General features: G+C 45.8%; 2 protein-coding genes across 2 annotated transcripts; both read left to right on the top strand.

Annotated features, from left to right (window-relative positions):
- Positions 1-8,681: 8,681 nt before the first annotated feature.
- On the top strand, positions 8,682-70,611 carry TM9SF3 (transmembrane 9 superfamily member 3). Its single transcript, XM_056120370.1, has 15 exons — positions 8,682-8,988; positions 23,302-23,497; positions 33,971-34,093; positions 35,687-35,847; positions 37,977-38,054; positions 43,067-43,198; positions 45,576-45,742; positions 50,398-50,492; positions 55,617-55,747; positions 59,037-59,176; positions 62,357-62,425; positions 65,854-66,000; positions 66,463-66,546; positions 66,666-66,742; positions 66,871-70,611. Exons 1-15 carry the CDS (start codon positions 8,881-8,883, stop codon positions 66,936-66,938), a joined length of 1,776 nt encoding a protein of 591 aa, XP_055976345.1. The 5' UTR covers positions 8,682-8,880; the 3' UTR covers positions 66,939-70,611.
- A 6,466-nt stretch (positions 70,612-77,077) lies between these two features.
- On the top strand, positions 77,078-207,217 carry TLL2 (tolloid like 2). The gene is made up of 21 exons (XM_056120778.1): positions 77,078-77,282; positions 99,862-99,978; positions 132,985-133,062; positions 145,579-145,734; positions 147,701-147,818; positions 152,130-152,308; positions 153,309-153,414; positions 160,361-160,485; positions 163,789-163,904; positions 174,837-174,939; positions 182,266-182,382; positions 183,108-183,253; positions 183,756-183,951; positions 189,558-189,683; positions 191,498-191,658; positions 192,143-192,323; positions 193,924-194,049; positions 196,347-196,474; positions 200,799-201,012; positions 202,923-203,173; positions 207,051-207,217. Exons 1-21 carry the CDS (start codon positions 77,078-77,080, stop codon positions 207,183-207,185), a joined length of 3,084 nt encoding a protein of 1,027 aa, XP_055976753.1. The 3' UTR covers positions 207,186-207,217.
- Positions 207,218-217,778: the final 10,561 nt, after the last annotated feature.

Below are 217,778 nucleotides of genomic sequence, written 5' to 3'. Positions count from 1 at the left end.
TATGTAGTAGGTTTTCATGCTAACCAACCAAAGCCCGTTTAATTCACAATGTAGGCGAAAAGAAGCATCTCAGCTAGCTGTGCAGCAAGAGTTAGCACCATGCGGGGCCAGAGCAATAGTAAATTGGGTTGGACGCTTGCCTTGCATACAGCTAGCCTGGGTTCAATCCCCGGCACCCCATATGGCCCCCTGAGTACTGCCAAGAGTAATTTCTGAGCTCAGAGCCAGAAGTAAACCCTGAGCATTTTCAGGTGTGGCCCAAATACCAAAAAAATAAATAAAATAAATGTATATATTTACTTTATATATATATGTATCTATCACTGTCACTGTCCTCCCGTTGTTCATAGATTTGCTCGAGCAGGCCCAGTAATGTCTCCTTTGTGACACTTGTTACTGTGTTTGGCATATTGAATACATCACGGGTAGCTTGCCAGGCTTTGCCAGGCTCTCCAAGAGGGGCGGGGGAATTGATCAGCCGGGCTGGGTGCATTCAAGGCAAATGCCCTACCACTGTGCTATTGCTCCAGCCCTATATATATATTTTTAATTTAAGGGCTCTGTAACCTTGTAAGTGCCTGTTTAAAGCAAGTGGTGGGGAAACCCTCAATGTGAAGAAAAAGAGAGGCATCCCACAGGAGTCACCACCTAATTGCTAGGCTCTTACTAGACAGCAGCTTCTATTTTGTATCATTGTTATGAGTACAATTTAAAAATGCATAAGGGGGCTGCAGCAGGAATATAGCAGGTAGGGTACTTGTTCCTACATGCGACCCACCTGGTTTTTATTTCCAGCAACACATATACTTCTCCTAGCACCCCCCTAAAGTGACCCCTGAACACAGAAGCAGGAGTAGGCCCCAAGCACCAAAAAGGTGTGGTTCCCCAAACCACTGTCACTGTCACTGTCCTCCCCTTGTTCATGATTTGCTTGAGCAGGCCTAGTAACATTGTGAGACTTGTTACTGTGTTTGGCATATCCAATACATCATGGGTAGCTTACCAGGCTTTATCGTGTGGTTGAGATACTCTCGGTACCTTGCCAGGCTCTCCGAGAGGGGCGGAGGAATCGAACTCAGGTTGGCCATGTTGGCTGTGTGCAAGGCAAACGCCCTAGCCACTGTGCTATCGCTCCAGCCCAGTTCCCCAAATCAAAAATGTAAAAATTAAAAATGGATACATAGACTCCATAGAAATAGTATGGCAATGGGGCTGGATTGATAGTACAGAGGGTAAGGTGCTTCCCTTGCAAGCAAGTTGTTGCAAGTTCTATCCCCAGCATCCCAATGGTCCCTTGAGCCCAAAAAGAGTGATTGCTGAGTGAAAAGCCAGGAGTAACCCCTTAGCATCACGGTGTGTGGCCCCAAAACAGAACAAAACTATGTCAAAAAAAAGAGGAAGAGAAGAAGAAGGAGGAGGAGAAGCAGAAGAAGGAGTAGGAGAAAGAGGAGGAGGAGGAGGAGGGGGAAAAGAAGGAGGAGGAGGAGGGGGAAGAGGAGGAGGAGGAGAAGGAGGAGGAGGAGGAGAAAGAGGAGAAGAAATGATACCTAAGCAAAAAGAAAGGAGTTGCTCCTGCAGATCACCAAGTGTGGCCCAAATTGCCCATCCCCCCCTTCCCAAATTAAAAAATATGTAAGTGAGCCAGGAAGATAGCACAGATACCACACTGGGGTACATGCCTTGTATGCCACCAACCCAAGTTCAATTCCCCACCACAACCACGTGGGAGGACCCCTGCTCTCCCCCCAAAATATGTAAGAAAGTGAAATGGGACCCACATAAATAAATTAATAGCCTTAGTGGTTGCTCTTTCATCAAGGAGCAAGTGTCTTAAATACTTCTTAAGGGAAAGAACTCAGAGCAATTATCAATGTCTTTGGTATCTAGAACATTTCAGGATTCAGTTACAGCAGAAAAGGTAGAGGTGGAAGAGGTAAATAGAAATTGAAGGGCTTCCCCACCCCAAAAGTCAATAACTAGCAAGGCAAATATCACAAAACAGAAGGAAATAGAATTTCAAAGAAAAGATAGCTGTGGTTGGAAATCAGAAGATATGCTGTTATCTATAAACCAAGGTTTTTGATGATCCTGGTTATGGAAATAAGAACAAAAGATGAAAATTCTTGGGCTGAAGGGATAGCGTAGAGGATAAAGTGCTTGCCTTGTATGCCGCTCAGCCTTGTTCAGCACCCAGCACCAATTATGATCTCCTAAGCACCACGAGGCTTGACCCCAAGCACAGAGTCTGAAGTAAGCCTCAAAGCCTCAAGAACCACTGGCACAGATATGACCCAAGCTGCCCCACGCCACTACCCCAAACAGATTGAGATTCTTGTTTTCTGGATTATAAGCTCTCTTAAGTCAATAGAATCACAAAGACAGAAAAACAAAAAAGGTTGTGCAGAGGCTGGAGAGATATCCCAATGGGCTGAGCATAAGCAAATGCAGGCATTTGATTCCGAGAACCACATGGTCTCCTGAGCACCCCAGGAAGCAACCCCTGAGCACTGAGCTGGGAGTATCCCCTAGGTATTACCATGTGTGACTAAAAATCATAAAAGACTCATGGGGGAACTGTCCTTTTTCTGGTATTTTCCACCCACTCCCATCCTGTTAAGTGTCAGAGAATGAGATCATTAATCTAGATGAAGAAACTGATGAAATAAGATATATCAAAGTTTCCCACTTTCTAGTTTCTTTCAATTTGGGAGCCATGTCTGACTGTGCTCAGGGTTTACTTCTGACTCTGTGTTCAGGAATCACTCACTCCCGGGGGGCGGGGGGGAATTATATGCAGTGCCGGATATCAAAGCACCTTAACTCCTATACCATGCCTCTGAACCCCACTCTCCTGTTTTGTGAAAGAGTCCTGAGTTTTGATGCTCTCTCTGTATCTGTTTTGTTTTTATTTTATATTTTTCATCATACCTGGTAGTGCTTAGGGGTTACTACTGATTCATTACTGGAAGTTGCTTTCTGGGGTGCTCAGGAGGCCTTGCGGGGCTAGGAATTGAACCCAGGACTCCTGCATGCAAAGCATGTGCTCCAGCCTATTGAGCTCTCTCCATCACCCTCTTACTTCTTCTTTCCAGATCTACGATTATCAGAATTTTTTCATCTAAAACCATTTATCATTTCTTAGTACCTGCAAAAGTTCTAAAGGTCCTTACACATAATAGATGCTTGATAAATAAAATTTTAATTAATATTATCCTGTGCTTTTCCTATAAGAAATTTTCCTAAATACTTAATCAAAATAGAGGATTCCTCCTCTCTTTGCATGTTGTTTTTTTTGCCTGTTGAAGCAAATGTACACTTGGTGATATTTTGTGCATGACTGTGTGTTCTCTGTGTAATGTCTCCTGACACTAAGTCTGTACTCCCCAAATGCACACGATATACTATTCCTGTATCTCCCCCACCCCCAAGCAATTGGCAACCTACTGTTCCCCACGCCTAGCAAAGGCTAATTGTCTCAAATATGTGGAAGCTGGTGATGGCTGTAAGCAAGAAAGTATGAATCCATCTTAATTCAGCACTTACATGCTTGTTCTTCAATTGCCCATCATCTTTTGACTCAAATGCAGTGACTAATCACTGAGCATTTACTACCTTCCTCTCTGAGCACCGTGGTAGGTGCTCTGGAATATACAAAGACATATAAGATGTTGCCTCTGATTTTTATAGCAATTACTTGTTTATGATTCATTCAGCAATTAATCATGTACAGCTTTATGATGTCTTTTAGACTATCTAATAAGTGTTGTTTAAATCCTGCTATACTACTTTCACTTTTCTTCATTCCATACTGAAGGTCTATGATGTGACAAACATTATCCCATACTGGTATGTAACTGTCCCCGCTATTAAAAAAAAAAGCCTGATTTGGGGATGCTCAACAAAAAGGCTGCAAACTTGAGTGAGATTCCAGTGTCACCCACATGCTCTGAGTATGCTCTGGGTGGCTTTGCTGTCTGGAATGCCAGGTTCTGTGTTGCTGTGTGATCTGGTGAACACCCCAAGTGGAGACATGTGAAGATCATATGTAGGATGGAAACTTCTGGCAAGCATGTGTGGGAGCACCATTGCAAATCCTGGTGAGCACTACAAAACCATGTGCCAGCACTGTTGAGTGTGACCTCTGGTGAACACATATGAAGAATCACAACTAAAGTGTGAGACCCCTAAAAAGCATTAAGGAAAGAAAAGGGTGTTGGACTGGAGGGTGGGTGTGGAATGGATAGGAATGTCAGGAGGTAGTACCAAAAAGGAAAAAAAAGAGGGCCAGGCAGTCCATTTTTCTCTGCAGGAACCCCAAGTTCAATCCCAGGCACCACATGGCCTCCTGAACACCACTGGGAACAGTCCCAGGCAGTGAGCTGGGATTAACCCTTTAGCATGGCTGCATGCCCTCTCCACCCAATAAAAAAAAAAGAGATGGAAATAGGACTTATAACTTAGCAGGTACTATTTGGGTCTAAATGAAAGGATGATCAGTTTCACGGAAGAGAGGGATCACAGGTGATTACTCAGCTCAGCCTGGAAGGAGAGTGTCTAAATATCATCTATTTATTTTCCTTATGAGCAAAGGTGCAGGAGTATAAAAGAACAGGAAGGAATATAATTTAAGTATGCGTGGGAGGGCAAATTAGAGATATTGAGCTCTTACTGCATGCTTATAGGATGTTTCTTCCTTTAGCAAGACCACCTTTCCCCACCCCATTACACATGTAGTATGTGTTCATTATAAAAAAACATCTAGGGCTGGGATGGATCATATAGTGGGTAAGGTGCTTGCCTTGCCCACAGCTGACCTGGTTTGATCCCTGCCCTACATAAGGCCCTTGGGGGAACAGCTAGGAGTGACCTCTGAGCAGAGTCAGGACTAAGTCCAGAGCACTGCTGGGGAAGCCCTGCAAGCAAAAACTAAAATGACTATATGAATGCCAGTGCATGGGGGGGGGGGGGGGAACTCTTTCTGAACCAGGACTCTTACTTTGGAAACCCTATAGAGGGTTTCAGCAAGCCACTCAACTTCATCTGTAAAACAGGCCAATAGTATTTACCAATGCCCAGTGCTTACAGCATAGATCTCTTGTGAGGATTAGCCGAGTGAATGCACGTAAGGAACTCAGAATAGTGTCCAGCAGCTGAAACTTTTAGCAGTACTTCTGTGACTTTTTATCTAAACACGCAAGAAGTGTTTAAAACAAGTGTGTGAGATAACGTTTACATTTGAATAGATGTGACTCACTGCCTGCAGTTTCTATCTTCGTTGTCTACGCACCAACATCTCATTATGATGAAAGAGAAATCGAGAAGTTCTACATGGAGCTAGAGAAATTCTATAAAGACCACACCTTCTACAAGATCATTGTGGGTGATTTTAATGCCAAGATAGGACCGAGAAGATCAGCTGAAGAACTTCACATCGGAACCCATGGCCTAGAATGGAACGAACAGGGTGAGAGACTGTCTGAGTTCATCATGTCGACCAAGACCATTCATGGTAACTCACAGTTCCAGAAGGCAGAATCTAAACGATGGACATGGGAGTCTCCCGGTGGACGATTCCACAACGAAATAGACCACATCATATTCAATCGACGGTTTTGCCTGACTGATGTCGCTGTTGTCCCAAAATTTCGAACGGGATCGGACCACCGTCTCCTTCGTGCAAAATTCTACTTCACAGAGCGGGGAGAAAGGGCTGCAAAGTTCAAAAAGAGAACTCCCAGAACGACCACCAACTGGGAACTCTTTGGTACTATTGCGGCAACATGGGAAGATGCCATTGTTGACAACATTGACGAGGAATACGATCGACTGGTTCAGCACCTCCATGAATGTGCGAGGAACGCCAAGAGAGAGATAGCCACAAAAAGTCGCCTATCTTCGAAAACTCTTGAGCTAATTCGCCAGCGTGGTTTGGCGCATGCCTCAGGCAACCGCAAGCTAACGTCCGAGCTTGCAAAGCAGTGCAGAGATGCGATCAAGGAAGACCTCAAAGAGAGAAGAGCAGAAGTACTGGTAGATGCGGCAGAAGCCGGGAAAAGTATTCGTAACGCCCGCCTGTCCTTCGCCAACTATAAGACCAAGATGACTGCCCTCCGACGTCCTGATGGATCCATCACATCCTCCAGAACGGCAATGGAGAAGATTATCCATGACTTCTACTCAAATGTCTTCGATAGCCATGTCCACTTGCCGACATACCAAATTCCACAGGATGGGTATGTCATTCCCAACGTTCTCCCTTCCGAAATCCGACACGCCATTTCGTCAGTAAAGAAGCAAACAGCACCCGGCCCAGACAAGGTCAGACCTGAACACCTGAAGAACCTGCCGTCAGTACTCATCAATACACTGGCTGGGCTCTTCACTCGCTACCTGTCTGAATGCAAGGTTCCATCTCAATGGAAAACCAGCAGGACCGTACTACTGTTCAAGAAGGGAGACATCCATGACATTGGCAACTATCGCCCGATCTGCCTATTGTCTGTCATCTACAAGTTGTTCACTCGAGTCATCCTGAATAGGATTGGCAGAACACTAGATGAAGGACAACCATGTGAGCAAGCAGGGTTCCGCAAAGGATTCAGCACCATCGACCACATCCACACGATAACCAGGCTCATTGAGGTTTCTCGGGAGTTCAAGATGCCGCTCTGCTTAACGTTCATTGATTTAAAGAAGGCCTTTGATTCTGTTGAGACGGAAGCGGTCATTGAAGCCCTAGCCAATCAGGGCATTCAAGCCCAATACATCAGGATCCTCCGTGAGCTGTATTGCGGATTCACTACCAGGATCTCACCATTCTACAAAGAAGTGATCGTTGATGTCAAGAGAGGGGTGCGGCAGGGTGATACCATTTCACCAAAACTCTTCAGTGCCACCCTCGAGAACATCATGCGACGACTGGAATGGGAAGGAATGGGAGTGAAGATAGATGGTCGGCAACTACACCACCTCCGCTTTGCTGATGACATTGTTTTAATAACACAAAACATCAGCCAAGCGGCACAAATGCTGGCCGACTTTGACGGTGAGTGTGGAAAGGTAGGACTACAGCTGAATCTTACGAAGACAATGTTTATGAGAAACAGCCTTGTTCCTGACGCCCCATTCACTCTCAATGGAACGACCATCTCCGAATGCAACAGCTATGTGTACCTAGGTCGAGAGGTCAACATGACAAATGACCTGGCACCCGAGCTGCGCAGGAGGAAGAGAGCGGCTTGGAACGCCTTCAAGAACGTCGAAGAAATAGCTAAGAGGACGAAGAACCTCCAGCTCCGGGCACATCTCTTTGATTCCACTGTTCTTCCTGCATTAACATATGCCTCAGAGACCTGGGCCCTACGCAAACAAGATGAGAACGCTATTCAGGTCTCCCAAAGAAGAATAGAAAGAGCTCTGCTTGGAATATCACGTTTCACTCAAATGAGAGAACGAATCCGGAGTTCTGACATCCGTCGACGATCAAGGATCAGGGACGCTGTCCCATTTGCCAAGGTGTCGAAAATCAGATGGGCTGGTAACGTAATGAGATTTAAAGACGACCGTTGGACTAGAGCTGTTACTGATTGGATTCCACGGGATGTCAAGAGACCGCGTGGCCGCCCACCTACCAGATGGTCAGACTTCTTTGTCAAGGTCATGAACGATCGGTTTGAGGCCCTCCATGTTCCCGGAGCGAAGAGATGCCATTGGGCTACACTAGCACGCGACAGGGACAAATGGAGACGTTACTGGCGCCCGCTCGAGCAAATCGACGACTAACGGGAAGTTAAGTGATTAAGTGATTAAGTGAGATAACCAGGATTCTTTTTAGAAAGAGACTTCTGGCACCTATGGGGGAGGATAAACAGGGAGGCAAAGTTGGTGGCAGGGATCCTGTCATACAACACGAGGGAGCTGGGCCATTCCCGGCAGTGGGGGTGGGGGTGGCGAGGCGGAAAAATAAACCCTAGAGTCCTTTCTAGGAGAAGAAATGCTAGAACTTCGACTGCTGACGGCTGCACCCATCCCACTGCAAATCACCGACTTCTGGCTCCAGGATGGCAGTGGTACCAAATCCAAATATGGTTTTGACTTAGAACTTTTCCGATCTGCGCTCGTGCTGTTGTCGACCCAGAATCAGGGGCATGCACAGCTGCCTGCTTAGGAGAGGAGCTTAGCTTTCGGTGGGGTTATGCCTGTGAACCCGAGACCCACAAACAAATACACCGAACAAGGAGGAATCTGGACATAATGGGGGTGGGGGGAGGAAGGTGGAAGCGATTAAAAAAAACCCTGTGACTTCAAAAAACACTTTCTCCCACCCTGTCCAGGCAGACTCGCATCATCAGGATCCCAAGGGTGCGGGATACGTGCAAGGCAGGGCCAGGGCCGGGTTCTGTGGCCTGATCCCCACCATCACCCCAATTCAGAGCCCAGGCAAAGGGAGCCAAGAAAACGTCAGCTTTGGGGGGGGGCAAGGTCATACACCACTTCCGACGGCCGGGGCCAAGGCCGAGCGACAGGGTCCGGGCAGCGACCGGGGGTGGGGGGGTGGGGGGCGAACCGGGGAGGCCGCGGGCTCGCGCTCCGCTCCCGGGCGGGGCGCCGGCGGCGGTTGCGGCCCCGCGTCGCGCGGCACTTCCGGCGTGTGCCGGGGTGGCCGGATGACGTGGCTGAGTCAGAGGAAGCGGCCGCGGAGGCGCCGGGGGGCGGGGGAGGATCGGGAGCGGGCGGTGTCGGCGGCGGCGGCGGCGCGGAGGAGCCAGCGGCTGGGCCCGGGCCCCGAGCGTCAGTGCGCGCCCCGTGGATGCGAATCGGCCGCGGCGGCGGAGGAGGAGTCGGTGGGCCGGCGGCGCCGGGCCGGTGGGAGCGCGGAGGATGAGGCCGCTGCCGGGCGCTCCCGGCGTGGCGGCGGCGGCCGCCGCGTTGTGGCTGCTGCTGCTGGCGCTGCCGCCCCGGGCGCGGGCGGACGAGCACGAACACACGGTGAGCGGCGCCCCGCGCGGCCGGTCGGCCGCTCGGCCGCTCGGTAGGCCCGGCGCGGCCTGGCGGGCCCCGCCAGCCCTGGGACGGCGCCTTCCGGTTGGGCCGCGGCGGAGCCAGGAACCCCGGGAGCCGGGAGCGGGCGTCGCCGTGCGCGGCCGGGACGGGACTCGGCGCTGCCGCCGCCGCCGCCGCCGCCGCCGCCGCGAGTGCCGGGGCCACGGTCCCCGGCCGGACCGAAATGGCGCCGAACCCCTTCCGCGGACTGCGGCCCTCGCTCGGGCCGGCCGGCTGGCGGGGTTGGCGGGGGCCGGCGGCGCTGGAGGTCGCGGAGGGGGCACGACGGGCCGCCGGCCACGCTCCGCGGGAAAGAGCCACTTTGCGAGCCGCCTCCCCGGGCTGCCCCCGCCCCCGCCCGGGTCCGGGTCGCCAGCGGGTCCCTCCCCTCTCCCCCCCCCCCGTGGGCCACGTGTGCGGGCGCCGGACCCGCACGCGCCCGGCCCCCCGCGGCCTTTCTTCGGACGGGGCCCGCCCCCTCCTCTCGCGGGGTCCTGGCGTCACCCCCTGGCCGGGTACCGTCTCGGGTTGGGGTGGCCTGTGGGTTCCCGGGAAGCGATGGGCGCGTTTGGTTTTGCTCCCCCACCCAAGTGCAGCCAGGCCCCCACCCCCCCACCCCCAGCCTCAGCGCCAGTGTTAGGGGGCGCCGGGCGAGACTCTGTTTACACCCAGTGACCGTTTCAGACGCGTGTGCGGGACCCGGGGGAGGCTTGGGAGAGGGCGGTGGTCTCTCTCCACTCCCCGCCCCACCCCCCAGGAGAGGGGTGGGGTGGAAGCAGCCCCCCCCCCCCCCCGCCACTCACCCACACGAGACGCTCGCTTAAGTTTTGGATTTGTAGTGGATGGAACTTTTCCCTGGACCCCCCAGGCTCCGTGTTGTGCTCTCCTCTGCCCAGATGCACAGTGACACAATTTGGACAGTTTTCCTCTGTCACCTGTAGGTACCGTTGATGTCTCTCCTCCAATGTGTTTTTGTTTGTTTATTTATTTATTTTTGGGGGTGGGGGGAACCCCTCTCCGTCCAGCGGCTGGTTTTCTGTGTTCACGTGTGTGAGACTGTGGTCTTAGGAGGCTGTTGCTGGCCATCCTTGGGGGTTGAGTTAGGAGCCGTTTTCTTCAAGCTGATGACTTGTCGCCAAGTTTGAGATGTCGTGTTTCTTTGTTTCGGGCAGTGGGCTTTCCCAACCTCCCCCCCCCCCCCCCCCCGTGTCTTTTCATCAGTGGGATTATTGCTGGTTGTTTTTCCAGTTTGGGAACACTTGGGGAAATTAGGTAAAGCTCAGAACTCTTGCAACTGTATTTCAGGCTCCCGGGTTTTAAGAGCCGTGGTCTGCTTTTTTTTTTTTTTTTAAGTTTTGCATTTTATAGAGACGTAGAAGTTAAGGAACACGATTAAAAGTTTATACAAGTTGGAAGTGAAGACTCGGAATAATTCACAGATTTAAGTTGTATTATGGATTTCAGTGAATGCTGCTGCCAGAAGCATTGTGATTTTTTTTTCCTGCCAGTAATACAAATATTTGATACCTATTTTGGAGATAGGTAACATGGTATGTAGGAGATGAAAGCAAGATTTAGAATCTGTTTTATGTCCATATCCTTCTGCCCTCTCTGGCTTTTTATCAATATTCATTTTAAAAAAATGTTTCAGGCAGTACTACAGTGAGGTATATCGAAAACTTAAATAGGTATTATTCATGTGTGTGTTTTGCTATTAGTCACTATACTCATTCCATGTTTCCTGTAAACATGAGCATCCACCTTAGCCAGAAAACTACTGAAAGCAGAAAAGATTCAGTGTATTGTTTTCCCACCAAAAGGGCTGAAGGAGCTGTGAAGGAGGAATGATAGGAAGGAGAAAAATTGCCAAGAGAACTTTTGAAGTAGGTGTTTAGTAAGTACTCGTGAATTGAATTATTAAAAAAAATTTTTCAGAAACTAAAGTTTGCCCTTTATTAGCTTTCTGTGAAGTCTTTCCAGAGATGATAATTAATGGGGCTTTTGTAGCAATCTATGTATAAACTCATTTTAAACATTAACTTATGGGGTTATTTGTTCACTTAAGACAATTTTGGGAATGGCCGTTGTGATCCAGGAGCTCTCGCTCTCCCCTGTCTTTGTTGTCCATTATAGGTGTCCATTATAGGTGTCCATTTGGTAGGTGTTGTTGGGCTTTCTTCCTTTTTTCTTTAATAGAACACCAGAGGGATTAAGTTGCCAGAGCCAGTAAAGATAGGGCTTGAACTCAGGCGACCTAAATTAAGTCTGTATGTGGTTTTTTTTTTGGTAGGATAAGGTCTATATCCTTTTATTCTAAAAATAGAGGAAGAACATGTGGGTATTAAATTGTAGTTGTCTTTATTGATAGTATTTTTAACTGGATATTTCTAGCTTGATAAAGGGCCATTCCTAAGGAGAGATTTTGGGCTGAATGGCCATGCAGTGGCACAACATGTGCACGCACAAAAAGGCCTGTTTGGTTGAATGATTTGCTGATATCGCCTTGAAATTATGAATTTCTGACCAAAGTGTCCCGTATTTTTATTTTGCACCTCACAAATTACATAGCTGCTTTTAAGAAGAAACCGCTACTTTATGTAGTTTTGTAACTCCTGGAAATAGTGACATTTCTTAGTTTAGGTACAGAATTGGGATTCAGCTGATATTTGACTCTTGGTACTTTAGTGCTTATTAATTCCAAACTCTAAATACTCTAAGGAGATATACTTTTGATTTCTACTATATATATAGCACAGCGGGTAAGGCGTTTGCCTTGCACGTGGCCGACATAGCCGACCGGAGTTTGATTTCTCCTCCCCCTCTGAGAGCCCAGCAAACTACCGAGTATCTCGCCCGCACGGCAAAGCCTGGCAAACTACCCGTGACGTATTCAATATGACAAACACAGTAACAAGTCTCATAATGTTACTGGGCCCCCTGGAGCAAATTGATGAACAACAGTAGGACAGTGACAGATATATATATATAAACATATATACACACACACTCTCTTAAAGTTTAATCACGCTTAGTTTATGGATAGTGTTTGAAATAAAAATTTCACAAAAGAACATGAAGGTCAGACTATAGTTAAGTGAAGGGTCATTAGCGATGCTCTTTTCAGTAAGTGAAAGATAATAGGGTGTGATTTGCGCCTATTTGTTTTTTAAGCATTTAGTTACCATTTCTCCCAAGAAATGACTCCATTAAGATTCCAAATTAAGAATCAAGGAATTTTAGAACTAGAAAGATTTGATATAATTTAATCCAGTGCTTTGATTTTTATTTTTAATGGCTTTTAGAGAGCCAGTGACTGGCTTCCAGCCACTGAAACAGTTTGAGCTTCTGATATCTTGCTTACTTCCTAGATCATGTTTTTCCTACCTGTCTTGAACAATTTCCATAGAAACACTAAAGGTGATAACTCCCAAATGAGACTGTAATCAAGGACACAACAATCTCCCTCCCCCAGTAAAACACTTTATTTAGGGGAAGGGAAGGTAAGAAAGAAATGGAAGCACACAGATTTTGGGGGGGTCTCCTCAAGCAAGATTCCCATTGCATTCTTAAAGCATTTTGTAGTTTGTACCGTAGCCTTGAATTATTATGGATTCTGTTTCCTCGAATTCACAAAATCAAAAAAAATTTTTTTTTCTTTTGTCTGTTACATAGGGCTTCTGTGCTTGGCACAGCAAGTGATATTTAATCAGTGTTTGTTGGATGATCTGAGTAATGAGGGAGCTACTAAGAATAAGAATTTGGGGTCTCAGCAGGCCTGGGATAGAGTTCAGTGTAGAATACTTACTTTGCTTTTGTGAGGTCCTGGGTTTGATTCCCTGGTACTGAAAAGAAAAAAAAAGGAGGGGGGCCGTGTGTGTGTGTGTGGGGGGGGGTAATATGTTGTATAAATAAAGCATAGTGAAAACATTCCAGACCATTAAGATGGTTATTCATGGGAATGTCTGTTATCTTTCAGGTCCCTATTTTAAATCACAATCCCCTTCCTTTGTGGCCCATTATTCCTCTGGTAGGTTATGTTGGAAAGATCTCTAAGCTGTGCCCAAGATACTCTACTTCTGCCAGAAATATACCAAGGAGTGATTTCAGAAAGGTTTTTTTTTTTTAAATTTTTTTATTTTTTTCCCCTTTATTTTATTTTATTTTTTTTTACAGTTGTAGATTTACAATTTTTTGTGCTTTGGTTTCAGTTATACAATGATCAGATACCCATCCCTCCACCAGTGCCCATTTCCCACCACCACGGATCCCAGTATCCCTCCCACCCCCATCCCCCCATCCCACCCTACCTCTGTGGCAGGGCACTCCCTTTTGTTCTCTCTCTCTTATTGGGTGTTATGGTTTGCAAAAGAGGCAATGGGTGACAATCATGTTTGTTCTATAGTCTACTTTCAGCATGCTTCTCCCATCCTGGGAGGATCCTCCCAACACCCTTTATTTGGTGCTCCCTTCTCTAGCTGAGCTCCCTTTTCCCCTAGCATGTGTGGTTGGACTCCAAGCCATGGAGTAAAATTCCTGGTACTAATCTCGGCCATTCTTGGGTGTTAGTCTCCTATTTTGTTACTTTATGTTCCCCAGATGAATGCAATCTTTCTATGTCTATCCCTCTCTTTCTGAGTCATTTCCCTTAGCATGATACTTTCCATGTAGTACCACTTGTATGTAAATTTCATGACTTCATCTTTTCTAACAGCTACATAGTACTCCATTGTGTAGATGTACCAAAGTTTCTTTAACCAGTCATCTGTTCTTGGGCATTCAGGTTTCTTCCAGTTTCTGGCTATTGTAAAGAGTGCTGCAATGAACAAACAAGTGCAGATGTTCAGAAAGGTTTTGTTTCCTTACTTAAATGGTAACCTTTTTGTCTTAGCCTGTATTTGGAAATATGGTAGCTTTTACAATTTATTTGAAGATTTATAAAGTGAATAAATTATTTACTATTCTAATATGCACTGCAGCACTGTAGCACTGTCCTCCCGTTGTTCATCGATTTGCTCAGGCGGGCCCAGTAACGTCTCCATTGTGAGACTTGTTGTTACTGTATTTGTCATATCGAATATGTCACAGGGAGCTTGCCAGGCTTTGCCGTGTGGGCAAGATACTTTCAGTAGCTTGCCGGGCTCTCCGAGAGGGGCAGAGGAACCGAACCCGGGTCGGCCAGGTCAGCCACGGCCACGTCGGCCGCGTGCGAGGCAAATGCTCTACCCGCTGGGCTATTCTAATATAGACTAGAGAAATGTTGTAATTGTCCTATTTTCAGCAGTACTCTGATCATCTAAAGTTTATTTTAGACAGTTACTTTGAAGAGAGCACTCATCCCAAGAGTATCCAAACAAAAAAAAGAAACCTGAAATTTTATTTGTAGTAGAATTCTGATGGGTTTAAGTAAAAGGCCTGGAAATTATGATTTTTTGGGAACCTTTAAAGACCTCGATTTTGCTTCCCCAAATTCATATTTTATATATGCACACTTTTTCCTTCACAGGAAAATGATGCTATTCGGGTGGCTGTTCTGAACCTCCTGTCATTTCTCTGTTTATGTTCTTGACTTGTCTGTGTCAGGTAAAATAAGACCGAAAAAGCCATTTGACTTCGTTAGTCTTGTTTTACCTGAGTACAGCAGAATTTCTCAGTGTTCGTCCTGAGAAAAATTCATGATCTCTATCAAGGAGGGAAACTTCTTCTGTTTCTTCCTTTTTCAAATTCATGGACAGTGTTTATGTGAGAGGAGAGAGCCTGGGGATGTGGCTAAGTGGTAGAACCATATTCCCTGGAAACATGAGCCGCTACAGCCCCGCATCATGATTCTGGCACCACTGCCCTTGTACTGCAAGTGTCAAATCTAGAAGCCATCACCTGTGCTTGTGACCCCTTGATATTGAGGCTGACAATAATAAAGGGAAGAGAAGGGTGGAAAGAGTGAGACCCAACATTCATGACTTCCTTTTGAGAATAGGATACAAACTGAATGACATGAAATTTGTTTTTAGGGCAGATTAGAGGCTCAAATGGGAATATTCAGTATTGCCTTTAGTTGCTTTATATAGTTGTACTTTTCTCCTATTCCTTTGATTTAGCTTTTTCTCTTTAGATAATGAGTATTAATTTAATACAGATTCATTTTAAGCTGTATAATGGGTGAAAATAGAACTACCTTCTAGGTTTTCAGAGGATTAGATGTTCTGTAAAAATTGGTCCCTCTCTGGCACATGGTATATACTTATTAAGTGTTACTAGTTAAGGATACGATTATAAAAAGTCTTGAGGTGTGTATATATATATATATATATATATATATATATATGGGATTGCTCAGTTAAGGCTTTACTTGAGGATTAAGGATTTGGAGAGGAGGATTTGAGTAGTTCTGAAGAATAAATATACAAATTGTCTAGGTGGGAAGGAGGGTATTTTGGGGAAAGGCAGAAGCAATAAAGGGGAACAGTAGAGGAAGGGAAGAAAATACTGTAAACACTTGGGCAGAGAGGGAAGGTGGACAACGTTGAATGTAACTGCAGCTTTCTTAAGAACTGGAAAAGGAATTCAGTATTTCATACAGTTCACAGAGCAGGTAGTCTGAGCTGACCTCTTCTCATTGGGCTCCCAAGGAGACTGGCCTCATGAAGCCATTGCTGGCATCCTGCTCAGGGAACCCAGTTTCACCCAGTAGGTGAGTTGTTAAGACTCCACCTTTCTCAGTGTCATTGGTCAGCTTACAGTTTTTCCTGGGAAACTATTTTGAAAGCTTCATAGTTTTGTGAAATATTTTGAAGTGAATTAGACTTTTTGCTAGGGGATTAGTTAAGAATCTGAATCTATCACACTCTTTGTAGAAATCTGATCAAGGAATAGATTTGGCACTTGGAGAGATAAGAGGGATGACCATCAGTTTATTTGTGCATGCAGACCCTACCTGGCTGTCACCAAAATGGGTTGAGTCCCAATAGAGTTCATCCAGAGCTTTAATACACAGTTCTAAAAGGCATAATTTAAAGTGCCATACAGACTTTTAATAATTTTGTCTGTGTCCCTCTTCCTGTTCAAGCAACCTGATAATTTTGTTCTGTTCTTGTTGTAATTTTGTGATATTTATGTTTATTCATCTTTGCACAGCTCCTAGAATGGATCACTCAGAGGTCCTGTTTGCAATTTTCATGTTTGACCTTGAAATGGTCTCACTCAGGGACTTTTCAGCAGCTTTGGAGAAAGGAGATTTTTTTTTTCTCCACAAATTAGAATTCTTTTTCCTTTTTTAAAAATTGGTTGCATTCTGTGATTGACAATACTGTTGTAATGGTTTCTCATGCCCATAATTTCAACACTATACTCGTCACCAGTGTACCTCCCACCCTCCGTCCCGGACCTTAATGATTAGGCCTTCCCTTTTAACCCTTCCACTCTCCCAACTAAGTTGTGTGAATCAGTTCTCCTGTTGTGTTTCCTTTGACCCTTCATTGCTGCCTTGCTGTATATCTGTAATTCCATACATATGAGTGAAATCATTCTGGATCTATCTGTATCTTTATGGCTGACTTTACTCAGTATGATGTCCACTAATTCCGTTAATGCCAGGACAAATTGGGTCCCCCCTTTTTTTCCCCTAACGACAAATTGAACTGCACAGTTTTTCGTTGTGTATATGTACCACAATTTATTATTTTGGTTTTTGGGCCACACCTAGAAGTGCTCAGGGGTTACCCTGGCTCTGTACTTGAATCATTCCTGGCTGGTTTGAGGAACCAGATGGGATACCAGGCATGGAACCCAGGTCAGCTGCATTCAATGCAAGCTCCATACGCACCGTACTATCTCTCTGGGCTCATACCCCAAGGTCTTGATCCCTTCATGTAAGTTGGGCAGTTGAATTGTTTTCTTATCTCGGCTATTATATTAAGCACTTAGATAACCATAGGTGGGCATACCCTTTTGAATTACTGTTTCTGTGTTTTAGGGCATAGATGCCAAGAAGTGGTCTTGCTCGGTTTTTTGGGAAGCCTGTTCCTATTTTTTTCTTTTCTTTTTTTGATAGATCTACATATTGCTTTCCATAGATGCTGGACCAGATGACATTCCCACTAACAGCGGATAAGGGTTCCTTTCTCACCACAACGCCGCCAACACTGGCTTTTTCCAGACTTTTTGATATATGTCATTCTCACTGGCAGGAGATGATATCCCAGTGTTGTTTTATTTTCCTTGTAATCATGAGTGATGATGAGCACTTTTTCATATGCCTGTTGGCCATTCATATATCATCTTTGGGAAAGTGTTATTCATCTCCTTGCCTCATTTGTGGATGTGGTCATTGGATTTTGTTGTTGAGTTTTGTGAATGCTTTGGAATGATTTTTTTTTAATCCTCCTTACAGTGTTGTGCGATGTCTTTTTTTTGGGGGGGGGGCTATTTTCCAATTTCAAGATATCTTAAGAAAGTTTCTCTCTTGAAAAATAACTTATCCTGACTGCATATTGAGATGCTTATTCTAGAGAATAGTGATGAAAAATAATCATTTAACTTCATTATATTTGACCAAGGCTTGCATATCAAGCTAGGAAAATGAAAAACATTTTGCTACTGTATTCACCCTATCCTTTCTGTGCTTATGTAGGTTTATATATATTCATATATTTGTGTGACTATATAGAGTATCTATTATGTACATATTTTTTTCCTGATTATTGTCTTCTCTTCCCAAACAAATCTAAACACCAAACTGGTGTACTTTTCAGTACAGTTTGTATCATGCCATCACAATTCTAATGCCCCTTCAAGATTTTGTGAATGTTTAAAATGGACGACTTTAGAATGTGAATTCACATTGCAACTCTCAAATCATTTTCGTCCTGTGATTCAGTTCTTGTATAAAATAAACAAATGACCTATTTTAGCAACCGTTTGTGTTCAAATGTTTATTTTTAAAGAAATATGGTATTAGGATCTATAGAAAAGTGTTTTATACTTATCACAAATTACATTTAGAACATTTCTGGACTGGAGAGATAGTACAGTGGGTAAGATGCTTGCCTTGCATGCCACTGACCCTGACTTTGATCCCCAATATCCCGTATAGTTCCCTGAGCCTTCCAGGAATGATCCCTGAGTCCAGAGCCAGGAGTAAGCCTTGATCTCTGCCTGCTGTGCCCCTCGTCACCTCCTCAGTGCTCCCCCACCCCCAAAAAAGAAAATCTCAGTAGATTCCAACAAGGATTAATGTTGAGGTTCCCATTAAGAGATTTTCCTCATTCAGCGTTCCTCTTCTCTAAAAGGACACTCACTGTTGCAATCATTGCATGTGAAACTACTTGAAAGCTTTTGCTGTGATACTAGACAACTTAATTTTTGTTTTTCTTTGGAGTTGTTTAAGAAACACCTTTTGTGTACATTATCCTATACAGAGAGCTTACTGCTTAGTGATCAGGTTTCAATTCAGATTACCAACACTGGTCAGTTAATAATGATTTGTTTGGAGCCATGCTTTGAGAATTTGTGTGCTGTATCCAAATCCATAGCTCTTAATTAACTAGTAGTATGAGATGAGCATTGAAGAGTGATGATATACCTATTAGCCTCCAAATAAAAAGAGTAGTTATGCATATGGTCTGTGACTACATTCAGATCTTTGAGTCATTCCTTCATATTATTTATACTTTTCCTGAATTCACGTGAAACTGCTTATCCTGACTCTTCTGCCAAAGCAGAATTAGTAATTCCTTTATTGCTGCTATAGTAACTCTGTATTATTTTAATTATAATACTTATTTCTTGTTAATCATTTACTTGTCTGACTCCCTTGGATTATGAGCTTCTTATAGCAAAGGACAATGGCCAGAGAGATGGGTCAGAGAACCGTACACGCTTTTGCATATAGGAGGACTGAATTCAGTCTCTTGGACTGTGTGGTTCCCTGAACCCCTCCAGGGATGACCCTTGAAAACAGCCAGGGGGCCGGAGCAATAGCACAGTGGAGAGGGCGTTTGCCTTGCACACAGCCAACCTGGGTTCCATCCCTGTCATTCCATTTGGTCCCCTGAGCATCGCTAAGAGTCATTCCGAAGTGCAGAGCCAGGAATAATCCCTGAACAGCGCCGGGTATGATTCCAAAAAGGCAAAAAGAAAAAAAAACCTGAGTGCGACCAAACTCTCCCCACCCCCTTTGGAGGGGGGGAAGGTGATGAAAACAGCCAGGAATAGTCCACAAGCTCTTCTAGGTGTGTCCCCAAAACCAACCACCACCCAAATGGAAAGGACAGGACAGGACACTGTTTTATCTATATCTCCTAAACACCTCATATCATGCTTGGTAAATGTCTCATATTTTAAAAAATGATGTTTCCTTGCTGACCTGAATAAAATGCCTTATTTTGAAAAGTGATTCATTTGTTAAACATTTGTTATGTGTGAAGATGAGGTGATTACTTGTAGTTAAGTTCTAGGGTGGTAATGGTGTGAATCAAAAGAAAGAGGAAAATGCTGTGGGTTGGAATATGCAAGTCAGTAATTTTTGCAGAGCAGAGGGATTGGGGTTTGAGTTTCTGTGTCTGAGAGAATAGTATCACTAAAAAAACAAGTGGAGGAGAGATTTAGGTGAGATATTTACTCCCATCCTTACCCTGCCTTTTGCTCCCTTATTCCTCAGACTCGGGTGCCTCAGTGCATGTGATGGCACCAAGGGATCACTTAAATTCATGGCCTCATACTGGGCCCAACTGCTTTTGGGTTACTCTGGGCTGCAGTACACAGGGACCACTCCTGACGGCGGGTACCAGGGATTGAACAGGTAAAGCATGTGTTCTAGTCCTAGAACTGCTTGCTGCTTGCTTTTTAAACTACCTTTCTCTTCAGAGAGAAAGGGGTTCTAAATCTTCAGGGGTTCTAACCCTGCAGAGCTCTAAAGATCCTCTGGATACTGGTGGTACTGAGGAATTGAACTTGTAGCCTCATACTTGATGGGCTTCTCTGCCCTGGTCAGAGTACCAGAAATTGCGCTTTGAAAATGATTTTGTTTTCTAAGGAGCAAGCCCAGCATTGGCAATGTGCAAGGCCAATGCCCTACTTACTCGTAGTATTACTCAGGCCATGGAAGTGTTTTTATTTTTTAATTATTATTTTTATCAATTTATTTAAACACTGTGGTTTATGACGTTGTTCATGGTGATTTATTAGTCATTCAACATCCCAACACCAATTTCAACACCACTGCTACCTTTCTTCATTTCTTCTTCTTTCTTCATTCTTCATACCCAATGTCTCCATTTTTTCCAACCACTCTCAAGCCTGCCCCTTTAGCACACACACAGTAATTTATTTTATATTGCTTGTTACCACTAAATGGCTTATGGAATTATTGAAAAATATTTCAGTAGAGGAAGGTTTGTGAAAATTGTTGTATCTCACCATGGGGACATTAAGTCTTTGTCTGAGGGCTTACTAAGCTGTTGTTGCAAGTTAAGTCTTCTGTGCTAATGTTTTTGTTAGTAGAGATTAGTCGGCTTCTATGTTACATCCTATCCAACGTAGTTCACACAATACTTCTGGATATAGTGTTTGGAGATGTTCCTCTAGAAAATCCAGAATATTTCAGCTAGGCAGCCCCGTGAGAGGTATGGTGACAGCTTTGGGGGGTGGGAGCAGCTGTGGGGGCTTTGGTAGGGCAGAAGCTGGTTTGCCCTCCTCCCAAGATTGTCCTGGACATTTTTGTAGCTAGTTGATATCTCTTGAGATTTATGAATGTCTGGAACAAGGCTGATAGGTGAGCTTACATGGCAGCAACACTGGGGCAAGGGTGTGGCTGCCAGGGCTCCCGGAAATATGGGAAGGTAGGAGGAGGTTGCCCATCCCATTCCAAGAAGGCCCCATGTTTCAGCCAGAAAAACTCATGTACCTGAAATTTTCTGTTTATTTTTAATAGAGAATTGAAGGTAAGGATTTGGTATTTGAGCTAGTTGAATCCTTTCCTCTGTTAGATGCTCCCTAGCATCCTATTTTATTATTGCTTGTTTGGTAACTTTTATTTGTTTTGTTTTTTGTTTGGGGGTCATACCCAGCAGTGTTCAGGGCTTAGTCCTGGCTCTGCACTCAGGAATCTTTCCTGGCAGTACTCAGGACCATATGGTATGCTGGGGATCAAAACCAGGTTTGCAGCATACGAAGACAAATGCCATACCCACTATATTTTCGCTCTGGCCCCTCAGTAACTACCTTTCCCTTTAGAAAACTCTAAAGACCAGTAGCGCAGAGAATAAGTCTTGTTTAAGAATGTACCGTCAGGGGGCTGGATCCGATAGTACAGCAGGTGCGGCATTTGCCTTGCAGGCAGCCAACCCAGGTTCAATCCTCGGCATTCTATATGGTCCCCTGAGCACTGCCAGAAGTAATTCCTGGGTGCAGAACCAGCAGGAGTAACCCCTGAGCATCGCTGGGTGTAACCCAAAGAGCTTAAAATTTTTTTTAAATAAGTAAATAAAAAATAAAATCAACTGTAGATTTAATAAATAAACGAATGTACTGTCATGGCCAAGAGAGGTTAGTATACTTGATTCATTTGCAGTCATCCTGTTTGGTCCCTGACATTACATAGCTTTCCCTGGCCACCTCTGGAGTGATCCTTGAGTAGTGAGCTCCACAAGGTGTAGCCTAAAAACAACAACAACAACAACCAAAAAGCCACCACCACATACACAAAAATGTAAAGGTGTCTTCAATTACAGCACAATTATTCGCACTTAATAGCTTCTTAGTAAGTCTTCAGTGACTTACCTTTTATACTTTTGCATTGCATCCTATGTTGTCCTTGATTTACATGACAAATTAGAGTTAGTAGTTTTAAAATTACTTTGATTCACTTCTCATGGAATCATTAAAATTCTAAACTTAAGAATTTTTGGGGAGTTCCCCCAGTTTTACCTTGAAAAGGTGAAGTCACCTTCCAAAGGTACTTGCAAGTTAAAATGTACAGGTATGGGGGCTGGAGCGATAGCACAGCGGGTAGGGCATTTGCCTTGCATGCGGCCAACCTGGGTTCAATTCCCAGCATCCCATATGGTCCCCTGAGCACTGCCAGGAGTGATTCCTGAGTGCATGAGCCAGGAGTAACCCCTGCACATCGCCGGGTGTGACCCAGAAAGGAAAAACAAACCAACAAAAAATTTTACAGGTATGGACCACATTTCACAGATCTACATGTAGTATTCATTGATACTATAAATGTTTTCGATATTCATGTGTATATAAAGTAGGATATATATGTAAAATCAGATATACAATAAGTATTACTGATAACCATATGTATGGCAGAGCCATTGGAGCCATTCTTCTTCAAAATACTTTACATACAATATTTGTTTTTATCTGGTAAGGGAAAGATGAAATAATGGCTTGAATGAACTGTGGAGGTTTCATAGTGTCGCTTTCTTTTTTTTGTTTTGTCATTTCTAATTCTGTGGCCTGTTACCTTGGAAAAGATTAGAAGGGACATAGAATTTTATTTGTGCTTTTTTGGTAGTGTTAGATCTTTGGAATTAAATGTTTAATATGAGGTTCTGGTCTGTTAATTGAGTTTGTTTTCTCCTTGTCAATATTAGCTTGGTGAATTATATTGGTTCTAGGTTTACCAATCGGTGGTATAAATCTTAGTATAATAAATGTTTTCTTTTAATGTTTTTTATCTTCTCTTCCACGCCCCCACAGTTTTTTTCTTGCCTTTGTTGTTTTTGTGATGAGGAAGGTTATATAAACACTCGGTCGAGGCGCTTGCACGTTTCTGAGGGTCATATCAGTCAGTTGTAGTCCTTTTGTATGCATTCTGGTGTTGCTTACCAGGGTGACCACACTGCTCATACATGTGCTAGCCGGAATCACACTTCCTGGCTATGCTGCTTACTGGGAGTTATGGCACTTTTTATTTTGAGCCATAGGCTGTGATGTTCGGTGACAGTTTCTTGCTCTGTGCTCAAGAGAACAGATGCTTAGAATCTGACTGGGGCCAGCTAAATGCAAGACAAGTACTTAATCATCAGATTAAAATAAAGTTGCAGTAATTTATTTTATACCTTCGCAATAGGTTTACTTTTGTTTAGAACAAATAGCAAATATACCTCTAAATTTAATGATAGAGGAATGTTCTTATTGATAGGCTTTAACTCTGGTAGAGGTTGCCTTGCATGGATGAGGCTCTAGGTTTCATCACTGGCACTGCAAAAATAAATACAGTAATTAATAATCTTGTTTTCTTTTCCTCCCCAGTATCAAGATAAAGAAGAAGTTGTCTTATGGATGAATACTGTTGGGCCTTACCATAATCGCCAAGAGACATACAAGTACTTTTCACTTCCATTCTGTGTGGGGTCAAAAAAAAGTATCAGTCATTACCATGAAACTTTGGGAGAAGCACTTCAGGGAGTTGAATTGGAATTTAGTGGTCTGGATATTAAATTCAAAGGTAAGTAACCCTTATTAGTCTTGGTAACGCAATTTAGATTATATACTGGAGTTTCTTAGCTTGGGTACTATTAACTTCTAATTGGGGCCTTTCCTTATATGAGGAACTGTTCTGGATGTACAAAGGAGGATGTTTACTAGAGTCCTTGGCCATCTACCCCTTATTTGAAGTAGTGTTCTCTGTGAGAACTGGAGGCAAAAATTTTCAGATAACTGCTAATTGTCTTAGAGAAACTCTGCTCTAGACCCACCCCCCAAAAAAGTTTTGATTTGTTTAGTCATTATTGTTAACAAAGATAGATTTGAATATAAAGTAATAAATAACTTGATAATAAATAACTTGATAAAGTCATGTATCCCTAATTTTTCCCTTTTGGGCTCGGGGGCTGCCAAGTGGTGCTCTGGAGGGCGGGGAAACCCCCACTGGCAAGTGTCAACTCGCTGGGCCATTGATTCAGTGCAAGGGCCCAAGGCGTTGATGCTGCTCAGAGGCCTCCAGGGCTGTACCCTGCAATGCTGATGCTTGGGTGGCCAGGTGGTGCCAGTCGTCAAACCTTTGTCAGGTATGTGCCCAGGCATGCCGTACTATCTCCTAGCCCCCTTAACTTTATTTGGGCGATTAACATGGTGCCAGGATTGAACCTGAGCTTTCCACGTGGCAAAGCTTGTGCTCCAGCTCTTTCAGCTATCACCCTGCCTCTCTACATATTTCTTTGGAAATGTGTTTCCTAGTAAACCCTCTGGTGATTAGACATATATATGGCTTGAAAAGCCTTTACAGAATCTTTCTGAAGCTGGTGTGGGGATATAATATGATATATGGAAACTCAGAAAGCTCACATCCAAACTTTTCTCATTGACTTAGAATGTATTTATTAGTGTATTATGTTAATTTATCCTCAGTAACTGTATTACGGAGGTATCTATTTTATTGGTTTTTTATTTTCAAGTGTATTTATACTTTTTATATATCTCTGGTCTGTTAGAATGTATTTCCTGTATGGAATTTCTGGCCCACACATAGCTATACACAAGTCTTATTCCTGGCTTTGCATTCAGGGATCAAACCTGGATTGGCTGTGTTTAAGGCAACTGCCCTACCCACTGTATTATCTCTCTGGCCCCATGGCATAGATCATTTTAAACCTGTGAGCAGAAACTTTAATAATTGACATTTAAAAAAATTGATGGGTCATGATTTTTCAATTAGAGTACAGATCTTATCATCAGGAGTTTTAATTTTCATCCTCTTTTTATTGGACTGATTTTAGTAAAGTTGTTTACTGCGGGTCAAGGAAGTGGCTCAGTGGTAGAGCACTTCTTACATGTATGAGGTCCTGATTTGTTTCCTGATACACCCCGCCCCACCAAAACAGGGTATTTGCTATAATTTTAGCTTCAATATATGTGTTAAATGAAGTTTCCCACTCCTTTTGCCATGGAGGGAGCCTCTCATGTGCTCAGGAGGATCTTGTCCCCTTCCGAGAAACCTGAGGACTCTGCTGCTCGTACCCTGCAGTACTGGGGTCACTAGGGCTACCCTGATGGTACTTGGAGGCTTCCAAGGCTGTGCTTGGGGAACCAGTTGAAGCTGAGGATTGGACTGGGTTGACTGTATGAAAGACACGTGCCTTCACAACCACTGTATCCCCTTTACTCTGGGTTGGCTATTTTGTTTGTTTTGAGGCCACACCTGGCAGTGCCAGGGCTTTATTTCTGGCTCTCTAGAGTTCTAGACTTTTGTGTTGGTTTTTTTGGTTTGTTTGTTTGACACTTTGGGGAGGAGAATGTAAAGTCAGGTTTTTAAAGATAATGTTAAATTTTGGCTTGACAAAATTATGTTTAATGTGTATGTTCTCTCCCTTTTCCATATTTGGTGCATATTTATAATTTACTAAAAGGAAATAGAAAATAAAAGCCCTGAGTTCTTTGTTGTTACTGTGGATCAATGTCACTTTTGAAATCCTCCTCACTGATTACTAAAGAAAAGTACACATTTGCCCGTCTTGAGGTGGAAAGTGTACTTAAACAGAGGAAGATAATTTACATGGACTGTGAAAGTAGCATATGTAAAAACCATAGAGGATAGTCAGGTGCCTCAGAGTTGGCAGTCCTTGGGTGTCATAGTTGAATCTTTGGCATAGATAGTCTGCTAAATTAATTGGCTAGATGAATAGGTAAAGGCAGATTAAATTTCTCTTTTTCCCTATAGCCACATTCAGAGTTGATCGTCCTTTGAAAAGTGTTCTGTGAAATTTCCTGGTCATTATTTAATAGCATTATGGAATCTCTTTTCTAGTTTGGCAGTGCTCCCTGCTTGCAAAGTCTGCACTGGAGTTTGTCAAGCAGTTTCCTATCAGGGATGCCATTAATGAAATAATTTTCCCCAGAATATATCATGACAGACTAATAGTGCTACAAAGATTAAGAACTCTATGTGAATAACAAATATTTCTTTTGTCAATCTTTCATTCCTATGTGTTTGATTTGTAAAGGTTCTTGTAAAGACATAATATGACAATTTTGGAAATTGACGTTATTAAAAGACTATTTAAACATGTATACATGCATATATCTTTTTGTTTTTAAACTAGAAGATTGTTTGGCTAAATGGATTAGTACTGTTTTATCAAAAGGATATCACTCACTCAGCTGTTTTAAGGAATTATCTTAAGTCTGTTGTAGAATACCTCTTACGGTTCATAACTTTCTTTTCCTAATTCATTGCTTTCTTTTCCTAGTACCTTAATTAGTAAAATGCTAAATTGAGAGTATTTAGAAAAAGTTAAAATAAGGACGCATTTAAGTTGGGTCATTTTTGAACCAGGCCTGATTTGAATATTCTATTCCACTATTTCATAGATGACAAACTTCTCATAGGTACCTTCTAAAATTACAGAATTTCCTAATTTTCCAGGGAGTGAGCCCCATAATTTTATTTATTTATTTATTTTGCTTTTTGGGTCACTCCTGGCGATGCACAGGGGTTACTCCTGGCTCTGCACTCAGGAGTTACTCCTGGCAGTGCTCAGGGAACCATATGGGATGCTGGCAATCGAACCCGGGTCGGCCGCGTGCAAGGCAAACACCCTACCCTCTGTGCTATCTCTCCAGCCCCCAAGTTCTATAATTTTAGAAAGTACTTCTTAGAACCTTTCATTGTGGAGTGGAAAAGCATCTACTTCCAGAGTCAGACTTGCCACAGCCCCACTGGTCTCTCTGCTTTTTGCCCTCCTTTGTAGTTGTGAGCAAATTATTTGACCTCTGACCTCATGTCCCACATTTGTGAAATACTACTTGATAAAATTGTCTTGTTTAAATAAAATAATGCATGTAGAGCATTTTCCAAGGTTTATGTTCAAGAAACGGTTACTATTATGAATACATATTTATAAGGTAAAGGTAAAGGCCCTCCCGTTGATCGTCGATTTGCTCGAGCGGGCCCAGTAACGTCTCCATTGGAGACTTTGTTGTTACTGTGTCTGGCATATCGAATACTCTCGGTAGCTTGCCGGGCTCTCCGAGAGGGGCGGAGGAATCGAACTCGGGTCGGCCATGTTGGCCGCTTGTAAGGCGAATGCCCTACCGCTGTGCTATTATGAATATATTGTTATCAGTAGCACATATTATTGCTATATTTCTAATGATTTTATATTAGCAATTTTGAAATGTTAAATTAGTTCATTGATTATGTGATTTGGCTTATCCTCAGGCTATTGTCCCTGGGGTAGTTTCCCATCCCATAGGTAGTTTAGTTCCAGTAGGTAGTTTAGTTACTTCCAGTAGGGCAGGAGCCAGGAGCATTCTTGTTCACTGTTGCATCCTTAGTTATTAAGATGTAGTAAGCTACAATGAATTGTCTGGCGCCTAGATAGGGGATACCTACTGCTGCTTAACCATAATTGATTCATTATGACATAGATGATCTGGGATAGTAATTTCTCACCAGGAGAGATCACTGCCCATTTTCTTTTCCCCCTTGTCCCATAGTTTAAGGAAGCATTGTTAAAAAGTAAGTTCTTGACAGTTTCTCTTTTTTTCCCCATTCTATTTATCTGTCCTTGAATTTTCTCTTTTGAACATCTCAGCATTCACAGAGAATCAAAATTGTTTTATAAATGTTTCTTCCACACTTTAATGAAACAGTATGTTAAAAGTATGTCAGGTATGGAAAAATGCTAGTGATTGCACAGACCCTACGTGTTTCTAGTTCGGTGATTCTCAAGTTTGATCCTTTTTGTCTGCACAATGAATTTATGAGATGTATTATTCCTATTTTTGAGATGAGGAGGTTAGGGCCCCAGACATTAAATTAATTACCTAAGGATCCTGATGGAAAATGACAGAGCTTGAATCCACCTTGGCAGTCTAGTGCTACAGTTTGAGTTTTCAACCTCTGTTGATATTTTCCTCTAGTTATTTTCACACCTGGATGGGACAAACCTGGTTGCCAAGGGTTGGAAAGGTATTTGATAGTGCCATGTCCTGTATCTTAGCCTGAAGATTTTTATTTAAGTTGATACTCCAGCCTTCTTCCACTCCCTAGATTTTATGGTTCTTGCTCCTTGATTCTGGGGCTTCTTTGGGGAAGTCCTTAGGCACATGAGAATGTTAAAGCAGCGAACCTATCTTATAAATACCTTTCCTGTATAAGTTTGCCTGTGTGTGTGTGTGTGTGTGTGTGTGTGTGTGTGTGTTCAGTTCTATAACTGGCCCTGACTTTTCAATAATTGTGGTGCCTATGCGTCGAGGAGTGTCTTGTTTTCTGTGATACCAGACCTTTTCCTTATAATGATCTCTTATTGGGCTGGAGCAATAGCACAGCGGAAGGGCGTTTGCTGAGCCGGGTTCGATTCCTCCGCCCCTCTCGGAGAAGCCCAGCAAGCTACTGAGAGTATCTCGCCCGCATGGCAAAGCCTGACAAGCTACCTATGACGTATTCAATATGCCAAACACAGTAACAACAAGTCTCAAAAATGGAGACATTACTGGGCCCGCTTAAGAAAATCGATGAACAATGGGAGGACAGTGTTTTGTGTTTTGATCTCTTATTTATTAGTAGTCATTTGCCGTTGCCCATTTGTCTTCCATTTTCCCAAATTTTGTTAGGTTTTTTTCTCCACTGTACTTTTGTTGTTTGTACATTCTTTTCATCACATCTTTCGTTATTTTAATGGAGTTTGAAGAGGGGAAGATGTGCGCGCCTGTTTAGGTTAATATGCCTTATTTCACTGACGTGTGGGAACAGGTTCACCCTGATAGTTTCATCTAAAGTGCTTTAGCTAGAAGAGATAATTTGAATCTTGTGTTGAATCTGAAATTTTAGTATTTTGAAATCTTGGTATTTGATTTCTTAAACCTTGTACAGTTGCATAATTTAAAAGCATGGGCTTTGGAGGATGGGGGTGGGGTAGGTAGGAGAAATTGAGCTCAGGGCCTTAGAGGTGCAAAGCATGTGCTCCACTACTGGGCTATACTTTTTTTTTGGGGGGGGTCACACCCAGCGATGCACAGGAGTTACTCCTGGTTCTGCACTCAGGAATTACTCCTGGCAGTGCTTGGGGGACCATATGGGATGCTGGGAATCGAACCCAGGTCGGCTGCGTGCAAGGCAAACGCCCTACCTGCTGTGCTGTTGCTCCAGCCCCTGGACTACACTTCTGATCCCAAGTGTGGGCTTTTTCTAAGTTGTATTGAAACTCAGGATAACATTATTTACTTCCAAGTTGACGTCTATTCTTTGTTGTTGAAGGAATGTGTGTGCATATACCTTTTTCCTGATTTTAACACTAGTCTAAAGGTTAGTATATGAAGTAAGGGAGCTTTACAGGTAAATATGAAGGAAATTAGATTCACTCAGATAGTATAATCAATAACATTATCTCCTGTCTTTCACTTTTGTGTTTGGCTCACCTCCAGCCAAGTTGGGGGCTACTCCCAGCTCCATGCTTTGGGCACTTTCCAGGAATTAAACCTGGACCTCCCACATGCAAGGAATGTTTTGTATAGGCTATTTGAGCTCTCTAGCTGATCCTTGGCTCTGTCTGTTCCCTCCTGGCACTGACAGGACTGACCTCCCAAGACCAGAGCCGGGCATAGTTCTTATGCATTGCCAGGTATGGCCCCCAGATAGCATCCCAATCCCTCAAAAACCAAACAAAAACAAAACAAAAAACAGACAATCACGCACAAAAACCCTATCGTATTGTTAGTGACAATTGGCTGTTTGATTCTAGCATGGGGATCAGTGACTTTGAAGAGGTGGCCCTGAGGTCTCCCACATCAGTTATCCGTGGCTGCTCAAGCCTGCCTCCTGCTTTGGTTTTCACTTTGGCCTGCGTAACTATATTTGCCTACTCTCCTTGGTTCCTTCTCACATTTCATGTAAGCCACATGTGGGAGTTCTTTTACCTGGTCTCCTAGTTCCTACTATAGGAACCCTTTTAAAGCAACTCATGTTTTTACCCTTCTCTGCTCAACCTGGTTCTTTCTTTGTAAAAGTCCTAAATTCCGTTTTTTTTTAATTGAACCACTGTAAGATACAGTTACAAAGCTTTCATGTTTGAGATTCAGCCATACAATAATCAAACACCCATCCCTCCACCAGTGCAAACTTTCTACCACCAATGTCCCCATTATCCCCCCGCCCCCCCATCTCAGTCCTCACCCTGCCTCTATGGCACACAATTTCTCAGCTACTCTCTCTTCTTTTGGGCATTATGTTTTGCTGGAATTTTCCCACCACCATTTAAGCCTGCCTTTCAGGGGCAGACGCTAATCATCTATTTTCCATTGCTCATTTTGTATGTCATGAGTGGTCATGTGGCCGCATAAGCAGCTGTGCACTTCTGAAAATCTAATATTGTGAATGGTTGGGTTCCAGAGATATCTCTGTAGGTTGGGTTCCAGAGATATCTCTGTAGGGAGCTAATCCATTTTGGGATTCAGTTGGAAGTTTCTGGGTCCAGGCTATTGGTGCGTCAAGATGGCAGCTGGAGGTGGGTTGTGGGTGTGACATCCAGCTTTAAGAGCAGACAGGAAGCTGGGGTGGACTTCGTAGATCCACTGCTGAGATGCAGCTTGGAGACTTAGTTCTGGAACCCACATACTTGGGCCTTGCTTGTGGAATCTCTTGGTCGCCAGGATTCCATCTGGAGTAGACAGGGAGATTGCACCTGCTCCATTTGGGGTGCCCCGGTGAAATCTGCTTGGTAGATTCATGGGGCCTGGAGAAATCTCCAATGCTATGGTGCCCTCCAGGACTCGCTGCTGCTGTGTCTCTGGGCCCAGGCTGGGAGGCAGGTTGTGGGCATGACATCTGGCATCAGGAGCTGACGATGAGCCTTGGGAAGGACTGGTTGGCTCTGCTGCCAGCAGGCAGCTTGGAGAAAAGTCCTAAATTTTTGCTGTTTAAAGTACCTGGTTATGCATCAATGTCTTTGTGATTTTCTTCTCCTACTTTGAGAATGAGAGTAAGTAAGTAAGTAAAGGCCCTCCCGTTGATCATCGATTTGCTCGAGCGGGCCCAGTAACGTCTCCATTGGAGACTTTGTTGTTACTGTGTCTGGCATATCGAATACTCTCGGTAGCTTGCCGGGCTCTCCGAGAGGGGCGGAGGAATCGAACTTGGGTTGGCCATGTTGGCTGCGTGCAAGGCGAACGCCCTACCCACTGTGCTATGAAAGTATTACCCTATTTATTAATTATGAGTTCTGCTATCTTTGGCGTGAAAGTTTTGGAATTTTCTACTCTGGGCTAAGGTATAATAAGGAGAAGATGTTCTGTTTATTGAAGATTGAGAAGATAGTCTTGCAATTGCTGGTTGTGAGGATGTAACTCATTTTGCTATTTCTCAGTATAATACTATTGATTAATGTTGGTTTAACTAAAGTTTAAGAAGCTGTTTTGTGTTTTGAGCCACACCCAGTGTTTCTCGGGGCTTATTCCTGACTGCTCTGGCAGGGCTGAGCTACCTACCATATGTGGTATCTGGGATTGAACTCTGGTTGGCTGCATGAAAGGCAAGTGCCCTTCCCACTGTACTATTGCTATGGCTGTTTTAGAAGTCTTAATCAACATATAAATGCTTTTCTAGAAACGTTTTTGGCTTGACTGGAGAGTTAGTACAATGAGTAAGGCACTTTTCTAGCACATGGCTGACCCTAGTTTCATCACTGATACTCCGTATGTATGTTCCCCTTCCCCCTTCCCCCAGAGTTGGAGTGATCTCTGAGCACTGTCAGGTGTGCCCCCCAAAAAATAAGAAAATGAACTCAAAAAAGTGTTTTGGCCCATGTTTGGCTGTTCATGAAAGTGGCTCCTAGCTGTGTTTGCAGGACCATTGAGATGTTGAGGATAGAGCTTGGGTCTCCCATGGGCAAAGCAGAAGCTATCTTCCTCACCTCAACATTGAAGAAGTTTCTTGAGAACTCTTTACTTCTTCATTCTAAATAACTTTTTTTTTCTTTTCTTTTTTGGGTCACACCTGGCGATGCACAGGGGTTACTCCTGGCTCTGCACTGAGGAATTACCCCTGGCGGTGCTCAGGGGACCTTGTGGGATGTTGGGAATCGAACCCGGGTTGGCCACATGCAAGGCAAACACCCTACCTGCTCCAGACCCTAAATAACCTATTTTGTAGCACTGTCCTGTAGCATTGTTTGATTTGCTGAGTGGGCACCAGTAACATCTCCGTTGTGAAACTTGTTACTGTTTTTGGCAGATCGAATACGTTACGGGTAGCTTACCAGGCTTTGCCTTGTGGGCAGAATACTCTCAGTAACTTGCCAGGCTCTCTGAGAGGGGTGGAGGAATCGAACCCAGGTCGGCCACGTGCAAGGCAAATGCCCTACCTGCTATGCTATCACTCTGGCCGGAACCTATTTTATATACAGTAAAACTTAAAACAGCTGTGTTTTTATTCTTGATTTTCCTTAATGCATAAGTAATACACAATTTCATCTTTTTGATGGGCTAGTGTGTTTTTAGGTTTATTGCATTTAAATTATTTGAAGTCCAGAATCTTTTTTCCTTTTTTTTTCTTGGTTCTATTGTTTTGGGGCCATTCCAGCTGGTGCTCTGGACTTCTGTGCTCCTGCTTCTGTGCTAAAGGATTACTCCTGTTGGTGTTTGTGAAACTATATGGGGTGCTGAGGATTAACTGTGTGCATGGCAAGCACTCTACCCATTGTACTGTCTCTAGCCCTGGAAGCCCAATTTTAAAAAGCATATAAAGTAGAGAGTATCTGGGGTTTTTTGGTTTGTTTTTGCAGTAGAAGAGCTTAGCTTTAGGTTTGACACTACAGTAGTCAAGAAGGGAAATAATTTCTCTCTAGAGGATTTTTGGGGAATTTATAAATAGTGAAGCCTGCTAGATTGTGGGCCTTTTAATCTTCCTAATTATGAAGTCACCAGTGTTCCCTCAGAGACTCTGTGGCCTCTGGTGACTTTGATTTCCAAGAATGTTTAAATTAGTATCTTAGAGATCTTATAGCTAGAAATTGTTTTGTTTAGGTTTGTATGTTTGTATTTTTGATGGTTTACATATATTCAGTGAGAACCTCGTGTTCAGATTTTAATTTTTAAAATTAATTTATACATTTAAAATTACTTTTTAAAAATTTTATTTTTATTTATTTATTTATTTATTTTGCTTTTTGGGTCACACCTGGCATGCAAAGGGGTTACTCCTGGCTCTGCACTGAGGAATTACCCCTGGCGGTGCTCAGGGGAACATGTGGGATGCTGGGAATCGAACCTGGGTCGTCCATGTGCAAGGCAAACGCCCTACCCACTGTGCTCTCTCTCCAGCCCCTTAAAGTTACTTTTTAAAATATTTTTATCTCTTTATGAGATGTATTCTTATCATACTAAGATAATCTTTGAAAATAAGGATTGAAATTCTTTTACTGTGAAAAATATTAACATAACAGCAACTTTTTTTTTTCCATTTTGGGTCCACACCCAGTGATGCTCAGGGGTTTCCTGGCTCTGCACTTAGAAATTATTCCTGGCAGTGCTCAGGACGCCATATGGGATTTGGGGGATCAAACCCAGGTTGGCTACATGCAACCTGGTTGCTATACTATCTCTCCAGCCCCTTAAACTTAGATCAAAAAGAAGAGAATTTTAGGGGATGGAGCAGTAGCACAGCGGATAGGGCGTTTGCCTTGCACGTGGCCAACCCAGGTTCGATTCCAGCATCCCATATGGTTCCCTGAGCACTGCCAGAGGTGATTCCTGAGTGCAGAGCCAGGAGTAACCCCTGTGTATCGCCAGGTGTGACCCAAAAAGCAAAAAAGAAAAAAGAAAAGAATTTTATACTGATAGTCCCCTGTCCTGCCCATTTAGATCACTGAAGTTCAGCTGTGAGTAGTAATTTTAACTTCAGAAAATGCTGTCTTCTTTCATGTATTTTTTTCTGAAACTTTTTTGTTAAACCAATATGCTAATTTAAAATTTTTATTTCATGCAGATGATGTGATGCCAGCCACCTACTGTGAAATTGACTTAGATAAAGAGAAAAGAGATGCATTTGTGTATGCTATAAAAAATCACTACTGGTACCAGATGTACATAGATGACTTACCAATATGGGGTAAGTATTGTTTATTATATTTGATGTTTGGGGGTATTTGCCTAATAAGCAAGATTTATGTAAATGACTGTTAAAGTGAGTGTGCACTGAATTTTGGTAAACATACTTTTGTTGTTTTCCACAGATGAATTTTAATACCAATTTTATGATCCCCTGTTACTTGAAGAGTTTTTGACATGTCAAGCTTTTATACATTATCATTTTTCAAAGTCTGTGGAATGAATTACGCCCTCTATAATTTGAAATAGCTCTTTTTAAAAAAAATCTTATTATAGGTTTTATTTCTCATGAGTATATATCAGACTTTTCTTTCAAATACTTTCAAATATCATCAAAGGGAACAGTGGATATACAGGGGTTTGGGCACATGACACAGGTTCTATCCCTCCACACCATCTGTCTTATGGGGCAGTGCCAGGTGTGGTCTTTCAGCATCATGAGCAGCACGGAGTATGACCCTGGTGATCTGCCAGTGTCACAGGGCTCTTAATTGTTGGCCTGATTGTATCTCCTGGCCATCACTTGAGGCTCTCCCCTACTCATTCGTGGCCAAAGCAAAGTAAAACAACAGATACCATCAAAGGATATTAAAGTTTTATTTTGACTTTCTCGTGTAATTGTGGTAATATGTTAAATTTTTAGTTTAGTTTTGGAGGGGTTGTTTTTGTTTTGGGGCCTGGTGGGGCTTGGGGGACCATATGGGGTGTCAGGGATCCAACCAAGTTGGTCATGTTGCAGGGCAAGTGTCCTACCCTATTCTATTATCCCTCCAGCCCATGGTTTTTTGATGTGATAATCTCTTTTATTTAGGACCTTTTCTGGTGTTTCTGGGGCTTTGTGCTCTGACTCACTCCAAGCAGTGCTTAGGGAACCGTGTATTGGGGATCAAAGCCTGACTTCTAGCATGCAAAGTATGTGCTCCAGCCCTTCAGGATAACTCCCCAGTACCTAGTCTCTTGTGTATCTTTTTTTTTTAATGGTTCATTGTTATTTTTTAAAACTACATGTTTGGATTTTTGGTTTTCTTCTTCTTTTTTTAATGTTTAAGCAGTCATTTCAGTAAGAGAAGAGTTGTGGCATAGTTAATACAGACTTAATGCGCAATCTAAAAATTGGTTAGTCTTGATTAAATTACTTCAGTGCAAAGCATAGCTATTTATAGTCAGCCTGTTTGATGCCTTTGAACCCCTGTTCTTATCATTAATATAAGACAGTTATCATTCATTTTATAATTAATATTCTTAAATGTTAGGCTGCCGTATTCATGAACAATAAACTGAAAATAGAACATTTCAGATCAGAATTCATTGCAAGAGAAATTGGAAGTTACTCATGATTGAATTATATGCATCACTACTATGTTGCTTGGTAATTAAGACTAGTAAACAGTTTATATAAGTGAATATTACAAATGAATTCATATTGCATTATCAAAAACATTTCTGTGATTGGCTCTGAGTGTAGCAGAAATAAGTGCTGAATTCACTAAAGATATCTGCCTGTTGTTCAAGAGAACTTATTTGTATTTCTAGCCTCAAATATATTTAAATGTGAAGTAATATCACCTTATGTAATGTGTTACTTCTTTTGTAGGTATTGTTGGTGAAGCAGATGAAAATGGTGAAGATTACTATCTTTGGACGTACAAAAAACTTGAAATAGGTTTTAATGCAAATCGAATTGTTGATGTCAACCTAACTAGTGAAGGAAAGGTCAAACTAGTTCCCAATACGAAAATACAAATGTCATATTCAGTAAGTATTGTAAAATAATTATGTAGGAGAAGTGTGGCCTAATGTCAGTAATTGTGTTTCAGAATTTTAGTGTATGTGTTGTGGGGGTGGGGGTTGGTCCGTGGGTCTGTGGTTCTTGTTCACTTAAACACAGTGGAATGTTTGAGGAATACAGGTGAAGGCTTGTAGTTGAGAGCAAACAACAAAGCGTGAGGGAGTTGCAGGGGCACCAGCATGCACAGTTAACTCTGTTCACCATTCTTGTGTCCCCCAAAAAGAATTTTATGGGGGCTGGAGCGATAGCACAGTGGGTAGGGCATTTGCCTTGCATGCGACTGACCCGGGTTCGGTTCCCAGCATTCCATATGGTCCCCGAGCACCACCAGTAGTTAATTCCTGAGTGTATGAGCCAGGAGTAACTCCTGAGCTTTGCCAGGTGTGATTCAAAAAGCAAAAAAAAAAAAAAGAGTCCTGGAGGCAAGTGGAAGAAACTAACACCCAGCTTGCAAGAGTAAAGTGAAGAAAAGAGAAAGGACATTCCCATAAGCTTAGGGAGTAGGGATGAAATCAGGGGCACCAAGTCTGTCTTCATTTCTCCTCTTTTATGGTTCAGACTTCCTGCTTTTCTATTCCCTCCCATTCTCTTTGCCAAATAGATGGTTTATCTAGATCTGAAGTCCTGACTATATTTGTCCACTTTTATGGGTGCCTTGGTAGCAATTAAATTAGCAGTTGGAGCCAGGGCCCAGTGGACATGACTTTGACATGTGTTATAATGTTTGTATAATGACCAGCAGTCACTAAGAGGTCACCTAGAACTGACCTGTGCTCACTCTCCCTGGTTGTGGCAAAGACAGAGACCTTGCAGGATGTCACAACTCTGGTGATGTTTTTCACTCCCCTGAATCAGGATTGGTGCTAGACTTGGAGCCTTCCTGTCAGGACGTGTATTTAACAGTGCCTATCCTTCTTGTGCTCATGTCCTGACACATACCATTTTCTGTTGACCTCCCTTAACATACACATGTAAATGTTTGATTAATCGGTAACATTTTGTAAATGTTCTAGAAATTTTGGACATGTGGATAAATGGAAGCAATAGGTTATCATTAAACGATTTCTCTAAGGGTTGGATGTGGCTCAGTGGTAGAACACATATCTCACATGTGTAATGAAGACCCTGGGCTCCGTTCTCAACTGATTAGGTGTCAGGGGTTGCATACTTGGCTGTGTCTCGTTGGGGGTTGTGTCTGCTTGGTTGTCAAGCACAGGAGGTCACACACTCTTGTAGTATAGGGAGTGCAGTGCCAAGGACTAAACTCATGCCAATTTAATCAGCCCTTTGCAACTGATCCTGGGTCCCAGGGTTATGTTTTTGTATTGTGTTTCTTACTTTTCTTCCTGTTTGCTATTGCAAATAGAGATGATGCTGTATAGAGACTTGTTCAATTTTTTATATTCAGAAAATTGCTTAATGGGCATAGTTTATGTTTCGCTTTTTATCAGTTGGAATAAAGTACTTTTTAAGTAAGAGTTTCTCAGTAAGTTTTACAATTGTCAAGTTGTTTCATGAGAAAGAAAAGAAGTCCAATGTAAATAACCTCTCTTCACTAGTTTTTCTTTTTCTCTAGTAACTGGACTGAGTCAATTGCTAGTAGCCAGTTCTGAAAAAAAAATTCAACTGTTTGCATGTATACCTAGTGCAAATAACACTTGCAAAACTGGACTTATAAGAATTTGAAAATTTTAATAGAACTTGTGCAATGTCATACTTATTTATTGGTGTTAGTGGTTAATCCTAAGGCATGCCATGCAAAGAATTCCATCTAACAGTAAGCCACACCTCAACTCCTAATTTGTTAATGATGTATTTAATTTAATTCTTATATCATTAAGTTAGCATATGAAAACCAGCAGAAGCTAATATTCTTTATGAATTGAAATGATCCCTCTAAATAAAGTTCTAAGTTTTGTAAAATACAGAGAAGAAAGTCAGTTAATTGTCTATAATACGGAGTTTAACTTCTTAAATTGGCAATAACATTTTACCATTTCTCTACTTTCTTACATTAAGTGTGTAAATCTTTCCAAATTTTGCTGTTTTATTGTCATATTTTTTTTTGCTTACTGCTTTGATTCTCTTTTTTCAGGTAAAATGGAAAAAGTCAGATGTAAAATTTGAAGATCGATTTGACAAATATCTTGATCCTTCCTTTTTTCAACACAGGGTAGGTAAATTATGTATTTTAAAATGATTAGTATGTCTTTAACATTAATGGGCATTTGGGGCGTGATGCAACAACCGTGGCTTTCAAAGATATAACTAAAGGTGGTTTCAAATGTGTGCTTAGAGTCGTAGTGTGATAATTTTGGAGCTACTCCTAAAAGCCTCCATTTACCATGCCTGTAGTTTAAAGTAGTGGTTTTCAACTGCTGGTCTACAGACCAGTGCTGGTTTACCCCACTCTGTGGAAATGATTTTCAGCCATGGACTAAAGCTACTTCACCGATTTCAAAAGACTGAAAACCACTGGCTTAAACTAAGTAAGAATATACAAGGAAAAATATAGAACATAGCAAGTCCAAAAGGCACTTATACTAAAGAGGCAAATATTGGATAATGTGATATACCTCTGTGGTCAAGTAGGCTTCATAATACTGAAACTCAGAATTGGACACATATGATGAATTCAGACAGTGTTGGACTTTCATATATTTTCCCTTTCCCCCTTTTTTTTGGTGGGGGGGCGCTGTCACACCTGCATGCACTTAGGAGTTACTCCTGGCAGTGCTCGGAGGATCAAGCTTGGGTCCACTGTGTACAAGACAAATGCTCTATCCACTGAACTGTCTCTCTGACCCTGGAGTATTATAAATTTTCCTACAGGAGGCACCTTGTTTTGTTTTTCTGTTTTTTTTCTGTGTGTGTGTGTGTGTGTGTGTGTGTGTGTGTGTATGTATATATAGTGATATGTCACTGTCCTCCCGTTGTTCATTGATTTTCTCGAGTGGGCCCAGTAACGTCTCCATTGTGAGACTCTGTTGTTACTGTGTTTGGCATATCGAATATGTCACGAGTAGCTTGCTGGGCTTTGCCTTGTGGGCGAGATACTCTCAGTAGCTTGCCGGGCTCTCTGAGAGGGGCAGAGGAATCGAACTCAGGTCGGCCATTTGGCTGCGTGCAAGGCAAGTACCTGCTGTGCTATCGCTCCAGCCTAGATAGATAGATAGATAGATAGATAGATAGATAGATAGATAGATAGATAGATAGATGTCTACTGTAATTAGAGGATGGGATGTGATCAGCAATGATTTTTTCTTTTTTTTTTCTTTTTTTTAAATTTATTTATTGAATTGCTGTGGGAAAAATTACAAAGCTTTCAAGTTTAGGTCTCAGTCATGCAAATATCAATCACAATTCCCTTTACCAATACTTATTTTTCACTACGAAGAACCTCAATAAGCCCCCCCATCCCCCCCCCAATGTCTGTGGGGTAGATGAATTCTAGTTAACACTCTGTCTACTTTGACTAGCTTCATTGTTTTGATAAAAGTTGCACCATTATTATTTAGACTTTACACCCCCCCCAAACTCAGCCATGCTGAAAAAGCATTGTGAAATGATTTGCTTTCTACAGCTGGGTTCAAGAATTAAATGATGTTGCGCGGCCGCATGGTTTTGGATTTCTGCTATTTTATTTATTAACCCTGCAAGTATTTCTACTGAGAGTCAGATAATTAAGAGATTGGTCTTTGTGCTTCTGCGGCCGTGGCCCTGCCGGAGAGCCGCTCGTGGGGGGCAACTGGTGACCTCGGTCGGGCGAGAAGGACGGGCCGGAGTGCCCCCCCCCTTCCCCGTCCCATGAGGTATCCATTGCACCCCCACCCCCTGCTCAGACCTGCTCTCCACCAGGCTCCCATGCGGCCGCCATCTTTCTTTCCCTGATTTTTTTTCTTTTTTATCTTTTAAATTTTGTTTTTGGGGCCACACCCAGCTGTGCTTAGGGCTTACTCCTGACTCCACACTCAGGAATCACTCCTGGCCGTATGGTATACCAGCGATTGAACCTGAGTTGGCTGTGTGCGAGGCAAGTACCCTACCCACTATACTATGTCTCTGGCCCCCTTTTTTTCTTTTATAAGTGGGAATCCTATATAGAAAGAAAAGTCAAGAAAAGAAAATTTCTGGTACATTGCTGCTGATTTTGATAAGGGAGTTTCTATTTTTATATTACAAAAATTGGATTTTATTTTTTATTGTATTTTTTTGGTGATTCTCTAAGGATAGAGTAGGACATAAAGGAATTTATCTTGATTTGTGTCTTCTGCATTTTGTGCGTTTTTTTGTTTTATTGGTTCTTGTTTGATTTGCTAGGGGGTGGGGGTATTGAACTACACTCAGTGCTCAGGACTTCCGCCTGGCTCTGTACTCAGGGATCACTCTGCAGTGCCAGGGATTCAGCCAGGGTTGGCTTCATGTAAGCCTAGTGCCTTAACCTTTGTAATGTCTCTAGCACCTCCCTCTTTTGAATTCCGAAGTTGGGTTTTGGTCTTGGTTGTGAAGGTGTGTTTTTTTTTTGTTTTGTTTTGTTTTTGTTTTTGTTTTTTGCTTTTGGTCCACACCTGGGGGTGCTTAGCACCTCCTCCTGGCTCTGTGCTCAGGGATCACACTTGGTGGAGCTGGTGGATCAAATAGGGTGCAAGTCAGCTGCATACAAGGCAAGTGCCCAACCTGTTGTACTATTTCTCCAGCCCTGAAGTTGCTTTTTGAGATAGATCATTTGTATTATTACTGCTGGGTTCCATCCCCTTGGGTCTCAGGATAAAAGAAAATTACTTGGGATTTTGTCCTTACACTCCTCCTGGGGCTATAAAAGCCACCCCCAGTGTATTGTTAGATATAGATATAGTGCTCAGGAAGTTCTGAACGTGGTAATGGGTAATGGAAAGACACAAATCGCTTCAATATTTAGATAACTTTTGAGAATATGAGGACTCTTGACTATTTCCTGCTGGAATATCTATACCTGCCTTGTCTCTAGTTCGATTCATAAATGGCTGCCTTTTGCATTTTCACTAGTAGAGCAGTGTATCATATTTATTCACTCGTCAAATTTTAATTGAATACTTACTGTGTAGTGAACGCTGTTATGTAAGTGAAATACATTAGTGCTGAAGGTCACATACCTGAGCTGTCTTGGAGCTGATATGTTAATGGAGGCAATGTGTTCAAAGATAACATACATTGATAAAAGTTTAAAAGAAAAAGCTATGGGCAAGAATGTCTTGGGCAGTGAGTTATGGTCATACACATGCGCTCTGCATTAGACATTTGAACAAAAAACTTGAAGGAATCAGAGGAAATAAGGATGTGGATCTCCTGGTAATGCCTTTGAAAAGTGTGTTGTTGAAAACCTGCTTGATGTGTTTGAGGAGCAAGGAGGCCAGTGTGGCTGGAGCAAAGACGTTAGGAGTAAAGTCAGAGGGGCCACTATACAGAGAGAAAGGGGTGGGGCTTTACTGTTACTGATAGAGCCGGAGGCACAGCAGAGCACCAATCTGGAGCATTCCAAAATCCACAGTGGGCGGGCAGAGCAGCTGTGGAAAATGAGTGAGGAGAAGCAGCAGTCAGAGGACTATGATGGTACAGTGTTAGTAAAGGTTAAATGTATCAGAGAAGGTTGGGCAAGCAGGGCTTATCATTGGATGCTGGAGTCATTAAGAAGTTTATTGCAGGTCTTTGGGAGAAATCTTGGGGGCAAAAAAGTGAGAGCATTGTTTTTGAGTAAATGAGGGAAGGAGGCCTGGTAATTTCATTTGAAAAGTCTTGGTATTGAACACTGAAAGTATGAGAGTACAAAAGGGTAGGCGAACAAACCTTTCAAAACATCCTAGCTTAGAAACTTTCTTCAGTGTTTATCATTTGCCAGACACTATTCTGTATGCTTTATATTTATTATTTTGTTTAAACTGTAACAACCCCAGGGGATAAATTATTGATAGGGACTTTTGGAGACTTAATAATGCAGAACAATGAAAGTTTAGGGGTGCTAAATGAGATGGGGAAGTAACATCTCAAAGAGTAGATGAGATCTACAGCCTGTCCAACAGCACTGTCCTCCCATTGTTCATGGATTTGCTCGAGCGGGCACCAGTAACGCCTCCATTGTGAGACTTGTTACTTTTTTTGGCATATCGAATACACCGCGGGTAGCTTGCCAGGCTTTGTGGTGCAGGCAGAATACCCTCGGTAGCTTGCCGGGCTCTCAGATCTAGAGCCTAGTGGAAAGATTAAGAGAAGAAGTAACTTTGAAGAGATTAGCAGGAGGAATGACAAAGAATATCAAGTATATGGAATTAGGCCCTGTAGAAAATATATGGAATTAAGCCCTGTAGAGTAAAGGTGTGAATAAAGATTTTAATTGAATAGAGAGAATGATCGGGAAGTAAATAAATCGCTGAGGTAAGAGATCTAATTCCATGGAGGAATGTTTGGGTGTTAAACTAGAGAATTAATCATTTTATGATTAATTCACATTTTATGCCATGTATGTGCAATTGAAGTCAAGAACCTTAGCAACATGGAGAAACTCTGGGAACCTTACTATTCTCTGTGCCGAGGGTAGCTAATTTGTAAAGGTGTGAATAAAGATGATGACTGAACGGAGAGAATGACTTGGAAGTAAGTAAAGTAAGTTGTTGAGGTAGGAGACCTAAGTCCATGGCAGTTAACTATGATGGTTTAGTCTTGGTGTTTTGAGTTGATCAGCTAAGGAGAAAGGGTTTTATTTACTGAATGTTGTGCTGTTTTAGACAGGGAGCCATTCTTTTTATATATATTAATATATCTTAATAACTGTCTTAAAAGATAGTATTTTTGTACAAGAAAACAGACATCACAGTTAGAAATTGGCAGAACCTAAATAAAACCAGATCTGTTTGACACCAAAGCTCATGTTCTTTCTTGTTATGCTGAATGTAATATGCTGTGTGACTAAATTATACTTAGTTTGTATAATAAATTTTATTGTGAAAATCTCCATAAACTGCATTGTGTTTTTAATGTGTCTGACGCTTACTGTAAAGAAATCCAGTACCTTTCACAGTGAATTCTCAGCCCCAGTATGCCTTAAGTTTAGATTTTGTATAAAAGATTTTTTTCCTCTGTTAATGTCTTGTTACCATGAAACCTGTGAATTTTGTGATTTCATGTTGCTCACCTCTTATCTTATTATTTTAGATACATTGGTTTTCAATTTTCAACTCCTTCATGATGGTGATTTTCTTGGTGGGCTTAGTATCAATGATTTTAATGAGAACTTTAAGAAAAGATTATGCCCGATACAGTAAAGAAGAAGAAATGGATGACATGGTGAGAAGTTACACAGTTTATACTATTTAAAACCTCTGAACTCAGTATATGGGATATTGTATTATAGCGCCACAGTTTCTTATATAACAACCATAAGGCCAGATAGAATTTAAATTTTACAATTTTTAAGTTTTATTTCTCTTATTTGTTTTGGGGCCACCACGTGGTATGATAGGCTCCTGCCCTATACTCAGGGAGCCATGTGGTACTAGGGATCAAATCCAGTCCTCTTAGCATGCAGAGCATGTGCTCCAGCCCTTTAAGCTATCTCGCCAGCTTAGAATTCAGAGTATTTTAAGTGTTAGAAAAGTGTAAAATTCCCAGAGGGAGTTTTTTTTTGTTTTTTGGTCATACCTGGCAATGCTCAGAGGTTACTCCTGACCGTGCACTCAGAAATCACTCCTGGTGATGCTTAGGGAACCAAATGGGATGCTGGGGTTCGAACACGGGCCAGAGACATGCAGGACAAGCAACTTAACCTGCTGTACTGTTGCTTTGCCCCATTCCCCTCCACCCCCAGGGAATTTTGACCAAATATATTAATGATTCTTTTTTCAGCAAATCATGGATGTTCAGCCTAACTGTGCTAAGTAAGCATTATTAGACTGGGAAGATAGTTTAAAGGGCTGGAATGCATGCTTTATGTTCAGGAAACCTCGTTTTGATTCCTAAGCACAGTGAGCCAAGAGTAAGCCCTAAATACTGCTGAATATTGTCTTAAAAGGATAAATTTTAAAAAAAAATTAAACTGTAAACGTCATATAAACATGGAGGGGAGTGGGGACACGCAGTGATTCAGAGGCTTCTTTTATCAGAATGCGTAAATAACCTCTTGATAGTTCAGCCTAAATTTTGCTGTCCAGTAAGAATATGTCAGATTTAGAAAATGAAATTTCAGCATTCAGAACTGTTGGTTAGAGAATGTATTTTGGCCAGGGAAGCAGCTCAAAGGCTATGCTTTGTATGTGGGAGTTGGTTTGACCCCCAGCACCATCAGGTGTACTCTCCTACCCAAATGGAAGACATTGAAACCAAGTCTGTAGGCTAGGAAGATAGTGCAGTGGGTAGGCTACTTACCTTGTACATGTCCAACCATGTACATGTTTGATCCCTGGCACTCATAATACCCTGAGCACTGCCGAGTGCCGCGCAAAAGACAAAACAAAAAATAGAATTTTATCTTGGAGGGTATACTCCTGTATTAGTCAGCATTTAAGAAATACTATTACATATTGCTTATATCAGAGTGATGGTAAAGACTTACCTTCATTTTAATGGGTTCAGAGGGAAGGTATGCTTTCTGCATAATAGAACAATGTTGTAAATTTTTAACATGCTGATATGTGTTGTGAAGTGTCAGGGAGTAGGCTAGACGTAACAGTGGAGTCTCATCCCACAAATTTACATTGTCCTGAGGTACTGATACTTATTTAAAAACAAGTTAAGATTCTGGGGCTGGAGCGATAATATAGCGGATAGAGTGTTTGCACAGCACACAGCCAACCCGGGTTCGATCTCCAACATCCCACATGGTCCCCCAGCACCACCAGGAGTAACTCCTGAGTGCAGAGCCAGAAGTAACCCCTGAGCATCGCCGGGTGTGACCCCAAAAGCTTCCCCCCACAAATTGAAAACTCCAAAGCTGTGACCAGAGTGATAGTACAGTGGGGAGGGCATTTGCCTTGCACATGGCCAACCCAGGTTTGATTTCTAGCATCCCATATGATCTCCTGAGTACTGCCAGGTGTAATTCCTGAGTGCAGAGCCAGGAGTAACCTAGAGCATCGCCGGATGTGACCCAAAAAGCCAAAATAAAACCTCTCAAAGCAACAAGTTTAGGTTCTTAGTTGAAAAGGAACATTGAATTTTTTTGATTCTATGTATATTAACTGTTAATTTCTTCATGTTTTTGTAGATTTCAGGGTATAATGGAAATTTCTCCATTGTTAAGTGTATCTCAAGTACTGTTTATGAGGCTGTTTTCTTTTGCTCTCTATTTAGACCCTGGTTGTACATGAGCCAAAGTCACGATGTAGTTATGAATATCAAGAATAGCATCTTGAGTGTATCAGAAAGAGTTAGTGTGCTTTTCTCCTAGTTTGACATTTCTTTTTGCGTCTAGACCTTTTTTATGTATGATATTTTTATCAGATCCAGGATTCATCTTCCTGTTCCTCAGTAAATTCTATTCTTCAGTGTTATGTTATTAAAGTAATTCTAATTTAAAATGTATATCCTTAATATTTTGAATCACTTAAAGTAGTTGTAAATTGGAGGGAAAGAATGTGTAGCCATTATTGTAATTTTTTGCCTATTTTCTGTATTTTAATTTGATTTTCAATGATTTTTTTTTCTCTTTACATGTATATATTTGTAGGATAGAGACCTAGGAGATGAGTATGGATGGAAGCAAGTGCATGGAGATGTATTTAGACCATCAAGTCACCCACTGATATTTTCCTCTCTCATTGGTTCTGGTTGTCAGATATTTGCTGTGTCTCTTATTGTCATTATTGTTGCAATGATAGAAGATTTATATACAGAGTAAGTGCTTAAATTTTGTTTTCGAATAGTTTGAAACCGTCTAAGTCAAACATACTGAAATTGACATACTCAAATCTTAGAATTATAGTGCATAAATATTATTGCCGACAGATAATGAACAGCAATCTTTGGCTATCATATTTTTCTAATACATGGAAAATATTTTAATTATAGAAGTTATGTTCCATTGGAGATAGGAGCAGAGTTACAGTGTCAGTCTAGAAGTTTTAATAAAGTGAATAGGCGGTTTTTTTCCTAAAGTTGAGTGCCCGTTAAGATCTTTCTTAAGCACAAGGATTTCATAGTTTTTTAAATTAATACTTCAAATTTACTTGCAAAACCTGGAGACCATAGCAATCACAGAGACAATTTAGGGATAACACCCTTGTCTTGTAAGCAACCAACCCAGTCCCAGATCCATATTCAGTCCCCTGGGCACTGCCAGATATGACTTCTGAGCAAGAGTCAGGAATAAGACGTGAGCACTTCTGGCTATGGCCCAAACACCGCCAAACAAAACCAAAAAAACTATAAAAAAAAGCATTGTAAGTAATGGAAGCATGGTTGGACAAGACACATGAAGTTAGGAAAATCTTGAATGACTTTAATCTTTTCTTTACATAGTTTTTGGTACCTTTTTTTCCTTTGTGGACAAAACCATTTAAAAGAAATTCTCTCCTTTGTTTTCTTCTAGAGATTTTTAGCTATTAATATAAATGTTTGAGGCATATAACATTAATGTGCCACACCCTCTGCACCCTCCAATATCTTCCACCACTGCTCAATGTTCTACCACCACCCTCCTCAGCAGACTCCTGTAGGCAGAATATCAGGGTTAGTTTTCATTGGCCATTGTCTATTTTTCTTATTTTGTTCCTTTATACTTGACAAGGGCTGGAGCGATAGCACAGCAGTAGGGCGTTTGCCTTGCATGCAGCCAACATGGCCGACCCGAGTTCGATTCCTCCGCCCCTCTCGGAGAGCCCGGCAAGCTACCGAGAGCTCCCCGTGACGTAGTCGATATGCCAAACACAGTAACAACAAAGTCTCCAACGGAGACGTTACTGGGCCCACTCGAGGAAGTCGATGATCAACGGGAGGGCCTTTACTTTATACTTGACATACGAGTGAGACCATCTGATAGTTGCCTTCCTTCACACTCAGTTTGCTTAGCATGACATCCTTAAGTTCTACTGCAAGACATTTTTGATTTGAGGTCTTTATGAAAAATCTATAAATTTACAAATATCTCAAGTCTTTTTTGAATGGTCCTATAACCTTGTATTCCAAGAGCTACAATCTCAGGGAAGCAAACACAGTGAGTTTGAATAGCGTACCTTTACACTAGGCACTTTACATGATGCTCTATTAAGTTCTCCGTGAGAATGACACTTTTCTCCACTTGCATTTCATATCTATTTCAGCTCAGAATGCAATCATTCTTCGTATACTGACATTTGGGGAACAAGCAATAAATTATTGAAAGAATGGCACTTCGGTTATATATTAAATAATTATACTAAATTGCTGTTTTCTCCACTAGAAAATTCCTTGAGTTTGAGCACAAGGATTGGGTCTTATCTTTGAATTTGCAAACATGGGGAATTTACTTAAATCATACTTAATGAGCTGAGGTGAATGTGTGAAACTTTTGTCATTTATTTACCATAGAGCACAGCAGGTAGGATGTTTGCCTTGCACGCGGCCGACCCGGGTTCAATTCCTCCATCCCTCTCGGAGAGCCCGGCAAGCTACTGAGAGTATCCTGGCAGAGCCTGGCAAGCTCCCCGTGGCGTATTTGATATGCCTGCCAAACACAGTAACAACAAGTCTCACAATGGAGATGTTACTAGTGCCCACTTGAGCAAATCAATGAACAACAGGAGGACAGTGACAGTGACAGATGTACTTTAAAATAAATGACCAAAACCTAAATTTTAGTATACTTATAAGTTCTGGTAGCTATTTCTTATTTTAGATATAAAAAATATGTTTGGATGACTAGATGTCATATAAGAAAAGCAGTCTAACAGAGAACCTTTCTAAATATACAGTAAAGTATGCAAAAATTAAATTTATGCTTTACATTGCATACCGATTCATCCTACCAAATTCACGACTGATTATAGACCACAAACTTATCAGTTACTAGTGGATTTATATTTCCTAAAATTCAACTTTTGCCTTGTTCCTTCTCAAATGTTAATTTCCTACATTTTTTTTTGCAGGGGGAAGGGGCACACTTGTTAGTGATCAGGGATTACTCTGGACTCTGCTCAGGACTCACTCCTGACTCAGGGGACCATAACCTTGGATAGCTGTGTGCAAGGCAAGCACCCTAACCACTGTACTATCTCTAGCCCCAGTTCATTATTTAATGTAGAAGTTCTTCTGCTTATGGATCTTTATATTTTAGAAATAAGAAACTCCTTCTGATGGTGTCAGAAGGCAAATCAGACCTTGTGATTTTAGATTGTGGTTACTATGGGATGGCTGTACTTATTTGAAGTGAACATAATTATGTCTGATAAGTACTGAAGCGATGAGTATTGTGATTGAGGTTACATATTAGGTACTTCATGCACATTAGTTCCTTTAATTCACACATTAATCATGTAAAGCAATTGTTATTCTCTTCTATAGATGAGAAACTAAATCTCAGAATGGTTAAGTAATTTTACTGAGATCACAAAACTTGTCAGTAAAAGGGTGTTAATAAGCTGGGATCAGAATCTTGTCACTCTCCATCACTCTTGATTTATTATGGAATTAAAAAAATAAAGGTAAAGTAAAGGTAAAGGCCCTCCCGTTGATCATCGATTTGCTCGAGCGGGCCCAGTAACGTCTCCATTGGAGACTTTGTTGTTATTGTGTCTGGCATATCGAATACTCTCGGTAGCTTGCCGGGCTCTCCGAGAGGGACGGAGGAATCGAATTCGGGTTGGCCATGTTGGCCGCGTGTAAGGCGAACACCCTACCCGCTGTGCTAAAAAGCATTCGGAACTGTTCCAGGGTAGGAATAGGAATGATTCTGTAGGATAAAGAGCAGTTAAAAAAAGAAAATTGACTTTGTCTTGGTAATCACCGAAAGAGTCAGAGGAAGAAAAATTATTTATGGGACCGGAGAGTTAGTACATTGGGAAAGATGCTTGCCTTGCATATGTCTTCTCTAGGGTTTGATCCCTAACACCAACGTCCGATTTTCCCTAGCACTGCCAGGGTGATCCTGGAGCACAGAGCCGGGATGAGGTACTAAGTGTTGCTGGGTGTGACCCCAAAACAAAACAAACAAACAAAAAAAAAACCACACAAAAAAACTTACTAGATAGAATCAGCAGCAATACGGATGCCCTCTAGTGTAATGCTACTGTGGAGAAAGCAGAGTTTGGAAAAGGGCTAAGAAAGTCTAATAAAATGCTGCTGCTGGTGTGAAACTTGAAGTGGAGTGTAGTTAAGTGACGGCAAAGTAGCTCTTTGGATGTTAGGTGAACAAGGAGGCCGCTCCTTTTCTGCTTTGAGGGGGGAAAGTGCCCTTGGAATATTTTTGAACCAAAAAGGTGGAGATACTCCGAACATCAATATTGCCTGATGCTCTGTTATTCTCCCATTCAGTGTCGACGTCCTTGAGGACTGCAGTCTTTTTTTGCTTTTTTGGGTTACACCCGACAATGCACAAGGGTTACTCCTGACTTTGCACTCAGGAATTACTCCTGGCGGTGCTCGGGGGACTATATGGGATGCTGGGAATCAAACCCAGGTCAGCCGCATGCAAGGCAAACGCCCTACCCAGTGTACTGTTGCTCCAGCCCTGAGGACTGCAGTTTTAAACACCAGCTAGTCCTTGGACTCTTAAGTCACATGAGCAGCCTTTTGTATTATCTCTGCTGATACTAAGAACTGACTAGTGTCGGGCTGGTCTGGACTAAAACAGATTTTTTTCGTTTTCAGCATTAGATCTGTCATTTTCTACACCCACACGTTATAAACAGAATGGGCTGAATTTATTAACAATAGTGTAGAGAAATAAATACTTGTGATTGTTTAGTTTACTAGAAAAACAAATTTGGTTTTTAAACTTTGAAACAATCACATTAATTTTGCTTTACTAGCAGACAAAATCTGAAGTAGTTGAATTGACTCAGAGGAATTTTTCTTTTAAAAAAATCAGTATCCTTTTCTTAGAATGTGATTGGTTCACAGGGTTGTGAAAAGTTTTAGTGCCAGTTCTAATAAGAAATGAGAAATATTTGTTTAGAATAAAATATTAGGAACCCTGAAGGTTTTAGAAAGTTAAAACCAGTTAAAATCAGCATGGTATCATTTAAGTGTGATTTGGGACAGGGCGGGGTGAGGTGCCCGATGGCACATGTAGCAATGTCTAGGGGCTTCTCTTGGCTTAGTGCTAGGGAGTTTCTCTCAGTGGACTCAGAGGACCATTCAGTGCAGGGACCAAACTTGGGCCTATTGTGTACATAGCATGTGTTTACCTCTCTTGTTGCCTCCAGGTGCAGTTTTTATTAGAAATTGATTTTGTTAGCTAACTTGTGGAATTCCTTTGCAATCCAGGATGTGCTAATTCTGTTTCCATAAGGCTATTTTAACAGTTTCTTTCAATTGCTGGGTAAATTTTATTGTACATGTTTTTGCCTATATAGGAGAGGGTCGATGCTCAGTACAGCCATATTTGTCTATGCTGCTACATCTCCAGTCAATGGTTATTTTGGAGGAAGTCTATATGCCAGACAAGGAGGTAACTTATGTTATCACTTTTTAATTACATATTCTAATATTTTATTGTGTATTTTGAATTTAAAACAGGTAGATGCTGCCTCTTTAAGGTCCTTGTTTATTTTATTTCACATAATCCCTATCAGACTTGTTATATGTTCTGTCTTGTTTTTATGGAATCCTCGAATTTTAATTTTTGTTCTCACTAAAATTAGCCCTGGTGAGTATGTAGGTGACTGTACTTAAGCTATTAATGGTACTTTGTTTTTCACTTTGAGGACTGTACCCAACAGTACTCAGGGTGCACTCTCTGCTTGGTGCTTGGGACTCACTCCTTAGTGGTGCTCAGGAGACTATGAAGTGCCCAAGATCAAACCTGCGGCTCCTGCATGGAAAGCATGCGCTCAGCCTTTTGAGCAATCTCCCTGACCCTATTGATGTTATTTTACTTTGAAGCACCTACCTTCATAGAACAGCTCCATGGTGGACTTCATAAAGTGAACAGTGGAAGGATAATAGAGAGGAGAGCTGTTTATTTTGGTTGGCTTATAAATGTTTATCAAAGGACACTGCAGAAAGATTTCTATTACTCTGTGTCATAATCTCTTGCTAAGAGTGTTTCATCTTAAATAACCCCTTCTTTTTGTGATCTGGAAATGATAGAGGACATGTACAAGACAAGGAGACTGTTTCTTGATGCTTTTTAATGTGAGCAGCAGGCCTTTAAGTTCCTTTCCTTTGCTGTTCTGTAATTTTCTGGAATCAGAAAGGGCTGAAACTAGTAGACTTACATGTATTAACTAATAAAGCATGGTTGAAGTACCTTAAAACTTTACTTCTAAGGATATTTCTCCCCTAATATGTTTTTTTCCTCTACCCATCTTAAGTAATCTCAACATTTGGGCATTGTCTCTTTGGTAAGCTACAGAGACTTGCAGGTTATAGGGACTTTATAAGTTATAGGATTAAGGTTTTCTCAGGATATCCAGATTTTCTGTTGATTCTTTCATTTGTCCTCTTAGACGTACTGTGGTCTTCAACTAAAGTGTAGATAACTTTTTGGATTGTCTGAGGGAGTATGAGTTTTATCATACAGGACAATCTTCCTAAGGAAATAAGGATGCCTCAGGTAACTTCTTATATTTTACCTGAAAAGTAGATTTAAGAATTTTATAGTTGGAGCCAGAGAGTAAGTAGTACAGTGGGTAGGGGGCTTGCCTTGCCTGCCACTGGCTCAGGTTCTATCCTTGGCATCTAATAGGGTCATCTAAGTACTACCTGAGTGCAGAGCCAGAAATAACCCATCAGCATTGCTGGGTGTGGACCAAGCTTTTTTTTTTTTAAATTTTTATTAGTGAAACAGCATGAAGTACAGTTGTAGACTTACGTGTTTTTGTGCTTGGGTTTCAGTTATACAATGATCGAACACCCATCCCTCCACCAGTGCCCATTCTTCACCACCAATGATCCCAGTATCCCTCCCACCCCTGCATCCCCCCAATCCCACCCCGCTTCTGTGGCAAGGCATACCCTTTTGTTCTTTCTCTCCTTTTGGGTGCTTTGCAAAAGAGGCATTGAGTAGCAATCATGTTCCGTCTATAGCCTACTTTCAGCATGCATCTCTCATTCTGGGAGGATCCTCTCAATACCCTTTATTTGGTGCTCCCTTCTCTATCTGAGCTGCCATTTCCCCTAGCATATGCGGCTGGCCTCAGCCTTGGTGTAAACCTCCTCGCACTTATCTCAGCTATTCTTGGGTGTTAGTCTCCTATTTTGTTACTTTATTTTCCCCAGATGAATGCAATCTATGTCTGTCCCTCTCTTTCTGATTCATTTCACTTAGCATGATACTTTTCATGTAGTGCCACTTGTATTTCCAATTGACTTCCAATTCTTCTTTCTCAGAGGAAGATGGTGATGTCAAAATTAAAGGGGCTATCAAAGTGATTGAACTTTCTATGCCTCAATAGAATAGAATTTACTTTGTTAAAAAGAAAAGAAAAAGAAAGTGTCAGTAGCATAAAGGCATGGATTGAGAAAGATTAGGCCTTCTTTTTTTGGTCTCCATCGGTTGGATTAGGGCCATTTTTATTTTCCAGTGGCACAGTTAAATGAGATAATTTTCTGGTGAGTTATCTTGAAAAGGGTGGAGCGATAGGACAGCGGGTAGGGCGTTTGCCTTGCACACAGCTGGCCCGGCCAAGCCGGGTTCGATTCCACCCCTCTCGGAGAGCCCGGCAAGCTACCGAGAGTATCTTGCCCGCACGGCAAAGCCTGGCAAGCTACCCGTGACATATTCGATATGCCAGACACGGTAACAAGAAGTCTCACGATGGAGACGTTACTGGGCCCGCTCCAGCAAATCCATGAACATGGGGAGGACAGTGCTACCACTTGTATGTAAATTTCATGACTTCATCTTTTCCAACAGCTACATAGTACTCCATTGTGTAGATGTACCAAAGTTTCTTTAACCAGTCATCTGCTCTTGGGCACTCAGGTTTTTTCCAGATTCTGGCTATTGTAAACAGTGCTGCAATGAACAAACAAGTGCAGATGTCACTTCGACTATACTTTTTTGCCTCTCTGGGATATATTCCCAGGAGTGGTATTGCTGGATCAAATGGGAGCTCAATTTCTAATTTTTTGAGGATCGTCCATACGGTTTTCCAAAAGGGCTGAACCAGTCAGCATTCTCACCAGCAGTGAAGGAGGGTCCCTTTCTCACCACATCTGCGCCAACACCGGTTGCTTTTGTTCTTTTAGATGTGGGCCAGTCTCTGTGGTGTGAGATTATATTGTTTTGTTGTTGTTTTGATCTGTATCTCCCTGGTGATCAATGATGTAGAGCATTTTCTCATGTGCCTTTTAGCCATTCGGATATCTTCTTTGAGGAAGTTTCTGTTCATTTCGTCGCCCCATTTTTTGATGGGGTTGGATGTTTTCTTGTGGAGTTCAACCAGTAGTTTGTATATCCTTGATATCAACCCCTTGTCGGATGGGTATTGGTGGCCCAAACTTTTTAAAAAAAGAATCTTATAGTTCATGACCTCTAAAAAAAGTCTCCATGGCAGGAAGTCTAATGCAACTGGAAATTTATCCATGCTTAAACATGAATTTGCTTTTAGTGTGACTATACATTATGAATACCCCAGCAAACTTTATTTTTCTTGAAAGCTGACAGAGTTTGGTTTCAGCCTAGAATCTTCCAGCCTAGGGAGATCATCCTAGCATAGGAATATCACTTTTAGTATAATTTAGCAGTATCACATAGGAATATTATCTTTAGTATAATTAATCTAAAGATTATTTTCTGATTGATAGGACCTATGGCGATCTGATTATGTTCTGATGTTTTATCCCAAAAGTCCTTAAAACAAGATTCATGTAGAGTCCAGGAGTTTTTTAGAGTTATCTCAGAATTTGAACTATAATAAAACTTAAGTCTTCTTAACTGCCCTCAGTACAATTAGGTAATTTGATGTCAGGGGTCAGTAGACTGGAACTTGTTCAGAGGATCCAAAGGTGTAAAGAAGAAGCAACCACAAGGTGTAGAGAAGAAGGAAACGAAGCAGATGCCTGGGCTACTCACTGTACCCAGTGGAATGTGCTTTGAATTGTTTTTACTGTTAGAAGGAAAGGGAGAAGAATTGGAGATGGAATTCCTGTCTGAATCTGAGAAGGTAGTGGAGAGTGCAGCATTCCATTTTCTCTTAGAGTGTGAAGCAAGAATTGCAGTCAAGTAGTAGAAATACTTGAATTGCTTGCTATCCTTTGGTGGTGGGAAGGAGGAGTTTTTGAGACTTAAGAAACTAAATAGAGGCCAAAGTTCAGAACAAGGACTTTTCCTAAAGGGATATAAAAATCTAGGATGATGATTGTGTGACAGATATTTCAAAAGGAATGTATACAGAAGACAAGTGTTAGGAACTTGTTGTTTGCTTTTGCTATAGTACTTTCTATTTGAGTACCTACTGTTTATGTCCTCATTATGACTTTCAGTAGTGAGCCAGCATTTATATACTGTTCCAAAGAAGTGTGCAGGTGCCTCCCTGGTGGTCCAGTTGCTCGTACACACTGCTAGTTTAGAAAGACAGTGAGGAGCTCTCTGTCAACATAAACGTGATTTCAGATGCTTGATTACATCATTAAGAAAACCTTGATAGGAACCGGAGAGAGCTCAGTGACCTGGAGTGCTTTCTTTGCATGCTGGAGGCCCAGATTCATCCCTGGCTCTCCTGGGCACCTCTGAGCAATAAGCTGGGAATAACCCCTGAGTCACCAACATATGAAATCCAAAAACAAAAATAATTATTTTTTTAAAAATAATAGGTGTTTACTATTTAGAATTTGGCGATTCAGAGGTAGAAGAAATAGTTAAACTTACCGAGCTCTAGTTCTAATTGCTGGGGGGTTTTGAAATACTTTATTGTTTTTTCCTTTTTAGACAAAAATGCATATTTAAATACAGTGCTTAAATAAATTTAAACGCCAAGGTTGATTGATTCTCTTAGTACTCTTACTCTTTCCTCTCTCTCTCCCTTCCCTTCCCCTCCAATTCCTCCCTCCCTAAGAGCCTCTTCAAATGACTGCTTACATGAAACTCCAGTGTATAAAACTCTTGAAAGTTTGATTGTTCTAGTTGAGGAAGGTCTGAGGGACCTGGGATTTGTTCTTAACCAGTGACTTTATGAGCATCTCCAAGAAATTCTCAAGTATTAGTTTGAAAACATCTATCTTGGCCAATAGAAAAAAGTTGAGTGACTTACCAAGGTCATATCAGTTCATTAACTGAATCAGGATAAAATATCATATTGCACTATAATTCATTGTGTTTTTTCTAGCACACCCACTTCAAAAGCTGTGTTTTCATTAGATTTACTTGAGTAGCTGATTGGTTAGCCGATTCCTTGCCTTTTTAGTTTTATTTCTTGGCAGTATGGGAGATTCAACCAGGTCTCATATGAAGCATCTGTTTTGCCAGTGCGCTATGTCCTGAGCCTAGCTACTGTTTTGAAGCAATTATAGAATGTCAGATTTCAGAATCCTGAAGTTACATTATAAGTTTAAATAATTTGATAGTGAATAGTCCACTCTTAACTGCATGCCTATCTTGTTGATTTTCATATTCCTCTTCTCTTTTCAGGAAGGAGATGGATAAAACAGATGTTTATTGGGGCATTCCTTATTCCAGCTATGGTGTGTGGCACTGCATTCTTCATCAATTTTATAGCCATTTATTACCATGCTTCTAGAGCCATTCCTTTTGGAACTATGGTAAGTTGCTCAGATCTTTTTTTAGTCTTTTGGACCACACCCAGAAATGCTCAAGGACTACTCTGTTTAGTGCATTGGGCTTGCACCTGGCAATTCCTGAAAGACCATCCCATGCTGGGGATCAGACCTGGGCCTCCTGCCTGCAACACCGCCATTCTAATATGAGACCTGCTTGCTCTCCAGATCATATTAAAAGTTTGGTTGTACTGAAAAGTTAGGTGAGGACTAAAATCTCGTTAGTCTTCAAATGGTTTTTATTAAATTTAAACCTTAGAGCTTTTCCTTGATTTTTGTGGGCCAGTAAAATGAAAGGCTGATTATAAGCCTGGTAGTCTATAACTGCTCTTTTTGCTTCTTTTGGATTAGGGCCACACCCAGTGATGCTCAGGACATACTCCTGGCTCTGCATTCGGAAATTGCTTCTGGAGTAATTGGGGGACCATATGGGATGCTGGGGATCAAAACTGGGTCTGTACATGCAAGGCAAATGCCATACCCATTCTACTGTAGCTCTGGCCTTGCTCATATTTTTTTCATCATGAATAAAAATGACTACCCGTTGGCTCTGTAGTAGAGCTTATGCCTTTCATCTGTGAGATCCCAGATTTGGTTGGTTCCTGTTACTGAGAATTTCTTTCAGAAGTTGAAAAGGTAAATTTGAGGGCCGAAACAATAGTACAGCAGGTAGGACACTTGCTAGTGTGTGACTAACCTGAGTTTAATCCCTGGCTTCTTCCATGGTACTTGAGCCAATCAGGAGTGATTCCTGAGCACAGAGCCCAGGAGTAAGCTTTGAGCACCACTAGGTGAGTTCAGAGCCAACCTCCCCACCAAAGAAAGGAAATTGGAACAGTAATCATTGCCAGTTTATGTGTTGGTGAGATTGTTTGTGGAACCCTTTATTCACTATATGCTTTGAATGAACACACAACTTTGTTTGCTGCTTAATTGCCTGAATATACATGTACTATGTTTTCATGTACTGTATTTTCTTGTTTAACTTTCTATGAGCAACTATGTGTAGGCCTGAATTGGGAAAGGGAAGGAAGGAGAGCAAAAATGATCAGTGTAGCATTAGAACCTTTCTTAAGAAGTCCAAATGTATATGTGAAGAAACCAGGAGGAACTTACTTGAGTTTTGCATGAAAATGAATTAGCTTATATATAGTATTTCCAGTGTATTAGCATTTGGTGCAGGATTTATTCACGCTTGTATATTTGTCACACTTAATTTTTTTTAAAAAAAATTTTGGCTACACATTGTAGTGCTTAGGGCTTACTGACTGTGCTCAGGGATCACACGCATTGGTGCTTGGGGGACTATGTGGGGTGCCAGAAATTGAACCCCAGTGGGTCATGTGCAAGGCAAATACTCTGCCTGCTGTACTACTTCTCAGCCTCTAAAAATATTTTTAAAAACTATTTTCAAAAGAATATTTAGTTGCTTATAGAATTCTTGAATCTCTTCAGCAGGACTTGATGGTCTATAGTAGTTTATAAACCAGTTTCCAGATTCATGTGATTCCACATACAAAAAAATATTTTTTCATCTTCTCTTTGATTCTTTTTTTTTTTTTAAATTTTTTTGGGGGGAGGGTCTCACCCGGCGATGCTCAGGGGTTACTCCTGGCTCTGCACTCAGGAATTACTCAGGAATTACTCCTGGTGGTGCTCAGGGGACCATATGGGATGTTGGGTATCGAACCCAGGTAGGCCGCATGCAAGGCAAATGCCCTACCCGCTGTGCTATCACTCTAGCCCCTTCTCTTTGATTCTTACGTGAAATTAGAGTTCTGATAAATTTAGATGAAAATATATAAGTAAGTAAAGTAAGTAAAGGCCCTCCCGTTGTTCGTCGATTTGCTCGAGCGGGCCCAGTAACGTCTCCATTGGAGACTTTGTTGTTACTGTGTTTGGCATATCGAATACGTCACGGGGAGCTTGCCAGGCTCTGCCATGCGGGCGAGATACTCTCAGTAGCTTGCCGGGCTCTCCGAGAGGGGCGGAGGAATCGAACTTGGGTCGGCCAGGTCAGCTGCATGCAAGGCAAACGCCCTACCGCTGTGCTATCGCTCCAGCCCTCTGCTATAATCTTCTTTATTCTCCAAAAGTTTGATTGAAAAATACCCAAGAGGTGATTAAGTCCTATTTCATTTTACAGAAATACACAGTGAAGTCATTTTGTATGAATGTTTTTCTAGATGAAAAGCTTATCATGTTTTTGTGTGTCCATTATTACCAGTTTTGTATAGAGAAAATCACAGAAATAATTTTCTAACTTAACGCTTTAATTCTAGACTCTTCTTAGGGCTTTTTCTGTATCTTTAACTTTGAACTATTAATAGGCAGAAAATTATGATTTTAGTAATGTTACATAATTGAATGAAATATTTGAAATGAAATATTAGGCTGACCACATATTAGCTGTGTGATCTTGGGAAATTGGTCTTGGGCTGAAGCGGTAGCACAGCGGGTGAGCGTTTGCCTTGCACGCGAGCGACATGCATTTGGTTCCTCTACCCCTCTCCAAGAGCCGGGCAAGCTACCAAGAGTATCCCACCCACAAGACAGCTTGGCAAGCTCCCCGTGACGGATTCGATATGCCAAAAACAGTGCACACAGTAGAGACATTGCTGGTGCCCCCTTGAGCAAATCGATGAACAGTAGGAGGAGTGCTACAATGCTTATTTTCATCTGCAAAATAGGGCAATAACAGGTTAAGCCCTTATGCATATTAGGATCTAAGTAAATGTCACTGTCACTGTCTTCCTGGTGTTCATCAGTTTGCTCGAGCGGGCCCAGTAACGTCTCCATTGTGAGACTTTGTTGTTACTGTGTTTGGCGTATCGAATACGTCACGGGGAGCTTGCCAGGCTCTGCCGTGCGGGCGAGATACTCTCAATAGCTTGTCGGGCTCTCCGAGAGGGGCGGAGGAATCGAACTCGGGTCGGCCATGTTGGCTGCATGTATCCATGTATGTATCCAGGTAAATAAGTTGTTTCATGATGAAAGATACAGGCTTAAAGCATGAGAACAAAGTGCATGGAAGTAAAAAAGGATTTTAGCAGAGATTTATTAAAGAATTCTGTAAATGGGGAGCTCTGAGGTCAGGAAACTCCCATTCAGTTCAATTCCAATATTCTAAAACACATTCTTTTTCTATTTTCATTAATATATGTATATCTTGCATACTGAATTTACTTAACATTTTCTTTCATGATCAAGACTGTGTGTCTTTTGTTTTTATTTATATTGTTCTCTAAGTAATCATACACACTTTAATTTACAGGTGGCTGTTTGTTGCATCTGTTTTTTTGTTATTCTTCCTCTAAATCTTGTTGGTACAATACTTGGCCGAAATCTGTCAGGTCAGCCCAACTTTCCTTGTCGTGTCAATGCGGTGCCTCGTCCCATACCGGAGAAAAAATGGTAAAGAGAATGCTCAGACTTGTGTGATTGTTTTCACAGTATAGAAATTCTTAAAGGCTAATTTTGTGTGTTGGTTAGCACATATTTTTAAGAATTACTCCTTAAGTTTGAACTTCCTATTTTGTCTTTTTACTTTTTCTTTAGCCTACATTGTAAGGACTATTAATGTTACATGTTTTATTTTCTGAACACTAGTTCCATTTGCAGATAACTCATGCTTCGATTGGCATACTACTAGGTAGAGCTGGGTGGGAAGGGAAGGAACTAAAGAACACTGCAGCGGTCTTACTACCGCAGCATGCAGGCCAGATTTGACTTGCTGCTTCTTTCTACAAATCACGTTTCAATGGAACACACCATGCTTCTTTGTTCACATATTCTCTGTGACAGCTTTTAATCTGTGGCCCCAGAGTAGAGTAGCAGAGACCAGAAGTACTATCTGAGCTTTGACAGAAAAACAAATTTCTTATCACTTGCCTCTCTCATTTTCCTTCATGGATATTTTATTATTCGAAGCAACATTTATACAGTTTTATACGTATATATCTTTACCATTGAGACATGAATTAGAACTGAGTCAAGTTACTCTTTATTGACATATGTTCTTTAATTTTCATGTTGGGGATAGTGCAACATGAAATCTTATTCCCATCTGCCACATTACTTGCAGGAATGGGTTCTTAAAGAGCTCCCATAATTCATGATTAATTTAGTCAAAGAATGAAATATTTAACAGCTGAAAAGATTCTTTTATGTCAACATGTAAACACCTTTATGTCAACATATAAGTGAACTATAAGGTGTATTTGAGAAATCAACTTTGAAATAATGATTCCTGATGTATTTTTAATTCAAAATGTATTTTTTTTTAGTTTTTAAACAAAGTAAGGTTTTATTAATATCTTTCTGGTTCATACTTGGAAAAAATGTGAACTGTTTTGCCGTTTAAAATTATTAATTTGAGGGGCCAGAGTGGTAGTATAGTCGGTAGGGCATTTGTCTTGCACATGGCTGACCCGGATTCAATCCCATATGGCCCCCCGAGTGCAGAACTAGGTGTAGCCCCTGAACATCGCTGGGTGTGGCCCACCCCCTAAATAAAACTAAGTTGAGGGTCTGAAGAGACAGTACAGGAGGTAGGGCACTTGCCTTGCAAGCTGTTGCATTAACTTCAATTTTGATTTGAATCTCCAGCACCACATTTAGTCCTCTAAGCACCTCCAGGGTCCTGAGTATGGAACCAGGAATAGCCTTGGCTATTGTTACATGTGACTCAAAGCCGCCATCCCCCAAGTAATAATAAAATTTTACTAGTAAATTGAATATTTTATTATTTACTTGGGCTATTTTGCCTTCTTTATTTTCTACTTTGCCTCCTTTATTCTTAGTAACAAGTTAAAAATCTTACTATATATTATACTCCCCCCCCGTACTTTGTTATAATAAGAATATATATTAAAGTGTTTCTATTCATGGTTCCACTATCACATTATAAATGTAATTTTAAGGGGTTATCAGTCTCTTGTAAGTTCGGAGTGCTGTGTAGACAAATAGAGAAATGGTGGCTGAAAAAAGAGTGGAGGGGAGAGGGAGAAGAGATAGATGAGAAGCAGCGAGGTCCAGATCAGGGGATTCAAGTACAGAGGTGGTGTTGAGGAATGATAGAGCCAAATACCCAAACCACAGAGGCAACAACTCTGAAATTAGGAGACCTAAATTTAACAACTGAACTTGGAATGGTGCCGATCAAGAGGGCATGCTGGGGGAAATGGGGCCAGGAGGAATCTGGGAGGGCACCAGGGAGCATTAGTGGAGAGAAGTTGACCCTGGTGGTGAGATTGATGCTCCAATAGTGTATGTCTAAAACTCACCAAAGAATAAATCACAGTTCTTAAAATTGAGTTTAGAAGATTTTTAAAAAGAAATTGAGCCTGAATAAAATGGTTCCTCTGATTTAAAGGAGAGTGATCTGATCTTTGAAATTGTTTAGGTTCTTTTTTTTCCACCCCTTAAATTTGTGATTCTGAGAACCTTTGTAATTTTTTAAAAGTTACTTTTTCCAAATTTACGTTATATTGTAAAGGGCCCATTATTGCCCCATTTTCACTATATTAGGGATAAAGGAGACGGTCCGGAGAAGGATGTTTAAAGGAGAACCATAGTCAGAAATCAAAATGTCCTCAAGACTGTTGTTAGGGCAAGTGAAGAAAGAGCAGCGCATGACCTTGATAATCATGGGTCATATTTTGGTGTAGGAGAGTTCATGCATGTCTTCATTTTCCTTACATGGTAATAAGAAAACCAAAATCTGAATCCTAAATCTAGCTCTCTTTGGGCAGATTATACCACCTTTGGAGTCTTGGTCTTATATAAAAGAGGAACGACAACTAGATGGTTTTTTTTTTAATGGTGCTGGAAATCAAACCCAGGACCTCATACATGCTAGACATGTGGTTTACCACTGAACCATCTCTCTGACCCAAGTTAACTGATTTTTAAGTTTTTTTCCCCCAAAGTCTCAATTTTTTTTTTCTTTTTGGTTTTTTAGTTCAGAGGAATTGTAATTCCCATGTAATTCATGTGTAATTCATGTAATTCATGTGTAATTCATAGGAAAAGAAATGGCCAAAACAAGAAAAGATTGAGCAGACAGATGGCCAGGACATCATTTGAGAACTAGTATTTCAGACAGGGTCTCAGAGTTTTTCTTTTCTTTACCTTTAGAGTTCTGAAAAATTATTGGAAAGTATGGAAGAGAGCAAACAGTTTGAGTTCTATTAGTGGCAAGAATTTTGTTCCTCAAATTCTTAGCCCATAATGAAAGAATTTTGACATAACCTATGGCTAATTTGGAGGTGCGCTTCTATACTATGCCTCTGTGGAATTTAGTTTTTATTTTTACTGATTTGGTGTGGGAGGGGACACACCCAGGGTGCTTTGGACTTACTCCTATCTCTGCACTCAAGAATCACTCCTGGCTAGCACTGGGGCCCATGTGGAATGTGGGGCATTGAACCCGGTCTGCCGTGTACAAGGCAAGCACCCCTACCTTCTGGACCGGCACTCCAGTCCCCTGATTTGTTTTTGCCTAGATGAAAGTAGCAAGCATTTACCTTGTATTATTAGAAATTATTAAATGCAAGAATCATATAAGAAGTTAATTATTGTGTTATTTTTCAGGTTCATGGAGCCTGCTGTCATTGTTTGTCTCGGAGGAATTTTACCATTTGGCTCAATCTTTATTGAAATGTAAGTTTTGGCAGTCACTTTTGTTTCAGTAATTTGTCAGTAGAGAATTTAGAAGCTAGTGTCTGTATAGAATCATTAGGTGGAAGATAGCAAGAGTTTATTAACCCATGATTTAGAGAAAAGGATATATGGATCAATTTTCTGCTGTTTTCAAATATTCAGATATTCAAATATTCTTTGGTGTTAGAAGGGAGATCTCCTTTATAGGAAATTTTGGAATCAAAAGTATGCATCTTAGAAAGTGATAGATCACGAATTCTAGGAGGGGTTTTTGTTTGTTTAATTGTACTTTTAAAATGTTCTTGAGAGTCCCAGGAACTTCGTAAACCTCTCAACCATTTCAGATACTGACATCTTTGATGAATAGGGTGTGTGTGTCTGTGTGTGTGGGCGGGGGTGGGGGGTGGTGGTGGTATCATATCTAGTCTCCACTTCAAAATATGTCTTTGTTTCTCAGTGTCACGGTGCTCCTTGAAGGAAATGCTCTGGATTTTTATTTGTTTTTGTTTTGTTTGGGGGCCACACCCAGCAATCTCAGGAATTACTCCTGGCTCTATTCACAGGGATCATTCCTGGCAGTGCTCTGGGGAATACATGGGGTGCCAGGAATCAAACCTGGGTCAGCTGCATGCAAGGCAAGCACCCTACCTGCTGTACTATCTCTCCAGCCTCTGCTCTGGCATTTTTACCAATATAGTTCTTTGTATATTATTTTTTCGAGAATTCACAATCATACACCTCTTACTGCTGTCCATGATAATGCAGTCATTGTGACTATAATTCCCTTCCACGTTTCCAGATGCCCTCTAGATTTGTTCTGTGTATTAAATGTCTTCGTAATAGACTTTAAATACATTAATGTCTATTAAATTGTATCTGACACCTGGATAGTTGAAAAAAATTGGTTTTTTAAGGGAATTATAATAAGACACATGACATTTTAGTGTAATTTAAAATTAGTAAAAATACACTCCTCATTAAGAAGATATACAGAGCCAAGATCTTTTTATTAGTGTCTAGTTAATGATTCTATCATTTTTCCTTTATTTATAATGCATTTTTTTGTTTTAGCTTTTTAAAAGTGTAAGGAAAACTCGAGCCTGTCCAAAGGATTCTAAATGTAATTTTCCTCTAACTTTGTGCATTCATCCTGTAGGTTTTTTTTTTTTTTAATAAATGTCACCTAATTTTGTGGCCTTTGTTAGGTCACCTTACTGAATTTTTCCAAAACATTCAACATAATTTTAATAGAAATCATATGTCCTTTCCCCCCTCATATTTATTGGTATATGTGTAATTATACAAGCAGGTGCAACTACAGATTTGAGTTGGCTTGTGGTGGTCAACTACCAGCTGAGGGCACTGTGGGCATTAGTAGGTTTTTAGAGGACTGATGTATTCTCACTTTTCGCTTGTCATTTCATCATCAGTTCAGAAATTTTGTACTTCTAGTTCTGATGCTACTTTGTGCCCTTAACCTGAATACATTGCCAGCTGTTTTCTCCTTCATGTGTCCCTGTTTATGGTACATTCTGGATCTCATTTCTTTCTGCTTTCTCGGGTACACTGTTCCATTATATAGCATCTCTACTGTATCTTGAGTTTCTCTTTTAAACACTCTCAAAAATTCATTCTCTTTGTGCCCACACAATCTTTTTAAAGTATTAATCTGATTACAGCATTTATTTGCTAAAGACTTCTGATTTTCATGAGACAAGGTTCAAGCTTCATAGCATGCCCAGTATTATGGATACACATTTTTTTTTCTTTTTGGGTCACACCCAGCGATGCTCGGGGGTTACTCCTGGCCCTACACTCAGGAATTTAGTCCTGGCGGTGCTCGGGGGACCATATGGGATGCTGAGAATCGGACTCGGGTCAGCTATTTGCAAGGCAGATACCATACCCGCTGTGCTGTCACTCCAACCCCGCTTATAATACATTATTTGATGCTATTTATGTCTCTAACCTCATCTCGTAGCTCTTAAGTTTTCATCTAAAGTCCTAGCCATACTAAATTACTTTGTTTTTTTCAGTATATTCTTAATTAAAAACTTTTTTCGTATGAGCCATTGCCTTTGCCCTATCTATTCCTAGGATATTCTTTCCACCCCACCTTTAATTTATTTGTTTTTATTAAATTGGGGCCACATCTGGCTATGTTTACGGCTTATTCCTGGCTCTGAGCTCAGGAATCACTTCTAGTGGTGCTCAGTGCACCATATGGAATGCAGGGGATTGAACCCAGGTCTACGGCATGCAAGGCAAGCGCTCTACCTGCTGTACTCTTTCTCTAACCCCTTTACCCCACCTTCTCACTTTTCCTACAGAACCCTACCCAACCAAACCAGTTAGGTGCCTCTCGTATGTGTGTTGGTCAAACATATCACATATATTGGTGTTCACTAGTAAATTTGTGTTCACCTCTTAAAGGTAAAGACTTGTTTTCGTCACAGTTGTATTTTCACTGCTTCCTTGGTAATATGATAAGAACTCTATAAGTATCAAAAGAATAAGAGATGAATACATGAACAAGAAAAGTATACTTTCCTAGTAATGTTTTCAGAAATGGAATTATGAGTGAAGGGTCTTAGTGTAAAATCCTAATTTTGCTGTATTACTGTCAGTATGCCATCAAATTTTTCATTGAACAGAAATTAAAGTTTAATAAAGCAATTTCAGTTTTGTAAAATAAAAAATGCATTGCTCTTGAATAGTTTTTCTACAAAATATGAAAGAATGAAGGAATTGGCTTTATTTTAAAATAGAGATCTTGAGATTTTTTTGTTTTTGTTTTTCATTTTCACATTTAATTTTAAGCTTCTAATGCATTGTTTCATGATGCTGAGCCTGCTTTTTTGTTGGTGGTGGTGGGCCACATTCATTGATGCTCAGGGGTTATCCCTAGCTCCACCCTCAGGGTCATTCCTGGCAGAGCTTAGGGGACTATATGGGATGCCTGGGATTGAACCAGGGTTAACTGTGTGTAAAGTAAATGCCCTATCCGTTGTACTATTGCTCTTGCCCCTGAAGGTCCTACTTTAAAATCTGCTCTTGAATGATTATCCAAGAAAATAGTTTTGAGAGAATTTTAGAAATGTTTGTTTGTTTTTGGGCCAAGCCCAGCCGAACTCAAGGCTCCTCTTGGATTGCACTCAGGGATCACCCCTGTAGCCTCTAGGGCCTATTTGGGGTACAAGGGATTGAACGTGGGTCAGCCTTGTGCAAGGCAAATGCCCTCCCTGTTCTACTATCACTCCAGTTCAAATTTTAGAAATTTTGATGGTAAAAAAATAGAACAAGATAAATAATTGGTTACTTGAAAATTTGAAATTTAAGTGAGGGGGTAAAGGTTGAAAGGATGCAAGTGAAATCTAGCAAGAACCGAATAATCTTCAAGAGTAAAGACTACTTTGCATTTTATTTAGGTATTTTATCTTCACATCTTTCTGGGCATATAAGATCTATTACGTCTATGGCTTCATGATGCTGGTGCTGGTCATCCTGTGTATTGTGACTGTCTGTGTGACCATCGTGTGTACATATTTCCTACTAAATGCAGAGGATTATAGGTGGTGAGTATCACTGTGGGAAGAGCCCCTAGGGTCATACTGTTTTAAAATGAGATTGCATTTGAAATGTGGAAAGTGGAGTAAAAGATACAGAAAGTGTGTTTCTTAAGAATATTTGTTGTTTCAAAAGCGATGAAGATTTTTGAGGAAAAAACTTCAGATTCTTTTGTTTTAATTTGTTTACTGTGTTGGAATTATTTTCACTACATGCTTGATGAGATAAGAGTTTTGTGCAGTAACATTAATGTCTCCATTTTAAATGCAAGACAGGTTTGAAAAAGAAAATGGTTGATTTAAGGTGATCTAGAATAAAGAATCTGATAAAATCCAGACTTTTCCCCCTAATTTTTAGACTTTGCTTGTGAATATAGATAAGTGCTATGTGCCTGTATACAAAATATAGTTTTTCACAAAACTGTTTTCTGTAAACTTGTTTCAGTGGCGTCTTTTTGTTATTTTTTTAAGGCAATGGACAAGTTTTCTCTCTGCCGCATCAACTGCAATCTATGTTTACATGTATTCCTTTTACTACTATTTTTTCAAAACAAAGTAAGTAAAGACTTTTTCTTATTTTTGTGTAGGAGATTTGTCATTTAAATACTACAATTTAAAGTTTTATGTGATAATAAAAGTGACATACTGAATGTGGTAATTTTGTTTTATTTCAGGATGTATGGCTTATTTCAAACATCATTTTACTTTGGATATATGGCGGTATTTAGCACAGCCTTGGGGATAATGTGTGGTAAGTTCTGATGCCCTCTGATTATCATGAGTAATATTGGTATTTTAGTGTTAATATCATGGACATTTAAAATCTGTAAAAGTATTCTGTATATATTTCTTTCAAAACATCTTATTTTATCTTTACAGGAGCAATTGGTTACATGGGAACAAGTGCCTTTGTCCGAAAAATCTATACTAATGTGAAAATTGACTAAAGATCCAAGAAAACCTGGAACTTCGGATCAATTTCTTTTTCATAGGGGTGGAACTTGCACAGCATAAAAAGCGCAAGAAGAGATTTTGGCTTTAACACTGGGTACTTTGTGGGTCTCTTTCATGGATGACTTAAAGTAACATCTATTTCCATTGATCCTATAGGTTCTTACTGACTGCTTTCTCCAACTGTTCACAGCAAATGCTTGGATTTTATGAAGTAGGCATTACTACAATACATGGCTAATCTTCCCAAAAACTAGCTCATTAAAGATGAAATAGACCAGCTCTCTTCAGTGAAGAGGACAAATAGTTTATTTAAAGCATTTGTTCCAATTAAATAAATGGAGGGAAACTTGGATGCTAAATTACATGAATAGAAATCTTCCTGGCACGTAGTGTTTCTGTGTTACTGAAAAATGATGTTCCAGAAAGATTACTTTTTTTCTCTTATTTTTACTGCCATCGTCAACCTATTATGGGACATTTTTATATATTGAGTCTGGGTTCTCTTTTGATCTGCTTTCCCTCCCCACCCCATTCAACTTCATCCTTTTTTAAAAAAATATATACAAAGAGAATTAAAAAATATTAAATCCTGCATGTAATATCTGCTGTAATCTTGGTTGGACCAACCTCCCATTTATTTATCATAAATCTATTCAGTTACATCTTAATTCCATCCAAAGAAGATAAAGTCTGAAGGTAGAGGTGTACTTTCTCTCTCTCTGCTACACAATGTACTGTACAGTTAGAAAGCAAAGTGTTGAATGGAGAAGATGTTTGTTTCTATTAAACATTTTGAGATTTAGATAAACTACATTTTAACTGAATGTCTAAAGTGATTATCTTTTTTCCTCCCCTCAAGTTAGTCTTACATCTTTTTTGGGGTTGAATGAAGGTTTTACATAAGAAATTATTAAAAAAAAATAAGGGTGGGTGGGTGGGTAATAAATGTATATAACATTAAATAATGTAACGTAGGTATAGATTCCCAGATGCATTTGGATGTACAGATTGACTACAGAGTGCTTTTTTCTGATGATGATTGGTGTAGAAATGTGTGAGTTCGGATGCTTTTTACATCTTGCCTACCACTGCATGAAACATGGGGCTTTCTTCAAAATGTGTGTGTGTCTTACTTTGGGGAGGGGGGATTGTTTTCTCTTTTTTCTGGAACTCCTACAGGAGCAAGATTTGTAATTAAGAAACATTTAATTTTGTTAATCCTGTCTGGGGCACTTAAGTAACTTCTAAAGCATTACTGCTTTAGAAATGTTAAAATAAAATTTCCTGACCAAATTGTTTTGTGAAAATAGCTGTGTTTGCAATTTGAAGATATCTTTTCAAAAAGAAGTATTATTACTGAATGCAACTTTTAAATTATGCTATGAACTAAACTTTTCTGATACAGGGAACCCACACTTTAAAACCCTGACGCTTGCTTACAGCTAGACTGTCTAGTACTTCACCATGTGAGTGACAAGCCCTCTGAAAGCAATTGTGGCACGGTAACTGTTCAGGTTGGTGTACCGTGAAAAATAGGGATGGAATAAAGTGGTTAGCTTACTATTGGATAAACAAATAAAGGTTATAGTTTTCTAAATAGTGGTTTTAATTTTTTTAATTTTTAATACATCTTTCTGGGACTGTTCATAATGTGAAATTTTTCCTAGGACCATTGAGTTTCTAGTTTTAATAGTTTGCTACACAAATGACCACCTAAAACAGTACTATATATTGGTATTTTCAGAAAGACTGGAAACCGCTGTATTGAAATCTTAATGTGAAATTCATGCCATAAGTAGTTTTCATCACAGAGTATGTTTGTAAATTAATAGACTGCATTCTGCAATGTGACATGTATGGACTATAAAGAGTGAATTTTTGAATTTTTTTCTAACCACTTACGTATGACTGTCACGAGTGAATAGAAATCTGATCATAAGCTCTGAGTTCTTTCAGACCAATTCCTTATAGTTTGTATAATCCACCAGCTCTTCCATTTTCTCTTTCTTCTCACCTGCTTTTAACATCTTAAAAGAAACAATCATATTTTAATGGCTTAAATAATTTTTTACTACAAGTAATGGACTTAACATGTAAGTCACTGATGGGGTAGAAATTTGACAGCAAGCTTTTGCCTTATTAAAATTAAATTTGTATTATGAATCAGGTTATGATGTAGAATTTTGTGGAGAGGGATCGGGTTGGGCCAAACCTAACAGTGCTCAGGGCTTACTCCTGGCTTTGTGCTCAGGTATTACTCTTGGTGGTGCTGGAGGACTCCATTGGGTGCCAGAGATTGAACCCAGGTCAGTTGCACGTAAGGCAACTACCGCCTTCCCTTCTGTACTATCTTGCTTGCCCCTGATAGAGGAGTTTTAAAGAAGGAATGGTTAGCTGCTTTCAGGTACACCATTTTGACCACTAAATTGAACTGTTAAAGCCTTCTGGCATAGTCAATGAAAAAGTTTTTAATTTGCAAATACATTGTGCTCTAATTACCTTGAAAACTTCTTTAAGAATTATATGTTGGTTTATGACTTCATAGAGAGGCTGGATGTGTGTTTGTCTAGAAGAAGCTGTAATTCATAAACATTTAGCTCCCAAGTTTTTAGTTGCAGAATAGTATTTAATTAAAGAGCCATTTTTTTCACCCCATGCTGTATATCTGTTTTTAATTTGTTAACATTAGTTGTTCATCTTATCAACTGATGCTGTGAACACTCAGAAATTAAGAATAAATGTTTTTGTATCTGTAAGCATGCTTCTCCTGAAATGTAGCTGCATTTGAAGTTGGCATCATATATCCTAGTTCAAGAGCAGGATAAGGTGGAAATGTGATGGCTGGAGGTAAAAGATTCTTAGTATTACCATATTTGGCTCCTCGTAATTATATCATGGTGATAAATCTGAACCTGGCGAGTGGTACAATTGAATATATTCATTGAGAGTGGATGGACCTTTATAGAAAAGTGGTTGCTGCAGATTCTAGTTCTTTCAAAATCCACTTTAGGGTTTATTCACAGATTGTGTTCAGTTGGTAAAAATTTTGTTTAATGTTTATCAACCACCTTATGCCATATGTTTGCAAGTGTTATTTTTTATTTTGAATTTTTACAAATGTAAAATATAGACAGTGTATTAATGTTACTTATTCAGGAAAATCTATATACTGAAGGGCTTTTATATATATATATATGAATCTGGGAAAGTAAAGCCTATTTGTTAACTATACACTGCGGTTCCATCTGATTTGAAATTTAGATTTCAGCATGTCTTAGGCTTCATTTTATTGATTTATTAGAACATATAATAAACAAGTAGTGATGTGTGAAAACAAAGTATTCATTTTTATTTTATATTCTATATCTTTCCAAAAGTCCCTTAATTATGAAACTATTTTAACAGTCAAGATGTAAAGGAGATCAGAAAAGTGAAAATTCCTAACAATTGTAAGTCTGTACAGAAATAGACTAGATGTAGGGATAAGGTAGATCAGAAAGATGACAGCTTCAGAGATTGTTTATAACAATTCAGTTCAATTTAAGGGATGTTTCTTTATTGGGTTTTCTAAAAGTCATCTGATTTTACATTTATGTTGAAGCTGAGGATAAAGAGAAAACAGTAAAAATTCGGTTTGTGGGAATAAACTTGTAAAATCTGCTTGCAGTGAAATATTTGTGATCTTTTAAGTTGAAAAAGTAGTTTCCTTTGGTTTACCCCAGTTAATCAAATTAGGTTATTTGGAAGCTACAGGCGTTATAAATGCTTATAAAAATAATAGAATTCTATTTTAAGAATAGGCGAGTGTACTTGGAAAAGCAGTTCCACGGCTTTTTCTGCAGTATCAAACTTGATAGTTTCAAACAATCAATGAGAGAGCTAGAAGGGAAGTTATTTCTCATCACTTTCATTTTGTATACATCACTGATTTGTGCAGGTCATTATTCCAACTGACTTTAGTAATAGAAGTCCAGTGTCTAATCTAGTCTGCTAATTAACTGAAGTTGGATTTTTAAAAAGTAATAAAAAATTGAATGTATTTCCCTTGGATGTTTCATTTCTTTCCTTTTTGAAAGAGGGGAACAAAGCATATTGACTCACTCTATTACTGGCATGCATATGAAGAGATTGCTGGAAGTGTTCAACAAAAAAAGCCGTGGCCAGATAGCACGTAGCTGGAGATTTTGAAAGTCACATGATCTCTGTCAAAACTCCTTGATTGTTGTAACACACCTTAGTAGACAGTACATGAACAAATGAGCATTAACTGTGTTTCACCAGAATGAAAAAGCAATGACCCAGTTTGCTGACCTCTGAAAAGAGAGGCTTAGGGCCTTATTTCCCCACCCCCAAATCTTTATTTAGTTTGGGTGGGGGGAAGTGCACAGAACACTGAAAACATTCCTCAAAGAAAAAGTTTTGTCTTAAAAATGATAGTTTCTTTTATTACCATTCTTTAGGGGGTGGGGTGCGAGCACCTGCCAATAATTCTCTGCCAATAGGCTAGTGGTTCAGGTCTCAGGGCTGAGGATGTGCTGCTCAGGCTCTGCGGTGCTGAGCTACCCAGGCCAACCTCACCCCTCAAGGAATAAACCCAGCACTGCTTGGGACCATGCGGCACCAGGGGATCAAACTGGGGTCAGCCACACAAGCACCTTAACCTCTGGACTATCTCTGGCTTTTTTGATTTGTATACTATTTTCAACTCCAACTTTGAAGTCCTACTTCCTCCATGCCTGTCATTCTCCTAATAATAGATTTATTTATCAAGCGCATATCACATATGTTCCCTCAAAACCATCTACCCCCCAAAAAAAAGTAACTAAAGGGTCTCTAATGTTTGAGCCCCAAAGTAACCAAAATAACTGCTGTAACTATAAAATGGAATTTGGTTGTTGTTTGCCACTTTAACCTGTTGAGCAGATAATATATGTAGATGTTACAATAAAAATTAGCTTTTTGTACAGTAGAAGGGACTTTTTTTTTTAACAACTTGTGGATTTTTAATGTTGCTACCCCCCCCCCCCCCCCATTGCTTTTGTTCTAATGATACCTGGTACTCACACACTTGGTCTCTTTTCTTACAATTATTTTTTTAATTTTTGTTTGTACCACTGAAGTACAGAGTTACAAAGTTAATTCATGACTGAATTTCAGGCATACAATGTTCGAACACCAATCTCTCAACCAGTGTCCCAGTTTCCATCCTCCTACTTTTACCCCCACCTTTTAGGTGCAATAGTTTACAAAACAGTTAATGGTAGGTTATCACGCATGTCACTTCACCTCCTTTCAGCACCTGCTCCTGGTGGTCTCACTCTTGTACCAGAAATCACAAAGCAGTGCCAATGATAGCTGGGTAGTAATGGGGCCATGGAGATTGAACTTGCTGCATGTACTCAATCAGAGACACATCCCTAAGACTTTTATTATGGTGTGACAGAATCAGATTTCCTCCAATTTGTACTTTTTTATTTCCAGTTCTCAACCTCCTTGGTTATTTTCTACTGAGTATATTGATTCAATCAACAGTGATACTCAAACAGTTCCTGTTAGCCAAATAGTTACTTTTGTTATAAATTTGGAGGACTTAACCTCTTGAGTGAACACTTTGTTTCATTGGAAAATTAGGGTTATAGATGAATCCGTTACACAGCTTTTGAATTTTCAAGTGAGTACTTTTTAAATATTTGCTTACAGTTTAATATTAGAAAGGAGGATAGCCTGGATTTACCATGGAGTCCATGGTGATGTAATTTCCATATATATTTAGAATGCTCAAAGTTTTGCATGATGTTTTTGGGAGGTGATGTATGTGCTTGGTAGTGCTCAAAAGCTACTCACAGCTCTGCTTGTGGGTCACTCCTGGCAGTGCTTAGGGACTGTTTGGTACTGTAGATTGATCCTGGACTGCCTGCATGCAAAGTATGCATTTCTGTCTCATGGTTCATTTCTCTGGCACCAAAATTTTGCATCCTTAGGTGATAAAAGTTTGCAGTTTTAAAAATGAAGGTGGTTATGTAAATCTTTTATAACTGGTCAGCGTCAAGGTTTTTTTTGTTTGTTTGTTTTTAAGTGACTCCTAACATTCAGAGACTTAGACTTCAGGAAAGACACGTAAGAAATGTAAGGTGGTTCCAAAGTTGGAGTTGACCAGAGGGATCTGTTGCAGGTTCTAGACAAGGTGGGTAGGACACACATGAATAGTTAAGGTCATGAATTTAGCGGGTGCTCTTAACAAACTGGCATATGGATACAGACTATGTACCAACTATGCCAGACAGGTGAAACAGTAAGGCCCTGTTAGCATGGCTGGGCGGTGTTTGGTACAACAAGAGATGGAGGTGACAAGAGCCAAAGTTGGAAAGGAGTTGTTCAACAAACCTTCCTATGTCAGATAGACAGCTAGATGGACAACCCTGAGTTCAGAGAAACATTCAGAAACAGTATGAGGAGAATGTGGCCTGGTTGGAGTTAGTCCTGAGGACAAATGGCAGATGCTTGAGAATTGCAAGACAACCTGGCCTCTGGGTAGAGGAGCACAGAGAGGATTAGTTGATAGAGAACAAACCAGACTGAAAATAGGGGATAGCTTGTATTCACTTCAGTGTTTTCATAGGAGTGTGAGCAATAGTGGAGAAATCCAAGATGTGCATCCAAAAATGGATCCAAGTTCAGCGTTATTATTTATTTTGGTCCTAAAGTCCTTTTAAAATCTACCTGTAGTTTTTTTCATGGGTGATGCATACATATGTATGTCAATAATCATTGACAATACTATAAAATGTTAGGAATATAATGATACACCTTTGTGTATGCACTGTCAGATGCTCCCCACACCAAAGTTCATGTGCCATCTTACCATCTAAAAGACCCCGTACCCCGTACCTCTTTAGTTTTCACTAAGTCTAGAGGTTGGGGGAGCTTATTTGATGTTGTCATTCGTATTCTAAGTTACACGCATTTTCTTATTACATTTAACAATTCTTTGTATTTGACTCCAAAATAGTTTTCCATTAACTATACTAGAGCGACTTTATTATCAACTCATTTTCAGTGGGCATTTAGGTTGATTCCATGAATCTGCTATTGTGAACATGCTACTTTAAATATGGGTGCAAATATCCTTTAGAATTTGTATTCTTATGACTGTTTTCAGATAAATGCCTGAGTGATATTTGCTGGATTTTGTATTTTATCTTCATTTGAGGCACCGTGACTTACAGTAGTGTTAATGGGTTTCTTGTATGAATCATTCCATCACCTCACCCTCCACCAGTGTCTGTTTCCCTCCACCACTGGTTCAGCGTCATCCATGTCCCCCATTCTGCTCTTACCCATTCCTATTTTTAAATTTCCACCTCAATTTCCATTGAGGCTGTACTAATTTATATTCCCAAAACAATGTATCGAAGTTCCTTAGAAAAATTAATTTTTCAAAGTATTTGGAATCGGGGGATGGAGAAATATTGCAGGGTTGAGGCTCTCGCCTTGCTTGTGGCAGATCCAGGTTAGTCACTGGAAGCACATGGTCTGAGTATCTCTAGATGCAGCCCTGGGGTGGCAAAACCACTGATGGGTATGTCCTGAGGCCCCTCAAGGACTGGGTAATCTCACCTCATGCATGGGCCAGGTCTTTGCATTGACTCATCAGTTCTGTTGGCTGAGAATCATGAATAGAAGTCCCTAGGACTCCTGAGTACTGCTTGGAAGCCACCCCCCTCCAAGATTTTGTTTAGAACCAGATTTCAGTGTAACTTGTAAAAGTAATGCCTGAGGGACTGGAGTGATAGCACAGCGGGTAGGGTGTTTGCCTTGCACACAGCTGACCCGGGTTCAATTCCCAGCATCCATATGGTCCCCTGAGCACCACCAGGAGTAATTCCTGAGTGCAGAGCCAGGAGTAACCCCTGTGCATCGCTGGGTGTGACCCAAAAAGCAAACAAAAAAAGTAATGCCTGAGAGCTCCAAGAGCCAAGGATGTGCATGTGTGATGCCCTGGTTTGATCCCTGGCACTACATGATTCTTGAGCACCACCAGGAGTCACCCCTGAGCACTGGCAGGTGTGACAAAACAATAATCAGGAACCATAGAAGAGAAAAAACTATGACTCATATTCAGTTTTTCCTTTTCTCCTATCCAGATAATCTAATTGTTATTTGTTACTTCATAGCCTAACAATTATAACTAATAAATTGTCATCCAGAAGCATCGCTGCCTGCGGGATATTTGGCCAGAGTGTTGGTGAGATTTGGCATCTACTCATCAGTGAGGAATTAGAGGCAATAAACTCACTGCACTGGTGCTTGTACTAGAGGGTGCCTGTTATGTCTGCTTTCTGGGAAAATTCCCTCCTAATGAGGAAGCCAGTTGGTGCTTTGCCTACTGCCGTCTGGAGACCTGGAGTGTCACAGAAGTTTGTTAGATCTTTTAGATGTTGACTGTGTGGACTGTGGCGTTGGGTTTGACTCCTTCCAGCTTTCAGACCAAAATTCCATTCAGCCCCCTTCTACGCCTGTTGCCTGTTTAATGGCCACTTGGCCTTCCATGCCATTTGGTGGTATCCATTATTCCCCACCCCACCCCCCATTCCTTCTTCCCAAACGTCAGTTTCTAGTCACAACATGCCCAACTGACCCCATGTCTGTGCCCATGATGAAAATAACAAAGTCGGATCAACATGTATTTCTAAGGTCCAAGACAAACTAGCATCCGTGGACCCTTGCAGTTGATGTGTAAACCTCTGTGATTTGGTGGACTTATTTTTGTAGTTAATATAGAAGACAAGTGAGGATAATGCAAGAAACTGAGCCCTCTGAAGCCCAGCTCTGAGGTCCTTGATTATTTTTTCTGTAAAAGAGTGAACCTGTATGAAGTCAGTTTTTCTGCTTGTAGTTTAAGAAAAGATTCTGCCAGGTGTGATCCCAGTAATCTTTATACACTGCGGTATGTTTTACTTATTGGGACAATTTTGCTTACATGAAATACCGTCGAAACATCTAATGGTTATATTTTGTGCCAATAAATCAAAATAGCTCAGTTCTAACAGCTTACCATTTAAGATACAGCATAGAAGTGGTTTTCAAATATCTTATTTTCCAAAATGGTGTGAATATGTGGGGTTCTTGTCCACCCAAAGGTGCTCATAGATCTCTCAGAGGCCAGCCTGGAGATGATGGGGGTACCATAGGCGGTTCGCGAATTGGGACTATTATTGGGGATCTGAACCACACTATCGTGGCCACAGCAGCATGCAATACACGTGCTGTTACCTCTTATCTCCGCCGGTGGGCATGTGTTTTTAATGGGCAAAAGATAACTAGACTCCAGAAACTGGTTGTTTCCATTATGTCATGAAACGTGGATGGTAAAACGTTGTGATTTTACACAAATAGTTGGTACTGATGTTGAGTCTTTCTGCTCGCAGGGAGCATCTTAGACTTTACCTCCCAAAGGACAGGGTGGCCCGGAAGGCGGTGGACAGGGCACACTGGCACACTTGAGGCCAGGTGCTGCCTTCGGAGCTCTAGTGGCCACCACCCGCCTGTGCCCACGTGTGCCTCGAGGAGTTGTGAAGTGAGTTCGGAGACAAGCCAGGCGGAAAGCCGCCTCGGGTCCCCAGGAGCGGCGTTCCCGAGGCGCGGGGATCGCGGAGGCGAGAGGCACGGGGCGCCCCGGGCGGTCGCGGCGGACGCGCGGGACCCGCGAACCCGCGGACTCGGGCTCCCGATGCCGCACCGCGCTCCCCTTCCTCTGAAGTTGCGGAGGTACCGGGAGGAGGAGGAGGGGCCTGGCCGCGGGCGCCCGAGTGATTGGCTGTCCGGGGCCCCTGGCGAGGGCCGTGTGGTCCAGCCCGGGCGGAGAGGGGCGGAGCGGCCACGGCTCCAGCCCCCGCCACAGTCGCAGCCGCCGCCGCAGCCTCGGCCGCCCGGCAAGTAGCTCCGAGCGGCGGCTTTCGGGGCGCCCCGACGCGGACGGGGGGCGCCGCGCTCTGCTCGCCGCGGGCTCGAGTCATGTCCGGCAGCCGCGCGTAAGCGCCGCCGAGCCGCGCCGACCCGGTGCCCGCCGCCGCGCCCGAGCCGAGCTCTCGGTCCCCGCAGGTCCCTCGCTCTCCGCCGGCCCCTCATCACCATGCCCCCGGCGGCTGCGCTCGGGGCCCTGGTGCCCGGGCGGCTGCTGCTGCTGCTGCTGCTGCTGCTGCCGCCGCTGCCGCTGCCCCAGCACGCCGGGCTCCTCGGGTCGCGCTCGGACCTGGCTGCCGCGGACGACTCGGCGCGGGGAGGCGAGGAGGGCGCGGAGCAGCAGCTGGAGCCGTACCACGACCCGTGCAAAGCCGGTAGGTGCCGCCGCGGGCCAGTCCCGCAGAAGTTTGCCTTTGAAATGCAAATGAGGAGGTGGGCGAGCCCGCAGCGCTGGCTGCGGGGCGGGTTCCCCTTCCACCCCGCGGCCCCGGGAGCCCCCCGGCTCCCCGCGCAGACAATGCCCCTGCGGACCGTTCCGCTGCGCCCTGGACGTCCTGGCCGCGCGGGCCGGCGGCTCTCGCGGGGGACTGGGGGACCGGCGGCTAAGAGGGTGCTCCGGCGTCCGCGACCCGCTCGGGGTCGCCTGACAGTTCGGTGGCAGCCGGGCCCCGGGGCGCCTGTTCCCAGTCTCTCGGATGGGACGCGCGGGCTCCGGTCCTGGCGCGCTTCTAAGTTCCGCGCAAAGTTTCCCGCGGTGTCCCGGTAAGGAACACACATGCACGAAACTCCCCAGCGGGCGAGTGGGGAACACGGGGGTCACCAAGGGAGCGTGGCCAATACCCAGTGGCCGCCAGCGTCCCCGGGGCACCCTTGGCGCGCTCCGTACCGGGTGGGTGCTGCCTGGGCGGAGATGGAAGCCGGCAGGTGGGAGCTGCGCCCCGAGACACCGCGGGGGAGCTGTGTCCCTCTGCTCTGGCACGCGCTCACCCACTCAAGGCTCTCGGGAACTGCTTCCGAGTTGGCAAAGGTGGGGGCGTCTGCGGCACGAGAGTCCCGAGCACGACCAGGGAAGGCACAGAGCTGAGGGTGGTCCAGCTGGGACAGTGGGGAGGTGAAACTCAGGCCCTGGGGTGTTTCCCAAGGGGGGGCGGTGTCTAGCTCTAACACCCCTAGATGCACTCGAGCCGGAGACCCTCGTCCCTCCCGCGAGGCCAGGTGTGGGTGAGTGCACGCGCGGGGAGGTGGGGAGGGGGCAGCGACCCTTGCGCCCTAAAGCTCCAGGGAGAGACTGTCCCCTCCATTCTACATTGGAAACAGGTGCTAGTGGGAGCAGAGATGATCCCTGAAACCACTGCCACATAGGAGCTCATGGAAATAGCCCTTAGGGGTTTCTACTGTGACTCTCGAGGCTGTGCACCCATGAGAAGTGGGTGGAATCTGCAGGAAGTACCAGGAGGGTCTGAGAAGGGATCCTGATGCAGGTTGATCGCACCTTGAGGAGGGTTCTCCAGAGCACCGTAATCGTGTGCATCCTTGTGGGGTTCCTGGGGGTGGGGGTGGCGAGCGAGAGTAGCTGGCCCCAGGAGAGCAGCCAGCAGCCCTGGCTGAACTGCCCGCGGGACCCAGCTCAGGGGACGCTGCTGGAAGAGGTCTTCCAGCAGCATCGTTGCAGTGGTGGCCTTGCTCTGCAAAGATGGACATCAAAGCAGGAAAATGGGGTGGGGGCTAAGGTAGTAGCTCCACCATCACCTGGACTGGCAGGTCTTAGAACATTACCATGAGCCGGGGGGGGGCCCCGAGGGAGGGAGACAATGATACGGGAGTGGCTAGGACCCGGACTGGGGATGTGAACGATTTGTTGTCATTTCTCAAGTTGTTGTGGTGCACGCAGGAGCTAGGTGTGACAACCCCCTCCCCCTGCCGCCACCCCAAGAATCCCTCAAGCACCTCCAGTTTTCTGGGTGACGAGTGAAAGAGGCACGGGGCTACATGTCACTCAGACTCACCCAGTAACCTGGAGACCCGCTGGCCTGCCCTGCGCCTGGTGCTCCCTGTGAAGAGAATGCTGGGTCTCTGGGGTGTTCAGTGAGTCTTCCCTGGGAGTGCAGGTGCAGGGCTGGAAGGCAGAGGATGGAATGTGCCGGGTGTTTCCTGCCTGCTCCTGGCATCCTTCTGAGCAGTCCTGGAGTATCTCCCCACTCCCGTGACCTTCCCCACACCCTCACTCCTCCCTTATGCTGATGCTAAGATTGGCCAGAAGAGGGCGGTAGCAAGGGCGACCTGGGGCAAGGTAACTCCGTCTGCCATTCCTTGAACCACACAACAGTCTTCTAGAAGGAGCACACACAGCTCACCCCCGCTGCAGAGACTCAGCAACGAATGGGGTGTGGAAACTGTTTCCTGGTTACATAGTGAGGCGAACTATAGGAGATAATCAAATCCTCACTCCCCACCCCTGTACCCGAGCCCTCCGAGAATCTGCCTCTGGCGTCAGACCTCAAACACCTGCCAACTGGCACTTCTTGGGCTCGGGTCTGTCCTCTGCAGCAGACACAAAGGGCACTGAGAGAGTCTTGGACCTGCGCCCGGCCTCTCTCAGGGACACTGTTGCCATGGACAAGCCCCCTCCTCTCGTGCCCTCTGAGCCTCTGGGAGGGACTGTTGTAGACCAGAGAGCAGGTGGTTGGCCCGCACCAGCCACCTTCCCGTGTATCTGCTCACATCTCGCTGGCCTTGGACTCTGTGCCCTGACCTTCTCATCTCCTGTGCTTTGGGTCTGTGACCTTTGCTCAGAAGGTCACACTCTCTGAGGCCGACCAACCTGATGAGTGCTCGAGCATTTGTAGCTTCACCGTTGCTCGCCTTCCCGCTGTTTAAACCATTTGTGCCAGTTCCAAATGGTATGATTTATGCCGTGGTTATAAGCAGTGCAGGGGTAAGTCACTTAATTTCTCAGTCTTAGTTTCTTCATTTGTAAAATCCAGAAAGATGCACGTGCTTAGAATCGTGTCTGACACCAAGTTGGGCACTTGATGTAAACAATTCCTAGGACCTCATTGAAAGAGCAGCTTCCGACAGATCTTCCAAAGCAAGCCTTCAGCTGTAACATTTACATGTATGAACAGTCAATTTGGTGGTGTAAAGGGGGATGCTTTCCCCCCTTTTTTGTTTTTCTGGTTTCTATTTGTTCTGAGGCCACACCTGGTGGTGCTCAGAGGATCACCAGACAGGCCAGGGAACAAACCTGGGTCTCTTGCATGCACAGGCTGTGTTCCAGTCCTTTCAGCTATGCCACCCCGGGGATGCTCTTTAAATCAGAGGACAGTGGAATGGGAATGAATCTGAGAGATGAGAGGTCCATGGAGCTTCCTGCTGTGGTCTCTGCTGGCAATCCACAGCTCTGTGGTTTTGTGTTTTGCTACTGTGCATTGTAGACATCCTCCCAACTGCCAACTGCCGTGCCTCTGACAGCAGCCTTGGCAAAGGCCAGGGGCTTTCCTGCTTACTTGCCCCTCACCAGCAGTCCTTGACTGAATCCAGAAGCCGAAGACCTGAGTCCTTAGCCTGCCCTGCATCCTTTTCTTCTCTGTGTGATGTTGAAGAAGTAACGTCACTACTCCATGCCTCTGCCTCCTATCTGTAGAATGAGAGTATTGGACCAGAACTGCTTGTCCTATCGGCTATGAGCCTCAGTGACGATGGAGTCCTGGGGCTGGGAGGGGTCTGGGCTTTTGGTAAGGACCTGTGGAGATGGTTTGTTTGGGAGGTGATACCCAAGAGCTGAGTGAGGAAGAGGGAAAATGAGGCAGAGAAGAAGGAACAAAGAAGAATTGCGGTCACCACTTTAGTCTCTGGGTTTTTTCCCCACAGAACCTCCAAAGAACTTCCCTGGAGTCTCCCAGAATTGCCTGCCCAGAGAACAGGAGCTGCCACCCTTTTCCACAGGCAGCTGTCTCTCCCTGTGTGTGCCTTCCCCACTTCTATGCTGTGTGGAATTTCCCCCCACCTCAAAACTTGATAGTATAAAACCACTGTTTTATTATGTCAGTGTTTTCAGGAGTGTGGGAAGGTGGTTACCTGGTGCCACTGTATCTGAGCCTCTGCTAGGAAGATTTCTGGGCCAGGCGTGACCCTGCAAGCAGGACTGGGTCATCGGGAGGCTTGTTCACTCACATGTCCGGAGGGAGAGGACCATGTGTGGTGCCTCACAGCTGCACAACCCCAGATAGTACATGAGGGGTCCAGGCACATGTGAGGCATGGAAACCACGTGTAAGCCGTGTTGCCCTTTGTGCCCTTTCCTCAGCAGCTCTAGAGGGTCGGTGCCAGCACGGTTCTGGACTCTCCCAGATCCAAGCCCTGCTGCTCGCACTTCTCTGCAGGTGAGTGTTCAGTCCCACTGTGAGAAGAGCCAGGGGCTGGAGGCTACTGCTGTGACCAGTGTGGGGAAACCTCACCTGCTGCCGCAGCACGGACCTCCCTGCACCGTTACCCCACACCTGCACATGCAGGCCAGCTGGCTCTGGGGATTCTGGGACCGTTTCCCAGCCAGAGCAAGGGAACCACAAAGGGGTGGATGGAACTGTCCACTCTGTGCTTGCTGGTCCAGGCACCTGTGCTGCCATGGAGGGCAGACACACGTCTGCGGACCCTGCTCCCTACTCAGTGTTGTCCCACTGTGTGCTCTGGGAAAGGTTGTGGCCCCCATACCAGTCTGTTTTCTCCTTTTCCCTGGAAATATGTCTTCTTCCCTGAGAAACACAGCATGGACGAGAGCCTGCGGAAACACCTTAGATTCATGATGTGGTTCATTTCGTATTAATTTTTGGTCATTGTGCATGCAGAAAACTTTGATTGTTGCCTGATTTTTCAAGATTCCCTTATTTGGCTTGATACTCCATCTCAGGCCAGGATCCAGAGTTTAAGAAGTGAGGGTGTAGAGAGAGCCAGAGGGAGAACTCAGTGATCTGAGTGTACGCTTGTTCATTGGGGAGGGGGAGGTTAAGCCACACTCAGCAGTGCTCAGGGCCTACTTATAGCTCTGCCCAGGTGGTGCTTGGGGGGCCTTACGTGATGCTAGGCTGACCAAGTACAAAGCAGGCACCCTTGTAGGCCAGAGAGATATCTCAGTGAACCAAGTGCGTGCTTGTTTGCTGGTTTGTTTTGTCTTATATTTATTTTTAAATTTTAGTTTAAAGAATCTTATTTAGGCATTATGGTCTTATGACACTGTTAATAATAAAGAGTCAGGCATACATTGTTCCTACACCATCCCCACCACCAGTATCAACTTTCCACCACCAATGGCAGAGTGCAAGGCAGGAGGCCCAGAGTTGATCCCCATCTCTACATGGTCCCCTGAGCACTGCTAGGAGTAGCTCCTGAGTACTGCTGGGCATAGCCTAAAAAAACAAAACAGAAAAAGAAGCAGGGGTATAGGTGAAATCAGCCTCATTCTCCAGGCTAACCGTCACCTTGGGTTTCCTCCAGCCGTGGCCCCAACCCACACAGCATCCAAATCCCACTAACTCATCCAGTAAGCACTTATGGGTATCTGCCATGGGCCAACTACTGGGTGTAGACTGGAGGCTCAGGTGGGCAAAGCTCCCTGACCTCCTGGGCTTTGACTTTTGGCTTCACGGTAGTTACAGCTGTTCTCCGGACCTGCCCAGATACAGCTGTCCCATGGAGCACTGGGAAACCCCCAAATCAGCCCCACATCACGACGACGACATCACGACCAACCTGTTATTCGTCGATTGCCTCGAGCAGGCCCCAGTAATGACTCCTTCATCCTAGCCCTGAGATTTTTAAGAAAGTGCTATATTCAAGGCTCTTTAGGAGAATGAGACCCATGATTGTTACTGGTATTTGGCATATTGGGTACGCCACGGGGAGTTTGCCAGACTCTGCCGTGTGGGCAGGTTACATTCAGTAGCCTGCCAGGTTGTCCAAAACTGGGAAACCCCCAAATCAGCCCCACATCCAAGGAAAAGCAGCTAGCACCTTCACCCCCTCCTTCTCATTTCTCCTTCCTAGTCCTTCTGATGGGCAGGTGGTAATTGAATGGAGACGAAGCATTTCAGGGCTGTCTGGAAAGGAAATGCTCATCTACTCTGTTTCTTCAGGCAGACGCAGCACCTGTCCATCTGCCTCACCAGCCTTTCATCCCTGCAGTGTTCTGGGGTGGGGTAGGGAGTGGATAGGATAGCAGGCTTTGAGGCATGAGAGATCTCCCTTCAAAATCAGCTTGCCAGCTTCATTGTGGAGTGACGGTAGGCCTTAGGTAGAAGGATATTAGCACGTTGGCGGTAGGAATAATATGGTATTTGCTCTCTTGTAAACATGTTACCATGATAGAAAAGGAAAAATAAAGCTCCAAATCAACTCATCTACATAAATCTTTGTGACCTTTTTGTTTTAGGGGGTTGGGAATGGAGTTTTTTTTTAAATTTTTATTAGTGAAACACTATGAGGTACAGTTGTAGATTTACAAATTTTTGTGCTTGGGTTTCGATTATACGATGATCAAGTACCCATCCCTCCACCAGTGCCCATTTCCCACCACCATGGATCCCAGTATCCCTCCCACGCCCAACCCCCAATCCCACCCTGCCTCTGTGGCAGGGCATTCCCTTTTGTTCTCTCTCTCCTTTTGGGTGTTGTGGTCTGCAAAAGAGGCAATGAGTGGCAATCATGTTTGGTCCATAGTCTACTTTTCAACATGCATCTCCCATCCTGGGAGGATCCTCCAAACACCCTTTATTTGGTGCTCCCTTCTCTGAGCTGCCCTTTCCTCTAGAGTGCCCAGTTGGCCTCTAAGCCATGGAGTAATCCTTCTGGTACTGATCTCAGCTATTCTTGGGTATTAATCTCCTATTTTGTTACTTTATGTCCCCCAGATGAATCCACTCTTTTTATGTCTATACCTCTCTTTCTGACTCATTTCACTTAGCATGATACTTTCCATGTAGTACCACTTACATGTAAAATTCATGACTTCATCTTTTCTAACAGATACATAGTACTCCATTGTGTAGATGTACCAAAGTTTCTTTAACCAGTCATCTGTTCTTGGGCACTCAGGTTTTTTCCAGATTCTGGCTATTGTAAAGAGTGCTGCAATGAACAAACAAGTGCAGATGTCACTTCGACTATACGTTTTTGCCTCTCCGGGATATATTCCCAGGAGTGGTATTGCTGGGTCAAATGGGAGCTCAATTTCTAATTTCTTGAGAATGGTCCATACTGTTTTCCAAAAGGGCTGAACCAGTCGGCATCGGGAATGGAGTTTGTACCACACCTAGCAATGCTCAGGACCTACTCCTGGCTCTGTGCTAAGATAGGTAATCATTCCTTACCTCCTGTAATATCTCCCTGGCCCAAGACTTTGGCACCTTGAACAAATCACTTACCCTCTCTGAGCCACCATTTCTTCACTCGAACAACTCATGTTCATTTTCCAGAGCTGCTCCCAAGCTGAAATGATACAGAGCTGGCCCTCTTCTGAGTGATACAAGAGCCTCGACCTCGACTAGAGCACCCAGCAGCTCTCACTTGCACTTCTTAAACTCCTTTGTTGAAATGCTGCAGAGGATCTTGGGCGTTTGTGAAAAATTAACAGATCATTTCATGCAATATACTGATTCTTAAAGTCAGACCCTGTCAGGACCCTTAGACGGGTTCTCAAAAGAGAGCCAAGCGTGAGCATTGTGAACATGGTGGCTTACTCGAATATGCTTCGTCAATAAAAGCAAAGATGGGGCTGGTCCAGGGTTAGAACTGAGAGGAGAAATGTCATGTCTTTGCTCCTGCAGCCTCAGCTCAGTCAAGTTGGCAGAGAAAGTGTGGCAGTCAAATGCCAATGGGAAGGCGGAGGCCCCAACACTGGGGATCACTGGGGTGGACGGATGCTGAGGGAGAGATAGAACCAGGAGCACCTCGGGTCTTTTTGGGAAGAAGATGTTCCAAGGGCCCGATGATAGTCGGACCACCACTCACTGACCTTCGGCCCAGCCCTGGGAGTGGTCCAGCAGTTGAACCAGTTCTTGCATGTGGACAAATGACCCACTGCCCCACTCCCTGCTCCTTCCATGTTCTCCCACATCCTCTCTGCTCTGGAGACAGAGCTCAGTTCTTCAGACAGAAAATGACTCTGATGTCATGCCACGAAGGTCCCCAAGTCGGAGATTGGTGAAGCAACCTGGAGTTTTCTTTGTTCTTCCAGGGGGTGACATATATTTGAGGGGAGTGTCCCTTCATGCCGTCTGCCACAGGGATGGTAGAGGGAGGGTGGGTAGTGGTCTGCAGTAGATCCGGATCCACAGGACACTTGACAGTGTGTGCTGGGGATTTGGGCACCACCCAGACCTCAGTCCTGTCTTGGAGTGGCCCACCTAGACCTGGGCATGGTCTCTGCCACAAAGTTCTTTCTGTGGGAGTCCAGTGTGCCTCCAGGAAGTCTCGTTGTCAGCACCTTCTCTAGACAGAGCTGGACCGTTCATTTCTCATATGTGCAGCCCATGGCATCCGCGTCCTGCTGTTTCAGACTTCAGAGTCAGGCAGCTTCTTCCCAATTTGTCCCTCAGCCACTCAGCCTGAAACTCTTAATTCCCCTGTCTGTGGAACATGTTGGATAGAGACTTCTTGGGTGCATGCTTGTGGCGACAGGAAAGTGCTCCAGTGCCCAGCAAACAGTGTGAAATGTTGCTATCATTCAGTGGTTCTGCAGTAACCTGTCCTATGCAAAATGTATGTGGATGCAATTTAACTGTTTGAACAGCCTCACTTTCCATTTCTATGAAATGAGATATGGGTTATCTGCCCTTGCCTTGCCTGTGGCAGACCCTGGCTTGAGACCTGGTGCATATATGGTCCCCATAGTCCCACCAGGAGTGATCCTGAACACAGCCAGGATTGAGCCCTGAGCATTGCCAGGTGTGGCCCCAAATTGAGGCGGTTGGGGGAGAGAGAGAAAGAGATCTGGGGGGTTGAGCAAGCAAACTGTAGAGGCAGATTTCTGGGGTTCAGATCCTGACCCTGGCACTGAACAGGGCCCTGAGCTTCCTACTTTCCCTGTCAGAATCTCCCGTTTCCTCCTCTCTCACATGGGTTCATGAGGCATCAGGGAACTGGTAGAGAGAGCACTTAGACTGGTGCCTGGAGTGTGGTAGCCATCCAGTGGCCATTATAGCGTTCCTTCTTATCCCATAGAAATTCAGCCTGGTGGGGCTGGAACGATAGCACAGTGGGTAGGGCATTTGCTTTACATGCAGTTGACCCGGGTTTGATTCCCAGCATCCCAGATGGTTCCCCAAGCACCTCCAGGAGTAATTCCTGAGTGCATGAGTAAGGAGTAACCCTTGTGCATCACTCGGTGTAAATCAAAAAGAAAAAAAAAAATTCAGCCTGGTTTTCACATGATAGACAGCCACGCCTCTGAACACCTGAAGCCAGACAATGTTTTCAGAGTTGTAAGTTTTCTCCCGATGCTGAGGCCAGTCACTTCTCTATGTCCAACATGCCTATGTTGGTCTCAACTCCAAAATCTGCCATGGTTCTCTCAGGCTCTCTGAGGTTGGACCCTGGGGGACGAAGGTTCCAAGCCCTGCAGAGCAGCCAACACGTCTCAGGTGCCACAGCCGAGAAGCCTGCCTGTGGCCCAGGAGTGTGAGGGGTTCCATCCCCCCTGCCCTGCCCCTTTCCCTTGGCTGCAATCTCCAAATAGCAGAGTCTGGGTAGGGTTGCATCTGTCTGTGCTGGGTGGAGGGTGGGGGGGGGGGGGAGAGAGGCTGATTCAGCCCTCCAAATAGAGGCTGTAATTCCATTCTCTCCAAACCTTGGCCTTCTTAAGGCTCACTGTGTTCTTCTTTTATTCCTTCTGGTGTGGGGGCCATACCTCGTAGTTCTCAGGGTTTAGTCCTGGCTCTGTGTTCAGGGACCAGTACTGGCAATGCTTGGGGAACCATGTGGGATGCCAGGGATTGAGCCTGTGTTGGCTGTGTGCAAGACAAGTGCCCTACCTGCTGCACTGTCACTCCAGGAGGAAGAATAGTCATGGTCATCCTCGCAGATTACAGACTCAGAGCTTTGGACCACAGACCTGATTTGTAAAGCTCTTTTCTTCTGGTCTTCCCATCAGTCAGGAGGTAGGGTGCTGCTCCAATCATCCCTGGGGTATTGCAGGCCTTGGTCTGAGTGCTTGCAGAGGGGGAGAGACTGGGCTAGCATCTGCGTGGGACACAGTACTGGGAAGTGTGGGATAGAGCTCTTGTTCGCCCCAGAACCACTCCTGTCTCCTGCTCCCTCTACACACAGTGCACAGGCACCCCCAGGCTCCCCCATTTTCGATTATGCTCAAGCCCATGTTCCCCAGAACGCCAGAGCCCACCCTCTCCCCCACCCCTTCTCTGTCCTTAGGTAGGAACCCCAGAACTCTGGCCTCCCATCGCCAGTGTTCCCCCCAGGAGGCTCTGTGAAACCAACAGCCCAGGCGATGGCACAGAAGCTGTGCAGTGTCCCAGAGGAGTGAGTTGTGAGTTCCAGGCAGCCGTGGAGAGGAGCCAGCTTCTGCCCTGGCTCCCTGCGGCCCTTCAACGACATTTCTCCACCTCTCGGACCCTCCAGTATCCTCGTTTGGGAAAAGGGAGCAATATTGAAACCTGTAAATAAGTTCGTTTGAGGATTAGATGAAGTAATAAACGTGAAGTCATTAGCCAGCATTATTAAGGCATTCATTGTTAGCTCGTCTCCTTGCCATTATTGTTATGACTATTCTTGTTACTCCCGCTATTATTCTCCATTTCAAAATTTCCCTATTTCTGACGATCTTTTGGCAGTGTGTGCATGCTTATCTCTGCCTCTCAGGGCTGCAAAGAGTTGTCTTAGGATTTCAGAGCATGTGGCAAGTGATAATTTATTGCTCCACCGCTCGCTCGCTCTCATCCATGAAGCCGGGAACGGATGACAGATAACCCGAATGCTTTTTAGCAGGTTTCTCATGGTAGCCCCTTAGTCCGCGTGTGATACTGTGCTGCCTAGATGCAAACATAGCAACAGGAACTGAGCTTTCCTACTGATTGGTTACAGACCTGTGATCACGCCACCCTGTAACCACTTCTGTCAATTACCAATAAATATTCTCAGGCTCGCCCGCATGAGCACTTGAGTGTTGATGTTCAGCCCGAGTCTTTGCCGGCTCCGCCAGCTGGGCCACTTATCTCTCAGCTCATCCTGCAATTTCCACGCGCCTCCTCCCCTTCCTCCCACCTGCGCTACTGGCCTTGCGTGGCGGCGAGTCCTGCCTGAGCCGGTTTCCCACAGGGACCAGCTACCTTCCTCCTTAACTCCTTTTTAACCATGCCGAGTCAGTTCTCCTGCCAGCTGGGCAGGCATTTGTCTCCCAACATCGTCTCTGCCTGGACTCAGAGTCTGTGGTGATCCCTCTGGCTGAAGATACCAGGAGGGACCATAGTCCCTCCTGGACCTTAATCAGAAACCCAGGAATTGTCTTGCCTGGCCCTCCCACACCTCGACCCCATGAAGTACAACTCAAGTGTCACCGGTTTTCTCTCTGGAGTTAACCCTCCGCTTCCTCTGTCTTCGCTGTCACCCTTGGGTCAACGCCCCACCGTTGTTACCCTGGACGGCTCCTGTCACCATGCTGCTCCCCTTCCATCTCCCCTGGTCTGTTTTCCACATGGCAGGAAAGCATCTTTTTGAAACTCTTGTCTCACTATGGAAATTCAGATCCACTTTGGATAACCAGTGATTCCCATTGCACCTGGGATGAGAGCCTTTGGCAAGCCCCATCTCACTGATTCTGGACCTCCTCCCCTTCCCTGCCAGGGGGTGGTGGGCTCCAAGGTGGTGGAAACTAGTGCCCAGAATGGTACCCCGCACATGGTGGGTGCCAGCCAGTATATGCAGGGTGAAAAACAACAAACGAGGCCCCAGGGTGATTCAGAAAAGCTAGCAGTCATGGTCAGACTTCAAGGAAGGGCAGCCCTGAGCAATGTGGGAAGGATGGAGGGGATTTGGGGACAGCATTTAGAGTAGAGCAGAGCATGTCAATCAAGCGAGGCATGTCAACCAGGGCTCTGCTCTGGTTTGATTTACAGAGTTTTCTCCCTAAGATCAGGAGAGGCTTGCTCCAGGGATTCTGATCCTCAGAAAAGCGGAACTCATGTTGGCTTTTGAGCAAAAGGCATGCAGTGCTTAGGGTCTGCAGAAGCTGAAAGCAGGAGGCCCACTGGGAATTCAAGGGCTGGAAACCTGAGACCAAGATGCTGGCTCAGGACTCAGGAATGGAGAGAAAGAAAGGGGTGAGAGCTGACTTGTGTGTATATGTGTAGGGGTATGTGCATATCTGTGAGAGCGCTGTACACATGTGTGTGGGCGCACATGTATGTATACATGTGTGAGATGGCATGTGCACACGTATGTGTGCACATGTGTGTTTATGTGTGTGGTGGCATGTGCACATGTGTGGAGGAGTGTGCATGTGGGGGGTGCACATGTGTGAAGGAGTTGTGCACCTCTGTGTGGGGTATGCGCATGGGTGTATACATGTGTGAGATGGCATGCACACATGTGTGGAAGGTGTGAACATGTGTGAGAGGGTACGTGCACGTGTATATATGGGGATCTTATATGCCATATATAATGCCAGGAGTCATAGAGGAAACCTGAGGAGGTCATTCGGCAACATTGGGTGCCTTGAGATGGATAGGAAAATATTGCTTTTCATATAAAAATAGTTTCCTCAATTACACAGATAATACGTATCTACTGAATAACACTTACACAATATAGAGGGTAAAGAATAAAACTTTTCAGAATTTCTATCCTCAAGGTGATTGTTTTCTTGTCTTTTTTCCCTTGTTTTTTTCTTCCTATAGTTTTCTCTGCATATTTCTAATTTGGGGGGGGGCAGATGGGCATAGCTCTCAAGCGGTGCTCAGTAAATCTTGGGGCCCCTCTCAGCAATTCTAGGCCAACTGGGATCTCTAGGAGTGGCCCCAGCATCCCCCCAAGCACTGCTTGAGGGCCCCCCACAAATAAAATAGAATGACATTAATCATAACTCAGACCTTGCCACACATCATCCATTACAAGGATGGAGACAGTATCTTCACAGCATCCATCTGTAAGTGACCAGTGTTAGGCCTCTCTGTGGCCACTGCTCCCCCTGCTGATGTCAGATACGGCAGTCTGAGCATGGCTCTTTCCTGTGGATTCAAGAACTCACCTCCCCGTGCCCAAAGGAACATTGGCAGCAGAATTGGATTGGCACATCATCTCTGACGGAACTATAAAACTTCAATAGCCTTTCAAATATGGCCCATCTGCTTGTGCAATCTGCTGGGTAATCTTTCTTTTTCCCCAGGAAATTAGCTGAGCAGGTATTCCGTTTCCTCTCTTTTTTTCAGGGGCTGGGAGTGGGATGGGGATGATACCCGGCTGTGTTCAGGGAGCTTTCTCCTGGTTCTGTGCTCAGGGATTACTCCAGGCTCCTAGCAGTGCTCAGGGATCATGTGTGGTGCCAGGTATTACATTAAGTACCTTAAACCCTGCACTATCTCTCTGGCCCTGAGAACGTATTTCGTAGGCCGAGTGATTTCTACTTGAGCAGCAAGCTGCAGCAAGCCTCTGAAAGGCATTGATGCTCAATATTGTGAGATAGCTGAGGAGCCATTATTTGCTTCGAGCAAGGTGGTGCCAGCTAACTTATTTATTTGTAAATGAAATGAGGACAGCCCAGGCAGGGGGAGGTGTGACCTTGAGGAGGAATCTGCCTGGCTCTGTGGTGCCTAGTGGTGCTGGCGCTCTCCTAGGTCCTGACTGACCTTTACTGTGAAGCATCCTCTGAATTCTGAGGTCCTGTGAGTTTGCCATGTACAACTCAGATGCCTAAATCCAGGCTGGAAGTGGCTTTGGATAGAACACCCTTCGCTGGAACCAGTGGGTGGTAGGCTGTGAATGTTGCCAGCATGATCTACGTCACAGATGTCAAACATGGTCCCAGCTCATGTGCATTTTTATCACTTAGTGCCCACCCTCTGCAGTCCTAGATTGGGATGGATTATTTGTAGACCATGTCCAAATTTAAGGGACAGGAGGACCATTATCTTTAGGGGTACCATCCTGGGGTAGAGCAGAATGAGGTTATACGTGGGTGTCATATTTGTACCACCATGTCATGGAAGAGCTCTGGTTTAAAGGCCTGGTTTTGAGATGGACATTTTGGAGACCATTAAACCTTCTGGGACCTCAGTTTCATCATATTGTAAATAAGAATATTACTTTTGACTTTCAAAACTCACACAATTCAAACTTTTTGTTTGTTTTTTTTTTTTGGGTCACATCTGATGATGTTTGGGGGTTACTCCTGACTCTGTACTCAGAAATTACTCATGGCAGTGCTCAGGGGACCATATGAGATGCTGGGGATCGAACCCAGGTCAGCTGCATGCAAGGCAAGTGTCCTACCTACTGTACTATCTGTCCAGCCCCATCAAATTAGTTGGGGTTTTTTTGAAGTCTTTAAAGCTTGCAAATATCAGTTCAATCCAATGAAACCATTATCAACTTCCTGCTCCCTTCCGCCATATGCTTGAGTCATTGAGTTTTCTGTCCCGGTTGAAGGCTGTGTCCCTGGGCTGGGACAGCGGGAAGTACTGGAGACAGGAGTAGCCCATGCTAAACAGTGCCTACTCTTGACCCACAGATCCACGAGGTACGGTCCACACCTTGCCCTGCTTCCTCTCCTGCGTCCTCAGCGGGCCTGAACCTCTCCCCTTCTGCTCTGCAAATGCGCCTGAATGCAGAGTCCTGAAATTTAGGTTCATGGTTTCAAAGTTCATGGTCCTGAGAATAAACAAAAAAACTATTGTGGTTGCATAGAGCTGTGGACCCCATTAACAGCGCCCCATGAATATTTATAGCGCGGAATGACAAAAGAACATAGAGTCCATATTGTATTTCCTAGAACTTTCTTTCCATGGGGTCCTTTCTCTGTGGGTCACTTTAATGTAAGCTTTGCTTATTTAGTTGCACACTTTAAGCCGATTAACTTTTTGCTAAAAATAAAATAAAAGGGAAAAAATCTACAAAAAGAGAGAGAAAAAAAAACCCTCCCTATTTGTTTGTACATACGCTTCCCTGACAAAGACTCACAGAGAACGGCTTTCAACCTGTATAATCCCTCTGCTGGAAACTTGAAGTGAACAAAATGTGTCTCTGAGATGGGTTTCCCTGTAACTCTCCCTGTTTCTGGCCCCTCCGCCCCACCTCAGCCTGTTTCCTGAGAGGAATTCCAATGGTGGGAAAGTGCCTTATTGATTCCCCCAAGAAATGGGCTTAGCTCTAGGAGACCAGTGAGGAGTGTTAGCGAGGTCCCTCCTGAGTGGCTCATTCCCAAGAAGCAGCAGACTTAGACTTAGAGTGGAAGCCTGCTCGTCTCAAAAGATGACTGTGGTGAAGCCTGTTCCCGGAGCCAGAAGGAGCTCAGAGACCAAGACTACTCTGGACAATTGTGCGCATGCTCGTGCGTGCGTGCGTGTGCCTGTGTGTGTGTGTGTGCGCGCGCGCGTGTGTGTGTGTGTGTCCATGTCCGTTGTGGATGGGGTGGGGGGGGTAGCACAGTGTGAATTTATTTACTATTTTTTTTTACAGTGTGAATTTAAGATGTATCTTTCTGGGACCTACCCCTATGGATTCCAATTTCACAGATCTGGAAAGGGGCCCAGGAATATAACCCCAGCACTCCTTAAATACCTCTAAGTCAAGAGCCTGGAGAAAGTCTGGGCTGCCATAGCAGACTGTGTGTGTGTGTGTGTGTGTGTGTGTTGTGTGTGCAGGCAGATAATGCCACCAGGGGGGAAACTCACATCCAACATCAGCATTCCCTGTTCCCCAGTTTTGATCAGGCCGAGGCTCTATAATGCTTTCACAGGCGCCCCTTGTGTCTACACACGTAGCTCTGCTATGGAGCATTTGGGATTTGGCCATTGAGTGGTGATTAGAACCCAACCACCCTGGAGTGCCGGCCCAGAGTAGCTCGAAACCAGCAGCCTGGCTGGAGGGAGTTCCTCCCAGAGGGGCCTTCAGAGGCAAAACTCAGGTGTCCTTGGTTTCGGTGTGGTCTCTGGGCAGGGCAGGATCTGTGGCTCGGGTGGGCTGCCAACGCTGATATTCCAGAATATGGCAGACTCTACTTCTCTGGGTGTCAAAATAGGGTTTTGATGCAGTAGTGTCAGAGGGGGTGCAGAGTGAAAGGGCTCTTACAGGCTGGATTTCTGCCTGGCTTTAAGGTTTCTTTGGCTTAAACCAAATTGGGGGGGAGGGGGTGGAGCTATAGTACAGCAGGTAGGGCATTTGCCTTGCACATGGCCGACCCAAGTTTGATCCTCAGCATGCCATATGGTCCCCTGAGCATCACCAGGAGTAATTTCTGAGTGCAGAGCCAGGAGTAACCATTGTGTATCGCTGGGTGTGACCAAAAAACCCCCCAAAAAACAAACAAGCAAAAAAAAACAGACTTAGGGAGTATCTACCACCCGCTCCCAGCCGGGAATCTCAGTGCGGAGGAATGTGGCTCCTCAGTCAGTCCTCGCACACCGTGGCCCTTGGTAACCTCTGCAGGGCTCTTTGTTCCCACTAGGCCCTCCACTGTGGCCAGCCAAAAGTCCCTGCGGTACTCAGATTTGGGAAGACCTTTGTGCACAAGTCTCAAAATGGAGAAGTTACTGGGCCCGCTCGAGCAAATCAATGAACAACGGAGGACAGTGACAGTGTTGTGGACTTAAAACTCTTGCTGGGCCGTCCCCCACGCCCCACCGAGGTCGCCAGCTGCCCCCCACGAGCGGCTCTCCGGCACGGCCACGGCCCCGGAGGCACAAGGACTTAGCACAGAGAACCAGCCGCTTGGAGCAGAAAAGCAAATGGACTTGTGTTGATCCGCGCCACCAAGCCTGCCCGGAGGGGGAAGGGCGTTGACCGGCCCGCCCGCTCCTCTCTGGAAAGAAAGATGGCGGCCGCACGGGAGCCTTGTGGAAAGCGGGTTTGAGCCGGGCTCGGGGGAGCGGCGGGGACCTCATGGGAAGGGAGGCTTTGTGGGCCGTCCCCCACGCCCCACCGGGGTCGCCAGCTGCCCCCCACGAGCGGCTCTCCGGCATGGCCACGACTCCAGGGCACAGCAACCAATCTCTTAACTAGCTAACTTTTAATAGAAATTCTTCCAGGGTCAATAAGTAAAATAGCAGAAATTCAAAACCGCGCGGCCGCTACCGCGGCCGCGCGACATCATTTTATTCTTAAACCAAGTTGTAGAAAGCAAATCATTTCACAACGCTGTTTCAGCATGTCTGATTGGGGGGGGTGGGTGGGTCGTAAACTCTAAACAATAATTGTGCATCTTCTATCGAAATAATCTATCTAGTCAAAGTAGATAGAGTATTAACTAGAACTCATCTGCCTCACAAAGTATTGGGAGGGGTGGGAGGTGGGGGTCTATTGGGGTTCGGGGTTAAAAATGAGTATTGGTAAAGGGAAATGTGTTTGGTATCTACATGACTGAGACCTAAACCCGAAAGCTCTGTAACTTTTCCCACAGTGATTCAATAAATAAATAAATTATAAAAAAAAAAAAAAAAAAAAACTCTTGCTAAGTCTCTTCCCGAGCAAATGACCTTTGGCCACGCCCTGGCCTTGAGTCTGGTTCGGGGATGGAGCACTGTTACGCTTCCTTGCACAGGGAGAAGCCAGGCGGGACCTGGTGCTGTGTTGCGGGAACCCTGGCGGGAAGTTTCAGGCTTTGCAGCCTTAGGCGTGCACAAGGAGGCATCCAGAACACAGCGTAACTTTAGAAACTGAGATCTTTCATCCGTAGCTATGGGGGGCCGCGGGACTACACCTGGGGATGCTCTGGTGCTCTGTGCTCAGGAGTGACCCCTAGCGGTGCTCAGGAGACCACAGGACATTGAAACCAAAGATGTGGGCGCCTCACCTCCTGCGTTGTCTGGCTTGTCGATCTTATTTTTCCAGTAGTGGGCTGGTGCTGGCTCTCACCTGTCTGCGAGGGCCTATTATTACACGCCCGACTTCCCAGTTCCATGTTCTGTGACTTTGAAATCTTGCATGGCGGGAGTATTTATACCAGTGCGCCATGCTTTACCTTTTGATAATAGTTTAATTGCTGTGTGTTACAGACTCGGCTCCTTTGACAACGAACTGTTGTTCTTCAGCAGATTCAGCTGCTTGAATGTTTTCATTTTTATATATTTTGAATAAATTTTGGCATCTAGAGTGAGGTGCAACTCAAGCCAACTTGAATTTTCCTCAAACAGTAATTAATTTGTCTCACTCTGATTCATTGATTAGTCCCCACTATTTTCACAAATGTGTGATTATTTCCTTCACCACATATGATTTTTTTTGTAGTCTAGGGTTTACTTCCAGACTCTTCAATGCTACAGGATTATTGTAGGTTCTATCGCTTTGTTTGTTTTTTTTTTCATTTGTTTTTATTTGAGGACCACACCTGACACTGCCCAGGGCTTACTCCTGGCTCTGCACTCAGGCATCAAAGCCAGGCCTGCTGTGTGCCAGGCAAGTGCCCTACCTGCTGTACTACCTTTCCAGCCCCTCATATTTTTATGTCTAGTAAGACCTGCTTATGTGGATGGGTTTTAATGTTACTTTGGCAATAATAAAAAGAAATTGGGATTATTAGTCGATTGAATTAAACCTATACATAATTTGGGAAAACTCACCATTTCAGGAACATATTATGCCTTTCTTTCTTTCATTCTTTCTCTTTTCTTCCTTCTTTCTTTCTTCCTCTCTTTCCTTTCTTTGCTTCCTTCCTTTTTTCTTCCTCTTTCTTGCTTTCCTTCTTTCTTCCTCTTTCCTTTTTATTCCTCTTTCTTCTTTCTTCCTCTCTCTCTCTGTCTCTGTCTGTCTCTGTCTCTGTCTCTGTCTCTGTCTCTCTGTCTCTCTCTCTCTCTCTCCCATACCCAGCAGTGCTCAGAGGTTGCTCCTGGTTCTACACTGAGGAATTGCTCCTGTCAGGCCCAGGGTACCATATGGGGTGCCGGGAATTGAACATGGGTTCAATTCAAGGCAAGGCAAGCACCCTTCCCGCTGTACTATTGCCCCGGTCCCATGCCTTTCTTTTCATTTCAGACACTTTTAAAAGATTTTAGTAGAACTTACACTCTCAACCTAATATCACTGAACTATAGAGATGATCCCTGGGCAGGGGTGCATGACTGACTAGTCAACCTGGAGGTGAGTTCAGTCCCCAACACAGCTACCTCACTACAGCCCCTTCATCACCAGACAGAGCTCCAATCCCAAATAAGAATATGACCCCAAAAGTACAGTCTTAATACCATAATTAATACCATACGTATTGTATCAAGTTTATTCTTCAATATGTGGTGATTTTTGCTTTCATTTTAAATAGGATTTATTCTGTGTATTGCATTATATAATAGTGTTTTATATTCTCTATAGCCTATATGTGCATCACTTAATCACTTAATCACTTAACTTCCCGTTAGTCGTCGATTTGCTCGAGCAGGCGCCAGTAACGTCTCCATTTGTCCCTGTCGCGTGCTAGTGTAGCCCAATGGCATCTGTTCGCTCCGGGAACATGAAGGGCCTCAAACCGATCGTTCATGATCTTGACGAAGAAGTCTGACCATCTGGTAGGTGGGCGGCCACGTGGTCTCTTGACATCCCGTAGAATCCAATCAGTAACAGCTCTAGTCCAACGGTCATCTTTAAATCTCATTACGTGACCAGCCCATCTGATTTTCGACACCTTGGCAAATGAGACAGCGTCCCTGATCCTTGATCGTGGATGGATGTCAGAACTCCGGATTCGTTCTCTCATTTGAGTGAAACGTGATATTCCAAGCATAGCTCTTTCTTTTCTTCTTTGGGAGACCTGAATAGTGTTCTCATCTTGCTTGCGTAGGGCCCAAGTCTCTGAGGCATATGTTAATTATGTTAATTATGTGCATATTTTATGCAAATGTAAAGTTTTATTTCATAGTATGTATAGTACAGTGGGTAGGGCATTTGCCTTGCATGTGGCCGACATGGTCAACCCGAGTTTGATTCCTCCGCCCTTCTCAGAGAGCCTGACGAGCTACCCGTGAAGTATTCGATATGCCAAACACAGTAACAAATCTCACAATGTTACTGGGCCTGCTCCAGCAAATTGATGAACAATGGGAGGACAGTGACAGTGACAGTGATATTATATCTATAATGTAGTTGTTAACCACATGTAGCAATGTAAGGTAAAAGGTAAAGGCCCTCCCGTTGTTCGTCGATTTGCTCGAGTGGGCCCAGTAACGTCTCCATTGGAGACTTTGTTGTTACTGTGTTTGGCATATCGAATACGTCACGGGGAGCTTGCCAGGCTCTGCTGTGTGGGCGAGATACTCTCGGTAGCTTGCCAGGCTCTCCGAGAGGGGCGGAGGAATCGAACTCGGGTTGGCCATGTTGGCTGCATGCAAGGCAAACGCCCTACCGCTGTGCTGTGTAAACTAATTATAAAATCGATTTAAAAATGAGTTCCTTGGGGCTAGATTGATAGTACAGTGGATGAGGTGCTTGTCTTGCATGCAGACGACCTGGGTTCTGATCAACCCATTCAGTCTATCCGACCTGCACCAGGTGTGATTCCTGAGCACAGTGCCAGGAATAAATCCTGAACATTGCTGGGTGTGGCCCCCAAACAGACAAAGAAGTTTCTCAGTCATGCCAACTACATTTCAGGTACCTAATGACCACATGTGGTTTGTAGTTCCCATATCAAAGAGTTCCAGATATGGAACAAATGTTGACCATTGCTGCAGAAAGTTCTCTTGTGGAACGGTGTGGTACTTGTAATTACTTCCTTCTTCCTAGTGTATTGGTCTAGAATCTTTATTTGGGAGCATTTTTTTAATGTAGTCTATTAGATTTCCTAGGTTGAGCAGTTGCTCCTGTCACCAGGGCTCTGTTCTATTTTCTATCATCATTTTATCCTAATCCTCTTTATCTTGAGGGCAGGGGTGGGGAGCACATACTATCAGTTGCCACTCTCTATCCACGTATGTTACAGACATTTCTAATAATCCCAGAACTGTGCCGTTCCCTGATCTGCTGTGGTTCCTAAAACGTACTTCTCCATATTCCCTCACTTACATACACACAACATTAGGTATAATGGGATGGGGCTTCAGGGCTTTGGAGTCAGACTGCTGTGCTCAAGGCTTCCAGGAAAAGGACAGGCCTCACCTGACATCAGTGCATTCTGTGAACATCCCTTTATGGAATCCCTCATCATCATTTCTTCACTTTTCACCCTGCTGTTGTCACCACCTGGGTAGGATACTACCTAGGGCTCTTTCCTCTTCCAAGGCGGTGCTGGTGGAGGCGATGCATCTGGTCATTCAGGTTGCGGTAGAGCCTGGAGCTTCCCAAAGTTGAGTTCTTCTGCTTTGATAGGAGACTTTTCCTAGATGCCTGGGACTTCCGCTCTGCTCTTTCGAACTGTACTGGACTGAGGATTGTCTTGGCTCTGCCACAGTACCTTGCTATGTGACTGTGAACAGACCAGCCTCCCTTTATAGCATGCTCATGCTGACAAAATGGGGAGGGGTAGGACCAAGATGAGACTCTGATTCTGGACCTCTAACCTGGGTTGCCATTTACTAAGGTTTGCAGTCTGGACACGTGGTGCTTGGTGTTGGGGCGATTGCTGGGCTCCGCACTGTGCTGATCTATCATCTGGGAGGCGGGCATCCTTTCTGAGCAATGGGCGGGCAGCCTTCTGGGGACATGGAACTGGTTTTGGATGCTCAGGCAGAATCTGCAGGACTGAAGAGCAGAGTGGAATCAGGACTTAACTCCAGGAACCTCTAGCAACTGCCAGCACCACAGGAAGGGACTGTGGGTCCAGCGGTGGGAGAGAATCCAGTAGCTACCCACATGGCCTTCCCAGTGCTGTGCCTGGAGGGGTCCAGGGCCTGCGTCCCCTTCTGGCCGCTGTGGGTACTGGCCACCCCAGCTGGGAGCTATAGTGGTGCCAGTCACCCCCATGTACTAGCATGCCTAGAAGAGTGTCAATGTTGATGAAGGCGGGGGGTTGTTTGGGCTTATTTGGGACATGCTCAGCAGTGCTCAGGAGGGACCCCTCATGGTAATCAGGGAACCATCAGTGGTGTTGGGGATTGAACCAGGGTCGTGGTGTCTACAGCTGTGTGCAAGGCAAGTCAGTGCCTTCCTGCCTGTACTATCTCTCTGGCCCCAAGAACATCTGTAGGTCTCAGTGTTTATCAACATTCATCTGGGGCTGACTATCTAACATTTACACATCTAGTATCTCCTGGGCCCATGCCTTGGAGATGGATCCAACCCCGGTATCAGAAAAAGAGGATCTTTCCCCTAAGAAGGGCAGCAAATATTGTGAACATATGGTGTATTTCTTGTATTCTGTGCTCTGGCACTCTGTGTTCATGGGGGTGTTCCCGACAGTGCTTTAGGGGACCGTGCAGTGCCAGGGATCAAACCCAGGCCTTGTGCGTGTGCTGCTACCCTCTGAGCCATGTCCCTTGCCCCACATGATGCCTTGTGTATCCAGAGGACCCTAAAGGGGAGGGAAACAACCATCTTTTTGTGGTGGGTTATTAGCCACTTCGAGAGATAGGGTGACCATGTCTTACTGACCAGCCCTTTGATCACGGGGACCAGACCCGGTCCCCCAAAAGTGAGGCGCATCAGCATGTGTGGATTCCAGCCCGCATCAACCCCACCCCTCAGGCCCAGGAAGACCTCTCATCGGAGAGTTCTCCTTTCTAGAACTTGCCACCCTGCAGCACTGTGCTCTGGGGTAGGAACCAGTCCTGTCATTGGCCTCCAGCTCAACTCACCCATTTATCTTTTTCCTTCCAAGCTGTCTTTTGGGGAGACATCGCCTTAGATGAAGATGACCTGAAGTTATTTCACATCGACACGGTCAGAGATGGGATCAGGCCGTCAGAGGAAGGAGCGGAACACGGACACGGCACAGGTGAGACCTGGGTCTGCCCCACATGCCCTAGAGGGCAGCCTCAAGACATGGAGCACAGCCACCAGGATTAACTGGCTGACCAGTACCCACTGGCCTTGGACTGCCTGGGGAATGTCCCTCCTTACTGCAGGCTCTGGAGGGAACCTTCAGGATTTCTGGCCCTTTTGTGAAAACCTCCCTTTGCCTCTTTTTCAGAGGCACTGGGCTTGAGCTCAGGGTGCAGCCTTGCGCTCTGGATAGATTCCCAGGACCCTTGGATCAGGGTCCAGCACTTTCCAGCTGCAGGAAATGCCAGGATGGCAGTTCTGTTCCTGCTGCTAGGCACGAGGAGCGGCAGGACAGTGTCCACACATAGAACCTTGTGTCCCTGTTGGCGTTATCTCCTTTCTTTAAGCTTTCTGACAGAAATCTCCCCCACATTGCTGTGCGAGCCTGTTTTTTTTATTCTCTCCCCTTGTTATGTGGTCTTCTGTTGTATAAACATCCTTATTTATCTATCCTTCTGTTGACAGAACTTTGGATGGTTTTCAGTTTGGGGCTATGATAAAATAATGTGGCAGCTGCCGTTCTTGTATGTGTCTTTGGTGGACACGAGCATTTTCTTATCCAGGTGGAGGTGCTGGTCTTAGGGTGCCCATAATTTAGCTTTAATTCAGATACTCACCAAAACTTTCCCAAAATGGTTGTACTGTTTGTACTTCATATGTGTACATATTGACTTGGAAAGCAGGAGTGAGCACCGGGCTGGACCCAGTGAGTTTTGGGGTCTTGGTCTCTGTCTTCAAAGTCCTCCCCATGCCTCTATCAGTGATGCTCCCCTCCCGAGGGATCTGTCCTGGCACTTCATGGAGACCCAGGCTTGGTCAGTGTGAGTGGCAGGTCCCAGAATGAGGCTGGGAATGCCCAGCATCAGCCTGCTCAGCTGCGGAGAAATGTCTGTGCCGAAGGTTTTCTAAGGATGCTACAATAAAGCAAGCTTCGCAGTGCAACCCTCACCTCCCGTGTTCCCCCACAGCTAACCTTTTACTTAGACCCTAAGAATTTCAGTGGAGAACTGGAATGATAGCAGCACAGGGGTTAAGGCACTTGCCCTGTACATGACCAGCCCCAGTCCAATCCCTGGTACTGCATATGATCCCTTGAGCACCACCATCCCTTCCTCCTCCAGCTTTTAAAACTATTTATTTACTTGTCATTTTAATGTTTGGGCCCCACCCAGTCAGGGCTTACTCCTGACTCTGTGCTTAGGGACCACAACCGGCAGTGTTCGGGGGACCATATGAAGTGCTGAAGACCAAATCCAAGTCCAGTGTATGCAAGGCAAATGCCTCCCCTGTGTTTTTGTCTCGGAGTTTCTCTTCTATCATTGCCCTCTCAGGGCCAATAGATACTGTGCTTGATTCCAGAGAGTTCTTTTATTTTTAGAATGGGAATATTTTTTATTGTTTTTGCTGATTAAACTAATACTCTCCGTTCTTTGGGATGAAAGTGGTATAGCTCAGTAGTGTAGAAAGCAGAGAAGAAAAGTGTGCTGTCTCCCTGCCCCGGGGGTCCCGTCATTATCTGTTCGCTGGTTTTCTTCCTGTCACACTGAGCTCAGACTGTGTGTGTGGAGATTTCCTCTTGTTGGTGTTTGTCTTGATTCGGGGATCAATGCAGCGGTGCTCATTCACATGCAGTGGTGCTCAGAGTCACATGCAGTGGTACTTAGAGTCATGCAGCGGTGCTCAGAGAGTCACATGCAGTGGTGCTCAGAGTCACATGCAGCAGTGCTCAGAGTCACATGCAGCAGTGCACAGAATAACATGGAGCAGTGCTCAGAGTCACATGCAGCGGTGCTCAGAGTCACGTGCACTGGTTCTCCGAGTCATGCAGCAGTGCTCAAAGAGTCACATGCAGCAGTGCTTAGAGTCACATGCAGCGGTGCTCAGAGTCACATGGAGCAGTGCTCAGAGTCACATGCAGCAGCTACTCTGTGCTTGGGGTGCTGCCGAGTGAACCTGGGCCCCCTGGTGCAGTGCACTCTCTCTGGGAACTCTCTCCACTTGTCCTTGTCTTATGCATCTTTCTCTTCTCACCACACCATGTGACTTTATTGTCCTGGGGTACATGATGATGTGCTGACCGCTCACCGTCACTGACATTTGTGGTCCTGTTGGTCCACCTGGTTCCGTGCAGATGGGCATGAAGGTCATTTCTCTGTATCTGCATTTTTTTTCCTATTGGAAACTTCTACGGTGAGTAACTTTATGGGGGATGGGGACCTCTTTAAACACCTACGGTGGTTTGTTCCTCTTCCCTTTCTGGTCGTGGGTGGATGGGGGGTCTCACATTTGGTGCCAAGGAGTATACCTACAGAGCTGAGGCTGTCCTCAGTGTCAAGGAGGGGCTGGGGGAGAGGAATGGGATTCAGTTCACGGCCTCCTACTCTGTCGCTGCGCCCCATCCCTGGGCCCTTGCTTTTAGACAGATAAATGAAAGGGCCAGAGAGAACAGCGCAGGTTCAGGGGACATGATCCTGTAGCACCCAAAGGCTCCACCTGGCTTCAGCCTGGTGGCTCAGCCCCCACGGGTCTTCTGGAGCACCACATCATCAAGTAGTGCTGGAAGGAACCTGTGGGGCTCCCTGAGCACTGTTTGAGTCTCCCCTAAAAAAACACCAGACAAATAATACATTAAGAAGGTGCTTCCCGGGGCTGGAGCAATAGCACAGCGGGTAGGGCGTTTGCCTTGCACGCGACCAACCCGGGTTCAATTCCCAGCATCCCATATGGTCCCCTGAGCACCGCCAGGGGTAATTCCTTAGTGCAGAGCCAGGAGTAACCCCTGTGCGTCACCAGGTGTGACCCAAAAAGCCAAAAAAAAAAAAAGAAGGTGCTTCCCTTGTTCCTCCTTTTCTGTTTTCCAATGTGTGGAGCCTGGATTCTTCCCTCCTTTCTTAGCCATGGCAATGCCTTGGGGTTTGGGCTGGTGGGGGAGAGAATGAGGTGCTGGAAGCAGGTGAGAAGCGGCCCTGGAAGCGGGTAGCTCTGTACTGGCCACTAGGAAAGCTGCTAAGGGTTGTTAGGGTCCCTAGTGGGGACCACCCTCCCTGCCCACTTTGGGGTGCGGCACACCTGCTAAACAGTTCCTGTAGACTCTTGCTGTGGCTGTTGTTCCCGTCCTGCTTCCTGAGACCTTGAAGCAACCGAGTGCCCTGGACTGTCCCCCCAAATTGATATCTACCTGCAACCTCAGAAGGTGACCTGCTTCAGAAATAGCATCTCTGCAGAGTTCTGAGCTCCCGAGAGGAGACTGGTCTGGCTTGAGGCTGGGCCTGTAACCCCCGAGAGCAGTCCTGAGAGAAGCAGGAGACACCGATGCAGGAAGGTCTGGAGAATGGAAAGAGCAGATGGAGCAATACCTACATCATGCAGGAGCGTCTAGCAGGGGCTGCTCCAGCTCCCCAGGGAGCTGGACCAGCCCACGCCTGGACTTCAGACTTCCGTCCCCCCTCCCCCCAGTGAAAGGAACCGGTCTGGGGGCTTAAGCCACTCAGTGGGGTCATGTGTTGGCCCTTGAGAATGAATCCAAGCTTTAAGAGTCTCTGGCGGTTCCTTCTTTCCTTTATTCAACCTTCCACGTCTGCCCGCCCTGACTCTGCTCACGACCTCCACTCCCAGCTCCCTTCTCTCTGATGGTCAACAGGACAGACAAACATACTACGCTGTGCCTGCACAGGCCCCCGACTCTCTTCCTTCCTGCTTCTATTTCAGCGGTATCCTCTGTGCCAAGACCACATGTTACAGAAAGAGAAACGAAGTCTGGGAGAAAGCCAGGGACACACCCCAGGGCTGCCCTGAGGACCAGTTTCCTCAGCCTGGATGCCAGCTAGGGAGTCCTCCTGGGGGTGATGGAGCTTTGTGATGTGCCCTCTTTAAGGCCAGGTTCTCCCCATGGGGGGACAGACCCCTCCCCTGGTCGGGAGCTGCTGGAGGAAATGGCAGCGGTGTGGCTGTGTGTGGGCAAATGGGCAAGGCCAGAGAGAGGTCCTCCGGAGAGAAAGTCCTCTGTGTGCATTTTATTTGCAGCGAGAAGAATGGCAGTCCTGGGCAGGCATGGGCCAAGCTGTTCTATGAATGGGGCCCTTGAATTAACATGACAGAGTCTCCTAAAGCTGCTAATCGGATTAGCTGTGTCATGAAGGAAGTATTTAGTAGGACACACACAGACACTCAGGCAGACACACACACTCCCCTGAGCCTCTTGCATCCTCCAGACATGATGGTGCAGGACCCGACACCCCCGTTTCTGAGCTCCTCAGATGCCTCACCCTCCTCACCACACAGGATGGGGATGAAAAGCCTGGGCGGTGGATGTTTTGGACATTTGTTTGTTTCTTCCCTAAAGAGTTCAGGAAGCCAATGTGGAACATTCCCATCTTTGCGAATGTCCAAAAACCTGGAGAGGAAATCTCTTCTTGCAGTTATCTCCATCCGGAGGGGGGATCAGATGTCTCGATCTTTGTAATGAGGACACTGAAAGGGGAAATGGTTTTAATTACTTATTGGCTCTGATGGATGCGATGTTTCCCGCCTTGTCTATTCTGAGCCATTGGGCCGTGTCCATCTCTATTTAAGAGACCAACTTTGCTCTAAATCTGCCCTTCCTAAACTCCAGCCATCTGTGGGAGGTGTCTGCGTTAGACCAGTGGTTTGGGCATCCTGGTTTAAAAATAATGAATGAGAGCCAGAGCAATAGTACGGGTAGGGTACTTGCACCTGGCTTGCCCAGGTTTGATTCCTGGTACCCTATATGGTTCCCTGAACCCCATCAGGAGTGATCCCTGAGCACAGAGCCAGTAGTAAGTCCTAAGCACTGCGGGGTATGGCCCCAAACCAAAAAATAAACAAAAACCTGCAAAGGTTATAAAAACAAACAAATCAAAACCTTCTGAAAAGACTTGTAGAGAAGACAACTTTCTAAACTTTTTAGAATGCCAGGTTAAACTCTTGCGGGAGCCAAGTGGCTGGGTTCTCATTTATCCTCTTTTACATTACACAACCACCTCTGCCCTTTACACTGCGTGATGTATGTAAATTGTCAGGCCTCTGCTGCTGGGGGCGTTGCTTTGGAAAGCTAGGAAGCACTTGGAGGCCAGCTGGGAGCTATTCCGCTCATCCTTCCACGAGTTCCTCAAGAGCTTTGGAGGAGGGAATGTCCAGAGAAGAACCTGGTGATATCTTTTCTTTAAAGTTTATTGTACTTGGACATTTGGGGCTTCCCAGACCTTTTTGAGAGTCTAGTTAGTGAATAACATGAGCCCTTCTTTGTGATAAAGGCACACATGCTCATGTGTGTGTGCGCGCGCACGCACACACACACACCGCATGCATATGCACATACACATGCACACACATACACACACACACTCAGAATGTTGCCTGCAATTTCTAGAGGTTATACTGCTCCATCAACCTCACTTATGAAACTCTGCTCCTTGGCCTTTCACATTGTGGACAGTTTTGTGATAGACATCCTGGACCCTGGCGAACTGCAATGGAGAAAGATGTGCAGGTTGGAGTTGGCTAGGCCTGGCTTTGCCTCTCTGGCTCAGTCCTGATTCGCATTAGCACTGAGGGTGATGCCTTCCTTGTTAAGGGGAATAATAAACTCTGTCTTGCAGGGGAGATGGGAAAAGTGTGAGCAGTAAAGTGTGACCCAGGGTCTGACACTTGTTGGGCACTCCCTAAATCTCAGGCACCAAGACTGCTCCTGGGTCAGTTCTTCCTCTTCTTTACTCTCGGTCTCACCTCTGTGCCCCAAAGTATGCATCAAATGCTCATGTTTCCCGCCATGGCCGTCTCTGCCAGCACCTCATAGCGATCTCTCTGGAATTGGGGCTACACCCACATGATCTGATCAGATTCTTGGATTTTTACTCCCAACCAGCATGTGGTAAATCTCAGTAAGTTTTCTACACAAAGGCACCCTAGTCTTCCACCATCAAATTCTATAATCATAAAGTTGGCCAAAGAGAGATCTGAAAGGTAGGATTATGGATACTGGCTCTTCATTTATAGCCTGAACAACAAAAGGGTGATTAAAATTATTAGCATTTTTCATGCACCAGTTATATCTGAAATACTTCAGAAACATGTGCTCATTTAATCTTCACATCTTAACGCCATGGGGGAGGGAGTGTTACTAATGTGGAAACTATGTTCAAAGGAATATATCATCTCTCTTTGAGGACCTCACTCTAATTCCAAGGGTCCTGCGTTTTAGTCTCTACATTCTGTTGATCCTGTTGGCATCACCATTAATGTCATCCCTTGAGCTTTGAAGACTTGTTCTCCCTATAACACCCCTCGAGGGCTAATGATAGAAGAGCAGCATGAGTGCCTCACTTTAGAGGGATGCACCCCACCATGCCTTTATCTCAGGCTGTTGCCATATCCACCAGGCTGCCCACACCTTGACTTGTCTTTGTTTTGTCTTGATCTTTTCTCTTAAGTTCCAGCACAAGGCTGGATGTGTGAATGATGCCAACAAACTCTTACAAATTATAGATGAGGGTATTGAGTCTTGGGATGGTGGTCTCCTTGCTTCCTTATTTCTCTGCTTCCCCCAGAGAGATCACTTGAGTCTTAATTCTGTTTGGATGTGTGATACCTTAGACCAACTGATTCTGGGGGACAGCAATGGAAGAAATGTTTGTGTCTGGTGTGTGTGTGTGTGTGTGTGTTGGGGGCAGGGGTGTCCTCTTTGCAAGGAGTGACTGGCAGAACCACATACTAAAAGGAAGGCTCCAGGTGAGCACTGTCAACCAGGCAGGGGTTATGACTCTGAGTCCAACCTGGGGCAAGGAGCCTTCTACAAGGTCCAGTAGCACCATGGAAGGCAAGAATATTTAGTTAAGGGCAAAGAACGGGACAAATAGCACCAGAGAAGCCCTTAGCAGAACTCACAGGAAATCTAGTTCTGTATTGGGAAATTGGAAGAATAAGGTGAGGGCTGGTTCTCCTGGGAAATGGATATTAAGAAGGAGAACAAGCCAGTGAGTTGGCCTGCGAGGATGAGATGGGGACAAAGGTCAGTAATTAAGGAGAGTTAGGGACAGATGCAGCATGCTGCAGATACTCTGGAGTGTTGAACCCAGACTCCTTCTGTGCTCCATAGAGCTGGGGTCGCAGCCTGCAGGCAGAAACTCGGAGAGGAAGACACAGGAGTGGGCACGGTCTTGTGGTGGTGATTTTGCCCACGAAGTTTTCAGTGTAGTGAGATGATATGAGATGATAAAGAGGCATCTGATAAAGTGCACATCTGCTCTTTGGGAAAGGAAAAAAAGAATGCAGCATAAGGATTCTATCAGCTCATTCCCCAGGGCCTCACTCAGAGACTGACTTATACCTTGGATGGAAGCCAGACTTCATTGCAAACTTGAAGTGCTAGAGAAAGTAAATTCACCTTTAGGTTGAGTTTTATTGTTGCTATATTTGTCAGATTTTTAAAGAAACTGGACTGGGAGTCTCTCTGGACTCCCAGCGGGGCACGGAACTGGGGAAGCAGCGCGGGGCTTGACCCCTCTCAGGCATACCTCCACAGAGTCCTCTCCTGGGCTCACCCTCTGACACTGCCAGGAATCAGGGAGCCCAGGTTAAAACTGGGCATTTCACTTGGGAAACTATGAGTTCACTCCCTGATATTCTAGGTGAGCCTCTTTCAGATTCCAGAAACATCCCACTCAGTATAGCTCAAGTACAAAACTTTATTTAAGATTAGGTTTTCATGGCCATCTCAAGACAAAAAACTGAAACAAACCAACCTCTTGGCAACTAGATCAGGGGTTAGAAAGAAACGAGGGGACACAGTTAATTTTTTCTTCTTGGTCTTTTGCCTCCTCTTCTTGCCTCTGACCTATCCTGGTCACCATAGCCAAGTCTACGTCATGGTTCGTTCACTCAAATGACTTCACTGAACCCTTTTGATTCCTCGACCTGGAAGTCCTCAGAGAAGAGATCCCCAAGGGGTCAAGTGTAAAGCGAATGGAGCGGAGTGCCAGGAGGAGCAGCAGGAGGAAACAGTTCATCAGGGAATCAGGGGGCGGGTATGAGTCTGAGACAGCAGAGAGCACCAGATGATGGGGTGACCTTGGGTTTGAGGAGATGAAGTGGCCGTGGACTGACCCCCATTTGTGGAAGCAGCTTCCTCTTGATTGAACCTGGCCTTGTGGCCAAGCCTGGTCACCTCATGCCCACACTGCCATTTATATAACTTTCGTGGGAAGAGGCCTTAAGGGTTCCTGTCAAGCATCTTCATTCCGGAGCACAGCCTCAGGAGCGCTGGGCCTGATGCACATCCATTGTGGTTCCAGTGCTCACCTCTCAGCTGGGCCAGCACAAAAAATTGGACCTTGCCTTCCTGAACAGCTTTCTTTGGTTTCTCTTCATTGGATTTAATTTTCTTTTTTCTTTAATATCTGTATGGTTTTCTGCTCCTGTTTATTCAATGGAATTCTATATTTTCTGCTTTTTTTTAAAAAAAAAAACTGATTTGGGTACTACACTGACGATACACAAGGCTCCTCCCAGCTCAGTGCTTGGGGATCATGCCTGGTAGTGCTCAGGACACCAAGCTGAGAGTTGAATCTGGATCTCTCGCATACAAAACATGCACTCCAGCCTGTCGGTTGGCCCTTCTTGCCCTATTTCCTGCTCTTAATTTAAATATTAGTTGTTCTCTAAAGGAGAATGAAATGAAATTTTCCACACTTGTCAGCTATTTATGTAGCCCTCCAAACAATTGTTCTGTGTGAGTGACCTAGATATGAAATATATTTCCCCACCCTGACTTAAGAAACTCATATGATGAATTCCTTTTTGGCAAAATAAAGGATGCTTTTGTCTAATATAGACAGCATTTACCCCCTCTCCCCCACTCCCCTTAAGTTTTTGAACAGGCAATTTTAGTTTTCTTGAAGCCTCAAGAAACTCAAAAGAGATTTTTGGCCTCTTTTCAGATATGTGCATTTTGTTACAGTTGGAAAGTGACCTTCACTGCAAATGCATTTACTACTCAGATGTCTTCTACTGTGGGAGATGATAGTGAACTGAAAAGACTTTGGATAAACCCACAACTCTTCAAGGTCAATCCCCCCCACCTGGCCCCTCCCCACCCCCTACCGTCAGCTGTTGGGACCTTCCACTCATGAACCTTCACTCTGCTTACGCATGAAGCATCTGACTCAGTTTCTCGAGGGCTGTACACACTCAGCTTCTGTCGTCGGGGAGTCTTTGGTTCTCCTGCATTTGTTCCTTGAGGAGCTTTGGAACAGTTGATTCAATTGTGTCTGACCTGAGGTCACCCCGAGATTCTCCGAGGTGCTCCTGTAGGTGTTGGCAGAAAAGCAGCTGTGCCGTCCTTCTGTCGTGGCACAGCAGTGAGCCGCAGGGCCTGGAGAGACGCCGTCAGAAGGCTCAGGCTGCTTCCCACAGCAGATCCACACGAGGAATGCCCAGTGCCGAGTGGTCAGGACCTGGAGGGCTGGAAAGGCACCTGGAGGGGCTGCTGGCACCTGGGATGCAGCTCTTGTGTCATCTGGGATACGGCTCTCGTTGCTCAGACCTGAGGCTGATGTGTAGGAGAGAGTCACATATTTGTCTGGGGCTATTTACACTGAAGTCTGCAGGTCATTATTTCTGTGTTTTCCAAGGAGGCCCGGAGAGAGAAGGTGATGATGGTGGTGGAGTGGCCAGTGGAATCTCATTCTGCCTTCTGGTCATCTCCTTCCTCTTTGGTCTCCTTTAATGAGCCTGCTGCCCGCAGACAGAGAGAAGCCCCAGCTGGCCTGGCCCTGCTTTGTTTTCTGCCTCTCAGCTTGCTCATCTTACCCTCTTCCATCCCCAGGGTCTGGGCCACGATTGCCAGCGGAATTCCTGTCTCCTCTGACGCTGGCACCCCCTAGAGGCATGACTTTCCCATTCAACTGTCCCTCCCAGAGGTCCTGAGCAGTCAGCCCACCCGCCAAATCTGGTCTGCAGATGTGTCTTGTTTGTTTTGTAATGCTTACATTTTTTTAATTTGCTGCCAACATTTAAAAATCAGATTTCTCATAAAAATCCGGAACTCTGGCTTCTCTTGAAAAGCTGGGATATCTGGCCACACGGGTCCAGCAACCCCACCTGGCAGCAATCAACGGAGCTGCACAATGACGGGCGGAGCTCTGGAGGGGCAGGTGCACCGTGCTTAGCCGCAGACCCCACCGTTCCCCACTCACCACCACTCTCCAGGACCTTGTTTCCCGAGGGCTCCCTTGCACTGGGCCCCGGCTCTGGGCATTTGAGTCTTGGGCGAGGGACACCATCTTCGGACCCCCTCACACTGGCCAGGGGGTTTCTGCCTCCTCCATCCAGAGAGCATCAGAGGTTGTCCTGTGGCCTGAATGAAGGAAGAGCTTTCTTCTGGGGGTGTTTTTCTTCTTTTCCTTGAGCTCAGAATGTCTGGCACCTGCTTAGAATATAGCGGTCACTCCCTCAGCTGTGGTTGGCACTGGGAGGAATGCAGAAAAGTGGAGAGGACACATGTGTCAGGGGAGCCTTGATGCCAGCACATGCGTTAGCATCACCAGAGGGTCTGGGAAATCAGTAGAGAGGTAACGCCTCTCTGAATCCTAGTCACCTCACACCTCTGTCATCTCCTAAAGGGGTGGTCATAGCTCTGCGGCCCTTCCAAGGCCAAGCTGGCTCGGGTTCTGCAGGCCACAACGGGTCTCCTGTCCTGGGCATTCTCTCGGCTCCCCTCCAGTACCTGCGCCTCTTCCCTCCTTTGATGTCTGCGTCCCTTGCTCCTCTTTCTGCCACTCACTTCATGGAGTTGTGCTGTGACCTTGGAAGATCTTCCTTAAAAGTTCAATTCTCTGCACGAACATGCGTGATAAAACCTTCATAAGCCATGACAAGATTTAGGGCCAGAGAGACAGTACAGCAGGCAGTGCTCTTGCTTTGCATGTGGCTGATCCAGATTCAATCCCCAGCACCCCATATGGTTCCCCAAGCACTTCCAGAAGCAATCCTTGATCACTGAGCCAGGAGCAAACCCTGAGCATTGCTGGCATGGCCCCCAAGCAAACAAACTGAAAAAGAAATTATAAGAGTTTCTCTGAGGACTGTTGTGGACCGTAAAAATGTTGAGTACAGGGAGAATTATTTTTTTTACTTTTTTTTATTAATATTTTTTAATTTTCTGGGCTCACCCTTCTCAGCTCCTGCCAGACACTAGGAACAAAAAGGCAAAGTGTGTGATACCCACCAATTCTTTTACATACCAGCTTGCCCACAGATCGAGTGTTTTGCCACACCACATCTTAGTTTTCTCATCTGTACAATGGGGATAAACTAGACTACCTCCCAGATGCAGTGAGAATGAGCTGAGATGGTGCCTGTGAGCTCTGTCCTGCCCAGTCCAATCCAGATGGACATGCTTGGTAAGCATCTTCTATGAACAACACTGTAGAGATGAATGTGTCTGTGTCCTTCAGGAAATAAACATCTCCTAGAAAGAACAGGCCCATTTTCAAGTCATGATCCCAGGAGCTCCTGGGAACAGCGTGAGTGCAGGGAACGTTGCCCATGAAAGCTGGTTGGAGGAGAGAAGGAAGGAGTATCACTTGTATCACTTGTTGTTCCGTTGTTCATCTATTTGCTCGAGTGGGTGCAAGTAACATCTCCATTTGTCCCTGTCATGTGCTAGCGTAGCTCAGTGGCGTATTGGGGGCTCTTTCAGGGTCAGGGAAATGAGACCAATTATTGTTACTGTTTTTGGCATATCGAATACGTCACAGGTAGCTTGCCAGGCTCTGCCGGGCGGGTGGAATACTCTTAGTAGCTTGCTGGGCTCTCTGAGAGGAAGGAAGTAAAGGAGAGAAATGTGAGTAAAGCTCGCAGGAAGGGATGTTTCCTTGGTGAGGCTGAGCTGGGCTTTGAGGGCTGGAATCAGGGTGGCCACGGGGCAGTGGGTATTACTGCTGGCAAGTGGGAGCAGCACCAATGGAGCCAAGGAGGGGCCGTGGCAGTGAGGTCAGTACAGTCAGGGGCTACGAGTAGGTGAGAAAATGGGGTGCAGGCGTGAGGAGGGAAGCTGAAAGGTGTGTCAACATCAGACTCCAGTGGGACTTGGAGTGAGGATGTAGGGCACTGTATTCCCCACCTCAGAACCCAGAAAACCTTTGCCTGTCACAGGCTGCCCGCCCCTGGGAAGCCTCAGACTTCAGGATCATCACTGTGAACTCCTGGGCCTGGTCCAGTGACACGTTGGAGGTGCTCACCAAGCCTTGGAGCGTTAATACTTGACAAGGCAAAAACTCTGTCTCCACTGGGCTTTCCACAATTAATCTCTACTCTACTACTTTACTATTGGAAAATTATAACTTACATATATATATTTTGCTTCATTTTCGTTTCTCAGGGTTAAACATCATTTATACCATTATCTGTTCTTTTTTTAAAAATTTTTATTAGTGAAACACCATGACGTACATTGTAGACTTACAAATTTTTGTGCTTGGGTTTCAGCTATACAATATTGAGTACCCATCCCTCCACCAGTGCCCATTCTCCACCACTATTGATCCCAGTATCCCTCCCACCTCCATCCCCCCATCCCCCCCCTACCTCTGTGGCAGGGCATTCCCTTTTGTTATCTCTCTCCTTTTGAGTGCTGTGGTTTGCAAGAGACATTGAGTGGCAATCATGTTCGGTCTATAGTCTACTCTCATCATGCATATCTGTTCTTTAAATCTTTTTTTCCTGTGACCTGCTCCATGCTCTCTAATTTCCTTTATCTGCATCTATTGGATAAGAAGCATCCCCTCTGCCCCTCTGTTCTTTCTTTCTCTCTCTCTCTCTCTCTCTCTCTCTCTCTCTGTTTTGTTTTTTGTTTTTTGTTTGTTTTTGTTTTTGCTTTTTGGGTCACACCTCGCTATGTACAGGGGTTACTCCTGGCTCTGCACTCAGGAATCACCCCTGGTGGTGCTCAGGGGACCATATGGGATGCTGGGAATCGAACCTGGGTTGACCACGTGCAAGGCAAACACCCTACCCGCTGTGCTATCGCTCCAGCCCCTCTCTCTCAATGTTTTGAGGTGAAGCACATCTAATAGCATTTGAGGGTTACTCCAAGCTAAGTGTTTGTGGGTCTCCTGGTGATGTGTGGGAGACCCAACCTGGGCCCCCTGTGTGTAAAACAGGATTTTGAGCCCCTTAAACTTGCCATCCAGCTTCTTATTTCATCTCCTGATTGCCTGAGCTGGTCTATACATAGGCAGTGACCATTGTTATCTTCAACACAGATATTTTCCCTCATATGTATTGGTTTATTTACATGTTAGGGGCATTATCTTTATGATATACAACAGTTTTAAAGTTTTTGACAATAAGTCAAATCAACTTTCCCCCCCCTTCTACTTCTTTTTTTTTGGGGGGGGTCACACCCAGCAATGCTCAGGGGTCACTCCTGGCTCGGCACTCAGGAATTACTCCTGGCAGTACTTGGGGGACCATATGGGATGCCGGGGATTGAACCTGGGTCGGCCGTGTGCAAGGCAAACGTCCTACCCACTGTGCTATTGCTCTGCCCCCGCTCCCTTTCTACTTCTAAACAAAAAAATGTCATTCCTACTTTAGTTTGGGAAATAACACTTTTTTCTTTTTTTTTTTTTTTTTCCCCCTTTATTTTATTTTATTTTTTTTAAAGTTGTAGATTTACAATTTTTTGTGCTTTGGTTTCAATTATACAATGATCAGATACCCATCCCTCCACCAGTGCCCATTTTCCACCACCATGGATAATATCCCTCCCACCCCCATCCCCCCATCCCCCCGTCTCTGTGGCAGGGCAATCCCCTGTGTTCTCTCTCTCCTTTTGGGTGTTGTGGTCTGCAAAAGAGGCATTGAGTGGCAAACATGTTCAGTCCATAGTCTACTTTCGACATGCATCTCCCCTCCTGGGAGGATCCTCCAAACATCCTTTATTTGGTGCTCCCTTCTCTATCTGAATAGCCCTTTCCTCTAGGATACCCGGCTGGCCTCTAAGTTATGGAGTAATCCTCCTGGTGCTGATCTCAGCTATTCTTGGATATTAATCTCATACTTCGTTACTTTATATCCCCCAGATGAATGCAATCTTTCTATGTCTATCCCCCTCTTTCTGACTCATTTCGCTTAGCATGATACTTTCCATATTGTACCACTTGTATGTAAATTTCATGACTTCATCTTTTCTAAGAGCTACATAGTACTCCATTGTGTAGATGTACCAAAGTTTCTTTAACCAGTCATCTGTTCTTGGGCATTCAGGTTTCTTCCAGTTCCTGGCTATTGTAAAGAGGGCTGCAATGAACAAACAAGTGCAGATGTCACTTCGACTATACATTTTTGCCTCTCTGGGATATATTCCCAGGAGTGGTATTGCTGGGTCAAATGGGAGCTCAATTTCTAATTTTTTGAGAATCGTCCATACTGTTTTCCAGAAGGGCTGAACCAGTGGACATTCCCACCAACAGTGAAGGAGTGTCCCCTTCTCGCCACATCCACGCCAGCATCGGTTGCTTTTGTTCTTTTGAATGTGGGCCAGTCTCTGAGGTGTGAGATGGTATCTCATTGTGGTTTTGATCTGCATCTCCCTGATGATTAATGATGTAGAGCATTTTCTCATGTGCTTTTTTGCCATTCGGATTTCTTCTTTGAGAAAGTTTCTGTTCATTTCATTGCCCCATTTTTGGATGGGGTTGGATGTTTTCTTCTTGTGGAGTTTAACCAGTATTTTGTATATCCTGGATATCAACCCCTTGTCAGATGTGTATTCGGTGAATATCCTTTCCCATTCTGTAGACTGTCTTTGTATTTTGGTCACTGTTTCTTTGGAGGTGCAGAAGCTTCTTAGTTTAAGATAGTCCCATTTATCTATCTCTGTTTTCACTTGCTCGGCCAGTGGCGTGGCATCTTTGAAGATACCATTAGCTTCAATGTCATGGAGGGTTTTGCCAACTTTATCTTCAATGTACCTTATGGTTTCTGGTCTGATGTTGAGGTCTTTAATCCATTTTGATCTTACTTTTGTACATGGTGTTAGGCAGAGTTCTGAGCCTATTTTTTTGCATGTAGCCGTCCAGTGATGCCAACACAATTTATTAAAGAGGCTTTCCTTACTCCACTTCACATTACTTGCACCTTTATCAAAGATTAGATGAGCATATGATTGAGGAGAGATGTCAGTGTATTCAACCCTGTTCCATTGGTCTGCAGTTCTGCCTTTGTTCCAGTACCATGCTGTTTTAATTATTACTGCTTTGTAGTACAATTTGAAGTTCGGGAGGTTGATTCCTCCCATTTTCTTTTTCCCAAGAATTGCTTTAGCTATTCGTGGGGGCTTATTGTTCCATATAAATTTCAAGAGTGTTTGCTCCATTTCTTTGAAGAATGTCATGGGTATCCTTATAGGGATTGCATTGAATTTATACAATGCTTTCGGTAGTATTGCCATTTTGACAATGTTAAGTCTCCCGACCCATGAGCAGGGGATATCTTTCCATTTCCTCATGTCCTCTTTTATTTCCTGAAGTAGCGTTTTGTAGTTTTCTTTGTACAGGTCCTTTACTTCCTTAGTTAAGCTGATTCCTAGGTACTTGATTTTCTGGGGCACAATTGTGAATGGGATTGTTTTTTTCATGTTGCTTTCTTCTCTCTCACTGTTTGCGTATAGGAAAGCCATGGACTTTTGGGTATTGATTTTATAACCTGCAACTTTACTGTACGAGTCTATTGTTTCTAAGAGTTTTTTGGTGGAAGTTATTGGGTTCTCTAAGTAGAGTATCATATCATCTGCGAATAGTGAGAGCTTGATTTCTTCCTTTCCTACCTGAATGCCCTTAATATCTTTTTCCTGCCTAATTGCTATTGCAAGTACTTCCAGTACTATATTGAACAGCAGTGGAGAGAGTGGGCATCCCTGTCTCGTCCCTGATCTTAGAGGGAAGGCTCTCAGTTTTTCCCCATTGAGGATGATGCTTGCTGTAGGCTTGTGGTAGATGGCTTTAATTATGTTGAGGAAGGTCCCCTCTATACCCATTTTGGCTAGGGTTTTCATCATAAAGGGGTGCTGGATCTTATCAAATGCTTTCTCTGCATCTATTGATATGATCATATGCTTTTTATCTTTTCTTTTGTTGATATGGTGGATTATGTTGATTGATTTCCGAATGTTGAACCATCCTTGCATCCCTGGGATGAATCCTACTTGGTCATGGTGTATGATCTTTTTGATGAGTAGTTGGATTCTATTTGCTAGTAGTTTGTTGAGGATCTTTGCATCTGTGTTCATCAGGGATATCGGCCTGTAATTCTCTTTCTTTGTGGTATCTCTGTCTGCTTTTGGTATCAGTGTGATATTTGCTTCGTAGAAACTGTTTGGAAGTGTTTTTGATATTTCAATTTCGTGGAAAAGCTTAAAGAGTATTGGGAGTAAGTCCTCTTTAAAGATTTGGAAGAATTCACTAGTGAATCCATCCGGGCCAGGACTTTTGTGCTTGGGGAGACTTTTTATTACCATTTCAATTTCCTTGATGGTGATAGGTCTGTTCAGGTATTCCAGGTCTTCTTGGTTCAGCCTTGGGAGTCTGTAGGAGTCTAGGAATTTATCCATTTCCTCGAGGTTTTGATGTTCCGTGGCATAAAGCTTCTCAAAGTACTCCCTGAGGATCCTCTGAATTTCTGTGGTTTCTGTTGTAATGACCCCCTTTTCATTTCTGATTCGGTTTATTAGGGTTTTCTCTCTCCCTTTCTTTGTGAGTTTTGCTAGAGGCTTATCGATCTTGTTAATTTTCTCAAAGAACCAGCTCTTGGTTTCATTGATCTTTCGTATTGTTTTTTGGGTTTCCATCTCGTTAATCTCTGCTCTGAGTTTTATTATTTCCTTTCTCCTGTTCGGGTTGTGCTCCTTTTTTTGGTCCTTCTCCAAGCTCTTAAGCTGTGAGGTTAGGTTACTTATGTGTGCTTGCTCCTCCTTCCTGAGGAATGCTTGTAGAGCTATAAACTTTCCTCTTAACACAGCCTTTGCTGTGTCCCATAAGTTTTGGTAACTCGTGTTCTCATTTTCATTCGTTTCTAGGAATCTTTTGATTTCCTCTTTGATTTCCTGTCTAATCCACTTGTTGTTCAATAGTGCACTGTTTAATTTCCAGGTGTTTGATTTAGTTTTCTGTTTTTGTGTGTGATTTACTTCTAATTTCAGCGCATTATGGTCTGAGAAGATTGTTGATACAATCTCTACCTTCTTAATTTTATGGAGGTATGTTTTGTGGCTCAGCATGTGGTCTATCTTGGAGAATGTTCCATGTACGCTTGAGAAGAATGTGTATTCAGCTTTTTGTGGATGAAGTGTCCTGTATATATCTACTAAGTCCCTTTCTTCCATTGTTTCCCTCAACTGAAGTATGTCCTTGCTAAGCTTGAGTCTGGTTGATCTATCAAGAGGTGACAAAGCAGTGTTGAAGTCTCCCACTAGTATTGTGTTGCTATTGATGTCTTTTTCCAAATCTATGAGTAGTTGTTTTAAGTACTTTGCTGGTCTCTCATTAGGTGCATATACATTTATTATTGTAAGTTCTTCCTGTTGTACAGATCCTCTGATCAATAAGTAATGGCCTTCACTGTCTCTTATGACCTTCCTCACTCTGAAATCAATGTGGTCTGATATAAGGATGGCTACCCCAGCTTTTTTATGGGAGCTGTTTGCCTGTAGGATTGTTTTCCAGCCTTTGACTCTGAGTCTGTGTTTGCTTTGACTATTGAGATGCGTTTCTTGCAGGCAGCAGAATGTTGGGTTCAATTTTCTAATCCATCCTGCCACTCTATGTCTTTTAATTGGTGCGTTTAGCCCATTGACATTGAGAGAGATTATTGTTATGGGATTTTGTCCCATTGTTCTGTTAAAATTGGGTGTATTTGAGGGGCCTTTCTTGCCTTAAAGTAGCCCATTTAGTTGTTCTTGTAACCATGGTTTTGAGTCTATGAAGTTCCTTAGCTGTTGTTTGTCTGTGAAACTGAATAACACTTTTTTCTAAAGTCTTTCATGTTTTATTTTTGTCTACACACTCAATCCACTTGGACTTTATTTGGGCATAGGACTGATACCCCCTTCACTCTAGGTTGTGATGATAATCTCACAGTGTGTGTGTTTCTGTGCAGTGTTAGCTTCCCTGCCCCCCACCCCCAGTTTTTGCTATCAGTTTTTCTATCAGTCTTCATGTATTTTAATAGTTGATGGGATACTTCCTTCCTCATTCCCATGCTCTTTATTTTCAGAAATTTCTTAAATATTCTCACTTGCTTATTCCTTTAGATATATTTAAGGGGCACTTTCTGTAAAAATACAAGAGGATTCCAGCCACATCTTCTTAGCATTTGTTTCACAGTTGTCAACCCTGGTTTCATCTCTGGCACCACATACAGTCACCTGAGTACCCGAGTACCACCAGGAATAGCCCCTGAGCAATGCCACGTGTGACCTTTTCCCCAAGAAAATAACCCAATCACTTCATTCTCCTGACCCTGAAAGAGCCTCGAATGTGGCACTTTTTAAAATCCCAGGGCTAGGACGAAGGAGACATTACTGGGGCCTGCTCGAGGCAAACGATGAACAACAGGATGGCAGTGATACAGTGATACAGTGATACTTCATTTGAGGAAACCAACGTGTTTATAGTTCATTCTCAAGCCATTGGGAACGTTACCTGATTCTCTGCTTTACCTTCTGCTGTTTTTATGAATTGCAATAGAAGGATAGGGTTTTCATCTTGAAGTTATGCACATTTCCTTATTCGCCGCCCACATCTTTAATGTTGATGGCTCTGCATGGGCCTCTTTGCTTTCTTTGCTGTTCTGTACTCCTGGGTGAAGAAGGGGTAAGCAGGTGCCTTTGTCCTGGCTCTGAGCTAAGAAAGGTTTCCCTTTTCTCCTTCCAACACTCAGCTGGGGACTAAGCTGTATTTGTCCATCACCCTCCTGAGCCCTTTCTCTCCTCAGAGTTCCACAGCACTCCCCAGCATCATTAATTCATGCCTAGAGACAAGAACTATTTCAGCAGCCTCACATCCTGCCAGTCTCCACCCCCGTGTTCCCTCCCTGAGTCCCATCCCAGGCCTCTCAGGATACAGCAGTCAAGATGGAGATAATGTTTCTGTGTGTGTGTGGGGAGGCAGGCGATCCATAATAGCAAATGAATGAGATTATTGCTAATGATCCTCTCTGAGCCCCTGAGGATATAAATTAGGGTTGAGAAGCTTTTTTCTAGAAATTTCGTCTAATGGAACTGAAGGGATAGGACAGCAGGTAAGGTGCTTGCCTTGCACACGTCCAGCCTGGGTTTGATCCTGGCATCCCATAGGGTTCCCTAAGCACTGCCAGGAGTGATTCCTGAGTACAGAGCCAGGAATAACCCCTAAGCATCGCTGGGTGTGTCCCCAAAACAAAACAAACAAACACAAAAAGAAATTTCCTCCTATGCATTCAGATTTCGGGACCAAATTTCGGCCTCTGGTGTCTCAGGGAAGAATCAAATCGGCACTATGTGTCCCCATCTTGTTCTGCATTAGAAATATAGTCTCTGCCCCTAAGAGGCTTCTGGAATCTGTGAAGCTCAAGAGAGAGAGAGAACCCCGGAGGAATCCTTAAGCATCTCCTCTCTAGAACTTTGCAGAACCCAAAGGACCAAACCTCACCGGAGGTCCAGAGGAAAGAGCTGATGTCTCTTTCTCCCCTGCCTTTCCTCACTCTCTCCCTTCCCTTCTCTAACGGAAACTGGAATGTGCTGCCAGACCGTGTTGTGGTTTGGGGCGGGTTGGGCGGAAAGCAGAAATGAGATGTCATCAGGCTGATTCAGGCCTGTTCTGAATTGGGGTCAGCAGGGGTCTGGCAAGATGGGCTCTGGGGAAAGCTCACTTTGGGCCCGGATCACTTCTATAGAGTGAGTCTGGCCAGAACTTAGACCACAGGATGGTCTCAGGACCCCAGCAGCCTCCCGAGGGGACCTGAAGTCATCCTAGATAGGCCCATGGATCCTCTCCAGCGTGCTAGGCACTGATTTAGGACCCGCTTGCAGCCTCACAGATCAGATCCTAGTATGCCCATGTGTGTGGTGAAGGATACTAAGGCTCAGAGAAATGGGTTATCTTGCCAGAAGTCACTCTGGTCAAAAAAGCTATGCTACTAAGGCTAGTTTTCCTTCTGTGTTCTGACCTGCCTGAGTCCGTCCCGTCTTCAAACCCTTCTTAGCCTTTAACACCAGTTCTAGGAGGCCCCCCTAGGCTTCCGTGGTGAGTGAAGTTTTCCCCACGTGGACTCTCACTGTTTTCTGCGTCTCTTGGCTCCCGTGGGTGGGGCAGGGCCTGGTCACAGCTACATCTCCCACATGGCCCAGTGCTCCATGGAATTGACATGTTTCCAGGCAGGCGGTGGGTTCTGGACGAAGCAGGCCACTGAGGGTGGCTCTGAGAGAATCCAGTGCTCCTGAACTCAGCTGACAGGATGGGCCCTTTTGAGGGAGGTGGGGGAACAACACTTTCTCTTTCCGAAAGAAAAACCTTTTCAGGACACATGTCTGATCCTGGTTTGGGGAAGAGTGCTGATTCTCTGAGAGTGTCGTGTCCCCAAGGAGTAGCAAGGGATGGTCAGGACAGTTTGTGGGGAGTGGGCAGTGCAGGCTCCCTCTTATCAGCTCCTTTCCGGAGCATTCCACACATTGGGCTTCCTCGTATCCGCAACTGTCCCCTAAGTGTGGACTCAGAAATCCCATCCTCTGAGCTTGACCCTCTGTTCACTGGCTGCCCAGAGCTAGTGAGCAGAGAGCCGGGGCAACCCAAGCTTCGTCTCTTCGGACCTTCACTTTTGCTTCTCAGGGCTGGAATCATTAGCTCTGTTTATTATTTTTTTTCTTTTTGGGTCACACCCAGAGATGCTCAGGGGTTACTCCTGGCTCTGCACTCAGGAATCACTCCTGGTGGTGCTGGAAGACCATGACCATATGGGATGCCTGGGATTGAACCCAGGTCAGCCACGTGCAAGGAAAATGCCCTACCCACTGTACTATCGCTCCAGTTCCCCTCCCCCAGTTCTATATTTTAAACACCACTAGGGAAAGTCAGTAGGCCTGGGATTTGTACCTGGATTTTGCCGCTTGCTAACTGAATGACTGTGTGTTATTGAAAGTTTTCTCAGACTTAGTTTTCTCCCTTTTGTACCTAGAGCTCAGGCTGGTGCCTGCCTCACGTTGAATCATGCTCAGAATTCAATGAGAAAAGGCACTCATGCAGCAACAACAGTCCCCTGAGAACACACAAGGGTCCCCAAAAGCGTTTTTGGTGAAGCTCTATGACCTAGACTTACTCTCCAGCGCTAGGCACATCCCTCTGTTTATTTGGATCCACACCCAGGCTGTTCGGAAAGGTACTCCTGGCACATTGGCCGGGAAGGTGGGCATGGTGAGCTGATGCCAGCAGTGCCTGGAGAACCATGTTGGGGTCCAGGCTTCCTGCATGCACAGCCCGCACCCTCTCCCTGGGCCCCCACATCTCTGTCTTGTCCAGGCAGCTCTGCATTCCCTGCAGGGACCTCATCACCAAAATATTGTCTTAAAGTCTATCTTTAGTTATTTTTCCCTCCCACAATTACTTGACATGCCCTGTTGTGAGGGACAGGCAGCAGAAGAAGCACAATTTAAGGAAATGCCTCACCTGGGGCCAGTGGCTGCCCCCCTCACGGGCATATTCCATCTAGATGGAGTCTCAGTACCCTGCAATGCGCTACCGAGAACTTGGTTTTGTTAAATTTACTTTAAGGAGACTCAAACTTTTTCTTTGCTTCATGAGGTGGATGTGAAATGTCTCCATGACTTGCTGTTCTGTTCCATTCTGCTCATTCAGACTTCAAAAAGTTTGGGTAATAACTAATGAAAGGAGTGCTGACTTTGACCCAGGTCAAATGACCCAGACATTCTTCTGTGTCTTGCAAATTCTCTCTCTTAATGCTCATAGCAAAACTGATGTGAATTTCCTCCCTCCCTTCCTCCCTCCTTTCCACCATCCCATCTTCCTCCCTCCCTCCCCCCGCTTCCTACCTTTCTTTCTTTTGTGGAGCTTAAGAGACATACCCAGCAATGCTCAGGAGTTACTCCTGGCTCTGCACTCAGGTATTACTCCCAGCAGTGCTCAGGGCCTTATAAGATGCCAGGGATTGAACCTGGGTTGGGCGTGTGCAAGGCAAGCACCATACATGCTGTACTATCACTCCAGCCCCAATGATGCGATTTTTCTTATCCTGATTTTATGGATGAGGAAACTGAGCAGAGAGAGGTCAAGCGACTGAAGATCACATAGCTAGGAAGTGGGACCACGATTTCACCCTCCACTGTCTGACTCCAGAACTTGCCCTTTAGGTTCTTCTCGCCAACCACCTGACTTGGTGTACAGACCTTCTATATGGAGACCGGGCACTTATACAGAGGCTGTTCAGTGAGTGGCTCACATGGCCTTCTCATCCCAAGTTATGGTCATCTCCCTAGCAACTCTAGGCTTTGATATCTGCCTTGCTTTGGCCAATCCGATACTGGAAATTAGAGAAGCTAGTTTGGAAACTAGAGAAGCTTAAGGCATGCTTTGTATGTCAGGGCTCTTCTTTTTAAAATGCTGCTTGGGGTCCTGGAGAAACTGCAGTGACTCAGAGCAACCACCTTGCAAGCGTGCAGTATCCCCTGTGCACCCCTCATGATCCAGCAGCTCTGCGGTCTGAGCCTGGCAATCCAGCCAGCCGTCCCTTCACCCCCCAAACAAAAACAAAACAAAAAATAAATGAAACGTAGTGGGTCTCAGAACCCCAGGATCAAACCATCCCGAGAAAGTGCAATGGAGCCATGTGGAGAGGGAGAGACAAAGCTCCAGACAGGTGCCCTAGGTGTGATACTGCTGCATCCCAGTCTACCTGAGCCTCCTCCACCCTCCCCCACTCGCAGCATGAGCCCCATGCATCACAAAGCAGAGACAAGCCAGCACACTTTGCTCCACTTCCCAGTTTCTGGCCTACTGCATCAGAAGCAGGCTCGGAAGGGTTGCTATTTCAAGGCACTGTTCAGAGGGTTGGGGGTTTGCAGCAATACACGAAGGAAACAGCAAAGAAGCTGAGGCCAGCCTGGGTAGGAGAGACACGGGCAGTTTGATCCCCAGTACGCATATAATCCTCTGAGCACCAGCGGGAGTGACCCTTGAGCACAGAGCCCGGAGTAAGACATGAGCACTGCCAGCTGTGGACCTGAAGGGAGACAAGGTATAGAGCAGATCTAAAGTGTCCCTGGAGGGGCTGGAGTGATAGCACAGTGAGTAGGGCATTTGCCTTGCATGCAGCCAACCCAGGTTTGATTCCCAGCATCCCATATGGTCCCCTGAGCACCACCAAGCATCTAGATGGAGTCTAAATGGAGGCATGAACAATGAGTAACCCCTGTGCATTGCCGGGTGTGAGAAAAAAAATAATAAAGTGTTCCTGGAGTTTGGGCTCCACAGAGCACCCTGTGTGGCAGGCACATGACTGGTGGAAGGTCTGGGGTGAACTCAGCCCACAGAGACCTGTCAGCAGAAAGGGAGCATGTGGGGAGGGTCTGGGCAGATGAACTCAAAATGGCCCCAAGAAGAAGCTCTAAACCTGAGGGAGCCTCTAAGATCCAGGAAGGCTCCCCCACCTACCAACCGCCCCACAGTCTGAGAGAAGTGACCCCTCCACCTCTTCTCCCCATACACACAGTGTGAAGGAAAGGCCTGCCCTGGCAGTCTGAGAGAAGGGTTCGCCCCAACAGTGTGAGAGAAAGGTCCGCTCCACAGCACAAGAGGAAGGTTCTCCTTGGGACTCTGCGAGAATGGTCTGCCAGATGGTTTGAGAGAAGGCCCCCCCGCCCGACAGTCTGAGAGAAGGGTCTGCACCAACAGTGTGAGAGAAGGAATACCCTGACAGTGTGAGAGAAGGGTCTGCCCCGCAACCTGACAGAAGGGTCTACCCTGACAGAGAAGAGGTCTACCCCGCCATCCCCCCTTGAGTGAGCTTTCCTGTGAACTTTCCTCCTTTACGTTTTGCCAAGATATGGGCTCATTCTTTACCCCTTTCAAAGGTAAGAGCAAAAAGAAAAAAAAAAAGATTGAACCACAACTTTCCTGTCTGCATTAAAACTGTTTTCTTTCTACCACAGGAGAAAGGAGAAAGGTTTCCTCGGCAACACTGTGTGTGTGTGTGTGTGTGTGTGTGTGTACATGTGTGTGCACATACCCCATAGAGCACAGAGCAACAGCTCTTAGGCAAAAAAATATGTGTATGATGCTATCTAGTTCTATTATAAGAGCCTGTATCTCCTGATTATAAAGAATCAGGCGGAACAGAATTTGCAGATTAGAAAAGAAATCTAAGAAAATAACACTTACCTCCAAATCACCAGAGAATATCACAATGCACACTGTGACTATTCCCATATAATATTTTTCCATTTTAAAAATACATACATGTTTTTGTTTTGTTTGGGGGCCACACCCAGCGATGCTCAGGGGTTATTCTTTGGCAGTGCATGGGGGACCATATGGGATGCTGAGGATCTAACCCACCTCAGCTGCATGCAAGGCAAGTGCCCTACCCTCTGTACTATCTTTCCAGCCCCAATATATGTATATATATTTTTATGGTTGAATCATATTCGGTTCTTTTGGAATCCATAATGGATACTGTTTTCTAACTTGCTTTTTTTTTAACTTGTAATATGAACATATTTTCACACTTAATAAAATTCATTCCGAAAAAGTTAAAGGTTACACAGTGTTCCATTGTATCACAATTCATTTCATCATCCCTTTGGGAGATATGGTTGTTACAGTGTCAGTTTATTTATTTATTTTAATTTAATTTTCTTTTTGTTTTTGAGTCACACCCAGCGGTGCTCAGGGGTTATTCCTGGCTCTGTACTCCTGGCAGACTCGGGGGGACCATATGGGATGTCAGGGATCAAGCCCAGGTCGGCTGTGTGCAAAGCAAGTGCCCTATCCACTATTCTATCATTCCAGCTCCTGGTTGGTTTATTATTTAAAATATGAATATTGACATTCGTAGTCTTCATTGTCCATCAGTTCTTTCAGAGAGATGTCTAGAAATTGTATGATGGAGTCCAAATCCATATTGCTGTTTTAAAAGATTTTGATACAGCTTGCTCAATCACCTCATATATACCAATTTATACTCCTCCTACACTGGCAGTGGATGCGAATTCCTGATTTATTTTACACTTGCCAAAACTCAATCACTTCATTAACAAAAGCTGGCAATGATCTTTTAACTCATTTTCCCTTTCCCTTCTGTAGCATTTGAAATTTGGCACAGATATAAAAGTTGCTTTGCACATTGATTGCCTGGTTCATTACTGGAGCAACCTGTTAAAGGGACTTTGCCTTATTTCTCTCTTTCTCTCTCTCTCTCCCTTTCTCTCTCTCTCTCTCTCTGGCTTTGGGGTCACACCCAGTGATGCTCAGGGGTTACTCTTGGCTCTGCACTTAGGAATTGTTCCTGATGGTGCCTGGGGGGACCATATGGAATGCCAAGATTCTAACCCGGATCAGCTGTGTGCAAGGCAAGTGCCCTACCCATTGTACTATCTCTCTAGCCTCTGGGTTTTATTTTTTCTCTCAATGAACAATAAAAACCTTTAGAGGTAGATAGAGCATTTGTTTGGCATGTAGGAAGCCTGAGTTAATTCCCAAGGCATGATGAGTTCCCCTCTGCCGCCCCCAACACCTTCTGGCCTGGTGTGACCCCTGAGTACAGGGCTGGGAGTAGTCTGTAGCCCCTGAGCAACGCTAGGTGTGGCCCCCAAACAAACAAAGAAATGACTATATGAACAAGACCAAAGACCGTGCACGGACTGGTGTGTGCCTACCAGGCTGGCCCCTACCGTGCGTCCTGCCCAGCCCTCGATCGCCATCCTGTTCCTGCTTCTCTTCCCCGGGACTTTCTCATTTACTGCAACTCCCCCTTCCCCAGATAGGCTACTTTTCTCCAACAGACACCCCTATCATCACTGAGATTTTAACTCAAATGTCCTCTGCCGAGGAAGACCTTCCCTGGCTCCCATTGCTCTTTCATAAAACAGTTTTAATTTCTCCAAAGTGCTTAATCCCTTGCGGTATGATCTCATTGTTTATTGTTGATTTTCCTCCCCTCCACTAGAAACAGGAACCCAGTCCGACACTGCCCAAAGCAGGCAGGCAACCAGTATTTCAGCAATCAATGAACTAGCAATAAAGGGATTTCTTTTAGGATCCAGTGCTAGAGGCTTTTATTTTTCCTTTTGTTTAGTACGAAGCAGTTTTTGGTTTTGTCTTGTTTTGGCCACACCTGGTGGTGCTCAGGGCTTACTCCTGACTCTGCACTCAGGATCACTCTTGGCAAGCTCCAAGGGACCATATAGGGTGCCGGGGATTGATGCCAGGTTGGCCGTATGCAAGGCAAGTGCCCTACCCGCTGTGCCGTCATTTGAGCCTAGCAAAGTAGTTTTCTGCCAGACTTACCTCAGCTGGGTCTGAGCTATAAATACAGGTATTACAAAAGTCAGTAGGCATGGGAGCTCAGGCTGTGCAGACTGTCCACTGCAGCATGTGATGGCTCTTAAAGGCTTTAAATGCCAGATTGATTTGGAGAGACTCTACCTCTCCACCCAGTGGCTCTGCATTTTCAGCCATGTCTTAACTGCTCTATACCTCAATTATCCTGTCTGTAAAATGGAAATAATATCCACTTTGAGTTATCTTTGTGTAGATGATGTGTGTAGTGCCTGTAGATAAAAAACAATTAAAAATATACAAGTTATGTGTTTTTAAATTGTTATAACTTCACACCTTTTTGAAATTTGCCCTACAAAATTTGTTTGGCTTCAACGTCAAAGCCGTGTCAATTTGTTCTTTGATGTGATTGTATTTCCAATTTCTTGTTCATGTAAGATTTCAATAAAACTCAAAAGTCTATTAAAAAATAAAAAATACAAGTTATTGTTGTGTTTAAGAAAACAAGAAACAGGTAATATTAGGACCTACAAATGAGGATGGAAGGTAAAAAATGATACAAAGTTTTGTTTATTAATTACCACCATAGTGAATATCAATTCATAATTGCTCTCAATGAGCCTATATTCAAATGAGCAGTATTGATCTGTAGGACTGGCAAACCCATGGCCCTCTGCCTGGCTGGCCTTACATGCGTATAGTTAATATTTCATTAAGGGTGGTGGAGGGGCGTTGTGTGTACATCAATGTCTCATATGATGCATATAATTAAGCCCTTCTTGGGAGCAGAAGAAAATTGGGCTTTCTCAAAGGCAAGCAGCTTGCTCCCAAAGTTGCTAACAGATTGCTTCTTAATTGAACTTGGGAGGTGAATTATATGGTGAATTAGAAATAAAGAACAACTCTGAATTTAGTGAATTGTTCCATAAAGGAAACTGTGGGATTGAATTGCAAATGCTGGATGGAAACATTTCAGCCTGGCCCCATGCATCATGGGCCCTGACCTCTGCAGTGTTTGAGCTAGGGAGCCTGAACAGGCTTCCAGCGCTCTTTTCAAGGCCTGCGGGGCATTATTTCCCAGAGACCAGCTGTAAGCCTGGGTTTCTTATGCAAAGGAGACGTTTGAATAAACCCCTGTGACTAATGAAATCTACAAGGTCCTTGCATAGCCTCTCACTGAAGAGGTAATTAACCAAAGATCAAATACGGGAATATATGTGTTGTTTTCCTTTTTTTCAAATATTTTTGTCATGCAGTCACCCATGGAAAAATATATCCTCACCCCTGAACTCTCCCTCCCCCCGATGGACACAATCTTGCAATCTTGGTCTGCCCAGCTACCTTCCTCTCTGCCTTGTTCTGTGGGGCTCCGGGCACCAAAGTTAGAGCCACAGTCACACCTGTCTTAATCATTTTTTGGTTGTCTTTGATGGAAGCCACGGAGCCCTTTACTGCCTCTGTAATCCTTAAAGCAAAGAGCCAGGCCAGTGGGGAATCATCTCTCAGCAGCTCTGAGCAGAGCCTTGCAAGCACCAGGTTGAGAGCTGGACTCCTGGCACCTCCCAGGGTGCAGAGAGTGACACTGGCAGCTCAGCTGCTGGGGACTCAACGCTGCCAGCAACTTGACCAGCTGGGCAGCGCAGGACAACTGACAAATGTGCTAGGGCCACGGCCCAGGATTGCGCCCCCTGGTGAGCACGTGTGAGCCCCTAGCTGCGGAGCACAGCCCCTGGCTGTCACCTGGGTGAGCACCGGGCCTAAGAGACTGTCACCTCACTGAGCACCGCCTCACCTCCCGCAGCCCTGTGTCTTCATCTGCAAAATGGGGTTTTCGTAGCCTTTTGTTGTTGTTGTCGGGCCTTTATGAGGCTAAAATGACTAAAATCAAGCAAAGATAGCAGTGTGGAACTCAATTTCAGCACATGGGGTAGTGAACTTGGGCCTTGCCGAAATGACAATAAACATGGTTTCTTTTCTTAGATGGGGAATTAGTGCCCAGGGCTTATTTATTTCTGGCTCTGCACTGAAGGATCACTCTTGGTGGGGCTCAGGAGTGCTAAGGAGCAAACTGGTAGCATGCAAGGTAAATTTCTTCTTCTTCTTCTTCTTCTTCTTCTTCTTCTTCTTCTTCTTCTTCTTCTTCTTCTTCTTCTTCTTCTCCTTCTCCTTCTCCTTCTCCTTCTCCTTCTCCTTCTCCTTCTCCTTCTCCTTCTCCTTCTCCTTCCCCTCCTCCTCCTCCTCCTCCACCTCCACCTCCTCCTCCTCCTCCTCCTCCTCCTCCTCCACCTCCTCCTTCTTCTTCTTCCTCTTCCTCCTCCTCCTTCTTCTTTCTCCTCTTCCTCCTCTTCCTCCTCCTCCTCCTCTTTTCCTCCCCCTCCTTCTTTTTCCTCTTCCTCCTCCTCCTCCTTCTTCTTCCTCCTCTTCCTCCTCTTCCCCCTCCTCCATACCCAGCAATGCTCAGGAGTTATTCCTCTGGCTCTGCAATCAGGAATTACTCCTGGTGGTGCTCGGGGGGGACCATATGGGATGCTGGGGATTGAACAGGGGTTGGTCTCATGGAAGGCAAATGCCCTACCCACTGTGATATCGTCCAGTCCCTAAAAAAATTTTTTTATGGAGTTTCTGATATTTACAACATTGTTGATGATGGCTTCCTGTGTACATAATTCCAACACCACACCCATCACCAATATACCCACCTCCTTCCTTCAAGGATCCCAACACACTCCTCCTGCCCCCTGCCCTCCCCTCCACCACACCTACTCGCACACACATACACACAAATTTGGTTGTGTGGATCAGTTTTCCTGTTGGGTAAATGCTGGTTCTGACTTTTCTTCATCTGCTGGGGGGAGGGGAGCCTGATCTCTCCCCTCACCCCAGACCTTTTGGTCCTATGACAACTTCAAGCACTGGGGACCAAGGGAGCTCAGAAGTCCTGACCTGCTGCCTTCTCTCTGACCTTTTTCCTTTCACTGCAGCTTCCAGCCAACCTCTTACCAGACTGGGACATGGGTACCTTTCTGTCCTTTTTCTTTGGACCCCTCTTCTCCTCTTTGATGGGAGCCAAGCAGGCCTCTGTGGCAGGCTCATGTTCTATGGACTCTCCTTTCAAACCCCAGATGCCACAGCCCTCTTTTATACACCACAAAAAAAAAAAGATTGCACATTAGGTTGATCCCATGCAAAGCTGATGCAGTTGCTTTGGGAGACAGTATAGCCTTAAGCACTCATACCACCTGACCCAGGTTTGATTCCTGGCACCACATGGTTCCTGAGCATCACCAGATGCAGCCCTGGAGGCTCCCAGCACTGCCCAGAGACCCAGGTGGTTCCCAAGCATCACTGGATACAGCCCTGGAGACCCCCAGCCCTGTGCTGGCACTACAGGGTCTGAGAAGCATTGCATCCTCTGGTCCTTTCATCGAACGGATGGTCTGGTTGGCCAAGAATCACGAATGGCCCCCCGGCAGACCTTCCGAGCACGGCTCAAGTGGCCCCCCTCTCCCCCACCAAAAAAGCTGGTGTAGATACAAATCTACTTCCTACCCACTGGCTCGCTTTAAGATTTCTTTGAGGGGCTGGAGCGATAGTACAGCAGATAGGGCTTTCGCCTTGCACACGGCCGACCCGGGTTTGATTCCCAGCGTCCCATATGGTCCTCTGAGCACTGCCAGGAGTAATTCCTGAGTGCATGAGCCAGGAGTAATCCCTGTGCATCGCCGGGTATGACCCAAAAAGAAAAAAATATGATTTCTTTGAATAGCCCCCTTGCAGGCCCTGCCCCCTCCAGCCCACTCCTGCCTGCTGACCCCAGGGCCTTCTCTCTCTGGACCCTTCTGTGGCAGGTCCACCTGTCCTCCTGCTGCCAAGCACCCAGGCACCTACACCCAGGCCTTTCCCTGCTGCTTCCTCCCTAGGGGGTGTCTGGCCTTGCTTCCTCTGGCTGGGTTTTGTTTTGTCCCTCACAGGACGACCAGGCACCCCCTTCTTCACACTGCTCCGAGTGGCGCTGACGTGTTCGGCTGCCTGTTTGTTTATCGTGTTCTCCCCTGTCCTCTGACAGCACAGGACTGCCCTGAGGTCAGGGTGGGGTTGCTCAGGGCTGTATCCCGAGGCTGCCGAAACCCCATCTGGCATGTAGCAGGTGTGGGATAAATATTTGTCGCATGAATGAGTGCCTAAACAAACCCATGACCTCACTGGGTCCTCACGGCGGCCCGTTTGACGGACGGAAACTAGGAGCCCCTGAGGTCTTCGGCACCCACCCCTGCTTGGAGCATCTCCAGCCGGGAGCTCCCGCCGCCTCGCTCCACCACGCACCCCACTGCACGGGGCACATTCCTCTCTGGCCTGTGATTTTCAGAGCATCAGGGTTTCCCCTGACCTTTAGCCCAAGAGGAAATGATATCGCAACTGGGAGAATACCCAGGGGGCCCGGAGCTGGCAGCAGCGGCCCCGGCAGCTGCAGGGAGTGTGTGAGTGGATTCCGACTTGGCGGAACGATCCGGAGGAAAAGCCGCAGAAAACGTCAGCGCACGCCTGGCCCGCAGCCCGCAGCACAGGCTCGAGACACAGAGGGGGTTTGCGTGTGGGGATGGACGGGATCTTGGGGTCGGGACACTTGCTGTGGGACCCAGGAGAGGTCACTAGACTTCTCACCGGAAACCATCCTGAGCCCTCAGCTTCCCCCACGGCGCCATCAATTGGTGTCTCAGTTTTCTCCTCTGCAAAGTGGGGTGATGCTTTGCTATAAATGTGCTCAGCAGGGTCCAGCCTGACCTGGTCAGAGCACCACTTGGTGAGCTGCAAGTTTGTAGTCAAATGTAATCAGTTATTTTTCACTGGTGCACAGATTGTGCTCTCTTGCCCTGATGCGGTTTCCTGTATGTATGTAACGGGCTCCCCTGTCCAGTTGCAGGTCATCAGCGCCCCTCCTCATTCTCTCAGCTAGTTTATTGGCTCTCCTGGGACTCTGCCTCCTCCTGCTCTCCCTCCTAGCCCTGCAGGTCTGCCTTCCTGCTCTGGCCTCTTACCTGTCTCCCATTCCCGTCGCTGTCTGCCCCTCCCCATTCTGGGTCTTCTACGTCCTGCCTTCTGTGAGTGAACCCCTTCCCCTCTGCAGGGTCCAGCTCCTCCCCAGGTCACCTCCCCGAGGTGCTTTCTCGAGCTGCTTTAATCACAACCTGCATTTGGTCTTCTTGGCACGGTCCAAACCTGCATGATTTCAGTCCCCGTCGTCCTTCCTCCTGTGTGGGGGCCCCACCTCCCAGTTAGAGAGCATGCACCTGTTTGTCTTGTTCCCTACTGACTCCTTGGTGCCAAGTCCTTGGCCCTGCTGAAGGCAGGTCTAAGAACAGTGGTTGATGTTCTTGGAGGGGACATGTGGCTGAAGGCTACTGGCAAACACAGAGATGTTGCTGGTTTTGAGGTAGTGTCTGCAAGTCTGACTTATAAGGTAAACAGAGCAATTTCTGAAAAGAGGCTCCTTCCAAAGAGGAAGCCAAAAGGTCCTGTGAAGCTGCCACAGCAGTCACTGATCATGTCACACGCTTGGGAGCAGCACCAAGCGCATCCACTTGGGGGACCCCAGAACCAGAATGTTCTATTTGCATTTGGACTTGCCCATCCTCCTTGCTCCTTCCGTCTGTCTCTCCCTCTTTCTCTCGTTGTTTCTCTGTTTTGTTTTTCCAGGTAGCTCTATCTGGTGCATTTCTGGAGGATCCTGAAATCCTAGAGCATCTTGTTACATGTCCACACCCCCCACCTGCCTCGACATTTGCCACCTCCATCCCTCTCCCCTCAGTACTTAATTCTGTTGTTGGTGTCCCTGGTATATTGACACCTGGTATATTGACTGGTATATTGAGTTTCTCTCAATTCCATCTTTTTATCCTACACACCTAGATAAAAATCATTCAATACACATTTTTTCCCTCCTTATTTATTTATTTATTTATTTATTTTGATTCACACAATGCCCTCCAGCTCCTTCCATTTGCTGTGAAAGTCAAAGTTTCATCTTTTCTTCTAGCTGGATAGTATCTCACTGTGTGCAGAGACCACACATGCTTTATTCACTCATCTACCGATGGGCACCCAGCTGCTTCCGTCATTTTGCTCTTATCAATAATGTGGCAACAAATATCGGGCTGGGTGTAGCTGTGTTCCTATTTTTACATGAACCAGAAAGGGGGTTCCTGCATGGTAGGACAGGGCTATCATTAGTTTCTCGAGAAAATTCTATACTGTTTTCCAAAGTGGCTGCACCAATTACATTCCCAGAACTTGGAGTCCCCATATTAACACAGTGTCCAGCATGTGTCTGGTCCTGTCTTGGTGCAAGTGTAAAGAAGGCCTCACATCCTCACTATGTTTTGTCTCTTCTTGTCTTTGAGGTGGGCTGGACGAGCAGCTGCTTGCGAGCTGGCCCAATACCACAGCTGCAAATACCAGCGGAGAAGAAGCTAGAAAAGGTATGTGGGACCACACCGGGCCATTGGGTACTATTTTTTTTAAGGATGTCCCAGATTGCACATAACATAAGTCTTGTCATCTTGACATGTACAGTGTCGTGACAGTAAGCCCCCACACACTGTGCAGCATCTCCGGGATCGATTTCCAGAGCATTTTTATTACTCCTACGGGAAATCCGGTATCTGTGGAATGGTGGCTCCCTTTTTCTCCCTCCCATTTTACCCCTACTCCTTGGCTTTGGGAACCTCTTTTGCAGCAGTTTCTGTGTAGGAACACCCTGGGCTATGGGCATGAGGAAGCTCTTTTACTGTGTGAGGTGGGCAGGTTCCCAGAGAGAGGGATGGAAGGGTAGCTGGCATTCCGTGGCTCGGGGTCTGTGCGGCTCTGTGTTAAATCTGCCATCTGCAGGCTTGACTTTTATTGCTAGTGGTTGGTTTATGCCTTGAGGTCTGGGAGGAAGAACAGGGAGCTTTGGGAAGAGGTGCCTGGCAGAAGGGATGAAGGAAAGCAGACAGGCTGGGGTGCGGGGTAGGACTGTGAGGAAGTACTGATGGCCAGAGTGGGAAACTTAGTTTGTGGTTATATGTTGTGGATGGAGCCTACTTTTGGGGAGTACTTGCCGGGAAGTTCCATCCCTGACTTCAAAACAGCATCCTAAAGTACTCAAAGGGTCCAGCTTGGAAGTAGCTACTGGAGTACCTCGCTTTCAAGGACACTTTCCTGGTTCAGAAACCCATTTTGGAGGGGAGTCTGCAGGACAGAGTGTGGGGTGCAGGCCTCTGTTTGTCCTGCATCCCACAGGACTCTCACTACTGGTAGAACATTTCTTCTTTGCAAATTAACACAGCAATAAGGAATAGGTTTTAAATGGCAAGGCCCTGTGTTTCAGGGAAGTGTATATAAGGATGATGCAGAAATCATTGTTTATGTTTCTGCTTTAGTGTTATTTTATATTTTACACTTACATATGCATATATAGTTTCATACAATCATGCATATCTATATATACATATATAAATTCACATCAATAAAGATGTGATATCATCACATACTTATTTTAGTAGAGTCTCTTCTTCCCCCAACCTTTTTTTGGATCATACCTAGAGGTACTTGGGCTGGAGCAATAGCACAGTGGGTAGGGCGTTTGTCTTACAAGCAGCCAACATGGCCGACCCGAGTTCGATTCCTCCGCCCCTCTCGGAGAGCCCGGCAAGCTATTAAGAGTATCTCGCCTGCACAGCAAAGCCTGGCAAGCTACCCATGATGTATTCGATATGCCAAACTCAGTAATACTTGTCACAATGGAGACATTACTGGGCCTGGTCGAGCAAATCAGTGAACAACGGGAGGATAGTGACAGTGACCTAGAGGCGCTCCGGACATACACTTGGCTCTGTGCTCAGGAATCATTTCTGGCAGTGCTTGGGGGACCATATGCAGTACTGGGGATCAAACCTAGATTGGCCTTATTCCAGGCAAATGCCTTGCCCACTATACTATCATTCTTACCTCCTTTCCCCCTTTAATTTAACCATCTTCCTTATTTTTTCCTCTGTATATTATCCTTCTATCCTACTATCCTTCTATCCATTCCCAGAAATGCATACTAGTGACTTTATATGCAGTCTTCTGTTTTTCCCACATGCACCTACATTCACACACACGCATGTGTAGCCATAGAGGTGTACATGTAGACATGTGAATATACACACTGAATGTTGCTGGGACTGTGTCAGAATCCCCTTTAAGATCCTCATGGGTGGGCCAGAGAGATCAAACAGGTGCTTGCCTTACATAAGGCTGACCTCAGTTTGATCCCCTGCACCACATGTGTTCCCCTGAGCACTGCCAGCATATGACCAGGAGTAGATCCTGAATGCTACAGGGTATGGCCTAACCCCCCCCATCATAAAAAAAAAAAAAAAGATCTGCATGGGTTGTCTTCCCCGACCCTGAGAGTCGCTTCTTTCACTGCTTCCTTCTTATCCGCTCCCCAGCCGTAGACGTCATTTGGGTTTTCAAAGCTTATGAGTTTGTTGGGTTTAAAATGACCCAACAAAATAAAATTGCACCCGCAAAACACACTTGGGTTTGAATCCAGACTCAGTCACGTGGTGGGTCTGACCTATGAAAGTGTTCCCACTCCTTTCTATGAGGACTGGAGAGAATCAGAAATCTTGCTGAAGTAAAGTGCATAGCCAGGTGTTGGGAACATCGAAAGTGCTCAGTGCATGGAGCTCCTCCATTTCTTTCTCTGACCTTCACCTCCAAGACTGTGTTCTCCAGCTCTGGACAAGCATCACCCACCTCTGGACTGGGTTCCCACAGCTGCTCGACAGCTGCACAGAAACACGGTGAAGGACAGGAAGGACCCCGCCTGCTGCAGCCCATTAAATCCTTAAATCCTGCCTCGGGCTGGGTGGTGAATGGTGCTCATAGAGCAGCAAGAGCTCTTCTTGTCGAATTTGGGGGGAGACCCCAGCACTGCTTGGTGCCCCCAGGGCTGTATGCAGCTGTATGCAGCAGGTGGCATAATGATACCCAGGCTTGGGGGCCTCTAGGACCACACCTGAGGGTTCCTGGGGAAGGCAATTGTTAGGGATCAAACTTGGCAAGGTAGCAAGGTGTGTGCTCCACCCCTTTGAGCTTTCTCCTTGGGCTTTCCTCATTTGTTTATTATTTAGTTTGGGGCCATACCCAGCAGTGTGCAGGAATGTCTCTTGGCTTAGTGTCAGGGGTCATTCCTGGCAGTGCTTGGAAAATTATGCAGTGCCAGAGATCAAACCTAAGGCTCTAGTGTGCAAAATCTGCACTCCAGCCCTTTGAGTTATCTCTCCAGTCCTTATTGTTTTGTTTCTTTTTCTTTTTTTTTTTTAAAAAGAAAGAGAATGCCAGCATCCCCACCATGACCCACACCCCTGCCTTTGGCTAACTCCATTGCTCATAGGCCCTGAAATGACCCCGGTTGTTTGAAGAGGATAAAGTCAAGTGTAGGCCAAGACGTCCCCTGGTGTAATAGCAGCAGAGAAGTCTGTGGGAGAAGAGTGAAGGCTGCACCAGCCTAGCCCTCCTGGCCCTCTAGGATAATAACAGGCCCAGTCTGGGATTCCTGGTTGTTTTGGTCTGGATTGAAAATAGAGAACTTATGTCTACTTCAGATTCTCCTTTAAACCCAACCCATCTTTTACTGAATGCCCCTCAGTTCCCCCAGAAAAAGAGACTGCCCTTTGCAGAAGAAAAGACATGAGGGAGCCCAGGAGCCATTGGCCAGCAACAGGTGTGTTTCCTGGCATGCCGTGGTTCCCCCCTCAGCCCTGATGTGTGTGTCCAGCATGTGTGTTGGGGGGGTGTTGAGGACCAGAGACTTGCTTACACAGCAGCCCCCTTGGGAGACCACTTGCTCCAAGGAGTCCCGCAACCCAGAGATGAGGGGTCCACATGCCTTTTAGGACTGATGAGGGGATCAGGGAAGGAAATAGGGGTGGGGCACGGGTGTGCTTCCTGCAGCAGGGGAGCTGGGACTCTGGACTGAGAGGGATTTCTGGGTCCCTGTTCAGAAAAGAGGTTACAGACTTGGTACTGAACAAACAGTAATACAATCTGGTCCTTTTAGAGAATGGGGACCTTGCAGATGTGGGTGCAAACATAATCACTATCATCCCCAAACCCTGCCTGTCCTGCCACCATAAGACCTGGTGTCATGACTGAGCCTCACTTCACTGTCCCCAGACAGAGCACTTTTATCCATTGGACTGTCATCTTGATCCTCACAACTTGCACTGAGCCTTACAGTGACAGGCTCCCTGGAGTTTGTTGTCATTCAGCACACATGACACCACCAGACAGTAGGAAGGAAATATTGGGGTGGAAGAGGTGAATAACTATTTATTTGGAGCCCAAGACCCTCACTCCAAATGCCTTGTGCTCTAGGGCTCTACCATGGCTTTTACACTTCCTGCACTTTCAGATCACCGGGAGAACTTAGAAACAGTACAGATGCTGAGATACCATGCTAAACCAATTGAGTCACAATCTCAGGACAGGGGTTAGATGTCACCATTTTCAAAAAAGCTCCCTGGATGATTCTGTTGAGCTGACTTGGAAAATTGAGGTGCCAAATAACCCTGCCTCCTCTTGGTTAAGAGCCTTCTCTGTAGTCTCTGGATTACTATGGGCAAGGTATGGGCTGCTCATCATGGAGATGACCGGAATAGAGGGCTGGACTGTTCAGATGTTTTTCACCAGCTTTGCAGTGATTGGTTGGCGAACTGAAAATTCACCATTTTACCTTGGGAAGTCTCGCCTGGTCCTGCTTATGGCACAGCTGTTCCTTCAGAGGTCAAGGGACACGAAGAGCTACAAATGCTCTGCTTCTTCAGAGCATAGGGTCCACTCCCAGGGCCAGAGAATTTAAAAGGACTCTTTCCTCCAGCCCACCCTGCCCCCAACATGTTAAATCCTTTCAGATGCCCTGAACTCCTCTTCAAATGCAGGACTCTTGGCCACAATAAATAATTACATCCTTCTATTTGGACTCCGGTTCCAGATAGTAGTAATCCAAGAAAATCCAATAATGACAGTTGCATTAAGATCCTTCTTCCAGGCTAAGCAGAACATCTGTTTAGACATATTTTTAATCGGCAAATGCTTCCTGTGTTGAGTCCTCAGCAAATTAAATTTCTCACTGGACCGAGAGGGAAGCTGTCATTCAATAACCATCTCTGAAAATTACACCCCAGTCTCTTTCCAGGTGCATTTAGGATTTTCCCATGCTGACTCGCTCGCATACCAGCCCTCACAGCCCCGGTCATGTGCCTGTGGAGAGAGTATAGCTTGTTCGAGAAACAAGCTGTGTCTTCCTGTTAGTCCTTCACACAGAAGTATTCCCCCCCCCCCCCCCCCATTCTCCAATGGGGAGTTGGCGGCAGAGGAAAATTAGGAGACTTGTTGAAAACCATATGGGAAATGAATAACAAACTTCCACTTGCTCCATCGCTGCCTGTGATTACTTAAGACGTGATGATTCTCAGGATTAAACATTAAGGGTTTCAGGGCTGCCAGCATTTCAGAGAGGTTTCCGCCACAAAATTGTTTGGACTGTTGGCTTGTTTATTTTTAGAATAACCCATCCATTCCTCAACAAATGCGTTCGGGAGACAAATGTCCTGAATGCTCACCAGCCGCCAGGTCCTGTGCTGGGTGTGATGGGGGAGAAGCCCCCACAGTTCCTCCCCTCGGGAGCATCTAGTTCACGGGGGCAGCTCATGTTTGAAATCTGGAGTTGATTTGCAGTCTAGGCTGGGAGAGCAAGCTCAAATGCGTCTCAAGGCCAGAGCAGGTAACGGTGGGAGTGTGAGTTGGGAGAGCGGGGAACATGCCCCGCCTAGAAGAGCAGGTGCTACTCAGTTCCACGGCGGTTCTAGTGATGGAACCCAAGTCCACTGTTGCTGGATCTTTTCACTTAAACAGCTAACTAGAAAATCTGGATTCTTAGGTGACACCCTTGATTTCCGAAAGTTGACTTCTAAAGATTAACACCCATCCACTCACACTCACACAATGTGAGCCAAAAGAGTCCAGGCCAAACAAAACACATCTGTGGGTTGGGTTTCTTCCAAGACTTGCAAGTATATGACTTCTGATCTAGAAATTCTAGGAGCAAAACAATCATTTTCAGGTTTAAAATGCATTACCTGCCAACTTTCTGGTTCTGGCAAGATGACCAGCTGAACCTTTACACAAAGACAGTATGGTGGAAAAAACAAAAGCCCTCTCCGACCCCACATTAAAAACAGAGTTTAGGCGGAGGATGTGACTCAAGTAGAGCACGTGGCTTGTCTGTGCGAGGAACTGGGTGCAATCACTGGCTCCCGGCAGTGCCTCCCCAGCATCTTAAAGGTGCCCTTGCTGACCGTGAGACCAGTAGTCCCTCAGGTCCATCCACTGAGGGAAGTGGCCCCTGAAACAACAAGAGGAGATGTATGAAAAATACAGAATTAAGCTCCAAGGAAAGAAAGGGAAGTTTCTGCAACCAGAAGAGAGTAGGGATTGCTAAACCACGCAAGATTTAAGTGCAAAGCTTAGGGGTATAAGACTCTGCAGGGGGGCAGTAAAAGTGGATCAGAAGTGAGGGGCTGGGATGAAAGCTTAATGCCCGTGAAATGTTGATAGAAGCACAGATGATGTGACCTTGGTCCCTTATAAGGCAGGAAGAGGAGGGCTGAGGTCTCGCACATAAAATGAGCTCTCAGAAGCAGCCTACTCATTAAGAAAGAAGAAAAACTAGGAAAATGCTTGTCCAGTGAATTGGTGACCAGTGATCCTGCTACCTTTCCTAGGCTCAAAACCTACTCCTCCTACAGATATAAGTCTTCAAATGACATTTTTTGTATATAGGGAAATCTTCAACTTCCAGATTAGCATAAATGTTGATCTAGGATCCATAGATTCCCAGGAACCCTGAAAAAGTGAAAATTCAGGTCAGAATAATGTTTGAGTACTTATGAAATTCCCATTGAAGAACAACAGAAAATCTTTCCTTAAAAAAAAATTCAAATAAAATCACATACAAAATAATAACATAAAAATTTAACCCATGATCATAATTGAAACCCAAGCACAAAAAATTGTAAATCTAAAACTGTAAAAAAAAAATAAAATAAAGGGAAAAAAAAATTTAACCCATGATGGACCTGACAGATCTTATGGGAGGCTAAGGAGCTTGCCTGACTGTGGCAAAAAAAAAAAAAAAAAGAAAAAGAAAAGAAAAGAAAAGAAAAAAGAAACATTAAGTTTGGGACTGGAGAGATAGTAAATTTACCTTCCATGTGATTGATCTCTGTAGGATCCCTCCCTGGCACCGCATTTGGTTCCAGGGAGGGATCCCCCAAGAGTGCATGGACCCCCAAAAGTGATCCTGAGTGTCGAGCCAGGAGTAAGCCATGAGCTGAGCCTGGAGTGGCCCCAAAACAAAACAAGAAATTCCATGAAGGAGAGTTAACAGTTAACAATAAATTATGGGTTTACATAGAGAAATAATAGAACAGAAGCTAAGAAGGATGAGCCAGGGCAAAGACAGCAAAAAACACCTGAACATGTGCAGTTCCAGTACTAGGCAAAATCCACAACCCTCACATTGGATATCCTGGTGGCTCCAGTCGAGCCCGTCCACCACCTGCCAGCGCTGCCTTTCCTCAAGCCCCCTCACACGCCCCAAGAGTTACCCAGGAAAATCAGGCTTTCCCTGCATGAATGCCCTCATACTATGTCTCAAGCAAAATATTCAGGTGCACAACTCCTTGGCCTTAACCCAATTGAAAGCAATAAAGAAGAGAAAGAAGCAAAGGGGAAAGAGAGGCAAACAGAAAAACACTAAAACAAAAGGGAAAATGTCCTGGTATATCAGGAATAAAATAATCAACTATTAAAAGATTTTTAGGTTAAACAAGGGATATATATGTATGTATGTATATACACACACACACATACATACACACACACATACATAGTAGCAGTGCTCAGGGCTTACTCCCAGCTCTGTGCTCAGGGATCACCCTGACAGGGTTTGGTGGGGGCACCATATAGAGTGCCAGGGACTAAACCTGGGTTGACTTCCTGCAAAGCTCTACCCACTATACTATCTCTCCAGTCACCAAGCTATTTACTATTTATAACAGACACACCTAAAGCCTAATTGCATTTATGTATAACTCTCAACAAAATATTAGCAATTTGAAACCAACAACATATGAAAGCAATTATACAAGTATGCAAGGCTGATTCAACTTTTGAAAATGTATAACTTAACCATAGCAACAACGCAGAAGGGAAAAGTCCTATGACCTTATTGGTTGGCACCAAAAACAGCACCTGATAACATCTCACATTTCCTTATGCTTTAAATAAAAAGCAACAACACCTCAAGATTTAGGATTAGCAAGGAGTTATTTAATTTAATAAATAGTATCTACCAAATAGCCCCAGACCTTCCATAATACTGGAAGATGGAGGACTGCGGGCTTCTCCCACCCTCAGGAGCAAGGTCAGGGGATTGACTCTCCTGCTCTTACTTAACACAGTTCTGAAAGTTACAGCTACTTCAGTGAGGCATGAAAAGAAAATTAAAGCCACAGGACTTACAAGGAAGAACAAAATAACTGTTCCTATTTGCGAATGATGTTTGTCAAAGAAACTACAACAAACACCTTCTAGAACTAATAAATGAGTTGACAAAAATGAGGTGAATATAAGACAAACACATGAAGATTTCTTACGTTTTGATCATGAAGAAATGAAAACCTTATAGTGCTGTTTATAATCACTCAAAAATGGAATTATTTCATTGTATGCTGAAAATCTACGGTGTTTCACACTGAAAATTTTACATTACTGATCATGTACATGGATTGTAAGACATAGTAACTATCCAAGATTGATGTATTGGTTTAATGCAATTTCTGTCAAAGTGGAAAAATTTTTGCTAGGCATAGACTAGATTGTTTTCAAATGTTAAGCCTTTTGTGTTAATGTTCTTCTTCTTCTTCTTTATTATTTTTTTTTTTTTTTGCTTTTTGGGGTCACACTCAGTGATGCTCAGGGATTACTTCTGGCTCTGCACTCAGGAATTACTCCTGGCCGTCCTAGGGGAACCATATGGGATGCCAGAAATCAAACCTGGATCAGCCACATGCAAGGCAAACGCCCTACCCACTGTACTATCACTCCAGTCCCTGTGTTAATGTTCTTGTTAGTCGAGATTACTTGGCTTCTACTTTATATTCCCTTTCAATCTGGTGTGCTCCTACTGAGATGTTAGTATTATAGAGTTAGATGATGTCTCTCCAGAAAACCGAGAGTATTTAATGGGGCAGTTTGGCCAGAGGCATGGTGGAAGCTGTTGGTAGGGTGAGAACTTTGCCCAACCCCCTCCCTGAGATTGCTCAGAAGTCTCAGCTGGGACTAGTCAATCTCTTTCAAGATTTATTTATGAGTCTCTGGAACAGGGCCAGTAGATGAGCTTACATGGAGTCAGTGGTGGGATGTGGGTGTCCAGTGTTATTTCTTACAACTTCATGTGAATTATCTCAAAATCTTCTTAAAATTTTCAATTTACAATAACTATTTCATATAGAATAAAAAATACTGAATCTCAATATTATGACCATTGCAAAGCTTGCTTGTATATCTATGCATGTATGTATGTATGTATATTTTCTTTCTTTCTTTCTTTCTTTCTTTCTTTCTTTCTTTCTTTCTCTCTTCCTTTCTTTCTTTTGGGGGAGCCACATTTAATAGTACTCAATGACTACTTCCACTCTGTTCTTGGGGGTCACTCTGAGAGGTGGTCAGGGGACAAAAGATGCTCTGGATGGAAGCTGGGCCTCCCACATGCAAATCATCTGCTTCAGCCCTTCGAACTACTTTCCTGACCCTGGAGGGCTTTTATTTATTTATTCATTTATTTATCGTTTGTTGTAAGAAATACAATTTATTCATAGAACACCTGTTGAATTACTAAAAATATAAAACAATAATGGAACCAAAGAGCTAGTACATTGGGTAGTGCATTTGCCTTGCACATAGTCAATATGAGTTCTATCCCTGGCATTCTATATAGTCCCCTGAACACAACCAAAAATAATTGGAGTAATTCCTGAGTGCATGAACCAGGAGTAACTCTCGTGCATCGCCGGGTATAACCCAAAAAGGGGGAAAAAAAAGTAAAAATGATGTCAGTGCACAATCTCAATTTTTAAGGTTATTTAAAGAATTTTTCTCATAACAAACATAATAAAGAATTAAAATTTCTTTAAAGTAGATTCTGGGACTGGAGCAATAGCACAGCGGGTAGGGTGTTTGCCGTGCACACGGCCAACCCGGGTTCGATTCCCAGCATCCCATATGGTCCCCTGAGCACCGCCAGAGGTAATTCCTGAGTGCAGAGCCAGGAGAAACCCCTGTGCATTGCCGAGTGTGACCCAAAAAGCAAAAGAAAGAAAGAAAGAAAGAAAGAAAGAAAGAAAGAAAGAAAGAAAGAAAGAAAGAAAGATTGATTCTTTGGGCAGCCTATACCGCCAAACATTAATATTGATGCACTTTGTTTCAACATTTAGGACATTTATAAAAGCCAATCAGGTGTGTGAGGCTACAAAGGGAAGCTCACAACATCAAGGAATTAATATCTTAGAGCATGGTTCAGCCATTCATGTCCAGAGGGCCAAGTCTAACTCATCATCTGCTCTCACAATAGTCCTGGAACATAGCCATTTCATTTACGTGTTGTCTAAGGTTGTTTTCACACTGCAGTGTTAGAGCGTTAGAGTGAAATAAAGTGTCAGCCCAATAATAATAATTTTTAACCGAATGACAGAATTAAAGAAAACCCAAATAAGAAGTGGACAAACAATTACTCCAAAAATATATACAAGTCACTAATAAGTACATGAAGAGGTGTTCAACAATATTAGGAAATGTAAACTGCAGTGAGACGCCCCTCAAACTTATTGGGAAGACTGTAACTTAAAAATGGGCACTACCCAATGTTGATGAGAAAGGAGACATTAAATCCTAATAGCTGTTGGAAATATAAAAAGATGGGGCATCTTTGGAAAACGGCCTTCCTATTCCTCATAAAGTTAAATCTAGAGTCACTGTGTGACCCAGAAGGTCCTGGGTCATATACTGTGAGGATCATTCCCAAGAGAATTGAAAACATATAAGTGTGTACGTTAGTGTTTATAATAGTATTATGGTAACTTTTAAGTGGAAATAACCTAAATGTCCATTACTGAGGAATTTTGTTTATGCAAAATGTGGCATACATAACACAGTGGAATATTATTCAGCCATAAAATGGAATGAAGTACTAAATACTAAAACTTGAGTGATTCTTAAGAGCATGTGAGTGAAAAAAGTCAGGCACAAAAGGCCACATTTTATACGATTCCATTTATAGGATACAACCACCATTTATAAGAAACAATTTTAAAAATAAAAATTATATTACTGGTTTCCTGGGAGCAGGAATAGAAGAAATAGGGGAATAACTGCTTATAGACAACGTTTTTTTTTTTTTCTGAAGTGATGAAAATGTGGAATTCCCTGAGGTGATGGGTGCACAAAGTTGTAAATATTCTAAAGCCTACTGTTGTGTACTATAAAAGGTAACTACATGATGTGTGGATTCTGTCTCTTTTAAAGGGGGAAAAAAGCTAGAAAGGAAAAACTGGAGTAGGTGAAAATAGAAAGTAACAACAAATAAAATTAATAAAGTAAAGAAAAATGAAAAGAGGGCTGGCCAGAGAACAGCAGGTAAAGTACTTGCTTTGCCTGCAGCTGAGCTGGCCCAGGATTGATTCCCAGCACCCTGAGCCCACCAGGAGCGATTCCTGAGTCAGAAGTGGGCCCTGAGCACTGCTGGATGTGCCCCTCCCAAACACACAAACAAAACATATGCAAAGGATCAACGAAAGCAAAGAAAGAGTGATTTTTAGAGGAAGCATATAAAAGCTTAAGGATAAATGCCACAAGTGAGACTAATGAGGGGTTCTAAGCAAGAAGACTGAAAACCAAACTGTAGATTGTCAAAATGATTAATCAAATGAATGTTGATTTAATCACTCAGGGCCCCAGGTTAAAGGATTCTATTACTCCAGTCTCTTTTTCTCAGTTTCAGGACGCTTTCTCTTTCTCTCTATTTGCCGAAAGACTGGGGAAGGGCAGAGTGAGGGCATAATGAGGCTCTGCGTGTTCCCGTGTGTATTTTACAAAGCCACATTCTCCCGGCATGCACGTATTGGCTCACTTTGTTGTATTGACTAAGCTCTTCCCAAAAGTTCGTAACATTGATGGTATTTGGTCAAGGCAGGGAGTGATGCGGATTGTTCCTCCTCGTGCTGCTGGCTCGGAGAAGAGAGCACACCCTAACTTGGTTCATCCCAAAGGGCTGTGGTTGTCTGGGCTCACTTGGTTTTCTGGCTCACAGGTTACCCCTGAGCCCTGTGGGGCCTCATTTAAGATCTCCAGAAATATTGCTAGGAATGTAGCTCAACAATAGAAGATTTTTCTTCATGTGTGAGGCCCTGGCCCTGGGTTTAATTCCTGGCACTCCACCCCCCGCCACACACACACACACACACCACAGTCACAGAGGATTGGTGTGAAGAGATAAATCTGCACAATTTCTGTGTGAGAGCCCCGTGGTTGATCCCTGGCACTGCATGGTCCCCCGAGCATCACTGGCTTGTGGTCTCCATAAATAGATAAATACACAAACAATGTTTCTGACAACCCAGACATACTCCTCTCAGCCCTTGTGCATTTACTCTTGCACCATTGGAGAGTTGTCTTTACTCTTGACAACTTCCTCCCAGGGTTCAAAACTCCGAACATACCAAGGACCCCCTTTAGAACACAAATTTGTAAATAGATCCCTTTGGTGACTTGATGATTGCCTTCCCCATCACGTGCAGAAAAATTATAAAGGTAGTATCAATGGTGGTGTCACTGTTTTGCAGATGACAAGGAGAACATCATGCTCCCACAGAGCTCAGGGACCTCCTATGCCAGAGCGGCCACCTCTTCGCCCCGGGTCCGAAGAGCCACAACCGCGAGGATTGAGAGGATATGGCCTGGAGGGGTGATCCCCTATGTCATCGGCGGGAACTTCACTGGTCAGTAACCCGGGAGGACACCTCCTCTGGGGCAGGGTGCTTCGCGTCTCAAGATTGACAGTTTCCCCACCCACCCCTCCCCGAAAGGACTGAGAAAGCTGAACAGGGGCCTGGGGCCATAGGAGTCCCACCTGCTCATATCCCTTGTGCCTACAGAACCAGTACTCTAGGCTGGAGAATCCTCAGGCTGATGTGCCTGAGAGAGGTTGGTGTGGGGGGCAGCATCTGCCCTACAAGCTGCCAACCCAAGATCAATACCCAGCACCACATATGGGTTCTGGTGTAATCACTAGGAGTGATTACTAAGCATAGAACCAGGACTAAGCCCCGAGTATAGCCAGGAGTGGGTCAGTCACCACTGCCCCTATCCCAAAACAAGCTGTTGGAGGTTCAGCTTCAGAGAAAGTCACTTATTTCCACATGTTAGCAATGTGGACTATAAGGTCTCACCCTGGCTTCAGCCCTTACCAGTAGGACACACTTTGACAAGTGAACCTCTCCTGTCTAGTTTCCTCTGGGGCCTATGGAGATAATAATCCTTTCTACCCATATGGTTGAGTTGAGAATGTAACTTAGGTGCGTTAATTTAGACCTCAAACTTTTTTGGCCTACTGTCATTTTTATAGGAACAAATAAAAGAGTGATTCAATGACCCTGCAAAGCTCCTGGTCAAGTGAGCAGACAAAGGATTGCTGCCACCTGTCTGGAGCATTCTAGCACCCTGGGGAGCGGTGACATCACCGACTTTGGGCAACACTGACTTAGATAAAGGGCTTAGAGTAATGTCTGGTGCATAGTAATTGGGCACGATTTTCTATTTGGAACATTATCTTTATTACTTTCAGTTAGAGTTATTTCTTTGACAGGTGGTGTTTAGAGACTACTCCGTCTCTTTGCTGGGGTGAGAAAGTTTGTTTCTGGGGATTCTTGGGGGACCATGGCGTCCTGGGGATTTGAGCCAGGGCATGCAAAGCAATTGTCTTAACCCCTATAATAATCTCTCTGGTCCAAAATATAGTATTATTTAGTTTCCTTTAGTACAGATGTCACTAACGGATGAAAAACCCTGACCTTGACCTCTGATATCCTCCATACCCTAATCAGAGAGGTAGGATATGCCCACATAAAAGTTACTATTATTCTTTGATATCTTAACAGTACTCTTCCAATCTGCTCAGTTTTCTTACCCAGAGATTATGTAACCTTCATCAAAATGAATTAATTTTATATAAAGAATTTGGTACAGAGATTTTATGCTACGCTATAAATGAGCAGGATCACTGTTCTTGGTATAAACAATGGAAAATACAGGTGCCAGAGAGTGGAATGCAGTGCTGGTGAGCGCCTTCCAAAACTTAAGATTGCCAAATTAAATAACCTGAGATGTTTATTTATTTATTTATTTATTTAAATTCAGAGAAGAACTTCTAATACAGAAGAAAAATTAGGAAGCCCGGGACATTTTCAAAGTGAATGGTACCCTCTTTTATTATTATTATTATTATTATTACTTTTTAACTTGTGGGCTATACTCTTTAGGTTTTGGTAACTTAGGAAAGGTGGGTGGTATTCTTAGCAAGGGAAACCCTTCTTTTTTGTGACTTCCTATTCTGGATTACCAAAGTATGCTCTTTTTGATCACTAGAGCAAGTTTTGTCCTGAGCCTGCGTGTCTTGAAACATCATAGGAAGGGGGCCAGGGAGATAGCTCAGGGATGGCCCGAGCCTGACCCCCGTGCCTTGTGCCCTCTCTCCTCCAAGCACTACTGGATGTGGCCCTAGTGACCCCCAGTGTAGATGGGCCCATGCCACTTCACGTGTCTGGGTTCTAGTCTTGAATTGTCCAGTTCCTGTTGCAGGAGATTTGCACCCCCCGTCTCCCAAGCACCTCTTGGAAGCAACCCCCCCAAAATCAAAGGAAGGCATGGTTCCTTGAACAGAACGATGAGCTGGCCATGTTGTTTCAGGAAGTCAGAGAGCCATCTTTAAGCAGGCCATGAGACACTGGGAGAAGCACACCTGTGTGACCTTTATAGAGAGGACGGATGAAGAAAGCTTTATCGTGTTCAGCTACAGAACCTGTGGGTAAGTGCAAGCAAGGCCACCTCTGCCGAGTCAGAGGCAGGTGCGTCCAATGCCTGGAGTCTTCAGTTCTCTCTGTAAAGTAAATGTGGAGGAGAAAACTCCTCTCGCCCTGGATGAGCTCACAGTCTGGTGGCAACGCTGTGATCAGGGCTCTAGCAGAACAAAGGCCTAGATCTCCCCTCACTGGAGCACATGAGGGAGTTAGGGGGGGTTCAAATAGGGAAGTGCTTTCAAGCCAGTGTGGAGTCGGTGACCACATATAGATACAGTGAAGCCACAAGAGTCTTAGTGATGAATGTACATAGGTAGATGCCTGCATGCAATTTTATGGGTTCCAAAAATTTACAGGCTCCATCGCCCCCCCCTCAATACTTGAAGCAGTAGTAATGTCCCAGGCAAATGGTGTTAAAAAGAAAGCTATGGTGACAATTACAGTTATAGAAAAGGTTTTCTGTTTTGTCAGTTTTATTTTTCAAGTCAGAGTGTTTTTTTTAAGGTGAGATACTTTATAATGAGAAATAGTACATGCTATGGTGCGAATATAACTGTCATAACTCTTTATGCACCAAATAGCATAGCATTAATAGTCATAAAACAAGCCCTAGGGAATTCAAAGGGAAATTGACAGAAACACCAGCAGCAGGAGATTTGATTTTTCAACCCAAGTAGATCAATGTCAGGTTGACCAAAAAAATAAATGGAAGTTTGTAGAGGGTTTGATAAACATAACTAATAGAATTTATTTTATGGGTTTGTCATATTCTATCATCTAATAACATATCTTTTTAAAAAGTTCATATTGAAAGTTTATAGCCCTTGACAACCTATTAAATACTAAGACACCTCAATGAATTCTAAAGGGCAGAAATAGCATTTAGGTATTCTGTGGTTGCAAAGCAATGAAAGTGTACATAAGAAGAAAAAAGAAAAAAGAAGCACCTCTCTTATACCTGAGAGTTAAATCTTTCTTTTTAAACCTCTTAGGTCATAAACGAATGGGGACTAAATGACAAGCTGTCTAGATAATAAAAGTTCTAAAATTTAGAATGAAAGAGAAATATCCAAAGATTTGTCCAAGTGAATTAAGGCCAATAATGAAATACTCAATGTAAAAAATTTGACAAAACTAAGTAAATAAATACATAAAACGATCATCCCAATGAAGATAAATCTAGCCAGAGCATAAGATTATAGACAAAATAACACATGGGAAAACTAATAAATTCTAGGGTGAACTTTTTGACTAATCAAAGCAAAGCATTTTAAGTGTAAAAGAGTAATATTAATACTATCGTAAACCATGATGCCTCAATTAAAATAAACTCCAAAGGAAAAGACAAACTATTTGTTAGTTGAAGACCCAAAAAAGTGACAATGCAGAAACATACAAAGTCAGAAAGAAAGGAAAAGGAGAAAAATAGAGTTGGTGGTGTGGCTCAGAGGTAAAGTCCATGCTTTGATTATATGAGATTCTAGGGCTAGGAAAAATAAAAGAAAGTAAGGAAAGAAGAAAGGGAGAGAGGGAGGGAGAAGGAAGGGAGGAAGGGAGGGAGGAAGGGAGGGAGGGAGAAGATCCATTAGAATTCAAAATGTATTTTTTAAAACTCTAGGACAAAAATTGTGGATATCTGAATAATGTGAATGACTCCAAGGTAAACATGAAGTGCTAGCATAGGCCAGTAACTTTGAAAGAAATTGAAAAATTGAGGAGATAAGAGCCTCTCTCCCTAAAGCACCCGTTCCACAATTTCACAGTTGAATTCTTCTAAACCATCATCAGAAATAGATGATCTGGTACTGTTTATGTATTTTAGAGCGTAGTAAAAGAACTCTTCCTTCCAAATTACTTTCAGTGGACGGTTATGTCATTGCTACCCACAAATGATAAAGATGGCCCACTGAGAAGAAAAAATATGGACTTTTCTAATTTATGTATTGTCATACAAAAGCCTGGGCAAGGTGTTAGCATGTACGAGAATAGAAGAGTGGGCTGCCAAGATAGTTTACCTAAGTGATACAGAATGACTTCATATTTGGAAATCTTTTCACCTGATTTACTATATTGATACAAAAGTGGGGGGAAGCCATTATCATACCTCAAGAAATGTTAAAGTGGTATCAACAGCATTTAATATGTATTTTGTGTTTTTTAAAAAGTAGCCAACCCATATGACCCATATACCTGCCTTGCATGCAACTGACCCAGGTTTGATCCTGGCATCATATATGGTCTCCTTAGCCCCACCAGTAGTGATCCCTGAGTGCAGAGACAGGAGTAAGCCCTGGGAATCAACAGATGTGGCCTTCCAAAATACAAAAAAAAAATTTAAAAAAGGAGGAGAAGGAAGAGAAGGAGTTTCTAACTGGAATTATACTTTACATCTTCCCCAAAATGCAAAACCATTTATTTGAAAAGAACACAACACACCTGTGCTCACTGCAGCACTAATTTCAGCAGCCAAGATATGTAAGCAACCCAATATCCAACAACTGATGAATAGATAAAGAAGTTGTGGTTTATATACACAGTAGGATACTACAGCTATAAGAAAAGATGAAATTGTGCAGTTGACTTCAACTTGGATGGAACTAGAGTTAACTCTGTGTTAACTATAAGTCAGAGGAAAAAAGAAAAGTACAGTGTGGGATCACTCATCTTGTGGTTTATAGGAATGAGAAACTTGACAATACTGAATTTTGATAAAATTACCTTGGGCTATACCTTGGGCTATAAAGCTGAGATTACCATGCAGTGGGGCATGTGGCAGGAAGACTGATGAGGATCACTAGAAGGATTAGAAGTGGTGGAGGATTCTGGGAACTTTGATGGTGGTGAAGATGCAATCACTGTACATCAGAACCATAAAGACAAGTACTTTTCTAACCATGTTACCTAAACTCAAATTTAAAAAATATATCTAAGTAGCACAAACATTGATTCCTCCACCCATCTCGGAGAGCCCAGTGAGCTACCGAGAGTATTTCGCCTGTACAGCAAAGACTGGCAAGCTACCCATGATGTATTCAATATGCCAAACACAGTAACAAGTCTCACAATGTTATTGGGCCCGCTCGAGCAAATCGATGAACAATGGGAGGACAGTGACAGTGACAGTGGTTTGGGGAACCACACGTTTTTGGTGCTTGGGGCCTACTCCTGCTTCTGTGCTCAGGGGTCACTTCAGGGAGTGCTGGGAGAAGTATATGTGTTGCTGGAAATAAAAACCAGGTGGATCACATGTAGGAAATATAAACTTACAATTCCAGAGAAATAGTACAGTAAAATACCTGCCTTGCATGCAACTGACCCAGGTTTGATCCTGGCATCACATATGGTCCCCTTAACCCCACCAGTAGTGATCCCTGAGTGCAGAGTCAGGAGTAAGCCCTGAGAATCAACAGATGTGGCCTTCCAAAATACAAAAAAAAAAAAAAGAAGAAGAATTAAAAAGATGGAGAAGGAAGAGGAGGAGTTTCTAACTGGAATATTGTTAGGTAGTTCATTGCAGAACAGTAGAAAGGAACAAGACTTTCCACTTGACTTTCCAGTGGATTTTACTTTAGTCTGGGAATATAAATGACTTTTTAAGCAAGAAAAAAGACAATAAAGACATTCCTTTACAGTTTTAAATATATATAGTAAAACAAACATCAAAACAGTACCACAAAAAGTCAAAAGAGAAAAAAAATGAGAAAAAATTTGCAACATATTAACAATCAAGACTTATTCCCCTAAATTATGAAAGATTCTTACAAAATGATAAGAAAAAAATGGACAGCACAAAAGAAAATATGGATGCATGCAAGAAAAATAAAAGATTCAGATGTCATATAAAAACACAATAAAACTAGTCTCAATACTCAGAATTACTATTTTTCAACTATCTAGTTAGCTAAAATAGTTTTATAAAGCCAATGTTAAACAGATTATATTTTGAAAGGCATCAAAACTCTCATATCTGGCAGAAAGTCACTGCCTCCATCCTCTCTCTCCTCATCAGCAGAGCTGGTCAGACATAGATTTGGATTTGGGGATGGGAGCTGGAATAGGGTGTGTGTTGTCTTTCGGTCAAAGAGACCATATCTTTCTCAAGTGGGCCCAAAACTACCTCCAAAAAATCTGCCTATCATTTTTAGAGGAAATGTTTCCACTGGAAAGGAAGTTAAGCAATAATAGAGCTTTAAGAGATAAAAATCTGTGTTTGTTTTACACACACACACACACACACACACACACAAACACACACACTGGGGAGGGGCATTTAACTACTGTCTAGACCCGCTCACCTGGGTGTTTCTGCCATTTTCCAGCTGCTGTTCCTATGTTGGGCGCCGAGGAGGAGGCCCACAGGCCATATCCATTGGGAAAAACTGTGACAAATTTGGCATTGTGGCACATGAACTAGGCCATGTGGTTGGGTTCTGGCATGAACACACCCGGCCGGATCGAGATCAGCATGTCACCATCATCAGAGAAAACATCCAGCCAGGTAAGGATTCTCAGCGGCATTTGGAATCCACTAGGAAGGTGGCATCTGTTGGGAGTGGAGACAGCAGCAGCCCTGGGCCAGTGTGGGTACCTGCACTGCCCCGTCCACGTGAGGCCACTCCTGGGGAAGCATCTCCCAAAGCCTGGAGGCTAGAGCAGAACTGGATTGGCTTCCCAGTAGATTGGATTGACTTTCCAGTAGATTTCATTGCAAAAGACAATAAAATCCATTTCCTAAAGGGAGCAGAATCTCCCAGAACACAGTAGCAGCATCAAAACTGATAAGCTAAAAAATCAAGTGTTCTGGCTATATATATATATATTTTTCTTGCTTAAAAAGTCATTTATATAAAATATATATATATATATATATATATAAGAATCATTTCTACTTGTCAAGAGGCACCCTTTTTGAAACTGAAAAAAAATTAGGACATGATACATGTATAGAAATTTCCCCAAGGCAGATGGATTGTCTAGATATACATGTATAGAAATTTCCCCAAGGCAGATGGATTGTCTAGATATTCAAAACGTTCCTTTTCATGTTAAATCACTTCATCTAGAAGATCATCTGCTCGCGCTTGGGCAGTAGGGTGGCCTTACAAATATTTCTAAGAGTCTGATTTGTGACTTTTTGAGATTGAACTTAACTCTCTTTTCCTTCACTTTTTCTGTTGATTAGAATTTTTGCCTTTTGTTATTTTTGCTGTTATTTTTAATTTTAGACAACTCCAGATCCATAACAGCTCATCTCAAACATTGTTTAAGTTGTCTTTAAGGAGGGCTATTGGGTGGTGGAATAGGGAGAAGAGGGGTCTTCTGACTTTCAAATGTCCATTCTGTTAAAACACACCACCCTGCTATTCAACTGCTAAGCCTAACAGAGTTTCAGAAGGTGGCAATGACTCCCTTCCCACCCAACCCCCACCCACCAACCCTTACCTCCTTTCTTATGGCTGCCTTGGTTTTCAAAGGTTTCACAAAGTGTTGTGTCACAGGTCAGGAGTACAACTTCTTAAAAATGGAAGCTGCGGAAGTGAGCTCTCTGGGAGAGACGTACGACTTTGACAGCATCATGCACTATGCCCGGAATACCTTTTCAAGGTCGGAATCTACGTTTCTGCCTTGTCTGTGTTTTACTGCCTGCTGCAGCCTGGGGTTGGACTCCTGGAGGTCTGAGGAGAATGGGGCTCTGCATGCTCCAAGCACAGGTGGCGTGTCTGCCCTTGAAATACAGTGGCCTCTGGGCTGCAGTGAAATCTAATCTAATCAGGTTCCCGCTAATAAGATTGAATCCCATTGTGAAGCAGGCACTCCATCATGCCCTAATGTCACAAGCAACAAACTGGAAAGGGGAAGTGATTGGGAGGTCAGCTGAGATAATAACTTAGAGGCTTTGTGTGAGATTTCCAGTGGGTGAGGGGGAATCTTCGAGAGTAAGTCTGTGGCATCAACACGGTAACACTTAACTGGTTTGCCGGGAAGAGGTTTGAGTTCTTGGAAGCTAGATGAGATGAGAGTTGGGAGGGAGGGATGAATATCATGACTACATTTTAGAGGTGAAGAAAATAAGGCTCTGACCAGCTGGAGGGTACATGGATATCTGGGGTCCAAGGAAGAACAGAGATCCAGGATTCTGCCCATCGCATCCTGGATAGGAGTTGGAACCCCTGGGTCCCAGGCCCAGCCTGTTATTTATGGTGACCTTGACTGGATTCGTCTTGATAAATTACGGCTGCTCTAGACTGGGGTTGAGTGTCCTTCTGGCTTCTAAACCATCTTGGTGTTTCATATGGAGTTTCCTCTTGTTTCCTTTTCCACCCTTGCATGTCAGGGAAGGGAACACAAAGCAAACTTATTCTTTCCTGGTAATTTCTTTTCAGTGTGCTTACTTTGTTGTTGTTTGGTTTGGTTTGGTTTGGGGGCCACCCAGAATAAGTACCACCTGGCACTGCTCAGGGCTTACTCCTGGCCTTGCACTACTGGTGGTGCTCAAGGAATCATACAGGGTGCCGGGGATTGAACAGGGGTGAGCTGCGTACCAGGCAAAGCCCTGCCCACTATGCTATCACTAGCTTGGAAGTTACACAGCTCTTGGGATTGAGGTAAATGAATTTCTCAGGGTTCTGGAGCCATGGAGCCCTTGTTTAAGAGATTACTAACATATTGTTATAGGTTTCAGCCTGTGTGTTAATATTTTCTTAATTGAGATTGGTTACCTTCTACTTTACATTCATCAAATGTGGCATACTACTACTAGTATGCCAATGGTGTAGAGTTTGAGGTGTTGTGCTGCCTCTTTTGCAGCCACACACTCTGAAAATTCTAAAATTTTGAATGGGGTGATACAGCTGGAGTTAAATTTTTAAGTGGATGGTGACTTTGGGATCCAGAGGCATTTCTGCAGCTTATTGATCTCTTTCAAGATTTATTTATGAGTCTCTGGATTATGGCCAGTTAATGAGTTTATCTGGTGCCAGAGGCAGTTCATGGGTGTGACTGCCAGGCTCCCAGAGGAACTGGGGCATGGGGAGAGGATGCCCATCCCCGACTCCTGAGAGCCTGGAGATTTCAGATACTGTGAGAGTTTTAAAAACAGAAGTTTTCTAAAAATTACAAACACTAAGGAGAAAATAAAACATTCCCAATAGGTTTTTGTTGCAGAAAATGTACTTAAACAATGCCCGAAATCTTATGGCTAACTAGATGTATTCAGATCTTGCCTCTATTTTCTAAGCAATAGAAAACAACTTTGTCAAAGTCATAAGGCTCATTTTGGAAAGGAAAAAACAATGGGATGGACAAGGCTTTCTGTCAGAATTCCAGTTTCTTTAGTCTTCTACTTTGACCTAGACTAGTGTACTGAGGAGATCAATGAACTGAGAGGGGCTAAGTTCAAGCTCTGCTTCTCCCAAGAACCTTGCTATTGAGTAGGGAGGTGTTGACCACTGAGGACAGCTACCTGCTGAGTCAAATCTCAATCTACCTGGACCTCAGTTTCCTTCTGATAGAGCTGGATGTGGTGTTCCCCAAACCCCTTTCAGCTTGGGCACTTCATGGGAGTAATTCAATGATCTATGCAGAAGGAGTAGACAGCATGAAGCTTTATGGAGGTCAAAAGAGAGATGCTTGGGTGTTGGAGCTGGGCTGACTCCGAGGTTTGAAAAATCATGAAGAAATAGCCAGGGCCCCGCCCGCCCACCTCCTACCCCAGCAGTTCAAAGTATTGACTCTCACAGAACCAGTGTCAGATTGGTCCAGGTGAGAAGCTTGGATGTTGGATTTTGTTTCTGGAGTTGTCATAACTCTTCATAGTATTTTATGACTTCTCTGATGTGTTTGCCTATTAACATTGGTTGATTACATGTCCCTTTCTTTTGCTCTGCCTAGACCTTCAAGGAAAGAGACCATCTCATTCTTTTCTAGTCCTCAGCATTCAACTCAGTGCCTGGCACAGAGCAGTTTTTCAGTAAATACATGTGAAACCAGTCACTCTATGAACAAGTCAAAGGAGATACGGAAACACATGCTAGAGACTGGGATGGATAGACATTTCCATTACACCCATGACAGTTCTTGCCACATACTCCCACACACAGGAGCTATTTCATGAAGCACAATCTCCATCTCTCTTCTCCGTGGGGAATTTGGGGCTCCATGGCTATGAAAGTGTTGTAGAACCATGCTGCTTTCTCAGTGCCTTCTTTGTGCTGGTTACCAAGCCAAGTTCCAAAACCAAAGTCAAGGCAAGAATGTGGACTGGATATCTGCTGGCACCAGCATTTCTTTTCTTGTCTTTCTTTTTTAGACAGTCTCTTATTCTTACTCCTGGGATCTTTACTTCAGTACTTGTTTTTGCCCTTCAGGAGATAGCTATTAAGAACACTTGTCAATGTGAGCCATTTTCTCAGCATGGGCGAAAACCATAAAGTAATAGTTTCACATCCAAAGTATTCAGGACCCCTTGGAGGTATGTTAGTAAGGGTGCTGCAGGCAGGTGTGACAGGCAGCTAGGTAAGAGCAGAGAAACTCCCTGAAGGGAGGAGCAAAAGGCAGAATCCCCCTTCTGCTATTGTGATATTTTCTATTGTTGCAGGATAATCTGTACCACTTAGCAGCTTACAACTTTTGATTTTTGTGGGTTGGTCTGGCTTGCTCTTCTGTTATGTTGCCCAGGATCACCCTTGCAATGAGAATCACTGGCCGCGTGTTTGGACGGGGAAATCCAAGATAGTCCATGTTGTGTCTGGCCATGCTGCCACCTGCCTGTTGGGCCTCAGTTCTTCTCCACATGGCCTCTTGTCCTCAAGTAGGCTAGACTGGAAACCCAGGATTCCTGAAGAACAGGCCAGAGGACAGCAAGACTCTTGAGACCTGGGTTCTAGAACTTCCTTGACAAACTGTCAGTCCCAGGTACCAGAGCAGGCCCCAAGGTCAACCTGGTTCCAACAGTGTGGGCAAATAGATTCTACCCTTTTCAGTGGGAAGGAAGGCACGTCTGCCGGTGCTTGGGGCTCACTCCCTACTCTGCACACAGGGATCACTCCTGGCGGACTCGGAAGACCATATGGGGTCCCGGGATTGAACACAGGTCACACGCATACAAGGCAATTGCTCTACCCTCTCCTGTCCCTAGAGTCTAACTTGATGAAATGGGGCAACTTCACATTGCAGAGAATTCGGAAAGTAGAGATGCAGCTCATCACTTTAACCATCTACCATGGCCACCCTCTCACCTGCCTCAGAGTAAGAACAGTTTGAGAAAATCAGCTCACAACATGCTTTGCCTTTTCTGACAGTTTTCAGTGTGGATTTTCAGAAAAGTACTTGGTATCTCAGAGCCTTTCTCAATAGTATCTTCCCTGCTGGGATGCCTGGCCCACTTTTTTGTCAAAAATTTCTTGTTGCCCTACTCTATGCCATCACTCCTGACCCCACACTCCGGACAATGCTGTATCTACTATCTTTTATTTTGTGGAGGGGCAGAAGGGCCGAGAGAACCTTTGTTCTCAGAGGTGAGTGGGCAACGAAAGCGAAGCTCGTCCAGCTGAGGGGAGCCCAGTTTTTCAGTCTTTCCATGCTTCAGAGCTTTCTCCTTCCAACTTTATTCCCTTGAGTTTACTCCTTACTCCAGTCCCCCATCCTCAACCCCCATAATGCTGGTTAGACCCAGGTTATGGGGACTGATGCCTCTGGAGGTTCTGATCAGTAGCGAGCTGGGATGTGAGCAAAAATTCTCTGGAGTACCTTCGCTTAGAGAACTCAGAGCTGAGAGTCTTATCCCTTAGGATCTGCCAAACCTTGTCTTAGTTTAGCTGAATGTCAGTGTTAAGCCCCTACATAAAATGAGGGGCATTTCTGTGACAATTGACAGAGGGCTACCCCGGTAGTTAACATCTTCCAGAGCTCGCCACCTGTGTCAGTTCAGGGATGTGTGGGGAGGGAGTCTCGGCCCCACAGACCTGTGTTAAAGGGAGCTGGTGTTACTCCTGCTGATTCAAAGGTCCCAGTGTTTTTGACCATCATTTATCTTAACACCCACTAAGGCCTTCTGTTGGGCAGCAGGATACTGGGGCTGGAAGGAGGACACTGCCAGCAGCAGAATCCAGGCCAAGCTGGCTTTCAGGACAGGCTCTCTCCAGCAGTCCTGTGCTCTACCAGGTAATGTAGCTCTGAGGCAGATGAGGGAGAGCACTCGAGACTGATGACTCCCAGTGCCATGACTGTTGTGAGGGTTAAATGAGATGATGCCTTTCGGGTACCCGGCCCAGGCCTAGCACATGCAAAGGCCTATTGGCAAACCTCGAGTTTACTCCTTATGCTGCACAGCTCAGGCCAAGTCACCTGGGCAGTTTGGTCAGTGGTGGGTCAGTTGGCCTGAGCTGCTATGAGTGGGATGAGCCTTGAATTTTGTATAGCAAAAATGTGTTTCTTTTATGAAATCAAGAAAATAATAAATTTTTAAATGATAAAGAAAATGATTATATGGAATTAATAAAATAATAAATTTCCTTTAAATAATAAATTGCACATATTACCAGGGCAGAAGAGTCCATGACTGAGTTCAGCATTTTGTGTGCAGTGAACCCTAGTGGTTTAAAACTTGGTGGGGTCAGCAAGGGAGACCAAGGATCCCCCTGGAGAAACTTGTGGGGTGGGGAGGTGGGTGTCTTTCTGAGCCCATAGATGAGGCCATGGGACTTTGACAAAGATGTGATGAGGTTTGATGTGGGTAATAGGAGTGTAAGACAGGCTTAACCAGTAAGTAATCTCAAACCAGAGCTTCTTCAACTTTTTCCACTCATGACCCCCTTTTATCCCAAGAAATTTTTATGTCACTCCGGGTAGATCAGTCTATAAAATAAGCACCCAAACCAAACAGCTACTGATAATCAAGCACAAAGAATTTTATTTTAAGATGGCCCCAAATTCTATTATGTGTCCCTTATGGGGCTGCAACCCATCATGTACGAAGCTAAGCTCAGATTAATGGTTTCTACCTTTTGAGGCCCATGAACCAGCACTGTGAAGGGTGAACAGGGCCAGTGCTCAGTCAGGCATCTGGGGCCACCTGTCTGTTTTCATCATTTTCTACTTAATCCATGTAGGAGCCATAAGCAGAGTTATATGAAGCTACCATAACTGTCCAAGCCAGCTGCTTCCTGTTTGGAGGAACAAACTGAGGCATAGAGAGAGAAGGGACTTCTCTCATCGCTCTTCAGTGGCAGAACCTCAAGACTTTATGTAGAAATCTCTAGGCCTGGGCTTCTCTCTCTCTCCCAATCTCTAAACACCTCTTCTTTCCCTTTGGGTTATTCCTCCTGTCAGCAAGGCTCCCTAAACTCTAATCTCCATAACTGGCCAACTCTTTGTTGGATTGCTGACCCTCCCCTCTGAGCCCCACACTTTTCTTCATCACAAGCTCTGGAGCTTTGCTGAGACTCAGGACTGACCATTGCACAACACCAGGGGACGCCACACATATGATCTTCTCCCCAAGGGGTTTCACACAACAGTTGTGCCATGTGGTGGCCCTGGGAACCAGCTGTGGGGTGCTCCATGCAAATTCCTAGACCACTGTTCAGGGGCATTTTTTTAAAATTGAGAACAATTTTAATAGAGTTGCTTTTCGGGGGTGGTGGGAATATACTACAGAAGAGTAGAAATACATTAAATGTGATAGTTGAACATTCTTCAAAATGTTGATAACTCAATGATAGCTGCTTAAAATTTAAACATTAGAACATCTTTATTAAGTAGTGACTAAGAACCTTCTATGTAATATCTACATCAAAATTATATGCTGGACATTCCATTCTGAAATTTCCTGAACGTTCTATCCTTGAGTGCATTATTTTTTTATTATTATTTAATTTTTTTATTAGTGAAACACCATGAGGTATAGTTATAGACTTATAAATTTTTGTGCTTGGGTTTCAGTTATACAATGATCAAGTACCTATCCCTCCACCAGTGCCCATCTTCCACCACCACGGGTCCCAGCATCCCTCCCACCCCCCCATCCCCCCCGTCCCACCCTGCCTCTGTGGCAGGGCATTCCCCCTTGTTCTCTCTCTCTCTTCTTTTGGGTACTGTGTTTTGCTAAAGAGGCATTGAGTGGCAATCATGTTTGGTCTATAGACTACTTTTAGCATGCTTCTCCCACCCTGGGAGGGTCCTCACAACACCCTTTATTTGGTGCTTTCTTCTCTATCTGAGCTTCCTTTTCACCTAGCACGTGTGGCTGGCCTTCAGGTCATGGAGCAAAATTCCTGGTACTAATCTCAGCCATTCCTGGGTGTTAGTCTCCCGTTTTGTTGCTTAACCTCATTTTCTCATTGGAAAGTGAGGAGGCAGCTGATGGAACGGAATGCCGAAATGCCTGATGGATGGAGGCAGCCTCCTTTGTCAGGTCAGCCTGGAGAGAGGCAGGCCAGGGAGTTGGAATGTAGACGGGCTTCGAGCAAGGCAGGGACTGTAATCCCAGCACAGATGTCTGACGGCCTTGTCTTCCCTTCCCCACTTCTTGCTCCCTTTTCTCTCCTTCTAGAGGCGTTTTCCTGGATACCATCCTACCCCGTCGAGATGACAATGGTGTTAGACCCCCTATTGGCCAGCGTGTGCGGCTCAGTCAGGGAGACATAGCTCAAGCCCGGAAGCTCTACAAATGCCCAGGTAACTGTCAGGGGGGTTCTCGGAGCCTCCTGAGCACCCCCAGAGCACAGCTCCCCTCCTTGAGCACGCCTTCCCCTTGCTGGAAAATGCCTTGGGGAACCTGACAAGACTGCATGTCTGCAGCCAGACTTTCTGCTCTGCTGCTGCTGTTGGAGGTCAAGGGAATTGTAGATTCACTCTTGAATCTACAGTTCAAGGAAGGCTTCGGAATTCTCTGGCCACACCCTGATGTACAGAAGAAAACATAGTGAAGTGGTAGGGAGCAGGAGTCTCAGAATAGTGCATACCTCTTGATAATAGACCCCTTCGACTTTCTATACTACAGATTTGATTGAATGCAAATGGAGGGTATGGGGCTCAGGAGCGAGCACAGAGATCAGAGTACATGCTTTGCATGTGGGAGACCCAAGTTTGATCTGCAGCACTGCTGACCCTTCAGCGGGGTGTCCCTGGTGGCCCCCAGTACCTCAGAACCTGAGAAGCTTCACACCCCCCCCCCCCCGGCATGAACATTGAACTCTCCCTCCAGGTTGGTCAGATATCACTCAGGAGTGGCCCCTGGGCTCCCTGAGTCCTGCTTGAGAGGCCCCCTTCCTCCAAATAAAAAAAAGACCAAGTGTTTTGCAGGAAGATAAAGAAGAAGGTACTTGAGGGAACATCAACTTGCTAAACACTGGAAGGTAGAAGTGCTTCTTTTATTTATTTATTTATTTATTTATTTATTTATTATTAAAACACCATGAGGTACAGTTACAAAGCTTTCATGTCTGAGTTTCAGTCATACAATGACTGAACATCCATCCCTCCACCAGTGCACATTTTCCACCACCAGTGTCCCTAGTATTACACCCCTCCCCCTTTCTAACCCTCCCCCTGCCTCCATGGCAGACAATTTCCCCCATATTCTCTCTCTACTTTGGGGCCTATGGCTTGCAATATAGATACTGAGAGACCATCGTGTTTGGTCCTTTATCTACTTTCAGCACACATCTCCCATCCCGAACGATTCCTCCAACCATTATTGACTTAGTGATCCCTTCTCTATTCCAGTTGCCTTCTCCCCCAGCTCATGAGGCAGGTGTAGAAGCACTTCTGTACCACGAATGAGGTTTCCTCTTTGGTCCAGGGGCTCTCCTTGCCTCTCCAGGGTACTGCAGAGTAGAGGCAGTAATCTGCCCTGGGACACAGGGAGAACAGAGTCTGAGCTGGTGTTGGCTTCTCTGCCTGCCTAGAAGTCCTGGCCCCTCATCTTTGCCTCTTTGCCTCAACTTCAGCAACATCTCCAATGGCCCTGTGGGAGCTCATGTCCACCCCTTCAGGCTGTTGAGCTTCCAGACAAAATATTAGACACTCTAGCTAGGGCTGGAGCGATAGCACAGCAGGTAGGGCGTTTGCCTTACACACGCAGCCAACATGGCCGACCCGAGTTCGATTCCTCCGCCCCTCTCTGAGAGCCCGGCAAGCTACCTAGAGTATTTGATATGCCAGACACAGTAACAACAAAGTCTCCAATGGAGACGTTACTGGGCCCGCTCGAGCAAATCGACGATCAACGGGAGGGCCTTTACCTTTACCTAGCTATGTTTGTTTGTTTGTTTGTTTGTTTGTTTTACCACTGATAGTGGCTTGGGAAAAAAGAGAGAAGTTGGATTATCAACAGGTCCAGCAATCTTTTCCAATCCCCTGGACAGTAAACACAGTTGATCATGAGACAGGCTATCGGAATTGGTTCATTCTAGAAATCCAGGGTATAATGTCCTCCTAAGTGGGATCATGGGGCATGCTGTAGATCGTGTAGGCCTTGCTTTGTCACGAGAGTCTAGGAAATGTCTTTCCAGCTCTTAGTCATCTGGGGGTGTACCAAGGCTGAAATACAGGGCATACGTATCATGTAGCCTTGCTGAATTGAAAGAGAAACCCTATAGCATTCCCTGGGAGATGCCATCATATTTAGTTAGTTATAATGTATATTCCTTTCAGTTCCCTAAAGGATTTTAAGCAGCTGGTAAATGTCTTGGAGCCATATAGTAAAGTATCTGTTCTTGCAGAATGTTGATGATTATTCTAAAATAATTTCCATGCAACCCTTGGGGGTGTTGACTGCCAGGCATAATCCTCAAGATGCCTGGCAGTTGTTCAGTAACACGATATTTGAAGCCCCGAAATCCAGGACTTCCTGAGGCCAGTGACTAGCCTTTCTCCCTTCCTGTGGCTCACAGAACTGCAGCTTCAAGGAATTGAAGTAGTAGCTGCAAATGAGGCTCAAGTGCAAGGAAGGAAAGATGCATTGGAGGCTTGTTTCCTGCACTTCAAAGAGAACCCCTAAAGGGGAGGGACACTCAGCAAACCAATGTCTTTGGGACCTGAACCCCTCAGGTGGAAGGGGTATAAATAAAATTTGCAGCTTCTAGCTTCCAAGTATATTCATACAACTACTTTCTTTCTTTCTTTCTTTCTTTCTTTCTTTCTTTCTTTCTTTCTTTTTTTTTTTTGCAGCGGATGGATAGGGAGCTATTTTTCCCATATGTGGGACTAAGTCCTAGTCTCTTACCAGTCAGCTTTCCAACATTCATGGGCAGGGACTTGAGACATAGGTTAATGAGCTGAGTGCAGACTCTGTATGTGGGAAGCCTGGGTTTGAGTCCCTGCAGGGTCGCCCAAGCACCGCTGGGTATCACCCAAAACCCTTGGAAACATTCAAGGGCAGAATTGCCTTTTCTAGACCATTGTAACTTCCCCACTTGGTAATTTCTCTCTGTTCTCATGATTATTTATAGCCCTTTCCAAGGCCATTAGCACAAAAAATTGTAGGTAAGATTCCAACTCACAGCTGAGACAGATTTCAAGGCGTTCTTTTGTGTTTTCTTGCTGGAAGTTGCTGATTGTCTCTGGATGACAACACTATGAAAGCCTGGTAGAGTCCATTTCACCAACTGCAGGCAGTGGTCTCATCCCCCTCAGAAGGTCTCACCATTCAATGGGTATCTCACAGATACCCATTCACAAGACCTAGCAAGGCTGGGAAACTTGCTGCCCACATACAGTGGGCTAGAGAGCTGAGATGCAAACCCAGCTCTGGGTTGGGCTCAGTCCTGAGATTCTCAGAGCAAATCCCTGGGCTGTCAACTTTTTTTGGTGCCCAGGTTCTTATTTTTTGCTTCCATTCACCAGGAAGATGCCTGTCTCCTGGGCATGGTTGCCAGCGGACCAGAAGGGTGTATTTGCCCGGGACCTGCAAAGCCAGATTCTTGGCAAAGAGCTGGTGCATGTGCTGGGGTCACATTTGTCATTTTGCTTGTGCAGCATGCGGGGAGACCCTGCAGGACTCTACAGGAAACTTCTCTGCACCGGGTTTCCCAAATGGCTATCCTTCCTACACGCACTGCGTCTGGAGGATATCGGTCACTCCAGGAGAAAAGGTAAGTCTGAAGGCACCCCAGGAAGAGACAAAAGCTCCTTGAATTGGGTGAGGCCTGCAGTGGTAGTGTTGGTGGTGGTGGTGGTGGTGGTGGTGGTGGTGGTAATAGTCCTAGTTGGAGTGGTAACAGCCATCATGTAAGAGCAGACACTCAATGTCAGGCACTGGCATTGCTTATTTCACTTAATCACTTAATCACTTCACTTCCCGTTAGTCGTCGATTTGCTCAAGCGGGCGCCAGTAACATCTCCATTTGTCCCTGTCGCGTGCTAGTGTAGCCCAGTGGCATCTGTTCGCTCTGGGAACATGAAGAGCCTCAAACCGATCATTCATGATCTTCACGAAGAAGTCTGACCATCTGGTAGGTGGGCGACCACGCGGTCTTTTGACATCCCGTGGAATCCAGTCAGTAACAGCTCTAGTCCAGTGGTCGTCTTTAAATCTCATTACGTGACCAGCCCATCTGATTTTTGACACCTTGGCAAATGAGACAGCATCCCTGATTCTTGATCGTCGACGGATGTCGGAACTCCGGATTTTTTCTCTCATTTGAGTGAAACGTGATATTCCAAGCATAGCTCTTTCTATTCTTCTTTGGGAGACCTGAATATTGAAGAACTTCACATCGGGACCCATGGCCTAGAATGGAACGAACAGGGTGAGAGACTGTCTGAGTTCATCATGTCGACCAAGACCATCCATGGTAACTCACAGTTCCAGAAGGCAGAATCTAAACGTTGGACATGGGAGTCTCCTGGTGGACGATTCCACAATGAAATAGACCACATCATAGTCAATCGAAGGTTTTGCCTGACCGATGTCGCTGTTGTCCCAAAATTTCGAACGGGATCGGACCACCATCTCCTTCGTGAAAAATTCTACTTCACAGAGCGGGGAGAAAGGGCTGCAAAGTTCAAAAAGAGAACTCCCAGAACAACCACCAACTGGGAGCTCTTTAGCACTATTGCGGCAACATGGGAAGATGCCATTGTTGACAACATTGACGAGGAATACGATCGACTGGTTCAGCACCTCCATGAATGTGCGAGGAACGCCAAGAGAGAAATAGCCACAAAAAAAGCCTGTCTTTCGGCTACATGCAAAAAAATAGGCTCAGAACTCTGCCTAACACCATGTACAAAAGTAAGATCAAAATGGATTAAAGACCTCAACATCAGACCAGACACCATAAGGTACATTGAAGACAAAGTTGGCAAAACCCTCCATGACATTGAAGCTAATGGTATCTTCAAAGATGCCACGCCACTGGCCGAGCAAGTGAAAACAGAGATAGATAAATGGGACTATCTTAAACTAAGAAGCTTCTGCACCTCCAAAGAAACAGTGACCAAAATACAAAGACAGTCTACAGAATGGGAAAGGATATTCACCGAATACACATCTGACAAGGGGTTGATATCCAGGATATACAAAATACTGGTTAAACTCCACAAGAAGAAAACATCCAACCCCATCCAAAAATGAGGCAATGAAATGAACAGAAACTTTCTCAAAGAAGAAATCCGAATGGCAAAAAAGCACATGAGAAAATGCTCTACATCATTAATCATCAGGGAGATGCAGATCAAAACCACAATGAGATACCATCTCACACCTCAGAGACTGGCCCACATTCAAAAGAACAAAAGCAACCGATGCTGGCGTGGATGTGGCGAGAAAGGGACACTCCTTCACTGTTGGTGGGAATGTCCACTGGTTCAGCCCTTCTGGAAAACAGTATGGACGATTCTCAAAAAATTAGAAATTGAGCTCCCATTTGACCCAGCAATACCACTCCTGGGAATATATCCCAGAGAGGCAAAAATGTATAGTCGAAGTGACATCTGCACTTGTTTGTTCATTGCAGCACTCTTTACAATAGCCAGAAACTGGAAGAAACCTGAATGCCCACGAACAGATGACTGGTTAAAGAAACTTTGGTACATCTACACAATGGAGTACTATGTAGCTCTTAGAAAAGATGAAGTCATGAAATTTACATACAAGTGGTACAATATGGAAAGTATCATGCTAAGCGAAATGAGTCAGAAAGAGAGGGATAGACATAGAAAGATTGCATTCATCTGGGGGATATAAAGTAACAAAGTATGAGATTAATACCCAAGAATAGCTGAGATCAGCACCAGGAGGATTACTCCATAACTTAGAGGCCAGCCGGGTATCCTAGAGGAAAGGGCAGTTCAGATAGAGAAGGGAGCACCAAATAAAGGATGTTTGGAGGATCCTCCCAGGAGGGGAGATGCATGTCGAAAGTAGACTATGGACTGAACATGTTTGCCACTCAGTGCCTCTTTTGCAGACCACAACACCCAAAAGGAGAGAGAGAACACAGGGGATTGCCCTGCCACAGAGACAGGGGGGATGGGGGGATGGGGGTGGGGGGGATATTATCCATGGTGGTGGAAAATGGGCACTGGTGGAGGGATGGGTATCTGATCATTGTATAATCAAACCCAAGCACAAAAAATTGTAAATCTACAACTTAAAAAAAATAATAAAATAAAATAAAGGGAAAAAAAAAAGCCTGTCTTCAAAAACTCTTGAGCTAATTCGCCAGCTCGGTTTGGCACATGCCTCAGGCAACCGCAAGCTAACGTCCGAGCTCGCAAAACAGTGCAGAGATGCGATCAAGGAAGACCTCAAAGAGAGAAGAGCAGAAGTACTGGTAGATGCGGCAGAAGCTGGGAAAAGTATTCGTAACGCCCACCTGTCCTTCGCCAACTACAAGACCAAGATTGCTTATTTAACATTATTTATTTCTGCCCTATGCATGCAGCAGCTTGAACTCCCTCAAATGGAGTTCAGGCGCTCAGTGTCTGCATAACTTAGGAATCAAACTCAGTTTGTGAAACAAAGAGGAGGACTGTATTCTCTGACATTGACAAACATGCCATCTGAAGGTGCTAGAAGGCAAAGGGCCCTCATAGAACTTCTTGACACATTAAAGGTAGCAGGGGCGGATGCATGGCCCTGCTCCATGGCTGGCCCCTTCTTCCTTTCCCAGCCCTAGTTCCATCTCAGGAGCACCACAGCCTGTGCTCCCAGCACCCTCTGCCTCTTCTTGGCAAACCTTGGTGGCTCATGGCAGAGAGTGGACTGGGCGGGGCTGCCTCTCTTGGAGATGGAACTCAGGGATGAGGTCTTTGCAGTCCCTGGAGGGGAGTTCTGAGCTCCCCAGGGGATTCCACGGTCCTGGTGTGCCACTTAAGAGTTGGGCAAATTCCAAATGGGCATATCCCTTTGAGGTTCCATGTACCCTAAAGATTCTGAGACCCAGCGCCAAGCCCAATGTGGGGATCTCTTTCCAGTGACCCAAAGATGATCCATTGGGAATCCTCTTAGGAGTAAATCTGTTCGGAGCCAGAGTGATAGTACAGTGGAGAGGGTGTTTGCCTTGCACGCAGCCAACCTGGGCTCAATCCTCCGCATCCCATATGGTCCCCTGAGCACCGCCAGGAGTCATTCCTGAGTGGAGAGATAGGAGTAACCCCTGAGCATCACCAGTTGTGACCCAAAGAGAGAAAGAGAGAAAGAAAGAAAGAGAGAAAGAAAGAAAGAAAGAAAGAAAGAAAGAAAGAAAGAAAGAAAGAAAATTTCAGTTAATACTCTTTCCAATGTAGACGTTACTGGGCCCGCTCGAGCAAATCGAGGATCAACGGGAGGGCCTTTACCTTTACCTTTACCTTACTCTTTTTTTAAAAAAAAAGGTAAATCTATTTGTAGCTAAATTCATAGTAAGATATTGAACTGGGGCTTGGGGCTTCTGCACTTTGAAGCTTCTGGGCTTGTTTTGAGGGGTGCCTTTCCAAAGGCATAGAGTCTTCATGTTGTCTCAAACTAGAGCACAGCTGTCCTTGAGAGGGCAGTCCCCCTCTGTCCCTTGGGTCTAGCTTCCTGCAATCTACCCATCCTCCTCTGCTTCCCAGTATCGTGGTGGCTGGACTGGATAGTTTCAGAGGAGAGGCAGCACTGGCCCGTCCACTCTGGTGTCGGCTGCCAAGGTTTGCCAAGAAGGGGCCGAGGGTGCTGGGAATGTGGGCTGTGGTGCTTCTGAGATGGAATGGGGGCAGGGAAGGGAGGAAGGGGCCAGAGTCCAGAGTCTGTTCACCCTCAGGCCTCCAGCACTCACACGGCCGTGATACCAAGGCAACAGTAAGCACTTGTATGAACGTGTGGATGGAGAAATGGCCAAATGAAAAACCTGCCTCTGGGGGTTACAGTGTGTGATTGTGGCTGTTCCCAGTTCATCTTCTCAAAATTGTCTGTTTAAATGTTAAGTTAAACAGGACTGAATAGGAGCCGGAGTGATAGCACAGCACGTAGGATGCTTGCCCTGCACGCGGCCAACACAGGTTTGATCCCTGAAATCCCATATGGTCCCCCAAGTCCTGCCAGGAGTGGTCCTTAGCACAGAGCTAGGAGTAAACCCTGAGCACAGCTGGATATTACCCTCCTCAACAGAAAGCGAAGTTAAACACAGTGTAGTAATGGTGTGATTAGGGTATCACTAGGAGCTATTCTAGCATTTTCTGTAGGTGGGTACTATCTCAGCATATTACGTGGTTTCTCTCGTTTAATCCTTATAGAGCCTCCTGTGATTGGTGCTTTCACCACACCTTTACCAGGGAAGGAATAGGACCTGCAAAAGCTACCCAATTTATTGCTGAGTTGGGATTTGAATCTAGTCAGTTTGACTCTGAGAACTTGGATGCTTAATGTGTGTATGTACCTACCTATATGCACATGTGCACACACAAAAGTACACACACTCACATGTGGAACACATGTATACATATAGGCACACATACCCACTTACACATGTGTATACACACCCACACGTGTGAACACACCTGCACAACCCTACATGTATGCATATACACACATGAATATGTGACCATGCACGGATAGCACCCACAGGCATAACTCTAAGTCTCTGACTTAGACTTCTCTGACTCTAAGCGTTTCTGTTGGTGTGGTTGTCATCTTGAACCTGAGGGTCTCCAGGCCAGTCTGTCTGCCTTGGAATGAGATTCTGTGCTTGTGCCTGCTGCAGGCTATAATGAAAGAGGCAGGAAGGAAGAGGAGGAAAGGGAAAGATTCTGGTAATCCCCAAATTGTTAAATTGCCCTACATAGCAGAGGCTATGTGATATGTTTGAACTGGGTAAGATTCAGCGAGCCTTAATTATTATTGTTAACCAGGGCCAGGGAGAATATCCATCATTGAAATTCCTATGCCAATTACTCCAATCTCTGCTTCACCCAGCCTTCCCCAGAGCTGTTAGTAATTAGCAAACTTGATTGATTTGAGTATCACCTCCTCTTCCCCTATGGTCTTTAGGGTTCACTAATACTCTTTAAAATAATTAGCCTGAATAATTATCCCATTCATTCACATCATGAATTTGTTACCATGGAAGTTATAATAACATTTCCTTTCTGAAATTTTAGAAAGCAAAGGCAGAAGAGTTATATTGCAACCCTCCTAGCAAATATTGGCTGAGTTCTTCTGCTTGAATGCAAATACTGTGGAGGAAATCTGCGGAAAGAAATCTAAGCTGTGATCCCTGTCTTCAAGAGACTCAGATTTTAGTAAAGGTCCCTGCTGGCCCCTAGGAAGTCTGAGGAATCGAAGAAGGAATATTTGTTTTGCACTGGATGCCAACGACATTAAAAAAATAGACATAACAAAAGCTTCCAAGTTGATTCTAAAGTGCAAGTAGGAGAAGGAACCATTACCATTAGTCTTGTTTTTAAGAAGTGACATTATACATACACAGGCACATGGACCATCACGTAGGATGGGTGAGCTGGCTTGGTTTTGTTGTTGTGCTGTTTGTCTTCTTGGTTTTGTTTTATTTGGGGTGGGAGGGGGCAGTTCACACCCAACTGTGCTCAGAACTTACTCCTGGTGTGCTCAGGTTTCACCCCAGATTTCAGTCCTGTCCAGCCAGTTGTGCTCTAACGTGGGGAGCCCTATGAGTCCCTGGAAATCAAACCAGGTTGGCTACATGCAAGGCAAGTGCTCTTCCCACTGTACTCTCTCTCCAGCTTCCTGGCCTGTTGTTTTTTGGTACTGACTTTATCTTTTAGTGTAGGACAGCTTAAGGAAGAAAGTGCTCCTGACCCTGAACTCTGGCTGTGAGGCAAGATCTGCCTCAGGGAAGGTCAGGCTCTGTGCCTATCATGACAGGCCCTTGCAGAGAGCATATGTTGTGTTTGGTTTGTGATGCACCGAGTGAACCTGCAATGTTGCTTGAATAGTTTGTGTGTGTCATGGCAGGAATCAAACCCAGGGCATCAAGCTTCATAGTATAAGCTTTATATATAAATTTATATTATTTATATCATAAATATGGATAATATATTTTATCAATATAAGCTTTACTACTAGCCATATCCCTGGTCTCTTTGTTTTTTTTTTTTTTTTTTTCCCTTTATTTTATTTTATTTTTTTTAAAGTTGTAGATTTACAATTTTTTGTGCTTTGGTTTCAATCATACAATGATCAGATACCCATCCCTCCACCAGTGCCCATTTTCCACCACCATGAACAATATCCCTCCCACCCCCATCCCCCCATCCCCCCGTCTCTGTGGCAGGGCAATCCCCTGTGTTCTCTCTCTCCTTTTGGGTGTTGTGGTCTGCAAAAGAGGCATTGAGTGGCAAACATGTTCAGTCCATAGTCTACTTTCGACATGCATCTCCCCTCCTGGGAGGATCCTCCAAACATCCTTTATTTGGTGCTCCCTTCTCTATCTGAATAGCCCTTTCCTCTAGGATACCCGGCTGGCCTCTAAGTTATGGAGTAATCCTCCTGGTGCTGATCTCAGCTATTCTTGGGTATTAATCTCATACTTTGTTACTTTATATCCCCCAGATGAATGCAATCTTTCTATGTCTATCCCTCTCTTTCTGACTCATTTCGCTTAGCATGATACTTTCCATATTGTACCACTTGTATGTAAATTTCATGACTTCATCTTTTCTAAGAGCTACATAGTACTCCATTGTGTAGATGTACCAAAGTTTCTTTAACCAGTCATCTGTTCTTGGGCATTCAGGTTCCTTCCAGTTTCTGGCTATTGTAAAGAGGGCTGCAATGAACAAACAAGTGCAGATGTCACTTCGACTATACATTTTTGCCTCTCTGGGATATATTCCCAGGAGTGGTATTGCTGGGTCAAATGGGAGCTCAATTTCTAATTTTTTGAGAATCGTCCATACTGTTTTCCAGAAGGGCTGAACCAGTGGACATTCCCACCAACAGTGAAGGAGTGTCCCTTTCTCGCCACATCCACGCCAGCATCGGTTGCTTTTGTTCTTTTTGATGTGGGCCAGTCTCTGAGGTGTGAGATGGTATCTCATTGTGGTTTTGATCTGCATCTCCCTGATGATTAATGATGTAGAGCATTTTCTCATGTGCTTTTTTGCCATTCGGATTTCTTCTTTGAGAAAGTTTCTGTTCATTTCATTGCCCCATTTTTGGATGGGGTTGGATGTTTTCTTCTTGTGGAGTTTAACCAGTATTTTGTATATCCTGGATATCAACCCCTTGTCAGATGTGTATTCGGTGAATATCCTTTCCCATTCTGTAGACTGTCTTTGTATTTTGGTCACTGTTTCTTTGGAGGTGCAGAAGCTTCTTAGCTTAAGATAGTCCCATTTATCTATCTCTGTTTTCACTTGCTCGGCCAGTGGCGTGGCATCTTTGAAGATACCATTAGCTTCAATGTCATGGAGGGTTTTGCCAACTTTATCTTCAATGTACCTTATGGTTTCTGGTCTGATGTTGAGGTCTTTAATCCATTTTGATCTTACTTTTGTACATGGTGTTAGGCAGAGTTCTGAGCCTATTTTTTTGCATGTAGCCGTCCAGTGATGCCAACACAATTTATTAAAGAGGCTTTCCTTACTCCACTTCACATTACTTGCACCTTTATCAAAGATTAGATGAGCATATGATTGAGGAGAGATGTCAGTGTATTCAACCCTGTTCCATTGGTCTGCAGTTCTGCCTTTGTTCCAGTACCATGCTGTTTTAATTATTACTGCTTTGTAGTACAGTTTGAAGTTCGGGAGGTTGATTCCTCCCATTTTCTTTTTCCCAAGAATTGTCCCTGGTCTCTTTGAATACTTAAAATCTTTGTGTACTGGGCCAGGGAGATAGCTCAAGTGGTAGAGCACATACTTAACACGACCAAGGATCTGAGTTTGATCCCTGACCCTTTAAACTCCCTGGAGTGTGATCCTGGTGGCCCCCAGCCCCTTGGGACCTAAGCACTGCATCCCCAGGCCCAATCACAGAACCCATCAAACCCACACCACTGGACAAAGCCTCTTGGGGAGGGACCCTGCCCCGTAGCACCCATGTCAGTGACCCTAAAAAAGGTACTTCCCTCTGTGAAACATCATTGTGTGCCGGGCACAGCATCATCCTCTCTATGAGCTGTTTCCAGTGCTTCCGGTCCCCACAGCCTCCCTGGCAGGTAAGTTGCTTTTACAGATGAGGAAACTTGGGTTCCAGGAGATAAGGATTTGCCCCCGGGGTTCCAGCGCTAGTGAGTGGGAGGTGAAAATTCCCTTCTGCCAGACTCTCACACTGCTCTGCTGTCATTGTTGGAGGTGGTGGTGGGAGAGGGGGAGTTCCAACCAGGGAAAGCGGGGTCCAGCTGCATGATCCCAGTAAGACTTGGTCAGGAGGACAAGGGTCAGGAGAATGGGCACAGCAGAGCACATGGGACCTTGGCATACACAGGCTGGGCCCTGGAGACTCTGGAAAGGCAAAATTTTCATCTGTGATTTGGGAGTCCCAGAAGCAAGGACATTTCCTCAGCACACACAGGGAGGTTCTGGCAAACCTGAGATGTGGTGCAGATTCATCTGGAAGTCCCCACGTGTGGCCTGGGCAGGGGCAGAGCAGGATAGGGGTCAGGAGTCGCTTCTGCAGGGGAAAGAGTCAGATGAGGGAGTGGGGACAAGCCAGCCTGGGAAAGGGAGAGGGAACTCTGGGGGTCACACCTGGGTGATGGGGTGATTCCAGGAGCACACTGCTCATCTCAGGCACCCTCATAATTAGTGGGGAACAGGGAAGCCAGGTGCATGGACGAAGAACAGTGAGAGGAGAGGGGGAGAGGGTCAGGGAAGGGGGCCATAGAGCATGAGGACAATTTAGATTTGCCTGGTAAGGTTCTGGAAACATTGACCTCCATCCCTCAGAAACAGAGGGGCTTCTTGATCAAAAAGGGACTGGGGGATATCAAGGTAAAGTGGGGGAGCATGCATGCATAAGGGTGGGGATAGACGGAACAAAGGTGAGAGCACCCTACATGGTGGCTTGGGCTAAAGGGAGAGGAGAAGCCCATCCTCTCTCCCCTCAGCTGCAGGACAGTCCTGTGGACCAGCCCCACCTGTGTTGAGGGAAAAGGTGCATCTGCATGGTCTCCCCAGATCTTCTTTCCCCTTCAGTCTGATCCCTCACCTCCAGCCTTGGTTCTTCTTCCCCTTCTCCCTCATTCCAGACACATAGACTGGGGTCTAGGGCTTGCAATTCAGTTTTCCACACATCTCTTCTTTTGATCATATTAGTCCACTTTCACCAATGTGCTCTTACCCTTCTTCACTTCCCTCTGGACCCATACATCCCTTGTGTCAAATGCTACCTCCTTTGAGAAGCCTTTCAGTAGTGCCTTCCAGAACTTACTTCCCCTACCCTGGCGCTCCAGAGAGCCCTTTCAGTTCTTCTCTCTTTCCAGAATGTTCTGATTGATCTGATGCATCTGCTCTTTCCTCTTTGTCTAGGGCCCATAAGGGCAAGAACCCCACTAACTGATCTTTCTGTCATAATTGACTAACAAAGATTGTCATGAAGTAGGTGGTGGGCAAACTGGTAGAATGGATGGATAAATGTATGTATGGATAGACAGATGAATGGATGGATGGACGAATACACAGGTGAATGATTGGATGGAAGGATAGATGGATGTATGGGTGCATTTACATATGGATGGACATACAGATATATGTATATATGGATGGATGGATGGATGGATGGATGAATGGATGGATGGATGGAGTGTAGATATAGATGAATGCATGTATGAACATACAGATGGATGGATGGACAATGTACATATGGGTAGATGTACAGAGGTATGTATGTATGGGTCGGCATATAGATGAATGACTATGATTAGAACAAACTATAGGCTCACTATAGGACAGTTATTTGACATATTCACCTCAGAATAGTGAGGTTATGGACACAGGGACATTGATTTGGAGGGGCTCAGATTAACTGGGGCTAACCCCATATCCTATAAAATTATTGATGATGTTCTAAGAACTTCTTATATCTCCAGGTTTAAGGTTTCTTTGGCCCCTTACAACCTCCCCAAACCCAAATTTCAGTGAGTCTTGCCCCATCTTCTTGCTTTCTGCAAACCGCCTAATGACTTCCATAGCTCCATTACCCCCAAAACTGCTGGCTCTTTGTCAATTCTCTTCTCCATTGAGCTCCCCTAGGGCTGTGATCCAGTCCACTTCCGGTCTGAGTGGGGCCCAGAGTCATTCATCACCCCCATGTGCCATTATCCAGAGAGAGCGCTTCTCTGGGGACCAACTTTCAATTGGAGGGAATTGACCTTTCAATTTGTGTCATCACCCCCTTCACCCCAAAGAATACACAAGGTAGAAAACTTGGAAAATACTTAGAAAAACAGAGCTAAAAACTAAAGGACCCAGATTCTTTGTTTTACCCACCCAATCTTGCTTGTGGTTTATTATTTAATGTCACGGGGCTTCCTGTAAGTGTTTTTGAGGAGACCCTCCTACTGTGGCTTGGGAGGTCTGAGTAATGTGAGAAAGCCTGGCATGCAAGAAGTGTCTTTCTCAGCCCCTTTCACTCTTCACAGATCATCTTGAACTTCACCGCCATGGACTTGTTTAAAAGCCGCCTGTGCTGGTATGACTACGTGGAGGTCCGAGATGGTTACTGGCGAAAAGCCCCGCTGTTGGGTGAGTTGTTTTTGGAAAGCCTGACTGTGAGGGAGGGGATGTTGTGTGTGACTGGGTTCAAGTTTAGTAGGGTCTGTCTGGTGGGCTTCACAGGAAGCCCTCAAGGGTCTGTGTCATTGTGCAAGTCTGAGCTCTCCATTTGGTCACTCCTGTTAAAAGCTTTTAAGCCGGCAAACACCCTTTGATCTAGCCATTCCACTTCTTGGAGTTTATCCTGGGGAACTAATTAAGGAAGTGTTCAGAGCTCTTGCTATAGGGATGCTCGGTGAAGCAGAGAGAATTGAAAACAATTTAAATGTTTAACAGCAGGAGTTAGCTGAATAAATTATGATGCACCTTTCCCTGGAAAACTATCCAGCCATTAAAAATAAAGTTGGAGGTGACTATGTAGACAGAAAGGTGTCCGTTGTACATGGTTACACAAAACCAGTGTTACTAAAAAGAATGTATAGGATTCCATTCTCACAAAAACACACTCAGACATGTCATATTCCAACCTTGAAAATTCCAGACTAAGGTGGACATGAGTGAGTTGGGGTTGGTAGAATAAAAGAGAAGTGGAATGTGGGGTCGGGTGGAGGTTTTGTGCCCAACAAGTCAGGAACTCAACCAAAATAACTCAAAAAAATTACTTAAAACAGTGTGAGGTCTGAATTCAATAGGAGGGAAGCATTTTGTGATCTACCGGATCAACATCAAGAAGAATTATAAACACAAATAAATTGTCCATAACAGTCATTTAGGCTGATGAAGTATTAACTTTGCACACTGTTGTTGCATTGCTTCTCAGCTGTTTTTCTAAGTATTTTCCAAGTTTTCTACCTTGTGTGGGGTGAAGGGGGTGATGACACAAATTGAAAGGTCAATTCCCTCCAATTGAAAGTTGGTCCCCAGAGAAGCGCTCTCTCTGGATAATGGCACAGCGGGTGGGGGTGATGAATGACTCTGGGCAACACTCAGACCGGAAGTGGACTGGATCACAGCCCTAGGGGAGCTCAATGGAGAAGAGAATTGACAAAGAGCCAGCAAGAAGGGCCAGGGAGGATGGGCTTGTCCTCAGCTTCTATGCGGGTTCCACAGGGTGGGCTTCCAGACAGTCAGTCTAAGCTCTCGGGAGGATGTTGTCCCTGGTTTCTCCTCAGCGAGCAGAAAGCCCCTCATGTTCTCCAAGAATGACTGACCGGGAGCGAGCTGTGTCGGAGCGGCTGATTGAAATGCAGGCGGGAAGGAGAGGAAGGTGAGCTGGAGAGCTGCGAGCCCAGGCTCACACTCAAGCCTGACTTCGTGCCAGATTCTGGGATCAGTCAGAAGAGGCTGAGACTGAGGGGCTGGCGAGACCCTCAGGGCATCTGTATTTGGCTTCTGTCTAGCCAGTGTGGTTCAAGCAGGCCGGCTGCCCTAGATAATAGCACCTTGCCCCTCTGATTTCAGTACCTAGAGGTATAAACAACAGAAATGTGTCTCTAGGTTCTCTAGAAAGCAGCTGGGGCAGGCTCTGAGCCAGGGTGCCAGTTTTTCACCAGTAGGAGGAATCAGTCATAGTAGCTGTTCATGTAGAAATCGGTGGCTGGGGGCCAGATAGTATAACATGTCAGGTGCTTGCCTTCCATGTGACCGACTGGGGTTCAATCCCTATCAGTCTCCTGAACTCCCCTAGGAGTGGTCCTGGGATACAGTAGACTCAGGAGGAAGCCCTGAGCACCACCAGACATGCACCCTCCTGCAAAAGAAAAAAATGTACAAAGAAGGAAACAGCGGCTGGCCAGCCATGGAGAGGAGCGTGTGCACTGCACGACAAGAGACTGGTGCCACCCAGTAGCAGGGTGGAGACTCGTGCCCTGAATCCCTGCTCCTGCCTCGGGTGGTCGGACACAGCTGGAAGAAGACAAGTGCCAGGAGCGAGAGGGAGGCAGGGCTGTGGCAGCCCCCCAAGGGAGGCTGGCAGAGGCAGCAGGGGTTCCTCACAGGGCTGTGTTAGCTGACACCCCAGACTGGAACCTCCACAGGTTCGGGTCGGGGGATGAGCCCACAGTTTAATGTGCCAGACACAGGAGAGACCAGCTTGGATGCTCATTCAGGCCACACACACACACACACACACACACACACACACACCAAAGGGGCACACGGAAGTAGTGGGTGACTTCTTGGTTCTGGGTTGTTTATCTGAAAAGAATGCCCTAGGATATTTAGAACTCAAGTGGGAAGCAGAGCCGTGAGGAGGAAGGCTCAAAGGAACACAGGTGACGGAGTTCTTCAGCCTGGCGGGGTGTAGACTCTCAGAGCTCACCCCTTGGGAAAACCATGCTCCCCAAGAGAGAACATGGCTGAGAGACACCCTGCTGGGGAAGGGAACACTACTGAGAAGGGGAAAGCAATGGTTGGTTGGTTCGGGGAGCTACACTCCACAGTGCTCAGGGTTGGCTTTTGGCTCTGTGCTCGGGGGGTCACTGCTGGAAGCACTGGGGAACCTTAAGTAGTAGTGGGGATTGAACCCTGGTTGACCACATGCAAGGCAAGCACCCTAATTTCTGTACTGTCTCTCTGGGCCTTGGAAATGCATTTAAAATTTTTTTTAAGTCAGTTTAAAATTTCTCATCTATAAGGTCCTATGTTTTCAATGGTGCTGACACATATTGTCTTGGTGTACACAGTGAAAATAAAATTTTAGCTGGGCTTCCCCTATTTTTGTTAAATTCGACTATCCTATACCACTTGCTGCCAATATCATAGACTTAAAGGGCAACTTTAAGGGAGGAGGCGGCTCTGGGTCTCTGGAGTGCCCTGGAGAGCGTGAAGGCTGCATTTGAGAAAGCATGAGGGAGAGTTTGCAGTCATTCTTTTAAATTTGAAACCAGCATTTTTCTCACTTCAGATTCTGAGATCTTGAGCGACACTTTTATTGATTAGATGCGATTTTGATATTTATTATCAGGAATGGTTTATGTCATTTGTTTTCTTCAGGGCTCATAGTTCACATGCTTTGTGTGTGTGTGTGTGTGTATGTGTGCGTGTGCACGCATGCACACATGTGCGTATATTGAGAGTGTGAGTGGATGTGTTCATGTGTATGTGTGTGCATGTGAGGGTGTGTTCATATGTGTGTGTGTGTGTGTTTGTGTTCGTGCATCTCTGTGCTCTGAGCACAACATGGCTGAGCGCCTGTAACCATCATTCTTCATTTGCAGGAGTTCTTCCTTGCCAACTATTTGGTCTGCTCTGATGTTTCCAAATGCAGTTGCTAGTGAACTTTTGTGTTTGAAACAAGTGCATTGTGTGGGCCAAGCTGGTCCTGGGAGGGGTCAGTGGCATGAAATCTGCCTGGAGGAGGCAGGTCAATGCCCCTTTGGCAGGAGGGAGAACGGATTAGGGCGAATTGTGAAAGTATGCATCTTGCTCTGAAAAACTGTGCGTTGCATATTTTCCCAGGGCTGTGTGTGAAAATCCAGTCATAATGGACGCATGACTTTTTATGAATGAACTCCTTATGGCTCCCCGTGGAGACCACTTGTAGTGTCCTCATCTGCATTTCCTCTTCTTGATATCCTTATAAAACTTCTCTTCCAAAACAAGAAACCAGATTTCAAATGAGGAATTTGACACCTTTTCTCCACTCTGTGCTCTCTCTGGCCTGTTGGTCTCCTTGGAAGGAGGCGACTGGAGACAGGGATTTTTACAGAACGATGAAAGGGAAATGTAAGTCGATTGAGAACATTTCACAGCTGGTTAAAGACGCTAAATTGGATTTTCGGTTTCCCGGGTCACTTATGCGATCACACCTAAAGGGGATGGGAAGGTGGCGGCACAGAGAGAGCTCATCCAGCCGTCCTAAATGCTCTCCTGTTAATTGGATTCCCCTCCCTCACTTCTGCCGGAGGAATTATTCCAACAATGCACTTTTGTATGCAGAACTGTCTTGGGGTATTCTGAGCCACCACCATGCACACAAAAGCCCTTTCTCCCCCTTCCCTAAAGAGGGGAGGGGGTTCAGGAAGGCCAGGCTGGCCAATCAGTGTCGCCTGGGCTTCTCTGCACAGGAGCCACCTCCCAAATGACACAGAAATGGCAACGTGAGTCAGCCAGCCACGGCTGGTCAGGCCAGAGCCTTACTTTATGGTTTGAGACTTTGATCTTCATCCTCTGAGTCTGAGCTGGGGCAGGGGACTGATGTTTACATTCCCAGGTGCACTGTCCCTGTCTCAGATGGAGAATTCAGTTCCTCATCAGGCGGGTGATGCTGATGAGGATGATGAAGATCTAAAACTCCAACAGCTGAGCCTCAAAATCCTGTACCCACTTACAACTCCGAGTGTCCCTTAAATGAACTCTACTCAATTTCACTCCACTTCCTCCTGAGTGGGGAAAAAGCTCCCATGCTGGATATTATCTAACTCAGGGGAGAACGGGACAGAAATGTGTTAATCCTTGCAAAGACTGCAGGACAGTGTCTGCTATCGACGTGCTCATAAAAAAGGGGGGGGTTATTAGAACCATTATGGAGATGATGAGAACATTGAGATAAGAGTCAAGGGACTAAGTAGAAGATTCTAGCTTAGAATTGTTCAGGTGATTTGAGGAGAGACATTACTTAGGGATAATTTGAAATTTATTCTACACTGTCTAGCTGTATAGAGACAGTAAAATAGACCTTAGTGAACTGAGGGGCTTTGTGTATAGGTCCTGCGTGGATTTGATACCTGGGGGTGGCCCCAGTACGCCCCCCCCTCACCATCCCTGCCTGTGGCTCTATAAAAATAAGCTCTTTAGCCTGAAATTCTTACTTTTTCTGACAATAAGCAGATCTGGGCTGCCCCGTGTCCATGGGTGGGTGGTCCTTCTTATTCGGTTGAGTTATTAGGCAGCGAGGCACTGGGAGTTCCTCTCACTTTTGGAAACTGTCCCCAGTGGCTGTGACAGCTGAGGTTTTAAAAGAATAAACTTGGACTTGGACCTCAGGCTCTCTGGTACGTAATACTTCCTTGGGCTCCCGTGCTGTTTCCAAGAACTTGCTGACACTAATTGGCCATGCCAGAGGAACCATTACTGAGAATTTATAGGCTTTGGGTGGATTTCTTCTTGCTGGATTCCTGGCAGCCGTGTTAGCTCATCTCCCTCAGTAGTAAACTCTCCAAATCCAGAAAGCTGCAGGTGACCAGAGGCAGATGGAAGTAGAGGGAGATTAGCAACCTCTTCTCACCACCCACCCATGTCTCCCCCGAGAATGCATGTGGCAGTTGCCACTAGGAAATGTCCAGTGGCATTCGCGTCCCCCTCTCCAGCCTCATCTCCCACTTCTCAGAAGGATGAGACCGAGCGACTGTGTCCAGGCGAATCCAAAGCCCCGCCCCCCAGCCCCTGTCCCATGTTCAGTAGCTTTATTAAGCACTGATGCCATGAGGATTAGCTTCACGACCCTCACACCATCAGTGCTCAAATATGTTTCCGTTTTCCAAGTTTTTGTTTTGTTTTGTTTTTGTTTTGGGGCCATACCTGACGATGCACAGGGGTTACTCCTGGCTCATGCATTCAGGAATTACTCCTGGCGGTACTCAGGGAACCATATAGGATGTTGGGAATTGAACCCGGGTCTGCTGCATGCAAGGCAAACACCCTACCTGCTGTGCTATCACTCCAGCCCCTCAAGTTTTTATTTAATATTCTTTGGAGAAGGGGTGCCCTAGTAGAGCTCAGGGGGTGACATTCAGCCCAGGGTGACCAGAACCGAACCCAGCTGTGTCCAGGGGGCCATGCTGGGCATTGAACCCGGAGCCTCAGACCTGCCCACCAACCCTTCAAGCTTTCTCTCTCTAGTCCCTTGTGGACTTCAAGAAAATATGAATTGAATAATATGGTTACCCCTTGAGGCCTTGTGTGATGTGTGTGGTGAACCGATGAGGAAGATTCAGCCCACTGCCCAACTCACCCTCCACTGCCCTTTTAACCTGGCAGCCTTATGTGGCCCAGAAGTGACATGGCCAGGACCTCGAGCCCAGGAAACCTGTCCCACCCTCCTTTCCCCATCTCTGATCTCATTCCCAAGTGTCAAAGCACCATACATTCCTTTCCAGTTTTTAAGAGAGTTGTGAGTGATTACAAACACCCTTCCAGCAAGGATTGGGAACCTAACTTCCATCCCTTTGTGCTGTCTTGCTCCCATGTGGCAGTGCCCGGGCAGGGGTGTGAGGGCGGCGTCCACCTTGCCATCCTTGCCGTGCGCTTGGGCATCTACATCTCCATCAGAGGCTGGTCTCCAGTCCTGTGTCCGCCTCAGTGGCTGCTCTGCTTCCTCCCGCTCCTGTCCACCTAGACCAGTTCACCTGGGTGCATTCTCATCTCTACAAGTCAGTCTGTGGGGCTGTTCTGTGGCTCACCAGTTGCCTTGGTGATGGAAAAGTCTCTGGCCGATGCCTCCCCAGCCATGCTCTGCCCCAGGTCCTTTCATGCCTGTCTTCTCGTCTGATGCCTCAACAACCCCTGGAGACACTGGGAATCTTCGGTCTTTTTTTTTTTTCCTTTTTGGGTCACACCCAGCATTGCACAGGGGTTACTCCTGGCGTATGCACTCAGAAATTACTCCTTGCGGTGCTCAGGGAACCATATGGGATGCTGGGAATCGAACCTGGGTCAGCCACATGGAAGGCAAATGCCCTAACTGCTCTGCTATTGCTCCAGCCCCAATCTTGTTTTTTTTTTTTTTACCCTTTAGGTTTTGTCCAGAAACTTAGGGTGCATGCTCCCCCATGTTCTTAAGCCTGCATAGGGTTTCCATCCTCCTTCTTCAGCCAGAGTCTGTACTCAGGGTGGGGCAGAGCCCAGGACCCTCCAGAGGCTCCTGGCCTCTCCCTCTCTCCTTGACCCTTCCACTTCCCATCCCAGGAACCCCCAAAGACAAAGAGGAGCCAGCACCCTTCCAAGTTTTCTTTGAAATCACCAGCATCCTGAAAGTCAAAAGGCCGGAAGCTTTCCCCTCTCGCAGGTGTGTCCTCAGCATCCCTTCCCAGGCAGGAGGGCTTGAATGTCTTCCCGCAGGCCTGGGCCCAAGAGAGGGGCTCCACGGGGCAGAGCTCTGCTCATCCCACTCACACCCCTTCCCTGCACCTGGGCAGGGGCTGGGCCGCACTCCAGTCCATGCTGGACAGGAACTGGGCGTCCTCCCTAGGCCCTCTGCAGGGAGACACCGTCGGTCCCTTCTCTCCATGTGATGGAGCTGCAGGCTGGTGGCGGCCCCAGCAAGGAGGACATTGCTCCCTTGGCACCACCACGGAAACGTCTGCCCCTGCCCTCTCGCCGTCCGCGACCTCCTGACGCTTCTCTCCCACTTCCCAGGCAGGTTTTGTGGCGACCAGGTCCCAGAGCCCCTCATCTCCACGGACAGCCGGCTCTGGGTGGAGTTCCGCAGCAGCAGCAGCGTCCTGGGCAAGGGCTTCTTCGCGGTGTACGAAGGTTTGTTGGTGACCGTCCTGGGGCCACTCGCCCCAGCAGGCTGGCAGCTGCCCTGGGCGGGGTTGGGGAGGGGACGGAGAAGCCCAGAACCCTACGGAAATGGAAGCAGCTGCTTCCACTTGGAGCCTGAGGAGCAGAACACTGAGCCTCAGGGGGTCGGTTGTGTTTGTGAGTTGAGGACTTTGACAGTGTCAGGGAATTTTCTGCTCGTTTCTTGGAAGGACCTCAGAGGCATGCCAGGGAACCAATCGGTCTGGCCTCTGGGCACCTGCCCCAGGGCAATTCTGTTCCCATCTGTGGAACTACTCCAGTGCCCCCCACCTCCAAAGAAACCAACACCCCTTTTTGGACCTAGCTCTAAAAATAAACTTTAATAAGATAAGTAATGAGTGAGCTTCCCTCGATAGTTGCCACCCACCATCCTCTCCCATCATTGCTGCTCAGAGACCTCAGACCCACATGAGCTTTCACAACTCCAAACCCTGCCCCGCTGAACAGAGCAAAGGGAGAGGGCCCTTGCCCTGCATGGCCATTGCCTTTAGGTGGACACGATGCAGGCTTGCAAACAAATGAACTGGTGCCCCTTCAGTCAGACACAGGCTCAAGGTCCATGAAAGTGACAAAGATTGGCAAGTGGAGCCACCTCGTGGTAGTAAGTCGTCACCCACTCTCCCTGTGTGAGTTCTGATCTGAGATCCCCAATTTCCCTTCCTCACTCTCTGAAGCTACCTGTGGGGGCAACATTAACAAAGATGCCGGCCAGATCCAGTCTCCCAATTACCCAGACGACTACCGGCCTTCCGAGGAATGTGTTTGGAGAATTACCGTCTCTGAGGGTTTTCACGTGGGGCTCAGTTTCCAAGCTTTTGAGGTGAGTACTGCAAAGATTGTTTTCCCGCGAGTTAAGTGGATACAGATATAGATATAGATATCGATGATAGACATAGATGATAGACATAGATACACACATCACCGTTTTCCTAGATACTCTATGAAAACAGGTTTCCATCTTAGGGAACGCAGATACAAACCTGAGGGGCCATTTATTTCAAACTCCTGGTGTGTGTGAGTCCGGGCACCTGCTAGCCAAGCATTTCGGGAAGGTGATAGACAGACTGCAGACACAATGAGTGAGAGTCTCGACTAAGACCCCGGGGGTACTCTGTAGACCTGTTCTTCCCTCTTCCTCATCCCCTAGTCTCTTGACAGCTAGTTCAAGCAGGAGATAACTTGGAGCAGCCCAACACACACTTGGCTGCTCTTGGTCAGATTAGGTGACGAGGAGGAGGGTAATAGATTCCATTCCTAAATTTGAAAACCTTATAGCTTTGCCGTTCCATCATCGTCCTCATTGCCTCTGATTCTCCATTCAGATCGAGAGGCACGACAGCTGTGCCTATGACTACCTGGAAATCCGGGACGGCCCCTCGGAAGACAGCGCCCCCATCGGCCACTTTTGTGGCTACGAGAAGCCCGAGGATGTGAAGTCCAGCTCCAACAGAATGTGGCTGAAGTTTGTATCTGATGGCTCCATCAATAAAGCAGGCTTTGCAGCCAATTTTTTCAAGGGTATGAACTAGCTCTTGGTTTCTATTCTTAGTCACAGGAAGGGGTGTCCCATTCCCCCAGCCTGTGCAGTGACAGGCAAACCAGGTGGAGCCTCAGCACTGGGGAGAAGGTGCCTGACCAGGTTAGGGCTCTGCTTGTGGCCCCAACAGACTTCCACCCGACTCGGGACAGGCTGGCTTCTGCAGGCTTCGGATGCACTGCTTCTGCGCTTGAGCCTGAAGGGAGATTAGCCAAGTGATTGAGGTTCACCTGGTGACCCCATACTATGGTACTCTGAAAAGTCTATGTCTCTGACCCAGTACTCTGGGTGCCAGGAGCTGTGCCAGACACTAGATTGCATGACACATCATTGAGACTTGAAACGATCCCCTGAGAATATCACTTGTATGGTTCCAGAAGGTTCCGAGGAGTCTGACTGCTCAGCACAAACACCCCACAATATAACCTTGGAGATTCCCCAGGTGGGCCAGGAGAGCGCCCAGCTCCTCAGCTCCCCATGCTACAGTCCCCTCTAGTGGGAAGAAGTGACAGGAGCAGCAGAATTGGGGGGCAAGGATAGGGCCCAGAACTTTCCTCCAAGCTGCCAGCCTTCAAAGTCTCAGCTCATTTCTGCTTGTTTGTTCAGAGGTTCTGCCGGGATCTGGTACTTCCCCCAGCTCTTCAGGGTCTTAATGAAACCAGACCTAGGTGGGTGCTAGGAGACAAGCATTTGAGCAGGCATCCCAAGGCGCCTTTAATTTATATTTCTTTGTTTTTGTTTGTTTGCATGACTGTGCTCCGGGTTTCTCCCAGCTGTTCTGGGAATCAAACCAGGACCTCACAGCTGTAAGGCAAATGCTCTACCACTGCGCCATATCCCTGGCCCAGCCCCAGGGCTCCTTTGCAGGGGCAGATCTGCTTCTGTAAGCACCGTTGAAGGGATGTAAGGAAGTTGCATTGCAGTTGTGCTCTGGCAGGCACTGAGCGAGCATCAGACCATTCTGAACAATTCCCTCCCAAGCTCGAGCAGCTGCCCCAGTGAGTGGCCTGAGTGGGGAGAAGGATGTGGCAGTCTTAGTGGGGACACAGAGGAGTTTACAGCCCCCGCCCCACCTGGTCCTGGTTCCATGTCTCTCTGGACACTAATCTCCCCACCTGCAGATATGGTGCTGTTAGGTCATTTGCACAGTTGTTGTCAGGAGACAATGAGATGGTGTAAGAGAATAAATACAGATTAATGTTTAGGCCTGAGAACTGTCTTTGCGGAGGAGGGAGTCTCAGTTGGTTGTGTTTCCTCGGTGGGACAAATGACAGATCGATCTCTTTTGGCCCAGTTCAATTTAAATTTCAAAGGCTGAACATTTAGTATCTGTGTGACCCAACCTTTGTGGCTAGGGCGTGATTGGTCATTCCTCTGAAATCCACATAAACGTGGATTTTGAACTGCTCTGTTGGTGGCCGCCCTACTGTGGATGGGACGGGGCAGGGGAAAGGAACATTCCTGGGTGCCAAGCCAGACCAAGCAGAGAGCTTTGACCATTTCTACTTGCGACCCCTGTTCTGCCAGGAAATGCAGCTCAGGAAAGCTCTGCCAGACACACCTAGAGATGGGGCTTCCTTTCTCAGCCCCTTTCCAGGAGACCATGGACCCATGTCCCGTATTCACGGTGTCAGTGCACGTGTCAGAACTTCTCCAGTGAAAGAACTTGAGAGTCACTACAAAGGCCAGAAGGGTTGGACCCAGCCCGAGGCATTTCATGGTGCCAGTTGGCAGGAAGCTCTGCCGAGGGCCCAGCTGGCACATGACACTGACCAGGATGCCAGCTGGCCTCTGCCTCCTTCTCCAGATAGCCTCCTGCTGGCTAGGCCACAGCAAGTGTGCTATATAGGGAGATACCAGAAGCACGAAGGGTTGGGCGGGCCCCTTTCAATCCCCCCTCCCCAATATAAAGAATATGAAGACTCAGGACCAGAGAGATACTACAGCGAATAGGGTGCTTGCCTTGCATGCGTCCAACCCTGGTTCAATCCCCAGCATCCCATTTGGTCCCCTTAACCCCACTAGGAGGAGTAATTCCTGAGTATAGAGCTAGGAGTAACTCCTGTGCATCGCTGGATATGTCCCCCACCATCAATAATAATAATAATAATAATAATAATAATAATAATAATATGAGGGCTCTTTCCTTGATCTTTACATTGTCCCAATGCCCATGAACCATGGTTGGGAGTTTGAGGAGCTGAAGGCACTTCTTCAAACACTTAGGAATGTGTCCTGCCCTCTCTTTCCTTAACTCTATGAAGCGGTTTAAGAATCCTACGTGAGTGATTGCACTTTCTAAACATAGACTGGTTCCTTCTTTCACCAGTGCCACTGGAGAATGAAAAGAAGCTCCCGCTATGCACAGTTAAACCCTGTTTCCAACTTCTTCTACCATCAGATGCTCCCCTGTTTTCCTGGGAAGTCTGGTTTTGGCCACTGTTGCACAGTGTAAGCACAGTCAGGCTTGGTGTAGACACTCCTTCACTGCAGTGTGGCGATACCGGTTCACTGGGCTTCCCTGAGAGCAGAGTCACGGGTGCGCTCAGCAGCCAATGACTGCTCCTCTTGTGGAGAGCTCAGGGATAGCCTTTTACTCCCACTTTCCTGGACCAAGCATCCTACTCTTCTTGTTACTGGAGGAACTGTTTCTCTTTCAGGCCCATGCATTTCATTGGCCACATGAAGGAAACAGCACCAGGATCCCTATTCATCTTGGCTCTTTCCATGTTGCCTGTCCAACAGCCGTGATATCCGGCATTAGAGCCCCCACATGCCACCTCGTTAATCTTAGTCTATTTTGATGAAATCTTCCTTAGACCCACCAGATGGCTTCTGGACTCTGCCATTCTGTTCATTGTATCTTCACGAGTCCATCCTGGAGTCCCTTTCTTTCTTTCTTTCTTTCTTTCTTTCTTTCTTTCTTTCTTTCTTTCTTTCTTTCTCTTTCTTTCTTTCTTTCTTTCTTTCTTTCTTTCTTTCTTTCTTTCTTTCTTTCTTTCCATAGCTCACCTCTCTCTTGTCCTCATTGCCCCTTCCTCCCCCCTTACCTGACTCAGGTATGCCGAATACCCTTGTCACTCCCTTCCTCATTTGTCATTCCATCTACTGGGATTTTAAAGGAAGTCTGCTGTGGTCAGTGTGACAGCGACTGCGAACTGGCTTACTATCTGCTGGTACTGCTCACATGACATTTTCAGTCCCCACCACCCTAAACATAGACATTGTTATTCTCTCTTGATGCTGGAAGAAGTTCAGGGAGGTGGAATCATCCAGTTTGTTCAGGAAAGATTTACTGGTGGATCCAGTCCAGAGCTTTGTGACACACTCCGAAGACTGACCCCCCTCCCCCGCCCGTAGCTCCTTATCAGTTCTCTTTCTTCTATATTTTCTTGCAAGCGTCCAAGACGATGTTTTGTATATTGAAAAGTGATCAGTAATTGCAGGACTCTTAGCAGACTTCATACTTTTATTTGAGAACAAGAACAACTTTGACCCCACCTAGAACAAGTCTCCTGATGGACCCACCTAGTTAGGCCTTTGTTGAGGACAAGAATCACTATTAGAAGTTGCCTGATTTTATCTACTATATGAAATACAAATGTTTACTAACTTCTACCTGAAGAAAAGCAGCCAAGTTGTTGAGCATTTTGCATGTAAGAACTTTTGAATGAAATGAGTTTGAGTTGGAAGCAGGCAGAATAAAAGGGAGATTTTATGGGTGAAAGGTTTGCATTTTCTGTAGGACCAAGACATCAATGTTTTGACCTCCCAGCTGTCAAAGAACAACAAATCTCTTTATAAAGCAATGAGGGGGAGTCAAAGTGAGAGTATAGTGGGTAAGCTGCTTGCTTTGGATACAGCCAACCTGGTTTAATCCCCAACACCCATATGGCCTCCCAAGACTGGCAAGAATGATTGCTAAATGCAGAGCAAGAATCAGCCCCAAGGGACCGGAGTGAAAGCACAATGGAGAGAGCTTTGGCCCTGCATGAGGCCAACCTGAGTTCAATCCCTGGCATCTCATATGGTCCCCTGGGCACCTTCAGGAGAGATTCCTGAGTGCAGAATGAGGAGTAACCACTAAGCTTCACTGGGTGTGATCCAACCACCGCACCCCCCCCAAAAAAAATAAAGAATAAGCCCTGAGCAATGCTGGGTGTAACCCAAAAGCCAAAAAAGGAAAAACTGAGAGTCCTATGTCAGTGTTTTCTTAAGTCTAAAAAGTCCTCCATCAGGGCCAGAGAGCTCATACAGGGGTCAAGGTACCTGCTTTGCATGTGGCCAGCCCCAGTGCAATCCTTAGGACCACAAGGTTCCCTGAGCAAAGAACTGGGAGTAGCACTGGGCACCACTGTGCATGCCCCCCACCCCAATTAATAAAATTAAAAGCTCTTAATCAGAGGTTAAATAGGATTTTAAAAAACCCTGTTGTCTTTGGGTTTTCACCAACTCTGAAATGTCGTGATTCCTTTTACGTGCCATCAAGGTTTGGTGGCAGCCCATGCTTCCTTGTCCTCTTTCATGGGATTAGGAACCATCCCTCTCCACTCCTCCCCCCTCCCACCTTTTCTTCAACCAGACTTTTTTGGGGGGAGGATCAGGCTTTCTGTGGAGGAAGAAGACTCCACATTCATTTTTCTTTTCCCTGCGTTTTCTAGCTTCATGAGACCCCAGCCCACGTGCCGTCTTTTCAGGTGAAAGCTGCCACAAAGTGGCCACAGGAAACGGGGTGTCTTTTTCCTCTTGCTTCTCAGTCTCAGTGCTTGGATTTGACTTCTCGTCAGTGCTCTGTGGGCTGGCCTGCTGGGGAACTGGTCCTGACCTCGATGGGCAGCTCACCCGCCTCCCTCTCCGGTGCCCTCCTTCTTGCTGTTTGCAACTCTGATTTCTCTTGTCGTGGCCATCTCTCCAATGACACCTCTTAGAGTTATAACACGCTAACTCGCAGTTCCAATTCCCTGCCTAAGGAGTACTTGAACATTTTCATCTGGAAAGGTGTCCCTTTGTCCCCACCCTATATCTAATTTCCCTGAGAAGTTTCACATTTATAGCAAGTGGAGGAACCGTCCATTCTATAGCCTTAAAAAGATTTATGCCTTGGATTTGGAGCCTTTAATATATATATTTTTGATCATATGAATGCTACTGACTGTAACTATCCAAGAATGCAGAGATCTGAGCATGTTCCCCACTCTGAAGAGCCCTGCCTCTGACCAGCAAATCACCATATCTATATTTTTATATATGTATATATACATTATACACATATGTGTGTGTGTTGGGGAACACACACCTTGCCGTGCTCCTGGATTTGTGCTTGGAGGTGACACCAGGCAGTATCTGGGGGACCATGGCTCCCCAGGGCTGGAACCCAGGCCTCCAACAAGCAAAGCCCGTGACAGCCTGTTGAGGCATCTCTTCTGGAGCTGTTGCTGGTTTCCAAGATGTGAGCATGGGGCTCTTGGGAGGATGTCACCAGGAGCCACTATTGTTCTTAGAGGACTCTTGCCGGAGACCCCAGGATGTGGGAGGGACAGAGTGGGCAGCTCTGATGGTCTGACGGGGTCTCCTTGCTTCCCAACAGAAGTGGATGAGTGTTCCTGGCTGGACCGCGGTGGGTGTGAGCAGCAGTGCGTGAACACGCTGGGCAGCTACAGGTGTGCCTGTGACCCTGGTTTTGAACTGGCTGCTGATAAGAAGACCTGTGAAGGTGGGTGCTGGACAGCCAGCTCAAACGAGGCAGGGTGGGGACAGGTCTTGGGAGCAGCAGGTCCGCTGGGGCAACTGCAGGATCTGTGGGCAGTTGTGGGGGGGAAGGCTGCTCATGAGGCAGAGGAAGTCAGTTTCCAGCCACAAATTGTGAGAGAGAGGTGACACAGCCACACAGACTCTGCTGCTGGTTGCTTCTCTTGAGCAGAAGTCATATTATTAAGGGGACAAGGAACAACCAAGAACAAGTTATGCGTGCTTGGGCTGTGTGCTCTGTCCCTGCCTACCTGCACCTCACTCCCCCACGTGTCTCTGCCTGTTCCTCTGTGCCAGGACCAGGCACAGTGCCTCCAAACATCCCTCCCTTCCTCCTTCTCTCTTTCTTTTCTACCTTCCTTCCTTCCTTCCTTCCTTCCTTCCTCCCTCCCTCCCTCCCTCCCTCCTCCCTCCCTCCCTCCCTCCCTCCCTCCTTCCTTCCTTCCTTCCTTCCTTCCTTCCTTCCTCCCTCCCTCCCTCCCTCCCTCCCTCCCTCCCCCCTCCCTCCTTCCTTCCTTCCTTCCTTCCTCCCTCCCTCCCTCCCTCCCTCCCTCCTCCCTCCCTCCCTCCCTCCCTCCCTCCCTCCTTCCTTCCTTCCTTCCTTCCTTCCTTCCTTCCTTCCTTCTTCTTTCCTTCTTTCTTTCCTTCCTTTCTTCCTCTCTCCCTTCTTCTCTCCCTCTTTTCCTTCCTTCTTTCCTTCCTTCCTTCCTTCCTTCCTCCATCCCTTCCTTCCTTTTCTTCTTTCTTTCCTTCTTTCCTTCCTTCCTTTCTTCCCTCCCCCTTACTTTCTCCTTTCCTCCCTCCCTCTTTTCCTTTCTTTCCTTCCGTCCTTCCTTCCGTCCTTCCTTCCTTCTTCCTTCCTTCCCTTCTTCTTTCCTTCCTTTCTTCCTTCCTTCTTTCCTTCCTTCCTTTCTTCCTTACTTCCTTCTTTCCTTCCTTTATTCCTTCCTTCCTTTCTTCCTTCCTTCCTCCTTACTTTCTCCTTTCCTTCCTCCCTCTTTTCCGTCCTTCCTCCTTTCCTACCTCCCTCCCTTCCTCCCTTCCTCTTTCCTTCCTCCCTCCCTTTCTTCCTTCTTTCCTTCCTATCCATCCTTTCCTTCTATCATTTCCTTCCTTTCTTCCTTCCTCCCTTCCTCCTTCCCTTCTTCCCTTCCTTTTGTTTTGGGACAACACCCAGTGGTGCTCAGGGCTTACTTCAGGTTCTGCTCTCAGGCATCACTCCTGCCGGGCTCAGGGGACCACATGCATCTAACCCTGGATGACCACAGGTGCATTACCCGCTGTACTATCTCTCCAGCCCAACTGCAAACATTTCTAATTCTCCTTTGGCCCAAGTTTTGAAGTATCCCCAAATCTGCCACCAGGTGACAGGCAAGCACAAATGCCTCATCATTTTTTTAAATGGTAAAGATTTATCCTCGGGGCGGAAGCAAATAGTACAGCAGGTAGGGCACAGACAACACAGATTTGATCTCTGGCATCCCATATGGTCCCTCAAGCTCCACCAGGAGTAATTCCTGAATGCAGAGGCAGGAGTAACCCCTGAGCACAGCCAGGTATGGCACCCCCAAACAAAAACCAAAACATCAAAAAAGACTTATTCTCAACTTCTTCCTTAAAAAGCCTCCACTGAAACAGACTAGAAGAAAGGACACTGAATTAATGGACTCCAGTCATCCAGTTAGGATTATTAAAGAGCAGCAGGGCTCATTGCTGCTGGGAAGATCGCAGTCACTCTAACTCAGACCAAATGAGTCTTGCTTCTGTTTGTCCGTGCAGTGGCCTGCGGCGGTTTCATTACCAAGCTGAACGGAACCATCACCAGCCCCGGGTGGCCGAAGGAGTATCCTACCAACAAGAACTGCGTGTGGCAGGTGGTGGCCCCTGCTCAGTACCGCATCGCCCTGCAGTTTGAAGTGTTTGAACTGGAGGGCAATGATGTACGTTCCTGGGCTGCAGTGTATGGGGAGATTGTGGGGTTGTGTGAGGACGTGGCTCTGAGCTGGAGTCCACTAGGCGGGCATCAGCAAGCGGGCAGCATGGCTCCCAGAGCCTGAAATCTGGGGGAGGGTCTGGGACGTGCTTGCTCTGCACACAAAGGCCCTGAGAACCATGCATTGCAAATCGATCCAGAGACAGTTGAGGTCGGTCAGAATAGGCATGTCCCCTGGGCCAGCAGTCCAGGTTAGTGTACAGCTGAGAGGGGGGACGAAAGGTGGGTGGCTGGAAGCCGTCAGATCACGGGGTGGCCACGTCTATCGAGGCCCTGGCAGGGCGACACTCAGCTCTACCCACTTAGGCACCTGGAGATGGGAGGGGGGACAGGAAGGGGGTGGACCAAGCTGGTAGGCAGGCGCGGTCAGGAAGGGGGTGTTGCAGGGGACGGCGGAGGGTGGCGGGTGTCCTGATGGTGCTGCCTTGCAGGTATGCAAGTACGACTTTGTGGAGGTACGCAGCGGCCTCTCTGCAGACGCCAGGCTCCAGGGCAAGTTCTGCGGCTCTGAGACCCCCGAAGTCGTCACGTCTCAAGGCAACAACATGCGTGTGGAGTTCAAGTCTGACAACACGGTCTCCAAACGCGGCTTCCGGGCCCACTTCTTCTCAGGTGTGCTGGTTGGGAGGCGAAGCCATGGCCAGGGGTATAGCCCTTGCCCCTTGGTCCCATCTCAGCTGCTCCACCGCTGCCCTGAAGGTCTGCCCACCTGGCAGGTGACAGCCTGGAGTCTGGACTGTTCTGTCCTGGGGACTGCTGGGCACTTGGGCTGCATAACAGAGCACTGCCAGCAAACAGGAAGCTCAGGCTGCTACTCTCCCCAGTGTAGAGTCTGGAAACTGCGTGTGGGCAGGACGGTGCTCCTCTGCAGCCACAGAGGAGCACTCTCCCACTCCCCCCTGCTCCCTGTTCCTGGGGCATCATTGCTGGATGCTTCTGCAGCCTGTTTCGGGGGCTGGAACCCAGGGCCTCATGCATGTGGGATGTGAGTCCCCTCCCCCTCCCCGAGCCACCTCCCCAGCCCCTCACCTCTGTTCTTGGATGGTTCGTCAAATGTTCTTAGCTGCCCGGGTGACACAGGAGGATGAAGGGAGAATCCCAAGGGTTCAGGGCAGACGAACAGCCACAGACAGGTGTCCCTGAAGTTCCTGATGCAACGAAGGTTGGGAAGGGTGGTCAGTGCCCGGTGGCTGCAGGGCTGAGTTGGATGAAGAGAGGCTCAAGTGCCGTGGACGCTCCTGCTGTAAGAACCGCAGTGACCACAGCACTGAGACGTGGAGTCAGGCACCGTCTCGGAGGAGCTGCGACTGGCAGTGACAGGGCCTGCTGCCCGCGGGAGACTGACCTGTGCACCGTCAGCTCCATGTCCAAGCCCCCTGGCACTGTCCATGTCCCTCAGAGGGGACACTGAGCCCTGAGAACCAGGGTGTCTCCAGGTTAGCACAGCCAGAAGGAGTGGGGCAGGGCTAGTTGACATGCAGTGAGGGCTGTGAGTGCGGGGGCAGGAGCCCAACCCAGCTCAGTGTGCCTCAGTTTCCTTCCCTGTCCAATGGGAGCTGAGCCACCTCCCTCATTTGGTTGTGTGAGAATGGAGGCAGGTGATAGGAAGCGCTTAAGGTGGTGCCTGTGACTGAGCAGATCCTTACTACTCCGGAGTTACAGTTACTTTTATTACTGTTACCTTTTTAAAAAATTTTATTATTATTATTATTATTATTATTATTATTTTGCTTTTTGGGTACACCCAGTAATGCTCAGGGGTTACTCCTGTCTCTGTGCTCAGGAATTACTCCTGGTGGTGTTTGGGGGACCATATAGGATGCCGGGGATTGAACCCAAGTCGGCTGCATGCAAGGCAAATACCCTACCTGCTGCTCCAGCCCCATTACTGTTACTTTTTGGTCATCTTTATTTGTATCTTTTTAAAAATGCCTTGTTGTGGCAAGGAAAGAGGCAGGGAAGCGATAAAGGTAGAGATGGATTAAGGGATAGATAGATGATAGTAGATAGCTAGATAGATGATTTAGGGGCATGCCAGAGCCAAATAACACCCCAACATCCAAGAATGAGTGTCCCGGGAGGAAGGGATGAGTGGGGCACTGTGTGTGTGGGGGGGGGCTGGTGGGGTCCCCTCCCCTTCCAGCAGGTTCTGAGCAGCGAGGGCGCTTCCAGGTCCACGGCTCCTCTCAGGAGTGTCTGTCGGTCTCCCCAGACAAGGACGAGTGTGCCAAGGACAACGGCGGGTGCCAGCACGAGTGTGTCAACACGTTTGGGAGCTACCTGTGCCGGTGCAGGAACGGCTTCCGGCTCCACGAGAATGGGCACGACTGCAAAGAGGGTGAGCACAGGGGACGGGGGCTCAGGGGTCCCCTGGGGTTATCACGGCAAAGTGCTCCACCCGCTCCTGGCTTGAGAGCCAGACGTCCCCTCCCTGACACCCTGCGCTGCTCGCCCCTTCCTTGCTGTGTGCCTCTCCTTAACTAAGGTCAGTTTTTATTATTTGTTTGTTTCTGGGTCACATCTAGAGGTGCCCAGGGTGCTCAAGGGACCCATTGGTGCTCAAGGGACCAGACAGTGCCGGGGATCAAACTTGGGGCTCCTGTATGCAGAGTATGTGCTCTTGCCTCCTGAGGTCAATTATTAAACCTTCTAAAGGCTGTTTTTTCTGTTACAAAGGGGCACTGGGCCGGAAAGATAGTACAGGGAGCTGGGCACTTGCCTTGCATGTGGCCACGACCCTAGTTCAAGTCCCCAGCACCAGATAGGGTCCTCCAAGTCCTCTAGGAGTGATCCCTGAGCACAGAGCTGGGAATTGCCACCAGGTGTTCCCCCCAACCAAAAATAAACGAAAAAACAAAAACAGGGAAGCTAGACATATACCCCTAAATAATTTTTTTGTGAGGATTACATGAGCAAATGCCTAGAAAATTTTTCAGTCTGACACATATTAAACGCTAGGAATGTCGCTAAGGGTTAGGAACTATGTCGTGATGCTATTCATCATCCGCAGGATGGGAAGACTCCCTGTTCCTGTCTCTCCCCGGAGCCCTTCATGGGGCCGGTGCTTTAAGTGTCCATTTGTTCTAGAAGGAGCATCCCTTGAGCTCTTATGCACCCTATTGAGGGGACTCAGCCACAAGTGCTCACAGACCTGGACTGGCAGAGGGCTGCAGGTTGGTTGGCATCAGGAGAGGAGAGCTGAACCATCTTTAGAAGCACACGCAGCCCAGGACATGGACACGGTGGCCGTGGGCTGGAATGGGTTGGTTGGGAGAACTGGGAGGAACTATGATTCTGCAAATGACATGAACCCTGTGAGGTGGGCCTGGGTCAGAAGAAGGCCTCTGTGTCAGGGGACAGGAGGGAGAGGGAGGGCGAGTCATTCTCCACGTGGGCAGTGGCAGCCTGGGGCGTGGGAGCACATCCTGGGAGCGGGGTGAGCTGCTCCTGTCTATTTCAGTTCCTGGGAGAGTGGAGCCTCTGCTCTGTCCCCCCAGCACCCAGTACTTTGCTGCCCCCTCCCCATTAGCCTCGGCCACAGGGCTGCTGTCAGACAGGGTGGCAGCACCATGCCACCCTGTCGCTCAGAAGTAGGAAGGATTCCAGAGTGGAAGTCTTTCAAATGCCCAGCGCCTGCCTGATGGGAAGGCGGCCCAGTTCGAGCTAAAGTACTGCACATGGACAACTTGTGAGTCCGCTGGCTGCTAACCAGAGCAACGTCTGTCGGCTCCAAACTCTCCGCTCGTGGCACGGAACCAGAGCAGCATCTGTGGGCTCCAAACAAAACTGGTTTTCAAGTCTGAAAGAAATAGACAGAAAGCCTGTGCTGTAAAGGAGGAGATTTTTTTATTGGGTTTGCTTTGGGAACCCATAGACCTGGCCTTCTGCACGCAGACCCTGTTCTCAGCCTGCTGACATATCTCTCAGCTCGAAACACCAAAAAATAAGGCGTTATTTATTTACTGCGGTGTTGGGGATTGAACCCGGGACCCCATGTGTGCGAGACAGTTGTGCATCACGGAGTCACCTCCCTGGCCCCTGAGGAGATTAGTTCGCACTCACGACAGCCTTTTCCATTCATTATTTCATTCATCCACAGATCTCCCCAGCCAAATTGGTTCCATTTTTATAAACTAGGACACCAAAGTTTATGGAAGTGCCCAGAATCCCACAGCTTGTGGGTGATGGAACCAAGACTTAAACTGGGGTTCGTTTGATCTCAACCATCCACTACTGATTCCCACTAATAACCACATCTGAATTATGATAGTAAGAAAGATGGCCCAGTTCCTGACCACAGCTAGCGGACAGCAAAGGCGGATGAATCAGGAAAAAAATAGAACCAGTGACAGCTGATCAGGCTGATCCCTGACCCCACCCTTACTAATGACCATGTGGCAGATGAGATGCAGGGAGGAAATTGTTCTAGAAAGCCTCTGAGACTGGCCACAAGTGAATAACATCTCTCTCTCTCACTCTTTCTCTCCCCCTTTCTCTCTCTCTCCCCCTTTCTCTCTCTCTCTCTCTCTCTCTCTCTCTCTCTCTCTCTCTCTCTCTCTCTCTCTCTCTCTCCCTCCCTCCCTCCCTCCCTCCCTCTCCCCTTTTTGTGTCTCTGTGTCATCCCTGCCCTCCCAGCTGGCTGTGCACACAAGATCAGCAGTGCAGAGGGGACCCTGGCAAGCCCGAACTGGCCTGACAAGTACCCCAGCCGGAGGGAGTGTACCTGGAACATCTCTTCCACTGCAGGTCACAGGGTGAAACTTGTGAGTGCCTTCCCTCATTTATGAGTGCCGTGGATTTTGGGATCAGCCAGACACACATTTGAAACTCCTCTTCCCCACATCCCAACTCTGAGGCTTGGGGAAGAGGCTTAAGCAACACTTGCAGTTGCATTGTGTGAGAAATAGGGGTGCCAGAGAAGCCCTCCCCTCCCATGGCCGTTGTACATTAAGCCCTCTGCCCTGGGGGTCGGTGAAGCACCTGTTCATTGACACCGCCTCCATCTCTAGTGCTGCACTCCAGACTCAGTTGTTATGTTTTAATCTTTTTTTTTCTTTTTGGGTTACACCTGACCCTGCTCTCAGGCGGTGCTCAGGGGAACATATGGGATGCTGGGAATCGAACCCGGGTCGGCCACATGCAAGGCAAACACCCTATCTGCGGTGCTATTGCTCCAGCCCTGTTTTAATCTTTCTTAAAGCAACTCATTATGGGTGCAGAATTCAGGGAATGCAACTGGTTGCAAGGAATTAGAAAGTAGAAATCAACCGTTTCTGATTCCCCCTTTCTAAAAACAACCGTTCTGAACATTTTCTTGTAACCTTTTCAGAAATCTTCTATGCAAAATAACCATGTATGTACATGCACGGGGGAGAGGGGGAAAGATATCCATTTTCACTTAGACTTCTCAAGTAGATTAGTTTTATTCAGGTTCTTCCATTACTTAGCTGATTTTTTTTCCAGTTCCCCATAGGATATTGAATTCCTTAAGCTAATTCTCTCTTGAATTAAAAATATATTTATTCCAGCCTTTCTTGGAAGTTCTATGCATGTTTAAAATTGCAATCAGCAAATGACATGCTCCCCCTCACACACACACACACACACACACACACACACACACACACACACACAACACACACACACTTGCTTGGGTATTGCAGAGAAGGAGTCTCTTGAGATTCATTTCCCAGCTCCCAGGGACTTCCAGATCAGATCTAGGAGGTAGAACAAGCCCTCTTGCCCCTAGGAAAGTTGTGCTCTAGATAGCATTTCAAGTGTTCTGACTCTGGGATGAGTTACAGACCAGTAACGCAGATGATCGCCTGGCGAGACAGTGGAGGTCCGGTGGGTAAATGGCCTCCCAGGATTGGGCATTTAGGGCTTAAGGAAAGGGGTCCTTGATCACAGGGTGCTCACAGAGAGCTCCTGGTCCATGGCTGTTCAGTGGGAAAACCTTTGGGGCTCACTCTGGGGCTCACTCCAGGTGAAGTGGCTGGAAGTGATTGGACATGGCACTCCCTCTCCAACACTGCCATCTGCTGGACAGTGTTGGCAATGACAACGTTAACTGCTGATGGTGGGGGTATGGCTTCCCCTGGGGCTGGGTGCTGGCAAATTGGACTTGTGTGAGGGCAATGCCTTAACCGTTGCCATAAAAGGCAAAGGCAAACTAAAACAAGCAATTGCAGTGAGTCAAGTTAGCCCAGATCTCAATAAAATTCATCTGAGGTTCATATATGTAGCATATATTTATTCAATTTTTAAATGTTATTTTGGGGTCCTCTTAAGAAGTGCTCAGGGGACTTTGGGGATCTGTTCTTGCCATAATCAGCCCATGAGGCTAAAAAATTCAAGGCTCAGGCCCCCCAGGAAATGCTTAGGGGACCCCGCAGTGCTGAAGGTGTGACTTATGCAATGCCCCTGACCCCTGTCTTTTTTTTTTTTTTTAGTGAAACACCATGAGGTACAGTGGTAGACTTACAAATTTTTGTGCTTGGGTTTCAGTTATACAATGATCCAGTACCAATCCCTCCATTAGTGCCCATTCTCCATCATTTACATTTTTTAAAAATTTTTGTTAGTGAAACACCATGAGGTACAGTTGTAGATTTACAAAATTTTGTGCTTGGGTTTCAATTGTACAATATTCAAACACCTATACCTCCACCAGTGCCCATTTTCCACCACCACAGGTCCCAGTATCCCTCCCACCCCCCACCCCCCATCCCACCCTGCCTCTGTGGCAGGATATTCCCTTTTTTTCTTTCTCTCCTTTTGGGTGTTGTGATTTGCAAAAGAGGCATTGAGTGGCAATCATGTTTGGTCTACAGTCTACTTTCAGCATGCTTCTGCCATCCTGGGAGGATCCTCCCAACACCCTTTATTTGGTGCTCCTTTCTCTATCTGAGCTCCCTTATCCCTAGAATATGTGGCTGGCCTCCAAGCCATGGAGCAAAATTCCTGGTACTAATTCCAGCCACTCTTGGGTGTTAGTCTCCTATTTTGTCACTTTATGTTCCCCAGATGAATGCAATCTTTCTATGTCTATCCCTCTTTTTCTGACTCATTTCACTTAACATGATACTTTCCATGTAATACCACTTGTATGTAAATTTTATGGCTTCATCTTTTCTAACAGCTACATAGTACTCCATTTTGTAGGTGTACCAAAGTTTCTTTAACCAGTCATCTGTTCTCGATGACTCCTGTCTTATTGACTCAACTTCCTTTACTAGGTTTATGTTTTATTTTGGTTTTGTTTTTTGAGGGGGGCCACACCTGACAGACTTCTTCCTGGTGGGCTCAGGAAGCCATATGTGGTGCCAGGGATCGAACACAGGTCAGCCTCTTGCTCTGCAAGCACCCTGCCCATGGTGCTATCTCTCTGGCCTCAGTTTGTGTTTTCATTTGGGGGCCATACCTGGCAGTGTTCACAGGCTACTTCCCGTGGTTGGAATTGCTCCTGGCAGAGCTCAGGGTACCCTGCAGTGGTGGACATCTAACCCAGGCCTCCTGTGTGCAGAGCATGTACTCAGCCTGTTTCTCTGGTCCTGTATTAGGATTTTCGAAACTTTCTTAGACAGTGCATAGCACTGTCCTCCCACTGTTCATCGATTTGCTCAAGCGGGCCCAGTAACGTCTCCATTGTGAGACTTATTACTCTCTGGCATATCGAATACTTCACGGGTAGCTTGCCAGGCTTTGCCATGAGGGCGAGGTACTCTCGGTAGCTTGTGGGGCTCTCCGAGAGGGGCGGAGGAATCGAACCCGGGTCAGCCAGGTCAGTCACGTGAAAGGCAAATGCCCTACCCGCTGTGCTATTGCTCCAGCCCAAATAGTGTCTAATGGGTAGATAATGAGAATTAGACAGCTTCTTGGGGACAGCAGCAGCGACCCCTTGACCTTTGGGAGCTCCTGCCTTGTGGCCCACGTCCCACTCCCTCCCGTTGGTGCACTGCCCCCCCCCCCTTCCTGCTTCTGTCCTGCTGCTCCTCCCTCTCCCTGGCCCCCTGTACCTTTCCCTGGGGGGAGGGTTTTTTCTTGGTCCAGTCATATCTGTCCTGCTCATGAAAACGACCCTTCTGTGGTTCCTCTGCTTCTTCTTCCCACCCAGCCCTGCCCTGCCACCCCCCCCCCGCTACCCCCACCCCCCTCAGCTAATGCCCTGTCTCCCAGCTCTGTCATTTGCTGTGACTTCAAAGAATGCTGTCCCCTCTCACCTCGTCCCTTATCCCTTGTAACCATGGATAGGCCATCGGTTGGTCACCTGCCCGAGTCTGAGAAGGCTGTCTTAGGGGATTCACAGTGTGCTGTGGAGCTGGGATTTGTGGGACGGACCCCCCACACACACACCCATCCCCGGTCAGCTTTCCGCAACAGGCTTTAGAGGGGACAAGGTGGAGACAGGCCATATACTGCTGGTTAGGGAGCAGGCTGGAATCAGGCAGGCCGGAGTCCAGGGCTTCCTCCTCCCTCCCTGCAAAGGTGGGGCCAGCCACTTCGCTTCCTTAAGACTCAGTTTCCTTTGATGCCCACTAGGGAGTAATCCTAGTTTCCCTCACAGCATTATCAGAATTTAAAAATGCACAGATCCCTGTCTAGAAAAAAAAAAATGCTCAAGGACCATCAGCCCAGCTTGATGAAGACACGCACCTGGGGCAGGGGGAAGGGCAGGGGGAAGGGCAGGGGGAAGGAGTTCAGCCACACCAATGCGTGTCCTTGTCCACGTCAGCTGACAGTCCGTGCCTCAGTTTCCTCAGCTGTGAAGTGGGACTCAGATGGCCAGCGCAGCACAGGGTTGAGAGGCATCCATGAGGGGAGACTTGGGAAGCGTTTCCAGCAGTGTGAGATGCTGAGGAACAACATGAGGATGCTGGGAGCACGCCAGGGTTGGAACTCTGAGCCCTGACTGCTCTCTGCAGCAACAGCTCATGGAGGGACCGGAAGGCTGGGGGCTCTGCCCCCCAATTAGCTGCAGAAGAGGCAGCCAGCCTGGGCCCGAGTCTCCCAGCCCCCAAGAGGGTGGGGGGGGGGGTCGCTCCTGGATGGAAGCCGCTTGCCTCACTCTCACTCACTCCTCCCCAGACGTTCAATGAGTTTGAGATCGAGCAGCACCAGGAGTGTGCCTACGACCACGTGGAGCTGTACGACGGCCCCGACAGCCTGGCCCCTGTCCTGGGCCGCTTCTGTGGCAACAGGAAGCCTGAGCCTGTGGTGGCGTCGGGCAGTAACCTGCTGCTCAGATTCCACTCGGACGCCTCGGTGCAGAGGAGAGGTTTCCAGGCCCAGCACAGCACCGGTAGGCGGCGGCCGGGGAGATGTGAGATGCAGTGGTCCTTTAGAACGAAGCGAGGGCCACCCCAAGGCACAGGGTGGGTCTGTCTCACATCCTCAGTGGACAGCACTTGAAGTGGCCTGCCCTGCCCTGTTCTCCCTCCCCTCTGCCTGCCCCATCTTTTGAAAATTTTCCTCACTTCTCGCCGTTTTGAGACACCCGGACGTCTGGGGACCAAGAATAGCCCTTTCCCCATTCCAGGGACTGGTTCCAGAGCCGAAAAAGTGTGTCTGCCCCCACCTTTTCCTCTGCAGCAAACGTCCAGGGCTTTATTTGGGCCTTGCGAGGAAACTGTTGGGCTTGTAACTTGTGCATCTGCTTAGTAAAGACAGAGGTGCCAGGAGGAGATGCCGGCAGCTCTGCCCTCTGCCAATGGAAGCACAACCCCTGGGTCCTGCCCCCCCCCCATGCCCTACCCCCATACCCCGTTAGAGGTTGGGAGCCTCATGCAAAGAGGGGGACTCTGGGGTTCCTGGGAGGAGCTGGAGATCACAGCCACTGCCCCCCCCCCCTTGGTGGGGGTCCCAGATTCCTCAGATACCCTGACCCCACCCCGTCCTCCATTTGCTTTTCATAGCCGGAAACTAGGAATCAAATTAAAGTTACCATGCATAGCGTTAAGCGGTTCTCTTGCCCCAGGCCCTGGTGACTGACCCCTCCCCCCTTCTCCAGCTCCCCTGGGGCTTCTGTCTTCTCCCTGGCAAGGCTAAAAGCCATGGTCGAACTACTTCACCCTCTTGAGCCTAAAGACAGTACACAGGGGGCGGGTCAGAACTCTGACAGGAAACCGGGGCAAACCGACCTGGTCATTGATTGGAGGAGAATTTAATAAGGGATGATTGGCACAGGCCTGGGCAGGGTGTCGAGAGAGAAGGCTGGGAATTAGGACAGCCTGGATGCCCTGGACAGTAGGAGTGGAGGGGGAGGCGGACAGGAGCAGCTCCTGAGCCCGGAGACAGGGGTCCGTGCAGAGCACCCTCAGGCAAGAGCTGGGTGAAGATCAGAGCCCCTGACGACCCGGCAGGGAGGCAGCCTGGGACCAGATACCCCACCTCGCTCTGCCCGACCCCCACACCTGAACCCAGCCACAGGGCAGAGGACAAGGAGTATTGCCGGCACGGGTGGAGCAGAGAGCAGGGTGGACAGGGGACATTTCTTCACATCCCTCATCTCTGGAATTCTGAATCCCGACATGTTTGCTCAGCCCTGGACAAGTCTACCCCAGAGCGTGAGTGGGGCTCGGAGTGAGTGTGGATCAGGACTGGGCGGGCTGGCGGACAGCTGGTGCCCGGCTGGGGATTTCAGATCATTGCAGAAGCTCACCGAGGGGGCTGGAGAGAGGTCAGGGAGAAAGGGATTATGGAGCGAATACCCACTGTTCTGCCGCTGGTGCTTGTGGGCCTTTCTGATCTCTGGTTAGCCTCATCTGTTGGTCACGTGGACTCCAGGCCCTGGTCTCTGCGCTGCTGAGTGTCCAGTCCTGGGCTTGGCAGAGTTGCTATCCTAGCAAACACCCAGAAAGCACGACCAGCAAATGAGAGATCCTGACCCGAGATCCTCACGCCTCCACACCCCGGCCTGTGGTCCTCTCAAATGCAGCCTGTCTGGGGTGCCAGGGTGGAACCCCCAACCCATGAGGTGCTGTGGTGACCCCTGTTGGCCAACTGGGCCCAATTCCAGCAAGTCAGCTATTCTGGGCCTCCCCAAGGACTCCCGTGGGCCAGCCTGAGACTGGCTATCCCCTGTGTGCAAAAGCTCTAGTCACTTTCGTGAGACAAATGATGAGTCCAGTTGGCCGGCGGGAGGGGAGAAGAGCGTCCCCCAGTGGGGGGAGCAGGCAGGGTCCACGCATCGGGCTTCTCTCTCTGCTGCAGAATGCGGGGGTCGGCTGAAGGCCGACGTGCAGACCAAAGAGCTCTATTCCCACGCCCAGTTCGGGGACAACAACTACCCGAGCCAGGCGCACTGTGACTGGGTGATCGTGGCGGAGGACGGCTACGGCGTGGAGCTCATCTTCCGGACCTTTGAGGTGGAGGAGGAGGCGGACTGCGGCTATGACTACATGGAGGCCTACGACGGCTATGACAGCACGGCGCCCCGGCTCGGCCGCTTCTGCGGCTCCGGGGTGAGTGGTGGCAGGGCGGGCCAGGGGGCACTCACCTGTGCATGGTAGGGAAGGGTTCAAGACTGGCTCCCGGCCTCTTCCGGGACCACCCAGGAGCCCCACTCAGCTGCAGTTCGCTTCCCAAAGTGGGGCTGGAGCAATAGCACAGTGGGTAGGGTGTTTGCCTTGCACGCAGCCGACCCGGGTTTGATTCCCAGCATCCCATAGGGTCCCCTGAGCACTTCCAGGAGTAATTCCTGAGTGCAGAGCCAGGAGTAACCTCTGTGCATCGCCGGGTGTAACCCGAAAAAAAAAAACAGCATAGCCACTTTGTTTTGTTTGTTTGTTTGTTTTTGTTTTGTTTTGTTTTGTTTGGGGGGGTGCTGGAATGATCTAGAAGGAGTGTTGTGCAATTGGAGGTGCTTTCCATTTGCTTATAGAGGACACATTCCTAGGTTGTGGTAGAGATAAAGAGATAGGCTGGTAGATTTTCTTTTTTCTGAAAAGGGGGTGCTATGGGGGAGGAGGGGGGAGGGGAAAGATTTTAAATCAGGTTTACAGCCAGGCTGGGGGTGGCCCTCTGCGTTGCTCGGTCTGTCTCTGCTGAGCCCAAGAGGATTTGACTCACTGCAGTTTTCACAGAAACTGGCCACCTGGCAAATGGTGGGACACTTCCATTTGCTTTGGCAACACTCTGCTCCTGTCTGAATAACCTGTGACCTGTATGATCTGTAATTATTCCGTCGACTTTCATTTCAAATGTATGTATATTTTGTGGTTAGCACCATGAGCTATAAAACAGAAGCTGGATATCCTTGCAAATCATACATTTTAAGGATTCATTGGAGCATTGCAAAATGCTGGAGCGATAGCACAGCGGTAGGGCGTTCGCCTTACAAGCGGCCAACATGGCCGACCCGAGTTCGATTCCTCCGCCCCTCTCGGAGAGCCCGGCAAGCTACCGAGAGTATTCGATATGCCAAACACAGTAACAACAAAGTCTCCAATGGAGACGTTACTGGGCCCGCTCGTGCAAATAATAATAATAATAATAAATAATGGGGTGCTAAGACAGAGAAGTCTGAGAGCCTCTGACTGCTGGTTCCCGGAAGGAGAGGGGAACCGGGGAGGACAGACAGAGGGAAGGAGGGCCCTGGAGCCCTTGATGAAGGTTCCGCTTAAGATCAAAAGCATTTTCTTCCGAGGCCTTTGCTCTTGTTTGTGCAGAGCACTCCCTTCTTTCCATCTGCATGTGAACTTCAGACGTGAGGAAATGCATGGTCCTTTTCCCTACTTCATATGTTCACAGTTTATTCCCCAAACAGAACCAAAGAGCCGTGGGAGCCATCGCTGGCCCCTTGCTAACAGGGTAGTTCTGCTCCAGCTCCTCCCTGCTGCCTCCTGCTTGTTTCTCCAGGGCCACTGTCATGGACAAGGCCGGCCCGCCATCTGCTCTTATCGCCTGGCATCGGGGCTGGCATATGGTTCATACCCAGTGGCCAGGACAGGCAGCCGGTCCCTCTCGGCCTGTAGCGCGCTGGCCACTACCCTGGTGTGGCACCTTGCCCTCCCCTTCCCTCTGCCTCCAGATTACTCCACTCAAGCACCTTTCTCTTTGCCTGAACTTAGAGTGTTCAGAGTCGCCAGAGCTGCTTGTGCTAAACTGAACCTCAGGATGCGGAGGAAGAGAGACCCCCCCCCACCCAGCCCCCCACTCACAGGCTGATGTTAAGCAGGTGAAGGTCATGGAGCAGGACCTGCCCAGGGGCAGTTGAGTCTGAGCAACACATGGGGTACATTCAGGATGGCCTTAAGCTGGTCCCAATCTCACTTTGTGTCCTGGGTAACCTGGGAGCATATGCCACATGTGCTCATGTCCCTGAGGTGGTCACAATAGCATGCTCTGGCATTTTTCCTTCTGTACCCTCCTGCCGGCGGCCTGCCAATGCCCCAACCCTCATGAGACGGTGTATAAGATGTAGCTCTCACCTCTGTTCTGAGCACAAGCTCTACTGGGTCCCTAGCGTGAACAGTTTTCCCCATCTCAAGGTGTGCTACTTGATTTATTGCTGTCTTCTGGTGGGAATTTCCTAAACAAGGACAAAGAGACAATCCTGGGCACCCATAAGACTTAAAATTCATTGTGCTGTTCCAAAGGGCCACCCCCCACCCATCAGGAAGGAAAGTGATATTCTTCATGGAGGGGACCCTCCAGTGCCCCAGCCCTCAGAATGAGGGAAGGTCTTTAGCGCCCTCTTCCTAGCACTGGCCCTTCCTGCTTCCATCTGTCTCCACTCAATCCCATAGTCTTAACTTTCCTAGGATGGCTCAAACAGAGGTAGTGGATCAGTAGCTTTGGAAACTAGCCCAGGAAGGATGCAAATGTCCCTTTAACTAATAGAATGAGGGCTGGAAAGATAGGGCAGGAGGTAGTAAAGCATTTCCCTTGCAAGCTGCCAACCCCAGTTAGATCTCCATCACCATATGGTCCCCTAAGTGCCACCAGGACTGACCCCTGAGCACAGATCTAGGAGTATCCACCCTGAGTATTGCTGAGGGCAGTCCAACACTCTGCCCCAAAACACGGAACCTCAAACTGGCATTGAGAGTCTTTATATAATTTCCCTTCATCTTCTGTCTTCCTCCCCATGGGAAAGGATGGCGATGGGTGCCACGCCATGCCGGGGACTGGGGGCAGGCACACTGCCCAGCTGTGGCAGGCCTATGTCCACATCACCACAGCAAAGCGAGTCCCACACATACTTCACTCTCCCAGTGCCCAGGAAAGTCTTGTTCATGCTCAGCCCCCGTGCAAAAGCATTATGTCCAAGAACACCACGCCCACCCTATCATCAGATATGATGCGGACACAAAGCGAGTGTGTGCCATTGGGAAAGGGGCATTGTGTGCTGCTGAGATGGAGTCGGGGGATACTGTGGATTTGCTCAGTGCAGGGGGTCCTCCAACCCACAGTCTCCACAAAGTGCCAAATCTCCTAACTGAACCAAATGAGGCACATCTGTGAAATCTTTCAGACTGTGGGTTCCGGGTGTAAAGGGCAACTTGAACTGTGAGCTGTGCGGGAACCTGGTGAAGGCTCTGCCAGTATCTGGCAGGGAACAAGTGTCAGAACCTGCCTTCCATTCATCAGCCACGGAACCAGCCCCTTCTAGAGAACAGAGCAACTCCAGCTTAGGGTGGGAACAATAGTACAGAGGGTAGGGTGTTTGCCCTGCACACAGCTGACCCGGGTTTGATCCCTGGCATCCCATATGGTCCTCCAAGTACCACCAGGAGTGATTCCTGAGTACAGAACCAGGAATCCCTTTCCAAATACCCTGAGTACAGAACCCCTGAGCATCGCTGGGTGTGGACCCCCCCCAAAAAAAAAAAGTAAAAAGAAAAAAAAAGAAAAGAAACAAAGCAACTCCAGCTTAGACAGGAAAAAGGCCTGACCTCATATTAGATCTCCTAAACAGGTCACAATGGGTACTAGCTCTGTTTACCTGGACTGGTACCCATTGTGACCTGAAATACTTTACAGGTCCGGCTCATGTTACTCACCTCTCAGCTGTTGCGCTTTATGAAGCTAGATTGTGGGTTTGAGGACACACCTGCTTCGAGCAAGTGCAAGGGCACGTACTCACTTTGTGTCTGCCTCACACCCAATTTGATGTGGGCATTGTTTTCTTGGACATAATGCTTTTGCACTATGGTTCAGAGGCCACTTCTGGCAGAGCTCAGGGGACATTGTGTGCTGCTGAGATGGAGTCGGGGGCTACTACATCCCAACCATACACTGTGCCCTGTTGAGCTACCTCTCCACCTCATCCTTCTTGTTTGAAGCTCCACCTGCGGCCTGTACAACACTTCAGCCTTTCTTTCCTTCTTTCCCCAGCCATTGGAAGAAATCTACTCTGCAGGGGATTCTCTGATGATTCGCTTCCACACGGATGACACCATCAACAAAAAAGGCTTTCACGCCCGATACACCAGCACCAAGTTTCAGGATGCCCTGCACATGAAGAAATAATGCCAATGTCGCTGAGAAATAGGAACCGAGAATTTTTTAATTAATATATATATATATATATATATAGCAATTGCACCTTGTGAATCTGCCCTAAAAACAGTGTACAGTATTTTTTCTCTCCCCTCCCTTTCCAAATACCCTCTAAATAGTATCTCTGAGGTATGTCTTTGATGACATTTGGCCAAGGAGGAGAAAGGATGTTTCCTTGAGTCTGGCTGCAGTGTTTTTCCATGGTGTTTTTTCTGAATGAAGGTTAAACATCGTTGGTCATTCAAACTCTCCTTGTTGATCTTTCAAGCTCTCCTTGTTCGGTGCTTCTCTGGGACCCAGCCTGGCCCATGATTGGTCAATCGTCTGTCACCAAGAAAGCCTCATGGGTACCAGGCAGAGGATCCCATCTCGGGGACTAGGAATGTCTTCCATCTGCTCTGGCAGTGGGAACAGAAGCATCATCATCACTGACAAGTTACAGGCTGGCTGCAGACTTTGGCTTTCTCTCTGCCAAGGAAGAAACCCAAGAATGTGGCATCAGATCTAAAAAGGCCCCACAGTGAGCAATCACGGAGGGAGTCTGGGAACTGTTGTCAGGTACTGAGGCATCCTCAAGCCTTTCTCTGTGTCATCAGCTTCTGGGCACCTCCCTGTGGATGGGAAGGGGGGTGGCAGAGGCAGCCCCTGTGAATTCCAACCAGATCATTAGGGCTGAGAGCCCTCAGTTGGCCTCAGAGAAACAACCACGATTCCTTCAGAATCTGCTTCACTAGTTGACTTTGGGAAGCTTCCACCCGTGCTTGGGATTCCAGGTCCTGAAGAACATTTCTTCCCCCGGTTGTGCAGGTGCTGGCTGTGGTGAACTATGACTCCTTGACAACCAATCAAACTGTATTTGCAAGATGTGCAAAGGCATCTTATGAGGGGACCATTTGGGGCCCCTTGTGGGGTAAACACTGTTGAAAACTAGTTTAGTTATCAAGGTATGTAAGAGCCGTTACCTGTGGAACAAGTCAATCTCTGACTAACTTCTGCCAACCAACTGGGCTAAAGGGTACAGTACCTGAGCTAATATTCAACTGCCCACTTGTGATCAGAGTTTGCAACACTTGGCATTTTTCTAGAGAAGTGTAGAGGAAGTTGTTTACATGATTTTAGAGCCTCTCGTTACCTTTTCAACAGTGAGGTAGCCTTGGATGGCATTTCATTAAGGCATCTTTGGGCATTATGAGCTTAAAGCTGTGGTATGTTAGCTTTAAAAGAGTATTTATGTTGGGATCATTTTTAAAATTTAATGTTTACATGGCCCCTAATCCTGTTTGGTAGTATTGAACACAGGACCACGCATGAGAGTGTTTGGCAGTGAGAGCCGAGGCAATTCCCAAGCACCTTTGGGATGAGCCAACATCATTTGAACAAAGCATTTATAAAAGGTTAATGATTATATTTTCTAAAGAGCAGAGTGTAGCCCCCAGAGGTCTGTGTCTAATTAAAGTGATTGCTGGGAGTAAAAAAAAAAAAGATAAGAATACAAATAAAAGTTAGAAGAACTGCATGGGAATATATTTTTCTTCAAACAGAAGGAAGACAAAGTGTTATGAATACTGTGTGTGTCTTTGTGTGTCTGTGTGTGAGGGATCAGCTGCCAATCTTGCCAGGCCGTTCGTCCCAGTCTTGCCCTGTTTCTTTTGTGTTTGTTTGTTTCTGTTCCTTTGTTTTTTGGGTCACACCCAGCAATGCACAGGAGTCACTGACTCTATACTCAGGAATTACTCCTGGCAGTGCTCAGGGGACCATATGGATGCTGGGAATAGAACCCATGTTGGCCACATGCAAGGCAAACGCCCCACCCGTTGTGCTATCGCTCCAGCCCCATCTTGGCTCAGCTCTCCCAGGCCGGTGTGGATGGATTGTGTTTATATTTTCTGGGGTTTTATTTTGTCTCCTTTTGTCTGCCAAAGCTGAAAGGGAAATCTGGGTGTTCAGGGGGCCTGTTGTTCTGGGTCTCTCCCCAGGGATGGGAACAGTCATTGTTTCTAGTTTTTCAGGGTGAAGGAGCTGAAGGAATTCTGGAAAAGCTGATGGGAGGCAGACAGCCCCTTGGCCATGCCTTGTGTGACGTGGGTACATGTTTTTATCTCCCGGGTGGGACTTTTTGCAAGAACTCGGGACTCTGACAAGAGATCAGCCTGTGGCCAGTCAGAAACAATGGGCCTCACAGAAACGGTGTGTGGAGGCTTTCTGTGAGTGACGCAGGCCCAGAATAGACAGGCTCTGATTCAGCTGGGATGGGCCTCACTGTCCCCCACTCCCCACCCCCAGGCACAGGGGCCGAGGGACGCAGGTTCTGCCAGGCAGGCTGACCCCAGAGAAAATGCATGGAATAGGAAGGTGTGGGCCCTGTCCTGGCTCTTTTCAATGCTCTCTGACCTTCCCACATGTTTCAGGGGCAGGGAGGGGGCCTGAGGACGTCACGACATTCTGCTTTGTCTTTTCAGAAGTGACAGGATTTTGGGGTGCCACAGAGCTCCGAGACTAGCTCAGCAGTGGGACTATCTTGGTGACCTGAGGAACTTTTGGAAGTGTGGGTCTTCAGTCTGGTCCACCTTTAGCATAATCTGGTCTAAGAGATACTTGAACCTGGACCTCAGGGCAAGACGGTCTCTGAATGAACGTGAGATGATGGAATTTCTCTGGACAGCAAGCAAGGTTGTGTGTTAATTCGCTGTAAGACTATTTTGTTTGTTTGTTTGTTTGTTTGTTTCTGTAGTTAACTTTCACATTATCCACAACTTGTTCATCCTGTTTAAAAAGAAAACCGTTTGTGGGGCCAGAGTGATAGTACAGTGGTTAAGGTCTTGCCTTACACACGCCTGACCTGAGTTCGACCCAACTTCTGAAAAATCAACTGCCTAAAACATTTCTTTTGAAAAAAAAAAACTGTTAAGAGTGTTATCTTTAAATATGTTGTCTTTTTCATGTCTCATTCAAGGTTTCGATGTCAGTGTCAAAGAGGAAGTGCAGAGGAGTGACCTGTGTCTCTGTCTGGGGTTGTTTCATTAAAGAACGTGGATTTATGTGCATGTCCACTGGGTTTCTGTTGTGAGTTCAGGCAAGAGCGGCCCACTCAGTGGCCACTTACTCCAAGACCACAAGCACCTGGGGAGGATACACACACATGGGCCTCCCAGTGAGCACCAAGGGCCTGACTCAGAGTCATTAGCAGAGCTAAGTTAGCCTCTTCCTCAGACTGAGACAGGCTGGACATCACAAGAACCTGGTGGGAAAGTGGTTGGCACAGCCACAGGTGGCTCTTACATCTTCTGTTTTCCCCTTGTCATGCCGCCCACGTTTCTCTCCCTGGCTCTGGTCCCTGGACCAAATCTGACATCTGAGACCCAAGTCTTGGCTCCTGGAAAGTGCCTCTCTCGGGACCGGAAGCCCCACCTTCCCCTCGCCTTGCTTATCCAGAGGAAGAATGAGCCCTGGGTTCCTGCACTTCAGTCTTTTTCATAAACCCTCCTCAGTAGAGCCCAGAAATATTGAACCAACAGGACTGGAGTTTTTATGCTCACAATCCCAGTGGCGCGATGCTGCTTGGGCCTATTGGAGCCCATTCCAGCTCCTCCTTTGCTATTTTATTTTATTTTTTGTTTTGTTGTAGCTGTTTTTGTTTTGTTTATTTTGGGGTGGGGGGCAGTTGGTGGCTCTCACCCAAGGGCTCAGGGGCTCTGTGCTTCATGTTCAAAGGTTGCCCCCAGCACTGCTGGAGGCTCATGAGGTGCTGAAGATGGAACCTGGGTTTCCTACATGCAAAACATGTGCTTGGCCATTGTGCTTCCTCTCCATCCCCTCCTTTGCCGTTTTCAAAAAACACAAACTTTTTTTTACTTTTATTAGTGAAACACTATGAGGTACAGTTGTAGACTTACAAATTTTTGTGCTTGGGTTTCAATTATACAATGATCAGATACCCATCCCTCCACCAGTGGTCATTTTCCACCACCACAAGTCCCAGTATCCCTCCCACCCCCCATCCCCCCGTCCCACTCAGCTTCTGTGGCAGGGCATTCCCTTTTGTTCTCTCTCTTCTTTTGGGTGCTGTGGGTTGCAAAAGAGGAATTGAGTGGCAATCATGTTCAGTCCACAGTCCACTCTCAGCATGGATCTCCCATCCTGGGAGGATCTTCCCAACACCCTTTATCTGGTGCTCCCAAAAACACAAACTCTTAACAGCGAATTCACAAGAAGTGGAAAGCTGCCCTCATCCTCCAGGTCTAGAAGAATCCCCCGGTCAAATGGGAGAAGACTGGGAGGCTGAGGCCAAAGTCCCCGTGTGCTGGCACTGCGGCAGCCACAGCAGAGCGCCTCCAGTCCCAGGACGTCCTGGGCACTCAGCGCTCCTATACTGAGACTGATCTGACTCCCTGTCAGCTGGGGCAGGAGTGGGCAACCTCAGCCTGTGTGCCCCATTGTTCCTAAGGAGCTGCTGGCGGCAGGGGCAGCCTCCGAGCTGTTGGGTTAGCAGCGGAGTCTAGGCACTGTTAAAAAGGTAAGCTGGGAAATGATGAAAATGAAGGCACAGAGGATGGGTAGACCCAGTGGTCATGGGGCAGAGACCTTCTTCCCTGAGGGATGGGCTGAGAGATTGGCTACTCCCCTGACCATAAATGGGGCGGCTCTTGGAGCCAGCTCGTGCCCTGTCACTGTTATCTCCTAGTTAGACATTTCTACAAATGCAAGACACAAGTCAGTAAGGGCCCCCCCACCCCGGAAGGAGCTTGCTCAAGGCACTGTTTGGAGAAGGTTCTTGGGAACCTTCGAGAAGTTTCATCAGAAATGGTAAGTGAGAATGAGCATCTTTTCTCAACCTTCCTTTCTCTCTCTCGAAACATTCCCCAGGCGTTTTCATTGCCTAATTGCAATATAAATTGCATCCTTGGTACAAAGATGTTAAGGGGCTTGGTTCTTTATTATTTTCCAATGCAAATGCTAATAGTTTTATTTTTTTAAATCCTCATCAAAGGGTTGCAGAGCTTTATATTTTGTACTAAAAGTTAGAGAGTAAAGACAAAATTTCCTAGTTGAAGTTTTGCGTGTCCCGTAGTGATTTGGTCCTGACTCTAGTCTTGTTGTTTGTTCCGTTGCTTTCTGCTACATTCTCAGCAGCAAAGAGAGTCACCAAGTGTGTCAGATGCCTGCCACCTTTCTTGCTGACTGGTGACTTCCATTTGGTCAGGATTCAATCCAGTGAAATTAGCTGAGTTGGGAGGGAAAGTGGGAAAGGCTTCTGCGATTCCCTTAGTCAAGAGATTTATTTTTAGGAGTTGAAAGAATATATCGAAGTAAGGGAAAGCTATGATCTAATTCATTTTTTTCTCAGCTGGGTCCCCGGTGGACCCCCCAAGATATTCCAAGGGCTACAGCTGAAAATTGAGTAAATTGACTCTCAGGGGCCAACCAGTAGGATAAGGGGCGCAGAGAGAGAACGAGGTCAGAAGGGGGTCATGATGGGGAAAGGGTTAAACACAGATCAGCTGACTTCTGCCTCTCATCAGCAGATGGTCTGTCTTGCTTTACAGACCTATCTTGGGCTGTAGCTCCCACACCTATGATGCAGGGAGAAACGTCCCCCTTAGGAGATTAGGAAAGCCAAGCCACAGCCTCAGTTCTCTCAGTAGCTGACCTGTTATCCCCTGATATCCCCCTGATCAATAGCAAACTCTACCTAACGTGAGACCCTAAAGTGTCTTCACAGCAAGGTGCTCCAAGGAGCAGCCTTTGTTTTATTCCAAATCCCAGAACATAGTTTAGTGCATGCTTATGGACCTCACATGGAGGCCCCAACGAGAACCTAGCCACTTCCCTGGCCTCCCTGTGTGGCCCGGGCCATGAGAATGGTCCCACATGGCCCCTTACCACAAGAAGGATTTTGCAGTCGGTCAGAGCTGCCCTGGATGCCGTTTCCTTTAGGTTCACCTGTGAGATGGGAGGAGGAAGACGCTGAGCCTGAGAGATGGAATTTGTTGAGTGGGAATGGAGCAGAGCGAGCTTGAGGGACGTTTCCAAGGTCATGCCACTCCTCAGTGGCCAAACTCAGGTGACACCAAACTCAGGTTCACCTCGCCCATCCAGCTGCTCCGTGCTGAGGGACAGAGTCAGATTTGTTTCTACCCGACTTACTCCCTGTCTTTCTCTCTCCAAGGGCCCTGCAGTGTTTGCTAATAAGAGCATCTTTCTGGAACTGGCCAAAAATCCTTGTCATTCAACTGTTGACAAACAGCACGTGTGATGGCCACTCGTTGCTGCCCCATCCTTTGCCCTCCCTGCAAAGGGAGCTTTGTCTGGGGCCCGATGACATCAGTGTCCTTCTCACTGGTGAGCTAAGGCTGGGGCAGCTGTGCCTGAGGCTGTGACCATCAAGTGTCCTTTCAGCAGCTGTGAGCCTCCTCTGGGCCTGCCTTGAGGGCAGCAATCACGTTCCTTGAACCAGAAGCCTCTAGCCGAAGGGCCACAGATGTCTCTCTTGCTCATGTCTCTCTTGCTCATCCTTCATTCTAGAAGAAGAGGAAAAGGGAGGTGAGCCTGGTGCTCCGATGGGTTCAGAGAAACTTTAGAAGTTCTGTGGAAGTGCTCCAGTGTTGAAAGGGGCTTATGAAGGTTCCGGTGGCAGCTAATTAGTTACATAAACTTGATCAGCCCACTCCTGTTCTTTGGTAAAGTTCAGTTTTACTCTATTCATCTGTTTGTTTTCTCTCTCTGCCCCATAGGAGTAAAATCATATAGTCCTGTGTCCTTCCATAGCTGGCTCATTTAGTGAAGTATGATACCTTTTGGTTCATCCATGTTGTTGCAAATGTCAGAATTCCTTCCTTTTGCTTTATCCACCTATTACTTGATGGGCACTTAGATAGTACACCCCACCACAGCCCACTTCTTAGCTATTGTAAAGAATGCTAAACTAAACATGGAGGAGATAAGTCTCCTTGATTTCATGGCTTTGTATTTTATTTATTTATTTATTTATTTTAAATACAGAGATGTGGATTTTTTTTTTTGAGGAATCCTAAACTTTCTTTTGGTGTATCGATTTACGTTCCTCTAACAGTTTATAGGTTCCACTAATCCCTTCACTCCACAACCTCCATGCTTGTTTCTTCCCCTTCGGCCAATGTCTCAGGTACATGATGATAGCTCACTGCAGTCTTCATTTGCATTTCCCTTATAACAGAGGTGATAAAACCTTTCTATGGGCCTATTGGCCAACAGTGAGACGTTTCTTCTATAGAGAAATACTTATTCAAACCCTTTGCATATTTTGTTTTGTTGGATATTTGTGTGTGTGTGTTTGTTTTAGGGTCACATCTGGTGGCGGTCTGGGGCTACTCTTGGCTGAGTGCTTGGGTGCTAGGAGACTATGTGGTACCAAGGATGAAACCTAGAGCATCAGTATGGGAATTGTGCACAACAGTCGTCTGATCTGTCACTGGATTCCTCTGCCCCTTAAACAAGATTTTCTTGTGGGGTTGTTTATTTGGTTGGTTGGTTGGTTGGTTGGTTGGTTGACTTTGGGCCACACCCAGCTGGGCTGGAGTGATAGCACAGAAGGTAGGGCATTGGCCTTGCACGAGGCCGACCAAGGTTTGATTCCTCCGCCCCTCCCAGAAAGCCCAGCAAGCTACTGAGAGTATCCCACCTGCATGGCAGAGCCTGGCAAGCTCCCCATGGCGTATTCGGTATGCCAAAAGCAGTAACAAAAAGTCTCTCACTTTGGAGACGTTACTGGTGCCCGCTAGAGCAAATCGATGATGACGACAGTGCTACAGTGCTACCCAGTTACCCAGCTGTGCTCAGGGCTTATTCCTAGCTCTGCACTCAGGGATCACTCCAGGCGGATTCTGGAGACCAAATGGGATGCCAGGGATTAAACCCTCATCAGCCTCAAGCAAGGCAAACAAACGCCCTATCCATTGTGGGTCCTATATCAGTTTTTTCTTTTTAAGGACAGAGGGAATTGCCTTTTAAATTCCACTCCTAGGTTTTGGGCTTTGATATCTCTCTGTCTGTCTGTCTATCTGTCTGTCTATCTGTCTCTCTCTCTCTCTCCCTCCCCCCCTCCTTCTCCCTCTCTCTCCCCCTCCCTCTCTCTCCCTCTCTCTCTCTTTCTCTCTCTCTCTCTTTCTCTCTCTTTCTCTCTCCTCACCCTCACCCCACTCTTCCCCTTTCCCCTTGCTAAGAGACAGAAAAATGGGCAACTGGAAAGACATGATCTTTGGGCCCATCGAGAGAGGGTACCCGAAATTCTATGTACATAAAACATGCTGAGTTTACAAAAGATTTTCTTGTTTATCCCCCCATCTAACCCCCAACCCACCAGCACCTAGCTGAAAGAGGCGTGCTTCACCCATTTTTCATGTGGGTGTCTGTCTCCTGATTGGATTTGAGTTGCATGAGCAGAGAATATTTGGTCTAGATAAAGTGGGCTGGAGTGATAGCACAGCGGTAGGGCGTTCGCCTTACAAGCGGCCAACATGGCCGACCCGAGTTCGATTCCTCCGCCCCTCTCGGAGAGCCCGGCAAACTACCGAGAGTATTCGATATGCCAGACACAGTAACAACAAAGTCTCCAATGGAGACGTTACTGGGCCCGCTCGAGCAAAATCGACGATCAACGGGAGGGCCTTTACCTTTACCTTTACCTTTACCAGTTGTCCAGAAGAAATTTCTGTTGAGGGGCTGGAGCAATAGGACAGCAGGTAGGGTGTCTGCCTTACATGTGGCTGACTTGGGTTCGATTCCCAGCATCCCATATAGTCCCCGAGCATTGCCAGGAGTAATTCCTGAGTGCAGGGCCAGGAGTGACCCCTGAGCATCGCCAGGTGTGACACCCACCCAAAAAAACATTTCTGTTGAGTCCCTGGGACTCAGTTTCCTCTTCTGTAACATTTAGGCTTTTGAAGTAGATGATCTTTGAGGACTTTCAGGGCTGAGATGTCAGGGAGCCCGTGGGTTCTGTGAAACTTCCCAACAACACTGGATTGAACAACACTTGATCGAACAACTTAGTGAACACATTGCTTCTAGAACGACAGTAGTGCTCCTTCTGGAGAGACTTCCAGAAGAGTGAGAGCTGGAGAATGAATAAGCCAAACTTGGGGTGCCGTTGAGGCTGGGCTGCAGGTGGGTCCTCCGAGGGCCCTGCATAGGGCAGTCCTGACAGAAACTGAGTTTGGGAAGTGGAAAGACCATTTCCACCTAGGGTGGTCCACGGGGTCAGAGTGTGCTGACACTCTGGACAGGGACCGGGGCAGCCCCCATCCCACTTACTGAGCTCATGCAGTAGGGAAGGGGGTGACAGAAGGGCCACCTGGAAGGTTGTCTACTTCAGGCAGAAAGTACCAAGAACTTCTCCCACAGGGTTGTAGAGTGGGTGACATGGTGGGCGGTTGAGGGTGAGCAAGGCTCTGGCGGCCCTTGTGGAGACTCGCTCGGGCTTCAGGCCGGCCCCTTACTCCGGCCCTCTGAGACCTGAGGAAAGGGGACTCAGCGCAGACTTGCTGAGGGAGAATCCATGTGGTAGCCCCCCCGACTTCTTTGTGCACCAAGACTGGCAGTGGGACCTGGGGGTGGCGAGAGCCCTGGAATTTTTTTGGAACTTCTTCTGGAAATTTGGGAACGATTCAGTGGTCAGGGAAGTTTAACTTTCGTTTCTCTCTTCCAGAGTTTCTCTCTGAATTTCACCCTGCCAGTCACCAGGGTAAGTACAGCTCTGCATTCGTGGGCAGGGCACTGGGAAAGTACAAGGTTCCATCCCCGCCCGGCTGCCCACCCCTTACCTCCTGGGCTGGTCTTCAGGGGTGCCAGGAGAAGCCGGGGTGTGGAGAGGATGGTTTTCAATGACAACTCTGAAACACGTTTTGAAAAGGAAAATAGAAAAGAACAGTACATATCAGTTCACATCTTTAGAAGACACTGGCGTCACTTTTTTGCATTCGTTTGACTTTACATAATTTGGAGTTTTGTTAGATTGGGTTGGGGTTGAGTCAGTATTGCTCAAGGGTCTCTCAGGAAGCCACAAAGTGCCAGGGATTGAACTCAGTGCTCCTGAGTGCAAGGCACGTGCTTCACCCAGCCCAGTGAGCATCTCCCCAGCATCTCTCCTCTCCTCCTCCTCCTCCTCTTCCTCCTCCTCCTCCTCCTCCTCCTCATCCTTTTGTTTCTCTTCTTCCTCCTTTCCCTCCTCTTCTCTTCTTCCTCCTCCTCTTTCTCTTCTTTCTCCTCCTCTTCTTCCTCCTCTTCTTCTTCCTCCTCCTCTTCCTCTTCTCCTTTCTCCTTCTCTTCCTCCTCTTCTTCCTCCTCCTGCTCTTTTTTCCCTTCCTCCTCCTCCTCCTCCTCCTCCTCCTCCTCCTTCTCCTCCTCCTCCTCCTCCTCCTCTGGGTCTTTTTCTTTTTTCCTCTTCCACTTCCTTCTCCTCCTCCTACCTCCTCCTCACTTCTGTCAGTGCTCAAGGGACCACATGTGGTACCTGCTGCATGCAGGGCAAACGGCCTTGAATGAACTGTCACTGTCACTGTCCTCCCATGGTTCATCGATTTGCTTGAG

This window comes from Sorex fumeus, unplaced genomic scaffold, assembly GCF_029834395.1.
Source record: "Sorex fumeus unplaced genomic scaffold, SorFum_2.1 ptg000043l, whole genome shotgun sequence".
NCBI classification, from domain to species: domain Eukaryota; kingdom Metazoa; phylum Chordata; class Mammalia; order Eulipotyphla; family Soricidae; genus Sorex; species Sorex fumeus.
This window is presented reverse-complemented; position numbering and strand designations above follow the sequence as displayed.

Bases quoted from the DNA above. Each gene is read 5' to 3' on its own strand.
- TM9SF3 (XM_056120370.1), top strand. From the start codon at position 8,881: ATGAGGCCGCTGCCGGGCGCTCCCGGCGTGGCGGCGGCGGCCGCCGCG. The intron at 43,199-45,575 runs GTGAGAAGTTAC...ATATATTTGTAG, and splicing joins AAGAAGAAATGGATGACATG to GATAGAGACCTAGGAGATGA. The intron at 62,426-65,853 runs GTAAGTTTTGGC...CATTTTATTTAG, and splicing joins GGCTCAATCTTTATTGAAAT to GTATTTTATCTTCACATCTT.
- TLL2 (XM_056120778.1), top strand. From the start codon at position 77,078: ATGCCCCCGGCGGCTGCGCTCGGGGCCCTGGTGCCCGGGCGGCTGCTG. The intron at 133,063-145,578 runs GTATGTGGGACC...ACTGTTTTGCAG, and splicing joins CGGAGAAGAAGCTAGAAAAG to ATGACAAGGAGAACATCATG. The intron at 194,050-196,346 runs GTGAGCACAGGG...CTGCCCTCCCAG, and splicing joins TGGGCACGACTGCAAAGAGG to CTGGCTGTGCACACAAGATC.